The sequence below is a fragment of the Falco peregrinus genome, chromosome 3, assembly GCF_023634155.1.
Source record: "Falco peregrinus isolate bFalPer1 chromosome 3, bFalPer1.pri, whole genome shotgun sequence".
In the NCBI taxonomy this organism is placed as follows: domain Eukaryota; kingdom Metazoa; phylum Chordata; class Aves; order Falconiformes; family Falconidae; genus Falco; species Falco peregrinus.
In genome coordinates, this window is record NC_073723.1 from 19,034,793 (window position 1) to 19,270,951 (window position 236,159).

The 236,159-nt window shown below is 43.8% G+C and overlaps 8 protein-coding genes, 1 long non-coding RNA gene and 1 other non-coding gene across 29 annotated transcripts; 7 read left to right on the forward strand and 3 right to left on the reverse strand.

Annotated features, from left to right (window-relative positions):
* Nucleotides 1–23,408: 23,408 nt before the first annotated feature.
* On the forward strand, nt 23,409–48,119 carry FBXO32 (F-box protein 32). 2 transcript variants are annotated; one of them, XM_055799730.1, is made up of 9 exons: nt 23,409–23,662; nt 26,637–26,749; nt 28,463–28,512; nt 29,186–29,278; nt 36,177–36,270; nt 37,163–37,347; nt 40,778–40,960; nt 42,104–42,247; nt 42,948–48,119. In XM_055799730.1, the coding sequence occupies exons 1-9, from the start codon at nt 23,547–23,549 to the stop codon at nt 43,035–43,037; spliced, it is 1,068 nt and encodes a 355-aa protein (XP_055655705.1). In that variant the 5' UTR covers nt 23,409–23,546; the 3' UTR covers nt 43,038–48,119. The 2 variants fall into 2 exon arrangements, with proteins under 2 accessions (XP_055655705.1, XP_055655706.1); XM_055799731.1 differs by lacking the exon at nt 26,637–26,749 and having other exon boundaries at nt 23,503–23,662.
* Nucleotides 48,120–62,112: 13,993 nt separating this feature from the next.
* NTAQ1 (N-terminal glutamine amidase 1) lies at nt 62,113–75,923 on the reverse strand. Its single transcript, XM_055799435.1, has 6 exons — nt 75,684–75,923; nt 74,907–75,006; nt 74,367–74,417; nt 72,246–72,394; nt 71,794–71,918; nt 62,113–62,555 (listed from the first exon to the last, which is right to left on the reverse strand). Exons 1-6 carry the CDS (start codon nt 75,755–75,757, stop codon nt 62,422–62,424), a joined length of 633 nt encoding a protein of 210 aa, XP_055655410.1. The 5' UTR covers nt 75,758–75,923; the 3' UTR covers nt 62,113–62,421.
* On the forward strand, nt 62,566–64,606 carry LOC129784071 (uncharacterized). Its single transcript, XR_008746431.1, has 2 exons — nt 62,566–64,351; nt 64,423–64,606. It is a non-coding gene; the product is annotated as an uncharacterized LOC129784071 (long non-coding RNA).
* Nucleotides 75,924–75,947: 24 nt separating the features above from the next.
* ATAD2 (ATPase family AAA domain containing 2) lies at nt 75,948–111,139 on the forward strand. 3 transcript variants are annotated; one of them, XM_055799432.1, is made up of 28 exons: nt 75,948–76,501; nt 80,121–80,263; nt 80,776–80,825; nt 82,233–82,386; nt 83,660–83,753; nt 84,727–84,811; nt 87,783–87,893; nt 88,366–88,474; nt 89,456–89,578; nt 90,517–90,625; nt 90,848–90,963; nt 92,221–92,395; nt 93,068–93,156; nt 93,454–93,613; nt 95,226–95,316; nt 95,747–96,061; nt 97,251–97,377; nt 98,299–98,482; nt 100,017–100,202; nt 101,474–101,609; nt 101,757–101,953; nt 103,485–103,644; nt 103,995–104,117; nt 104,212–104,364; nt 105,494–105,892; nt 106,559–106,683; nt 107,696–107,824; nt 109,255–111,139. In XM_055799432.1, exons 1-28 carry the CDS (start codon nt 76,277–76,279, stop codon nt 109,294–109,296), a joined length of 4,110 nt encoding a protein of 1,369 aa, XP_055655407.1. In that variant the 5' UTR covers nt 75,948–76,276; the 3' UTR covers nt 109,297–111,139. The 3 variants fall into 3 exon arrangements, with proteins under 3 accessions (XP_055655407.1, XP_055655408.1, XP_055655409.1); XM_055799433.1 differs by having other exon boundaries at nt 105,494–105,778; XM_055799434.1 differs by lacking the exon at nt 80,776–80,825 and having other exon boundaries at nt 76,363–76,501.
* Nucleotides 111,140–112,362: 1,223 nt separating this feature from the next.
* ZHX1 (zinc fingers and homeoboxes 1) lies at nt 112,363–142,204 on the forward strand. Of its 9 annotated transcripts, none has more exons than XR_008746272.1 (4): nt 112,363–112,646; nt 113,557–113,667; nt 130,784–137,756; nt 140,655–142,204. XR_008746272.1 is itself a non-coding variant. In XM_055798570.1 (3 exons), exon 3 carries the CDS (start codon nt 131,001–131,003, stop codon nt 133,623–133,625), a length of 2,625 nt encoding a protein of 874 aa, XP_055654545.1. In that variant the 5' UTR covers nt 112,363–112,646; nt 113,557–113,667; nt 130,784–131,000; the 3' UTR covers nt 133,626–142,204. The 9 variants fall into 9 exon arrangements, 6 of the variants coding, with proteins under 6 accessions (XP_055654545.1, XP_055654547.1, XP_055654549.1 ...); XR_008746271.1 differs by having other exon boundaries at nt 130,784–134,157; nt 136,826–142,204; XR_008746273.1 differs by having other exon boundaries at nt 130,784–134,157.
* A 6,458-nt stretch (nt 142,205–148,662) lies between these two features.
* Nucleotides 148,663–156,991, forward strand: C3H8orf76 (chromosome 3 C8orf76 homolog). Its single transcript, XM_055798576.1, has 6 exons — nt 148,663–149,048; nt 149,146–149,241; nt 151,656–151,799; nt 152,591–153,105; nt 155,444–155,576; nt 156,702–156,991. The coding sequence occupies exons 1-6, from the start codon at nt 148,935–148,937 to the stop codon at nt 156,906–156,908; spliced, it is 1,209 nt and encodes a 402-aa protein (XP_055654551.1). The 5' UTR covers nt 148,663–148,934; the 3' UTR covers nt 156,909–156,991.
* Nucleotides 156,992–166,384: 9,393 nt separating this feature from the next.
* Nucleotides 166,385–177,504, reverse strand: FAM83A (family with sequence similarity 83 member A). 2 transcript variants are annotated; one of them, XM_005241353.3, is made up of 4 exons: nt 176,770–177,504; nt 173,620–173,787; nt 171,978–172,102; nt 166,385–166,980 (listed from the first exon to the last, which is right to left on the reverse strand). In XM_005241353.3, exons 1-4 carry the CDS (start codon nt 177,343–177,345, stop codon nt 166,434–166,436), a joined length of 1,416 nt encoding a protein of 471 aa, XP_005241410.3. In that variant the 5' UTR covers nt 177,346–177,504; the 3' UTR covers nt 166,385–166,433. The 2 variants fall into 2 exon arrangements, with proteins under 2 accessions (XP_005241410.3, XP_055655841.1); XM_055799866.1 differs by lacking the exon at nt 173,620–173,787.
* A 2,060-nt stretch (nt 177,505–179,564) lies between these two features.
* On the forward strand, nt 179,565–179,637 carry TRNAM-CAU (transfer RNA methionine (anticodon CAU)). The gene has a single exon. It is a non-coding gene; the product is annotated as a tRNA-Met (tRNA).
* Nucleotides 179,638–181,076: 1,439 nt separating this feature from the next.
* On the reverse strand, nt 181,077–204,957 carry TBC1D31 (TBC1 domain family member 31). 6 transcript variants are annotated; one of them, XM_055800189.1, is made up of 22 exons: nt 204,791–204,956; nt 202,855–203,001; nt 202,179–202,294; nt 200,114–200,292; nt 197,028–197,179; nt 196,461–196,620; nt 196,033–196,233; nt 194,683–194,856; nt 193,763–193,842; nt 193,514–193,660; nt 193,119–193,252; nt 191,981–192,114; nt 191,207–191,386; nt 189,964–190,148; nt 189,199–189,351; nt 187,915–188,050; nt 186,893–186,985; nt 185,016–185,156; nt 183,793–183,987; nt 183,184–183,343; nt 182,162–182,278; nt 181,077–181,451 (listed from the first exon to the last, which is right to left on the reverse strand). In XM_055800189.1, exons 1-22 carry the CDS (start codon nt 204,865–204,867, stop codon nt 181,309–181,311), a joined length of 3,204 nt encoding a protein of 1,067 aa, XP_055656164.1. In that variant the 5' UTR covers nt 204,868–204,956; the 3' UTR covers nt 181,077–181,308. The 6 variants fall into 6 exon arrangements, with proteins under 6 accessions (XP_055656164.1, XP_055656162.1, XP_055656163.1 ...); XM_055800187.1 differs by having other exon boundaries at nt 189,964–190,196; nt 204,791–204,955; XM_055800188.1 differs by having other exon boundaries at nt 183,196–183,343; nt 189,964–190,196; nt 204,791–204,953.
* Nucleotides 204,958–205,464: 507 nt separating this feature from the next.
* On the forward strand, nt 205,465–222,813 carry DERL1 (derlin 1). 3 transcript variants are annotated; one of them, XR_008746248.1, is made up of 9 exons: nt 205,465–205,806; nt 207,519–207,630; nt 210,591–210,655; nt 213,492–213,518; nt 214,993–215,088; nt 215,778–215,830; nt 216,978–217,088; nt 218,903–220,933; nt 221,628–222,813. XR_008746248.1 is itself a non-coding variant. In XM_005241351.4 (8 exons), the coding sequence occupies exons 1-8, from the start codon at nt 205,654–205,656 to the stop codon at nt 219,039–219,041; spliced, it is 756 nt and encodes a 251-aa protein (XP_005241408.1). In that variant the 5' UTR covers nt 205,465–205,653; the 3' UTR covers nt 219,042–221,594. The 3 variants fall into 3 exon arrangements, 1 of the variants encoding a protein (XP_005241408.1); XR_001227202.3 differs by having other exon boundaries at nt 221,662–222,813; XM_005241351.4 differs by lacking the exon at nt 221,628–222,813 and having other exon boundaries at nt 218,903–221,594.
* The last annotated feature ends 13,346 nt before the right edge of the window (nt 222,814–236,159 follow it).

Sequence of the window (236,159 nt, forward strand, 5' to 3'; positions counted from 1 at the left end):
TCAACATCTAGATTTTCCCCTTCCCTAGGAAAGGTAGCAGAAGGTTTGGGACAACTCTAGGAATGGGCACACAACTGGGAAAGTAGATCTCTTCTGCTCTTAAAAACAAATGATTTATAGCATGAGGAGAGAACACCAAGACAGGTCAGGGCACCCTGATTTCCAGGAACAAACTATAAAAGTCATTTAGATTGACTGAAAATACTTTGGCATTTCCTTTTCATATTTCCAAAGCAATTTCAAAGATAAGGTGAGAGGTAGGGCAGACCAACATTCCTAGGACTACCACCAGGGAAGAGAAATGCAGTTGGGGAAATGATTACATGGATCAGTAGGGTTTTGCCTTTGTCGCATTTGCTTGATTCTAAAATACGTTCTCCTCGGCTGATCTGTGGTTGGACTAATGCAAATATATGGATTTTCACATAAATACAACATACCACTTTGTGGCTGAAGGATGTTGGTGAGCTCAGCTTGACCAGGAGAAAAGCCCTGCCCAGGTTTCAGTAGAAATCTGCAGACACACTGCTAGCAGAGTCGTGGTACTGCCAGGCTCAGTGGGATATGGCACTTGCAAACAGCATGAGTCATTTGCCCTGGAGCTGTAGGAGCAGAGAACATCTGAAGATCTAGATCAGATTGGTGAATCAGCAGCATCTGACACAGTTTAAGAGGTTAAGCCTATTTATAGACAAATTAGGGTAATTTTCATAGCTGAAGGGATTGAATTTTTTTAATAAATTCATAATAAACTCTAGGGAGGACAATACTGAGATCTGGACTCAGTTAACTCCTTGGAGATGAGATGAAGTTTGTCCAAGACAGGGATGGAGTCAAAGGAGCCAGAAACTCAAGACTGCATTATCCTCACTGCTTTGCTTTTTATCCACTAGCAGGATTAAGTTACGCTTTCAGGACAGTACAAAGCATCCCTGTGGAGCCAGACCTTGATCTCCCTGCCTGGCGCATGGTTGGGACTCCCCTGGCATCTGTGTGAGCACATTTGATGGGGGAAACTGGGAGGGACAAATCAGAGATGCACCCACGGGGAAACAAGCCCCTTCTTTTACAGGGCACCTTCTGTTCATCGAGTCTTGCCTTACCTCATACTTCACTCTTCGTTATCACTAATGGTGGACAGGAGAGTTTGTTGGTGTGTATCAGCAGCAGTTATGTGGCATCATCAGTCAAGTGAGAAAGGGTGGGACTTGCTGAGTGATGGTGGGTAAAATGTTATTTCTTTTATGTCTCCATTGCCACATCATTAAAGCAAGAATGACACCAAACCTAGAAGGACATTGTGAATGAATCCACAAAAGCCTGAAAAGCACTGTCTTTTGTGAACTGCGGAAGGCTGCTGTTGTACAACCCCACTGCAGCTGCTTGCTGTTTAGGATGTAACCACACCTGTAGAAACAGTGCTTTTAAATTAATATAAGGATGATCTGAGATGAACTGGTAATCAGCTGGCTAAGTACAAAGGCTTATAAAGTAAATATGGGTCTGATTTTGACTGAGGCTACACACACACACACACACAAAAAAAAAAAAGGGAACCAAATGCTTCTTTAAAGACTACCTGTGTTAAGAAAAGCCTTTATAAATAATAGGGCTGAAGTTGGACCCCTCCTTCTTTCCTACAATGTGTTTTTGTACACTGCTTTCCACAGAAATTAAGGATGGATTGAATATGGAGTTATAGACCCACTGGGAGAACAGGCCTTATGAAAAGGACACAAATATCTGCTGGGTTTGCCAGTGGATTGTGCCCATGGACTAGTAATGCATGCACTTAAGCAAGGGCTTTTCTGCTTGGAGGCAATCTCCCAAATAAGCTTGAAGATATGAAAATCAGCCCTTTGAGGTCATCTGAAACTTTTTTCCAAATTCAGAGTGATGATGTATGGAGCACTCCATGGACTCATTTCATTCCCAAGTCTGCAATTTCAGATAATGACAAAACATGGCATTTCCATAACATGTGTTTCTATATACAAGGTCTATAGGACCAGGTCCTTGCTTGTTCTCTTGGAAAAAGCAAGTTTTTCAGTTCTTTCAATGTTTTTGCACCAGCCTTTCTGAGATGCCTTCTTATAACCTCCCCTCAGCATCTGTTTTATTTTAAAAGGATAAAAATGTATCAAAGTCTCACACATTCTTGCTACTTTCAAGAGTCTCCAATTACATTATTTATATGAATCCATTCCTTTCTGTTAGCTTTTTTTTTTTTTTTTTTTGTAGTTTAAGTTTCATATACCCAGTGGCAAGGACAGAGACCTGCGGGGTGTGTTGTTTTTAAAAACCATTTTATTTTGTCTGTACTGTGATGAAAACTGCCTGCAAATGTAGGATTGCAAGGATGTTTGGGCACCCGCCATCACTCTATTAACTTTAAGCTGATCCTAGGAACTGGCAGTACTTGACTATCTGGTTCCCAAGTAGCATTTGTGAACTGCAGGAGTCCTTCAACCTTGTCTTCCAAGCATGACTCCTTAGGTCCCTGCACTCACCACCTGCCTTGGTAAGCTCAACTCATCCCGAAATCCTGAAGCTAACTTGAAGAATCTCCGTTCTTTGGCTTCTGTGTGCCTGTGTTGGCATGAAAGGGGATGCAGCACGGAGATGCCCAAGCTGGCAACCCAGGACTCAACAGTATACGCTTCACCTGCACTTGTCCAAGTCAAATTTCCCTATTTATCCCCTGGATTTTGATCTGACAGCAGGATGAGTCAAATGCTTCAAAGCAGCCTCAGGGCATTGGTTAAGGCTCCCAGGACTAGCTTGGGGCTTCTTGGTGCTCCACCATTTCTCACACCTTCCAAAAAGCGGCTTTGCTCAGCGTGCTTCAAGCAAGGCAAGCAAACCAAATAACTGCTTTTGAAAATCCTGGCCTGGGTCTGATATGACAAGATCCTCTTGGTAACAGCACTGCCTGGAGTGAGCAAAGAGCTTTCCTTGTTTTCCGCAACCCGAATTCAAGCAAACTTCTGCTGACCTCTTCATTTTGGCCATTTGATTTCAATGGGAAATGGACTACGCAGGGACCTTTGACCCCAAGTCTTGTATATTTTCTCTAATATTCTTTTATCTTCAGTAAAAAACATTTACTAATATTTTAAGCTAATATTTCTCTTCAGAGGGTCACACACAGTTCAGCATGCATCTTGCATCCAAAGATTTCTCCAGGTCTCTGGTGTTAAGTTTTTCTAAACAGGTCAGGTATTTACTTGCTGTTGCTGAAGGGAACAAGCAGAGCCCTTCTAGCTGACATCTAAAATAATGAAAGGAAAACCATTTGTAAACCATACTTTCTGGAAATAAACTGACCCTTCTACATTTACAGGGTCAGGGGAGTACAAGTGACCCCACAAGTCCCCATGTGACTGCCCAAGTTTCTACATAGCAGGAGAGAACCAGCCGCACAGATGTAGTTACAGAAGTTGAAATGGGGATGCAGGGGGGACGAGGAAATGCTGCCAGATTTAGAGTAACAGGTGGTTCCTCCGCAGCACCCGCGAGGGACGAGCGGAGCCAGGCGCTGAGAGCAACCTCTGCCAAGGCGCCTGCACGGCATGGGGTGGAAAAGTGTCTGCAGGGATGGGGCACCATGGAAATAAACAGAGGAACTGGCACCCGCAGCATCAGCCCTTTCCTAGGATTGGTCCTGCAAGGAGCTTTGGAGAAACCCGACCCTGTGATAAGGCTCTACCTTAGGACTTTGGAAACACGGGGTTTAGGCACCTGCTGTCCCAGACTGTGTGTGACTATCAACAAACCACTTGGCCACAACATGCAGATCCCAACGAATGCTTAAATACCTTCATAGACGTGGGCGTTGGTGTCTCAGTTCTCCTGTTTCCTTTCCGTGCCAGGGAGAAAATAGTTCTTCCCTACCTCGCACGTTGGAGAAGACAAACGCATTCTGCCGTGCCAAATGCTATTTGAAATGAGGTTCTTATTTTAGGGTCCCACTCGACTCAGAAGAAATAACCCATTCCCGTGTTTCCAGCTCAGCACGGGCACCTCATGTGACCCTGCAGGTTTCTGCCTGGCAGAGGACAGGTCACACAGAGGCGGTGACAGAAATCCAAGCAGAGCCCTGCAATCCAGAGAAGATTATCAAGCCGTGGGCAGCTATGGGAGTGAACTCATAGCATGTCAAGAAGAAAATAATTAGCACAAGGGTTGAAACAGTCTCTGGGGAAGCTCCTAAAGGCTTCCCATGGACATTTCAGTGTCTCACGTGGACAGTCAGCTTGGTCCTCTACCATCCTGCCCCTCATGTGAGCACTGGCACATTGAGTGCATGTGAAAGACCATCCAACTTTAAGTCAGTTTGCCTCCAATTCATGCTCTTGAGCCTGTCCAAGGGAAGGAAGAGCTGGATTTTTACATACAAAGCTTACAGGATCACACTGCTGCTCTGTGGCTGGGGCTTTCAGAAGTTAAAGCCAGATGCAGCCAGACCCTTCCTAGTCCCACTGACCTTTTCCCATTGAGCACTAGCATGAGCCCTGCCTGTGTGAGCAGACAGCAAACAAGACCAGAGTGGCAGTTCCTTGGCAGGGACTTAGTTTACCTTTCAGTGCCACATTTAATAACATTGGATGGCACTTATTGGAATAGATTTTCCAGCAAGTGGCACGCCAAAGCCTTGATGAAATCAGGCCTTCTGTCTGATGTCAATCACCTACCCTTTGCCAGTTCAAAAGTGCTAGGCATGCTGGAAAAGCAGCGCCCAAGGAGCACTTCAGCCCAGAAGTCACAGCTAAACCCAGCCTAGCAATATGCTGGAGTAAAAAGAGGTCATGGGTGCATGGCCTTCAACCTCTTCTTCTACACTTTGTGTCAAACAACAGACTCACCAAACTACTGGATGTGCTTCCACGTGTCTTCCTATCTATTTTATGGTGAATCTTTCATGGGCACCGGAGCTGGAATATGCATAGGCATGGGTATCTACTGAGGTGCAACGAAGTGGAATTGCATCTGCCACCTTATTTGGCAGACATCCCATGGTCCTTACAATAGATAGACCCAAACAGCTGGTTACAAACATGTGAAGATTTTAGGGCGTGGGCAAAGCTAATTCTCAGCTCATGGCCGGAGCCTATTCTTGCTAAATATGGAAAAACAGACATTGTGTTCACCCTAGATTAGGTTATCGTTTCAGTTCTTGTTGTTCCCTGATGTCAGTAGAAAGTATGTTCTCTGGCATCTGCATTAGGCCCATTTGCACCAGTCCCCGATGGCTGCGGAGCTGCAAGCTCTGCTGTGGGTGGTGACTTTGCCTCCTGATCTTTTGTTTTCAAAATGCAGCTGCAGAGGAGATGAACATGGCATCATTACTGCTATGAAAGGTCTTTTCATCCTCTGTGGTTTCCGGGTTAGAGCTGCGCTGGCTGAGGATTCCTCCCCCAGGGTGGAGGAGTAATGGAAATGCAGCCTAAAACAGGATCAGGAGGAAGATGTGAAAATGAGTGCAAACGTACAGCGTATGAGTCAGTGCCACAAGGAATCTCTATCCTGTAAGTCAAGATTACACCTCCTCTTGGTGCAGCAGAGCTGTTCTCCCACACAAGGAGAAGGCATTGCGTGGCGTTCAGCATTTTAAAAAGGACTTATGTCCTGACTGAAAGTTTAATAGTGGGAAAATGTTTTCAGGTCAGTAGCATTGTAGCTTCGGGGGAGGGTAGGAAAAGCAAGTATGACATGCTGCATTCATTATCTGCTGTAAAATAATATGGACCGGGCACTGAGGCCAAATCCTCTGCATGTGCAAATCAACAAATCCTCACAGATGCTAAACTGATGCTGAACTGACTAACTCCAGCCGATGAACTGGCCCTTGTCAACAAAACCAGTTCTTGTACCGTGAGGGGTCTCTCATGGGGTATTATGGTTTTAAATCTTCACCAACAGCGTCACCTCAGACTGTTCAGGGGAATGAAACTGTAGCTTTAGCAGAAAGAGTAGGCAACATGGGCTGAGAGAGAAGTAGCCAAAGCAACAGCTCCACTGTCAAGTGTCTCCAGACTCCCAGGCCCTAAACCCTGGGGCTGCCAGTAGCTGGAGCTGAGACTTGAGCCCGTGGGTTCTCCAAGGCAGACATCGAGTCCATCACAGTGGGAAGAATTTGTCCCCCAAGGAAAGAGCAAGGACCCAACAAAGAAAGACCTCTTAGGTAAGCATGAACAGGGCAAGGCAGAGTCAATCCCAAAGAGAAGGGCCAAGTCTGAGCCCAGGCAGGATTAGGAGGTTGGCACTCCAGTCAAGGCAGCCACAAGGAAGACGAGAGAAGCTGCAGTCTGCTCTGAATGGAAGGTCCAAGGGACTGGCATGGTTGAAGTCTAGGAACAATATAAAAAGAGTTATTTTTATTGATGTTTATGTCTTCAGGACTGGACACTTATCTGAAGCAGAAGTGGGATGTGAAGAGGCAGGATGGAGCACAGCAACATGGGGTGGGACTGCTGGTGGGACTTCTGCATAGACCTGACTGTGGGGCAAGCACTGGCCCCGTTTCAGCCCCTCCTAGGGAAGCTTCCCAAGCCTTGCCTCTCCCAGGGAGCTAGCTTCAGTCAGGGAGCAGCGCTGACAGCCCAAGTAGAGCCTCATGGTCCACCCAGCTAGCCACCTGAGCACACATCACGCTTGACACCAGCTCACTGCTTCTCCAGATGGGTTCCACCAGGAGCTGAAGAGCAGCTGCATGCCACGCTGCCTGCTCATCCATCACATGGCAGACAGAGCAATGCACTGGCTGTGAAGCTGACAAAGTGCTAGGCCTGCCCGCAGGCTACCTTGCAGCCCAGGGAGGCACGTCACATTCTTCTGCCATGAGTGTGGCTCATCCAGCCACACCCAGCTGCCTGCCACATCCACACCAGGTGTTGCAGTGCCAACTCTCCTCAGCAGCTCTTCTGGGGGATGCCAGAGGAGCTTTTGCAGGAAAGAAGGTACTCACAGAGGTGGTGGACCACAGGTATCACCCCCTCACCAGAGTGGGCAGATGGCTTTGGGGACAACCATCTCTACGGAAGTGCAAGATGAGGATGAATCAAGTCTCACTGCATGCTCAAGCATCCTACCAGCCTGGGACATGTCCTGAGGAACCCAGGACGGGGAGGCCCAGGACTTGTCCCAGGAGGGCAGCCTGGACCATATGTGTGCCCTTGGCACCCACCTGCCAGCTGGTTCCTCAGAGGTGTCCATGCAGATGTGCACCTGTGCATGCAGAGGGGACATTGGTGTCAGCCCCTGGATAAGTAGCACATGGCCAAAGACAGGCCATAAGCCATAGTGGGTGCACATCTCCTGCTTTGGGGGTGGTCTGTGACATGGTACACTTTATTATTGGAGCCTCTGTGTAATTCCTCGCAGTAGCTGGTCTCTGCTGCATTCAGTTTATAAGTGCAATCCTTTTTTTCCTAAGTGCTGGATTGATGAATGCCACTGGCATCTGAGGTTCAGGATGTTCCCAAATAAAATTGTGTTTCCAAGGACACATACGCGTCTTCCTCTCTTCCGTGAATCTGCATGGCTGGAACCTGGTGAACTGCTGACGAAGCACAAGGAGGAGCAGGACACAGATCATTCTCTGGTATCCATCCTGGCTTGTATGAAAGCAGACCTTGTTTCAAATACAAAGTGCTAAGTAGAAGGTGCTATTTGTCACTCTTGGGAGCAGATTTTCACTGTAGAGGCCCCACTCTCATTTACTATAAATTGCTTCATAATGTGCAGGTGATTTATGGCATTCTTCAACTATAAATTATATTTACATCCACTCCGTGATCTCTTTACATTGTTAAAGTGGAATAATGTGACCGTGGGGTAAGTGACAGTGATAACTTGCCTACAAGGAGAAATTAATCAGAATAACTCTGTGCATGAAGAAGAGTCTTTTTCATCTTGGAAAAATATTCTGTCTGGTTTCATCATGTGAAAAAAACATTCACATCACAGATTCTCTCTGCAGGTGTCGTTCCTCTTGACCCAAACACTGTAGGTATGTGCTGTATCTTCCTCAGAAATCGGGTCAGGAATATGAATCTCTTCTGTAACTAGCATTATTTTTATTCACGATATTCATCCAAAGATCCCAAGCAGAGATAGAAAGCTTCCATCAGAAATTATCTAAATTGTGAATGAGAATAAATTTGTCCTGTTAGCTTATTTGGTTTGCTTTTCCAGCATCTGGAGAATATATCTCTTCCGATTATAAGCTATTTTTTCAAGGGTGATTTTACTTACAGTCAAAAATGAGCATTGTGAAACCAACTGTTAAATTTAGATCTTCAGGCTGTTTTCATCAGAACAAAAACACAGGGATTTGTAGCTATCAGCTTCCCTAAAACTGATTCATACAGAAAGACTAAATCCTGAGCTCAGTTACCTTAAGGTGGTTTCCAGCTATACCAGAGCCACAGGCATGAAATCAAGGTCGCTTTGGGCCTTGGGGTGAGGGATCTTTTGAGCGTTTCAGGCAATGACCAGCTCAGGAGAGGTAATTGGGAGAGAGCCATTTCAGCGGTTTCTCACTGCTAGCTTCCTGCTGAAACTTCTGAAAGGGGAAAACAACATTTCTGGTTTCTCATTTTTCTTTCTATTTTAGGATATTACTTTGGCTACAGTTGGAGCTTTCTAGCTCTGAGAGCCAAATTCTACCATTAGATCTTCAGGGCATTTTATCTGGGAGAGGAAGAGGAAAGTTGGCTGGAACACATAATGGAGGACCCGCAGGATTCTTCCACACTCCAAACACTGGTCTTGGTGGATCCATGCCGATTGTGTGCTTGGGATAATGTTGTATTTTGTTCAAGGGGGGGCAGTTCTACTGCTACCTGCACCACAGAAACACATGCCATGATTGCCTGTAGAGGGGCTAAATCCTCTCATGTACTCTCTGATGACTTTTGAGGCCAGATTGCTTAACATGTTAAATTACAGCCAATTATTTTATTATCATGGATAGAGTATTTTAGTCCAACATGCCAGGGAGATGAACATTGTACATAACACAATGCCTCTCAAGTTTGCAGCAGCGTTTTCTGAGAAGAGATATCCATCTGGTTCACTGGTAAAAGTGATGTCTTTTATCACTTCCCAGCAGAGGGAATCAACCAGTTACTGGATGAGCTCCTTCCTTCAGAGCCGTGCTTCAGTCTTGGAATCTAGTCCAAGAACTAAATTCTGGGCTGAAACTCTGGTATCTGCCAACTTGAGTCTTTATCCTCCTGTTAGTCCAGCAAACCAGACCAATGGCCTGACTGATACTATGATAGTTTAATTGCAGGAATTGCGTTGCACCACTTAAAGCTTTTATGTACAGGCTAGTTTTTATGTTGTTTTGAATATCCTTTACATCACGTTAGTTTGTCCCAGCCCTGACCCTGTACAACATCTCTGTGTTGCTTTTTCTAGGGGAAGAAACCAACAGCTTGCCACCAGACTGACTGCTGCTGCTAGCCTGTACAGGATAAAGTAAATTAAAAACATGTGTGTCATTGGTCATAAAATTAGGTTTACACGTGAAGAGGCATAACTTCAGTGCTGACTTTTTTCTATGCCTTTTAAATGTGATGGAACCTGTAGTTAATGCACTTTACGCTGCCAGGTGTATGGGCCATTTCACTAGTAAAAACCAAAACCCCGAGGAAGCACTGAAATCTGTCCTCCTGGAGAATGAAGGTGGCATGTTATGACAAAAGGATAGAAAAGCAGGGAAACCAAAATCCTGCTGCCTGGGGCACACCGAGGTAATGTCACCACAGCAGTGAACTCCTAACGTTTCTAAACCCAGAATTTCCCTGGAGAGCAGACACTTCATGAAAAATGTCATAAAGTTGAATTTAACCTTTTCCTGCTGAAAACATTGCAGTCAGGCATTCTGCCTGCTGATAGAGGATGCCCCTTTTCCTTTTTCCTTTCTTTTGTTAATGATAGAAATATTTAGGCAAGTTGTATGGACGGTCAGGACATGACCGGGCTGGGGAAAGAGACGAACTCAGAATTTGGGAGGCGATGTCCTCTTCTGCCCTTTGTGTTATCCATGCCTGGGGAACAGGGGGATATTTTGGGAATATTATTTTAAATAGCAGGGAGGGGCTATCGGGTTTCATTTCATCTGTTGGTTCTGGTCTGCGGTGCCGATCAAGCTGTAATCGTAAATTATAAAATGGAGTCCTATGGGGCAAGGAGCAAAAGAAGAGACAGTGCCCTCCTTCGTAGCTGGGCGTACGTGTGCCGATCTGCGTTTTCACCGCTAAGCCTATGTCACTGCAATTACTGCCTGCCTTGGACTTACTTATTTGAAGCCTATTATGTCAGCTTAGTCAGATCAGTGCAATAACACTCTGCTCTCCGTACTTCAGCCCCCAGCAGGAGAGAAAATGGTTTCCTCTTTCTGGAGGGAACTGTGTTTTTTCTGACAGTGTGCAACGGTGCACAAATTCATGCATAGCTGATGTGATCTAAATCCTCAAGTCTTTACCCAAGGGCCCCTCAGAAAGATCCATCCAGACTCCCTGCACCCCAGCGAAGGAGGATCAATGGGGAGCACAACTGACCCGCCCACACACTCCTCTCCTCTCTGGGACTAGCATCCCTCTGTCCTTTGCATTTTGTTCCTTTTTACAGCCTATACAAATCTTTCAGCCATTTTGTTTTCACACCAGCTTCTGCTGCTGAAACAGCTGATGATCGTATAGTTTGACCATGTGGGGAAGATGGCCCAGAGATGCACTGAGCATCTCTGTTTATATCCAGATAAGGCTGGGTATCGGGATGGGGAATGGCTTTGAAGGTCCATCAAGATAAAAGAGTTGGGTGGTAACCCCAGTTGACTTTTCTTGAGAAACACATTTGAATGTAATATTGCACAAATCCCAGCACTGGAGAAGGGTGAAAAAGGGATCAACTGTTCTCATGGTATCAGCCATTCTTGCAAGCTCTCTGCTACAGCAAAACCATACCAGAAGATAAGGTGGCTTCTGCCTCTGATGACACAAATGCTTTGGGGCTGATCTGGGGTCTGAAGATTTGAAGTTGAATTTACCTTCTCTTTCTTCTTTCCACTTGAACTCTCCATTCAAAAGACAGCGGGAAGGCTTGTTCCAAAAACATTGTGAAATTAGTTTTATGGGAAAAGTAATAAATTTACATGCTGGCTTGCAGGGCTGTATATTGTCTACACTGCTACAGTGATCTAATTTAGCTGGAGGAGTTAGACTCCAATATGATGACAAAGGCTGCTTCTGCACAGGCTAAACAATAACAGCTCTGTACCACGTAAGCTGCAGTGCCTGGGAACAGGAGGGAAACACTGGGTTCAGGCAGCTTAAGGTAGGTAGCTGTCTTCTGATGTATCTCTGCATTTCAAATAGCTCAGGGATCTAAAAATTCAGCTGTTAAATCAGCTGTCACCTGTTCAAGGTTTCCTAATTCTCCTACGCTATGTACGCTGCCTTAGACAATATGTATTTTCCACAGACACATGATGAGACCTCTGTTAGGCCCCATGTGTCATTACCCTCCCACATGACAGCTAACGTCCTTCCCGTAATAGATATAGATATATAGATATACACGGGAGATCCCCTTCCAAAAAAGCTTTCCAAGATTTTTTTCCATGAACCTCAACTGTATTATCTGGAATTAATTTTGCTGCAGTACTTGTTGGATATTCAACAAAAAGACGAATGCTATAAACTCTTACACAAGTTTCATGCTCAATGGAATAGCTGATTACTAAACTTGGAACTAGAAGCGTTTTCCTTCCTTGTGCTCCAGCTTAGAGTGGTCACACTTCAAAAGTCAGCATATTCTGCACAGTGCTCAGCACCCCCCAGTAAATAGGATGGTGCTTGCTGGGAAGCGTTTTTTCTTGGCTGCCAGCTCTGCCTCCAGACAATAGGGCTGGAGGAAGAGGACTACTGGTCCGCAGATGGACAATATCAGCAAATAGCCTCGTATGAACCACCACAGAGTTTCAAACTAGGGTATTCCTTAGGGACATGGATGGCAAATTTAAGAACAAAACCTGCTCCACTAATATCAGTGGGAAACTTGCCAACAGCAGCTGCCAAGGCCAAATTAGCTGTTCTGGCAGCAGCAGAGGAGACTCTTACACTCTCAGGTTGATAGAGCTACTGTGTCCCACCTAGCCTGGGCCAACCCCTGGTGAGCTAGAGTAGAAGAACATCCAAATTAAATGCAAATTTAGGAGGACTCACCTTTCAATGCAATATGGGTGGGAAATCACATTAGAGACTATAGCTCTGAGAAAAGCAGCTCCTGCTCCCAGGGACCTGCAACCTAAAGAACAGGCTGAGACAGACTCAACTGACAGACTCATTCTTGCAGTTAATTACTGAAATTTAATAATTTCCTGCCTGTGAGCTGAGCCACAGTAACTGTCCCCGACCGCACTTCTGACTCCAGTGAAATGCAAGGTAATCTGACCTCATTTAACAAGTGGGAAGGCAGATTGCATCACCTCGCAGCTGGTGCACACAAAGAGCACGGAGCCACGGCGTTCCTGCAGCTCTCCTTGTGCACGGGGACTTGTTAAACCCAGGCAACTGTGCGTGTCCACTGCCAAAAAACAGAAGAAAGGTCCTGTCCTGGGCCAGGTGATGCGTTTTGGATCAGAGGGACAAAATTTTCTCCTGAACTGGCCTATAATTGTAATGTGGCAGCTCACATATCTTACCATGAGCCAAGGAAGGATGACAGGTAACTTCTTCTTCCCTTTAGGATCGATTTGTGATGGCTGAGTAAAGCACCTAACTGCTTCTGCAGAGCTCAGAGGCTCTTAATGCGCACCAGCTCTTGCCAATAAAAAAAAACCAAAATTGATGTTCCAGCCACACAGATGGCCTACTTGGGCTTCTTTTGAGTTATGAGCCTGCTGAGCTTGCTGAGGTATTCAGAATCCTGCAGCCCCATATCCCAATTTGACTATGGAAGGGATTAATTATTTTTTCCATCAACCCCAAATACCTGAACCCCTGCCAACATATAAAGGGGCCTTTTTGTGACTTTGAGGGATTGTCACAGCTTGTACCTCAACCTTGGGAAAGGCACCCGTGATACTCTCCAAAAAATGCTTCTGCCCATCAACCAAGTGTTGAGACAAGCAACTCGGCACAAGGCTGTGTAATTGCACTATTAGCCCCAGTTAAGAGACAGGACTTGTCTTTTGAATGGGAAGACCCTCAAAGCAGCAAGTTGCTTGATTTCCTGCAGTTTTAATTATATTTTAAAATTTTAAAATCAAGCCGCTAAATAGATATTTGTAAAGATAGATCTGGTATTACTTAGATCTTCCTTCGATTTTACCAGGTGAAGACTGCCTCTTTCCCAGCTAAAACTTGCAAAAAGAGATAACTGTAGCAGAAGAAATATGGACTTAAACTCTGAATTCACTCCTCCTGTTGCAAGTACCAGTGTTGTGCCCTTTCCTTGCAGCTACCAGCCTCAGACTGATGAAAAACACCTTGGAGAGTGTCGCTCTTGGGCTGTCTCTGGGCTCCCATTGCCTGCAGAAAGACTGAAAGATCCTAAAGATGTAGTAGCCACCCATTATCGTTTCCACACTGTGTGTGCTGAAAATCCCCTCCTTGTAATAACACTGATGCTGCTGTGACTCCTTGGCACTTTCTCTGCAAATTCACTTGCTTCCTGGAAAAATCAGGCACGCTCAACTCCATGCCTGGCCAAGACAGTCCAGATGCTTTATTGCTTCATTCCCATGCTGCGTTTAGTTTGTTAATGCTTTCATGTGAAAACAGTGTGACACATGGGAACCCTAAGTCGATACTCTATTTATTTCTTCTGTAAAGTCACTTCTTGGTGTGAGAGTTAAAGGTTACAACCAATGAATGGCTGTTGACTCCAGGGGTTACTCTTCTAAAGCAAACCAACACTGATTTTTATTTCTGTTTATCTGAAGCTTGCAGAACACTACACACCATGTAAACATCACAAGGCAGCAAGGGGGAAGTTGAAAGCCCAGGCTGACCACTGTGATTATGCCTGCACACAGCACAGGGAAGCACACAAAAAAGCGGATTAAAAACTGTGGTTGCTGAGCCACAAAGTCTTTGCCTCCATTGGAGCAATACCAAGCCTGAGAGAGATGAAGCCAAAGCTCCTAAGACACGTCTTCATATTACCTACTGGAAGGGAAAAACTCAGATGTGCAGCGGTCCTCAGCAGGAGGTCTGATCAGAAAATGTTCCTCTTTCATGCAACTGTTCATAAAAAAAAGGAAAGGGTTATAAAAATGTCTTGCTTGTGTGTATTTAGATTGAGAGTGCTGGCATTAAGATTGCCTGTGGGCAGTGATAGGCAGGGCAGGGGAAAGGAGCCAACCTGATCTGATGTCTCCCCTACCTGCTCCTCTAGAAAAGGTCCTGAGCATAAGAGGTGGCACATTGAGCTCACCACTGCAGCTGTGCCCTCCTCAGCACTTATTAGGAGTGAAGGGAAGAATTTGTCACCTATTCCAGGACATCTGAATCCCTGCAGTCCTGGATCGCAAGATTATGGGTAGCTTCTCCACAACAGAAGGGCCTGGTACACCGGCATCTTTCCCTGAGATTGCCAGTGCCAAGTACACAACTTAGCCTTAAAAAGCATTATATTCTTTTTTTGATTGTCTTCTTAACCAGAGCACAGGGTATTTTGCATTTTTTCAACCACAGCAGCATGCTAGAAGTCACTTTGCAGCTTCTTTCTGCGACTGACAGGGCTGCAAATGTGCATTCTGGGTTTAAACATAAGCTGAGCTTCTCACCCCAAAACCATGCTCCAGATATCGGTGCTGTCAAAGGAAAGCTAGCTATCACAAGACTTACGATAAAAATCAGAAAGCTGGCAACTACCCTTCCAGCAAAGCATTCTTTGCGGCTAGGAGTAGCCAGCTGAATCTCAGCTATGTGAATTTAGAGACAGAAATTAGTACCTCCAGCTGCACGACAACAAGCCTTAACTATATTAACTCAAGAAAGTGGCTCCACCAGTGTCCCTGCTCACTGGCACCTGCACTGGCCTGATGCACAGCCCTATAGAGGGCAGTGGTACATGCACAGCATCCGTCAGATGCTTGAGAAACAGAAAACAAAGCTGAAAGCGGTGGTGCTTCTAAGTCATACATGTGAGGGATAAAGAATAGATGGTGTTGGGTAGAAAATGGCAAAAAGACCAGTAATTACAAAACTTCTCTCCTGGTCTGAGTTCAAGCACATGGGCCAAATGGCCCTGTTCAATTAAAGATGTATTTGGGAGAGATCCCACACAAAGCCACAGCACTATTCCTGGCCACACTCCGGGTGAGCTACGCCAGCAAGGAATTTGTGCTTCAGGAATGCAGCTGGACAGGCTGTGTTTAGGAAAACTTGTGTATCCTACCAACCAGGAGAAGGATCGGAACTCTCTAATAACCGTGCTCCTCCCTCCACGGGGAGTTTTACACAGCAAATGGCCCCGCTGCCCTTTGCAACAAGCTCCCACGGCTGCGCAGGGCAGCGGCCACCCACGAGACCCAGCCACCCCGGAGCAGCTTTGTACGGCCCGACCCATCAGGCAGGGATGCTGGCTGCATCCCACTGACACTGGCAGGGTGGTGTTGAGGTAAGCAAAATGTAGGGCAACCCAGGCTGGAGCTTGCCACAGACATGGAGGCAAGCATCCTCAGAAACCCCTGTGGGCTCTGTGTTGCGACCGAGCAGCTGAAGCTCTGGCTTTCGTGGGAAGCAGCTGCTGGTGCAAGAGAGGACTTTTCTCACATGTGGAAAAATTAGCTGTTCTGTACTACAGGTAGTTCTGGGCTAGAAACATGTAAAGGACAAAAGGGTCAGCTAAGGGGTACCTTTAAATCTAGCCAGGAAAAACTTCCCAGGCTGCTTCTGCTGCGGTGGTTTCTATAGCATGACCATGAAATCGCATTCGCTTAACAGCCAGTGAGAAAAAACAGCTCCTTTCAGAGCCTGTGAGAGAGGGTAGATGTGCTGTATGGCCCGACAGCAAAGGGTTACCTTCAGATTTTGTCCCCCATCATGTTGAAGGGGCCTGGAGCAGCAGCACACCCAGTGGGCAGGGCTGTAACCCCCTGGCACCTTCCCAGACCTCACCTGGGGCCACCTCTCACCTTCAGAAGCTGCCCTGCCTGGGGATGATGGCTCTTCATGCGATGGAAGCAGCTGCTTTCTGCAGGCTGCTGGAGGGACAGAAGGGTAGAAATTTCACACTCCATTCCCTCCATCTGCATTCCTACCTTTCCTTCCAGGGACATCCGTCCTCTGCAGCAGGCTCTACTCTTGGACTGTATCATCATTCCACCTCTGAAGGCTCCAAATCCTCTAGGAGACAGGAAAATTAGGATGCAAGGAGGCTGCAAAAGGAAGTACCCGGTGTTAGCCACCTCCCTGTAACAGGCATAGAGAGAACGAGAGCAGTGGGCAGAAAAAGGGAGAATTTAGGTCACCCAGTTGGGTCCCCCGAGACTGAGGGCAACCAGACAGTGATGCTCATTGCACAGGGGGCCACAAAACCCACAGAAAATGCTGCAGTGCCAGTAATAAACTTCAGACCCATTGTAAGAGCCACAGCCATGATGTGCCCCAAGGAGGACAGAAGAGCTGAAAGGCATGGCCACTATGTGATGTCCCCAGGGTAATTACAGGAGCTCACTGATTATTCTAGGAGGTCAGCCATGACCAAAGCCAGGCCAAGCCCACCTCACCTCTGACTTGATCTTCACAGGCATGATAGCCTCAGAGTTTAGTGCCTTTCGGTGCCTTTTGATTTCCCCAGCACCGGCAGTGCAGCACACGCACCACCATAGACCTCAGGGAGGTCCTGAAGTTGATCCAGCTCTTGGCTTGGTACGTTGCTGTCCCACAGAGAAACATGTGTCCTGCAGGACTGTCGCCATGGCCAGTTCAGGCGCTGCTGGCTGCTCGCCCACTGTAGCTCTGAACTCCTGCTCTTCTCCATTGTGGAACTGAATGCCAAGTACTAACAACTCCTGGCTGCAAAATCCTGGGCTTAACCCAACGGGCGGGAGGTGGGGACACCCTTTGACATGGAAAATATATATTTTCTATGAAATCAAATCCCCAAGCCTGCTGTCATCTACATCATGCACAATTTACTATACACAAGAAATAATTTCCAGATATACTTCCAATTTGACAAGACACGAGTCCCTCAGTCTGCTCCTCTTTTCAATCAGTTTGCTAACATGAATTTGCTTCCAGGCTCTTTCCTCCTTTAGATCTACCTATGGTGCAGGGAGGAGGGAGGGCAGGCTGGCCCATCGCGTGACGTACGTGGAAGCTGGCTTGCAGACAACACCCCGCTGTTTGTCTTTTGTGCACGGGGAACTGCCAGTACTATTGCGGCTTTCTCTTCCCTGTTATCCGTCCTAACCACATCACCCTGCATTTAGGGGTACATTTCTGTTAACCAAGGTAAAGCCAGAGTATCATTTTACTTTTCCTAAGTATTTTCTATTTTCACACTAAAACCACTTCCAGGTATTTGCCCAGGAAACTATGTTGCTCCTCTCCCTCCAGTTCTCAAGGAGCTGCTGCTCTGCGCTGCTCCCAGTTCAGTGTGGAGTAGGCTTCTGCCTGGGGAGATCAAGTAACTCACCCAAGGTCAAGCAGCAGCTGGTGAGACCAAATCTGCCCTCGGGGCCAGTCTCCTGGCTTGAGTCCCCACTAGTGGTTTACACAAACGACCCTCTGACCCCAGCGTCAGCAGCCAAGACCCCATCCAGAGGGTTAAAATCTTGGGCTCAGACTTTCAAAGGTGACAAAGAAAAAGTTTGGCGCCCCAATCCTGCCAGAAGCTGCTTCCTTCAGCCTTCCAGCATCCTTAACTGGGTGGTCTTGTACCATCAGACCTTGAGAGCAAGTTGTTAGAGGATACACCCTGCAACTCCCCAGCCACATCCAGGGCTGGAACTTGCTTCCAAAGGTGAGTCATGGCCCAGCACCTACCTGTGAGCTGCGTGACTTGCCACCAGAGGAGAGGCTGGCTCCCGCACCGCCTTGGATGCCAGCTGCCTCCTTGATGAGTACATAGGGCCTAATGGTCATGGGATGGGCAAGCAGGAACTGCCGTGATTTCATTGCAGCCATGACCTGATTCACCCTTCATCACATCATTTACTCTGTCTCTCTGTGGAGCAAGGGTCATGAGACTCATCTGCCTGGTATGAGGATTAATTCTCACCAGTTAATGCTTTGAAGATGAGAAGAACAGTGTACCTCACCAGGTGCCACTGTCACTGCTGTTAGACCTGTGTTTTGCCCACCTGCAGCCAGGATCTGGTAATGCACAGGCAGGAGTCCGTGGTGAGAGGCATTTATGTCATTGGCATTTGTGTGACATCCCTCTTCCAGGAGGATCCCAAAGAGATTTACTGTTGGGTACCTTGAAAGACCCATGTCCAACAGGTAGTCACTGGGAGGCTGCCAGGCAGGGGCAGGAGGGTCCCCTCCCATGCCTGGGGCCAAAGTGAGGCCTTATCCAGGGTAGACCTACTGAATTTTAAGAATCATAGAATCATTTAGTTTTGGTAAAAACCTTTAAGATCACTGAGTCCAACTGTTAGCCTAGCACTGCCAAGACCACCACTAAACCATGTCCCTAAGTGCCACATCTACACATCTTTTAAATACCTCCCAGGATGGTGACTCCACCACCTCCCTGCACAGCCTGTTCCAATGCTTGACCACCCTTCTGGTGAAGAACTTTTTCCTAATATCCAGCCTAAACCTCCCCTGGTGCAACTTGAGACCATTTCCTCTCATCCTATCACCTGAATTGCTCTTCTACAGGTTTCCTTCACATGCCAGATTTTTCTGTTTTCTCTTGAGAAAGGTAAGGCTCCACAGGATACCCGTGAGCATCCAGACAGGAGAATAGAGGGTCCCAGGGGAAAACCAGCTCCCCCAAAGCATCCCTGTAACGCACATGCCAGTGAGCCAAGCTTATTTCTGGCATTTGCTCTCGCTCGGTGAGTTGCTGCTTTCAGGGAACAGAGGTGTAGGAAAATAAAGCTTGGCCACACCATGACTCATTGTTCATGAAGTTAGATGCCCGTCATCATCACTACGTGGCTTTGCCAGATGGCAAACCCTCCTGCAGCGGCATGAACCACGGCATGCCAGCTCAGCTGCCGGCATGCCCAGCCAGGGATGGCAGGGGAACAGAGACTACCAGACCTGTCTCCCTGAGGAAATATCCATCAGCTGGATCATTTTCTGGGTAAGACAGACATGTTTACTTCTGAGGTTTGAGAGCACATGCTGGCACAGCCAAACACAGGCTCCTCATCTTTCCCCTTCAGGTGGTGGGAGCGTATCTGGGATGGCCCGAGTCTGTGGCATGGGCAGGATCCTGTAAGATGTGCCGAATGAGGGTTTGTTGCCCAGCGTTTGCTCTGAAAGAGGGGTCCTGGCTTTATTCCTGTGTGGGAAATGCATTCTTTAATGCAGACATTTATGATACAATGACCACAATGATAATTCTCCCAAGGTTTCCTTACCTGTGGGAACCCGAATGAGTCACAACTAATACACAAGAACCCGTTGTCTTTCTGTAAACCAATGCTGCTGGGTTTTGTTACACGCTGCCCAGTGCAGCACCCTTCACCCACAGCCTTGGTGCCCATTTTCACTGCTAGAGGTGATTTCCAGCATTAGCTTTCCTCTATGGTATCTATATGTGCTGACCATGAGTCTACACAAGGTTGAAGTCAAGACACTGCTGGAATACCGTCCTCACTACCCCCAGTGCAGAGCAGCTGCACCACTGCCCCAGGACTGTGCCCGCTTCCAACTGCACCCTGTGGCCACTTGGCAATGTTGTTCTGTAACCAGCTCATCCCAAAAATTCATTTTTTCCCTTAGAAACTGTGCTGTGGTGCATCCACCCTGGCTCCAACCAGCTGTGGGCAATGGCAGAGCCACCCTGCCTGGTTACTGCGTGCCCTGAGATGAACCTCACTCCTCAGCGTGAAGAGCATAGCCTTGGAGGGGTTCAAGGCTGGGGAGGTGAGGTTGTGTGCAGGAGCTCCAGGAGAAGGCATAAGAGGCTGCTTTGATGCCTGTGCAATGTGCATGCACATGTGCACACCAGGCCAGCTGCGTGCGATTGGTTTCTACAAAGCTGGTAATACTGGCCGTGATGGACATGGATGTGCTGCAGTGAGGCCCCTGCAAGAGCCACTGCGCTGGTGTAGGAAGAGGGATGTTTTCCTTTCGCAGCTAAACATGCTGCTTTTAATCCCTCTGCTGCCGATTCCCAGACCTGTAAACACGGAGCCACGATCAGTTACAGATGTACCAGCTCTGGACAAAACCTATGCCTCTGCAGGGGCAGGGCTCCTCTGCAAATCTGTGCACCTTCCCAGGCACGTGCATGGGTTTGCCCTTGCTTCGTTAACCCCTGCATGTCAATGGCCTGCGGAGGACTGAAGGCAGAGTTTAAATGCTTATGGTACCTGCTGAGTAAAGGCTTAAATAAGTAAAGGAGGCTGCTGACTTACAACACCCCGTGTGGAAGCGCACTTGTCGGAGAAGCCCTCAAACAAGCCGCCCCTCCACAACCCTCTCCGTGCAGACCATGGCTGCTGCACTTGGCCGGTGGGAGCAGAGCAGCTCAGCTGCAAGCAGATCTATTTTGGTCTCCAGGGAAAGGGTCCGTGTTCCAGAGCAGCAGCTCCCATTTCTGCTTGTGCCACCACTTCTAAAATGTCAGCGCCTGTGGCTGGTCCAGCCCGGCTAACCCTGGCTCCACACCTGCGGCTCTGCACAGCAAGCTTCGCTCTCCTTTTTTTGTTGTTTTTTTCAACCATAAAATTTTTTAGCTTGGGTTCAGGCTGTCCTACGGTGCCGATGGCAGCAGCTTTCCTGCTACACCGTGTTAAAATCTCCAAAGGTTTTAACAAGCCCCTTGCTCGGTGGAACCCACGGCTCTTGCCGGCTCATGGTCTGACACGGTGCGTTCAGTCAGCAGCTGACCACCTGCTGCAGACTGCTGGCGGCTCCCTGGCTGATCCGAAGGGTTTGACGGTGCTTTCAGGTTAACACCCCAGATCACGATGGCTTTTAAAAGAGATAGGACAAATCAAACCCTGTGTCTGCCTTCCCTAGCACTCATTTCTTTCCCCATCCCCTTCTGCAGACCAAACTCGACCTGCACTTCAGAGTTGCAGAGCAATCCTCATTAAAAGGATGAAGGTATTTTCAGTGACATGGATCTGCCTGGCTTAACCCACTCTGCAGGGCAGGACGTGGGATGACACGTGGCCACAGCCTTTTGAGGACACACCAAGCTCAAAGATGCTGTTAGGAGGTTGCCTCACCCCAGGCAGCTCCACTGTTGGTCTCCTGGTGTGGAGGGCAATGTCACCTGCAGCAATGCTGCTGGATGATGCTGGCTTGTTGAAGGCACAGGGCACTTAAACTGCAGAAGAAAGCTGCCCAAGATGATTTTGCAGCCCAAAGCACTCCTGCAGCTTAAACAATATCCCCTGACACCCAAAAAATAGCTGGTACTGCCTGCGAGGGAAGGTGGAACCGCTGCCCAGAAGGCGTGGCTCACATGGGCAGGAGGAGACCTCGGCCCTGGTGTTCTTGTATTTGGGGTTTAAGTTTTGCATGTGCTGCGGCTCACTGCCACTCTTAAGCCCCTTCTGTCCCCAGGGGCTGCAAGCACCTTTCAGACATGCCAGCTTTTAGCTGGGGGGGTTCACTTTTCCTCCCACTGAGCACTGTGTAACACCCGTCCAGGCGAGATGCAGCAGGAGATGGAGATGGGGTGGCCAGGGTGGCCAACATTTCTGGTGTGGAGCTTCCAGCATCAGCAGGCACCTGCCTGGCAGCGTTCCCACTGCTTCAGCCCCAGCAGCGCCACGTGCAGCCCTCCCTGTGCCTCGAGCATTTGTTTTGGTTAGAGTTCTTTGGGGTTTTGAGGGTGAACACACAACACCGCGGAGGCGGACGCAAGTGCCAGATGATGCCAACACCCCGCGGTGGCAGGCAGTGCAGCCAGGGAATGGCTGGCAACGTGACCCAGGTTAGGGCAGTTTATCCCGGCCCCGCAGCCAGCCGCTCGCCACCGCTCTTCTCTTCGGCCTTCAGCCCCCGGGCGAGGCCAATGGCCACCCCACCCTGACAGCCAGCCGCCCCTTCCCACTTCCCATGGGAGCGGAGCTGCTCCCAGCTGCCCAGCCATGCCCCGGACTTGGCAGTATGACAATCAGCGCCTCGAGACACACGCGCCGCAGCACAGGGCAAAGGCGTCCCCAGCCTGACACAGAATGTCCCGTATTCGCAAAGCGAGCCGCGGCTGGGCTCAGAGTGATCCTGGCTGGGATGGTACCGCGGGGCTTGGGCTGGAATGCAGAACCCCTGGCGCTGGAGCGCTCCGTGCAGAGCTGACCACTGCCAGTGCATGACTCAAAAACCGACCTGTATAGATCACACGTGCTTTCATATAGAATACTGGGGGGTATATATATATATATATTATATATTATATATATATATCTTTCAGTCTTACGTATTTATCTACAACAGAGAAAAACAGCATTATCTATATAAACATAATGCATATAAAACCACGTTTTATATATATATTAAAAATATATATTAGATCTATAAAAATTTTTAAACATGTTATACATACCTAAAACAGGTATAAAATACACATATATGGAGCACACATTTAGAAAACAATCTCTGTATAATATTTTCTATATGTAGTGTTTGCCATATATACTCCCATATAACATAAAACATTCTATATATACTCTATGTTTTCCCAAGGTTCTAGATTTGTATGTTTAGATTCTCTACGTTTCTATCAATAAGTTTGTGACAAATATATCTCTAAAACACATTTATAAGCATAAAAAAACTTGCCCACAAACACAGTGTAAATACTGATATTAGGGGCGATGCAGGGGACTGAAATGCGCACGAAGCGCTGCCCTGGCGGATTTACTTGTGCTGTATCTGGCGGTTTGCGAACCCGACGCACGCACCAGTGCCCTCACGCCCGGTGTGTACGTTCTCTCCGCCGTGCCGACCGGAGCGGGTAACGGGCCGCGTTAACTGCGGCTGGGCGGGACGAGCTCCAACGCCTCCCCCCCGCCAAGGCCCCCCCGCCCCGCTAACCGGGCACGGCTCCGGGCACGGCTCCCGCCGCCGCGGCTCCCCCCACGCTCGCCTCGCCTCGCCTCGCCCCGCCCCGCCCCGCCCCGCCCCGCCCCGCCTCGCCCCGCCCCGCCCCGCCCCGGGCCGCTCGCGGAGGGCGGGGGCGGTGCCGATAAACACCGCCACGTGCGGCGGGGCGGGGGCGGGGCCAGCCCCGCGCTTCCGGCAACACGCCGCCCCGCCGCCGCATAAATAGCGTGGAGCGGCGCGGCGCCTGCAGCTCCGCTGTCCCGGCACTCACTGTGCCGCTCTGCTCCGCTGCTGCCGCCTCTCCTGGGTCTGCTCCCGCTCCGTCCCGCCGCCATGCCGTTCCTGGGGCAGGACTGGCGCTCCCCTGGGCAGAGCTGGGTGAAGACGGCCGACGGCTGGACGCGCTTTCTCGACGAGAAGAGCGGCGGCTATGTCGGCGACATCAGCAGGTACCGGGCGGCGGTGGCGGCTCGGTCCCCTCCGCGCTCCCGTCCCTCTGCCCCGGCGGCGCCGCTAGGGGGCGTCGCGGTGCGGCCGGGGGGGTGCGCTCGGTAAGATGGACGGCGGCGCCTCGGCCCGGGCCCTGGCCGCAGGCGGAGGGGCTCCGCGGGCCCGTAGTGGCGGCGGCTTTCCCCTGGGCTTGCGGTAGCCCCGAGGGGGTCCGTCAGCCTCGCCGGGGTCCTGGAGGCGGCCGGGCCGGCCCCGCGGCCGTGGGATGGGGTGGCAAAGCCGCAGGAAAACATCAGAGCGGTCGCTGCCCCAGGGGGGCTGGGCGCTGCGCCCTCGGGGAGCGGCGCTGAGCGCTTCCCGCGCACCCTGGGGGTGCCCCCCCAAAAAAAATCCTGTCCTGGGCCTTCCCAGCTCTCGGGCTGGAGGAGAGTGATGCGTCTGAAGCCACAAACCTTCCCCAGACCATGAGTAATGCCCCTTACGTGCCGCTTGACTAATCTGGCTGCAAAACATCAAGCAAACCCCCGGGCTGGTGCGGCGCCGCGTTAGCAGTGCGGGCAGGGCGCCTTGGCCGCCGCCGGGCGGTGCTGGGCTCGGGCGCCTGGCTCCGGCCAAAACCCAACTTCTCTCGCAGAGCTGCCGCTCGTTGTCACCTGGGCACAGCCAGGTTTGGGTTCGCTGCACCCGGACTGAGAGGTGGGTCGGGAATATCTGTGGCAAAGGGGGAAGCGCTGTGGGACCGCTGCTGAGATGTTCCCGTGCAAGGCGGATTATGTGGCAGGTCTCTTTCCCTCTCGTGTGCAAGCTGTAAATAAAAATCAAGTTTAGAATCCAAAGCATCTGACTTGTAAATGGGTAGAAAAATAACTGGCTGGCAGTAGTGTGATTGTGTTGGGAATACTGAGTTTGGCACAGGTTTATGCATCCCTTTCCACTAAGTGAGGAGGTGACATGCTGGCCCTGGGCAGAGGTCCTGGCGGTGCCAGGTCCTGGTGTCCCAACTGTTCAGCTTGTCAAGATGCCTTGGAGCAGTGTGTGGAAACCTGGCAGTACATGAACAGGGAAATAATCTGCCTCCCATCGCTGGAATTTGTCCACTCCTGTTGTTACGGAGGCTTCAGATTACAGAGTCATCAATAGGAAGTCAACAGTCAAGGGTGTGCTGTTGACACCTAAGATTTGAAGCAGATCCATCTTGTGGGCTTGGGCTTGGGCCATGTTAACCTGGCCAACTGTTGATTTTGTGCAACCCTGGTAAAACACGAGCCTGAACATCTCCTAAACCCCTTCTTCCTTACTGCCATACCCTGTTCTTGGGTTTGGGTCCCCCTGCAGAAAGCGGCATGGGAAATGTGCAGCTAAGATGTTCTGCTCTCAGTTTTAGGTTCTTCTGAGCTATCTCTAGCTGGTAGAAGTGTCTGGTTCTCTGAATTGTTGTGGTGAATATTGTCCACCTGCATTGCTGCAGCTGTTCCCCTTCTGCAGTGGTACCTTCCAGACAGCTGTGATACCCAGCAAGAGGGGATGTGGAGTAAAAAAGGGGGAGCCTTTGGTGTTCTGAGGCTGGGGGAGGTTTCCCCCACCTTTGGGGCCACGTGCAAGTGCCAAACCAAAGCACCCATCTGGACCCGGCTGGAGGAAGTCTGGGTCCCTCAGGGGCTGAAACTGTGACTTTGTCACTTGACTTATGCGTAGCTGGTGGTGTGGCCATGCTGACAAATGGGAAGCAAGGAGCCTTGTCCTGCAGGTTTCATTCCTTTGCAGGAGCCTGTGCTGAATAGCTGTCAGATGTGAGTTGGTGTGGTGCTGTCATGGGGGTTTTTTGAGGCTGAACAGTGTAAACACAAGGCCTGTTGAGGATGCAGCCTGGCTGTGTAAGGGTCACTGTGGCTTTTTGCAGAGGAAGCTTGCCCAGTGCTGTGAGCAGCAGCATGTTTTGGCACCTGCCAGAGCTCCAGGGCTGGCCCAGGTGCAGCAAGGTGCCTTAGACCTTTCAGTTCAGACCTGCAGACAGCCATCTCCCATCCCTTGCAAGCTGCTGGAGCAGTAGGGGAGGCTGTTCCATTATCTGGGATGCAGTGCCTGCCTTCTCCCCAGCATCTGCAAGGCATTCCTGCAGGTCTGGGCACCGTGCCGTGTGCAGGGGGCCTCTGCTGAGAGCTGCTGGTGGGTGCTGCCTTCCCCTGCCATTCTCTGGAATCTGCTGCAGCACTGTGGCTGCCCCATGGGCTTCTCAGTTTCACATTGCTGCATGGATCTCATGATCTGCATGCAGTCTGTAGGATGTGGGGATGTTGATATATAGCTCTTTATAGATAGTCTTTCATTGCCCTTGAAGGAAATAAGGGGTTATGGCTCCCTTCACTAATGATATAGTTACAGCGGAGCCCCAGCAAAAGCAGATGGGCAGTCTTGGACAAGACATCCTAGCTGCTAATTTGTAGAGTCACTACTATGTGGGGTTTGGAAAACCACCAACCAAGTCTGAACTTCAGCTGAGCTTTTCCTGTAAGCTTCAAAGAATGTTTTGTAGGGACTCTTTTGTTAATAAATATTTTGAGTGTGCGTGTGTGTATATATATACGTCCTCAGAGATGTCTAAATATGTCCTTCCATAGAAGTCTGACTCAGAGGCATCTACCACCTACAGCAGGAGGATATGGTGTTACTTAAAGATAGAAACAGGTTAAAGGCAGGAAGAGAAAACTGCCCGGCAGTGTCCCGGTGCTAACTGTGCAGTCTGTATTACCTGCTTCCCTCTGTTATGAGTATTCTAGCTGGCACATAAATGAGGCACATTTAAAAATACCATTACTGGATACAAAAACTACATGTAGACATCTCGAGAGCAGCCAGCAAGGAGGCAGCTTTGGAGCTCACAATGAAAACCTGTGTATTTTCTCTCCTTGCAGGAAACATGGTGTTCAGCAGACTGTAGAAATAAACAGAATCCTTGCTTTGTGTCATTCACAGCTTTTGTAAAAAAGATGATCACAACAAAGAGAATCTCTTCAACAGCCTGAACTACGATGTTGCTGCCAAGAAGAGAAAAAAAGACCTGCTGAATAACAAAGCCAAGATTCAATGTAAGATGTCCATTTGGGCTTTCTTAAATATAAGCTGTTGCAGGAGAATGGAAAATGCTTCATATCCATAGTTTTTGTGCAGTGCATGAGGAGTCTTCCAGAGTGTCTTGAAGGGCTTTGCGCCCGTGTTTGACCTAAGTAGAGAACTTGGATACAGCTTAACATGAAGATTTATGCCCCTGTTAGTAATCCCTGTTCTGAGGAGTTGTGCTTGTTGTGTTCAAATTTGTCATTTGTGTTTGTCAAGAGGAGGGTAATTTTTTCCTATGGTACATTCAAATGAACCAGTTCCAGGGTTTTTTTCCCCCTGTAGACTTCCTTGTGCACAACAGGCTAAATTTATTCTTCCTTCCATATGCATGTTGAGCACTAATCTACATTACTGGAGGCTACAAGCCTGAATGTGAGCTTTGATCCTATCTCTGTGCGCAGAGTACATGAAAAATGAAGTAAGATTTCAGCTTGCTCAAAACAATGGAAGGTTTAAAATCTTTCTGTACACACAGTGAGCAGCTGGGGTCTTGGATGGTGCGCTATGGGAAGACTCGGGGGAGCCTGCAGGGACAGCAAGGTCTGCGTTGGTCTGATTGCAAGATAGGTACTGGAGTTAAATGTGAAGGCTACAAATGTAAACATACACAGAGGAAATGAGTTATAATTCCCACACTACTATTAGCTCATTGTGCATCCCCCAGGATTTCAGAAACTGATGCCAAAAGTTGGCCCCTCAGTGCATTCGGTTCTCTGAACAAACAAATGTTACCATGACAGTTTTTGGCTAGATTCTGTTGTGACCTACTACTTAAAAGGGCCTGATGCAGGGTCTGCATGCCTGTAACTGAGGCTGGGTTTGTCCTTGGGCTCACAATACCAGGCAGGAGTACATCACTGCATCCTTATGTGGAAAAAGATTCCAAGAGCACAGTATTTCCTTAAGGAAAGGAGTCTAGCAGGATGGGGAGAGTTTTTCTTACACTAGCTGTTGAATTACCAGTGTGTGGTGGAAGTAGTCAAAAGCCCATGTGAGAACAGAGTGGGAGAAGGATCGAGCAGCATAACTGCTTACAGTAAGGGCTCTTCTGCAAACCCAGTTAGCTCCCCTGTACCCACCACATGCTGCTATTTTGGGGAGTGGATGAGACAACTCCCACTTCTGACAGAAGGGAGGGGCAATTAGAAATAGGAAAATTTTGGTCCCAAATAGGTTTTTCTTTTTTAGCAAGTTAGCTGCAAGCACAAGCATGCTCCTCCGAGCCTGACCTCACTGCTAAAAGCTCTCTCCCACATGCCTGGTGTCTCATGACATTTTTGCTCAACTTCGAATTTGACATTCAATCCCAAGCCTGTAACCAAGGTAATGAATTGTTAATAAAATCAATAACAACAAAACCTGGCTGTCAGCCACACTTACCGTCTGGGATCAAAGACGAGGAGGTGCTATGGTATATCTGTGGCTGGCAGATTAAACATTTACAGTCTTGAGCTGTGTCATTGAAACAGAAGCTCTTTCTAAGGCTCAGGGCTGCAGTCTCAAATGAAGCAGTATGGAAACAAAGCAGCTCAGCAAGTTGCTAGTTTTGGTTTCAAGTGTGGTGGTGTAAACACAAAATATCTTCATGTGCACTAAAAGGGCACTGAGTGTTTATGAGCAGAACAGAGATGCAGCCCTCTGAGGTAGAAGATTAACTGAGCAAAATGTCTTTGTCCAAACAGATTTCCACCAGGAGAAGTGGATCTATGTTCACAAGGGAAGCACAAAAGAGGTAAGTGCCTCCATAGGTTCTTTGTTCCCTTTTCTACTGGTTTTTTTTCCAAGTGGTGGAAGATCTTGTGCTGATACAAATCAGCAGAAGCTCTTAAGAGATAAGTGGAAGATCTGGCTTGCGGTTGGAATTTCAGTAATGATTTTAAACCCCAAACAGGGAGCCAGGGCTTGCTGTACAAAACTCTGTACATGTGTTTAAAATATGACTTGTTTGCTTCCCTCTGTTAAAAAAAAAAAGCCATTTGCAGACCAAGCCATAATACTGTTCTTGGCTTTCACCCAGTACAGCCCTAACATGGGAAATCATTGGAATTCATCACAACAGCTCACTTGAGCTCATGGAGAGAAGCGGCTGTACAAAACTGCTCTGAACTTGTACTATATATTGAACCCCGGAAAGCATGGCTTGTTCTCACCCATAAACTCAAGGGTCATGAGCAGAGCTTGGGTCACTTTTGGGAAATTACCATAATCCACAGTGGGCCATGCCTACTCTTGACATCAGTTAAGTGTGGCTCTGTGTGAAACAGGCCTGCCGCCTCTGGTTATGAGCTGGTCCCATGGTTTGTACCCATTAGCTTGCTAAATTGAGTTGCCCTGGGTCATGTCTGCCAGTGCTGTCTGGACTCATGTCTGCTAAAATGTGACCCATACTGTTTTTTTCTTCTCAGCGCCATGGCTACTGCACGTTAGGAGAAGCCTTCAACAGACTTGACTTCTCCAGTGCTATCCTGGACTCCAGGCGATTCAATTATGTCGTGAGGGTGAGTGAAAGGCCAGGGTTTATTTTGCTGTGATGGTGGGGGAGGCTGTGAACTGAGCACCGGTTGGGTGATGGGTGGCACTGGCAAAAAGAGCTCTAAGTGTGCAAGTGGGAGTGTTGGGCTTTGCTGCATTAAGCGAGTGATGGAAGTTGAGTGGACAGATGCCCAAAACCTCCTCTTCAATCTGTTAAAATAGAGGGAGGGAGGTGGTAGTAAGATGGGCTGTCCTTAGCCTAGCATTCCTACTGCTTTTCTGGGTTTCGGAAGTGAATTGCACAATTGAAGACTTAGCTTCTGTTTCCCAGGTTCTCAGTTTAGTTCCTAAATGTGATTCCTGTAGCCCCCAAAGGAGCATGGGCTCTCTGTGGAAGCTGTAGAGCAGCGGGGATCTCTCTGGACAGGCGGCTCCAGCTCCACGAGGGCTGTGGAGCTTTGTCTCCCTTGAAGTGATTACAGGAGAAACTCTAGGAACCTTAGTGTTTTGGGAGTGAGAGGATGGGCTGAGCCTCTTGGAGGCACTGATCTAAATTTCTTTGCTAAGGATCATGGTTGCTCTTAATTCTGTGTGACTGGCAGCAGTTTCAGTGAGTGAAGCGTTTGGTTAGTCCTGACACCATTAGTTGGTAGGAAGGAGTAATTGGCCTGAGGTTCCTCATGCTCTGGCTTTGCATAAATGGATCAGGGCTGCTTTTTTGGCTCTGGGTGGTCAGGGTGGTAGTGGTTGGGGGAGTTGCCGTCCTGAGGACTGTGCATGCTTGTATGTTGATGTACATGTGATCTGCAAATTCATCTTGAATTTCAGAATGTTCATCAAAGTTTGGAATTCAATAAGCTTAAAAAGTCTTAACTTGAGGCTGTTTATAAACAGCTCCTTTTCACATCTCATCAGCAGCTGATCACTGGTGAGACACCAGCTGTTCAGGTTTTAGGTTCTGGAGCAAGCAGCATTGGTATTGCTTTCCTTTTGCAAAGCCAAATGTCATTAAAAGTGTCTAAGGAAGACGTTATCTGAGCGGGTTCACCTTGGTTGGTTCACCTGTTGTCTAGGTGACAAGGAGCCTGTGAAAACCTCTGTCACCCTGGGAGGGGTACAGGCTCTGGGGGTGGCTACTGATGTTCTCTGCAGGAAGGGTGCTGGCAATCACATGGGTGTTCTGCTGCAGGGGTGGTGGCAGGGAGTGGGGATGCTGGGGGAGGCAAAGCAGGATGCAAGTCCATGAAGACTCAGGTTGTCCTAGCTCTGCTGGTCCTGGGACGACTTGTTCTCCTGCTTGTGCAGAGAAGGTGATCACCAGTGCTGAGGTACTCTGTATTTTCTGATATTGGATACACACATAGCCCCATCAACTTCAGAGGGATGGTTGTGAAAGGAGCAGTTCAAGCCAAGGCTATAACCCTTTAGTCCAGTATAAAGGAGCAAAATAAAACTTGTATTTGGAGCTGCGGAGATCCCTTTGGCAGACTTTCTGTCTTGTAACATAAAAAATAAAGAACTCTAAGACCTCTGCTAAGCATCACAGGTCATGCTGTGCCACGTGATGGGCGTCTGCTGCTCAGCCTGGTGTGATGGGTGTCTTGCATGGGCCTGCAATGATTGAGCAGAAGTCCCATTAAATTTTTAGAGCAAACTGAAATTTCACTTAAGTCAGTGTGGTCTGGTAGGAAGGCTCAGGCTGACCTTCTTCACCCTTTTTTCCCCATGAGGACTTCATAAAAGCATCCCAAATCTGCTGTGTATCCAAAATAGCAGTGTTCTGTGTCTGCATGTGTCCTTATTTTACAAATTACTCAAAAGCTGAGCTAAGAGGTAGTTTTCCCCCCAGCAGCTTTAGGGATACAGCATACTGAGAAGTACGAAGCTTTCTAATTGAGGCTGACTTGTGGTTTGGCAGATCAAAGAAGATATTAAACCTGGTACCATGGATCAAATAAAAAACTTACTACTTGAAATGGAAGGCTTGAATTGGCCAAGTGTCCAGTGGGTAGTAGCTCATAAAAATGCCTTATGTGCCAGACTTACTTGTGAAAAGCTCTGGCTAGATGTGGACCTTGTTTATGGTCCTTTGCAAATTGCAGGCCTCCTAGAGCACACAGATGAGCAATCTGTCACATGGAAGATGCCTTGAATATTGGCAGGCAAAAGATTTTTCCCTTCCCTCCCTCTCCTTGTTCTCTCTAGTTCTACCCATTGTTTGGGGTATCTGATTAATGTCATGCTACTTGGTTCATCAAGCAAATGCTTTCCAAGGGAGGGAAATTTAGAGTTGAAGGCTGGGGGAGGATGAGGATGTCTGTAGGGGAAGAAAAACACCGGTAGGCTTGGGATTCTGCTGGCTACACCCAGATCTGCCCTATGGAGAAGTAAGCTGCATCACTGCTGATAGCAAAATGGGCTCTCAGGCTGAACATCAACTTGCCGTTCTCGGAGCGTTCCTTTCTGAACTCAAGTGCTATGGTATTTTAAGTGCTCATTTTTTTGTTGTACAGTAGCATCTGCTGCTTAAGATATGACCCAACTGAAGTTCTTGGAGTTTCTAATGGTGCACTGATAAAACAGGTACCCTCAAGTGAGGTGGAGGTGTGAGCTGCAAGAAGCTTGCCAGGTGTTTTTCATGGACAAATACCATCAGCGGTAGCCAGTGAGTTCCTGTAACTGAAGTGGAAGAAATTTTCCTTCAACATCAATCTTTGTCTTGACAGTCTGCTGATACAGCACTGGAAGTGCTGAGTGTATGTATCGGTGCTGTGACTTGGTCCTTGCTGATCTTTTAAACTATAGCCTCTGCCTGGATGTTACAAGGCAATGCTCCCTTTCTAGAGCTAGTAAGGAGGTGTGGGATTGACCCAGAGCACCCAAACTGTTCTTGGTCTTGAAGCAGCTGTGGTTTTTCTGGTCTCACAGATCTAATGAAAAGACTGGAAGTGTTCTGCAAGCGTAAGTACTATGACCAGAGAGAAATGTGCCTGCAGCCCAGAAGCTGTTGGTTATCCTCTGGGAACACTCTGTTCAGATGACAGTGAGGTTTTGCAGGATGCTTCCTTCAGAAAGATTTGTCATATGATGGTTGTGTAGTAATGTCTCAAGGGAAGGTGCAGTTTCTGATCATAAAAGCTTAGGTCAGGTTAAGCTGCATGGGCACAGCTCTTCTGGAATAATGTAATCTAGGCAGTGTGTAGCCTGCAAAGCAGTTATTTAAATTTGTATCTTACATTTTTATAGCACTTAGCTCCAGGAGTAGTGGATTTATGCTGTGCTGAAGATACCAGCTTGATGCTGTCTCCTGGAGATCTGTCAGCACCTGGGCTGTAAATCATTGTAACTTGCCTTGCCTCTTGCTCTGCCTCCCAGCTGAAAGCCAATGTGACATTCAGCCACAGAAAGTAAAGGGTGGTGAGAGCAAGGTGGGGCTGGAGGAGGAATTTTTCATTGCGATTTGTTTCTCCAGGCAGTCCAGATGTGAGGATCCACATCCCCAACCAGGCGAAGGAACTTATGGATCCCCACAGGGTGCAGTCCAGCTTCCCTATAGCTGGTTTGGGTTTTTTTAAATGGGGATTTAAACTTCAGTAGTTTGAGACTTGTGTTTGTAACCATTACGAAGAATTTCCCTTTTTGAGGTGAGGTTACACCCTCCTGCTCAGTGCAGCAGGCCTGCTGAGGATTTTTTTGGTGCTGTGCTGTGAGCTCCTTGCTGTGGGTTATTTGGGGTATGGATTGCCTGCACACCCTGGTGTTGAACCAAGTCAGTGGCAGAAGTGCCATCTGGCTGTAGCACAGTCATGGGTGCAGAGCAGTGTGTTTTTATGGCCCTGAAACAGGGGCTCATCCCCCTGCCACATGGCACTGTTTTGTTTGCTGTTTTTCCCTTGTGCTTATGGGAGGAGGATCTGCCCTGGCCCCAGAGCGAAGTGGCTTGTTGCACCAACTCCTGGTGGGGTTTGAGAAGGAGTTCAGCCACACTCGTGGGGAAGTGAGCTGGTTATTGCCCTGCTATGGAAGATGCTGCCGCCTGCAGCTTTGTAGAGGCTCTGGAATAGCCACTGCATCTCCTGTCTTTTCTTTGTGGCTCTAGCAGATCTCAGAGCAAGTGAAATAGAGGTGAGGTGGTAGGAAGGATTTTCTGGAGAAGCTACAAGATCACTCTTTTCAGCTTCTGAGGAGCTGAAAGAGCAAATTGGGATCTAATGCCTTGTTTTCCAGAGGTGTTACAGTCTTCCCAGCTCCAGTTAAAATCAGCTGGAATGCAATCACTTAGTGTTTTTGAAAAGCAGGCCTTTTAAAATTGCTCTTAACCTTTCCCTCTGCACTCTCTCCTACCATCTGTCCCTCTCAGTTGAGCGTGGGCTGGCCTTAATGCAACCAGATCATAGCACACGCTTACAGCTCTCCAGCCTTTTTACCCTACTCAGCATTAATCTGAATTCGTCAGTCTGCTTTTAGTCTGTATTATGCAAGTGGCAAGATTGATTTATTTTTTTTTTATAATGCTGTAGACCCCCGTTTGGCAGTCCATTAACTGAGGCTGTCCTCTGCTGGGTCTGTGCCAACACTGAGACCCTCAGAGCACTGGAGCATGTGGGGGGACAGATGAACTGCATTGTTTACTTGGGTTTTGTGTGTTACATGAGCACAGAAGACCAAAAAATGTCTTTTGATTTGGAGGGCTAGCCAGTTGCTTCAGTCGGTGGTCCCTGGGGAGCAGGGTAGTCCTAGAAGTATTCACAACATAGTTTTCATATGGAATTTCATCCTGTGTTTATTGCTGCAGGGTAAGGGAGGTGACACATGATATCTGAGCTGGTTCACTGAACATAAACTGAACCTTGATAAACACAGACAAGGCAAATTTGAATCTGTTCCTGTGGCTAAATTTTGTACCAATTTAGCATTCCTCAAGGAACTGAGATTTTTATCCTTGTTCCTCCTAAAGAATGACCCTGGCATTTAGCTCTTACAGTATTGCATTACATGATGGTTATCTCTGGGTGCATTTTGGCATTTTAAGTAATGGGCATAACATTGCTAACACCCAGCCTGGAGTAAACTGCATCTGTGCCAGTTCCACAATGGTGCAATCTGGAGACAGCAGTTGTTTATGCACAGAAGAGCTGATCTGGGTGCATGTGTGGCTAATGTACAGATGGAGTCTGGCAAATTGATCACTATAATCAAAGGTCTGAAGGCTAAACAGTTTAGTGTAAGCAGAGTATTACAGACTACTTTGGGACACCAATTTTTTTTCTTCTCCAGTATTTCAAAAAATAAAGAAAAGACATTTTATAAAACTTCTCAAACACCTTGCAAACTGTCTTGTTTTTAAGAGTGTCTAGTTATTGTGATCTCAGTTTAGCTGATGTAGGAAGAAGATCCACTGATGCCTGTGCACCAAATATTACCCGAGTGTCCTGCATCTCTTGTTTCCCCTGAATGAGCCAAGAAAACAGGCATCCTGCCCTTCACAGGAGTTAGTGCAGGTCTTTTTTCATCTTGTTTTCTTTCAGTCATGCGAGGTACAGGATATTAATAGAATGTAAACTCAAAGCCATCTGATGGTGGTGTTGGCCTGGAAATTAAACTGAAGAGGTCGGTCACTCTAGGCAACTTCACTGCTCCTAACTGGCAGTCACATGCCAGTGCCTCAGAGAAGCAGAGCAGGAGAATGACTGCAGTAATACTTCTCCATGCACTCCCTGCTTCGTGGCAAGCTGCCGGTGACTTTTTGGATACATTCCTGTCATTCTTGTAGCGGGGCAAACAGTTCAGCTCATAACTTATCACGTCTTGTCAAAAGCCATCTTAGTTACTTGACACAAGTAGTTGCACCTTCTCTGGACTCTCTGCAGTGCCAGCAATGGGATACTGTAGCTGCAGATGATAAAGGATTAATAGTCATGCGGTAATGTGTTGATTGATTTGTAGCATAAAAGGTTTTTCCTTCCCTTTCTAAATTAAAACAGAAGGCTATGTACATCCAAAACAAATGGACTGACACGTGGACAGTCTGTGCATTTATGTAATGCTGGGGGAAGGGAGGAAGGCTTGGAAGATCATGGGCCACATGTTCTGCAGAGCATGATCTATAGGAAACTTCCACAGCTGTTCTTGTGGTGGTAGAGAGATGGGGAGGAGAGGGCATCTTCCCGGTGGGAAATGCTTCCTTTAGCAACTGCAGCCTAAATGCAGTGTTCAGCTTGCACAGGAGTCAGGAGATCAGTGATGGGAGGCAAATCCTAACTGAAAGTAAAAGTGAAATTTCCATTGAGGGGGTAACAAGTAAACAGGACAAATGGGGAAGCGTGGTTTGGTGTTGCAGCTGTAAGAGCTGAACAGGGGAGAGGAAACCTTGGGGGAATAGGGGTTTGTTGGTGGAGAGGATTTGTTTTTAATATAGTGTTTAACCTTTCTGTTGCGGCGACAGCACTCTTGACAAAACCCATGCAACCCAGGAGTTTGACGTAAATTGTGGAGTCTGATTCTCATTAATGCTCCATCAATAATATCCCCATCCAAACAGGCATTTGCTCGTGTTCCCTTATGACACTGCTTGTTTATGCCCTGATGAAGGATGGTGACACTGGCTGTTCATTGTTCCCTTGGTGTGAATAAAGGCTGTCAGTCTGAGCACTCCTTGGGTTTCTTTGCATCTCTGAACCATGGAATCAATTTGTTTTTTCCCCCATGAAGATTATTAGAGTGCCTTTTTCCCCCACCCCTTTAGATGTGGGTTTAATTATTTGGCCTCTGCTCCCCAGCCCCGTGTTAGTTTGTTCTGTCTCCCTTTTATTTTAAGGCAGCAAACAAGTCTCTGGACTGTTTTGCTGTGTCATGTGACCAGGAGTCAAGATTAGAAAGGTATCTCTGTGCTCTAAGGCTTGCAACTTCTATTTTTATCTACAGCTGTTGGAGCTGATAGCAAAGTCTCAGCTGACGTCACTGAGTGGCATTGCCCAGAAAAACTACATGAACATTTTGGAAAAAGTGGTGCAGAAAGGTAAGAAATAAAAACAGTGAGTGGGAGGAGGATTAGTCTGATTTAATCTGGTGTACTGTGTGAACCACATCCTCGAGAACAGTCAGGCAATGCAAGATGGGTGAAAAGGGGCAGCACTGCTTATTTCTGTAGTGCAGTTCCACTTTCCTTTCCCTCGGTGAAGGACTGGGGGTGGGTGGAGGGTGAATGGGTGGGAAGAAACTTCTGTATTCTGATAAGTATCTGAGAGGCGATTCCTCCTTCCCCAGCTTTCCTCACTACCACTCCTTCAGCATCCTCCTGAGTCCTATTTCTGACTGCAGGAGAGATGGCTGCTCCTGCCCCCAGCCTGGCCCATCTGTAGTCTCTGCTGCTGCCTTGTTGTCAGTTTGCTGTATCAAGTGTTCCCACTGCTCCAGAGGGAAGGAAAGCTCCAGGGCTGCCTTTTCCTGCTGAGGGTGCTGAATTGTGGTTGAGATGTGGCACTTCCCTCTGATGCTTTAGCTCTGGCTGAAGCCTGGGAATTGAGAGCACCTTGTTAGTGTGTGTATACATAATGAGAAAGGAGATCCTGAGCTGTCTTCCCTGCATGTCATCTGGGGTGGATGGGGAAGAGTTGCACATAGATAACCTGTTGCACATACTGGAGGGGAGAGCTGGCTGGTTGCCAGTGACTGGAAATGGGAAGTGCTGCGGAAAGGGCAGATATCTCATCTGCTTATCCTGGGAGGATCTCTTTCCATCTGCTGACTAACCTGCTGTGCCTGGCTAATGTTTAAGTGCTTTCCTCTGAAAAGTGCAGGCTGGCTCTCTTGGCCTGTGGGGTTATAGCTTATAACTTGCCTGAGAAATATGTAGATTCTGAAAAGGATTTGTGTAGCTCCCATTTTTAATCTTTCCTGTTCTTCCAAAGTCCTTGAAGATCAGCAGAACATCAGGCTAATACGGGAATTGCTGCAGACCCTCTACACATCCCTCTGCACATTAGTTCAACGGGTCGGCAAATCTGTTCTGGTTGGAAACATCAACATGTGGGTGCACAGGATGGAGAGTATTCTCCACTGGCAACAGCAACTGAACAACATTCAGATCACCAGGGTAAGCACAAATCCTGAAAGCTAAAAATAACATGGCTTCTTCATGAAACCTTCTCATGTAGCAGCTCTCAAATGGGTGACAGCATCCCACTGTACTCGGTGCAAGCACAGAGCGTTGGGGGAGAACCTGGAGCTGCCAAAATAACTGGATGCATTACTAGCATGACTTCTGCTCCTTAATACAAACTCAGTGTACACAACCAAGGATCATGCTCACTGTTACTGGTCACAGGCTGTAGTTTGACTGCTTAATGGCCATGAAGTGCTGTGCAGACAGAGCTGGGCAGGGAATAATCTTCCACTCCTGAAAGTCTTCAGAGACTAGGCTTCAGTATGAAAAGTCAGCTCAGTCTTTCCAAACTGAGAAATTGCCTTCAAAACTTGTTTATCAGATAGTTGAGGGTTTTAGATTTGTTTAATCTGTAAATTAAATGCAAATTCCCAAATAGCTGCATAACTTCATGCCCGTTCCAGCCAGATGAGTCCCACTTTCACAACATCTGTTTTTTCAACAGCATCTGTGAGGATGAGAAAAAGATGTATTAGTTGATAAATTCCGAAGCTGGCTTTGCATGAGACATCAAGTGTGAACTTGCTCCGCTTCACAAAATCACAGAAGGGTTGAGGTTGGAAGGGACCCCTGGAGGTCATCTGGAACAACCCTCCTGCTCAAGCAGGGACATCCACGACCAGTTGCCCAGGACTGTCTAGACTTTTTTTTTCCCACCTCAAATGGATACTCCACAGAAATAGCTTTTGTCTGCTACTCATCTCTGTTGGTGTGCCCCTTATAGGACTTCTGTAGTGAACAGGACTCTGAAATTCCCACTTGGGCAGACCAAGGCATGGCCCAAGGGAATATAAAAAGCATCTTTTTCCCTGGTGGGTCAACCAGAGACATTTTCAAAGGGCCTGCTTTCATCATATTACATGGTTGTGTTCTCTAGGAACACCAGGAAAAAATTTCCAGTCCTTCAGTTGGAGTAATGCAGGCAACAGAACATAGGAGATCAACTCTGGGAGGTCCCAGGGATTTTGAAGAGCTGCAAAAGCATAAGTGCCTTATCTGATGGTGGTCTCTGCCCTCCTTCTGCTGTCCTTCCTGGTATCCAGCTCTTGAGATGAGCTGCAGCTCTCTTTGCCTTGCAGGGCAAACACTGGCCCAACTGTGGGGTGGCTCTTGGGACACAGCAGGTCTGGAAGCTGCCCTGTGCCTGGGCTGCCAGGATCAGCTCTACCTGGGCACCTGCTGTCCTGAGTGCACCACAGGTCAGGGGCCTATCTGCTACTCAACTCAGTAGTACGGTGGTTTTTCACCTCTGCTTCAGGGGCTCATAAAACACAGACAAGCACTTCAAAGAACTCCGCCTATCCAGGCAAAAGTGCATTGAAATACTTCTTGTGAATGGAACTGCCTTTTATGCATACTTACATGTAGGTGTTACAGACACTTTTTCTAAAACAAAATAATGTGAACTTGCAAACAAAAAATTCACATCACTGAAGATTACTTCAGCTCAAGCTAGAGCAAAACTGGCTGAGTTTAGAGGAAGGAAGAACAAGCTCAGCTGTGTATTACCAGTTGCTTACAGTGCACAGAGTGCTTCTGCTGTTTCTGGAGGGGAGGGATGTCTTGCAACAGCCAAGACTTAAACCTTTCTTTAAAAAAAAAAAAAAAACCTCGCAAAATATTGTATGTGCTAGAGCTGTTTAAAAAAAAAAACCACAACCTGTGTCCAGACAATGACAGCATACTGATCTGCTCTGATCTAATCTGTGTGCTTTCTCCAAAAAAAGTAATGTTTTAAAAGTCCTGGAAAGGACTACTGAGGGAAAAGTAGCTGATAAGTCTTTGGCCCAGATTCAGAAAACCTGTAAGGATTTGCTTGAGTCACACTGGTTTCTTCAGAAATAAGATATAGTCTTTTCTGTTGTGCCCTAGCAAAGCCTATATGTAGAGGGAGTGCAGGAGAATGCAAAAGACTGGCTGGCAAGGGAGATCAATGGGAGGTGATCCAAGGCTCCAGTGCATTCTTCCTACCCCAAAATACAACTTGGGCTGTCATGGGAAGAAATGTCCTCTGCAGATGACAGAGACAGTTCACTCCTGGAGGGGTTATTTCAGGCCTGTCTTGCTGGTAGAGATTGCCAAAAATGATGTCTTGGTTGAAAAGCTGTGGTCCTTGTAGGTACTGGGCAGTGCTATGTAGTTTGGGTAGCTGGGCACTGAAGGGAAGATGGGAGCTGTTTGTGTACAAACATACTTGTGCCTGTGGGGTTTCACATGCAAGGAGATGGCTGGAGGATGGGACCATATGACTAAAAGCAGCCTCATGCAGCGTTCCCCTGCTGATGGCAGTCCACATGCTTCTTGTTTGAAATGGTTAATAGCTCTGCCAATTGCAAGATGGGTGTTGTGACTCTGCAACTTAAAATAGCAGCATCTCTGTGTAGGGTAGATGATAAACTTGGCACATCTGTCTAACATTGTTTCTTCATTGGAGCCTAAGCCTAAAAGCTGCTGTTTGCCTTAATAAGGCTGGGGCTGGTTTTGGAGCAACTGGAGCCTGGGTTGTGGTCCTTGCTGATGCCTTGCTCCCATGTGTACCTTCCACTCAGTGCAGGACCCGCAGATCTATTGTAGTCAATTTGTCCTCGAGCTGTGCCGCCACGTGGACTTGCAAAACAGTCCTGGACCCTGTGTAGAGCAGGGCACAGATGGGTTGGGGGTGAGGATGGCTTTTGGCTCTTCAGGCTAGGATGTGCTTTGCTGTGGCTGAACAGCCTGGAAAAAAACCCCATGGCTGCAGCTGATGGGAAAGGGGCAGGTCCTTCAAGTGCTCATAGAAAAGAAGTTAGCCTTGCCAGCAGTGACCTGGGAAGCCATGCAGGGAAAAATCCTGCTGTGGGTACTCATCAGCCACTGCTGTGGTTACAGCAGGACCCTGTGACGGCATAAGCTAAAACACATGTCAGGAGAGTATGAGATTCCCAGCAATGTGTGTAACAGAAGGCTGGACTTGAGAAGTAATGCCAGTTTCCCTTGTGGTAGAGAGACCTAGATGGTTAACAGCTGATACCGTGGTGTAGCCATTGTCCTGATGTAGTGAAAGCTGCTGATGGTTTCTGGGAGCAAAGTCTTTTGAGTACGGATGTGGGATGGCCAAAAAAGGGGGGAGGAGGGGGCAGCTTGGACTGCTGCTCCGCTTCTAACTACTGTAACACAAATATGTCTGCTTCGTGGAGGGTATCTTGAACTGTTCTGGGGCAGAAGGTCAAATGTCTATGTAAAACGTCTCCTTATTCAGAAGAGGGAACTGCTGCTTATTTTCTATGTGAAGAGCAATGCTTAAAAAGCAGTAACTGTACTGCAGCTAGGTTTGCTTGGGTGTTCAGCTTCTTGTGAGCTCAATTTTGTCTGTCTCTTCTAGCCTGCCTTTAAAGGAACCACTTTCACAGACCTGCCGTTGTGTTTACAATTGAACATCATGCAGCGACTGAGTGATGGGAGAGACCTGGTTAGCCTCGGTCAGGTGGCTCCCGACCTGCAAGTGCTCAGTGAAGACCGGCTGCTGTGGAAGAAACTCTGCCAGTACCACTTCACGGACAGACAGGTACAAGCAAGGATGCAAACTGCTTGTCGTACTTCACTAGCAAGTGAACACACATGGGTAGGACGCTCTTACTTGACTATCCTTTGGATCTAAGGGCTGTGCCGCAAGCTGATAATACAGGCTGGCATGAGAATGGCTGTGAAGATTATTTATGTAGAGGGTTTTGCGTGCCACAGCAATGATTCCTGAAATGGAGCCTGAGGAATTAGTCATGCGGTAAACTTCAGCCCTAATCCAGGTGGTAACAACTGCAAGTCATGCAGTTGCTCCTCACCCCACGTGTGTGGAGAAAACGTGTGGGCAAGCTCCAGCAATCACCCTGATGTCCCAGGGACAGACACCCTCTCAGAGAATCTCTGTGGATGTGGTCCATGAGCGGTGACTTGTACTGTCTTGCCCTTTAGAGCAAGAAATCCCCTCTGAGCTGTTTTGTGAGTGACGGGACAGTATGTGGCAAACAACCCCGCTGCTACCCATATTGTACCTGTGTAAACATCTTTGGCCATTTGCAGGCTGATAATCTGGGGTCTTCTAAACTTAAAAACAAACAAGCAAAAATCCCTCTGTTTATGGTTGAATGTCTGGGGTGTTTATACCAGCTCGCTGCACTTCAGGGACCGTGTGCCAGATTTCCCTGCTGACTTGGCTTTATTTGCTCCCTCTGAATCTGCCTTTGGAAGTGACTCTGGGGAAGCTGTTTTTATTAACAAGTAAATTCAAATCCAGTCTCTGCAACTAATGAAACTCTAACAGAAAGATGGGTGTCTCCCAAGCAATGGTGACAAATCGCTGATGCTTAGAGTCAATGAAGAAAGAAAATACTTTAACTTCTGAAGCTGTTAGATGCAACTATACTCTGTCCTGCCAGCTGGAAACAGCAGCTAAAGTAGTATAAGCTCCCAATGTTGTAGGCTTCATAGGGGAATGCTTGTGAAATGGGGAGGGACCCTGATAATGGTACTGAGCGAGGCTGTTGCCATCAGAAAGCAGGTTATAGCTGGATATTCAGAGCAGAAGCTTTCTTGGTGTTATAGGGAACTGTTACGGGACTGGCAAGGATGACACGTGAGGGAGAGGAGTACATGAGCTGGAAAAAGCAAATCATTATTTCTTTTTGACCTACAATTACAATTATTTTTTAAGATTCGCAAGCGGCTAATCTTATCTGACAAGGGACAGCTGGATTGGAAAAAGATGTACTTCAAGCTCATAAGGTGTTACCCACGGAAGGAGCAGTATGGTGACACGCTGCAGCTGTGCAGGCACTGCCACATCCTCTCCTGGAAGGTATGCGGTGCTGGTGGGACAAACTTGATTGGGGCAGGAGCCACGGGGCACCCAGTGCTTCCTCTGATTGCAGCCAGTTTAGGGTGCTGCCGTTCCTTTGCTTCCGTAACATAGTATTTTCCTACCTCTTAATCCTCCCTCGACTATTAAGACCCTTTCTCCCCTGTGCTTCAGAAGTTTCACCTTTATGTTGAACAAGAGTAGTGGCCATCAAGGCCAGAGGGGAGGGGGAGATGGCCATACTGTAGGGCTGCCTGCAATGTGTCATCTTAGCACTGCCAGCAGGTCCTTCTAGCCATTACATGGAGGCAGAGGTCTTGGCAACAGGATTAGCTGGAATGAGAGCTGATGGCAGCAGGACAGCCTGGGACAAACTGCTGGCCGCTGTGGTGGTATCCAAGGCATGTCTCTGGAGTTAAACTCCTGTAGCTGATGGTAGGCTCCAGCCCCTCTTTCCTCAGAAGAGGTGAAATGACGGAACTGGATCTTTGCTGGTTTTATTTCCCATGACTTGCCAGTAGTCCCTGAAATATGAAGCCCAGTTCTGAGCTGTCTACTCTGGCAAGGGCAGAAATATTCTGGGCTCTGCTCTATCTGTTTGCAAGCAGGACGTCTGGCAGAGGGGGGAGTACTAAGTTGGCTGATGCTCTGGCACCCTTTCTGCAGTCTCTCTAAATGGACTTGTTTTCTCCTTTCCCAGGGTACTGATCACCCTTGCACAGCCAACAACCCGGAGACTTGCTCCACCTCTCTTTCACCACAAGACTTTATCAACTTGTTCAGGTTCTGAACTTGGGTCACCACCGCAGCTTACGTGATTCTTACAGGACACTTTATGCCACTGAGCTTGGACCCTCCATTTGTAAATATTGTAAATATTCATGCTTGTTCAAAGCTCCTGAGTCAAGAAACAAGAGGATCTCGGAGATGAAAGGTGAAATTGCTCACTGACACACAGCACTTAAGGAATACAGACTTCCATAGGACTGGTGTACAAATGCAGCATGTTGTACAGACTCCCTTTTTTATGATCAGAGTACAAGATACAGGGCAAAAATCTTCATTTTTTGTTTTTTAGAAGTTAAAAATGAATTTGCCCCACAACCATTTGAGAACTCTTTTGGTTTGTTTCCAATAGAGAGAAAGCAATATGAGGCTAGGACTGTTGAACTGTTCCTCCATCTGGTTTTATTTAGCATACATATTTATAAATATGAGGTTTTAAAAATATTTATGAAAAATATCCCTGTGACAAGTTGAATAATACTTTATGTTTTTAAAAAGGACACATTCTGAAATACTTAGTGTAGAACTCTAGCCTGCTTGCGAGAGAGAATCGCAACATACCACTTTCTACCTCTGATAGATTGAGTACCTTTCAAACATAAATCCAGTGTACAATGTGAACTTTTGTATTTTGTACAATGATTTAAAGGGAAATGTTTGTGATAGTAAGCATCTTTTCTTGTATTAATGCTTACCTCTTTATGTTAGTTTTCTTGCTCTTCTCAGTGCTTGAATGCCTAGATGATAGGCACCATATAAATACCTAAGACTTTACTCCATCCTCTTTTAATTTGTTGGTTTTATGAAAGACTAAGCAGAAGGGAAGAGAGAAGCCACAAGGTTGAAGATATCTAAAAGGGAGGAAGTTCTATTATAGAGAAACAAAGGACTGGATTTAATCTCAATGTAAATTCACATCAGCTCCACAAGGTTAATTGCACTGGTTGAAATCCCAAGTGAGGTTAGAATCCGGTTCTTCAAGCCCATGTTTTCCAACATATACACTGCTCTGTATTCCCACTGCTGTCAAGTGAATTTGGTCATCTCGGAGCTGGTAAAATATAGGGAGAACTGGGCTGTTAAATGCAGTGAAATGATGCGGTTTTTAGTCACTGGAACACTGGCAGCGTCATGTTTAATTTCAGACTACTGGAGATTAGGGTGTTGAGCAAGAAAGCGTGAAGAAATCGGTCAGCATTTTCCTAAGAACAGGAGGCAGGACTGGGGTAAGCAAGGGATTTCCAGCATGGCACTTGATATCTTTGGTTATTTCTCTGTGCCTGTGGCAAAGACCCAGCCTAGTCCCTTCTGCTTCCCGTGCTGAGCTGCTTTATGGGATCTTCTAATACTGGCATAGAGCTAAATTTTCAGTACTATGGAGTAAGTAGCCAGACTAACTTCACTGTGGCCATGATCTGGCTCACTGTCTCCTCGGTTGCATACAATGCTTCACTTTTCCCTACAGTGGAGCTAGAAGAATTCAGCTTGTATATAACAATTTGAAAGCCTGCAGTGGAAAGTTTTTTGCCGTTTGCCGGTAGATTTCCTGTATAGCACTTTCTCTGTTCATGTTGTAAGCAGGATACCTCGGAAGGGTAAATATTTACTGGGTTGTTTGTGACTATGTACAAAGAATTGTGAGGAAGAGGAGTACTCAGGACAATTCAGGAAGAACTACTTGAGTTAATTATTGTTAAATATTCTGTTCCTTTTTTTACATTTTTATAACTGACTTTGACTTTCAACACTTTTCTGCAGCTGTTTATATTTAAAAAAAAAAGACTATTTGCATTTTTGCAAACTAAATCACTTTGCATACTCTTGGAAGAGATACAAAAAGGGAAAAAAGCTGCCTCTAGATGTAGCAGTGGGGAAGGGGGGAGTAAAACCAGGAAAATGCTGACAAATGCCCTTCTCCTGCCTTCCAACTGCAAACCCAAGCTTTTGCTCTTCCAGAGGGCTCTCTGAGCCTGTGCCACCCTTAGCCGTGGCCCAGAGCTTGGCACTCTCCAGAGGAGAAAACACACGCAGGATAGGGGGCTTTATCTTGGTGTTGGTGCCCTATGCATCAGTTTGCTGGTGGAAAGCATACGCCTGTATTCATGTCAACTGAAAGTGACTTAAAAGCTTATTGCCTTGGAACAATGAACTTGTGCTTGTTTGGGGGGGATGTCTGCAAGTGGGGGAGGCCACTTTCTGTTTTCATTCCCTCACTGATGGCAGTGGGTAGATGACGCAGAAATCTGGCTTGGTGAATGAGGGCTTAAGGACAGAAACCTGCAAGTGAAGTGAGTAAAGCATTGTCACTGTATTTAAAGATTCTTGTAGCTCCTTTTTCTAGCAGTGAAGAGGACCTGTGCCCCTTGGTATCTTCTGTTTCCAGCTCTGACTTGGGGTTGGTTTGTTTCATAGTCTTGCCTCTGACACCTGTAGCAAGCCAACATGCTGTGATGAGGACGCAACAGTATTTTGGTATGAAATGCTGGGGGGGTTCTGCCTAGTCTGAGTCAGTGTTTAGCAGATGACACTTATCCACTGTGAGATTGTGACACTGGGCGACTTTTAAGCTCAGGTTTGAATCCAGCCTAGTGCATTCCCTGCACAGCAAGACAGAAAAATCTCAGCATTTAGCTGTGATTTGGGAATGTCTTAGCTCTAGCTCTGGCCTCAATCAGCCCTTCACTGGTCGTGAGCAGAGTTTATTCTGTGTCCTTTGCCCAGAGAGCATGGGTCATGCTGACAACATACTTAATGTGCGACTGAGGCTCCTATTTATGAAACTTATTTCAATTAGTGTTTTTTTTAAATTTCTTAGCACTGTGTAATCTTAAAGGGTCACAGTGCTGAAGATGATTTAATACATACACACACTTGCATGTTGCTCGTGTGAAGTCCTGGGATATTGCTGTCAGTGTCCAGAGCAGCAGAAAATTAAGCAACTACTGTACTGGAGAACAAAACAGACTACAGAGAAAGAAACAAAATAAGCCTCATTCAGTTACTGCCTCCTGCTACAGCAGCTGTCAAGTAAGACCTTGATCTCTTTGGGAGACTCATTGTTTCTCAAGTGGTTGGTACTGGGAGATATTGTGGTGAATTCAGTACCCTTGTATTTAAAATGAAATGCTGTTGCATCCAAATACCTTAGACTAGCCACTTGTAAATAAAGTGATCAGTACTGTAGCAGTGCAAAGGCATTTGCTTGGCTGAGGATGGCAGAGTAACAAAACTGATAGTGGCAACAGGGGCTTCTGGGCAGGATGGTTTAAGGCTGCTCTCATGCAAAAAGGACCTCTGTATTTTAAGAATTGTGGCAAAGCTGTTGTGAAGGGAAAACAGGCTTTTACTTGTATTTTGGAAGTAGAATGTTCTTTTCAAATGATATTTCACCTTCCAGTTAGTTGGTGCATTTCCATCAGACATGCATGAGTTCTTGTACTAGGAAAGGAGGGGTTTTTTCTCTCTTCCGGGCTTTCTCCTGCCAGCATATGCAGAGAAATCTCATTATCTTCAGATGATGTGTTATCCAGTGTAACAGTGTAGAACATGGTACTGTGAAGAGGAAAAACAGATCCATGCAGGGGAGGAGGCTTAGGAAGGGAGCGATCCCAGAGATCTCCATTTCAGGTTTCTAGAAGAGGCAGGTATTTGGAGTTTGTTCTAATGTGGTAGCCACTTCAAGAGGCACAATTTCAGCTGTACATACCTTAAACCATTTATACTAACTATGGTATGGTAAAGTTTGATCATAAAATGTGTACCTCCTCTTACATTGTTTGGGTTTCCTTTTTTAATTGTGGGAGTTTCTAGATCCTTTTATTTTGTAAAGTGATTAGGAAAACTTGTATTGCTCTGAAGACATTGCTTTGTATGTAAACATTTAATTGCACCCTGCCACTTTCTGTATATGGGAATATCTTTTTTATTATTTTTCTTTGCCCACGAGTTTTGAATTGTTTGTGTTCCCATTTCTGTTTGAATTCAGTTACTCTTGTGAAGCTGTCACCTTCTAGAACATAGGCAAGTACTGAACCAGCTTTTCTGGCCCAGAAAATTCCTTGTCCGTTAGCTAAAATGTGATTTACAGCAGGAACATTTCAAATTCTATTATGTATCTAAATAAATCAGATGTGCTGTTTCAGCTTATTTCCTGCTCGGTACAGCAAATCAGCATTGTCTGCTGTGGTTGTTCTTACAAACCTGTTGCACAGCTTCCCCATAGATCTGCACCTTGCCAAAAAGACATAGCTTTAAATTAAAATGCCACTCTTCCTAGCTGGCCTGTTTTCAGAAACATAGACCCTGTGCAGTTGGTGGCTGATTAGGTTGATAAAGACTCCCTGTTAAAAAGTTTGGGACTCTGGTGTTCTGCTTGTGCTGCTTTTCTCAGCTTATTTCTTAAAATGGTGCTTGTTAAAGGCTCTGAAGATGTGGCCAGCCATCCACACAGATGTCTCTGTGTGGCGCCCAGGCTGTGTGAGTGCCTTTACCAGTACCTGATTTCTACCCCATGTCTTCAGTGATTTTGTTAGTAGCAAAAAAAAGTTTGCAGGATCTGGCCCTAGGGAGAACAAATCCATCTTGTCCTTGACACATGCAGTCTCCAGTATATTAATACCTTTAACACCAGAGATATTCCCCCTCCTTTGACCAAGCATTGCGGCTTCTGTTCCTGGAGGACAACTGAGGGTGGAACTTCTATTTCTTTAGCCATCATGTGCTGCACAGAATGCTAGCAGGCCTGCCACCAAGAAAACATTTTAATTTGAAATAGCAAATACGCTCATCTTTAGGAACTAATCTACAGTAATTATAAATACCTACTTACATATGAAAGAGAGCGTGTGTTCTGTTTTGCTTTTCCTTAAAGTTGTAACTAGAGGTGATATGAAGTGAAAGGCATCCCTTATATAATAAGATTTCTGTTTAATATTATTGTGTGGTTAAAATCCTTCCATTATAAATTTGCACAATTTTTCTTCCCTTGCATGTTCAACTGATTTTTACAGCTGTTCTGTGCAAACAGTAATGTATTTTTGTAAACATTTTTGACACTGAATTGCAATAAATGTTCAAACAATGTGAACCACAGAGTTGGTTGTCTCATTGCTTCCAAGCTGGTGACTTTATCAGGCCTGAGCTTCTAGTGACTGTAAGAAAAGACTCTTCTGCAGGACATCCAGAACTAAGGTTTTGTGGCAGTGGAAGAATATCCCGGACAGAGTTACTGCGTCATCATACCTTGAAAGAAATTGAGGTCAACGGATCCCTTACTTCTAGCAAAAACAGCACTCGTGGAGCTCATGCTCATAAATCTGTACTATCTCAAAGCACAGGACTGTTGCCTGGAAGAGATCACCAGTGCTCACACAGGTCTGGTAGCTTCAACTCTGCCTTGTAGCTTATGAAAATGTTTTGGGTTTTTGGGGGGGGGGGGGGTTCTGGATGTGTTATCCAAGTGACTTTGTTTATCTTTTTTTCAGTTACAATTGCATCTTGGATAGTCAGGACTGCAATGGTCTGACCCAGGTTCCTGTTCAGAGGGAATGCAGGTAGGACCCCCCCTGAAGGGACTCCCAGTAAATTGGAGAAAAGCAGTTGAAAAGGCAAATGACATGCATCTTGGGTTGGAACAGGAGAAGTTATGGTAGAACAGGATCACTTGCCTTGTGAAAGCTATGCCAGCTATGAAAATAAGCCCAAAATGCAGATGCTTTGGTTTTAGTCTCATTTGCGCTGTCAAGTAAGGTGTGCTTGAGTGGTTTCATAAGTCTTTTTGTAGTTATGCTATGCCTCAGGTCTATAGTTAGAAGGTTGTATCCCCAGACACAAGTCTTCTCACATCAGGGCCAAAACACAGCACTGTACTAGCTACTAAGAAGAAAATTAACACTATCCCAGCCAAAACCAGGACAATGGGACAGTCTAGAAGATCACCAGAGCCTTTTAAACAAGGAGATGAGAAAGCTGCTGCTAAGACACATTTCTTACTCAAACTTCCTTGAAAATACTGAATTCTACTTATTTTAATAGACTAAATCCTTTAAGAGGAATACTTCATCTTTTTAGGAATATGTTGCGTGGGTTGGTGAGGTCTGTCTATACTTCTTCCCATTTTCATGTTATTGCTGCCAGTGCCTCCATCCTTTTAAGAGTGCTCAGGGATAGGTGGTGAGGCAGCCTTAAGCATGGATGAGGTCCTGCTTTGATCGATGAACAAGTCACCCTGTATAACGCCTTGAAGTGCCCTCACTGTCTGTCTTAGTCTGATGAAAAAGCAGAGTTTGGGCAAAAAGCATTTTGAAAACTTACACAACAAAAATACAAAGATTATGACTCAGCTTTGCCCCAACTTTCCTTCATCCTCAATTCCACTGCTCCGCTTTACAAGCGGTGTGGGGTGAACCCCAGTCAATCGCGTAGGGGGTTGCTTTATTTTTGACAAAACCTGAGCTGTTCCTGTCACCAAAACTGCAGAACTTAGAGCAAGCTGTTTTCTAAAAAGCTCTATAAATAACTTGTGTGGGTTCAAAGGCCCTCCCTAACCTGGAAAGACACCAGTTCACCCCTTGCCATTCTTGATGCGTAGTATACTGTGCTTTTTAGTAGAAAAGAAAAAAGATGTCTTTTTAATATGTTTTTGTTGGACTGTTTTGGTCCCAGCCAGAACAGGCCTTGAACACAGGAGGCAGCGCCCGCAGGTTGTGCAGCCAAGGTCGCAGGTCCAGCCCAGCTCCCTGGGGCTGCTGGAAGCAAGGGGCAGGACAGGGGAGATGCCCCCTCCCCACTTCACAGATAAACAAACAACCCACCCTGCAGGGTTTGTGTTTACAGACACAGAAGCCCAGTCAGTGCAGGAAATGAGACTTCCTCTTCTTCATAGCATGCCGTGAATTCTGACTTATTTTAACAGGGCCTTTGAGCATTGAGTTAAGCTTATTCTTACAGGCATGTGTTTTTATTCGTGAAGTATATAACAAATGATGTCTCTGTGGGTAATCTCTGACGAGAATGGTGTGTGTGACTAACTGTCAGCGATGGCCCAGAAGCTGCCTCACACCCTGCCTGCACCCAGCGCTGGGCCGGGCCGTGGTGGGCGGCAGTTTTGTTTCCTCCTCGCTTTCCCTCCACAGGCAAAATTCACACTTTTGTGAGGGGTTTGGCTCACATTACAGGCCACAACTCTCTTCCCCTCCTTCCTCCCGCAGCCCAGCCTGCAGGAAGAGCACCAGAGGCAGTTACGCGCTTGTGAGGCTACAACCAGGCTTAACCTAGGGCAAATGTCCAGCCCGACCATGATCCAGCTTAAGCTGATGAGGTCCTCTTGGGTCTGGTTGTGACTGAGCAAGCGTTTAAATGCTTTGGTAGGTTGGGACCCAACACACTGCGGCTTTGTCTTCCTGACACCAGGTGCCTCTTGGTACCACAGTGATCGCTGGTCTCCTTGGGGTTTGGGTCACCCTCCTCAGCAGGGCCCGGTGGACATTTTGTCCATGGGTCTCCCACCAGAACCTGGCCACAGTTTTCAACACGGCTTATCTCTTAAATTACTTTCTCCCAGTCTTTTTCTAGCTCCCCCACTGAAGTGGAATTTATTCTTTCTTTTTTGGATATAGCTGGAGGTGTAAATCCAGACAAATATAACTCCTGAGGGGGGATCAACCTGTCCGTGCCATGGCTCAGCAGCGCCTGTGGTGCTGCTGGTATATATAAAGCAGCCAGGCGCCTTTTTAAATCTCTGAAACTGAACTAATTTTATTTGGGTTTTTTTCTCACTTATAGACAATTAAGTGGTTCTCCTTTTACAGAGCTGGCTCCTGGTGGTAGGTAGAAACCTACAATCTTTCTTTTACCACACACTTTTATATTTAAAGCCCCTATTTTTAACCCAATGGTGGGATTCAGGGTTAATGCTCGTTAGATCTGTGTCTAGACAGTTGTGAAAAACAGGAAATGAATTACATTATAGTACGAAAGGAGAATTTAACCTTTTCTCTCCTCACTAACACATGTGACTGGGGAAAATATGTTACAGCAGAGTATTTTGGAAAGTTTAAGGAAGTAGAAAAATGAGAAGAAAAGCTGGGTTTCCACAAGGCCTCGTGGGAATTATTTCACAGAAAATAGAGAGCCAGACTCTGCCCTCAGCTACACCCAGGCAGTATTTTTTTTCCTCTGGTCCCTGCAGAAAAGTTGCAGTTTATTATTCCCTGCTTATGCCGAACATACAAAAGGGAAAAAAGGGGGGGGGGGGGGGGGGGAAGCCAAGTTAACCCATTTCTCACACATGCATGTGCATGTGCAGTAACTGCGAGAAAGAAGCTACCACATGCCACCTGTCCCCTGACACATGAGGCCAGGCAGAGCAGGTTTGTAACAGCACCTTATGCCCCTTCTCCTCAGGCCGCCAAAGGCCTCAAGGCCTTTTTTTAATATTTGCAAGTTATTTACTCTTGATTTGAATTAGAGGACTGCAAAAATGCGAAGTTCCCTCACTTGGCTGTTCAGGAAAGTAAGAGCCCAAAGGCTGGCTGATGGCTGAGCCTGGGCGGCAGCACAGCCACACCACTCCTGTCTGCTAACATAAGGGTAAGACTCAAGTTTTAAAAGACTCTTGCAATGAACCCAGAGTGTGAATTAAGCCTGAACTAGTGCAGACAACTGGTCTGCTCGGAAAGAGGTGAGGAAAGCAGAAGCCTGGGTGCTCTTTACCCACTTTCCCTCCCATCCCCTGCAGAATGGCTGCTGTTTGGATGCAAAACACACCATGATCAAAAGCAGTATTAGAGGGCATCTTCAATACTGCTTCTGAGCTCTTTCCTCAGACACCTAATGTGCCCCAAATGGTGCATTTTTCAAGCCTTTCTCAAGCCCCTAGTGCCCTAGCACAAGCAAAGCCACCGGAGGCCCCAGGAGGCTGCACAGGCACTAGGCAAGTGCCCTACTGCACTGCAGAACCACCTGTTCTCCCACCAATGGCTGTGTCTCCCTCTGCCCATGCCCACTTCTCCCCGAGGATGCTGCGGGCCCTGGTGCCCAATCCTGCTTGCATCCGCTGGGAGACAGCCCTTTACCCAGCTGGGCACTATCGCCAAAGACCCTGTTTTATCTTGTGCGCACAACTTGCCCTCCCTCATCTGCAACTCTCTGCTGGAGCCAAATGTTTTACACTCACTGCACATGCTGTCAGCTGGCAGCAGAAACATTAGTATCCCCGTGGCAGAGCAGCAAAGCCTTCCCAAGGATCCTCTGTGCTGCTCAGCCTGGGCTCCGCTCCTGCCCTCTGGGGACCCCCGCTGGCTTCAGTGGCTGCTGGGAGCATGCAGGAAAGGGATTAGGTCCTCCTCAGGACTGTTTATTTGCTTCACTTTATCATGGTTGCTTTTAATTTTGAAGGCGCATGAATACTAAGTGTACAAGTCATCGGAATAATACTGTAGCTAATTTTATGGCGTCTTTAGCGCCATCCAAAAAGAAAAAAAAAAAACAAAACAAAAACCCAACAACAAACCAACTCCCCCCACAGTGGAGCAATCTAAATAAAGTTTTTTAAGCAATACAATATTTGCCTGTATAGTTGTCAGTGTTTCCACTGCTAGTTTGTCATCCTAAAGGAACCAAGCTTTGGCACAGCTTACGATAGAAAATGTCATCTTTAAATGTCACCAAGGGGGGATGGGATGGAATGGGGGGGCGATGTCAGTTAAAATCATTAGAAGTGCAGTAAAGTGTTGGCCTAAGAGCCTCAGAAACGAAAGGGCCTTGATTTATCCAGATTTACTTGCCCACACTTGTGCCAGCAAGGGAGGGAGTGGAGCAGGAGCCCTCACAGCCCTTACCCCTGGCCAGGTAGCAGAAGCCAAGCTGTGGGTCCTCCTCAGGAAGAGCCAACTTCTAACGGGAGCAGTGAGGATCTAATTTAATGCCACTCGTCGCTAATGCTGAGGGGTGCTTAGCATGCATGGAAGCCAATACCCACTGCAAAACGTGCTGCTGTGAAAGAAGCTGCCTATATACGTGTGTGCAGCCATACAGACACACGGTTAATAAAAGCAGCCTTTCAGAAGGCTCGATTCCGTAAGGAAGGTCAATAATTTTCTTGTCAGCAGCAGTGTTGCTTGAAGGAGAGGTTTTAGGACGTGGCTTATCCTGTGGTGGAGAAGGAATGTTTCTGCATTAATCATGAACCCATTTTCTTTTTTTCATTAATATCTTCTGCCTGATGTAAGTATAGCCTGCTTGACAGTGTAACGCAGCCAGAAATGGTGTCTGATTTATGGAGGAGGTGGAAATCTGAATAGAAGAGGATACAGCTATTCCACGGGTCCTCAGTTTGGTCCCTCTCCATGAGCACGCATTACCCCTGAGGTCTCTTGGTGTTGGAAACTGATGGAGGAACCACAAAGCTCCTCTTGCCGGCCAAGGTGGGTTGCTATTACCCTCTCAAGTATTTTAGGAAGCCATTTTTACCTCCAGCCCATCCTCAGGTTACCAGATGAACTGCATCAGCTGGGACCTTGCATTGCACTTAATATTTAATTACCCTTTGCCCTCATTTTATGTTGGAAGTGAAACCCTAGCTAGCCTGTGTGCCACAGCACTTCAGTATTTTATTACAGAAAGCTCAAAACAAAGCTTCCACTTGTTAATCCAGCCATACTAATGGCGGTACCACTGGAGCTCCAAAGATCATTCTCCAAATGCTCTTAAAAGCATTAAGCAGCAGTGAGAAGTAGTTACATTATTTGGGAGCAGGCTCTACTGTACTATGCAGGCAGGGCAGAGGACCTTACTGTAAGATACAACTATGGTATCTCATATGAGACCAAGTGACAGTGAAAATGGTAATGCCTCTTTTGGACCCCACACATGTGCTTTTGTCATATGTCAGGCCTCAGATGTCCTCAACGCTGGACAAGCTCCACATGTGGGTTCTTGCCATGGACTCCACCTGCTAAGCCAGGGCATTTGCTCATTGAATGAGTACAAATAATCCCCATTTCTGAGGATTTCTGTAAACCCAGCAAGCATCCTGAGTGGGGTGGTAATGTCCTATCACCTCCACCACCTGCATTGCCCCTGCAGGGAGCCAGCAGCAGGGAAGACACCATGGTCCCCAGCAAGGGCGGACCTGCAGCCAGGGCTGGGCTGAGCCATTCCATGGCTGCAGATTTCCACAGTGGTTCAAAGCAGTGAGGCCACAGAGACCATGGGCAGAAAGGTTTCACTCGGGCTCTGCAGCCGTCAGGGAAGACAACTGCTTCGCTCCTGCTCATGCAGCCTTCGGCAGCAGCTCGGAAGAGGCTGGGGCTTTGCCTGCATGCATGGATCCGACCTCCAGGCACAGTATGAGCTTAAAGAGGCTGGCTGCTGGGGGCACCATGTGTGGGTCTCCTCTGATGGGAACAGAGCCCCTCACTTGGCCTTTCAGATCTCAAAAACATCCAAACTTTTTTTGTATTATTATTTAATAATTAAGTTAAAGGAGATAACAATCTTGCTGGTAAAATACCTCTGACAAATATGGCAGATAGGGCACTGCAAAGCCCCTCCAAGTCCCTTCTTCCCAACCTACTGCTGGGAATGAGGCAGGGAGAGCAGCGTGCCAGTGCCCCCCAGCCGGCAGAAAGGCTGGACCCCCACAGCCATTCCCAGCACTGGTTATTTTGCGCCTCAGGACAGAGCTGGTGGGGCTCTGTTTGCTTTGTAGCAACTCCATGGAACCATGCATTTTGAAAACAACTCCTGGGCAGATACATACCTTAGCATATTAAAAGGTATTTTTAGTACCTCTGGCAGAGCAGATTAAACTCTGCTTTCAGCTGTACTAGACAACTCTATGGACTTTTCTGGCAGCACTGCATATTCATACCGAGGTAGCAGCTGGTAGAAGCTACTTGACTAAATAGGTGCATTTATCTCACAAAGACAAAAACACAAGCACAGATAAACACTGGTGAGCTTCCTGACTTACAGTGGGATGTATTTTCTTCCTAGGAGAGTGACTTTGCCTGATAAAACCTTGAATTGCTGAAGAAACAGCATCACATAGCAAGGAAAAAATACTCTGAATGTCGCCTCCTCAATTTGTGATGACTTTGTTTTTGCACTGGTATAAATATAACTGTGACCGTTTCATACAGCAAAGTGCTCAGTGATGACTACAGTATAAATAGCTGAACTGATTACACTGGCTATAAACAAGGACTGGAAACCCTTGCTTCACCCCAGCAGTTAGAAATGGTGGAAGCAGAGGAGGCTTTACAGCTAAATGGTTAAAAGCCGCAACAGAACATTTTCTCGGGATGGCTCCAAGCGTGGAGCTGGTGCGCTGCCATTTCAGCAGCCAAGCAGCCAAGCTGAGATGGTGGGAAGCACGCCACCACAATTGCATACTAAAAAGAAAGGAAGGCTGAGATAACTACCATCTTCATACTGTGTAGGCCGTTTAAAAAAATAACATATAATGATTCCTGCCTTATTGCAGTGTTTGGGTTCCAGATATAGCCTTGCATGAGAAGGCCAGTATGACACTGAACCAGGCCAAATGAGCATTTCCTGCTTTTAAGTAATATTATGTCAGGAATCCAGCTCGTCGGAAACACCCTGCTCATCTCCCTCTGCACCAGCACCAGACACTCAAAACGAGCTTCAGGTGAGTAATGCCACTTCACGTGAACTTTTTGAGTGACTGTTCACAGCTCAGGTCCTTTGAATGCTTATTTTTATCACTATAAAATGAAGCTCGGTATGCCCCATGCCTAGGAAGTGGCTTAGCTCACTCAGAAACTCAAGGACTCGCCAGAGGCCTTAGATAACTAAGTAAGATTTGTTTTAGCTGCCCTCAGTATCCAAGGTATTTCCTACTGTAAGTATAAGGAAACATTGAGGATACTTAAGCAACCATATTTGTTTATCTTAGGTCAAATGGGAGAGATTTTCCAGAACCACTATTGCAGCTGTGCTTAACGTGTTGAAAGGCTGCATTTGTATAGAGTGCTTCGCTCTGACTCCATGATCACAAATGAAAACCTTCACTGAGAGCTGAGCTCCACGGTGAAGTGTGCACACAGCTGCAGAGCAAACCTGAGCAGATGTCTCCAGACACTCTTTCTCTGTGTATACTTCGTTAACCTTGGCCTCAGCTGGGCCAGCTCCTGCATAAGGAAGAAGACAGAAGGGAGAAGAAAATCACCAGCATTCTTTCTTTCAAATTTATGAGTAGGTAATTACCTGAAGAGAGACAGAAGTCCAGAAAGGTTTCACACCAAGAAGAGATGAGATTCTCCAAGCCTGTGAATCCAAAGTGTCATAGGAGGGCAAATCCACCAAACCTGGAGCCATCGAGCTGGGTGATGCGCGAAGTGGCACTCTGCAGGTCCTCCCCTCCAGCAGTGTGACTTGTGCCAGTCACAGGGGACTGCCACCACCAGGGTCATGGACTGTGTCTTGGTAATGGTTCTGCAAGGCACCTGATGGAAGGTAATAGTGACTACTGCAGGGACACGGTGGGATTTTCACACCTACTTCTTTTCCCCTGGTACAGCTTTCTCAGGTCATTCAGTTTACAACCTGTGTTTGCTGAAAAGACAGGGGGAAAAAACTACAAAAACCAAGAAAATCTGGGCCAAAGTCATTCTAAAAAAAAGAAAAGTGGACCCCAGAGACGGCCATTTTACAGTAGATGTTTGGAGAGCAACAGTGCTTCAGAGTATGCACGAGGCTCCAGCTGGACAATGAGGGGGTGAAGAGAGGAGGCCGTGCAGGTCAAAATGTCCCAGCTGGAGCTCTCATGCTGGAAACCGATTCATACAAATGCATCCCGGTGCCTCCCAGCCTCCTTAACAGCACAGATCAGATTGCAGCAGCCCTGGTACCTAAATTTAGCCTCTGAAGCCCATAAATTGATAGCAAAGCAATTAGTCTGATATTCTATACACACACCCATTTCAATAGAGATCGTGAAAGCTGAACACATCTCCAAAAATTGGTAGGTGGTTTGACCATGCTGGCATATAGCCCTTGATGTGTAGAAGGGACTTGCACTGACATGAGAGACTCAGGTAGTCAAGGGCAATACGTAACCCATTAGCCGCAACCTTGCAAGATACAGTTCACCTCTGCACTGCTGTCAGAATTATTTTTTAACTGTAACAGCTACTGGCAGGGCCGAGCATGCAGGAGCCAAGCGTCTCAACCCGCACATCCACGGAATGCTGACTGCTCTCTCTGCTGGCCAACTGAGAAATGGTATTTAGTCGACAGACCCGCTCACATACAAGTTTGCAAAAATGTGCTGACCATGCAAATGCATGCCAGAAAAAACAGCTTTTTTTTTCCCCCCCCAAAGTCCCAAACAAGCAAATAAAGGACATTAGTTATCAAACGAACTATATTCTTAACTAAAAAGCAGCATCAAGAAAAGAATACGGCGGAGATGTGGGTGTCCTATCTCATGTTGCAGCTTATTGCATCAATAGCCTGATGGAGGCAAGAGGAACTACCCTTGAAATAGGGTGTCCCCCCACTATGAGTATAAGACTATCAGGATGTTGCCCTAGGATATCTAGAAGTAAAAGTCTTGGAGAATTTCCAGTGACCAACAAGAAGCCAGGAGGCTGTGGGGTTGTGAGTAGCTGCCCTAAGAGCAGGGTGGGTTCTCCTCACTTTGTTCAATGTCTCACTCAAGGGTGACCTAGTCCAAAAAGCCACCACTTAGGGGCTCTCAGCACATAAATACTGCCATAACTGAACAACAGAAAGACCTCATGGTGGGAAAGGAGGCTGAAAGGGAATGGAAAGCTAAGCTGTACTAAGAAATTGTAGTGGAAGTGAATAAGCAGCACATCTTTGTGCTGGACACACTGGGACATCATCTGGACACAGGGAAGATTCACATTCTCAAGAGCTACAGATAGCATGGAGGTGAGCACACGCTGATCCTGCTGTGCCAGTGTACCCCAGCAAATCAGCCCTGCAGCAACGTCAAAGCTTGCATATTATTTCATATCTCATAGCAGCATGAACCCAGCTCCCCTGTGTCAGGGGGTGAGGCTCTCCCTAGAGCACAGTTTTGGTTGGGTGGGTGGCTGTACCAGCCACCGTGGAGCTGTACCTGAGGACCACCAAGTTGTGCTGTGCCGTATGGTGTACCCCCTACGTATGTATGCTCATGGTATAAAGTCACTTGAACCTTAGGTGCTTCAATACATCAGTGATCACAGAGCTGACAGTTCCCGATGCCTGGCTCCTCACCATCAGCTTTACAGTGGCAGTTCTTTGTACTTCTGACATACGCTGCTTCTGCAGGTATGTGGCAAAGTGGCTCCCAACAAACTTTGCTTTTCTGTCTGCAGCTTCCCGTGGTGCTCAGTGACTGAACCTGTCTGAGGTGACAGCTGAAAGGTTAAACACAGCAAGTTCCCCAAAACAGTCAGCACAAGGGTTAACTGGAGAGAGAAAAGAGCAAAGAGGAGAGGGAATTCACTTAGTCCTTCCCCAGGGCTACTCAGCATTAGGAAAAGGGCTGTTCCCTGCTAATTATGGTGAAGGAAGTAGCTCTTCTGGGCCCTCGATGTATTCCTTGGTGTATTCCTCAATTCTTTCTGGTACCACACCTTCTACAATGGTGATGAAATGCCACAAGGCTTGAAGGGCTACAGAGGCAGCACCACTGTATCAACATCCTCAGCACTGAACTAAACAATTATCTGGCTTTTACCTATCTCTCTGGAATGACAACTTTTAACAAGAGCTACAAAAAGATCGTTAATTATAGCAAAGCTATCATCACACACACCCAGCCTGCTATATGCAAAATTAGGCGTCTGTTCAGAATGATTAGAGAGAAAAAGGACTGTCTCTTCACACTGATTTTTTTAAAAACGTGTATATTCTGAATAATGGTTGTGACTGTTTTCCATCTTAACAGCCTCAACCCTGAAACTAGATTAAACCAGGCAAATTCTTGTGTCTGAGACTCACTAGAGGGAGCGTGTAAATGGATTTCAGGCACCGGAAACCAGCTGAGAGCAGCAGCTCAGTGTTTAAAGCAAATGACGTAACTCAAGTAGAGAGGGATGAGAACCGAATGTTCTGCAACAACTTAAAGGGTCTGTTGAGCAATGCGCAGGAACTGTGTGTATGAGATTCAATCACATACTTGAAAGATAAAAAGTGTTTAACACAACCTGTTAATTAAAAAATTGGATCTTTAAATTCTCAGGTATGCTGTTGTCTAACCTGGGCAGTGCGTGTGATGCCTGGGGCACTGGGTTAGCATCTAGATAGAGCTGAGCAGACAAATTTGTGCTGCTGTGCACATCCACAACCAGTCTTGCCATCACTCAAAAAGAGTAAGTAACATCTTCACTCATTCAAAGCATGCCTGCCACATCAGTGTCATGCAGAAGGAGCCGTCATTTCACCCAACCACCGAAAAATCAGACCTTTTACACACATGTACCTGGTTAAATCCAGAACTGCCCCCTCTCAGAAGAGCTCTGAGCACCAGTTCATCAGGAATCCAGAGTTTCGTATCTCAATCTCTCCTGGTGAATCTGGTTCACAGAGGCAGAAACTACAGACCAACTGTCCCACTCTGCAGATGAGCACCCCAACAACTGGCCTCCTACCCAAAGTCCATGCCAGCATCCAAGGAATTCCTGCGGTAGCAGCCTACCTGCATAGCCAACCAGCTGTACCGCACCTAGCAACAGAAAGCCTTAAGTTTCTACAGTCAGCCAGCCCTTACGTCACAGAAAAAAAAGAGATGTCTGGACGAAGTGAATCAATCCCACAGTTGTTCCATGGTCTGTCTCTGCTGTTCATGTGCTGAGTAAATTCTCTGGAACTGGTGGGAGATAGAGTAATAGGTATGTAATATGTATATAACAATACACCTGTATAGCAGTAATATACATATAAGTATCTTTGAAGTTTTTGTATTGTTCTGAACTTAACAAATTAAATGATCCCTTAATACTTAAAACCATTACTGTGCTTTTCCTCACGAACACTGAAGTCAGTCACAAATGTTTATTGGAGTCACAGTCCCAGTAGGTTTCCAAGGCCTGATGGGATAGAGCCCTGAGCAGCCTGATCTGACCTGATTTGAACAGGAGATTGGACTAGAGACTGCCTGAGCCTTCTGATTTGAAGAATCAAGTCACCAATATTCGAGTGAGCGGAGGTTATCTTTATTCCGGCAGTGCTGGGTGCATGGGGGATCGCTCCACCAAAGTCATGCACACCAAGGGAACCTTTCAGCCCTCTCTTTACACAAATCACTTGTGACTATTCATTAACTTTCTAGGAACTCATTAACATATCTCACACTTGGACAACTAGCACATTCCCATTCAAGGACCTAGTATATCTTCAAGTTAACAACATTAACATATTTTGTGCCTGGACAACTAGCACACTCCCATTCAAGGACCTAGTATACTAATCTTCAAGATAAAAACATTAACATATCTCGTGCCTGGACAACTAGCACACTCCCTATTTCACCCATTCAAGGGTTTAGTGCATCAACAATAAGGGTCTCCTCAGATAAACATGAGCACACCGTTCTTTAAATAAATCATATATGGCCCATTATTCATTCCTCTCTTTTCTAACAACCATTGTAAATTCTTTTACAACTATAAAAAATCACTATGCCCTATGATCATTCTTTGACAGCACCAAACAATTCACTTCTAACCTGAATTATTCTACCAGTCTGTGATTGTGTGATATACTAGTATGTAAAGTAGAACAGGCCCAAAACCAGAGAATTAAATACCCCATCTTAATCTATTTCTGTAATCCCATGTTTAGGGCACTCTTCTAAGATGTGGGAGACTGTGCTCCAAACACCCAGTCAACATAACAACTTTCCTGGGTTCCCTGCAAGGATGCAGCGTGGTACCACCTCTAAGGAAATTCAGCAGCAAGTTGATATGGAGAAATAGTGTGAAATGGGGACAATGGACATCGATTGTGATTGTATATGTCTGCTCAAGGAATGTGGGTATGGTGACTAGTCATGGGTGCGGTGTCTGGTCACATAGGCACACAGCCTTGAGGAGACGCCTACAGTTTTGAGGAGACGCCTGCCCTTCTTCCTCTAACAAAAGGGGCTATTTTAAAAAAGAATGAGAAAAGGATGAGAGATATTCTAATGCTATCTAGAGGGAGGGAGTGCTAAGTCTCCTTGCTGGAGAAGATCGGATGGTCACAGGATGGTCACAAGAACATGAATCACGTACAAACCTGCAAGACCATCACATTCCAGGCAAAGGACTGATAAGCTAATTAACATACGAAGCGGGGTTTAGGTAACGAATATGTATAGGCGTTAATTGAATATTCATTGTTTTATTGTATAAATGTGAGATGGTTGGTCACTTCGGGCATGCACGCTTGTGGAGGAGCGATCCCCCGTGCATCTGCGCGCAATAAACATACCTACTTTATAACTTTCGAGTTATAGAGTCTAATTCCACACGTCAAAGTGACTCGGTATGGGGGAGGCTTTCTCATTCCCTTCCCCCCAGCCATATGTCCCTACAGATTTCCTTATACCAGCAAGAGTGGCTGTCTGACCTCATGGCAAACCAGGTCAAGGAGTTAAGAAGTAGAAAAAAACCCGACCAATTTCACTTCTTCCTGTCAGTTTAGCTTCCTGCCCTGGCTTACCATGGGGCCAGGCAAATGCCAAGTGCATGCACATGGGGACAGGTGAGAATGCACAGCCAGCCTAAGAAGCAAACCCAACTGCAGCTTCCAGCAGCTGTCAGCACTAGAGCGGTTTAACTGAAACGGCAGGCATTTAATTCTCCCCTCCTACAGGACAAAAACCTAGATACTTACCAGGTTTTACATAGTGCTTGGGAGTTCAAGATCGTACTACTAAATCTGTTTCCTCCGTGGGTCTGACCTTTAGGCTTCTGCTAAACAAGGCCTAATTGATAAAGGTTAGTGACTACACTGAAAGGCACCATCTATTGCATCAGTGACAAAAATCATAACATAAAGAAAATATATTGTATCTCACTTCTAAACTGTGGGGACATGTAGCAATTTGAGCTATGTTGTCCAGTATTTTATGCATGTATTTTCATACAGTGTGTAAATGCTCTTTTCACTTTGGGCACAGTAGATGGAAAAGTAATATTCTTATGGTGGGATGTCTGCCTTCAAGCTGACGTTAACAAACAAGTTCATTCTTCTATTATCAAAATAAAAGTTTTTATTCAGTTCATGACATTTCTGATGGGGTATTCTATTTTCCCAAATACTTATTCCATGTACAGAAATGTAAACCATAAATAAAATGTAAAAGCAGCAAACCAAAACACATCCACTTAAAAGAGAAGCAGGGAGGACTTTTGTTCACTTCACTGTCCTTCCAAGGAATAGCTGTAATCAGTGTGTTTGCCAAATCGATGCACAAAGTCTGGAAGGGGGAACACTGAGCCCCATCCCACTTTGGGATTCATACTGATGAAATCATCCAAGTTCATCTTGGAGTCTGGAAAAGGACCAGAAAAGGGAAATACTTAAGTTCCTGATGCAGCTTTTGTAGCACAGGTACACATCTATCCAGAAAATGCCCCCCAAACCCTCTTTGATAGTTCAGTTCAAAACAGCAAAGAGCTCGTATCACACTTTGTGAGCAGCAGTCCAGCCAGATTCTGCTAATTGTATGGTGCTATGAAAACATCTATTTCCAGTCTCTGAAGTGTTGCTTTTGCTCCAATCCCTCTCTCTGCCCACGGCAATAATCACACTACCAGATCAGTAAGCATCCTTAGTTATCAGAAACTAGTAGGCAAAGGGAAGAACAAGATTTTTCCCTGTAACAGCAGCCTAGAAGGGTCCCGTAGTGTCAGAGAACCAGAGCGCAAATAACAACCAACACAGGGAACTGCAATGCAACAGGTGCTTGTAGATTTCCTGCATTCACACAAATCTGATTACTCAAAAGCAGGGGAGACAGTGTTCCCCCCATTAAGTTCTGAACCAAACTCAATTGAATCAGCTTTTGCACTGACTAGAGAGGAAGTGGATCAGAGCAGCAGGCAGAACTGGAAGTTGCTTAGTGTCTCAGAAGTCACTAGCCCCTTGGCAATCCCACAATTTATTACTCCCCAGACTACTGATACAGTGAAAAAAACCTAAAACTCTGTTGCAGACAGAAACTGCATAGATAACACAAACATTAACACCGGAGAAAGAAGGATGGGTGGGAGCTTAGCACTTCGAGAAGGGACAGTTAGTACTGATGTAGATGAGCTCAACAAGAATATAAATAAGGAGCAGTGCTAACTGATAAAAGAAAACAAACTAGGGTAAAATAATTGTGGTAGTAATAGATCAGCGACTTCCTACTCAAATGGCCCCCACCCCAAAGAAGGTGGATCCCAGGGATCATGCTGATATAGATTAAAACCAGCCCAGTGGGCATGTATTAGCTTGACACACTTAGAGTGGACAATAAGGAAGGACGAATCGTTAGCTAGCAGATGTTTTAAGATAACAGAAACTAAATAACAAAGACTGCTAATGTATGCAAAGATAAACAAGAACTTCAGGTAACTGCCCAAGAAGATGAAAAGTACATCTTGAAGAGGCGCCAGAGGGAGGAGATTCTGAATGTTTGGAAACCGTATGTATATGCATGAATTTGTATAATAAATATCGGACTGCTTGTTGAAACGGTGTGCAAGTTAGGAGGAGCGATCCCCCTTGCACCCGGTGCCGCAATAAACCTATCTGCTTTATAACTCTCCTCGAGTTGTAGAGTTCGATTCCGCATGTCACTACACCATTAGCTCTGTATTTGCTTTCCCCCCAGTCCTGAACTTTGTCCTTGCTATACACCTGCTCACTGCAAGGCCAGAATGTGCATACTGGAGGAGGAAGCGTCTGACACAACCCAGCCCATAGCCTAGAGGGATGCTCAGGTGAAGAAGGGCAGAACAAAGGGGTTTGATGTTGGGGTTTTTTGACTCCTGAACCACTGAATGAAGTGAATAGTGAATGCTGTACCACTTTTCTAAAGGATGACGCACCTATGTTTAGTTAAAGTCAGGAGATGTCCAAGGACCCTTATTGCAACATGACAGATGCACAGACTGCTAAGTCCTTGGGTTGGTTATCTTTAAAAGGGACATTTTGTCTTAGATTCCTGTTGTACATGCAATGTGGCGAAGATGGAGACTTTAAACATGATCACTAAGGAACAGAGTCTGCATAGAGACAACTCCTCAAGGACATTGTCCAGGCACAAGATATGTTAATGTTGTTAACTTGAAGATATACTAGGTCCTTGAATGGAATGTGTTAATTGTCCAGGCACAAGATATGTTAATGTTGTTAACTTGAAGATATACTAGGTCCTTGAATGGAATATGCTAATTGTCCAGGTGTGAGATATGTTAATGAGTTCCCAGAAAGTTAATGAATAGTCACAAGTGACTTGTATAAAGAGGGGGCTGAAAGGTTCCCTTGGTGTGCATGATTTTGGTGGAGCGATCCCCCATGCACCCAGTGCTGCGGAATAAAGATAACCTCCGCTCACTCGAATATTGGTAACTGATTCTTTAAATCAGAAGTCAGAATGCAAAAAGGTTACCTGCCATAGTTTCAAGAGAAAAGTAATATTTATTATCTGCTCTTTGCCAGGAGTTCGATCTGGATCTGTTCTGATCCCTGCAGGAGAAGTAGAAACCATTTGTCCAGTTTGTGGATCCCAGAGAGCTCAGTGGCTGGTGCTGGTGCAGAGTTTTGGGTTTAGGTACCTCATACATCCTTTTTCTGGAGCTGGGGAGGTATAAGCTTTGCTGACTTAGAGCCATGCTACTCAGAGGTTTCCAATTCCTCAGTCTATTCAGCTCTGACTACAAACATCTGTGGGCTTGTTTTATGTTCTTACTGATGATCTGCACAAATAATCTTTTAAAATGCCCATTAAAAGAAAACTGGAAGAGAATAAGCTTACAGAGCAGAGTGGGAGAGCCATTGGATTTACTGTTACAGCTTTCCCTCTGTATTTAAGAATTTGACATGAATGGTTCATGTGTACATTTAAGGATTAAGAACTAAACACAAGTAGGCTCTAATGAATGGCTTTTAAATCCATAGGATGTAATTTATTTCCTTGGGAAAAACCTTGTGTCATTAGGCTTACCATTATGGACAGCTAAGCAAGGAAGGGAAGACAATGTTCAGGAATCCCAGGCCCAGGAGCCCCAGCCATAATCTAGCTCCCAAAAGACCTCTGTTTGCACCACATCTACACTATGGCACAGCTCTCCAATTTGCCTGGTCTCAGTTCTCACCACTTCTGAGGCCTGGCCCCTAACACTGTTCTTGTTAACCTGTTTGGATGCTGCACATGGAAATCCTTCTGTCCAGCCAAGCATGGTCCTCCTGCTGAAGTGAGTCTGGCAGAACAGCGACAATTTGCACCTGACTCTGTGGGAATTTAAAATAACACAAGCCCAGCAATTTCCTGTTGTAGCTCAAGAACAATTAGTAGCGGATAACAGCTCTTGCTTGCTAGTAGGCTAGTAAGCTTGTTTTCCAACTCCCACCTTGCCTTCTCCCAGATGCTTTTGTTTTAAAATTAATGTGATTCTTCATACAGTTGAAGATTTCAAAGATCAATAATTCCCTGCTTTATGTGCACTGAGCATAGTAGAATAATAGTTCATAAAACTGCTCTGTGAATGGTAAAGAAGCCCAAATGGGGATTGTTGCAATAAAGTAACACACACAGCTGCTAGTCTCAGCAACTTGGAAATTGCTGTGACAACGCCTCTAAAAAGTGAAATATTCTCTTAAATTCAGAAGGATCGTGGCAGAGCATAACACAGTCCATCACAGAAGTTTAAGGAAAGGAAAAATTATTTGTAAATTGTTTTAACAAAGCAAACAAGAACATTCCTGTGAAGTGTGGATAGGGTCAGTAGATGGCACCGAAGCAGTATGTGAGCTATCCGTAGGAAAAAACCGTAGTGAGACCTCTCCCGTTTTATTCAGGTCATAACAGTCTTTCTGTGCCGCTCTTACTCAAGTGCTCTATCTGAATGCCAAGCATGTTATGTTAGATAGACCTTACAGTTTTAGGAAACGGCTCAGGAAAAATGCATGAGAACACCACAAAGTCCTCTTCCTGAAGCAGATCAAGAGTGACAAACAGCAGAGTTTACAAAAGGGACATCTGGATGCTCCAGTTGAGAAACCAAGAGGATTTCTCCACAAAAGCAAGGAGGAGTGTGATTTATAGAACATTTATACAAGGTCAAGAGCAACAGGCTTGTTTATTTATGTATTTATTTTAAGATTTACATTACACTTGCAGTTCTCCTCTGGTGCTGTTACTATTATGCTAGCTTGCATTTGTGCATGCTCAGAGCTAATCTTCCTCTTCGACCAAACCCACTTCATTACACACACTGTCAACAAGACCTAGCTGGTACATTCTGGAATGCTTGTGTAATTTTATATTTTTTAATCAAGTCTGGCACGCACTTTTGCCCCAAGCAGGGATGAAATAAAAGTGCACACACTATCAGATGGCATTGTTAGCCATGATACTTGTGGCTTCTGCCAGCAGTAGTTAGAAAGCAATGTTTCAGTCAAGCCTTGGCTGGGCTCATAGACCTTGGACTAATGGCATAAAAGCCAGCTGCTGAAGGGCTGCTAGAAGTGAGCCAGTCTCAAACAAAGCCTCCAGGATCAGTTCTGCTGCTGCCTAACCTTGGAGGCACCTAAAATACTCAGAAAGTTGGGTTCTTTACAGACTTGGGTAGGTGTCTGCAGCTCTCTTCAGATCGCCCTCCTTTGCCTGAGCAGGGAGAGAAGTTTTTCTGCAGTAGAGTCAGAAAGGCTGTCACTACGCTCAGCTGGAGAACGCTGTCCCCACAGCCGATGAATAACTGACTGGGCAAGTCATCCTGGTCCATCTCAGTGTAAAACAAAGCTCATCACCTTAAATTATCTTTCACAGAAAATGGTATAATTTCAGTAAGCCACTCACAAAATTTAAGTACTTCTGTCCTTAGCTGTACCTTTATTACCTCTATCCTGACTTGATTCTTTACTTCCACAAAAGCTCACGAAGTAAGGACCTGATTTGACAGACTGGAGCTTTATTGTCAAACGAGAGGAGCAGAAGGCCCCTATGAAGTGCATATGAGCTACTTATACCTGTAGCAGTGCTTTCGTCTCTGCTTTCACTAGGATACCACCACCACCTCAGAGAAGAGATGGAGAAAGAAACTGCAGACATCTGCCTGGCCTCTGTCTAGCAGCTTGCCTGTTACATAGATGCGTCATACATAGTGCCTCCAGAATTTCTCAGCTGTCCTCCTCATGCTCTTCAAAACAAACAAAAGTAAAACCCCATCATTACGACTACCAGGGATTTTAATAATAATAATAACAAGAACAAAAAGCCTTTAGAAATCAGTCCTGCCAGTGCGCTATCGAACACCTAGGGAGAACTGAAATTCAAACCAATGCTTTTCAGTGTTAGAGCTGATGCTAACAGTTGTATGTAAGCTGTAAGACCATCTGTTCCGAGTAATTTGGAAATGCACTGTGCAAGCTGTATTTTACACAGGCTTGTAGCTAAGGAGGGCTGATCTCATCAGGACTCAAACTAAGCAGAATCAGACCTCATTAATTTGTGGAGAGAAGACTTAAAAGAAAACCCCAGGTTGGGCTCACCAGCCCTAGGATGATGAGTCTGTGCACCAAATTCCATCTTCTTAATTTTTTATTATTTAAACAAAATACCACACTCACCCCTGTTTTCTTTCAACAGGGGGCCACTGGTAACCAGATGGGACCAGGGGAATCTGCTGCAGCTCAGGTATGCTTATTGCAGCAGAGCTGCTTTGAGGACAGGGCTGGGTGAGAAAGCACTGTGCACCCAGTTAAGTTAGCCAGCTTCTCCTGGCACGCATGGCAGCAGAGCAGAACAGAGGCCAGAGCAATGTCAGTGAGAAACACAGAGGCCTGGCTCTAGGAAATGGCTAGAGCAGAGCCAGCTGCAAAAGGCTGATGCTTAGCATGTGAGTTCTGATGAGATATTGAGAAGTTTGAGGCTTTTTTGTTTAGTTAGTTGGTTTGGGGTTGGTTGGGTTTTTTAAGAAATAATGCTTTTAAAAAAGAAAAGTAATCTAGTCCCAGCTTCAATTTCTTTAAGCATGGACCGGAATTTATGACTCAAGATAAAACTTTTTTTAAGAGGTTTAATTTGCAACTCCATGAGCAGCACAAATACAGTTTAAGAACTATTCCTTTTGAGTTAGCAGTAGGAAAAAAACCCCATGCTTAATTGGTTACTGATAGAGATTCCTCGATTTAATTCCAAAAGGAATTGCATGGTCATTAAACATTTCCCAGTATACTTCATAAAAAAGGCTCCCTGGACCCAGTACCCCATCTTAGCTTCACACATTATCCTACCGATCGTCCTGTTTAGCTTACATTTGACTTAGATACTACAGAATTTCGTTTTCCAAAGTGCTATATTCAGGCTTAGCAGCTGCTCTGCTCTGGAGGAGGCCTGGTCATTAAAGTTTACCAAAAGCTTTAAAACCTAGTGGGAAAAGGAGAACAGTGTATATAAATGTAATTGATATGCTTTAACAGATAGCAAGGTGCATCAACAGAATAGTGCTGGTGTGCTGATTATCTTTAAATAACAAGAGTTCCTGGGCTCGTTTCTTTTTAACAGTACAATGTTCAAACATTAAAAAAAAAATGACTGATACATTTTTTCAGTCTTCAAACATTTGTTTAACATCAAAGACTGCATATAGCAGACAGAAGCTATAGAAAAACCTTGTATACTTTTGTAATTATCTTCTCAAGAGCTTAGGAATTTGGCTACTCTAAACAATAGCAAAATAATAAATCAATAACAATACTAACAATACTAACAATTTGATCTAAATGTGCCTCACAAATAAATTGATACTAAAACAATATGTGGTCAATTCTGTCAGCCATTAAATTGCAGTCACGTCTAACATGAAATATGTAAACAATTTAATCTTATGCAAACACAAATTAACACACAGGGCACTCTATCTAAGTGAAATGGCAAGGAGAAAAAAGTTATCTGCAATGGAATTTGGCATGGACATGAACATTAATACTCCAGGCTCTTCTATGATAACAAAAGGGTTACCACCCAGTTTTCCATCAAGTTTAAAATAAGGTGCTTTTATGCCTGATAAAACTGTGCTGAGACATTACTTTACCAGTCTCTAAAAGAAGAGAATTATCAGTTCCACTTGTTGACAGCAATGCTTTCTAAACCTGTATGTTGGCCTGTAGGACATACGCTCATCTACAGAACTGCATCACTGAAGCACAGGACTTAGATTCAGCTAAAAGTGAAAGCATGTCCTTGTTCTACAACAGACTCCTCACCAAGTTACAGCATTGTGCACACTGAAGCACGCATCATTACAAGATAGCTCAAGTGAATACAGGGAACACAAAAAAATAAAGCTGAAGAAACTAGTACTGAATGAAAGACAACTTGAACTAGACACCCTCTAGATCTGACACAATTTATTTCTGTTATGATCCGGATCTTGAGCCACCTTGTGAATGACCTTCCACCTTCACTGGGTGCGGGGTAACCAGTTTATTTCAGCCAACTGACCAGGAGACCATAGTGTATCAACGCAGAGCTGGAATACTGTGCTCTCTTTGGAGCTCCTCAGTACAAACCCCCCCCCCCCAAAAACCAACAAACAAAACACTGACACACTGCAGTGAGCCCAGAAGAGGAACATCAAGTTGTTTGGAGCAGGAGAACATGATATTCAAGGAAAGGGTGAGAGAACTGGGCCTATTCAGTCTTAAACAGAGAAGATGACAGGAAGACATTACTGCTATCTACATCAACCTAATCAGAGAACACTAAAAAGATGGGGCCAGCACCTTCCTGGGGGAGCCTGGCAATGGGACAAGAAGCAAAAATAGCAAGTTGGAACATGGGAAATTCTGAATACCTACTAGGAAGTGTATTTTGTTTTTCTTTCTTACCATTACAGTGTTCAAATATTGGAACAGATTGCCAAGAAAGGTGGTGGAATCTCCATCCTTGGAGGTGTTCAAGACTAGACTGGACAGAGCCCTAAGGAACCCCTGTTCCGAGCAGGTGTTGGACTGGATGACCTATGGATGTTTCTTTCAGCACAGCAAAGTACAAAGCAAAGAAATAAAGCATAAGAGGAATGAAGATTTACGTACCTTTCACTATCTACCAACATCACAGACAATCTGGAGGCTGGTTGAGACTATGTGACTACTGCTCATCAGTGATGTAAAGTTCAGCCAAGCAAGACAGATAAGGGGAGAGTTACAGGGTTTGCAGCTGGACTTACTACATCTGGAGGTACACATACACATCTGCAACTGTTTTGAGTCATTCTCTAACCTACTATCCACAATAAATGTTTTCTACTCTTTTGGTTTTAGTAGAATTTCTCCACATTCCTCATGCTTTCATTAGCTCTCAACTACCACAACAACAAGGTTTCCTACAGGCAAAAAGTCCTTGGCACCTAGGAGACTTCAACTAACAGTGAACCGTGAACTACAGTACAGGCATTCTGCACTCACTACACTACCTTTGTACAAAACTTCACCGGAGATAAGGGCCAAGACATAGAATTTAAGGTGCTTCATAACCCAGATTGTCTAGAAAACACCTAAAGCTTCACAATGAAGACTACATCTGTGCTCCTGCCCACGTTCATAATTCATTTCTACACTAGTGTCAAACTCCAAGCTTCCTTAGAAGCCAAAGCAAGGAAGAGAATTAACTTCCCAGCAACTTAAAACCATAACAAACTTGGAGCTAAACATGTTTCTTTGACCGTGCCTTCTCTAACATAAACGCATAACACTACTGCATTATTAAAAAAGCAACAAAACCAAACATGCAGACCAATAACATGAAAACTCTCAAAGCAAAACTTCACCACGCTTTTTGCCATCTGGGAAGAAAATGAGAGAACAAACAAACAGCAAAATGCTAGCCAGTTTGCCAAACACAGGATTAGAATAAGCTGAAGTACTGTGTGGTAAGAATGGTTTAGGCAGCTCTATACAATAGAAGAGATGGTAAGTCTTTACTTCTCTCTCTGCTTGGCCCAGAGGCTATTATCTAGTTGATCACATAAAAGAGGCCTTAAGGCTTGGGGAAAAATTTGGTGACTTGCCAGTTTGCCTTAAAGCGTCTTCAGGTCCATTTGCCTGGTAGAGAGACCTCAAACATCTTGTGCAGGCAAACCCAGCATGTTGGACAGAGCCTAAAAACATCTTCCTGTCATGATCACCTGCTCTGGCAGGATGGGACCTGACAACTAAAATATGGTCTAATCGGTGTGCTAAAAATGCACTTTGTGACCCCTAAGCAAGTTATTTGGCCTCTTTCCTTCATTCCCTGCTGTAATAAGAGAACAGTATTACTTGCCTCTCATTCTGTGCTCAGTTATGAAGATCAGTAATTAATGTTTGATAACGGTAAATGCCAGGAGGCATGCTAGACTTTACATGTTCAGAAAAGGAAGTGCCAAACACTTCATAGCCCCATTTTTTCCCACATGAAATAATAAGCTAGCTGAATGTGCTTCTGGACACATGTTATGGAAGCATATTTATTTCTTGTGTGCATCATGGACTATGTCATTCAACACTGCAAGCAGGAAAAAGGAGCTCTGGCAGCTTACCTGCAGTTTCAATGCAAGGGTATGAAGGAGGAGGTTTCTGCCATTTCCCATTTGCATCTTTCATATGAGATCTGTCAGAAGCAAATGTCTTCAAGTACAAATCTGCTCGAATCATCCTGATTTTCCTAAGTAATAATGCAAAACTGTATCAAAAGATGCATGTATGCAATACTGCATTAGTCACTCAGAACAAGAGCCCATTCCTCCCATCAAAGAGCATTAATTTCACTAAATACATCAATCAGCAATATTGTGTCAAGCAGTTTTAAAAAGAAACCACAGTAGGAAAGAAAAGGGCTTTTGATGACTAAGGTAAAGAGCTTTAGAAAAATACACAGTGCATTTATTTTACTGGAGTACAGCAAAAAACCTGTCACTACACATCCACAAAAAGAACTTCAACTTTGATTTCATGAAATAACATTCACAGTCTTTATATTTCATGTCATCACCTGTGAAATTCGGGACGAAGGCTGTCATCCAACCTAAAGGCCTCCACACTGTACACATCAAAAGGACACGGAAACGGCAACACTGTGTCAAGATCATAAATGAAGTTCTGCTCCCCGCTGGAAACATGAAGTAGGATAACATGGTAGTCCTGGGAAGAAGAGGAATTGCTATTAGTTCAACAGCTGTTACTGAGAAATTGGCAAAGAGTGAAAAAAATGCTTCCTAACAGCAGAAGCTACAGATCCTTTCTTTAAATCCTGCTTTCTGCCCTTGAAGTATTAAACCTGTAACATTTCTGGCACCAGGTTCCTAACGCCTGTGTCACCTATCATGCCTTTCAAGAAACCTTGGTATTCTCCCTGTTCCTTTGCAGCCTCCTTTGATTTAAGCCCGGACAGCTAAACTAAAGCATATGCTAACACCTAAGAAAACAGTAAATCTCTATCTCACACAAAAGTTGAGTGGGATAAACGTTTTTGTCATAGACCCAGCTCTAAATAAAAGCTCACAACAATATATAATGGTAGCTTAACATTATTTAGCGATCTCTTCTAATAAGAGATGATGTAACTGTTGCAGTAACACAGTCTGTGAATTTCAGTGCCGAGCACTTGGCTGCCAGAAGCCCCCGAAAAAAACAGCATGCAACTGAAAGAGCAGCAAATGGTGTAGTAGCTCTTGAAGCTGGGAAAACATGCCTGTGGGTATAATATCACACTTTTTCATGGTAACTATGTCTTGACTCTTGGGTTATGAGGTGCATTTTTATTCCTTAACTGGTAAGGAATACAAGCGTGGTGGAGGTTTGGAGCCACTGCCATTCCTTATGTTAGGTGCCAGGTACACACACTGCTGTTTTCCAAAATTAATTTGAAGGTAGCTCTTAACAACTTACTAAAGCTTACATTAAAACCACTCACAAAAAAGAGTCTGAAGCACTGTCTTTTGACACTTCCAAAATTAAACAAAACTACAAAGGGACTGGAATGAAAAATATCTTGGGCAAGCTATTTTGCCAGACCAATATACATATACACCTGCATGCAACACTATTTAGAATAATCTGTTACAGAGTATAAGAAAAATTAATCACAAGCTTTACATACCCTAGGACCCACTGAAACTTCAGACACTTCAATCCATGAATTTTTATGAGAAATCCACATTCTGCAGTGACCTTTCCTGATTCTCCTATTCCTTTTTAGACCCTTCATAACACTTGGGTCTCTTTTTAAACTAAACCTTTTTTGTACTCTAAGCATACTGATATTTTGGGAGACAATGAATGATTCAGAAATCACAGAACTTCAGAAGTCTGCAGATTCTGCAGAATTTCAGAAACAAAATGCCACAAGAAATAGAGGGTTTTTTCCATGCCAGATAACTGAAAGAACTCTGTAATAACACGTATTTGAAAGGAATTCTATAGTGGCAATTACTGAATTATATTGATTGATCAAATGGTGCTCCAAAGCCACCATTTGTGAGTCAGTTTAATTGCTGATACCTGGATATATATCTTTCTTGTATTTTTTTATTTTCTGTCAGGCCTACATGGATATTTTCATCCATCTACTTCTTACAAATACAGACATCTACTTAAAATTCTACAAAGCTGGTAGCCTCAACAATACCCAAATAATAATTTTCACAAATCTGTTATGTACTCTTACTGATGTTAAGGTTTGTCAGGTGTAGATTTTACTGACTGTCTCACTGTTAATTTACTATGCATGGTAAAAAGGAGCACCAAATTTAGGCTCTTTATAAATCTGTGGTAAAAGAATAACAAATATTAATACAAAACTATAGAATGGTTGAGGTTGGAAGGGATCTCTGGAGGTCATCTGGTTCAACTAGGATCTAGGGACACCTAGAGCCAGCTGACTGGGACCATGTCCAGGTGGCTTCTGTGTATCTCCATGCATGGAGACTCCACAGACTCTGCTGGCAACCTGTCCCAGTGCTCTGACACCATCACAGTAAAACAATGTTTCTTTAAGTTCAGATGGAACTTAAGTAAAGATAGTAAAGATAGCTGACACTGCCCACGTCTATTCCTGCAGCTATCAACTATAGAAGCATGCACTTGAAATTACCAAGAGGACAGAATACCTTACCCAGACAACAGGCTCATCTCCATGTCCTGATTTCTGCTTCCAGAGTGGAATCTGAAAGGTTTAAGTGAATAAATCCCAAGTAAATAAAACCTTTCGGATTAATACAGATTAATTTTGGGATAATGGGTGAGTTTTTTGCTAACCTATCCATTTCATCAGTTTACATCTGTGCTGCAGCCAGAAAACATTCTTGTGTTTTGGTCTTTCAGGAACATGAAGTTAGAGATACTATTCTGGACCACATAATATAATTCTTCTCCTAAACTGACAGATTGCAGGGAAGAATTACCCCCCCAGCTCATAGGGGCATCACGCTTTTTCCCATTGGTCATGAATGCATCAAGTAACTACAAGATCTCACATGGTGTGGTCTGCATGCCTCTGAGCCAAAGCGAGCTTCAAGAGGGTTTTGGACCATGTCTCACTTACAGGTTGGGCTGTGGTCTAAAAGCCTGGGAACATGTGTTGCCTATGTTAGGCTGCGGTCTAAAGGCCCGAGTGTCTCCATAGCTGCATTCAGATCACATCTCATTGACTCACCATCCTCCTATCATTGGATATGAAAACAGCATAAAATTCTTCTAAAGGGTATTGATCCTGGCTCCTGATGTAGTCACAAAGTTTCCAAACATTTTCTTCACTGTAAAATACAACAATTTATTAATTTTTATCCCCAACTTCATTTCTAGCAAACAGAGGTGAGCTGAGGAGCAACACCTGCTGGGACGTCGACCCACATGAACTCTGTTCGAGGCCAGAGGCTCTGTGGGTCACAGGTGGTTTTAAGATAAGCCTCCCAGCCCAAGCACAGGCTGGCACAGCCCACCAGTATCGCTCACCACTCCTGCCGCCCTAACGCCTCACGGGGTGTGGGGTGTTGGGGGGGGGGGGGGGGTGTCATGGGTGGAGTGAGGGGCTGTGGGGTGTGTGTGTGAAGGGGGGGCGGTGTCGGGGGGGGGGGGAGGGGATGTGGGGGGAGCTAAGGGTATCTGGAGGGTGGGAGGTGAGTGTATGTCTTGGGGGGCTCTGTGGGGGTGTGGGGGCACGTCTAGGGTGTGTGTGGGAGGGGACACATGGGGGGTGCTGGGGGGCTGAGGGTGTGTGAAGGGTGGGGAGGTGAGTGTGTGTGTGTCTTGGGGGGGCTCTGTGGGGGTGTGAGGGGGATTGTGTGTCTGGGGGGGCTAGGGGTGTGTAGAGGGGGGGGAATAAGTGTGGGTGTGTCTCTTGGGGGGGGCTCTGTGGGGGGGTGTGGGGAGTGAGGTGGTTGTGTGGCTGGCGTGTGGGGGTACCCCCCTGTCCCGCCCCCGCGGCCCTTACCAATAGCAGCTGGTGTAGGTGCAGGCGGGGCGGGGCGGCACCGCCGCCTCATAGGCAGCTGCAGGCCTTGCCATGGCCGGCCCTGGGCGGCGGCGCAGGAACTGCCGGCTACGCCGTCCCTGAGGGAACGGGGCCACCGCCCCAGCTCGCCTCGGCGCTTCTCAGGCGCCGCCGGAGCAGCGGCCTGAAAGTGCGGCAAGCGCAGCCCCTCACGCCCGGAGGGGCCTCCTCAAGACGGGACACGGAAGGACGAGAAGCCGCACCGCTACCGCGCGGGAGAGCGGCCCCTTTAAGAGGCGGCCCCGGCCAGCCCCGCCCCCTGTCGGCGGGAAGACGGCGGGCGCAGCGCGCGCGGCCGAGCCAATCCCCCGCCGGTAAAACAACCCGCTCCACTTTTTCCGCGCCAAAAATATCGAAAGGACGCAGTGCAGACCGTGTCCTTCCGCCACGCCGGCCGGGACTAGCTGCGCCAGGGAGAGGAGCCTGCGGGGAGAGCGGGGCGGGCAGGGCAGCGGGGCGGTGAGGCGGAGGGATCCAGCGGCGGGAACGCGGTGCGCAGGTAGGTTCGGTAACCGTCTCGCCGTCCCTTCGCCATGGTGGTGCTGCGCAGCAGTGCCGCTCGCTCGCCCGGGCCGTCGGACAGCGGCAGCCGCCGCCGCCTTCGTGCCACCTTCTCCAGCCTTATGGAGTCCAGCTCCGAGTTCATCTCCTTGGAGTCCTCGTCGCTCGGCAGCCGCCGCATCTGGACGCGCTCCGGGGCCGCCTCGGCCGCCGCCAGGGCCGAGGGATCCAGGGGGCCCGGGACAACCGACAAGGCCGTGAGTACCGGGCGGAGGTGGGAGCCGCGGCTCCGCGGGGAGATGGGTCTCGATCCGGCGGGGCCGGCACTGGGGTGGGGGCGCGGGGAGGCGGCGCGGCGGGGGAGCGGCCGTGCCTGCGGGAGCCGTTGCGGGGGGGGGGGGGGCTGGGAGAGCGCAGTCCCCGCGCAAAAGCATCGGAGTTCGGTGTCATGTGAGGGGAGGAGAAGAGGAGTTGAGGAGGAGAGTATGTGGAGTGAACGCCTACAGCCGGGCTCGCAGTCGCACTCCGCAGCCGCTCTGGGCCCCCCCAGCCCCGGGCCGGGGTGCGCAGTCCCTGGGCGGAAACGTTCGGCAGCGCCGTGCGGCCGAGTGTGCTGTCTGCGTGGGCCCTTCGCCCTGTATTTCGATTGCCTTCGGTACCTTCCAAAGTTACCGCAAAAAGATCTTCGAGCCTGCTTTGTTGGGGTGACGCTTGGAGGGAGAGCGCTGGCTATTCTGATGGCAAAAGTGCATCAAAACCCGCGTTTGACACGAAATGGGTGTGTGCTGGGGGGGCATCCCGGCCGGGCTGAGGGGCCTCTGGAATACTCTGCGGTCAGATGGATATGGGTGCTGCTTCGGGTGCTTTAAAAACAAAGCTCTGTTTAGCAATCAGGACTAATTTGTGTTTTATGTAGGTTGCGGGGGTTACCTTAGTTTTAGGTTAAAGTGCTTTAACGAGTGAACACTTTAGTTAAGCTTTTTATAACTTTACTCTAGTAGAAAAGGGACAACTGCCACGATTATACAGGATGACTTACAGGACAGGTTGTGCTATCTGCATCTCAGATACTTTAATACTTTAATAACTGAACCAGTTTGCTTTGAGTACATTCTTTTTAATGCAGCCTTCAAACTAAATTCTTCTCTGCTCTTTCCAAGTCACGCTTTTCGCTGCAGGGTGTCCTGCATTTTCATACAGGCAGAGCAGATTCTGCTCAGAAGTGGGCTGCTCTTCAGGGGAGCCCTGCCTTGGGGTGATGCTTGTAGTGGACGCCTGTTTCCTTCCAGCAAAACTCTTTTTCAGGATTTTCAGTTGTGTGCATTAATGTATATTTTTTCATTAGTTTCAAGTCTGCTGAAGTAAGAAGGAATAAATTATTGGGGTGGTGCTTGTTTACAGGCTTTTTGGGTGGGGTTTTTTGTTTGTTTTTTTTGTTGTTGTTTTTAACATGTACTATGTATATCCCTCTGTAACTGTCCTTGGACACTCAGTCAAACCAGTGACCTGGCCTCCTGTTTACCTCATGCACAGATGCAGGAGGGTCACTGGCCCAGACGTATGGCTTCTCCAAGTAGCTGCCCCTAGCCTAGCACTTGGCTCTGACACCCCCACCCCCACCCATGTCTGTCCTGGACTTGTGGCCTTCCCAGTACCTGGTTCCTAAAACTTGAGTGACTTGCCAGTTATGCTGGCTTCATGTCTGTCAGTGATGGTGTGAGCCATGGGGAGCGTGGCCCTTTCTCCCACTGCTGGCACTTGGACCTCTGTGCCATGGCACCCAGCCAGAAATGCCATTAAATAAGAAGTGAGGACAGACTCTAGTAATCGGCATCCCATAATGACTCCTTCTTGGCAGAGGCCATTGCTGGGTCTGTTAGGTGACCCTCCAGGCCCCAGGGGTCCCTTACCCTGAGCCAGGCTTTGGGTCGATAGATGGCCTTGCAGGGAGTGGGGCTGGGCTGCTCCCCAGTGCTGTTACTGGGGTGCCTCTACCCAACAGTGCTTCCCTGATGCTTTTGTTTTATGCAGATTAGCCTTTAACCACATAAGATGACATTATAGGTAGTTCCCAGGCATGCCTGTAGATTTTACAGAATGGTATATAAGCCGTGGTCTTGCCAGCTGTAGGAATAATACAAGTACCTTTGCAGGTGAGAGAATATTGTTATTTCCTGGCCTAAGGTGTGTTTTTTTTCTAGTTGTCTCGGGGATAAATGCTGGAAGTATAGTCTTTTTGTGCACGCTCCTGTGTGTGAGCATGCACAAAAACCTGCCTTCTTCAAATAAAGGTAGGGCTGTGTCAAATTAAGTTCAAAGGCTTTCTGTTACAACTTCTTAAGCCTTTGAGAGGAAAAATGTTAAAGGTAACTGACAGAGGAGGCTGCTCCTCGTTAAGGGTCGTCTTACGTAGTTGTGGTTTAACCCCAGCCAGTAACTAAGTACCATGCAGCTGATTGCTCAATCCCCCATGCCCCTGAGGGATGGGAAAGAGAATCGGCAAGGAACGTAAAACTTGAGGGATGAGTGATTTAGTAATTGAAGTAAAATAAAAACAATAATATTATAACAATTATAATGAAAAGGAGGGAGAAGGGGAGAGGAATGAAATCCGAAGAGAAGGGAGAAAAGAAAACAAGTGATGCACAGTACAGCTGCTCACCACTTGATGACTAATGGCCAGCTAGTCCATAAGCAGCAACTGGCAGCCCTGGCCAAGGCCGCCCCCGCCTAGTTTCTATACTGAGCACAATGTCATATGGTATGGAATATCCCTTTGGCTAGTTCGGGTCTGCTGTCCTGGCTGTGTCCCTTCCCTATTTCCCGTGCCCCTACAGCCCTCTCCCTGGCAGGGCCCGAGAAAACTGAAAAGTCCTTGAGTTGGTATAAACATTACCTGGCAACAACTGAAAACATCAGTGTGTTATCAATGTTGTTCTCACACCAAATCCAAAACACAGCGCTGCACCAGCTACTAAGAAGAAAGTTAACTCTATCCTGGCTGAAACCAGGATACTCTGCAAGGGCTTTGCATGTGCATCATTACCCTCTTGTAGTGGCCACTGCAGAAGTGTCATCACACTTCTGTCATCGTCTCTATCAGCTACTAATGGAAGTAGCCATTGGAAGAAGCCTCTTTGTAAAGTTCCTGTGAACAAGTAGAATAATCTGGTCTGTTTTCTGCCCTTTTCAGTGTGATTTAGTTTGGCATACTCTTAACTAAACTTTGGGTTGTAAATGGAACAAACTCCCTCTCATGGTCATCACAGCTTTCCTTGCTTAGTAGAAGTGAGTAGTACTCATCTACCTTGCAGAAATGCCAATGTGAACGAGATGAACAGCTGTAAAAAAAAATTGTATTTTCCGTTCCCTTTGGTTTCCTGTAGATAAATGCCATCCTCCCGAATGAAGTCTTTGAATGTCCCTCTGAATGCAGTTACAAATGGAACCAAGATAGGAGAAAAACTCCCCTAACTAGATTTTAATCCCAGGATGAGCAAGGTCAAGCTTGATTGCTCCTCTGAACCAATTTTGAAATTAAAAAAAAAAGAGGGTTTTTTGGTGCTTTGTTTCCATGAAACACTTGAGTTTATATGAAAGACTTTGCTGCAGTAATTTTTTCAGAGGATATTAAGCTCAAGTTGTCCACAAGAAAAGTGTGGCAGAGGGGAGCTTTAGCTTTGAAAGCTGTTTTGTTTGTTTTTTTTTTTTTTTCTCGAGAGCTACTTCTTGGTGCAGAAGTAGTTCAAGGCTTACATGTCGTTAACTTACTGAGTCAGGAGAGTTACAGAATAAACTTGCCTAAATGAGGCAGAATTTCCTTAACTCAACATATATGGTTCAGATAAATACATTCTTATTTCTTGCTTTACCTAGGAATTTTCCTCTGGCAAAATTGAATGTTTCAATGGACACTGTTTAAGATCAATGAGAAAAAACATGCCGCCCTGTTCAGACTCCAGCTTTGACAAAAGCATGGAAATACTAAGTGAAAATGTCAATCGAAGTCACTTTACAAGGTATTGTATTTCTAGGTGTTCATTCTCAGTTCAATCTATAGAATGAAAAGGAAAATGGAAAGCATTCGCAATGAGTCATGTCATGATAAATCTACAGATAAAAATCTGCAGAGGGGTATGATTCTGTTAATGTTGGTGTCAGTATCTTCGAGTGAGAATCACTCTTGGTAAAAGTCTTCTGCTTGTATTAAAAACATGCATCTTTTCCCAGCTGCTTTGAGATCTCCTCAACTTCAGTTACTGAGATGATACTTGCCCTATTGAGACTTGAAGATAAGCAGGTTAGGAAATGTCTGTCCTTACAGAACTGTGTGCATATGGTACATGGCAGGCTTGGGATCTGAATCCTCCTTGTGGTCCACAGGCTTTTCTTTGCATGGTGTAGAGCACCAGATTATAAACTTGGCGAGGTTCCCCAGTCTTCAGGGGGAACTATAAAATGCAATAGAATACTTCTGTACAATAATTCTAATACAGTAATTATTTTCTCCTTTCCTCTGTCTTTAATGTAGGCAGTTGGCAAAGCCGAAATCAGACCAAAAAAAAGGCAACTATAAAGAAAGTAAGTAGTGGTAATTCCTTAGGATTCCTTTGTAGCCTGGTTTCTGAGAAGGATTGCATTTGGTCACTCTATTTAACCTGGCCCCAAAAACTTCTGAACTCATGAGCCAGAATCAGTTGAAGTTGCGAGAATAGGTATCTCAAAGATAGTGAACTTCCTCTGTGCTTGTGAAAAGAGGTAGATGAAAATAGGAGGATATGCTATTAAGGCCTTTCTGGCTTGGGGGAAATGCAGCATGAATTCCAGTCTGCTCTTACGCACTAGAGAATCTGTTCCTTAGCTCAGGTTTCTTCATGGTGTGGATTTTCTGGAGTCTGCAGGACACAAATTAATTGAAAGTGGCTCTTGCAAATAAGAGGCGATATTGCAGTGCTGTAATATATGGGAGTTAAAAAGCTAGTTAGGTTGTGAGATGTACAAACCCACTGATGTGGGTAAGGTGTCACTGAAGTTCAGCGATTTACCTTGGAAACGAATTGCTGTTCTGAGTACACACAGAGGCTCGGTGCCGTGAGGCTGCTTGCTGGCAGCTGGGAAAGTTGCTTAGCTCCCGTCAGCATCCTGCCAGCCACTGGCTGAATGTGGGAAGGGGCCTGAAATACACTTGGTGTGCAGTAATTGAGGTTGTACTTGTGCAATGTAAATTGTTATTTACTGAGTTCAAACTTAGTTTTATAGTTGATGATGCATATCATGTGCATCATACTCATATTTGATATGCAATATCAAAGCATAGCGGTGTTTATACTAACACGGTGATGTATCTGCTGCTTTCTCACTGACTTCTCTTTAATGATAAATTAAAGTTTAAATGATAGTGCAGGTAACGAACCCGTGGTAAAGGATGCTGTGTGGTAAATACCATGCAGTTCTTTTCTTAAAGCAAGCAAACTTTGGAGTTCTTTTGTATTTGGGAGTTTATCTTGAGTCATTTCTTCGAGAGCTTTTGTGTTATGATGCAGAAAAAGTGATGCATCCTTAAACAGTGTACTAAAAATTTGAATCCTAAGAAGAGACTTGCCACAGGAACAATTTTTAACAAAACCTATTAGGCACAATTTTACATGAATGGAGTAAGAACACCTTAGAGAGAGGTATTTGTTGTTTTTCAGTAAGAAGTAACGGGAATAAACTTGCCTCCTGCATGGAAAAAAAGTTGTGTGTGTGTTTTCATCAGACTGACTTTCCAGTCTATTAAAAAGTTGCTATACCAGTCATGCTTTTAAGTTGGTAGTTTAAACATAATTTTAGTTGAATGCTGTGGTCATGACAATAACTTCTAATTAGTCTTTAAAAAAAAAAATCAATCCACTGCAGATTTTTTTTACATTTTACTGTAACAATGGTGAAATAAAGGGAGTAATATATTTTCTGTCTCAAAATATTTTATATATTGATGCATTTTAGTCACTAGAACGCTGAAGACCAGAGCTGATGCAAAAGCTGCAGAACAAGTCCGTGAAGAAAATGGGGATTTGGAGGTCCGCCGAAGCTGCAGACTTCAACGAAGTTATTACAGCACTACAAATCAATCTGTCTTGTTTGACAAACTGATAACAAAGTAAGTAGGGTTTGTTTCATTAACTTGCAAAGCTATTAAAATGTGCCTTTTTAGCAAGCCTTGGTATTGCGGCATACTACTGGCTAGGGACCTTCGCCTTTGTGTGACATCATAAAGAGGTATGTTACGCCTGGCAACAAGAACCCAGTGCATTCCGTGGTTAGGCTAAGACTCCCCTTTGCTGTTGATCTCTTCCGCTTCCTCTGCCTGTGCCGGTATGTCCTGTGATTATTGTTAATTAATGGGTTTATCTAAGGTGTGGGCCTTTGTACTTCACAGCCAAGCTGTTTAACGTGAGTTTTTTGCGAACAGGTGCTTGTAGCTGTTGAAGACTTGCAGGGGTGAGAGTGTGTGGCAGGATGCATTGGGAAGGTGCTTCATAGGTAAAGAACTTGGGCACACACAGTGTCCCAGCTGGCCACTGGTGTGTCAGTTTGGGGATTGCCAGTTGCGGAGAGATCTTCATACTAGAGGAGCATCTTTTATGCATGGGCTGGCTGGGTTTGTGTGTTGTGTTGTGAACCAAAATGATGGCTTTGTGTCATGACTTCCAGTAGATGTAACTTGCCCTCCAATTCAATTTCCTTAGTATCAGAAGCACCTTCATTTTTAATTAACTTTTATTCCATGCTTACAGACATTTTTATAATGCTCGGTTGAGGTAAGATACTGAGGAAAGTTAGATACTGCCAAAGCAAAGTAGGCCTAGTGTTTCTGCCTGTCTATCCATGGCTTAATTCTCTTTGTAAAGCCCAGATTGACATCATTTTCTGAAAGGTTTGCGAAGTGTAACAGCAGTGAGATATGTTTTCCAATATATGTATATAGTCCTGGAAAATCAACATGAAAATTAAAGAGAAGAATAAGCAACCTGTTGTCTGAGGAAGGCTATGGCCTAAAAAAGTCTTAGTGGCATCATGCAGAGCAACTTAAGTGCTATTAAAACCTGCCATAACTTGTTACCTTACTGTGATCTTCAGAGTTCTTTTTTTCTTGCTAAAACATTATTTTTTTTACTGTGTTCAGCAAGATGGGAAAATAAACCTGAAAACAGTGTATGTTTGCAAATCCTCTAAGGCTTGTTCTTAAATCTCTCTATGAAAAAGTAAACATTTGACTTAATTTTTAAGTAGTGCTTAAAAACTTGACCAAGTGTCAATGACTCTTCCTTTGTGCATACTATATTAAAATGTCACTGATTGTACTGTTTTACATTGGGTTTTATGTACTGGCCTGTCTTTGCTCTTCTTACATGCCAACTCTTTTATGTTAGTACTGCAGAAGCAGTCTTGCAAAAAATGGATGACATGGAGAAGATGCGTAGACAGAGGATGATGGAAGGCCTTGGGGTGTTGCACGGTGCAGAGGTATGTACAAGTGTATTTTACTGTTTTTGTGTTAGTGGTTTGTTTCACATAGGGAAATTATTTAGTTATAATTTGAAGTGAGCTGAGATAACTTCTTCCAAAGACTAGCATAGTCTAAAGTAACGTTTGTTTTTATTCTCTAGTCGTAATTTAAAATCTTACTGTTAATGGTCATGCTGGAGATACGCTGCAAGGGTGGAGGAAGTACCTTCTTCAGAAGACATGAAATAGCAGTTCTATGCTGAACTACGTCTTCTACTAAGCTTTCTGAATTGCTTTATGATTTTTGGACACTGTTTACAAAACAGCTGTTTGAGGGCTTGGGTTTTCTCTTCAAATCTTACTAAAAATTGAATTAATTGATGTCTGCTTTATCTGTGTTTGTTCTTGTGCAGCCTTGCCTGTGAGCTTAAGTAGTCCTTTGTTCCTAGAGGAACTTTCTTCTTAGTTTTGCTCTATTAAATTAAGTTGTTCTGCTGTCTTTTTGAAGACAGACACTTCATTTTTTTAAACACCTTCATAGTCTGCTTTCATAGTTTTGGGGTTTTTTTTTGTCTTATAGGTGAATTTACACCCCCCCCCTTTTTTTTTTTTTTTAACAAAACCAGAATTGTCAGTAAGTACATGGTATATAATCTCTCAAATGCCCATTTGAATCCTTTTTTGTTTGCTGAGAATTGCTTTGTCCTGTGTACTGCCATGCTTTTGAACTATGAACCTGTGATTAATAAAGTCAGGTTTTTTGTCTGGGTAAGTATTTAACTATCACATGTACTGAACCCTATTTTAGAGCAGAAATTCTTGTTACTGTTCCTGCGTGCCAGAATGCTGTTGCTCTTCTCTCTTCCTGTCCCTTAATGTAATATTTTGTGTACATGGAGTGCCTTGATAATGTTACTGTGTAGGCACCAAATATGCCCATGTCAGGTTTTCTGCACATTTGTGACTGATCTTTGGGTTTTGTTTTAATTAGGAAAACCTCAGTATGTACTCACGAGGAAAGAAAGGAATCCAAAGATCCTGCAAAGAAATAGCTGAAAATCAAGTTGACATTGTAGGTTAGTTATAAGTTTTCTTTACTATGCTTTAGCCAAAAGCCTTACCTCAAATAGTTGAGACAAGCTGAATTAATGGGTATTTTTCATCTATTAAAAAAAATAAGCTGTATTCCTGTTGACGTTGCAAGCCATAGTCATGGACTCCAGAGCTGAGCTGTTGGTCCTGGTTTCAGCCAGCCAACATTAAAGCACGACAACTGTAGTGAGCTCAGAACAGCTATTCAAAGAAAAAAAAAAAGCAAAAGTCAGTTCTTTTTGAAAATGTTTACAAGATCAAAGGCAACAGATGGCTGTGGACAGGTGGGATTACAAAGAAATGGGATGGTATTACTCAGGATGAAAAGGGGTGGTCTCACTACAGCAGGAGCATGACAGCTTTCATGGTTTTGAGCAGCACAGCAAGAATTTTCAGGAAGTAGGGTAGACTGCCAGATGTGTATGGAAAGCTCCTTCTGAGTGTGAAGACCAGCAGGGGAAAAGATAGTGTTGTTCATTTTTGTGTTTAGCATGTAGTCAGTGGAAGCTGCTGTCCAGGCTGCTAATGAGGACCCGTCATCCTGGTACTCGGAGGGAAATAACATGAAGCACAAGGTTAAATTGTAAGAGGCCATATTAACTTTGTTTGAAGTGGGGGGGAAAATCTTTTAAGGTTTTAAGGAGAATGATAGTTGCGTGAGTCCAGTGATCCTTGTTAGGAGCTTTCTGGGTGGAACAGAATGGGGCAAGGCTGTACTTAAAGACAGAAGAGGATGTGGCAGTAGTTGAGCTGACCAGTGTTAGACTTTGTGATGGATGTCCTCTGCAGGCCCACAACAGAGCTCAGAGAGACAGTGGCAGGAGGAGGAGCCCAAATAATACTCTGCCAGGCCCCTACCAAGGCCATCAGCCCATCCAAGTCCTATCTGCACAAGTCCAGAGGAGCACAGGGGTGCGCAGTGGCAGACAGGGACCCAAATCAAGGACTCAAATCAAAGAGGAGCGACTGTCTTGCCTGGGCCCCTCCCAGGTTCGTCCCATCAGCCCCAGTGTCCCAGGTGTGAAAGCCATCCGGAGGAGTCATCAGGGACAGCTCTCAGATCATCTTTTGGACTAAGAGTTTACTGTCTAGGGGTGGGAGGTATTGTGAGATGCAGGGAAAATGCAGTTTGCACAGGGCTTAGTGTGGGGGTTTTAGGGCAGGCAGAAACCAAAGACAGGACGAGGGAGGTCTTCAGGTGATTTTGGGAGGAAGAAGAATGGGAAGAGAGAGGGGCAAGAAGATAAAAAGGACTGGTCACATGGAAATAGTTTGCTGGTCAATAGTCTTGATTGACCATGCCCTGTGCCCCATCACCTGTCTATCAGACCATGAAGAAGAGACAATTTATGCGGTACCCAATGAGGGCAGCAGATTTATGCAGTACCCAGTGAGGGCAGCATCTTGTACGTGTTACACAGACTGTGTAAGACTTGATCCCTGGCAGTGGAGACGTACAAAAAGGTTCAAGTTAGATGTCCAGGTGTTAATGAGCACTGGGCTGATCTTGTTCCTCATTGTGAACAGGCCAGAGTGCAGTCTGTTAGGCCTGTTATTAGTTTGACTCAGCCTGTGGCTACCAGGTGTGAACTGCGGTGGTCAGACCACCTTGTAGAGCAGTGAGAGACCACCTGGACGCACAGAAGTCCAGCAAGAGGCTGACCTAAAGAAACCAAGGTAGGGTAAGGCGTTAAGAAAAAGAAATGTGAGTAAGCATGCCAAGGGCATTTGACCGGTAAGGGAGAAGGACAGCTGAGTCATCATTTGGAGATGTAGTTAGAAGATCAACTCCTAAGGCTTTATAGGAGTATCTTTAATACAAGGCATGGGCAGTCTAGGGGGAGGACCTATATGTTTTGGATCAAGTGTGTGGATTTCAAGGTGTTGGGCAGGAGAGACTTGTAGAAAGTAATTATAAATAGTCTGTTGGGTGGGAAATAAGAGATGGGGCAGTTAGTTGGTGATCAAAGTGGAAACTCTGGTATTCTAAATTAGGAGGAAACTATAATACACTTTTATAATGAAAAGCATGCCAGGAAGGAGTGGGGAAACCGTGTCAGTGTTGGTGTAAAGAAGTTGAGTGGAGCAAGGGGAAGGACTAGAGGAGCAGAGAAGCAGAGAAATTCTTGCCTCTGACAAGAGTGTTGGAGTACCAAAGACTGGGGATGGTAGTGATGCCAAAATAATTTTTCAGTTTTCAGTGTGCTGTCTGTGTATCTTGTGTAACTTACCTTCAGAAAGCCACGTGACCTTTGGGGGGGAAGAAATAAAAAGGGTAGTGCTTTCCATGGAATAATGAAGAAAATTTTGGTGAGCTGGTAGGTGAACCAAGCATGCCCATTCCTCACCTGGTGTCCACTATTAATGTGAGAGGGTATTAAGAACTTGCTAGGTAATTTCACTCCGTTTTTTGTATGCTTCCATCTTACACAAAAAACTTGAAGTTACTTTACAGAAGCTAGTAACATAAACTGTATGCATTTGATGTTATTTTCTGATTGGGGAAGTTCAGACCTGTGACTTGCCCATTATTGCTCATGTAATCTGTGGCAGAGCTAGGACTTGGATTACCATGTGTAGTTTTACCCCTATAGAGTATTAAAAACATTTCCTTGAAACACTTTCTCAAAACAACAAGAAATGACTTTCTGAAATAGTGGTTTTCAGAGGAGCTATGTCTTAACTAAGCAAGATGACAGAATTGTTGGTTCTAGGACTGGTGAGAAGTCACCCAGCAATTTCAGTGAGGACAGAACAATGCCTACATGCATGCTTCTCTGTGTTTTATAATTTCTGGAATGTATCTTCCATGAATTGGTCTCGCTTGTTACGGGTTTTCTGATCTATTGTATCATTAACCTGAAGGTAATGGTAAAACCTATAGGCATGTGTAGTGCATTTTGAATTTCATATCATTTGCGACAGTACTTAAACAGTTATGTTTATGTACACTAGTGTCATCGGAAGAAAGTGAAGAGAAAGATGATGATGATGGTGAAGGCACTCGAAAGCGTTATGACTTTCGACAGAGGAAAACTGTTGAGCGCTATCAAGCTCCATTGCAAAGTAGGTTATATGCTCAGTTTCTCTTAAGAGCTAATTCTTGCATATAAGTGCAGGTGTTTTTTTTTTTTAAATGAAAATATACACACACACTCAACTTAAATTTCTTATCTGCGTTCTTCAAGTAAATTTTTTTGAATGTATGTATCCTGTGCACATTACATTTGCCATCTCTCTGCGTACTGGTGTTTTTCAGTAAAAAAATGACCTATGTATCCCTGAAAGAATAGCAATTAAACACACTTGATAATCACACTTTTGTGGTCTTTAGTTACTTTTTACAGGTGTGCATTTGTTTTCTTCTACTGTTCACTGATTTTTAAAAAAAAACAAAAGCATTCCCTCCTACTCAAATCACTTGAAACTTCCCCTGAACTTAGATGGGTGAAAGACATCACGTCTTTTTCCTCCTTCACTATCCTGCTTTCTCTTAAACTTGTTTGTAACATTATTCCAAATTCCTTACTTTCAACAGAGCCAAAACAACGTAAGGTAGAATTTTTGGGCCAGTCTTCACCTGTCAGACAGCGCTACTCATTTAGAAGTGCTCGGACACAAGGCTCTCGCTGCAAACAAGCTGACAGGTTGGTGTGTGGTTAGTGGTAGTTCTTACAGGGCTGTCAGTCACAATGCTGAATAATGCTTTCGAGGGTGTTTGGATTGGTGGCAATTATTAGTATGGTTATTGCTGTGATAGTCTGAGGGTATAAAAAAAAAAGGAAATGTTGGAGGGGCCATACTTCTTATTAGCCATTAGCTTTTTTACATGCAGTATTTGTGGTCACTTGTAAGGTGATTCTGAAGGTTGGGGCTGAGATTGTGTTGACTGAAATTCTTTTGCTCTGGAATTGAAGCCAGGATCTCCCTCTGAAAATCTTAGACTATTTAATCTTGAAGGATACAGATTATTTTCTTAAACTGGAGATAATTTAGAGTGAGAGCCTGTATGGAAGTTTCAATAGATTTCTTTTTTTTTTTCATTCACTCAAATACTGAGTCTTGTTTCTCTTTGAATTAGTTAATGTTTCTGTATGAAACTATTCTTAAATGAGAAAAATGCTAAATGAAATTATAAATTACAAATTGCAGTAGTAATGAGAAATGGGTTTTGGATCCTTTAAGCAGTTGTTAGAGCATGGAAAATACTGTCTCTTGCTAGGTATTAGCACATTGTTTAGCATCCTTGAAAGCAGATAGTTACGGAAGGAAGGGTTTTTGAAGCCAAATTAGTCAATAAGTTTAAAAGGTTTACATTTCACAGAATGGATGCATAATGCCGAGTGAAACTCTGTGTGTGGGTGTGAGAGGCAGAGACTGGGCAAAAGGAGTAATTTGTTTGAGATGTCTTTGTGAAAAAGTTAAACAGTTTACCTTCCTAAGAAAAATACATGATTTTCCTCATGACACCAACATTTAAATGTGCTTTGAAATCAGATTCACAAGGAGTACAATGACCTGAAAACTTTGTAGATCTCAAAGTAAATTCTGAGGTAGAATTCACTTAAATTGTGGTATTACTTGGTGTGTACTTTAATTTTGTCACTTGCTTGTTTAAACATTTGCAGACGGAGACACGCAGCCCACAACAGTGATTCTACATCCTCTTCCCCATCGTCTTCATCTGATGATGAAGAGCATTTTGAGAGACGTAGGAAGAAGCAGCACAGCTGTAACAGAGATTTAAGAAGGTTAATGAAATTGGACAATAGGGGAGGGAGGAGTCTACTTGAGAGGAGTTTGCTTCTACCTAACCATGATGCGTTATCTTGTACACTTTCTAAATTGTGACAATATTTAATCATATCTGCTGGTACTGACAACTGTAACTGGACTCCCTAAACCTGGATTTTTAGAGTTGATTTTTAGTAAGTAATTTGATTTCTAGGCAGGAATGGAGGGAGGCACTTCGATGTCATGTTTGAATATAAAATTCTGCTGCTCCTATGCTTTACAGTAGTTTTTTCATAAAGAAAACCACTGTAACAGAAAATGGTATAAACAGGGGAAATGATGGAGGTTTTGCTACTTAACAAATTTCTAGAAAAAATGATTTTAATAACAGACTCAGTTTTCAGCCCAATGTCTTTCAGATGTGTGTGTCTTCTGGCACACACGTCCCAAAGTCCTCAGGAAGGAGCAGCAGTGGTGGGCAGCTCCTTAATTCTTAATTCTTACTTATTAATTAATAACATTAATCGACGCTGAAATAAGTATCCCCTTGGGCTGTAACTTATTGAATGTAGAAGCAAAAAAATCTTTGAAAGATGTCAGTGTGGTTTGAGGGGTTCTTCCATCACACAAATCAAGGTCAGTTCATGGTCTCCAGATATGGAATAACTTGTTCTAAGTGTGCATTCATGTATATGCTGTGTTCATTGGCATGGATATTCTGAAGTGCTGGGAGTAGTTAATTAACTCAGTGTAACGTCTGGAGCAACCATCTTCCTTTCTTTACCCACGGATATCACATATACAGCAACTTGAACAAATATTGAACTATTCAGGAAGTTTATGCTCATTTATAAGGTCTTGTGCATTCATTTGCCATCATTATAAAAGCAAAAAAGTCTTCTAGCTGTGTCTGAAGTTAGAAAGCATTTTTCTCTTTCTCCTTTATTCAAATCAGGTGTCTTCCACTAAACTTTCGGACAGATGACTTGAAGGGAATTCACAAGGATCGAATGAAGATCGGAGCAAGTCTGGCTGATGTTGATCCAATGCAAATAGATTGTTCGGTAAGTATTTTTAGTACATTGTGTCAGTGAGATGTTTCCAGTGTTTATGAAAGCTTTCAATAACGTGCCATCTACAACTGCCTTGGTTTACAGTTTTCTCTTAAGCAGTTTGAAAATTGCCCAGAACATTTCCTTCATGCTGACACAGAATTTCTGATGGAATCTTATCAAGGTTGCAGCTTTTTAACATACAAAAATGTGTTCTGTTGTATTTATCTTTAGGTTCGATTTGATGGTGTGGGTGGTCTTGCTGACCACATTGCAGCTTTGAAAGAGATGGTTGTTTTTCCATTGCTTTATCCAGAAGTCTTTGAGAGATTGAAAATTCAGCCTCCCAGGTAACAGACATTGTTAAAATTCTAATTCATGTGTTTTCAGGAGAATATTCAACTACGGTATCAATCTGTTTGCATGCTTCAGAATTTTCAGCAGTGTTGATGGGGGGTTTTAGCAGTAGTAAAAAGTAATTTAAAACTGATAGAATCCAGCATACATGTAGGTTCAAAGATGTACTGTGTGGTGAGAATATACTTTAGAAGTGAAGTGTCTGCCCTTTAAAAGGTGGGGTTGGGGTTCTATGTACAGCTCAACTTGATCAGTTTATAAGCAGGAAGGAATTATGTACTGGAAGTCAACTGTCATTTGTTTCTTGGAAATCCAGTTGTCTCTGCCACTGATTTTTTTTTTTTTTTTCCTCCTCTCATCTTTTTGCCCCGGGTGCTTAAGTACCGATTTTACAATTGATAGGACTTGAAACTGGAACCTTGTAGTGGTTGTTGTGCTTGGGCTAAAATAAAAATCTGTCCACTTCTCACACTACTAAATTAGTTCTGTGTTATGAAACAAAATTAATAGAGATTTAAGTGTTAGCTTTATATATTCTGGTCAGCAGACTCAATCATGGTATATTGAAAGATCAAATTCTTTGCTTTCAGTAAATTTAAAAGTATTACAAAGAATGAAAAGAATATCTTTCCATGTTTTGCTTCTTTATTCATGGAAATACTTTTTGAAACAGCAGTGCATTGGCTTTTGTTAGGTGATGGCTATATTTATCTGGAAATGCAGGATACCCTCCCAGCTTTAGGCTTCCTCCTTGTTTATCATTGGCAATGGGAGACAAAAATCCAGTAACTTAAAGCTTTTTAAGGGAGAATTAAGTGCTTTAATATCAACTCTTGCTTTTTTTTTTTTTTTTTTTAAACAAGAATGAATATGGAGAATGTCAGTGAAAAATGAACTGGTGATTCATATGTTAACCCAGTCTCAGATTCTGTACTGAAGTTTGTTCTTGATGGGCTCTGCTGTCCTGTAATCACCCCTGTTAGTTTGTTAGCAGTTTTGCAAGTGTCCTTCTGGGACACTACATTGTTTTGTACATCTGCGTTGTCCATTTCATTTGCTTCCTTGTTGAATTGTGTAGGAAACACAAAACTTCCATCTCTTTTGACTTTTCTCACACTTGAGCTGTTAACCGCTATCTTATACTGTGTTTTGTTTAGGAAAGAAGAGTTGTGTGTTTAGGGGTAGGGGTTGTAATAGATGCTTTTCCATGACAGTTTTTTTTTCTCATGTGACTCTCTTTGTAATTGCAGAGGCTGTCTATTCCATGGTCCACCAGGGACTGGAAAGACACTGGTTGCTCGTGCACTGGCTAATGAATGTAGCCAAGGAGACAGGAGAATAGCCTTTTTCATGAGAAAAGGTGCCGACTGCCTGAGTAAATGGGTGGGGGAATCTGAACGACAGCTCCGTTTATTATTTGATCAGGTGAGGTTGAAATGTGCCATGTGTTCTATCTGAGTTGTAACTGATTTTCTGTGGTTAATATTTTTAAGGGGAACTCTTTGTGTGTGTGTTGTCAGTTTCTTCCCTTGAAATGGGATTGTCAGTGTTTCCATTTTCAGCGGGTTGTTTAGGGGCTTGAAATCTTGAGAAGTATTGGGAAAGATTAGTAAAACAAATGGTAAAACCTTGGAAAGTAACCTCACGCACCCCTCAAAAAAACCCCCAAACCGAACAGCCACAAAAACTGTTTCAAGAGGCAGGAGCTAGTGGCTTTAGATCAGAGGGAGAGAGATGCAGGCTGAAAGCATGGTCCTTTAAATTTGTAACAGAAGCTTGCCTTCAGAACCTGTAATTGAATGAAGGCCCAGGTTTGTTCTTGGTGGTTGCCAAATAGCTGTAAAAATTACTAGTTTGATTTGTTCCCTGTCACTGAGTCTCAGTGGGTTGGCACAGGCTGCTGTGCCACTTACTCCATTAGGTTGGTTAGTTAGAGATGCCTGGTGCTAGTCTGAAAAGTCTAGTTCCAGTGACTTTCCAACCATCGTGTTATTCGTGCATTTTCTTCTTAAAATAGTGCAGCTTCTGTTGATTTCCTTTAGTTCCTGATTTCTTCAGTAGTTTACTTCTGTTGATATTCCTGTTTTTTCATGCTAGGCCTACCAGATGCGACCTTCAATTATTTTCTTTGATGAGATAGATGGACTTGCTCCTGTGCGATCCAGCAAACAGGACCAAATTCACAGGTAGTACATTTTTTTTTTTTATATCTACAGAGAAGCTGCTTGATCTTTGTGAAAAGAACATAAACTTGGGAGATTTTTAAACAGTAATTGAAAACAATTCACTAAGCTTGATAACAGCACAAGATCTGTGTGTGATAAAAACCTTATCTGTGTTTTTATGTCTTAAAAACGAGTGTTTCATTAACCAGCATCTCCTTAATAAAAGCATATTTTTTTTGAGGGGTCATTGGAGAAGGTCATGTGGAATGTAACAAAATTTACTAAACCAGTGAATGAAGTTTACTTTTTTTCTGTTAGCTCGATTGTATCGACACTTCTAGCACTTATGGATGGCTTAGACAGCAGAGGAGAGATTGTGGTAATCGGAGCCACCAACAGACTGGATTCTATAGATCCTGCGTTACGAAGACCTGGACGCTTTGATCGAGAGTTCCTCTTCAGTTTGCCAAATAAAGAGGTCAGAACTTAAACTCAACCTTAATGCTAAAATGGCAAAGTCCATCTTTACAACCAAATGACGTAGCAATCCAGTAGCACGGAGCAGTTCAAGTTGAAATCGGTATTCTACAACTTGGGTAAAAGAGGGGTATCTGGAGAGAGTGTGTTGCACTGTGAAGGGCAGATTTGGTAACTGAATATATGCAATTCAGATGATTTTAACAAGTAATTCTCTAATTAGTTCTGGTTTCACTGTAACCAGCCAAGAAAATGGGGTGCTGCGAGTCCCTGAAATGTTTAAGAAAGAAGGAGTGTGTGAGTTAGCTATAAATTACTGCTGTTGCATCTTGAAAATGAAAGAAATGGTGCGCACACAATCTTTTTGCTAACAAAAACTGTTATCAAGGCTGGTGCTGGAGCAAATTAATATTTTTCATTCCCAAAGCAGTTTGTGTTTGCTTCCTTATTTAATCCACTTAGGCGCTTTCACCCTGAAGTGCCCATGCTCTCAGTTCTTGGTTTATGAGTGGATAGTGAAAGTGACTGTGTTGGATCGTTCCCTGGCTGTGTATCCTGGGGGATACCTCTAAATATTTTGGGATGTGACATTCTCACTGGTACTTATTAGCAGGGACTTGGACAAAGATGTGAAGTACGCTGCACAGGTGCAGGGCTTGGGAAGCGTCTAGTTCAATGGCAGTAGCTAAGCAGTGAAAAAATAGGTATATGACAACCTGTAACAACCAGAAAATATTGTGGGAGGGGGTGGCGGGGAAGTGTGCAAAACTGGAACCCTGTTTTGTTTTGTTTTTTCTCATATAGACTATGACTGATATTTCTTTTTTTTTATGAGCACTTTTTGGAAAAAGGAGAAAATGATTATTGGATTGAAGGCTAGTTAAACTGTGCTAAACAGTGTATTTGAGACAGATGTTTGTTTCCAGTTTTTATCTGCTTTCAGCAACAGGGAAGGAGGTGCCATGAAACAGATCCGATATATGATTTCCTGCTGTGGAGGAATTCTAGAAGTCTGCCATGATTAATCAGGAGATAGTTAAATGAAAGTCTTGCTAAGTCAGAGATGAGGATAGGCAATGTTTGACATTTTCTGGATCAGTGACAGTAGTTTGAGTTGTAATTCTTGTTCTTTGTAGTAATTGTAGCAATTAGAAACTCTGTGCTAGGACTGTTTTCTTTGAATGAACTGGCAGAAGAGCAAAGTTGATGAACTAATGAGACTGTCATCATGAAATTTTGCTAAATTTGAGAGGGTTTTCTTTGAGAAATCTCTGTTTACAGATAAGTTGGTTTCAGTGGTCTTTTTGATTACATTTTTTTCCTGAGGATCATTAAGTCTCATCCTTGTGGAAACTTTGTGGAAGCTGGAAATGCCTTTTCTTTTACTGCAGGCCCCCAGAAAGAGTTTAAGGTAGCATGTTGAGAATTATCAAATTTCCTGTTTGAAAAAGCAGAGAGCATATTAACTGAACTTCCAAATACTCAAAAGTTTAGCAGATAAGAAAAACATTTTTACTTTTGTGAGTGTTTGGAGGGGGGGGGGATTGTGTTTTGATGTTTAGTTTTGAAGAGAACATTTAAGACAGACTAAAATGCAACCATTTTGTTTTCAGGCTAGAGAAGAGATTTTCAAGATTCACACACGAGACTGGATCCCGAAGCCACTGGACACGTTTCTGGCAGAGCTAGCTGAAAATTGTGTTGGTGAGTTTGAAAACTAGGTGAGTTACTGCACGTGACTTGAGTCCTAAGGAATCGGAGCTTGTACCAGGCAGTACCCAAGCTCTTGTGCCGTGCTGCGGGGCAAGGCAGTGAGGCAGCTGCACACCTCAGGAGCAAAGAAAGTGAAATTCTTCTCTTAATTTTCTTTTGTGTTTCTCAGAACACTGAATGGGTTTGGGGCATCTTCCTTGGGAGCAGTTTTGATGAGGAGGTTGCTTCCTAAGTGCAGGATGTCAGGCCGCAAGCTATGTAACAGAACTACTCTGCAGTGCAGTAACTCTTCAGATTCTCTCTTAAACTTAATTTTTTGGCTGTGTACAAAGTCTTTCAGCGTTGCACTTTAGATACCTTGGCCTTGACTTCTGTGTTGCCTAAGACTGACATAACATTTGATTGTTGTTTTGTATTTTAGGATACTGTGGTGCTGATATTAAATCCTTATGTACTGAAGCTGCCCTGTGTGCTTTGCGCCGCCGCTATCCTCAGATCTACAAAAGTAGCGAGAAACTGCAGTTGGATGTCGCTTCTATTAAAGTGACAGCAAAGGATTTTGTCATGGCTATGCAGAAGACTGTTCCAGCTTCACAGAGGGCTGTGACTTCACCAGGGCAAGCACTGTCACCTATTTTAAAACCGCTGCTTGAAAACACACTAGCAATGATTCTAAAAGCCTTGCAGGGTGTGTTTCCTCATGCTGAGCTTGCACTAAAGAAGGACCAACAGCAAGGTATAACAAGATTGACTTCTTTAAAATTCTTCCAAAGTTAAACTTGTGATTTGTGCAATCAACATACACAAAATTTTTATAAGACACGCGTGCCCAGCGCTGGATGATAGCTGTGCATGACTCGCAGTACACAGTAGAGAACTATGCATTCTTTTCTAGAGCACCCTGATTCTGACAGTGGCTAACATTGTATTTATCATTTGTAAAGAAGGTTAAACGTATGAGGCACCTCTTTCAAAATAAATATTTAAATGGGGGGAGATAGATATTTTTGCATGAGTGCTTCTAATTCTTGTCTGAAGACTGTCAGGACCACATTATCAGTTGTTTAAGCTAAATCCTGGTTTGGCTATCATGATTGTTAACTATAGTCTCTTAATTGAAATGTTTGTGGATCACACCGTACACTTGCCCATGAGATCAGAATGTTTTCATAGTGTATACTTTGGGACTTGGCTGCATCAGCCTTACAAGGTTTAGTCTGTCATTTGGTGAGAGCAAAGGAATTGGTAAACTCGCTCCATTCCTGATTAATGGAGATCCATGAATAGTTATGATGCTAATCCCTGGAGAATATCCTACCAGTATTACGCCCAGTAGAGCTGGTAAATTGTTTGCATTGGTAAAACAGAGGCAGAAACCCACCAATAACCTAAAAGCAGAGAGGCTAGGGGATGGGTAACTTCATCCCCTCTCTGTTGTCCACCTGCCATTATCTCCTTCAGTGATCTTCAAGGAGCCTTATCTAGAATATGCATTGGTTTGTATATTCTCTTGACTTACTGGTCCTAGACAAATGGAACTCTGTGGCTGTCACCTTCACTTGATTTCCCCACATCCAGTGGGGGAACCTGCTCCAGAAAGAAGTGGCCTTGTTGGGTTTTTCAGGTGTCTAGGAACTACAGCTGTTGTTCCTAATCATCTTAATTCTAAGGAAAAAACCTCCCAAGTTTTCACCAACTGAGAGATAATACCTTTTGCAAATCATGGGACGCAGGACAGCTCTGTAGAGATCGGTAAAATTTCCTTAGATCTGTGGCACAATGAACTCTTCAGAAAACAGTGTTCAGTGTGTTCTCTCCAATGAAAATACAGGATAAGTGGTTTCCAGCACTGATTTAGAAGCTGTATTAATGTGAGTGAGGTACGGTCTATTCCGGAAAGGTAACAAACCTGTCTTGTCTTTCAGACAGTTTAAACTGTGTTTTAAGAAATTACACGATTGACAGTGATGAGGAATCGCCATCAGTCTTCGAAGATAAGCGAACTGATAAAATGCCTGATAGACAAGAGCAAAGATTTCTCAATTTTAGCAGGTAAATGTTTATCCCCTTTACGATTACATTTTTAAGAGGCCTGGGTCTGTTAACAGTTGGTGTGAGGGGTGGTAGGTGAAGGAGTAAAGAGTGGGGGTGTGGTAATCAGTATTTGCAAGAAGACATGAAAATCTGCTAACCTGCGGGGTTTGGTTAGGTCTCTAGGATCTACTGACTTCAGCAACTAGAGGTACAACCAACCATATTGTTGTAGAAAAAACAAATGCTCTTTACAAATGTATTTCATGCTAGCAAAGCGAGATTACTAGGAAATCAACACACAATTCAAAGATGAAAGAGTGACTGAATAAAATAAACGTGAATCTTGTATGTATTTAGTGTATTGCTGTAATTCAACCAATTCAATGGTGTACTTCTTCAGATACAGCCAATGTGTTTCCCCGTTAATTTTTTTCTAGTAATGCTGTTCTGCTGCTTCCTTCCCACCATCTCCAGTAGCTTTGGCCAAATTTCAGCTAAACTTTACAGATGTAGAGATCTCACAGTTACTTAAACTCAAGACCTACACAAAATTGGTGTGCATGGGTAGTGAAGAGATGCAGACTGGTGTGTGCTGACAGAGGGTTGTTGTTCTTCCCCATATCGGGTCACTGACCAGTTGGGGGGAGTGTATTTAGCAGGGCAGTCTCCCTGTGGGATTTAAGAGCTGTTACTTAACCCAGCCAAATGAATAGCAGACCTGCTGGGGATTGGCAAGATTTCTTAAGGGAGGTATGGTACAAGTTTGTAAGAAAACGGGCTTTGATAGTTTTCCTGGTTACAAACCAGCTTATTATTTGCTGAAATACAGGGAATATTTACTGCCCCAAAATAAACAAAGCATATAGAAAAAAATCTTCCAACATCTGTGTGCCTGTCCATCTCTTCATTTTCAAACTTGTTTTCTTCTTTCTGTTCTAGAAACGCTTACCACCAGCCAACATCTTGCAGGCCACGGTTCTTATTAGTCGGAAAGCCAGGGAGCGGGCAAGCTTCTCATTTGGCACCTGCAGTAATACATGCCCTGGAAAAGTTTCCGGTTTATACACTAGACCTATCAGTTTTGTTTGTTGGCATCACATCACCAGAAGAAACATGTGCCCAGGTATCTCTTCTCTTTAATCTCACAGGATTTATGAACTGTATATAAACTAGTGGAGGAAGCGGAATTCACTGTTCATAGAGGTGGCCTAGCTTGAATGTGCAGTTCCGTTTAGTTCTATCTGAAAATCCACTTCAAGATTAAATGATACCGAATAAGGATGTCCTCCATGGCCACAGTTTCAATTCCACATTAAACAGGGAGGATGTTGCTAGCAGGTCAGGAAGATGGGAGGTGCTACTTGCTAGTAAACCCCTCTTTATGGCAAGAAACTCCTGCCAGTCTTGGTAGGATCCAGGAAGCTGTTTTCATTGCTTCTTGAGAATTTGTGCTTCCAGTAGATGGCATCAGCCTGACTGTGTATCGTGCACTTTTTGTAGCCTTCTTTTTTATTCTATTTGTAAGGCAATCAAGGTTTTGGGGAAAAGAAGTGTTTCTTTTTTGACATATACGCATACAGCTTATAGTGCTGCTGTATATGCAGTAAAAGTATTAAAATTCATGGAACACATTTGTACACTGGTGTGTTTTTCTTAACTGGGAAAATTAGATATAAGCAGATTTGGTGCTTTTTTCCTTTTAGGCAGGAAATCCATTTTGTTGTTTGATATCACTGTATTAACATATTTTGAGCTTGTAGCAGCATTTGAGAACTGTATACAAGTAAGGGCAGACGCATGACATGACTGGATACTCATTTGTCACCTAAGAGGAGCAGTTCCTTTTTTCTTATGTGATGGTTGCATCTGCAGTCGTGTAACTACCATGTCTAGTCACTGCCCAGATATATCACTTACACTTCCCATCTTGTGAAAAGAACTCCTTGAATCTTTGTAATCTGAAAGGGTGCATGGAGAAATTTGTCCTGTGAAAGGACTGTTGCCACCTCCCTCATGTGGTAGGTGCATGTTTGTCTCCTGCGACTGAGGGTACCATCTGTAGGCAATGACTTGTGGTCTTCCAAAGCATGTAATCTGGTCTGATGGATCCTTTGGTAATAAGAGGCTGTGAGTGACTTAGCTGTTCAGGCCGATAAAGACTGGTCACCTCTTCTAAAATGTACTTGAAATTATGAATTGTAACCAGATTTCTTTTACAATGTCAGCCCTCTTTTCACATAGGTCTTTTCACATGTCCAGGCTGACTTGACTGTGTACCCCCCACTCTCAGTTGAAAATGATGTAATTACAGTTGTGTAGTAGTTTACCCAGACTAGTAAGACATCTTGCTGGAAGGGTTCATCTTGGGTTTTCAGGCACACTGGCTGAGTTGTGGGGCTTTTCAGGAGTTACCTTGCACTTGAGTGGTTTGGAAATCAGGCATAGATTCAGGTCTATTTTTGTCTGCATAGCAATGTCTCTATTTGAGTCAAAGTGAAAATTTTACCTTATTGTTCAGGAGTTTTTCTTTTGTTGGTTTGTTTTTATATTTTGGCTTCATGTACTCATATTTCATAAGATAGTTTGACTGATACGTCATTATTTATTAGCCTGTTCTACACTGTTTAGTTTTCTTATCCAAGCTTTCATTTTACCAGTTGATGCGAGAAGCTCAAAGAACAGCACCAAGTATAATTTATATCCCAAGTATTCATTTGTGGTGGGAGGCTGTTGGAGCTACTTTGAAAGCTACTTTTACAACGCTACTGCAGAACATTCCAGCATTTGCTCCAGTTTTGCTGCTTGCAACATCTGATGTGTTTTACGTAGATCTCCCAGAAGAGGTACTTCTATCAATACTTTTTTTATTCAGTTTCTTGTTAATTTACAAAGCCTTTAAGCATTGGAGTACTGTGCGCTCTTAAGCAAATTCATACTATTACTCAGGCACCCTAACCAGGTGCAACCCTAACCTTACAATTTGCTCAGACAAAACAATGCTAAAAGCATTTGTCTCAAGCGTTTTCTGAGTAAAGAGATGGACTTTGACCCAGCTCTTCCTCCCTTCTCACATGCTCATGCTTCTTAGACAGATGTAGAAATTTACTTCACGCAATAATTCACACAGTGACTTCAAGATGGTTAGGTATGTACTTAGTAAAAATATATGATGCTTAAAATGTAAATGGGAAAAAAAGACTTTTACTGAAAAGTGAAAGATACTTCTACTGAAAAAGGACGGTGGTCACACTGTTAGTGACGGAACGTAATTTCAAAATTGTTAATAAACATTTCCGTTTCTTCCTATCAGTGAAAGCTTTACAAATTAGAAAGCTAAGTTCCAACTTCTTTTTAAGTAACTTGGAAATGAGTTTTTCATTGTATTCCTTAACAAAATTCAATGAGAGAACATGCTTAGCTTTCTAGACATCTGAAGGGTTTACACTGAAGGAAGGTGTTCAACATGTGATGCTGCTGCTCTGATTATTTTGTCTCAGTACTTGGGAGGAGAGGAGGGGAGCTTACCTAGACATGTTAATCATTAAATGCTTAGAAAGGGCTTAACTTTCTACAGAGGTTTTTATACTGTTAATAAATTCCTTCTAAAATAAGTACTGAAATGCCTTCCATTCATTTTGGTGGTAGAGATTGAAAAAACAGAATAAAACTTGGAAGTATGCAACTTCAGACACCACACATAAATTAATTAAAAATAAAACCCACAAACCTACCACCTTACCGAAAGGCCTGCACTTGTCTGCTGAACCCTGCTTGTTCCCTCTATGGCTGCCATAAAGATTCAAACTAACGGAGAGCAAGGCAGGTAAATGCAAAAGAAGTGGTCTTGGAAGTGTTGAATGTCACCACTTTTATCAGTGTATCATTTGGTCCCTTCAATGAGCTTTAACCTTGGAGGTGTTCCTTAAAGAAGGTATTTTAATTTGCTGTGCTCAACTATGAAAATCTAGCCTTTTAAGGCCAAGAAGATAAATTTTCATGGTTTGTCTTACCCAAATGATTATTGAGTTTACTTTAAAAGGTGCTCAGCTTTTTGGAATAGAGTATGAATTTGTGTGGCCTTATAGCTGAAGTATCTTTTCTCCTTGTGCTTTAGGTAAAAGAATTGTTTGTTAAAGAATTTGAACAAGTTTTCAACATCTGCTTGCCTGATCAGGACGAAAGAAGGAAGTTTTTTGAGGACCTTATTATGAATCAAGCTGCTAAACCTCCTGCATCGAAAAACAAAGCAGGTGAGGCTATTCTACTCTACATATAAAACTGTGCTGATAGGTAATAGCTATACAGTATTTACTTTGGTGGTAATTTTCTATCCATAATTTTTCATATGCTTGTATTTGAATACCATCAATTGATTCAAAGTTTCTGATTAAATTAAGCTTGGCAGCCATTGGAAGTACTGCCTGTAGCACCGCCACCTAAGCCTCGACAGCTGACTGAGGAAGAAATAAGACAGCTGGGGGAGCGGGAGGAAGATACGTTGCGTGAACTTAGGATTTTCTTAAGGGATGTGACTCATAGACTTGTGGTTGACAGACGTTTCGGAGCATTTAAAAAGCCTGTGGACCCGGAGGAGGTAAGTTAATGTTGATCTGTAACACCATTTTATCTGTGTGCATTCATAATTTTGCTCTGTGTGTATTTCTCAGTGTTTGTGTGCTTTTTGTAGGAAGCTTTATCTTTGTTTTTAGGACTAAAACTCTTCTGATTTTTCAAGAAGCAGGAAGTTAATTTTGCTTTTACTTTTGGCGATTCCTTGAGGCTCTCGAATGTCTGCTACTTAAGTATTCACTGAAAGCCCTGGGCTCCTTCTAAAATGTCTTTAAAACTTGAGAGTATTCCATTTGGAAGGAACCTACAACGGTCATCTAGTTCAGCTGCCAGTTAGACCAAATACCAACACTGCTTTTGAAAAAGCCTTGATATGTAGGCATGTTACAGCACTGAAAAAGCACAGAGATCTTTCTTTTTAAACAGTACTTCTAGGAGTGTTTTAATAAAGCCTAAAGCTCTTTGATTGACTGACAATGATTTCTGTGAGAACAGGGGTAGAAGCAGCAGTTTTCAAAATAAATATTACGATTTCTGTTCTCTTTCATCTGGTGCCTCCTCAGTATAAGATTAGCCATAAGGGCTGTGTGGTTTCTTCTTCGTCCTGTATGCTTCTGATGTCTCTCTTTCTTATTTAATTTACTGAGTAAGTCTAAGCCAGGGGCGTATAATTCAAAGTCAGCTGTAGTTTTAATACAGCTTTGCATTTCAGCAAAGTCCTGTTCCCCTGAGCGCCCACTGTCTTGTCTTTCCCTTTACTTGCAGTTTCTGAGATGTGAATAATCTAAACAAGCATAGATGTCCTCATCTAAACTAGCCATCAGGCTCCTTTCATGGTCTGAGTAAAGAAATCTGCATCTCTGGGTCCAGTTATCTCATTCAGCCTGGAGGACAGAAGGCTCCAGGGAGACCTCCTAGCAGCCTTCCAATACCTAAAGAGGGCCTACAAGAAAGCTGGGAGGGACTTTGTAGAAAAGCATGTAGTAATAGAGCAAGGGGTAATGGCTTTAAACTGAAAGAGGGTAGATTTAGATGGGCTATTAGAAATTCTTCACTGTGAGGGTGGTGAGGCACTGGCACAGGTTGACTGGAGAAGCTGTGGATGCCTCATCCCTGGAAGTGTTCAAGGCCAGGCTGGATGGGGCTTTGAGAACCGGCTATAGTAGGAGGTGTCCCTGCCCATGGCAGGTGGTTGGAAATAGATGATCTTTAAGGTCCCTTCCAGCCCAAACCATTCTATGATTCTAAAGCAGATGTCTAGGACAGATATTTCAAAGGTGCAGGTCCTACGGCATTTTTCTTTCTGCCAGCAATAAAGAGAATCTTGAGTGGCTACTGAGAAAGTTTGCTTTGCTGTGGTTTTCTGAAGCAAATGTGAAATGAATCCCACTCTGGGTGTCTGTTCCCTTCAGTCAATTAACTGGTTAATTTCCACCTCTTTGGCTGTGTCATAAATATTTGGGGTTTTTCAAGAAGTCCTTTATCTGACCTTATTAAAATAATTAATTGTGGTTGATACTGTGTTAAATCTCTGAGCATCTCTCTTTTGTTTTTAGGTGCCTGATTATGACACAGTTATTAAGCACCCCATGGACCTTTCAGCAGTTCTCTCTAAGATCGACTTACAGCAGTACCTAACTGCAGGAGATTTTCTAAAAGACATTGATCTAATCTGTAGCAATGCTTTAGAGTACAACCCAGATAAGGATCCAGGAGGTGAGGATGTGTTTTTATCCCTAATCTGGAAAAACTTAAAACATATGAATTGATAAATGTCTTCTGTGGACAGTAGACTTGGAATGAGATAATTTTAAATATCCACAGAGAACATTTCTTGCCACGTCGTTAGTATGGTAGCATTAAACTGCTTGGGCATGAAATTGTGATAGAAGTGTTGACCAGTAACTCATGCTTTTGCTTTAATAATGAATTTTTCTGTTGTTACACTGAAAATACTTGCTGAGATAACCTTTCAGAACCTACCTGTGAAAAGAGGAAAATCTTCCTAAGTCATCCAAGTAAAGGATGTAATTGGCTGGTACTCAGTTGTGACTGTAAAATTTCAGATCGTCTCATTAGACACAGAGCTTGTACTTTGAGAGATACTGCATATGCCATAGTGAGGGAAGAAATGGATGAAGATTTTGAGCAACGCTGTGAAGAAATTAAAGAGTCTCGTAAGGAAAGAGGTATGTTTTTTGACACTGAGGATTTGAAGACTTGTCTCAGTATTTGTAGCCAATATTGCAAGATGATTCTTTGCTATCTGTTCTTTCTTGCAAGGTTGCAGCTCTTCAAAGAATGCTCCACCTTTCTATCATGTCATGCCAAAGCAGAACTCTCTTCCCGAGTGTAAGAAAACAGACCCAAAGTGTACTGAAAAAATGAAGATTCCAGCAGCACCTGTATATTCCAGCACACCATGCCGTAATGATGGCAAGTTGCATTTTATTCAGACTTTCTTGGAGAAGGTGCTAGCATCACTGATACCTTCTCTGTTCTTGTGACATAGCAAGCTTCTGTGGTGCCTGGTTCTTCATGCCAGAGCCATTACATTTTGTAATTTGCTTCGAAATGTGTGAAAAATGCAGAGGTCATTCGTTCAATATAGTTCTGAAGTTCAAGTACCGTGGCTGGTTTACATTGTAAGACACTGTCCTTGCTAGCCCAACTGACATTTAATAGTTCCTAAATTGCTACCTCTTGAAGTCAAAAATCTTGTATGTGGCATTTTCTGAATAGTCAGCTAGGTTTTAGTTACATGAAGCAGTATTTTTCCCTTCTCTGCCGCCAAATGCTAGACTCTGTGCCACCCTTATTGTGGTTTCCAGTTGAAGAGGGAGAGGGGAAAAAAACAGGGGAGCAATAGTAATTGATATATAAATGAAAGATCATTATTTCCTCACTTTTGCCGTGTAAAGGATGTGAAAGAACAAAGGGACTTGGGTCTGTCTTGGTGAAAACACATGATGTGGTGTGATGTTTCCTGATCTCACTGGCATGACTTAGAATCTTGGTGTTGACTTCACCCCCTATGCTTTGTGCAGCCCTCTGTGAACACAAAGAATAGCGGGTTTTTCTGGAAGGCAGAAATGCAAAGTTTATTTCAAGCAAGGTTAACTGAATCGGAAAGCATGAGAGAGGTGTAAATCTTTATGGACAGCTTTTTCTCCAGCAAACATTCTCTTAAAATAGTCTCATTAGCTTTTGAAGTTTACAGCCTTAGGACAGATTTGAAGAAGGGCTCATCTCAAAATGCTTTTCTGTTGTCCATCTATATTACTTCAGCTAATAAGACAGTAAGCAACTAAGTAAGAATTTTTTGCTCATAAAATCTTGAAGCCAAGGGTTTTGCAAATGACATTCTGTATCTGGCTTTTCAAAATTTAATAGCAAATTGACCTCATTGACTTGCAGCTCTTCCTCTAGACATATGTAGGGAGGCAGACAATGGTGCTTGAGCTCCTCTGATAATTTTCCTCCTTAACCATTTTAATTAAGGTGAAGATGCTTGGATTCTGTTTTGGTAATATTTTGGATTACTTTTTCTGATACTTCTTTGCAGCTATGTCAAAAAGAAAACGCAGAAAGCACAAATGGTCTTCAGGTATTATAGCAAAGAGGAAGATTTTACAGTTCAATAAAGAGAATAAAGTTCCGGAAGACCAAGATGAAGTAGAGAGCGATGAAGAGTCTCCAGAAAAAGACATTTCTAACATGGAGTGCACTGAAGTTGAGTCCAGACAGGATTATATCAAAGACAATGAACACAAACTTCAAGAACGACAGAAATATGGGAATGAAAATGAATTTGGGCCAGAAAGAGAAAGAGACAGAGTTCTCCTTGTGGGTAAATCTGCTTCTGAAAAGAGAGGCATGCTTTCTGAATGTTCAGATCTAAGAAAGGAGAGTCACGTGCCGGCTTGCCAAATCGCAGAAAGTTCGGAAGACAGAGGTTCAGATAGTAAGTGAAAAGTCAAACGGGTCATTTGACTTCTTTGTCTTCCTGAGGAGGATTACACTGTTTATTAGGTTTTAGCCTTCTTGCATTCTGTTCTGTTCTTTCTGCTGTCTCTCTCTAAAATCAGCACACAGTGTTTCTTGCATAATGATGCTGCCCCTCTAGTTACACTAGCCAAACTCATGTTTTTCTGCACCTGCTGTTTTTTTTATTCTGAAGTTTGTTTTATAAATGGTACCTAATTCATTGACTTTCTTTTATTGTATGAGTATCTTCCTAGTAATAAGCAATGTAACTTAAAGCTGTACTTGAAGTCAGTGTGGACCCAGTGTCACGCATGGAGTAGAAGACTTATATCCTAATGTTGGCATGGAAGATATGTTTCTGAACCTAAGTAACTTTGGAGTTAATGGCAATGGGACTATATTTGTCCCCTGGGTTTACCCTGCTGATTCTCTAAGTGCTTTTTTTGGTGCCTGAGTTTCTAATTTTTACAGAGCAATGACTCTCCCCAGAAAGAAAGTAAAAGTGAGCATTTCTCATTGAAAAAATGGTAACAGTTCTGTCTGTTCTTGCAAAGACAGACTGTATTCCAGGTAAAGGATACTTTGCTGATACTGTATTCTAGATAAACAGGTATCCTGACTTAAGAAATTTATGTCGCTCCAGATACGTATGCATACAGCAGGGGTCATGCAAGACATTCTCAGGTGGAGCAGCAACAGGTGACGGATGTGGAGAATGCAACGGAAACTCTCACACAGCCAGTGATTGTGGTTTACTGTGAGCTCAAAGTAAGTCTGATTTCAGTTTTGTTAATACTGAAGTAGGGCGTTTTCTTGCTACATGTACATTTGTAAATCAAGTTGGTTGTTAACCAGTGCCGATTAAAATGATGGGAAGGATATGTAGCTTGTAAAATAATTTTAGCCTGTCATGGACTATGACTGTATTTCCACACCTGGTGTAAAGGCACTTTGACGGGCAGTTTCATTTCGTATGGCTGCTCTCTTAAGCTACATTTTCACAGCCTCACACACCACACACACACTGAACAGGCCCAGCTGTGGAAGAAGGTGCTGCCACCAGCTTGCCACTGTTGCTTTCCCAGAGATTATCAAATTCACATCTTTGGTAACAGCAAGGAGTGTGTGAAAGATTGGCAATTTGCTGCAGGCAGAGTCACTCTGCTAGTTTATCCATGCTCCCGTTTAATGGTAGGAGCTAACTGATCTAGCTTTGCTTCCCAGTCTGCTTCTGACACTTGAGCAGTGTGTTCTGCCAGCAGAGCTGTAGACATGGTACACGTTCAGCTTAGGTGAGCACCTAAGGATGCTTCCATTTCCAGCTGGTGCAGCTGTATCCAGGAGACCTGTAGCCTGGCTTCCAAAGAGCCATTCATTGTACAGTGCCCTGCATTGCAGCAACAGTTTCTCTAATGAAATGCAACAGTGGCTTTGCTGTGGCAGCTACGCTACAACAAATTGGATTGTGTCATTCCCTGCCATTCTGGAAGCAGCTGATTTGCAATTGTGATCATTGATGGGATAGCTTTGATTAGTAATATTGCCTCAAATTTAAGCCTTCCTTTCCTCTGAAGTATGAAAAATTAATTCATTTTCTCCAGTTAAATCTTGTGAGATCTTTCATCTGTTTTCTGGCGTCACTCCTATTTTAGTTAACAATATAACAAAGTAGGGTGTTAGTTGTATTGCTTTTGCTTAGCTTCTGAAAACATAAAAAGCCTATTCAGAAGATTTTGTGCTATTCTAAACTTGTAGTTTCCATATTTATTTTTTTTTCCAGAAATTGTTGCATCTTGTCACAGTGGTAACTAAGAATTTCAGCATATTTCACCTGGAAAAACTATACGCTGTTCTTAGTCAGTGCATTTACCAACATCGGGAAGATTATGACAAAACCGCATTAGTGAAGGTAAATTTTTTTTTTGTCTTATGGCACTTTGTGACACTGTTAGGCATGGGTGTGTTATGCATCTGTATGTGTGTGCTCTGGACACGATGCTTATTTAATGTTATTCTTCCCTGCTTAGTTGTCTGCCTGTGTTAAGTCATTTCAGTCTGGAAGACATTTATCCATATTGCAAAACCATTGTTGTATTTGGCTAATTGTTGGCAGTTTCAGGAGGAAAAGGCTTGAAGACAATGGGTCCACCCACACAGCCCTCTCAAAGCCCTTAACCTCAGTCTGTCAGTAGTCCTTCTCCAGAACCTTTTCAGGGGTGGGGGGCTATGAAAGGAGGGTGCTTTTCTCAGTCTGTTGCTTCCTCTTTCTCCCCTCACAGGCAGTTAGACCTAGTCATTTCATTCTTGGTACGAAATGTAACAAGAGTTTGAGACTTCTCTAGCCCTCACCATAATCTCTCTGTAACTAGTGTGGCTCAAGCTTCTTTAATTTGACATGCGGGGAGATTTCTGCCTATGATGGTGTAATGCTAATGAATCCAATTCTCTGACCTCTTTCTCAAAGAGAGGGTTTCTGAGTTGTCAGAACTCAGCAAAAATCTTCCACAGGCACCCATGGTCCCAGTCAGGCATTCCCAGTATAGAGTTGATTTAGCTCAGTTGGATAGTCAGTCTTCAGATTCAAGATCTTTGAATACATTTCTCTTTGAGATGCTTGTGCCTGAGAATAGGTAAAATCCTTTATGCCTCTCAGTCTGCCTTTAAAAAAAAAAAAAAAAAATCCTCTTCTCTTCAGCCCTGGTCATCTCGAGCTCTTCTATGTCCGAACAAGAGTTAGAACAGATGCTCTGTTCTGGTTGTGCAGCGATGGGTGAGGATTTGGATTGAGGGAGGTCATTGCTGAAAAATGCGCCCTTCTCTCATCTAGAATAATGATGTGGGTTTTAGCATGAGAAGGGTTTTGTTGATGTTATCTCAGGGCCTGTGAGCTTTTGTGACATAACTTTTAATGCTTAAAGTAGGAGAGACTTGATTTCTTTTTCTTTAACTTCAGCAAAAAAACCTATTCAGAGTGACTGTGCAAGTCGGTCAGGAGCAAGCCCTACTGTATGAAGAAATAAACTTTTTAACAAGTAATTATTCAGAGTGCAGAAAATTACATTTCCAGCTTTCAGTTGTAGCTTTTCAGGAACTTTGTAATTGTTGAAACTGCCGTTGATAGCAATCCATACAGTCTTTCCAGCTTCCTCTCTCTTCTGGATGCATAGGGATGCATTTAGAAGCTCGTGGGTATAGAAAGACATTGTGATGGTGGTAGCAGCTGTATTTGCTGAACATGTTGAACAATTGTATGTGTGTATGTACTGTATTTTATGAAGAAACAAATGGGGTTCTTGAGCTTTTATTCATGCTGACTGCTAGTTTGTCTTTTCTTCTTAGGAAATGAAGAAAGAAATTGCAGCCTTCAGTTGCATTCACTGATCCTTGATTGCAGCATACTTCTCTGTTTTTTGTTGTTTGATGAAGATTAATTCTACATATATATATTTATATGAAGTACAGAATTAAACTCTATAACTCAGAAGTTATAAAGTAGGTGTGTTTATTGCGCGCATATGCATGGGGAATTGCTGCACCACAGGCGTGCATACCCGAAGTGACGAACTATCTCATAGTCATACAATAAAACAAATGAATATTCATTTAATGCATATACATATTCATTTCCCAACCCCACCCACTCTTGCTTCGTATGCTAATTAGCTTATCAGTCCTTTGCGCTTGCTCAAATTCTTCCAAAAACTGTGGGCAGGGGACTTCGAGACGTGGACAGTGGTCTTTGGGAGGAATGCCGTAGGCCCTTCCTCATGGTGTACTTTTTACCCTTTGCCTGGAATGTGATGGTCTTCCAAATTTGCAGTGTTCTTATAGGTCTGAGCTAATTTATGTCCTTGTCGACCATCTGTTTCTTATTCTTGTTTCTTTTAGTCGCTCCCTCTAGATAACTTTGGGATGTTTCTTATCCTTTTATAAATAGGCCCCTTGTTAGAGAATGAGAAACAGACTCCTTTTTCCATTAGTTATTTCATTAATGATTTCCTTCAAACTATATGGTTACATGACCTAATGACTATACCTACATTCTTTGAGTAAATATATATTTACACTTAAATTATTGTCCCTATTCCATACAATTTCTTCATATCATATACATCTATTAAATATATCTTTAAAATTTATTAAGGAAACTCAAAGTCCTTTAGTTGCTTTTGATATTTGTGTCCCCTCCATATATATCTATTTATGTGACATACTGCTGTGATTGCCTTTGGAACACTGCAGATCTGAACATCTCCCAGGTAATTTCAGTACCTCTCTTTAAAAAATGATCAAAAACTTGATAAACTTTTATCATTGTTTTCCACCTTGTGGGAATACAGTCCTCTGAAGTAGTCTGTGGTGTGTATAGCCCACTGCATATTATTACATAAAGGTTTAAATTAAATCTCATGTCAGTACATGAAAAGTAAATCCTTCTAGAAACCTCTTAATGCAGTTCAGAGGTAATTATTTTTTTAATTACCTGATAGCACTTCAAGTGGCTTTCCTAGAATTAACAACCTAAAGAAATTATGCGGAAGAAAAGTGCTGTAAGACTTTTTGCTAGCTGCTTTTTTGACAGGCCAAAAATATGCCATAACTTGAAACAAAGCAAGATTTACTGCTGTAACTTTCTGAGGTAAACTTTAGTCTTGCTTGCAATAATGACAATCGTCTTGATGCTGGAGAACAGCATTTTAACATAAATTGTTAGTTGCAGATCAGGTGGCTTGTAGTTGAATTAACTAGAAAACTATTTACAATTTATCTGGAGAGAATGGTACCTGCCTATGACATAAAAATGAATGTGGTGTTTGGGGTAAGTATATTTCAGTAAAAAGCAAAGCAGTACCCCATTTTGAAGATTTATGCCTCTCCAAACCAGCAGAGAAAATTTCTCTTGGTGATTTTGACAGTTATTTTTAAGAAAATTTCAGAATAAGATGAGTAAAGTTTAATTGGATGAGAATAAAATCTTATATCTGTGGTGATAGAGTATGTGGCACGATTATACATTGCTGCTGTGTTACGTCATCTCAAGGACACAGTGTCTGGTGATGCTGAATGCCCGCGATCCCTCTGCCTGTGTTTGGTTTCTTAGGAATGTTCTAGTCTTCCTTTTTGGTTTCTTTCTAGTCTGTTTGTCCAAACCTTTGTGCGCAGTGCAGAATTTTTTCTCTGTATTGTTTGGATGGGTATTAATAAAAAAAATTAATCACCTTTTTGGGGGCTTTTGCATGCTCTGTTTTAATCACAGAATAATTTTGATAGTTAACAACCTTGCCCTTGAAAGTCTTAAGACTTTAAAATAACTGTCTGGCAGCAGGCTTGCCCCACTCGCGCGGCATCTTGGTTATACAGCGAAGGCTGGTACAGGAGAAAGAAAAACTATCTTGAAAATTTACATTTTAATCCAATGCATTACACTGGAAATGTGATGAAGGAATTGACCTCATTTTCCTTAACTGGATCTCCACAGTGGCTGCTGTTGACGATGTCCAGTGGGATGTGGGGCGGTTTGCTGATCACATTCCCCAAGGGAGCTAAAGAACTGACCAGGAACAAGAGTGTGGGCTGAGGAACCAGAAACATTCCTGGGACCAGAACTTCAAAGCTTTGATCAAACCTCTTCATGCCACATGTCTCCACAAGCTGCTGTAGCTGTACAGCTAGGGTTTTGTAGGTACTGTCGGTCTTGATGTTCCGTGACTGATGGGTAGCGGTGAGCTTGGTGGTTCCCCTGAGCCACCTTACTTTTTCTTTCTTGGGAACAACCGTACTCCCTGTGACTGAAGCGAAGTGGCCAACGGCTATGAGAGAAGTGTGTAGAAACGCAATGTTTTTGACGAGCCATGGGCAGTGGGAGTTTAAACTCAGTATTGACTAAAATCTATAGGTAGGTATGTAGTAAAAGGTCTCTACCTCTTTCTCCCAAGTTCTGTAACTAAAGCCCAAAAACTGGGGGTGGGGGTGTGTGGTTCCCTCCCCTCCGAGCCGTTACTTCTGTGCTCACTCGCCCCCGGCTCGGGGCTCTGGAGCTTGCGGCAACGTCCTCACTCGGCGGCCGCTGCGGGCGCCTGAGGGGAAGTCGGGGCCGGCGACAGAGGACGCGCCCTCCCGGGGCTGGCGCCGCCGCCGTCCCCGACCCCTGCCGGGGTGTGTGGCGGGAGGCTCCGGCGCGGAGCTGAAGTTTGTCGGCGGAGGAGGAGCGGGCTGCGAAGGCGCCGCTGCCACCCGGGAGCGCCCGGCCTGCCGCCCCTGCCTGCCGCAGCCGCCGCGCCTCGGGCTGCTCGCCTCAGGAGAGCGCCGGCGGCAGGCTGCGGCTCCGGGGCAGCCCCCCGCGGGCGGCCACTGCCTCGGCGGGGCCGGGCCGTCCTCCGGCTGGTGTCCGCCGCCTGACGGGCGGGGCGGCGGCGGAACGGCTCCGCCCCCGCTCCCTGCCAGGGAGGCTGAGGCACCGGCCGCCGCTGCCCGGCCTCCCCGCGCACCCGCCCCGGGGCAGCGAGGCGCCGGGAGGATGCGAGTGGGCGCTGCGGGCGGCGGCGACGCGAGGGCCCGGGCGGCCGGCGGCGTTGGGAGTTCCCGGCTCACCCGCCGCCCCCCCGCCCCAAAAGAAGTGCAGTAGTTTGTGAAACGCAAGATGGCGGCGCGGCCGTGAGCGCAGGCGGGCAGGCAGGCAGGCGGGCGGCGCGGGCGCGGGCTGAGGGGGCGAGGCGGAGCAGCGCCGTCAGGTAGGGGCTCGCGTCTCCCGCCGCCTCTGGCGCGGGCGGAGAGGGGGCTCTCGGCGCCGGGAGGTGGGAGGGCGGCCCCCCCGGGGAGGCGTGCCCCCCGCACGCCCCCGCTTCCCCCCGGGGAGCGGGCCAGGTGCTCCCCCGGCGCGGCCGGAGCAGCGCCGCCGCCCCGCGCCTCCCCAGGGCAAGGGCGGCTCCTGGCCGGCGGAGGCGGGCGCCCTGCTGCCGCCCGCGGGGTGGGCGCCGTGGGCCGGCCGCGCCCCGCCCGCCTCCCTATTGTCTGGCGGCGGCGGGCGGGCGAGTGGCCGGCGCTGTCCCCGCGGCCGGGGGCCATCGCCTGCCGGGGGCGGTGGGCTCCGCGCAGGCTGGGGGAGCCGCGGCGGGGGTAGAGCCGGGGCGTAACTTCGAAGGGGACCGTTGCGTGCCCGCCCGGCCCGGCCGGTAGGAGGGTTGAGCCCCTCCGAGCCCCGAGGACTGTCTGCGCTCCCGGTCCTTCCTTCCTCCGCCTTGTGCCAGCTGCGAAGCCGGGCGCCTGTGCGTGGCTGTACTCGCCACAGGGCGGAGGAGGCTCCGTCTGACTCGTCAGCCGGCAAAGGAGAGTCGAGAAGTTCAGTCCCGGGGCGCCGGCAGGAGCTGGCGAGTCCCCGCCCGCTGTCACCGGGCTGCGCACGCCCGGGCTGGCGGCGGCACCGACCGGCGGACGGACGGGCGGACTGACCGGCGGCAGCCGACGAGCCATGAAGTTCCTCTGGCTCCGGAGTCGTCTCGCATCCCGCGGCGCTGCGGCGCGGGGGCGAGCGCGGAGGAGCAGTGCAGTGTATGTGCGCGGTCGGGGAACATGCCTGAATCATGTCCTGCTCTGGGGGTGTCTGGGTTTTGGGGTGCGTTCTGACCCTCGGCTCTCTCCTAGATCAGGGCGTGCAGCACTGGAGATCGACACCGACTTTCATAAACCCTGTAATGGAGGCAGTCCTGGATCTCCAAAAGAGCTCAGAGTATCTGCAGTAGTGAATGTTATCTGGTAGGTTCCTTGTGCGTTGTTTCTGAGCTGCTTGGACTTCCTGGTGGGTTAGTTAGCAGGAGGATGGAGAAGTTTACTTGGCACAGGGCATCGTTCATGTAAAATAGCGAAGGCTGGGATGTCTCTTGGTCTGCAGGCTGGAATAGGTGCCGTACAGAGAGCGTCTTGGGCACGCCGAAGTGCGTATAAGCATTGTATAAATGAAAAGTGGATTTTGTTATGGAAGCTATTATCTCAAAACAAATACTGCATTAAATGTAGGAACGAGAGAGGAATTGTGAAAGCTGGGCTGTTGGTTTTGCCCAGCAGCATGGTTTTTGTTTGTTCTTGCTTAGAAGGATTTCTTGCAGAAAGAAAAAGCTTGTGAGTACTTGGGAGAAAACGTTTCAAAACAACCTGCGTGATGCAAACTGAATTACATTCTCTTTGAGCAAGCAGGCATCGTTTGGAAAACCCTTTTGTTACTGTATTCAAACATTGCCAGCAAGGCAGTCTGTTTCGCTTGTGTTGTTAACTGAATTCCCCTGAGCCGATGAGAAGTAGATGCTTTTTTTCAGAACTGAATTGCTTTTAACTTGAGACTAGTGGTTCTCGTATCTTTGCTAGACTGAAGAGCCCTGTAGTATTGCATTTGGGTAATGTGTGTGTATGCTGTGATTGTCCCCAAACTTGTCTTTGTGAAACATAGCAGGTTGAGGTAGAGCTTTTCCTTTTGAGGCGTATTTCTGTATTCCCTTAATGTTTCTTACGACTCTCTTCTGGATTATTCCCTCTCTTGCAACACCCTGGATGACCTGTGTGCGCTGTAGCTGGATCCAGTGTCCTGGTGTGTCTAGCCTTAATTGCTGTTATTTGTCACTGTTGTTCATTGTTCTTGGAACAGGCAATATTTATCACTGCGTACCAATACATCATTGGAGATTGTTAGAGCTATGTATTGAACACTTCTGCCTTTGGTAGGTTTCTCAGTACTGAAGAAATAGTGGACTTTGCACTATGGTTAGGATTCCTTTTGTCCCTACTGTACCGAAAGGACTGTTTCTTGTGTCTTCTGAATTGCTGAGCAGTCTATAAAAGTATTTCACTTAAGCTTATTGCTATCCTTGATCTCCCCCCCCCCCCCCCCCCCTTGTGCCTCCATGTAGTCTGAGGGAAAGGATTAAATTTTGGTTAACTTTTTCATCTGGCTATGGTTGGTAACCCTTTTGTTTGAGTGTGACTTCAGAGGAGTCTTATTTAAAAAGTAGCCCTGTATCTTTGAAGTCACATTCAATTATACGTGGTCTGAGGATTTCTTCCATCTTTATGAAACCGGAATGTTTAAAGCACCAAGTACATATAAACTGAGTTTTCTTCTGTTTGCACATAATAAATATAACCAAGTCACAATCACTTGTAGCCAAGCTGTGGCTAATCTTTATTCTGGTGATCAGTTTCTCTTTACCTTTCAGTCTGAGATCTAGTCAAGAATTCCATGGTGTCAGATTCAGTATTTTTATGTTTTCTAATTTTTAGAAATGCTGGGCCTGTTGCAAAATTTACAGAATTATTTTTTCAGTGTCTGTTGATGAAAATAAAGTTAATGTGTGGTAATAGGGTTGGTCGTGGCATGAGGGAAGGTTCTGAACATTTTTAGCTGAGTACATGTTCTCTTCTGTGTATGAATGGTCGATATTCCCTCTCCTTGTGCTTTAGATGTGGGGTCATTGATCCGTACATGTCCAGGATGGTTCACCTCTGAATTGTCAGTGACTTGTTTACAAGTGATGCAATTTTCAGTATAGTACCGTTTCCCCTTTTTTGTTTGTTTACTTGCTATTTCCTAAATAGGCAGCAATATTGATCTTGGTGTTCTACTCATGTGCCTCCCCACTACGTGTCAGTAGCATCACCTTTGTTGAATATATACCTATAAGATTACAGTTTTCATTTGTTATTCTTTCAGTTTCTCATATTGTCAAATTGGGCATTAAAGCAGCTTCGTTCTTCAGGCTATGAAAGGGGTGTGATTACTTATGTTTTCAGCATTATTACTAGTATTATTACTAATTCCAATGTATTGCCTTCTTCCAGTTCATCTTCTCTTCTTTTTTTTCTTTTTTTCTCTTTTTTTATTTTTTTTTTTTTTGTGGCTAGTTAAGGACTTTCCCAAATATTCAGATCACTTTGCTGCATAAACAGTTGTTTCTTTCTTCTGTGGAGGTGGAAGCCACCAAAAAAGATACGTTTCCTTACCCTGTAGCAGCCAGATGGCATTTAATCTGTGCCTTGTGTCACTTTAACTGATGGTTCATTTCCAGTTCTGTTAATCTTTCCCTCAAGGAACTGGAAGGAACTTCAGAAGGTCCACTCAAGTCTTTTTAATATCCTTCGGAGTTCAGTGAACTCAAATGTATTTCATAGAACAGTGGTGTCTCTACTGCCAGTGGATCCTGTCTAACCAACTTAAGAATTCAGCTCAAATTGAGCAAAAGTCTGGTGTTGTCACTTGTGGAAAGATGTGTACCGCATATTTATCCTTAAGAGCTTTGAGATCATAGCAAATGTTAAAGTTAAATAGAATTCAGTGAAAAATAATACATTCTTAAAGGGGAAAGAACTGGAGAGTACATTTATTAGACCATTAAAATTATAAAAAGAGCAGTATCATGTTGAAGCACAGAAGCTAGGAAGATTGCTGATGACTGAAAGAGGAACGATGTGGCTTGATGGGAGAACCTTTAGGAAAAATGGTAAAAAACTCTATGCTACTTTTTGCATTCCTTAAATGATGTCAAAGATTACAAAGAACTTAATGTTGCAGACATCCTTTAGCAATGTGACCTCTGCTTGTGCCTAAGAGGTCTAAAGAATCTCAATATATTCTACTTCCAAAGAGCAGGCTTCAAATGGTGTTTGGAGCTGTTTAAGAAAGTGAGTTTGGTATTTGAGGTTCACTCAGTGCAACTTGGCTATCCCCAGTGGATTTTGCAATCTGCTGCTCACCTTCCTCAACTGTTGGTTTCACTAGGAGTTGAAAGAATGTAACATGCTGCCAGGGGACCCACAATTTGAAGTCGCTGCTCAAGCAAGCCTTGAAGGCTGGCAGTTTTGCTTAAACAGTGGGCAGACAGAACTGTGTAATGAGGCATGCATAACACCAGCCCTCGCTGTTTGGCAAAGCCAGCATCGTTCTGTTGACTGCTTTGAGCGCCAAATTCACCCCACCAGACAGAAGGACAGAAATGAGCTTTTGAACTTCCTAATGGTTGTGGTAAAAGTTCCACATGTTCAGCACTCTGAATCTTCAAGCATCTTACGACCCACATATATTGAATGGGAAATGGCTGTTAGCTTACAATGAATACTGTGAATTAGGCAATCATTTTATATAGATTTTAAGGCTTGAATCCTTATTTATAGGTTACGAGTGTGATTATTTTAACATTGTCTTGCCTTAAAGAAGTGCTAAGAACTTCATAAATGGAAATACATGTTTGTATAGTCTGGGGCAATATTGGTAGAGGTCTCAGGCCTTGGCTTTCCTAAAAATTAAGGTATATTAGCCTAAACAAAACATCGTACTAACATGATTGCCATTCCATTGTAACACAGGGATGAAGACACGCTTCGTATGTCAAAATGCTGTTTATTTTTAAACTCTCCTACTGGCTCTGTGCATGGGTGTAAGGCTGTGGTTTGTTAATTAGGTCAAAATGAGATCTAGGAATGTCATATGTCCTAAAAAGAGTAAAGGGGACACAATGGGGGAAGGAGGCAGTAAAGAACAATCATTACTGTCTGGGGTGTAGAAGACGGGTGGTTAAACCTTAGTTACAGCTGTGTGCTTCTTCAAAAAGTCCAGATTCGTAGTTAATCTTTAGAATACTTTTGAAGTATACAAATACTGCCTTTTTATACGTAGGTCAGCTGCCTTCAGCAACACCAGTTGGAGCTGAGGGCGCACTGCAAATCAGAGCTGTATCAGCAGCTGTATCAGCAGTAGTTGGGCACTTGGCAGCAGTTGCCAAGTGAGCTAGGTGGAGCAAGCATGAGGACTCAGGGGTTTCTGTTTCTCAGTAGGATTCTCAGCAAGAGGAAACATACTTGTAGCTTTGGTGGAATTTTTGGAGCATTCAGCACTGCACAATGTCCAGCCTTGTTTGCAATGTTGAGTACTTATGGCTGGCTCTCTGTGCTCAAAACTTCTCAGTAGGGAACTGGTCTGACAAAAGGTTCACGGTACCTGGAATGTCACGTGAGTTCTAGTTTTTTGTGCATGGATTGGTCTGAGGAATTGGTGCCCGTATGAGATCCCTGCTGGCATTGTAGGTTTCTGTTTAAATGTGATACAAACGACACAACGTTACTCCTTGTATCTTTTAAATGCTTTTCAAAGGTGACTTCTTAATACGTTTTACTTAGATTTGCTGGAGGAGTTTGTGGGTGAATAGAGAACAAATTATTTTATTAAAAGAAATACTTTAAGATACAAGGAGACTTTGGGGTTTTTTTTCCGAGATTATTAAAACTTTGGGTGTTCTATCTTACAATCCACAAACATTCATTTTAAACATGATTCTTCAGAAGTAGCTTTTATTTCTTTAATACTCTAGTTCCTGGGTTCCTCCAGGGGAAAAATAAGGCCTTATTAATATCAGCTGTTTGTTTCTTTTGGGAAAAGGAGGGAAGAGGTGAGAAAAAGAGTAATATTGAGCTAAGTTTCTTCTTTCCACACATAGTAAAGAAATTGTTGCATATGCACATCCTTAGAAATATACATTAATTGTTGTATATGATGTTCAGAGAGGGAGAAGTTTTACGTTACTGAATACACTGAAATTTTACTTCACCACCCTTTGTTCTGAAAGCTTTCCAATACATTGATATTTGCGTGGGTAATGAGAGTGTGAACACCATACCCTGTGGTCACACATGCTTACTGACAAAGAGCAAGCAATACTTTTAGTGCAGTTTAGGCCAGATGCATATGGGCATGATCTAATTCTAAAGGTGCAATTTGCAATGTATGTTCCTTTATATGAGTGAATGTCCTATTTATGGATGTAATCCTCATGAAGTTACTGTCTGTGAATTGATGAACAGGAGCCCTCTTCCTTACCAGGCAAGGTTTTAAGTCTGGATGCTGCAGAGAGCTGACCCGAGAGAGGGAGAGGCTAGCTGAGGGTGAGAGCTTGCTGGCGGGTTGGGACTGAAGATGGCTTTGCACCAGAGCAGCTTCTTCTGCACAACTTTGTGTGGAAAGAATCAGTCATTTCCATCCAAAGCAATGAAATAAAAAGCTCAGTCAGCCATTTCATCTTGAGATACCCCGCCCTCCAAAACAAGTACTAAAAAGAAAATGTAGCTTTTGGCCCATGTGTATCCAAGTAATTTCCACTGATTAAGTTGATGCTTGTAATTGGGATCTAGGCAGGCCATGTTTTATGAAATGTAAGTATCTTTTTTTAATTTCAGTAGAGGAAGTTACAAGATTTATATAGTCCCTTTCATATTTTATATAACCCAATAACTGCTTGGGAAGGAAAGTCTGTTTAGTTTACCTTTGTCCTAGATTCAGTTTTAATATCTAATGCTTAAATGAAGGGGAGTTGATCTTTATTCTTAATGATTCATGCTGCCTCAAAGCACAGTGGTTTCTAGTTGTGTGCTGCCTTTCCCGCTGGGGGATGCAAACAAAAGAACAATAATTTCAGACTCCTCCTTCAGTTTCCAAGAGAACCTTAGCTGCTCAGGGATAGCTTTGAATTTTAAAAGCATTTTTCTTCCAAATTATGTATTGATTGCACACAAAATAGCAGTGCTGTAATATGCAATTTGAAACAAATGCATGATGGTGCTCGTTTGCTTTTAATGCTGCTTTTTCCAGCAGAAAAACAAAAAGTGGATTCTGTTCCCATAAACCACTCTTGCAAAATCTTTACAAACATTTATTAGTCTAGACACAAAATATTCTCACCCGGCCTCAGCTTGACGATGGCAAAAAAAAAAAAAGGCAAGCTAATATTTTACTTGGCTGTCAAAAAAGGGAAAAGGGGAAAAAAAAAATAAAAGCTTGCCTCGGGCTAGTGAACCAGTAACATTTTGCTGGGGCTGCCTACAACAACAGATGCGTCTTATTCCCATGGGGTTTCCAGGCCTGCCTATTCTGTTATGCTAAACTTGGACACTCATAAACATTCTCCTTGAGTACCGCACCCCAGTCATATCCTGGGCTCTTCTAATTTGGTTGATTTAATAATGACACTAGATGTGTTTGTCCTGCCCCTCCTTACCAATCTTTGTATTCCCCCGATCTCCCTCCAGATATCATTTAACTAATGTATTAATTAAAAAATAATCCTAATATATGGGAACTGGAATAATTGATAGAAATCAAAATGGTTTTAAATAGGTGATTTAATCACAGTTTATATCTGCATGTAGGGAATCTTGCTCTAAATGATTTCTTCTAATCTGGATTTGCATTTGTTATTTTGATGACTTTCATAAATGGCGAGTGATTCTCATTGTTTGATATTGTGGTAGTTTGCACAGTTTTGTTCTGTAAAGGGATAAATTATATTGGTGAGTGTTTATTTTATACAGTCCTTTATCTTAAAATACACTCGTCAGAGTTAATTTTTACTTTTTGTCATTTTCTTAGGAAATGGTGAATTACGAATATCTTGTTTTTCAGATAATGATTAGTTCCTGTTATTCCCATTTTATATCAAACTGCATTTGGTTGGAAATTAAAATTTGATTAAAAATTCCCCTAAATGGCAAAAGATGTCTGTATTAGTAATGAAACTACTGTAAATACGTACAATATCTTAATAATACATTTATCCAAGCATGACTGCTTTTTTTTTAAAACCTATGGATTTATGAGACAAAATATGATACTTTTTTATACTTACTAGGTTCAGTTTATTGTTTTGGTGATGACATATCCATGTCTGTTAAGATTTTTAGCCCTGGCAGACCTCATGCTCAAACCTGAATTGGAGGTATTACACAGAAAACAACCTGTCCTGCTTTTTCAGCTTTGAGGCAGGACACTTCTGTCATTCAGAATATAATTTGGATCTTCACTCAGTGCAGCTGTCTACAAAGTGGATGTCTGTCTATAAGGTTAGTCATTGACTGCCACTAATTACATCTTTTCACTAAGAATTTCCAACTTAGTTAACTAAGATCACTTGTTTCTAAAAAGAAAAATAATTATACAAACTAAAACTGTCTGGTTTAATATTCTTTTTTTTTTTCTTCAGTGCTTTAATTCCATTAATAAAAACTTGTCTGTTTACAGAACAGTACTTCAGGCAGTCATCGGTACTCTTAATGAGCATGACTGGTTTAATGTTGGTGAATTAGGTAGGTGTTACTCATATAAGAGGATGTTCAGTGTGATCCTGGAACATTAATGTAAATTAACAAAGTGTTTCTGACTAAAACTTTGCTTTTCCTACTCTCAATAATGGGCAGTTTAAACATAATATTGATTCTTGTCTTCCTTCCCCGCCCCCCAGCTCTGCTGCTGTCCTGTTTTATGCTGTGTAATTTTCTGGGGGGGCTTCTTTGTTGCTTCTTAAATGTGCTTTTTATCAACAGGTACAGTATTTTTAAATAAAATTCTACTGCTTATTCTCACTTAAATCAGAAAGAGTATGATTTTGACCCTAGGATATTTATGCAGCTTCAAACTACCTATATATTTTAAAACAGAACTAATCTGATTTTTTGAAGGTGTTTAATGCAAAAAAGAAGAAAGCAGCCCCACAGATTCTTTTTAATGAATTTAATTTTAAGCACAGCCCCCCCTATTCATTTTAAGCAGAGTGTTTCAGTTAACTACATGCTTTCCACTTAAATCCTGTTGTGCTGACTTTCCACCATTATGCTAGTATGCCAGAGACAAAAAGTGAAACTGGGTAGTCTGTTTTCAGTAATCCTCTCTCTTACTTCGCTGCCAGGCCTGAACATCAGAGGGCTGTGTTTCTCCTGCAAGAGTTGCTCACATGACAGGCAGCTCCTGCAGAACAGGGCAGAAGGTGCAGCCTCCAGCTGTCCTTGGCTGGTGGCTCCCGAACTGGGGGTTGTCCTCTCGAGCAGGGCAGTTAGGAGAGGGGTCACATGGCTGGTCGAAAGTCAGTCATGGAGGTGATGTTCACAGTCAAAAGTTTGGGGTGTCAGCCTGGATAACAGTGGAGCTCCTGGGAACAAGTCGGAAAGATGATGATTCTTGCTGGGTTACTTTGCTGCTGCATCGAAGGCCTTCATTTAGGTGAGCTGGGAGCAGTGTGGGACAGCATCGGGCTTCTGCTGGGCTTCTAGTCCGGTAGTGCTTGTGGCGCAGAACATGTTAAATACGGTCACTGCAAGCCCTCTGCTCCCTGGTGCCATTGGCTCGGATACTTGTTCTGGTCTGCTGACTCTTTCAGACCCTTCATTACTCTACGGTAACTTGAGTACACAGTCATCTCTCTGACTTCAGTGGGTGACCGGACTTCGAGATTCAGCTTTTTATTCCACATGTTATACTTGGAAGGCTCTGTGGTCCCCTATGTTATACCTTTTTTGTCTCTGGGCTGATTGGCAGTAAACAATGTTTATCCATTCTGCGAATGCATGATGGCAGGGGGGTAGAGGGGGGATCAGTCTTTGTCACACACAGAATAAGACATTATCTCCCACAGAAATCAGCGGGAGTGTCTAAGGAGTACAGTACAGTACTCAGCAGGGGGGTGGAGTCAGGTCGCTGTTGCAAATAAAAATGCTTCGCTTTTTGCAAAGGTTAGCTTGGTACACAGTGGTGTTTTACTAGATAGTTGAGACCTGCAGAGAGTGTTTATGCACACAGCTTGGACTACCCTCCTTCCTTTTAGTTATAAGCTGAAAAATCCCCAAATCCTGGGGAGAAAAATCAAGAGTTGAAGGGACTTTTGGAGATCAGCTAGTCCAGCCTCTTGCTCAAAGCAAAAAGTGGATAGATAGTGCAGATAGATAACTGTGCAGATAGATAAGCTTGTTCAGGGTCTTACCAAGTTTTGAAAACTTCCAAGAATGGAAATTCCTTAAAAGTCCCTAGCAGATTCCACAACCTCTCCGGACAGCTGGTTACAATTCCTTGCCAGTGCAGAGATGCTGTTACTCTACTGTCACCATGCCCCTAAAGTGGTGATCATCTGTAGCAGACCAAGAACATGCTGGTGTGCAGTGAGTGGCAGGTAAACCTGAGTTGGCTTGACAGTCTTGCCCTTGTCCTGACAGTAATTAGTGTTGCAGTGGGAATACTTGTACTTAATAGCAGTGACTGAGTACCCTGGATATGGAGAGGGAAACTGAAGTGTTGTATTTGTGTTGTGAAAGTGCTGCTGCATGACAAGCATTGGTTGGATCAGGTCAAAGGATAAATAACGTCCTGAAGAACTTCTGTAAGATCAGCTGTGCTTGCAGGCATAGACGCAGGGTTTTTTCTGCATCTTTCCAGTATGGATGAGTCTGTCAGTAGGGACTAGATGAGTTCTTGCTTTTGTCTGTCCTTAACTTAGGTGATTCAGCTTAAATTGTAAAGCTGTTACGTGACACTGGAAGCATTCTGGAGCCACGTTAAAGAAACCCTTTTAAAAAACCAGCTCTGAAGTCCCATTCTTTACTTACTAAGTGGAGAAACAAATCATTATCAGAAAACAAAGGACTTCTGATGCACTCTGTGCACCTTGACCTTCTCACAAAGTAGTATCAGACCTGAAAGGCTGGAGGAGGCTTTAAGGAGGGCATGGTGAGGGAAACAGGTGGGTCTGGGGCATGCATAAGAAGTTGTGAGGAAGCACATGAGAGTAGAAGCCCTAAGTGGTGGCCTAAGTGGTAGAGGAGCCTCTAAAGAGTAGTTGCAGCCTTGATAATATGCCTTAAAACCTTCACCATGACATGCGATAACCCAGGCTCATGCAGTAGAACTGTAATTTTTTTTGCTTTTCAAGTGACCCTCCCAAGTCCTTGCTTTATCCTCATTTTTAAACACTGGCCCACACAAGTACTGGATTTATACATTTATTTCAAGTATTTTGGGATCCTTTACAAGTTACTTAAATTACCATCTGTATCCTGGTGTATGCATATACATGCAGATCATGTAGCAGTGTATATTAGTGTCACCTGGCAAGTCCATCGTAAGTCCTTGTTTTCAGTTTCTAATGATAGTTGAAATGAGAATTTCTCACACATCATTTCTATCTGAAGGCTGCTTTTGTTCTCTCTTTGGGTTTTGGGGGAACATTCAGCTGGTTCAAGAGCAAAATTAACAGTGAGGAGGGAAGCAGGGAAAGCAAGAGAAGCAATCTCAGTGTAAAAGCTGTATTATCTTTTTTTTTTCTGAACAGTTCTGTGCCTCAGGGATTTGACGTAGGAACTTGAAATTTGCCAGGGATCTAGCCCTGAGGTCTGAGAAATGCGTTCTGCTTGTAAAAATAAATAAAATAAAAAATTGGCAGAATTATGAGTCATAACGTATCACTACGTTTTTTGTATCCAAGGTAGAATTTGTAGGATTTTTTGTTACCTGCTCTTGATCATGCTTTTGCCTGTCATGCACACTTGGAGGCTGCTTTAAACCACCTGTATTAAATGGATTCTCCTCCTCCATCTGTCTAGGCTATTGTATTGGCATGCATCTGTGTAGTCGTTAAAGCATGCTGCTGCTTCTCCTGCTCCTGCAAATGCCGCTGACCTAGCAGGAGGTATAAAAGCACTGGGAGTTGGTAAGCCCTGAGACCTATCCCCCTTGTTTAAGGGTAGAATGCTCCCAATACTCTTAATTGCTGTTGAAAAGATACCATTTTGCTACGGTGACAGGCAAATACTAATGAAAGCAGATAGCTGCCGATTTGAAGTCTGGTTTCCAGTGTGACAAGGGTGCGTACAGTTAGTTGTAATCAGTGGAGGAGGGGGAGAGAAGGAGACAATCTGTGCTCAGCTGTGTCACCTTTAAAAGCGCGGGGGTTCCTGTATAGCAGGAGGGATGATTAGAGAATGAGTCGGGCTATCTAGCAGACCATCTGTAGGACTGCTGCTTTGGTCTCTGAAGAAGCTGAAAGGTGTCTAGGGACATGAACTCCAGGAAGTGAAAGGAAGGTCTTGTACTTCCAGCACTAGTCGGGGCCTGGGAAAACTAAGGTCTTCAGAAATTTTTCATCTGGGGGAAAAAAAATACGCAGATTCAAGTTGAAAGGAACATGTTGTGAAATCATATCTGTGCCAGATTCCTCCATTTTAAAGAAGGAAATCCCAGGAGAATAAAACCTTTTGGTTTTATGTTTTAAGGAGAATTTTTTTTGATAAACAATTTAAAAATTAATAATCTTTTACTGTTCTATTTTTTTAAAAGCCAGTATGAAGCATTTTGGGGGTTGAATTAAATGGTTGTTCAACCCCAACTACTTTTAAAAATCTTTCTGTGTCAGTAACTTGTTTCTTCCTCCTTTTCTTTTTCTATGTAATAGCACAGCAAGCAAAAGAAAATTGAGCTGTAACTATGCAAAAAAAGTATCCCTAACTCTGCTGCCATTTTATTTGGTACGATAAGCATTTACATAAGCCTCATACTCACCCTCAAGAATAATCATGCAGAGGTGTTAAGGTAGAGTGCTCACAAGTAAAATTGAACACTTTAGGCTTCCAAAAAAAAAAGAAAAAGAACTGCCTGTGTGAGGTTTTGCTGCCGAGGTGACTGGATGACATGGAAAATACATGCTTATGTGACTGAGGAGCAGGGACGTGCACCATATATGTGAAAGCCGCTGCTTTATCAGTGCACCTGTGATTGTTAAGTACTTGTCACACTGGATCAGTAGCTTTTACATGATCAGACATAAAAACTGGTTATGGCTTTGTGTGTCAAAAGCAGTGGCATAAATTACTGTTCTCACTGGGGAGGTCCCGGGGGATATTTTGTAATAAAGGTAATCTAGGTCATTTAGTGGTCACTTCAGAGGTGGCCCTGAAATTCTGAAGTCTGCTTTGATGAAACCTGCTTGTTACCCACTAAAACCAGCGGGGATAGGAGGTAACTGAGAAGGGCTGGCCGCGTGTTCTGTGGCAGACTCCTTCCAGCCTCTGCTGGGCTTTGTTGTCAGCTTCCCAGCGCTCCAGCCCGGCTCTGCCTGTTGCATACCCTGAAGCTGGCTGTGGGCAGGCAGGACAGTAGCTTTTGGTACGTGCCTCCTTCATTACAGACTGTAATGTGGCAAGGACCCCAAGCATGCCCTTATCTTTGTAGCACATGTGAAGTCCTGCTGAAATCAGTTTGACAGGTTTTGCTTCCATGTTGAATTAGAACCTGACCTCATTTTAAAATGGGAATCAAATGTGAATATTGCAGGGTTTAGATAGAGGTTTGGCTTTATTTTGGATTCACAAGCAGTAATGCCCTTCAAACTTTGCAGATAATGAACAACTGAAGAAAATGGCGCTGTGAAACAAAGTTCTTCACCCTTCTAGCTGACAGGCAGCAAAGATCAGAGCAGATTAGCCTATACTGAGCTCTGTAGAGAACAGTTTTTGACATGGATACGTCTACTCTGAATAAGTGGTGAGAGTTAGAAGGAAGCTAAACAAAGGATCAGCAGCTGCATCTTGTCAAGGATTAATTAGACTCTATAAGGAGAAGACAAAACAATGCTTCCTGTGTTGAGAGAGGTCATAGGCAATTCATAATCTAGGTGATTTTAAAAGTTAGAATCAGTTTCTATTGCTTCATCTCTCCTGAGACACCCTGAGACATCCTGAGTTTGTGCATGTACTTAAAATCACATTACATGGGTTTGGATTTTTTGGTGGCACGCTTCACTTGTACACTGGATGGAAGTGTACAAACAGTAAGCAGGGAGAAATGCCTTTGCATAAAGCATATAACCTGAACATGTAGTGAACACTTTCTGTAAACGCATCTGTTTTCTTGCTGCATGAGGTACTCCTGTTTGGGGGAAGGAAGGAAAAGGTGGGTAAAAAAATTACTCCTAGAAACAGGTTCTTTTACGTGTGGCTTCTGCTGTCAGCCTTTTGTCTTTTCCTTCTCAAACTATAACCAGAAGGGCAGAAGTTTCTGGCTGCATTTAGAAAATATTTATATAAGTCTTTATCCAAATCTGCTATAGAGACAACTTCAAATGTTGTATTCCACTCCGGAATAAATCTGTCATATTATAATTATTAATGACTTGAGATTATTAGCTGTTTATGATCTGTTTCTGAAGAGCAGTGTCCTGAGCAATTAATTGCTCAAAGGTAAAGTATAAGACCCTGGATCTTCAAAAAAGTATGCCTGTACTTAATTTTTCCAGGAACATAAAAAAGTCTGTTTCATGGGCTGGTTTTGCTAGGAATATCAAATGTGTGAGAATCTGAGGTAAAATTACAGAAGAGGATTGCAGTGATGAATGTCTTGAGAGAGTACCTGCTCTAGGAGAACCTGCTTTAGCAGTGGGCTGGACTAGATGATCTCCAGAGGTCCCTTCCAACCCCAACCATCCTGTCATTCTGTGATTAAGAGTGCAACTAATTGAAGATTTTCCTCCAGATTCTTTAATGGAAAAATGATGCTTTTGACATAAAGCAAACACCTGTAATATTTAATTATAAACCAAATGGTAGAATATAATGTCAATATTAACACTGAGGGATAATACAGTCCAGATAAAAATTTAAAAAAAATTAAAAATAATCTTACACAATATTAAGTCATGTCTTTGACCATAAAGTATGTAAGGGACAAGCCAAAGCAATCTCTGAACCATCAGTGATGACCTTCAGGAGTTCATGGAGGATGGGGGGAGGTCTCAGCGGACTTGAGACAGGCAAACATACTACCTAGTCTTAAGTGAGGGAGAGGCATGAGCAGAGGAGGAGAACACATAGGGGATCGCAGATCGGTTAATGGGATCTTCGTTCACAGGATGATACAGAGTTTACTAAAGAACAGTCTGTAAGAACCTAGAGGATTGTAACAAGATTGTTAAAAAGGTGGATTTGTCAAAACCAGACTATGTCAAGCCAATCTGATTTTCTTTTTTGCTGGTGTTACTGGCCTGCTGGGATGGGACGTTGCAAACCTTACTGAAGTCAAGATGCATGGTGAGGTCCCACGTGGCATTACTGTAAACAGTATAGGAGAGTGTTTTAGAGGAACCAAAGTACAAGAATGATGCATAATTGGTTTGATAAATTGAGTGTGAGTTTTCATAATAGCCTCGTAAACTGAGAGAACATGTCAAGCAGGGCGCTACAGATGCAATAATCCCGTTAGCACCAGGGAGAAGGGAATGGAGGTTTCTGTAAAGTCTGTAGAGAAAAGAAGGCTGGGAAGATTGCAAGCAACATGCTTTATTGAGATTTTATTGAATACTGTTGTAGTTCTTCATGGCCCTAAATTGAACAGGGTTTTGAAATTACAGCATCCTTTAAAAAAAAAGAAATAATCATATGCAGCGTAGTCGGAAGAGCGTAGATGCATCTTTCTTTTTCTGGGACCTGCTTTCATCAAAGAAACATGTTGCTCCATTGGTAATCAGTGGAGGAGTAGGATAATCTGCCTGTGTACCCTAAGGGAGACTGAACCTCTGCAAACAGGTGTGGTACAGAGATTAGTTAAAGGGCTGCAGGTGTTGCAGTTGCAAGTTGATGTGGCTTGCAAGCACCATAAATGCGATTGGATAAATGAGGGGACTGGAGAAAAACACTTAACTGATTTGTTAGACGGGTTTCACATTTTATTCCTTACCTCCAGCATGCTTCAGTAGTGCATGTCAGGTCAAATGTTGCTTTCACTTGCACTCTGTGCCATCCCACAACTGGACCTTCAGCAAGACCTTAAACTCCCTCAGGCTGCCCTGCGTATAGATCCTATGTGCAGCACTAGGAATGAGGCACTGAAGAGTATCACAGCCACTTCTCAAACTGCAATTTCAGTCAGCAGAACTGGCTGTTAAGTAGCTTTTGAAAAGGGGCATTTCTAGCATTTCTGAAATTTTACTCAGGATTGCAGAAAGATTAGGTAATACCACCCAGCTCTTCCCCAAGAGCATTGCTCAACGCTGAGTCTTGGCAGTTGTCTGTCTTTTGTCAAGAGCCCTCCAGCCCCACAGAGAAGCAGCACAGTTAATAACGCTCTACCTCTTGTCCCTCAGGACACAGAGACAAATGGATCCATTTAGCTTTGCTTCATCGTTCTTTCGCTGCAAAGACAATGGCCTGCAATACATGCTTTGTATATACATTAAAATAAGTATCTTCTACGCTTCTGTGCAGTTTTACAGACTGCCAGCATTAACTTGTGGAAGAAGGGTATTTTTCAAGTCCAGTACTATTAAGTATTTGTCATCCTGGAATGATGATTACCCAAGAGTTATGGAGCATTGTCAGTGTCCTTAATGCCATGTAACCATATCCTTGGCATAAAAAGCCTATCATGTCAGGCTGCGCACTTTGGATGTAGGAACAGAAGTACTGCAGACGGTGACTGTTAAAAACATTTTAAATTAATTTTTAATTTTTTTATTAATTTTTATTTTATTATTTTATTTATTAATTAATTTATTAATTTTTTAAATTAAATTAAAAAAACATTTGAGTAGGATTTTTATGGAAAGTGAGGTGAGGCACACAGTTTCAGAAACAGAGCTTATGGAGTAGCAGCTATGGATGAACACTTCAGTCTTCTACCTAAAGAAAAAATATGAAGCTAAGAATTACTCCTATCCACAGCTTCTGCCCTCCCATAACAAAAAAAAGAATCATCTTATCGTACAATGAAAAATAGCATTTATTTTTCCGTTCCCATTTCTTGTAACTGCCTTTGTTCCTTTTACACTGTTCTTTTTCCTTTAAGACTTTGTCATGAACAAAGCTGTCCTTCTGTTTTTAACCTGTTACATGCTGTTCCCGTTCTAACCTTTTGAAACAGATACTGAGTATTCCCTTTGAACTTGAGTATGCCCCCACTTTGGGAAGCAGATGATGTTCCACTGTCTAAAAATTCGTTTACCTATGGGATTTCTGGTAAGAGAAATTAGTGTCTGGTTTTATTTCAGGAAGAAAAATATTACAGAGTTTATAACGTTATGCAGAAGTTTGTGTATCATTTCCAACAGACTAGTTGTGGTCCCTGTGGGACAAAATTCACTCCAGTCTATGCTATTTAAGATTATATTTATTCTCTGAATTTCTGTAGGCCTCACTTTATTTGGTGGTACTTTAGTTTTTCTTAGAAATGGACAAGGAGTTCTAAGCAGAGAATACATAATTTTGTTTGGCTTCTGCTTGCTATATCAGTCTTTAATGTGTTTTCTTTCTGGTACAGATCACACAATCAGTCATGCCCCTGTTAATGCATAGAAGCATGAAAACAGATTTTAGTTAATTGCCATGTGCTAGCAATCAGCTTTTATTGGTTTGGGATTGGTCTTCAAGTGGAGAATGACATTTGGGGAGTTAGGAAGAAAGGATAGTCATCTTTTGTCTGTCAAAGTGCCTTAAAAAGGCATTGTTTTGCCTGTTTTCAGACTTGGGAGAAAGGCCTTGCCCGTAATCATGCTTGTGCGTATAATGCAGTAGAAAAACACTCTAAACCTGCCTTTTCTGAGACCCTTCACAACCTCTGACATGACAGGCAAGACAGTGTCAGTAGTGGAGATGTCATACTGGAGTTGACTTTGTGGTAGGAAGGATGTGAGCTCACAGGGCAGTTGAGAGAAGCTGTGGTAGCTTACACGAAGCAGTCCAAAGGCAAGACTGCAAAAATTATGTAGGACAACTGACCTCAGCATTGTGTCAAGAAAAAGGCTTCTGAAGAAAGGGAAACAGCCAGAATGTTGCCTGTTTTACACCGTTCTGTGTTTTATGCCTTCTACTGCATTGAGGTGAACTAAAAACAAATTTCAGGTTGTAATAAGTGGATTGGATTTTGCCTTTCTTAACTTAGCTTTGAGTATCTCATCTTGGAACGGGTCTGCTGGTTTCAGGGGACGAACGGTGGCAGACAACCCATAAGAACTGACTCACCTTAAGCCATAATATGTAGCAGAATGGAAGTTACTCTTGAAATTGAACTAATTCAGCTCTCTCTTCTTTGCTACAGGTGGTGGATGTGGACTTTAAAACAGTGTATCTCAACATCTCATCCTCAACTATCTATTTTTAATCTGATTGCACTACAAAAGAAAAGCTGCTAATGGGATAAATGTTGAGACTTTACAAGAACTGACTTGAAGTACTGAAAGCCATTATTATTAATCAAGAAGGGCTTGAAGCTAAGTCTGTATCTGACCAGTCAGTATCATTTTCACGTAACAGGCATGGCAAGTAAACGAAAATCAACAACACCGTGCATGGTCTTAGCTAACGAGCAGGATCCAGATCTAGAAATGGTATCAGACTTGGAAGAAGGACCACCTGCAGTCGCGCCAGCAGATAACCCTGCAGCAGAGAGCGTAACAAGTGATGAGGATGTTCATGAATATGTGGATTCAGACAATCAAAAAAATACAAATAAAGTAGAAGGCGGTTATGAATGTAAATACTGTACTTTTCAAACTCCAGATCTCAATATGTTTACTTTTCATGTGGATTCAGAACATCCCAACGTAGTGTTAAATTCATCCTATGTTTGTGTAGAATGCAATTTCCTTACCAAAAGATACGATGCTCTCTCAGAACATAATTTGAAGTACCACCCTGGAGAGGAGAATTTTAAATTGACCATGGTGAAACGTAACAATCAGACAATCTTCGAACAAACAGTAAATGATCTCACGTTTGATGGGAGTTTTGTTAGAGAAGAGAACGCTGAACAGGCTGACTCTTCTGAGGTCCCCTCATCAGGGATCTCAATTAGCAAAACTCCTATTATGAAAATGATGAAAAACAAAACTGAGACTAAACGTATTGCAGTTTTCCACAATGTAGTTGATGACATGTCTGGTGAAGAAAAGGGAACTGAAAACGAGCCAAACTCTGAAGAAGCAGTAGAAAACCCACCACCAGCAGTTTCTGAGTCAAAAGCGAGCCATTCCGTGGTTTGCAGTGCAGCAGATGTGGCTAGTGCGGTAGTGACTGCAGCACCTGTGCTTCAGCCCGGGGTGGCACAGGTTATAACAGCTGTTACAGCTCCACAGAACTCAAACCTGCTTCCAAAAGTCCTAATACCTGTAAATAGCATTCCAGCCTATAATACTGCTTTGGATAACAATCCTCTTTTGCTTAACACCTACAACAAATTCCCATATCCAACCATGTCAGAAATCACTGTTCTTTCCACTCAAGCTAAGTACACAGAGGAACAGATTAAAATATGGTTTTCTGCTCAGCGTCTGAAACACGGTGTGAGCTGGACGCCGGAGGAAGTGGAGGAAGCGAGGAGGAAACAATTTAATGGCACAGTGCATACTGTGCCACAGACAATTACAGTTATTCCAGCGCACATTTCCGCCGCTAGCAATGGTTTACCTTCAATTTTACAGACATGCCAAATAGTTGGTCAGCCAGGACTTGTTCTCACTCAAGTTGCAGGTGCAAATACGTTACCAGTAACAGCCCCAATAGCTTTGACTGTAGCAGGAGTCCCAAACCAAACACAGTTACAGAAGAGTCAGATTCACACTGCTCAGCCCATTGCAGAAACCAAACAAGTAGCTGCAGTTCCAGCCCCTCAGCCTATCAAAAATGAATCTGCGCTGATCAATCCTGACTCCTTCGGCATCCGGGCAAAAAAAACGAAGGAACAGCTGGCAGAGTTGAAAGTCAGCTACCTTAAAAATCAGTTTCCTCAAGATTCAGAAATTGTTAGGCTTATGAAAATAACGGGCCTGACTAAAGGAGAGATCAAAAAGTGGTTCAGCGACACACGCTACAATCAGAGAAACTCAAAGAATAATCATGGGATTCATCTCAACAGCGATTCATGTGCCACTATTGTTATTGATTCAAGTGATGAAATGAATGAATCCCCAACGGGAGTCACTCCACAGAGCAAGTCATCGTGGAGCACTTTTCCTGATTTCACCCCACAGAAATTCAAAGAGAAGACTGCTGAACAGCTGCAAGTCCTTCAAGCAAGTTTTCTTAATAACCCTGTCCTTACTGATGAGGAGATGAATAGGTTGAGAGCCCAAACAAAACTGACCAGGAGAGAGATTGATGCCTGGTTTACAGAAAGAAGGAAATCAAATGTCTTGAAGGAAGAGGGAGCTGACTTGAATGAGGGCAATGCTGGCAGCTCAAAAGAAGAGGCTGGAGAAACATCTGTGGGAGATGGAGCAGCAGGAGCAAAATCAGGGTGTTCCACTTCAAGCAAAATAGGCAAAAAATCACCAGAGCAGTTGCACATGCTCAAAAGTTCCTTTGTCCGTACTCAGTGGCCATCTCCACAAGAATACAACAAGCTGGCAGAAGAAACTGGGCTCCCAAGGTCTGAGATTGTGAGCTGGTTTGGAGATACTCGCTATGCCTGGAAAAATGGTGGATTGAAGTGGTATTATTATTACCAGAGCGCCAATGCAAACAGTCTGAACGGCCAAGGCTTTACAAGGAAGAGAGGGAGAGGAAGACCAAAAGGGAGAGGGAGAGGGAGGCCTCGAGGGAGGCCTCGGGGGAGCAAGAGGTTAAATTGCTGGGATAGAGGTGTCTCTGTCATAAAATTCAAAACTGGAACAGCAATCCTGAAGGACTACTATATGAAGCACAAATTCCTTAATGAGCAAGACCTTGATGAACTGGTAGCCAAATCTCACATGGGATATGAGCAGGTCAGAGAGTGGTTTGCAGAAAGGCAAAGAAGATTAGAACTTGGAATAGAGCTGTTTGATGAGAACGAGGAGGAAGATGAAATGCTGGAAGATCAAGAAGATGAGGAAGAAACGGATGATAGTGATACTTGGGAACCCCCCCGACATGTTAAGCGTAAACTTTCAAAATCAGATTGATGTGCAATTTGGGATTTGGGGGCCAAAAACCTATGAATTAGGTTTGATGTTATGGTGAAGAGCCACATGGTTTTTCATGGCCTTCAGTTCAGCAAGCACCTGCTTAGCATCTTTCTTCCACATAAAAGAACATAGGCAAGATGCTACCTGTGCAGGCAACAATTGTTTGCTTCCTTACTACAAGAGGTGGACATCCTTAGGCCTAGCCTAGGCCATGGGGTTATAAATCAGATCCAGTTCAGATCCTCCTCTTCCACATTACTGATGGGAAGGTTCATGTTCATCATTCACGTGACTGCTTCTCAATATTTAATTGCCTTATGTTGTTTAATTCCAAAAAAACACAGACACATTTTTTCGTTGATGTAGGAGAACATTGCCTGCTCGTGAAGGAGGAAAATACAAAAACCTAAGATGTCTTTTTCGCAAACATCACTTCACCTGAAAGGTTTCAAGGCCTGGGTTTATTTTTTAAGAAAAGAGTTCAAAAGAGAAGGGGAAAAGTGTGACAAAGGAATCAATGAACCTAGGGGTGAGGATTGTTTGGTTTAAGAAAATGAGGTGATATTGGCACCTTTTGCATATCTTCAGAGTGTTTTGGGTTTACAGAACTTGTGCTGAAATGTTCCTTGTTGATAAGTACGAGCTAACTGAATGAGTCTAATGCTAGAAGATGCTTTTCATTATGTTTAATCAGTGTATCCTACATCAATTTAATTTAAATGCCTGACAGACTTGATGCAGTATATAGTAACATTTGTTTTTAGCTTGTGCGTTCTTTCCTTTGTTGGAAATGGTAAGAAGAGTATGTTTATTTCTAGCTAAAAAGAGTAATTTCTTGAAATCTTACACTGAATTTTAAGGTAAACGTGAGGCGGAAACTTTTTTCAGAGTTGCTTGGGGGTTTGTAAAAATACAGAGATGCAGAGATGAAAAGCGTCTTCAGGTGCTACTAAGAAAGGTTTTCAAGTAAGTTGTGGCAATGACATGACGTTTAATTCTTAAAATGAAGTTATATGGCTTTTAGATGCTTAGGAATGATAAACACCTAGTGTGTAATTGTTCTTCAGCGATAGCCCAGTTGAATGATTTGCATGCAAGTTTAACCTAAATTCATCTCAATGGGTTGAGCTCACCACTGTGCTGATTGTTCTTAGGGCTGCTGGGTGAACATGCTTATTTTTAGAGGTAGATTGATCTACTTGAACTGAACTCCAGAAGTAATTTATTTTGATGTGAAACATCCGCATTTTGAGTAAGTGTCTTTAAAACAGGAGGGAAAAAAAGAAAAGCCATTTAGTCTTAACGTTGAAGTCATAGTAGAGTTTGAATTAGCAACTTAAAAGCAATGGACCAAATTCACAGAAGTTAGTTTAGGCAAATGCTTGGCATCCTAGAGAACTGGTACTCTCAGGAAGAGTACTTTGCTACTGTTCTTGCTACTGTCAGTCTGCATTTTTTAGAGCTAAGTTACTTTATATTTAGATGTCAAAAGATGATGATGAATTGGTGCTGCTGTCACCAGTATTGTCTGTTTTTACATTGGTACTAACGGAAAGGATACTAGCAATCTCCTTTTGCACATCTGTCAACATCTTCTCGGTAAGCTGCTGCATCTGATGACCAAGGAGAGACAGATTAGAGGAAATGTGTCCTAATGTTTCCGCATCTCTAAGGACCTATCTAGAATTACGCTTTCTTCTTCACTCTGATAACTGTCAAAAGACTAAGAAAGTCCTTTTAGTCATGATCTTCGGAAGCAGAGGAGTCCATTTTAGATCTGGTATTCATACCTGATTGTGGGTGAAACCCAGGCCAAAGCAAGAAAGGGAATAATGTCTGACAAAAAAAAATAACCTCCTGGACTCACCTTCCTCTTTGGACGCTTGTAGCTGCCCTTCTGCTCGCAGACTGAACAGGAGCCTGAGTTGCAGGAGGATGTTCTGTATGAAAGCCATTTACCAGAGTGAGTTCTTCTGACTATGAGATTGCTGGAAAGAAAAAGGCAATGGCTTTTGGTATGTGACACAAATTTGATTATGAAACTATTCCCTGGCTTCCAAGACTCAAATTGGTGAGGTTCAAAGCAGCCAGTGATGCTAGAGGGGGCTAGACAGCTCAGTTTAACTTCAGGGTAGGAGAGAAGCAAAAATGTGTTGTCAGCATATTTCATTGGAGTGCTTATGACTCTGGATATGAGATGGTGTAAGAGAGATCAGGATCTGACCTTTTCAGCATTGACTGCTGCATGTGCATTGGCGGGTATTCTTGTTTGGCTGGTAATGGTATGGATGAGGCAGTTGTAAATGTCAGCAGATACAAGAAAGACTCGTGTTAGCATCAAGCTCCACTGGAAATACAGGGTCAAAATTCAGTGCTTGCTGAGTGGGAAGGGACAAAGCTGGTAGGGAAAGAGATGCTATTTTTAAGTTTCCAAAAATATTAAAGCAAATCCTTAAAATCCTTGGGAATATGCCTCTAGCAAGCAAAATCGGGAGTTGCCTTAATCCTTAAAGTTGACCCAGAATTAATTGTCTTTAAAAAAACAAAAAACCCAAGCAATCTGTCCAAATAAGCATCTCAATTTTTTCTCAGCAGAGACTGCACTTAGGTTAGCATTAAATCCAACCTTCGTTAAAAGATGGGAAAAATAAAGATCAAAGTTAATTATGTGATTAAAATGGGAAATTTTCCATTTTGGCAGTGTTTTGTTAAATAACTCCCAGCTACAATGGTAGGCCTTAGCACATCTGGTCTGAAAAACAGAGGAAGAGGAAATACATTTTTTATCAGACTAAATATAGTTGGATTGCATGTCTTCTCTTCAGTGAAATGGTCAGAGACGGTGGCTGGTGTATACTGGGCCAGATTTTCAGTTGTCATAAATATTACAGTTCCATGTATTCCACTGGTTATAATAGTATTTACAGCCCACTGAGGAACATTGTATTTTTGCAGAATATAAAATTTAAATTAAACCATGTGCTGTGGGTCGACTAATGAGAGATGCAGAGTACCCACATTTCCTTTGGGCTACATGCACATTTTAAATCTTTCAGTTGTGCCAAGGATGAGAAAAATCTGGGTGGGTTCAGCCTGAAGACAGCAGTTGTATGCATTTGTTATTGCTCATAATCTGTCTGTTATTTCTGTTTGAACAAACAGAGTCCATTAATTACCAGTTTATTTCATGTTTACAGCATGTGTATGTTTGCACTGCATACTGGGAGAGAGGGATACTCCTTCCAGAGGCCTCCCGCATCGAGACTTGACAGTAGAAGCATTGGAAGGAGCTGTCAGCATGCTGGTCTATTTTATCTGTGAATTGTGGTTGTGGCTGGTGGGAACTCAAAGCTGCTGGTAACAGTGGTTAAGCCCAGATTCATCTCAGCCAACCTTAGGCTGCTGTGCTCCTTGCCGTGGTGCCCAAGGACACTATAGAGTGACCTGAGAGAAACAGAAATCACCTGGTGGTGGAGAGGATATGGTGCCTTCTGGTTCTACCAGTCACATACACGAATTAAGCACATCAGCCAGGGTCTTAATTTATGATGAATGCGAGCATCACTGTGCTTATGAACAGTGCACCCCTGCAGCCTGGCTCCCTCTTGTAGCTTACGCACACCTGCATGGTGTTTTGGAAGCTACTTGAACTGAGCTATGTTGGCAGTGGGGAGGGAAGGATCAAGAAAGTACGTCTACCCTGGGGTGAGTGTTCCTGTGGGATTTTGTTATTTCCCTGCGCAGGAAAGAACTGTGTATAGATGAGCCTGTGATATGTTTTCTTGTGGAGCTTCACCTCTTGGGTTTGAACTAGTTGTGAGCCAGGCTTCAGTGACTGTCACTGACAGAGATGAAGAAACTCTTTGATCTTGCTCAGATCTTACCTCTGGGTGGCTGGTGTCTCAGTCTTCATTGGGAGCGCTGTTTCAGAATTCAGCTGTGAGCATCAGTTCCTTCAGAGCTAAGGTAGAGCTTTCCCCTTCATCTCCCATTTCTGCCAGGAGTACCTGGTCTGATGATGCTAGTTACTGCTGTCCCTGGAATTCAGCTGAAGAGAGAATAATGATAATCCTGTGCCAGAATGGAGAGGGAGAAGGGCTAAAAGAAAGCAAGCATCGTCACAACCGGGTGAGGCATCCACCATCACTGTACTGTGCTGCTTCATGGCGTGTTTTTCTCTTGCTTCTGGGTACAGTGAAGGAGCAAGTTCCATCTTAAACAGTGCTGTCTTCCCAGTATCAGCCTCTCAATGACCTAAGGTTAGCGTTTGTTGTGAAAAGAAAGTCAGACTTATTCCTCCCTGGAGGATGAATTGAACTAACAGAGTGCTGGCTTGTAAGAAGTGGAAAGAAGGGAAAATGCAGAAGCTTGAAGGTTCTGACTTTTGCTTCCCCTGCAGAACTCACTCACCTAGAAATTGATAAGCAAACAAAGTTTTGCTGTTCTGACAGAACGAGTAAAGTGTTGCAATCACTCATTTGCAGTCACTCATTTTTAGCACATAGAAATCTCTGCTCTGGTTTGAAAGCAAAGGAGAGGAAAGATACCTAGTACCTCATGATTAGAATTTAGTGGATTATCTCTTAATACAGTATAGCAAATGAGGCCATTCGCTTTTTAAACTTGCCCAGTACTATTTTAAAAGCTGCTTTTTCATTATATTTTGTGCAGTATGGTGTCTGGCTGTAACTTTGATTATTGGGAAGGAAAATCACACAATGTCCACACATGACACGAAATAATTTTTCTAATGCGTGATTTACTGACTTTGGGCAAAAGCCTGTTTTTTTCCTGCTCGCCAAGAAACTCTTGAGGCAGGCAAATGCACTTCTTTCTCCTCTACAGTGTAGAGAAAGCATTTCTGGAGCCCATACAAAGTGATTCATGGCCTTACGCAGTCCCCGTAGGCCAGAAAGCCCAAAGATGCAAACACCCTCTTCCTCCTCCATTTTCCTCTGAAATGAGAGCACAGCAGTAACTCTGACAACTAGTCTCTGGCTGCTGAGTAACCAAGCTGTAATTTAAGGTGGGGAGCATTTTCCCTTTTGCACTTAATGGAGTACTGTGTATTCAGGCTGGATGTCAGTATTTGCTTCTGTAAATATGATGGTATCAATTTGCATCCTCCACCTGAGTCCTGTATCTGTCTATATTCATATCTCCCAAGGAGAGAAGATAAACTTTAAGCTTCTGTAATATTAAATATCCCTGCCCTAACCTGAATGCACAAAAGTAGAGTGCAATGAAATATAGCTACTCTCTTTGATTTAATTTATTTTTTCTTGGAAATTAATTTTGCCTACATTCAGTAGTAATGAGAAGATGGTTTCAATGATTGGAGAGCAGTAAAACTGTTGAGAGTTGTTCATAATGCCTAGGGTGATCATGCAAATTAGAGATGGGAAGGGCTAGTAGAGGGCTCGGTTCCCTACGCTGAACAGTGCTGGGTTACACCTGTATTCTCCCTCAAGCTTGTGATATTTTAGGATAAGTGGATTTACCACGTAGTGTGACATAAACTTCCGGGGTCAAGTTACTTGAGGTTTGGTGATGTATTAAAAATCTGTAGGAAAAGATTTTAAAATGAAGGTTGTAGCAGAAGGTGAAAAATCCCCTCAATAGCTATTTATACATGTTCAATAGCTCAAATTTCTGTATAGTTTTCATGCTTTTAAAAAGGGAGATTTTGAAGCACAGGTGGCTTTACAGCCAATATTTTCAAGTTTAATGCTTGGAGCTCTTGGGGTTTTTTCTCCTTCTGCATTGAAGAGCATCTGCATCTTTTCGGTGGATAGTCATTGTAAAAATGACTTATACAACACTGTAAAATCTAGAGTGGTAACTGAGGATCCCGTAGCACTTTTCATGAATTAAGGTGGGATTTGTCTGATTGCATGTTGATGTCTGCATTTGAGCCAGACACCATAGCTACTCAGTATACCTAACTAAGCCAGGCCTGCTCATGCCACATGCCTGGAGCTGGTCAGACTGCACCCTAAGCTCCACTGACTGTTCAACACGGCGTGCAGGCAGAGGCTGACACTACAGATATCTGCAATTTGGTGAAATGGATCTTCACCTGGGAGCGTGCTGGCTGGATTGCAGCACCGATCTTTGTGTTGTGGTTAGCAATGGTACTTCCCTCTGCTTCCAGCTTGACGCTTGTGGGGAAGTGTGAGGCCTTTTGTTCTGTTTTTTGCTTTTTTTCTTTTTCTTTTATTCTAGAGCAGGTAGCATTGCAGTGGTGGATAAGAGTAACTGATCCTTCGTTATAATACTGTGGCATAAAAGTGATTCGGGGTTTCTCAAGTAGTTTAGAGATAGGGTTACTATATGAACATTGGATGTGCATAACTTGGAATGTGTTAAGACACATAATATTTGTGTCCCAGTTTATGAAAATATTTCCTTACGCTTATTCAGTACTAGATACCTGTCATGAAACTTTCTCTAAAGAATCTGCTAGAATGACAGAAGATTCACATCTTTATCTGTGATATGAAACGATCAACCACAAGAGCTCCATTATGATTTCAAAATGTTCCCCCCGCCTCCAGTTCCAGCTTACAAAAGTGTTTCCAATTTTGCATAGTTGGCTATCTGCATGTATGCTTACAGTCTGTACAGAAATGCACTAAAGTGAGTTGCCCTACCTGGGAAGGCTTTATATTGTATAAACATGTGGCACTAGGTACTGCTCTTCATGTGCACAGGAGAGTTAACAGGTGTCGATCTCGTTTACAGAAATGATGGCGCTTTGCAATTTTCTAGAATATATTGCAATATATTTAAATGTCCTGTTTGACATGTGAAATGAAATTAAGTTAATGCATTGTTATGTATTTGAAGTATGAGGAAGATGATTCACTAACGACCAGCAAGGTTTTTAGGAGGTGTCCAGTATGTAGCCGTCTGTGTGATCTGTCTGGTGTATGTGACGTTAAAGGAAGCAACAATACTGTCACTGTTTAGAATGAAGAATTTCTTTTGAATGATGCAATAGCTTACAGTGTCTTTCCTTTGTAGCTGCCCAATGTGGTGAAGGGGAAGCAATTCTTGAAAAAGTTCAAGATTACTGGTTAACTGTGAATGGGCCTAATCTTTCCTGAAACCAAGAAAATTTTTGGACACACACAGGACTTGAATACTGAAAAGGATTGGAACTTAGTGTTGTGCCAAAGTTAAACTACTGCAGTTGGCAGAAGTTCTGCACTGTAAATAGAAGACTGATTAAAAGACAGCTTGTAAAAAAATTTTAAAAAAATCAAATTTTAATACAGTACATTTTTATTATGATACATGATGGAAACATTCTGTTTTAGACTTTTTTTGAAGAGGCTTCAGTGACCACTAGATTTTTGTCCTCTTATATTTTGTTTGGCCTAATACTATATGTTCTGGTAAGATGGGCTTTATTGCCTGTGTTCTTTGATATGTGATTAAGCTTATAGCTTTGAGTGACCAAACATTTTACAGAGTAAAAGTTCTTAGAAACAGTATAACGTAACTGATATTTCTGTGTCTATTTATCAGGCTCTGCACAAACTTGGGAAGTTGTGCTGGATTTGTACAACTCATATATGGGAACGCAGCATACTTCTGGATATTACAAACCTAAGCCTTTGTGGCAGTATGGATCTTGTCTTCGGATTTATTTTTGTTATTTTTTTGAGGCAAAGAGACAAATAGATGCTGCTGTAAAATATTTGTAATATTGCCATTATTGCTTTCTGTAGCAATTACTGCTTTTGCTTCAACAGATAAAGAAAATAAATCAGAGATAAAAAAGTCCTAAAAGACGCTGGTAGAAGAAAGGATCATGTGGGAACTTCTGAAAATAAACTTTGTACCAAAAATTTGAAAACAGAAATAATGGAATAAATGTCTCCTTACTGAGTGCGTGTGGTTTTAAGAGGTGGTGTGGAAACCAGGAACCATGTCTGTATGAAAATGTCACAGAGCAGATCTTCTCAAATGTCTTTTTTTCCTGTTACACAAAACTGAATTTCACAAATTCCTCAGATGCATTGAATTTGGAGAACTGGCTTGGCTGAACAGCCAGCATGAGGTCAGCTGCATGTGCGAGTCAGTACAGCTGCTTGTTGCTGAACTGTTCTGCCGTGTCAGCAGGCCAGGGATGTCCACGTGATTCTTCTCGTTAAGGCAGATGCTCTTTATTATCACATTTAAAATATTTGGGGTGGGAAGAGTAGGGGCGAGTAGGAACCACCTCCCCACTGAATGTCAGTTGGACATCATGCTTTGTGGCTGCTTTTAACCTGTGCCTTTTCCTCAGAGAAGGGTCTGAGATGAACACTTTCTGTCGAGCTCTGCATTTCTCTGGCGAGCCTGACTTACCGGAGGCAGTGCCACCGTCTTGCATCTTGCATCGGCATGACTCATCACACCTGTCTACTTCAACTGTTGCGCTGCAGCCGGAGGGGCTTGAAACTCAGCCTTCCCTGCATCACCCGGTGTCGTGCCTGCAGACCGGTCCCCACCTATGAAAAAGATGTTTAAGGCAATGGAATTGTTCCTGCGCTGTAGCTTATGTCAGTCCTGGAAAAAAAGGGGGGGGGAAATAAAGAATTCTTATTCCAGAATCCATCAGCTCATGAGGGAGTTATGAAAAGCCCTGGATTATGCAGGCAGTCACCTTTTTTTAAACAGTTACCTTTTTTGTTTACAGCGTTACCAGTGTTTCCAAAATGTTGTAATTCAGTCCATATTTTCACAAGAGACCAGCTGGCCTTGTGGGTTGTTTCCCCTCTCCCAGCCTCTTCTCAGCCCCTTCCATCTTCCATTTGTTTTCATAACAATACTGTCAACTACTATTTTTAAGAATTTAAAATACCAAGTCACTTTGTGCATTGCCTTATTTTTATGCCAGAAGGTCCCCTCTACAACGATGCTAAATTGTTCCCTGTGGGCTCAGTGTCACTTTGAAATACTGGTGGTGGTGGCCTTCAGTCTGTCAGGTGGTGGTTTCTAACATTTTTGGTTGTTAAAAGACTTGTTGCACTTAAAATACTGTAAAATGAAACCTTTGAATATATTCATATGCTTCTACTGCTATAATTTTGAACTATTAGCATTGTGACTAATTCCTCTCCCATGTGTGTTTCTTCACAGGCTCAGTGCTGAGCTGATGTTCATTACCTTAAAATATTTATTTGGTGGTAGAAGAAAGAAAAGATGGAAAAGGGAATGAAAGCATGTGTCGCACCTAGTTGATTTGTGTCTTTGGGTGAAAATAAAGGTCAGTGTTGGCAGTAATTCTCCTCTTAGTGATTTTCAGTTTTCCTAAATGAAAGCCAAATAGGAAAAAACATGATTGCAGTGCAGCCTGCCTAAAGAACTAATATGGAAGGGGCCCCACAAAATAATCTCTAATAGTGATGCATTGTGAACCAAAGGAGGTGGTACAAATACTACTGCAGTTGCAACTGCTCTCAGTCCTGCAGTTCCTTTCCAGCAGCTGGCCAGAGCCTCCAGGTGAAGTCCAGCTGCAAGGATTTATGTGCAAGCCGTTCACCTGGTACCCAACAAAGCGCAGAAACAGGTGCCCGTGGAAGTCTGTGGTGGAAGTGCCTCATCATTTTTCTTACTGGCACCACCAAGTTAAAAACTGTATTGTTGATATGTGTTTTATGGCATTCTTTGCTCTAGATTAATTTCATTTGCAGTTATTTGGGGAAGGGAGCAATTGTGGGCAAAGTCCATTCTTGATTTCTGTGTTTTGTTTGCATTTGTTCATTGAGCAGTGCTTTCCCTGTGCTTCACCTCACACTTTCTGTGGGCACTGATACTTGTACAAGGCAAATATAAAGCCGTAGAAGCTAAATTTACTAGCAGTTTCTACTTTCCAGCAATGCAAAACCTGCATGGGAAACAAGGTAGTGGAGAATCAACAAACAGTTTGGTTGTTTCCCTTGTGGAGGCAGCCTCCCCTGACAGCCTCCGTATGGAAAGGAGAGAAGGACTGGAAAAGCACGAGTTGTGAGGGTCACTCAAGGGCAGTCTCAAAGCCCTGGGTGTATTTCTTCAACGTAGCATATTTTTCTCTAATCTTTAGATTTGTTTCTCTTTGTTCCTGCAAGACAGCAATATTATAGGAAGTCAGCTTTATTTAATGGATGTTATTACAGTAGAGGTCTACAGCAGCCAAGGCTGCTTAAATGGTGTCCTAGAGGAGTTGCCACCAGTCCTGCCCAGTCCTGAAAAATGCAGTAGTAAAGTTTTAACCTAGAGAGGTAACGAATATGCTATGATCTCCATAGCCTGGTTTCATCACAAGTAGCAATTAAGCAACAAGCGTAACTGTGGCCAGGGGAAGTTAATGAGTTTTCAGAAAAACTGATAAAATAGAAAAAAGGGCATAGAAGCAGGTTTAGAAACTTCACCGTGCCCAGCAGTGAGTCTTTTGGGTTTTTTTCCAGTTAGAGCAGTAGATCGGAGATACCACCATTTGCCATGACTTCGGCATCCAGCTTGTATCCACAGACCCCATCAGGGTACCACCTCTGTGCTTGTGCTACACAGCAGAGTGAAGCAGTTCAGACACTCGACTCGTATCAGTCCTGGAAATGCGTGGGCTTGCCTGGGAAGAGCCCTGCTTTGGGATTCTCCCCGGCACCCGATCACCACCACCTTTCTGTCTTTGCAGAAAGCTTTTTTCCTCTTTTCAACAGCATTTTGGTCAAACCCAAGGGTATGCTCATTCTGTTCATCATTTATCTTGCTAGACAGAAAATAGTTGCAAAACCCATTAATAGCTGGACACATCTCTGTGTAGTGCACCCTTTTGGCAATAACAACTTTATTGGATTTTGTGAGGCCTGAGGAGGAAGGATTATCGTCTAGTTAATATGGCTTGCCAGGGGTTTGAAAGGTTGCACTGTCTTAAGATAGAGCAGGCAAATAAACCATTTTGTGGGGGATGTGTCTTCTCCTGTCTGTCCTAAGGACCCCTAAAAAGCTTTTGGTTTCTGTTAACAACAAACAATTCTTACTTTTTGATTTCCATGATGCAAGACCCTTCATCTCCCAACTTTTGTTGTGTTTTACTAGAACTGTGAGGTGGTTTGATAATTTAGAAAGAAACTAGATTCGACTGTTTTGCTCTTCTGGAGAGATGAGGAAGCAAAAGGAGGTTCCCTGCCTGCTGGACTCAGTGGCTGGTTGGAGCAGTGCTGCTGCTCTGGTTGTCTCCTCCTCCCCAGTCATCTCTTCCTGCCTGGTTTCTTGCCTGATGCCCTTCTGCTCATCTGCTGGGCTCTGCACTCTCACGTGAGTACTGCCCTGGTGACAATGTACTCTTTTTCTGCAGTGCATGAGGGTGTGGGAGCACTTTTCCCCTTTAGAGGTAGGGAGTCATTTTAGTTCCCTCATTTGCCTTTGCTCAGTCCTGTCTTTGCCTTCCTCAAGGACAGATCTGGATTTAGCAAGTGTAGCTTCCTCTTGGTCACATTTGGCTGACCTGCTTTCTCAGCTCGCTTGAGATGGATGGAGGTTCATCCTGATTCTACCAGCACTTCTTCAAAACGGTACTGAGTTTGGGACAAGTATTCTTTTTCTGAAATTTGGGTCAGTAGCTTCTGGGAGCTTTGGCTCAGAGGGATCAGTCTTTTTCTGCCCTCAGTGTGACCACTTACTGTTCAAGGAGGATTGCTCTTGAGCTCCGCAGTTGCATCTCGGACCATCACAGTAAGATACGCTAGAGCTCATCTGAGTTCATCGGAGCTTTAACTGCGGTTTTGTTTGCAGTTTGTAGTAGTGATAACTACTGTATGCCCCTAGCCATGAAATGTTATTTGTGTTAAGCCTCCTGCATTAGTCACGGACAATATCCCCTTATGTGTGACACCATGCAAAGAGGATGAAATATGGTCTCCGCTGTAGAGAACCTGCAATCTAAATAAAAGGCAAGAGAGAAGGAGACAGTGAGACAATGCCAGCAAATAAAGAGCTGCTCCTCTTTTCATGAACATGTTTAGGGAAGAGCCTATGTTATGACTGTCAAAAAAGAAAACTAATCTTCCCTCAAGGTACAAGTATTTCACAATGTCTGGAAGAATCCACTTAACGATTCAGGAGCCACCTTTGAGGAATGCTGCCTGTGGGCCTTACTGCCCTCTTCGCTGCAGGCAGCTCTCTTGCTTTGAGGAGGGAACTAGTCTCTTTTGCTTTCTTCCAAGGGCAGCTCCTTTCCAGCATATTTTAATAAAGCTATAAACCGTGTGAGAGCTGCTTTATTCCTTAGCCGATGTGTGTGGGTAGTGCCTACCAAGATAGGGCCCTAATTGCTGGCCAAGGTTTCTTGTTTCCACTATGCGTGCTTGATGGTTTCTGAAACCTCTGTGGTGCGGATTCGCCTGGCGCAAGAGTGGCCAGGTTGTGGCAAGGACTTACAGAGACTAATACAATGCAAATAATAACATCAGTAATTAAAGAAACACTGGGAGAGAATTTGGAATTAATTTTGCCTCAGAGTAGACTGGGAAGCAGGGAGAAGAAGGGCTGTTTGGATTGAGACAGGCTCTGCCTGCCGCACTGTATTTTCTTTTCCTGGCCAGAAGGCTCAGGCAGTAGGGCAGCATGACAGATTCCTGCTTATTACTTGAATTGTCTTCACTGCCTAGGCTTTCTCTGGGCTCACCCTGACTGCAAGATGAAGCACGCTAGCCTGGCCCACGTTCATCGAGGTTGAAGCTGGGTCACAGCACCTCACTGCCAGCGTAACGAGGCATGCTCTTCTGAACAGCTACAATAGTTTTGCTGATGCGCAGGAACTTGCTTGGTGACCACAACTTACTGGAGGCCATTTGTTTTATTGGGCCAATGTTCATGAGCTGAGCCAGTGGTTTAGGCTGGCGGTAGAGTAAGACCTTGGCTGGCTTTAGGAAGAGATTCATCTACGGCTTCTTTTTATCCCTGAAGCAGACTACACAGTGCAGCTGCAGCAGCGCAGGCTCTCACAGGGCTTGTGTGTCTCTGAGCCCCCTCAAAGCTGCATCTTCCAGAGACGACGTTTTCACCTGCGTGAAGCCAAGGCTAACAGCGCTGCAGCAAGTCATGCCATGCAAACTCAGGCAAACGGCTTCATTTAAGTACAGTGGGAATTTGTGTTCTGGCAGCTGCACTGATGACTCGGGTCTTAGGGGAGAAATTGAGCAAATCTCCTGTGCTGACAAGGCGCAGGAATTTCCTAAAGTTGCATTTTTTAATTTCTGTAACTAATACACTAGGAGCCCTTTACATGTCTGAGGCAAGGCGAGGGAAGGGGAGAGCCAGGCAGGGGAGGAGGGAAGAAGAGGGGCAATGTTATGCCCATGACATGACTGAAACCATGCAGCCCGCTGCTAGGCCCCCTGTGTGGTGCTCAGGAATCACTGCTCTCCTGTCACTGACTTCGTAGACAAAGCCATTCGCTGCATTGCAACACGGTGGCTTTGCAGACCATGTTGGTATCCTCAGAGGCAACAATGGCTGAAACCCCCAGCCCTGGAGGACTCCGCAATCCAAGCTGGCAGCCAACTGGCTGCTCCTGGATTTGCCCCTGGGAGTGCCTTGCTCTTTGTCTTTTACGCTGAGCTGGGGCCACATTTCACTTTGATTACTCATGTTTCTTTTTTGGTTTTTCTTTTTGATTTGTTCTTAATCATTGTGCTGCATTTTCGTGCTTTGCTCATTAGACTGGTGTGTTGCAATGTGACCAGCAGTCCTGGAGGAGTGGGAAAGGAATGTGTGTCCAGTGCATGAGAAGTGCAGACGTAACTACTTAGACGCTCTTGTAAATCTCTGCAGGCTGACTCCTGTGTGCTCTGCCTGTCCTGTAGCAGCTCATCACACTGGTCTGCAGGCAGGAGGAAGCCAGATGGTTTGGTGTGCACATACAAGCAACTATGTGTTTGGACACTTCTAACAAGAAAACAGGCATGTCGAGCAAACTCCTGATTCTCTCCATACTTTCTAGCTAAGCAGTTTCCTGTGTACAGGAGGGCTCGTTTGCCAATGTCAAGATAAAAGCAAAAGAGACCTCAATCTCCTTTGATTTTTCTGATCAAATCTACCTGCTAAAGTTGAGTTTCTACCCAGAGATTTATGCCAGTTGATGCTACATCCAGTCATAGCTGTGCTGGTATGGAAGGATATTTTGAGCGTGTATCCCCTTAGAACAAAAAAACCCCAAACCCAGAACGCGTATTTTACATGTCTACTAGAATGAAACCTTTAAAATTATCCAGGTGAGCAGCGCTTTGGCTTCAAAAGCTGTTCTGGTATAAACGTGCAGGTTAAGGAAGTACAGGATGACTTTTTCAGCTCATCACCTCCAAGGCTGCACGGTGATTAGTTGGGGCAAAATGGACCTTCCTGGATGGACAGACTGGTAAGGCAGAGAGGGGAAGCAGCACTGCAGTAGTTAAAACACAGCACACTGTGTGTACGGTGATATCATGAGGCAGGGCAGAGAGCTGGGGTAGCTGCAACATCACCTAGGTGTTGTTAATGAGCAGTGGTGTTCCTGAGAATATTTACATCTTGAAGAAGCCCTAGGTTTGGTCTTCACTTTGTTGTGTCCCCATTTCCCATAGTGCAGTGTAGGGGGCTTTGGGAAACCCCATCTGGGAAAGCCTGAGATTTCATGAGTTTCCCCTTCTGCTTTGGGTCAGAACTGAGATTAAATGGAAAAGTTACCCAAACACATTCCCACCCACCCCCACAGAGGCACTGGGCCAGGATACTAACAGAACAACTCCACAATGATGCAATTAATTTATCAAAGCACGGGACACTTAGGTTCAACTATTCATTACAAGATCTTACAAAACTTCCATTCCCAGGGCCAGGGCCGAGGAGGTGCGAGCCGTCTAGGACCCACCTCCCCAGGCCAGCGGGCAAACGGCAGCAAGGCGCAGCCGCCGGCTCCCCTGAGGCGGGTCCCGCGGCGCTGGCAAGGCCGGCGGCACCCGGCCCGCCACCGCTTCCAGTCAGCGCCCCGGCCTAGGTTTGGCGGAGGGACCACCCGGCCCTCTGCCCCTAGCCCTTGCAGCGGCCACGAGACACCGCCACACCGCCGCCGCGCCTCAGGCGCCCAGCGGGCAGCCGCGGAGGGAGCCGGGCCGGGCCTACAGCTCCCGGCGGGCCGCGCGCCGCGCCCCACCTAAGATGGCCGCCGCCCGCCGCCTCCGCTCTAGCCCGCGCCGCCGCTGACGGTGCTCCCCGGCGGCTCGCCGCCGCCCTCGGTGGGCTATCGGAGGAGCGGCCCGGCAGGGGGCGCGCTGCCGCCGCGGGCGGAGCGGCGGGATGGAGCCGCTGGGGGGCTGGCAGTTCGAGGACTCCCTCTTCGCCCCTAGCCGGGAGCGGGACCCGGGCGGCGGGGCCGCGCTGCCGAGCGGCGCCAAGCGCTGCGAGCCTTGCGTGAGGAGCGGGGGGCGGCGGGGGCGGCCGGAGCGGCCGGAGGGGTGAGGCGGGGGCCGGCCTCAGCCCCCCTGACGCGTTTGTGCTGTGCCCGCAGTGGTTTTGCGGCGAGGCGGACGGCGGGGAAGGCGACGGCGGGCTGACGGCCAGCAAGTTCCGGGCGGACTGGGCCTACCGGCGGCGGGAGTTTGAGGTATTTCCACGGCCTGGCGCCTGGGCCCTGGGCCGCGGCCGGTGTGGGGCTGTAAAGCAGGGGGATCCTGTAGTCCCCGGTGGGCCGAGTGAATGTGCACGTGTATTCCCATAAAAGCCGAGCCACAGCCTGGGGGGGACTGGAGTGTGCGGGGTGGTGATGTCCAGCGCGATGGCCCCTCGTTTGTGCTGAAAGCCTGACAGCCCCACGGGCAGCCGCGGTGACCCGGTGAAGAGCCGGCCTTGCTGGCAGAGCTGCGGTCAGGCCACCGTGAGTAACCTGTGTTCTGGCAAGCTCCCCCAGCCACATGTCGTCTTTCCAGGAATCCATGTGAAGTCAGGGTAAACTGGCCAGAAATACCGCTCTGCGCCCGGCGCAGATCCAGATCAGGCTTGCACGTCCAAGCAGTTCAGTAGTGAGCAGAGCTGGTATTTGTGGCCATGGAAGTCACAGTCAGCCAGGGTTAAGCATGTCGATTTCTCTTCTCCTGGAGATAATACCCTGTCCCACAAAGGCTGTCAAATCCTGGCACCCACCTGGCTGCCGCTCACCTTTCTCCGAGCTGTCAGGTGAAAGCTGTCTGCAGTTGTCAGTCTCCTGATGGTTGGCTTACGAGCCTCGTCGTTAATTGCCCCACCTCTGCAGCTTCCCCTCACTCTTTTATGACTGGTTGTGCCTTTGGGGTGTGTTTATGTTCCTCATTTCTGTCCCTGCCTGCTGTAGTCCTAGACCCAGCCCTCACTGCCTACTTCCTGAGCCATATTCCTGATCATGGATGCTCTCCTGCCTCTGTAGTCCTAGTTGCAGAATCCAGTCTTTTGTTACCTTGTTTCCTCATTGAAATGAGCAGCTTCAGCCCTTGTTTCAATTGTAATAGCTTCTTACTCTGGGCTGTTTGCATTACAGGCTCCCTGATTTCAGAGCCCTCAGGCTGACTTTTGACTCCACACCTTTCGCCTTGCCCATTGGATTTATGGATCTTGTACCTCAGTTAGCTTTGAAATCTCCTTTTTAATGTTATTCCACAGCTGCTGCTGCCTCGTCTATATCCGACAGATGCTTTCCAGTCTCAGCTGAGACGCCCTGAAGGGATTCATAAGTGTGTGCTAAAAAGAAAGATGCCTCAGGCTGTGGTCAGACATGGCTGCTGACCCTCAGGAAGAACAGACACTGTGACAGAACCAGAACTAGTCTGCACATAAAATTACAGATTTGAGAGCACCGCCCTTAGAAAGAGGGCTGGAAATAAGTAAAAGGGGGAAGTAATCTCTTAATTTGTTGTGAATACTTTTTTATGTCAGCCTAGGCCACTTGATAGGAAATGCCAAGGACAGCAGAGATCTAAGCTGTGCTCATTTTTAGGATATAGGTGACTGTAGAATCTGCTTGGGATTCATAATGCCTGATCCTTGCCAGGTTATATACCTTTGTCACGTAACAAGGCAAACAGGGGTGTCCTGCAGACCTCTGATCTGTTTTCACCAGTGGCTGCTGCACTCACTGGGCAGAGGGGAGCTCCCCCTTTCACTTGAGAAGGGATGCAAACTTAACAACAGGGAAGAAAAAGATTTCAGCCATTTTACTAGGAAGTATTTAGGGTCTGTCACCTGGAAGCTCTTTCTGTTAGAACCGTTCAAGTTTGCAAGGAATAATTAAATATCAATTTTGAAAGATGGGAGAATGAGCATTGCTCTTCAGTCTTCCGGTCTGCGCACTTACACAAAGGGGGAGGAACCAAGACCGCAGTCTTAGCTTCACTGAATACTTAATTTAATGTATTTAAATGTTAATTGGAGTCCTGGTGAGTGCCCTGAGTGAGCTACAGAAGTGTTGCTTGTTCTCGTCCTTTTCCTTCGCCCAATTAATATTGAATTATTTAATGCAAATTAGAACCACCCTGCAGGAGCTACGGCAATTCACCTTCCTTATGGTATTCTATGACTTGCTGGTTATTCATGTGAGGTGAGGTATTTGCAGGTTCAAGCCTTCCCATAGAGAATGTCATGGATTTGAAACAAGGTTCCTCAAATTTAGGTTGAGTGCTCTGATTATCGAGTTGATGGCTGCGGGAAAGATACCTTGTGTCCCATATTACTCAGGCTGGTAGATGATCCCTTCTGGGTCAAGCCTGGTGGGGGTGAGGTGGACAGATGTGTAGTGAATCCTGTGCCAGGGCTTAAACACAAGTTAGGACTCGGGTTGCTCATCACCATCTAGGTTTGGCTGTGTAGTACCAGGGCACTTGTCTGTTGCTGGCATAGGTGGTAGCTGAGTCTGGGGAAATGAAAATGTGGACTTTAGCTCCTGAATTCCCTTTGTGACTGTAGTCATAAACAAAACATGCTGTCAACCTTGCTTTTAAACGAAAATATCTCACTGTTTTGTTTGGCTTTTCTTTTTGTCGACACTACTAGAAAGCCCTGTGTGAATACTCAAACTGCTTGCTACTCTTACCTGCCAGTAACATTGCAATGAGACGAGATGTCCAGGAGGGCCAGGCTCGGTGTTTATCTCGCTTAGGAAGGCACAAGGAAGCTCTGGATATTGCAGAAAAAATGGTAAATAATGCAATCTTTCTTTTAAGTTTTGAACATTAAAATATTGTCAGTAGTTCTTTTATATGGACTGTTTTCTGGAAAAATAATCTTCCTGTGTATAATCTTTTAGGATGTTCAGTGCTCAGAGTATTTGGTAAACAGAGGGTAACTGTCACTGCAGATATAATCACTCTTTAGAAATCAGAACACCCTGTACCACAATGAGCTCCCTGTGCAGGGAGGCTGGTAGTCCTGGAAGGGACTAAATATCATGCTCTGCTAGGCAGAATTAATGTAATGTAATAGGAATGATAAGAAAGGGGATAAATGAGTGCTTAAATCTTTCCACTATAAAAGTGATGGTTCAAAACTCCCTATTTATAGCCATATACTTGCTGCCAAACTGCCACCAAGCAGTATCTAACCGCTAATTGAGTTTTTCCCATAAAGGAAAAAATCTAGAGGCTCTGAAGTTTGCTAGAATTTGGCTGCTGCTGTTCATTTTATATAAAAGGTGCTCATACTGCAAAGAAGTATGCAGCTGTATAGAACTCTGAAGGCAAATAAGCAAATGACAGTATTCAGGGCCTTCTTGCCTTTCAGACTGGAACAAGGCAGCTAGAGGGAATGCTGTCAGCTTGATCATGTATGATCTGAATCATGTTGTATCTTTTAAAATTAAGAGCACATTTTGTACAATTTAATTACCGTTACTGGTATTTGTGTGTCATTATTCAGGGAGACATTTTTTTAGACTCTAAAGTATGATTCTGTTCTACTCTGGTTTTTAATCTGTTACCTTTTGTTTCTAGAGAAATGGTGCTACTAACACAGATCACTTAATGACGGTTCTCAGCCTGCAGTTCGCAATTTACCAGGGTCTGGAAAACGTAGAAAAAAAGATCACGTGTCTGCAGCAGCTGATCTGCTTACATCCTTTCAACCCTTGGTACTGGAAGTTACTTGCTGAAGCTTATATGGGCCTTTTACAAAGTTTTTCTCCATTAGTCATTCCAGAAACAAATCTAAATCAGTCTGAAGAGGTTAGTGTCAGTGATAGTAGTTTCAAAACACCAACTGCAAGAGAGATTAATTTGCAGCTTCACAGTTCAGACAGCCAGAAAGAAGGCCCTCGGTCCAGCCTTGCTACAGAAACAAAGGGGCAGAATGCAGTGACTTGTAGCAGCAGCCAAGCTGTGAAAGAACTCTGCGCTTCAGAAGAATCAGAAAAGACAGACGAAGGGAAACACGCAGTTTCTGAGTCCTGGGAGCAGAACATGTCAAAAAAAGTTGGGATAAAGGCATGTGCCTCATTTATTAGAGCAAGGTAACTAAACATATTCTCAGAATAACGTTAACTTCTCTAAATTGAGAACAATTTAAAGCGTGTTTTTCTCAGCCTTCATATTTTCAGTTTACATTTTCAATTTAAATGTTTGTTTCAACATTGGCCATGCTAACTTAGAAGCACCCTGCTATTGCTTCAGATCTAAAAAGCAAAATCCATTAGCATGGTAGCTGTGAACAACCTAAATCTGAGTGGAAAGAGTAAACCAGTGTCATGCACTGTTGAGAAGTAAAGCGTTTTTTAATGACCTTATTATATAAATCTTTTCCAGTAATTATATACAAAAGGACTTGTTCTTCAACAAATGCTTCTGTTGGAGCATGGTTTTTTTCCTGGTTCGGTATTAAAGGTACCGCAGCAGAAGTGCCCCAGGGGGAAAAGTAGCCAGTCTTCCTTTTGCGTCTGCCACCTGTCTTATTTGCTTGAAGCCTCATGCTTCAGCAAAAATGTATTTTATAATACCCCCGTCTGCATAATGGATGAGGTTGAAAAATTAACTCTGTGACAGACAACTGATTGACAGGGCTGCATTAAAATGCTCTTTCCTTTTCTTCCCTCTCTTCCTAAATGTCTTGTGCACAACAAAAATCCCCAAAACATAATCTTTCAAAGACATAATTAGGAACTGGGTTTGTTGAAATAGTCTTGGATTTTTTTTCCCCCTATCTTGCCTCTCAGTAATGTATGAGTCACTGAACGTATTTAAAGCCATTTAATGAACTTCCACAAATGTTTACAGAGAACACTTTGTAACTGTCCTGTTAGGGCAAGATTTAAGAAATATAAAAAAGATATAGTAGCTTTTAACCGTACTCAGACTAAGAGATGGTGACTTTAATTACTACTTGGGAGAAGTTAATAGGTAATACTGATATTGAATATTCAAAGCTACATTCATATTAAAATAATCTGTGTTGCTTGTTCTGGTGTATATGGTTCAGCATTAAGACAATTATAAAGTGTGGGATTTCGTCGCTTGGCTCCACAGCTTCACAAAGTCTTACTGTGGTTTATATTTGCAGATACACTTGTCCAGGGTAAGCTTCTCCTGTGCCCAGGGCTTATGTATTAAATAGGTTATCTAATGTTTTCAGGTTTTGGATTTTAAGTGAGGTGTGGGTGTTGCATGAACATACGTGCAGGGTAAATTGCACCTGGAAAAGTATTTTAGTATTGGGATTTGTAGGAAATAACATTCTGTGTTAAAGCATCATGAATAATTGACTCTTGTAGTTTTGCCAACAAAAAAGAAAATTGGACAAATGATTTTGTTTAATTTTCATTGAGATTTCTTTCTTTCTTACGTTACGTTGATGAACGTTTTGAAACAAAAATGTTTTACAAATTAAAAATGTTTTCCATTTTTATTTTGAATTTCCCAGTCAAAACTTCACTGAATTTATAAATGGTTTGTTCTCCTAGATTTGCAGATGTTGTTTATAATGTTCAAACAAAAACTTCCATCTTAAGTGTTCTCTTCATAAAACCACACACCTTTATTATAACACCTGCTTCATGTAACTTTAGTAAATGTGTTAAAAAAATTGTCATTCTTTATGCATAAAGCTTGAATTAAACATAGTTTCAGTAACGATACTGCTAAATCTCTTGGTTGAATATACTTAGATATTTTCTCTGCTGACGTGTTTTACAATCCTTGTGTGAGGAAGACTCTGGAAACTACCATCGCTTGAGCCGTTGCTGATAGAGTCCCTCTGTGACGTGAAGCCATGTTGTGAGCATGACACCTAACCTTCACAGGATCATGGTGGTGACCTCTGGGGCACTGCCTTGAACATAAAACTGTGATGAAAGATTTTTAGAAACTATTCCAGGGTTGGCCTGCGTGGGGAGGATTTTTTTGTTTGATATTTGTCTAACACCCACCCACCCCACCACCCCCCACCCCCCCCCCCAGATTTCTGGCTTTTTAGGTTACAAAGATAATCACTGCCATAGGTAAAAATGTGCTGCTGTCTGGTTAGGCCTTAAGGATGTGGGACACCTGATGTACTGCAGTTAATGCTAGTAGATCCGCACTTCTTTGAATTGTGTGACAAATACATGGGGAGAAGAACATTTGCACAGAGCAACCAGAGATACTTGGCATGTTGCCTTTCAAAAGTACCTCTCAGTACTTCTGTCATAACATGGATATACCATACCCATAGTAGATTGATACGGATGTATTAATTTTTTTGCAGTCGGCAAAACTCAGGAAGAACTGGTTTGAAGTATTACATTTTGGTTGATTTTAGGTTTGCTGACTTACTCTTTTGCCAGCTGTGCCTTGTTTTAACTGCCTCTTTAATTTCAGGCTTTTACTTCAGCTTACCCAGTTGCAACAGTCGTCCTTCGTGCTAGAGAATAACAGAAAAGGTCAAAAAGAAATTGATGACAAAGTGGCACAACTTGGTTTCCGTGAAAATTCCTTGCTGTTGATGACCAAGGTAAGGGGTTGTTTCATAGTGTGCAAGTTCTCAGCTATACAAAGACTGGTTGAGGTACCTGAGCCAGTTCAGGCACAACGTCCTGTAAGCATGACACTCCTCTGAGCTAATGAACTGTGCCAGGAAGCACAGTAAATTAGTTGGGGCGGGTTGCCGCGGTAGCATGTTATCTGGAGCTGACAGTGATGCATATGTAGTGCTGGCTTGTGTCATGCAGGTGTATCTGTTCTGCTGAGATTCTCCTTTTGGGAATGTTCAGGGTTCCAAGTTTCTCACTGGACTTGTGTTTGCAGATGCATCATCGGTGTTTATTTCCTGGGATGCAGATTTTTATCTCGGGAATTTTAGATGCCTCAAAGTGAATCACAAGTATGAAATAGAAGTGGATATTACTTTGATGGCCACAGCAGTATTAATCGCTTCCAGAAAAAGTATTAAACATTTTTCAGAAAAAAGCCAGAGACATCCTTTTACATTATTTCTTTGTTCTGTTTGGTGTACTGGGTTCTAGTTTTAAAGAAATACAAAGGAGGTGAGTAACGCTGCATGGCTTTCTTTATAGAGATGAAGCATTTTTAATGCTATTTATAGAGTTTCGGACTTGCATCTTAAGGAACAAAAGGAAGCCAGTGAGATTTTAGCTTTGCTGTCCGTAAGTTGGTGAAAGCCAAGCCTCTGCCGGGTTGGCAGGCAGTCTTGTGGAGCTTCATCCATAAGAGGGCAGTAGGATGCAGACTATCTCAGGTTTTGAAAAAGTTGAGAGAGGAAACTTCTGTCTTTGCTTCAGTTGGTCTCACACCCCCTCAGGAGTAGATCGGTGTTGGTGCTGTTGCAAGGTGAGCACTGAATGCAAAGTTGGCGTTGAAATTTCCGCTGCTACTCCAAGAATAAAAATCCCTCTGTACAAGCGCAGCCAGAAGCTGGGCAGGGTTGTGTGGCTGTGAAGCTTGGGCTCTTTGTTCTCAGTGTTTATTGCAGACTGCAACAGGCAGACAGCTTGATCATGACTTGGAAACTTCTCCTGGATGGCATGTGGTTCATGTGTCAAGGGCTTTTCTTGTTAAAATCCGTTATTAATGTCACATTTGCTGTTTTCTCCCATCTTCTTTCTTACTCTGTTTGCAGGTTATGGGGCAGGATATTATACCAGAAAAACTGAAGGAGGAATTTCAAGGTGAGGTAAAGTGCATAGGCCCTTCAGCACTGTCATCATTGGTAACTGCATCAGCCACAGAATTTGAAAACAAATGGTTCAGTAATCTCCAAGATCATTTATGTCACTTCAACAGACAATTCTGTTCAGATATATATCTCCCACCATCAGTAACTTAAAGGTTTTGTTGTATTTATTCTCGTATCTCCAAATGATTGTGGAATGGTGTATGCAATAAACTTCATATTACATTTTTAAAGAATTCTTGTTGTATATCTTTTAAGAATATATATAAATCTCTGTATTTAAACTCCTAACCTGTCATCATTTTCTTTGTTTGCTGATTCGTATTTAAAATAACAAGGAATCCACTATAAAACTGAGCTTTCAGTTCAGCTTTCAGAAGTAGCTTTCTGTCATAAACCTCATCATGTTGTGCTTGAAGTGCCCGTGATTTTTTGAGGCCTGCGATGCTGGTGGGGTGGAAGGCTTCCTTTACAATGTCCAGTTTGAAAGTTTCTTGGTATCAAATTCTGTATTGTTGCAGTTAGAGCCATGGAATTAGCCATTTTCTTAACTCATTTTTTTAGCATTTCTTGACTAATTGACATTGTAGTGATTTCCTGTTCAGAGGAGTAGCAAGAAATCTTAAATATATTTATGCTGAGAAATTGTGAGTAAGAATAGTTCCACGTTTAAGGAAAAAATCTTAAGTAAATATTTAACTTCGAACTGTAAGGAGGTTTTCTTTCTTCAAAGCTGTGTTTTTTGCAGGCATAGAACTAGCTGTAGTCTTCAGTGTGCTTAGACGAGGGAGGAGAAAAACTGTCAAAGTTGTTTATATGTACTGAAGAGAGTTCAGTCAGATCGTATCCTTTGTAAAACCTTGCAAGGAAGAAGATCTTTGCTTTTGTGAGAACTGGCAGCGTTGTTTCTGCATGATACAGCTCCTTATGTTATGCTTTCAGTTGATAATGATATCACTTTGCTTTACTTTCTGCAGCATCGATGCTACATGCTTTGGGCTTCTACAGAAAAAGGCAGACATTATCCTGTAGTTTCTTTTGCTTGAAATAATTTACATTTGAGGCAAACAAGGTGTGCTCTTCTCCCATCTTCTTTTAAACTGTGTGACTTAAATTCTTTGTGGCTTTTTGTAATAGTGGTTTTTAATGGATATAGTTTAAAACCAGGAATCTCTTAGTCATAATTTTCTGTGCCTTCATGTTTTCCTGTGTTTTCTTTCTGAAGTACTAAAGTGTACTGAAACTTTAACTCATAATTGAATGGTAATTCAAGACATGTGAGCACTTTGTATCTGCTACTTTTAGTTGAATTTTAAAGCTTTAAGACAGTGGTTAGGGAACCTGTCGCTAACGCTTGGTATGATACAGCCCTCTGCTAAGCTGCCTGTGAAACCTCTCCGGAAAAATAGAATATCACCTTCAGCCATGTCAGATTATCTTTGATAGTTTGGTGACTTAATGCAATTAAACCACATCCTGGTCAGCTTGTTATGAAAGGTGATGACTTGACAAGTATACTTGGGTAAGCATTAATGCACTCATAATGTATTACAGAATATTTGGTTTAGTCATGCATGTGCTTTGCTAGGTGGAAATTTGTGTGTGTGTATAGAGCACTATATTTGGATGGTAGTGAAGCCCTCCTGATGGGCTGGGGATGCTTTTAAGACTAACTGGTGTCATAAGTTTTAAGTAGAGACTGTCCATAATGTGCTGTTAATTAATTACAAAGTTTGCATCAAGAGTAGAATGTTTTACAGTAGAGACACAGAAAATGTGGAAAGCTTAATGCCAGACATGTCAGCAAAAAAATGGAACAGGGACTTCTCCCGGTTTCTTCTTAAACTTTAGATCACTAGTAGCCACATAAAAAGGCTATAATTTGTTTTGCCACAGCCCTTGAGTAGGTTCAGTAGCTAGGACATCAGAGTACAGCTTTTGTGGATCCAGGTCTGTACAGATACTGAATGGGAACTTGTCAGCTGATTTGGCTCCACAGTTCAGAAGGTGGAAATAGCATTGGATCTGTTGTAGCAACAAATCAAATACTTGCCAAACGTTGTCATTTAGTGACTGAGATGTCCAAAATACACAGCAGCTAGCCAAGGTGATTTGGAAACTTTTTGGTGTGTGTGCAGATTGTTTGAATTGAGGTTGTGTGTTAGGCTGGGAACAGAACAGTTAACTCCCCACTGGCTCCGGGAGTGGAAGGCAAGTGGCAGTTCTTAAGAACAGGCAGTATTTTCACAAACATAACAATAAAGTAAAAATGTTGGTCTTGACTACTGCAGAGAAAACAACGTGAATGTTGTTTTGAATGTGTTGCAGTTAGTGTTCGAAATAACCAGTGTTTATTGCACTGGGGCTATTCTTTTGTCCCACTTGTGCCCAGCTATCTTGCATCTCAGCTACTTCAATTCCTCCTTTTTTGGCCTGCCCCTCACTTTTCTGGCATGCTGCTTCTAGCTCCAGTTTTCTGTTTCTGATCATATCTCACAAGGGGCTTTGTTTTTCGATCTTGCATTTGAGCCTCATCGTTGCTACTACATTCTACATAATTCTACATCTGCCTATAATAGGTTTCTTTATGTTTTGGCTCTTCTGATATTATTGCTATTAGTGCAGGCACCAGTACTCTAAGTTAAACAAAAGTTTAATATTAAAACTGCAAGTGAGAATCCGTTAACAGTTACAGAAGGTTTGATTTTGTTATTTTGACGTTTTCTTGTGTTACAGACACTTTGGGAAGGACCCTCTGATCCTGGTTCTGATGGTTCTGAAAATGACTGCTGTGTACACACAGTAAATGCAGTCTAATTGTGTGTCTTGCTACTGAGCGTTTGAATGCCACTGGCTTTGAGGTGAGGGAACATTTTGGTGCTGTAACTAGTGACGTTAACACAGTTTTCTCCATAACAGAATCATAGAATGGTTTGGGTTGGAAGGGACCTTCAGAGATCATCTGGTCCAACCCCCCTACCATGGGCAGGGATGTCTTGCACTAGGTCACGTTGCTCAAGGCCCCCGTCCAGCCTGGACTTGAACACTGCCAGGGGTGGAGCATCCACAGCTTTGCTGGGCAACCTGTTCCAGTGTCACACCACCCTAATCATAAAGAATTTCTTCTTTATATCCAGTCTAAATCTACCCTTTTTCAGTTTAAAACCATTACTTCTCCTGTCACTAGTGGGTTGATCTTGGCTGGCTGGCTGGCTGCCAAGTGCCCACCCAAGCGCTCTATCACTCCCCCTCCTCAGCATGACAGGGAAGGAGAAAATAAGATGAAAAAAAATAAAGGACTTACGGGTTGAGATAAAGGCAGTTTAACAAAGAAAAAGGCTGCACATGGAAGGAAAGGAAAACAGACAAAATACTTATTCTTTATTTTCCATCAGCAGGCAGTGTCATTGTAAAAATGAGTACGTGAATAGTCTTAAGATTGCTTATAAGGAATCGGGAGCTGTAACGTGGGGTCCTGCTCATGCTCCCAGCTGAGAGCCATCTTTATTGCTGGCAGTAACAAAGGGGTTTAGCTAATGCCTACATCTGCCTTCTTTCCAGTACCTGCACACAAACTACAAGAAAATAAAAATGCAATCAAATCCGTTGTGGTAACGATTTGGTAACCTGGGTGGGTGTCTGTGAGTTCCTGACCTGTTGAGCATGGTGATGATATACAACGTAGACGGTACTGGTGAGTTCACCTGACTGTCCTTGTGGGATCCCTGTTCCCTGGGAAGGTACTAAAACTGGGGCAGCATCAGTCATGGGGGGCTCAATAGGTAAGGTAAAATGGGGCTTACTGCTGGGGAAATTCTGGGAAACCAGAGAAATTGGTGGTACTTCAGGACTCAGTAAATCTTGAACTGTAATTTTCTGTTAGGATGAGTGGCCAGCTAGAGCTTGGGAGGGGACACCCCCCGAGCACTGGCCACAGGGAGGTTCATTTGGTATGACTAAGCTGACTTCCTGCCCTGTGTGTGATTTGGTATAAGGCAGAATTGCCTCATATGGTAAATCCCCACTCGCTACTCCCCATCACCACCACCTTCACAGGACAAGTTGGAAGTTGTTTCGAGAATCTGTTGTTCTGTCGCCTCCCCGGGGATGGAGGTGCAGCTGGCGGGCCTAGGGAGGGTCATGGAAGGGGGCCACGCGAGGAGTATGACATGCAATGGTCCGGTAAAGATGAATGCCTGGTGCTCTTTACTTTCTAGCAGGAACAACAGGGGCAGACCAGGGTGCTCTCTTTTTCACCAAAAAAGAAAGTGTCCTGTGGAAGAACTAGCAACTGGTCACAGCAGATGAGGAGAAGGCTGGGGTACTCGGGTTTCTTTGCCTCGCTCTTCACTGGCAACTTCTCTTCCCACACCGCCCGAGTGGATGGATCTCTAGGCAGGGACTGGGGGACAAATCCCCTCCCACTATAAGATCAGGTTCGTGACCACCTGAGGAAACTGAGCATACATATGTCAGGGGGACCTGAGGAGGTGAATACCATAGCTCCGAGGCAACTGGCTGATGCAGTTGTCAGGCCATGCTCCATCACATTTGAAAAGTCATGGCAGTCAGGTGACATGCCTGGTGACTGGAGGCAGCCTGTGAAAGAAGCAATCAGTGAAATGCTCCCAAGGAGCATAAACAGCAAGCACAGGGCACGTCCTGGAGCATGTGCTCCTCTGGGTGCTTTGTGTGAGAGCAGCAGTTGCACTCGCACACGTGCGTGCAAGCTGTGCTCCGTTAGCAGTCATGCAGCGGGGTGGCACGCTGCACACTCAGAAGTGCATTAATGGGCATCACTCGCAGGACACCAGCAGAAGCATCTCTAAGACAAAAGACCTGCAGGGCCAGTTCGGGCTGAGGAAGGGACGGGGGGATGCTCCGGGAAGTCCTGGCGAAGCCCAGCCTGTTCAGTCAGCTGACTTCCAGGGTGGGAATGCAGGGGCAGCAGTGGCCTCGAAGTGCCCCACAGACAGCCTTTGCTGGCGTGCAGTGGTGCCTGTGTGGACGGTCCCTTGGGCAATGTCACTCGCTGTTTTGCTTCTTCCCGCTCTCTGCTGCCCATGGCAAGGACATGCGCGGCAAGTGGCCCTGACAGGAGGGTCCCCATTGCTGCCAGCAGCAGTGGTGCTCTGACATGGCAAAGTTGCCCTCCAGAAGGCCCCGGGGCCTTTGCAGGGCTCTGCAGGCGCCCGTGCAGGACCCTAATGGCCCTCCAGAGTGCCCTGGGGCCTCCTCCGGGCTTTGCTCGGGCCCCTGGCCGCCCTGAGCGGAAGGAGGAGCACTGGTGAGAGCTGGCCAAGCAGCAGGCCCACCCTTGGTCTTCCCGCTTGGCGCTACAGGAGACCCCCCAGCAAAAGCCGCAGCACAGGGCAGCAGACGGCATGGCGAGCTGTGGCAGGTGCTCTGCTCCAGGTGCTGGAGCCTGCGGGGCAAGGCGTGGTGCTCCCCGGCAGGGCCTGCGGGCGGCTGCTGGAGCAGAGCGCCCACCTGCTGCATGCCCTGCAACACCTGGAGGGGCGGCGCAGTGCCCTGGGGGTGCAGAGCTGCCTCCTGAGGAAGAGCAGCACTGTGGAAGTGTGCAAGGAGGCAGCGAGGCTCCAGCAGAAAAATGCTCAGCTAGATGCCCTCACCACGCAGCTGAAAGAAAGGTGCAGGCATCTGCAGGAGAGCATCAGGCACCTCATGTGTACTCCAGTGCCTCTGCTCACCAAAAGCTCTGCTAAGGAAGCCTGCATGAAGTCATCTCCTGAGCAGAGGGCTGGAGAAAGGAGAGCACGCCAGAGCATTGCCCGTGCAGGACCACCAGAACCGAGCCTCGCAGGAGGTGCCTGAGGAGCTCCAGCCCCAAGTGGCTGGAGATGATGAGGGTCCATATGATGTGAGCAGCCTCAGGCAAAGGTGCCAGCAGTAGAGGTGCAGCTTCTGGAGGTGAGGGAGGAAAACACCAGGCTGGCCCAAGAAAATTCTCACCTCCGTGGGCAGATGCGCTGGGCAGAAAAGGTCCAAGCTAAAAATGTTGACTTGAAGGGGTGACTGACAGAAACTGCCAAGGAGCTGAATTCTGCCATCAGCCACCTCTGAATCCTACTGGAAGCTGCAGAGCACAAAGTGGAAGCCGTGAGAGACACGGCAGAAAGTGCTGAAGTAAGTCCCGAGGGACCACGGACAAGCCAGGCAACTGTTTCAAGGCCAGGTGAGTGAGCCCGAGAATGGGTTTCGGAGCCCCGCAGCGTCAGCTTGGGTAGAGGGCAGTCCTGGCTCCTACCCTGTGTCAGAGGAGGACCCCACAAATGAGGCAGAAGAACCGGTAGCAGGCAAACGGTCTGTCAGCCGGCAGGCTCTGGGGACAGCGGCTGGGAAAGCTTCGGCTGTTCATAGCTCGATACAGTTGTGGTCCTTCTGGTGGTCCCAGGGAGCAGGCTGAGCTAGAGCTTCCCCGAACTGCTGGGTCATCTGCTGGTGTCTTTGGGCAGGTGGATGGAGATGGCTGGGCTGTGGGAGAGCTGGTGGCCAGCACAAGAGGACTCCTCCCCTCCACTTTTGCCAAAGACGATTCAGATGACGACCTGCAAGACAACAGCTGGAACGATGCTCACTACTACAACTTTAATCTCTTGATGATTTTGGAGGAAGATGAAGGGGATCTAGACTAAAAAGCATAAAGGGACGTAGCCTGTACAAACCTCCAGAATGTCTACAGAAGTGAATTTGTTCTTCAGAGTGACTCCTCCTAGGCTTTTAGGTTGTTGTGGAATGGGGGAATCTCTGGAGGGCAGCAGGGGCCTCCCGTGGGCCCCAGCAAAGCCCAGAGGAGGCCCCAGGGCACTCTGGAGGGCAGTTAGTGACCTTTGCATTGTGTGTTCCCTGAGCTGGACACCTTTACTCCAGGTAGGGTCTCAGAAGATTGGTGTAGAGGGGTAGAATGGTCTCCCTTGACCTGCTGGCCATGCTTCTTTTGATGAAGCCCTGGTTATATAGTTGACTTTCTGGGCTGCAAGTGCGTGTTGCCTGGTCATGTCTAATATCTCATCCACCAGTACTCCCAAGTTCTTCTCCAGAGGTCTGTTCCCAGTCCCTTAATCACCCAGTCTGTACTGATACTGCGGGTTGACCTAGTCCAGGTGCAGGACCTTGCACTTGGCATTTTTGAACTTCATGAGGTTTACCTGGGCCTCCAGTCTGTCGAGGTTCCTCTTGACATCATCCCTTCGCTCAGGTGAATCAACTACACCACTCAGCTTGGTGTCATTGGCCTGCTTGCTGAGGGTGCATTGTATGGTAGCAATGTTTATCCAAGCCCTTCCCTTGCAGCGGATGGACGAGGTATGTCAGCATCCTACTGTGACTTTTCTGACAGGTGGTTTCTGCAGCTGCCTGTAACCACATGTTCCCTCATCACTGAGTGTTCAAGCTTTTTGGGGCCTGTTAGGATTTTTGGCATAACTCGTTGCTGAAATTATAAACTAGGTTTGTTTTCCATCAGAACTGAAATTCCATTCATGTGATGGTCAGGTTCAGCTGCTGTCTGGACTAGCACAAGCTGCATCCCTGATTTGGGGCTAAAATTTGCTCTCCTTAACTCCCAGTGCTCCCTGTTGGTTATTAGCTTGTCCCTTACCTACTTCTCATTAGCTGTCTTCTCTAAAACTTCTGTATGCAAACTACCTTGCTCCACAGAGATGAGAAGAGCTCCTTCATAGATTTCATGGGTCACGGCCTGAGAAAATGAAGACTTCAGAGGTAGTGGTCTACAAACTTCTCCCCATATCCCACTCTGTACGACCCCCAGCTGGGGCACAGCTGGATTGGTGAATTGAATCAAATTTAGAAGAAAAGTCTTAATTAGGCTGGGGGGACATGTATGTTTAATTCTGTTCCTGTTGATTTCAGAAGAAACAAAATGTGTTTCCTCTTCACCTGGGCTCTGACTGCACAGAATTTATTTAGCTTTTAGAAGAGAAGGGAGGAAGGTACACAAGTCAAGAGAATATGAAGAAACAAAATGATTCTCAAAGGGATTTTAATGAAAGTCTTCTCTTTTATTTGAATGGTTGCCATATTTAGATAATTAAGTAGATTTGTCATAGGAATGAAAATCAACTTTCCCTTCTTCCCAAGGAATCTGGAAAATGTTGCTATGTACAGAATTTAAATTATATGCAATCATCTATTATTATTCTGGACTCCAAAATTTGATATCACAGGTAAAAGCATCTGCACTGAAGCTAGAGCAAGGTGTGTCCATCCTGTACCTTTCATCCAGTGTACTTTCAAAATGATTGCTTTTCCAAGGATGAGAACCTTTCCTCACCTGAGATCTTGTTGCTGCATACAATTTTCCTCATCCACAGCCTAAATAATGAAATTGTATTCCTTTCTGAGCAGGTGAGAAGTCAGGGAAAATGGGCCAGGTGTGCAAATGTGTTTAGGTTTCTATTTTCTGTTGGAGTCAGATGAAAGATAATATAAAGCAGGGTAAAAAAAAATCTGCTAATAAATCAATAGATGTTAGGCATCTATTAGTAACTTGGGGATTTGGATGGAAATCCTTTGTTTCATGGATTTTCTTACTATTTTTTGCCTTTCACTTACAGAAGCTTCCTTTGTTTTCAGGGATTATTTGGCAGAATATTTTTCTGGTTTGGCTCAAACCACTGAATCTCTGTAACTTCCTCTGTAACTGTTCAATGCACACTACAGACACCCAGTTTCTCTTTAAAAATTAGAAACTTTGAAGAACTCTGAAATAAAGCATCATTAGCTCTCACTTAGCATTCAATCAAATGAACACTGAGAGGATTATTACAATCCACGTGCTATTAAATGAATAGGAACACAGTCCTGGTGTGTTACTAGTAGGACTTTGCTGCTTTACTCAGCTTCGTTCTCCAGTATGAATATACACAGATGCTCTGCAATAAGGAAAATTGCTCTGAGCTGGTGGGATTGGAGGTTTGTAACAAAGTGTGCTGGAACACTTCCTTGTTGCTAAGGCATGGAAGTGAGCGTATGGTGTCTGCAAGTTGTCCTCTGTAACCTGAGTTGTTGGTCTCGGTCCGTGTCATGGTTAGGAGGACCCTTCCTAAAAACCCTGTGAATAGACATCCTTGCTGCACGCCTCAAGCAGACAGCTCTGAGACGGTGCGGTGGTAGGAACCGTGCTTCCCCATCAGCTTAAAGGAGTCCTGCTAAATCAAGATTAAGGTGCGATGATAGCATGAAGGTAGACTGCTGCAGCCAGCATTGCCTTGGTTTGGCACGTAAATAGCAGCCTTCAGTCTCCTTATGCAAGTGCATAAAATGCATGGTAATAAACTGTGACTTACCCCACTTTCAGGTGCCTGGCCGTATGAAAAAGGTTAACCACTTAAATCTACAACCATACAAATATGCTACCAAGGGCAGGTGGTAAGCAGCAGCAGTGTTGCACTGCGAGCAGTGAGCAGCATTGTTTAGATGCATTCTTCCTTGGATCGTGATGCACCCAAGGTTTACATGTTAGCAGGCTTGGCTTTTTAATTAGGGAAACAAAGCATCCAGAAGCAGCAAAACAAAACAAGAGGCTTGAAATCATCCTCATTTTGTATTATACAGAACTTCTATATTCATCAGTACACAAGCGATTGCTAAACAGGTCCTCACTAGGTATACTTGCAATTCAAAACAAGGTGGTTATTATGCAAACAGGTTAGCTTTGTGAAGGCATCTCCAGGGTGAGCTTAACCCTGTCCTGTTTGGTTCCTCTTGTCTAAGCCTTATAGGCCTGTAAATGTTCATGTTGTTATACAGAACCATGGAATTATCAGCCACGTAGGGTGGCTGATAGTAGTTAGCCTGGATGGCCTTCTGTGGTGGGGGGTGTGTGAATGAGACATAGCTGTGGAAGGAATTAACTCTATGGAGAGGTGACTGGGGGCTGAAATTGCTGCTGAATATGAGAGTTCTTGGAGTTTGCTTGGTCTGGTGGGTGCTGCCAGCTGAGAGGCTGCTGAAGGGATCAGAAAGCGTGTTAGCGCTTCCCTCACTGCTGTAGGAGAGGCTGCGCTGGGGGACCCAGCTCTTGCGGAACAGGAAGGGCATGGTGCGTGGTGGAGACTTCGGTCCCCTCACTGGCTTGGACAGTGCGTAAAGGTGTCGGAACTCTTCATCAAACAGCTCCACAACTTGACCCGTGAACTTGGAGAGGAGGTTGCGGTGAACCTGGCCACATAGCCATGTGAAGCTGGAAGGAAAGACAAGGCAAGAGTTAGCTTTAATGTCAGCCATTAGGAACTGGAGATGCCCGCAGGGGTAGTGCGAAATGCAAATGCGTTCTACTGCTGAAGCTTCTTGTCTAAACACAGGATGAAGATGGTGTCGCAGTTGAATTTCAGGTCAGTTCACATCAGTGCTCTTTGACTTGGATCAAGCTTTGTTATTGCAGCTGCCTCTAAAACCTTCAAGAAACCTTGTAAAGTTATACAACCCCCTCAAGGGAGTGGTGATCCGGATCCATTGCAGGACTAAATGTCAGATACAATACCCAAGCTTTGGATGTCAGTTCCGTGGAAAGGAGTTTAGACCCCTCTTTTGGGTACCTCTCTTCCATGCACAGTGCTTAAATTTGGGTTTACCATGTCTTGTCTGCGCACACATAAATCGTACCTTGCTTGCAAGAATGCTGTACCAGTTGGTAACTCTCACCCACTCAAAACTGGCGTTAGAAAGACTAGTGAAAAATAACTATCCCTTGTTTTCATTTTGTCATACTTTTTCTGCATTGGTCAAGAGAAACACATAAAACCCCAACCTCCCTGCCACACCCCACTCCCACAAAACAAACCGCCACACCTGACAAATACTTATTTTCTTCACTACAGAGGAAATGAAATTATAAATATTTCCTACAGCCTTTCCAAAAATAAAAATAGCACTTTTCTATAAAGTAAGAGAGAAACACCACGATTGTTTACATTCTGGTAGTCCAGAGACACACCTCAGGATACTCCATAGCTTTTAAACTATTGTTGGTTTATGTGCTTCCCTAATCCACTTGGCAAACATAAATTTGTGCTCTTTTACAAAACTACGAGCCAGCTTGATTGTGGTGTGCAGGCTGCCTTGTCTGAGCAGCAGCAGCAGCAGCAATAAAATGAGCATAGTAGAGAGAATGAAATGTAATTACTCCCTGAGCTGACCGCCGGGGCTCGAGCTGTGCAGCAGAGGATACAGAGCAGTGCTGGTTTTGAATTCTGTGTTGGCAAAACTCTGCCCTGGTTATTCCTGCATGACTTTATTAGCTACGCTGGATTTGCACAAGGATTGCTGAGAGCCAGATTTGGCTGTAGGTGTATGCACTTTAAATCTTGCTCTTGTCATGTTTTGACAAAACTCCTGTGAAACTCAGTGGGACTGACAGCCTGAGCTGATGCTAAGGGAGTGAAGACAGATCATTTACACCTGCCCATTCAGAGCATTCTTAAAGAGGGTTGGGTTTGGGGCATGCAGTGGTTTTATACTGTTGCTTCAAGGAGCCAGGGAAGGAGTGAAGAAATCATTAGTTCAATGCCACTGGGCAATCCCACAATATATGCTGTACGTTTACATGAAAATATACAGTAAATTACTAGAATACAGGTACTTCTCATCCACTTTGTTCAAATCATTCTAAATATGGATGAAACCTTGGGAGCTGAAGTAAACAGCACAGCAAGCTAACTCCGTGCTGCGTGGGTAACATCTGCTGTGCTAGCTCAACATTGCCTTTATTCACTAAGAAGCACTCTAAACCTTTGCATGTCCTTTGGCTAACTGTGAAGGAGATAATAAAGCAGGAACAAATACAAAACCACGCACAATTCGTCTGGGATGTCTACACTGAAGGTTACAACTCATGAAAGGGCTGAGGTATGGAGTGGCAGGTTTAGACTTTATATGTTAGAGATATATCTAGTTTATGTAAGAACATTTAGAGAGAAATAAAAATCAATTATACTTATAAATGGCTTTTAAAAACCCGACAGAATCAGAGGAAAACACTGTTGCACTCCACTGTGATAATATGCTCCCACGTGTAACTTCCTGGTGTACCTGACGGACAGATACTAATTTGTGGCTCATTGATCTTATCTGTAACCCTTGTAAGCAAAGAAAGTTGGATCCAATTAATAGCCCAAAGATAATAACTCCATGGACTGATGGCAAATGGGTCAGCTGTAAAATAACAGAGTGAGACCTGTGTGATCTTAGACGCACATTTGTGGGCTTCACGTAGTGAGTCACAGCAATTTACATTCTGTACGCTTGGTGGAAGAACAAAGCAGAACTTGACATAAAGACTTAACAGGTTTTCATTGGCTTCATTCTAAGAGGAAATTAATTGTTTCAGTTTTAGGCTCTGTTTTGCTTCTTAGTTTACAATTCTGAGTGCTCTTTTGGGAAAGGCTCAGAGAAGTCTGTTACTGTCACTACCTTCGCAGAAGGATCATTTTTCTGCCAGGCCATTTGGAGTGAAGCACATCAGGAAGAAGAGAAAGCACAACGAAGTCCTGCCTCGCTTGGGGCCAAAGCTGTATCACAAATTCAGTCATTAATAGGTAACTTCTCAGCTGTCTTGCCAGGGCTTTGTCACAAAACCTATGTCCCGTTCTGGTTCCTCTCATTTATGATTATCTGAATCAAAACCCGCCCCTCCTGCACTGGATTTGTGTTTTTCTGAGTGTGCCCTCAGCGTGACTGCAGCAGCAGTTCGTTAGGGATGTCTCATCCCCTGTGTTAACATGCAGCATTACACACATTTCACCTGAAATGGAAGGACTGGGTTTGTCAGCTGAGCTCAGGTTTGAATTAACCTACGCCTTAGCATTGCCTGCTGGTGGGATAACCTCTGCATGAGAAACTTGCCCCACCTGAACCGATGCTCCCGACAAAGCACCCCAGTGCTAGATGTTAGATGCTGGCTCTGTAGAGGCTGGTGGCTTTCAGAGTGGCAGCTGGGGTGGTACTCAGCTGTCCCTGAGGATCAAGTTCTGTGCTTTCTGCTGTTTTCATTTTGCCTTCTTTAGGAGCACCGAGTTCATGCACTATCTAACTTCAATTCAATTTTTTAAAAAAGGAATAACACAGTTGTCATGGAATGGGGTAGAGTAACACACATACAGCAGAAAGAAATGCTGCATCCTAACCCCACACCATAGATGCTGGCAGTAAAAATTGAGAGGAAAACTGTAACTTAAAACACATGGGTGGAACAGCCTTCAGAAGCTTTTCAGCTCTGGTCTGCCCTGTGCAGCAGGACCATGCTTATCCACACTGACCCAAGCAATGGCTTTTCAATGTGGTTTTAAAAACCACTCCAGAGCAGGAGATGCCACAGACTTGGTGGTGGTTCCTCTGCCTCTAACTAGTTGCCAGCTTCAGTCCTCTTCATTGTCCATTAGGCAAATATATTTTGTCCCCAAACTCTTTGGGTAGAAACAGGGAGCCAGGGTCCCTTTTACAGCCGTATGTCCCAAAGGGCTATTTTATTTCCTCAGCCTGTTCCCTCTACCGCTATTATGAAGTCACGCAGAGCACAGCAGTTTGGTGAAACTTGCTGTTGTATTAGTTTTAAGATCTATTCCAATTTGATTTCCAACAAATGCGTTGCAGAAGCGTTTGAGTCTGTTTTACTCAACATCATTCTTGTTTATACCTGCAAAGGTTGGTGGATAAGGTTTAGGGATAACAGAAAACGTTCGGATTAATAAAGTGAAAGCTAGCAAGCCTACAGAAATGCCTTGTACCGATAGCTAACTGTAAACCATGTGAATCTGCAAACTGGGGCTGAGCATGCTTAAGTCAAATAATGTACGGATTTGTTCCTCACCACCCTCTCTGCTTGCTTGCTGGATAGGGGATTATGCACTCAAGGCTCTTGAGGTTAGAAGATATTGCAACAGCAGTAGAGAATGACTCTGTGCAGTTTTTCTTTTTTTTTTTCTTTTTTTTTTTTTTTAGAATTGAGAAGAGAAGCCAAAAGGAAGCTTTATGGCCAAAGAAAGTAGATCTTGTTCTGTCCCTCTTCTCCCATACATTCTTCACTTCTACTCTCTCTATAAATCTGCTGTTGCATTTCTACACATCTTTGGTAAGGGATTAAAAGAAACCTGAAAGAGCACGAAAACCACAGAGTTGCCAATAAAAAACCCAAACACTGAGCGTTCACACATTTTTGTCTGATGGTTCATTTGGAAACTGAAGGGAAACTGGATGCTTGCCTCTGTGGACAGCTGAGCTCCTGCAGCCTACACCAACCCCAGGTATTCACCTTTACCTTTGTTACTACAGTTATGTAGTCTTCCCGGTGGCAGTTTTGTCGGACTAGAGGCATTTAAGCTTCCAAATCATAAACTGGGATTAAGAAAAACAATCTTATCCTTTTAATTAAATAATCACCTCTTGTCTTTTTGTATCTGCATTTCTAGGATACACTCGGTCATTTGTGCAGCTTATCTACATAGCCATGAGGCTTAGGAACTTCATTTATTTGATGCAAGCTCAGAGTCTACTGAAATTCCCTGACTGGAGGATCTTGGATCTCAATTAAAAATGCAGTTGTTGAGATGCTGCATCCTCTACATGAAATAATTATAGCAGCATAAAAGCAAAGAGTTACAGACTCAGGTCATGTAAAAAAAAAAAAGAAAAGAAAAAAAAAGAAAAAAAGAAAAAAGGGAAGGTACAACAGATGCGTAGATATATACTGCCTACCTGTTAATGAAACACAAGAGAAAAACAGTTAAGTCTCTTAAGTATTCCTGGTTTACCTTGAATCACTGAACTTGTCATATAGAGAACAAATCCTCGGATAAGCTGAGTGACATATGCTACATTAAGGGATCCCGAGGGAGATGGAAATGTGTCATGTCTCATGATCACAGCATCTGAGGACCCAAACAACGAGGAAAGCATAATCTAAAGCGGTACACATTTCTAGTTCTGCTCCAGGGCTGCACCAGCAAAGGTATTTACATTAGTTTCTGAACATTTAAATTAAATACCACGTTCCATAAGGAACTAACATAAACTTCAAAGCAAGTTAAATGGATTATTGAAAAATGGTGCATATTTGAAAACATGAGGGGGTTTTGTTCAAAAAAGCTCCTCACCTGTACAAAATTTCCATGGCACTTTTTTGGTGAAGTAATACTAAAAATCATAAAAGACCACCTAGACACGAGCTGCGATGGCTTATCTCACCTGTAAGATCCAGAGAGCACGTATCGCCAGTCAGAGATAAGAAATTTCTCTTGTATTTGTCCTGAAAATTTCCTGCCTGATTTGGCGCAGTAAACCTCTCCAGTAACACTGCGGACTGAAATATTCTGTAAAGAAAAAAAAAAAAAAAAAGAACTGAGCAAATTACATTTTTAAAAAATTAAAAATATGAAGGAAAAAGGGCTCTTCCCCCCCACCCTGCCTTTAGCTCTTCACTTTCCCAATGCCTGTTATGATTTCTTCACAGACTCTCCGATGATATATTGAAGGTTTAGGGCTAGAGGAAACGGCCAAGTTCTCTCACCTGTCACAGGGTTACTTGTTTCAGTGGGGATATAAACCCACATGGACATCCACGCAGATGTAGCTGTGCTGTGTAATGATAACTGGTGCTTCCCTGCCCAAAATGAGATGTGTCCATAGCTGAGGGCAGTCTGCTGCCTCTGCCACCACCCCAGCAACAATCGCTCTAGCTGTGAGCTCTCTTGTTGTACATTGGCGATGGCACCGCACAGATACAGCAGGGCAAAACCTCTGCTCCTCCACCCCGTCTGGGCCTGCAAGGACATACGTGCTCTTCTGGTGCAGCACAGACTAATGCCGTCCTGCAGGATCAGGCACAAGTACACGTGTGTGTGAAGAAGCAGGACAGTTTGGCCCGTGCAATGCTCTGCGCTGTCCTTGTACCTGAGCAAGTGCATTTAAGGCAGGCCAGGCACCCAGACCTACCTCACCCTGCTGTCTGTATGCACACTTTGCACGATCAAGGCCTTAGTTAATGAGCAGCACCAAGGATTTGGCTCAGGCGTTGCTGAAGCCTGTGTATCGTAGTAGCAATGAACAGCATAGGCTTGTTCTTCCTAAGGAGTGGGGGTTTACAGACGTGCAAACACTGTTATGAGCATACTTCATTAATTTTGGTTTCTTCATACATTCGGGGTGGAATTTCACTGTTGATATACAGGTCTCTGGTGCATCTAAGATGCCCTCAGGTCTCCTGCCTGTCCTCCAGCTGCTGTTCCAGAAGTCTGTTGCCTCTGCGGTACCAGCCATCCCCACGAAGATAACACAGGTGCCCTACAGCATCTCAAGTGAAAACTGAAATGGTCCCTAGGATGTTAGTTTTAAGGTCAGTTCCCTCTGGCAGAGATGAAGGCAGGCTAAGCTAACAGCCAGCTGAACCTGAGGCATTATCTTTTCAATAGAGCTTTAGCACGTTTTATCAGAAACAACCTAGTGCGACCAGGGTATTGCCATGCAAAAAAGTTTTGTGTGCCTGCTACCTGTGGCTGCCAGACCACAGCTGCTGCAGATTTACTAAATGGAAGCAGTTGTAATGTTTATGCTAAATTTACTAGGGGACTTAAGCTCTGTTTTAAGACTTCAGGGCCCAGATTAGTTTCATCGAAGGACCTCATGGAAATGCCTTACCTTCCTATGACATCCATGGGAAAATGTAGGCATCTTCAGAGAGAAATGAGGTGTGCTAACACTACCTCTGGAAATCTCTTGCTCCCTTTCAATTACAAGGTGGACTGACCCTAGCACAATCATGCTTCCAGCTCAGGGTGCCTCAAGTTAGGCAGATGAACCTGAGACTAAGAGCTTCACAGAGCCACAGTACCTTGAAGAGATCCTCAGCAATTTGCAACTTGTCACACATCTCCGAGAAGAGATTTATATTGCCATGATCGAGCAACAGGTAGACAAACACCATGCGTTTGTTAGCTGCCTCCAGGAGGTCACAAAGAATCTCAGTGTCCGTGAACACATCCATCACGATAGCTAGCACCTAGGGAAAAAAAGCAGAGGCACTAACAGAGCCAATTTACATAACTTAAGGTCACTTGTGAGGCCATTGAAATGTGGTTTATTTGTTTTAAAAAAAATATTCCAACAAAAACAAATCATCAGAGATATATGTGGATATTTGTTCTGGTTTTCTCCTAAGTGCCTGAATTGGTAAATTGATGAGACATGTCGCTTCATTGTTTTATTGCTCATATAAAGCCACCATAACACGCAACATAAGCACTTCAGTTAAGCTCTTTCAATCGTAAAACACAAGATGACCCACGAATTTGTAGGTGAGATTTCAGCACTAGGAAATATACTGAAACGCTAATCAGAGAATAATAAGGATGTTGCTAGAATAAGAGACCGTAGCCCTTGCCAAATGGCTGATTAGCTTTTGTAAGTCACATGCATTTAGCAAGCCTCACTGGATGATGTTACAACTGTTACAACTTAACCTGGAACAGTTCTGGCTTTAAACCCTCACTCTGGTGGTGGTGGTGCGACAGACTGCAGCAGCTCCGTCTGGGTTTTTTGTTTAGGGTTTTTTTTTTAATACTGATTTATAAACTGTTTCAATTTAACCATACACCCATGCTTCCCAATTTACAACTGGCAGGACACTGCGTGGAAGTCTCGGGACTGGGCATAAAAGCCCCAACAGCTACTTAAATGCACAGCCTCCAGCCAGTGTGGATCAAGGGAATTGTAAATGTGATATAAATCCACCTCCATACTCTACCCCCTACGCTCAGCGCTGGGCACAGCCTCATGAAGGTGCTGGTCTTCACTGACGTCGGTTATTGTCCATGGAAAGGGTCATCTCCCCAGGGCAATTCAGCCCATCTAATACCTGACTTATCTTCAGAAGGTGCCTATGTCTCCATTGACTGGAAAGGGAACTCTTGATTATTGCACTCACAGGATATCATCTTCAAACAAAACAAACTTTACGGTATCTCTGCAGATCTGTTTTACTACTTGCTTCCAACTTGCACTGAACGTTACTCCACAGCCTATGCCCACACCTGCCAGCCAGATTATTCCCTTCACCACCACAAGGAAATCCTACAAGACCAAGCACATCTTGTGTGGCCAGCATCCTGTTCAGGCAAGCCAAATTATTCGCAGAGCAGCAAGGATCCCACACCTTCCTCTAGCACCATGCTCCAGAAAGGGCCTCGCCAGTGCCAGGTAAGTGGCGCAATTACGTCCAGTGTCTCACATCCTCACTCACTGTTAACTCACCTTGTTGTAACCAAGTTGTAACCAACTGATGCACAATACAGCATCCAGCCTCACAGCAGATCCAGGACACTCTCTCTAGTACTGCTTTTTCACCAGCTGTTACCAATCCGTATTTCTGCACCTGACTTCCCTCTGCTACTTGCAGTACTTCTCACTGCTTTTGCCCAAATTTCATTTTATGATTTACGCTTATTCCGCAAGTGTATTAAGATTATAGTACCACTTGCCAATCCTTTGCAGTTCGATATCATCCACAAACACAGACTTTATTCTGTTGTATAAGTTGTTAATGGATATACCAAATACTAGGCTATCCAGGCCGGACCCTTATCAGATACTAATTAATAAATGCTGCCATTGAAAAACTATACTCCAAAAGCAGTTGCCAAATTTATACTGTGAGAAAGTGTTGCTCCAGCAGCCTCTTGTAATGTAAATTAGATGGTTAAGAAAGTCATGTGAACCACGGATTTATATTATGTTTCCCACTCTTTCCCCTACAAGTTTTCTTCTCTTGGGACAGAAAATTGGCCTGGGTTGATACTTTGCTAGATGATCATTTGATTATTCCAGAGACATTTCTTCTGTTACTGTATCTTTCTGATGCTGCCAACTGAAAACGACTGATTTCTAATTCCCCTGATGTGCTGAGCACTTGCAGCCTTTGACAGGGCAAATGCCAACGACTGATTTCTAATTCCCCTGATGTGCTGAGCACTTGCAGCCTTTGACAGGGCAAATGCCAACAGGGATTCTTTTCTCCCCAGCCATTACACTCAGCGTTACCAGACCCAGCACTTGCCCTTGCAGGAGAACAATAAAGCGAAAGCCTGTGACTCCAGTGGGCTCCACAGCCTGTGCCAGACAGCAGGAGTGACAGCCTGGTTTTGTTCCTGACCGTTCCTCTCGTGAAACTGCTAGTGACATCTCAGGTTTATACCAGGGGACAACTCCCATATAATGGTAAACACAGCCCTGAAATGTCAAATACTTTGTTTCCAGGCAAACAGTAGAGCTGCCAGAACACTCATGACAGAGGCTTTTTGTCCCTCTCCAGCTGCTCAGCTCCTGGGTTCCCAGTGTGTGGGCAGCCTGACTCGGGGCTGGCACCTCTCTGTGGCCCCTTGTCACCTGTCTGTTGTCAGGAGCATCATCCCCACCTTTCCCATGCGCCAGGTCACACTGCAGAGTCTCCATATGGAGCCCATGTGGCATTTTTAGTGACACTGACAATGTATTTGGGATGAAAGATCTTTCTTCTGAATAATTTCCTTCCTCTGGAGATGGCTCCTGGCACACCAGACACATGTGCCCTTCTCCAGGCTTCCCTTCACCCACATCTCCCATGAATCTCCTAGAACAATTGCTAATGGCTCAGAGCTTGCTTTAGCTAAATTCTCATTACTGGTGCAATGGTCTGAATGGAGCAAACCGTCCCGCTGATGATGCATAAGAAAGGACAGAGCACAGCTGCCCTTTCTAACAGCACATTTGCTCTGGTGGGTTAATAGTAGTTTAAAAGAAGAGAGAATGCTTTTATTTTTAAGTCACCAACAGCAAGAGGTGGTACAAAAAACCGAAAAGCACTGCCTGTGTTCAGCAATGGGCTCTTTACAGCACTTTCTAAAGCAAAGCTACGCTGCAACTGGCTCGGATCAAACGCGTTTACCTGATCTTCTTAAGAGCAGTGAGACAAGCGAGTGCAGAGGGAACAGCAATTCTCTCCCCGTACCTGAGTGGTCTTGTTGATGTACCGGCGTATGATGTCTCTGATGTTGCTGTTTTTCTCTGTTTGGAAATACACAGTGGCGGTGGATTTTTCCTTTAAATAGGGTTTCTCCGCTGTAATCCATGTATGCAGCAGAGCTGGCTCGCTGTTGTCAGAAATGGTGGGGAAGTACGTCCCTGAAGGGAGTGACCCGGCATCGTTCTGCTTTGGCGCAGCTGCCCCATCAGCGGCCAGCGTCTCCTGCGCATAATAGGACTCCTTGGCGTTATCCTTGATGTACTGAGCTTCCACTGAGGATAGGAAATCCACCTCGCCCTCTTTGCTTAAAGTTTCGAGGTAAGAGTCTGTCCCACCATCCAGGAAGGCGTCAGTGGCCAACCTTATGCTTTCGTTGTGGCTGAAATCCACTTTTGTCAACTTTGAGGACTGGTTCTTGATATCCTCCAGCCTCTTCCTTATCTTGCCCATGTGTCTGGAGTGGCTCATGGCTCTTTGTCGCAGCAGTCGATCTGCCGGGCAGGCACCATGCGTATGCGCTGTACAGGCAGCGCAATCGTCCGTCTTGTTTGGAGTCTGCATTCTGGCATGAAATCGCCTTGGCTGAATGAATTAACTATGAATAAAAATAAAGAGATCTTATTACCTCAGGCAAATTCACACTCCCTGATTTCGTTGGCACAATTGTCTTCAAAAAAACCCAAAGCTTGCTTCTCAGGTGGTGGTGTACTTTGTCAACAATCTGTTTCCAGATGGGACACAAGTGCAAAGCTGATTAGATTGCTTATCTGAGAGGCACCCACCTCACCCCCAGGGCATACGAAGGATTTGAGTCCAATTACCAGGGCTGTCCGATTTGGTTGTATTTCCCTTCCTGTCGCATCATGTGAAATGCGAGTGAGAAAAGCGCTCAAGCAAAAGCAGGTAGGCTCCCAAGCATCGTTGCACAATCTTCAAAATACCTTGAGGCTTCTCTGTCTTCCCTTAGTATTCCTTAGGGAGCAAAAACAACTCTGACGTTGAACTGGGACAGAGACATCAGCCATGTCCATAGCTTCAGAACAGCAGAAAGGGTCACGGACTCTTGTCTGCACCTACATGCTACCAGGCAGGCTTAAAAATAGACTTGAACTTCGTCACTGTGCCCCATTCCTAGTATGTTGCTATTACCACAGACGATTCACTCATTTATTTCTTTAAACCTTTGTGACTACGCCATCCTATTAAAAGAAAAATACCCCTTCCCAAACACCCTGAATATTATGTGGACGGAGGGTTGTGAGCTGGCCTCAAAGCATCAGAAATACAAACACTCATCACTTGATTGTGCACATTTAAGGCTGTTTGGTTGGGGTTTTTTTTCTTTTTTTTTTTTTTTTTTTTCCCAGGCTGTAGCTTCTGGAGTCACGTTGTCCCCGTGGCGGCCGAGCTGCTGTGTCATTAGCAGGACGGAGGCACAGGTTTGCAGCGGGGGTGACAGGCACAGTGCCTCTGGGGAGCCAGGCCAACTGGTATGACGGCACGGGGGTGAGGAGAGGCAGGGTGGGAAGGCACCGTGCCTGAGGTACGCCGTAAATACCTGCGTGCATGCTTTTACGAGGAGGCACGTGTGACACAGTTTTCTCATGCGGGTTGGCTTTGCCCTCGCCCTCTGTAGCTCTGTGTCCATGCACTGGCGTGCCACGGCTCCGGGGGGGAGCGCAGGAGCGAGGGGACATGCCAGTCTGGGCTCTGTCACAGGGGCACCTCTGAGCGGGGAAAGGGTCCTGCCGCTGGGAGGGATGCGCCTGGGAGCACAGACACCTTCAGGTCCACTCGGAGTGACACAGGCCCAGCTTTTCCAGGGTAGCTTCCCAGATTCTGGCTCTGGGTCTGTGTCAGATGCCTTATGGGGGGGGGGGGGGGGGGAAGTAATTATACGTGAGGATGACACGAACACATACATATATATATTTGAGAAGAGAAAAGGGTACGAAATGGTTCAGATCATAATCATGGAGCCATGGGGGGCAGGAGCCACCCACCCGGGGGCCAAGGACGGGCGGTGGCAGGGCCCGTTCCCCAGCTCCTGGTGTGATTTTACAAACTATCCCGTCCCTCCCCCCCCCCCGCCAACATCCGCCCACAGCTGTCAGACGCGGCCAAAAGTCACTAATTATCTACTGACCTGTTCCGCGCAATTATGCCGAAAATGATGCCACCTAATTAACCTGACATGCAAGATCGCGCCCTGTCAACGCTGAGTGGGGCCTCCCCGTGCCCAGCAGGGCTGTCACCCCCTGCCCTGGCCAGGGCCAGCACTGTCACCCTGGGTCCCACACCGTCACCCCAATGTCCCACATGGTCATATCAGGGCCCCACGCAGGCCACCCAGGGTTGTCACCACAGGGCCTCACACTGTCACCCCAGGGAACTGCCTCTGTCACCACGGGGTCCCACATGGTCGCTGCCATGTCCCACAGGGCCACCACGGGAGCCGCATGGTCACCCTGGAGCTCCGCTGCCGCCCCACGCATCCTCCACAGGGTCCTGCTCAGCCACTGCGCAGCCCCACACGTGCACTCTGAAGCCCCACGCGGTCACGGCGGGGCCCCCCCCGGCACGGAGCCTGCCGCAGCAGCCGGAGGAAGGGCCGTGCCGTGCCGTGCCGTGCCGTGCCGTGCCGTGCCGTGCCGTGCCGTGCCGTCCTTGGCTCCGTCCGGGACGGCCGCAGGACCCCCAGCACCATGGCGAGGAAAGGGCCGCTGCGGTGGGACCGATGGTCAGCGTCGAAAGGCAGCACAGGGCACCTTGTCGCAGCCGCCTCGTTAGCGCAGTAGGTAGCGCGTCAGTCTCATAATCTGAAGGTCGTGAGTTCGAGCCTCACACGGGGCAAAGGCGGAAAACATCTTTTTTGGCGGGGCGGGGCGAGCTTCCCCTCCCCGGCCACGCTCACGGCGCTTTTAGCTGCGACCCAACCGCTCCCTAGTCCCTCGACTGTCATTGCTGTCGTGATTCATGAAGTTGTCGTGATTTATGAAGCCGTCGTTCCGAGGGAAGGGCACGTGTCTGGTGGCTGTGGGCTCACACAAACCGTTTCCGCGATGTACAGAGTTCAAAAACGCGCTTTGGCAGAGGATGTTCTGCACCCAGCTGTTTGCCCACCCACGTCACCGTGTGGGGACAGGGAAATGGGTCCCACTCCTGGGGGGCTGTGGGGTACACCCCGAGAGGTCCGCAGCCCTGGCAGCCGGCTGGGGGAAGATGCTGCCCCGGGGCGCGGGAGGGCAGCGGGTCCCGCCGGCTGCCCCGCTCCGGTTGATGCGTGTCTGACAGCTGTAACGTTTTTATGAACCGTAAGTCTTTTATGAACTGGAAGTGCATATACATACGGCCCAAGGTGCCAGCCAACAACTTTGTGGGTTTATTCCTTCCCTTTAAATACAGAAACAACATGTAAACTCCTCTGAGACAGGCAGCAGAAAAAGGCAATTTTCTCTCACTCCTCCTGCCTCCCAGAGATATCTTTGCCTGTTGTGTATCTCCCCCTTCGAAAAGGAATGCCGCCTCTTCCCCGCGCTCCGCTGAGGGCTGCGATGACCTTTCTATGCATCCTGGGCTTTGCTTACGTGGCTGCTCCCAGTTCCAGATGCAGAGGACGCTAACGTGAGGATAACTGAGCACCTCTGCGCACTGAGGCCCTGTAATTTAATGAGAAACAGGGAGGCTGCTCTCGGCCCCAGGTGACAAAGCTGCTGTCGAGAAGCGCTGTCTGGCTCTGCCCCCTGCACGATGGGGCACCATGAGCAGCCCCACTCCGATACAGCCGCCCCCATGAGCATCAACGAAACCCCACGGGAAGCAGAGCGACTTCAGTTCCAGACCCTCATATTTTGACACAGCTGAGCCTACTCCTGTACCAGCCCTGTGCGTAGCAGTTACGAATGATTCGCTTTATTTTACTGTGTCTCATTCTTTTTTTACTGTAACACCACATAATGTTCTACTCTTGGGTTGAAAACATTAGCCAGTGAAAATCAAGCCTAGCAGCATGAAAAACAGTGTGTTTATTCAGATTCTCTCTCCCCTTCTTACGAGATAAACATGCTACTGTCTCCAACATGGAGGCTCCACAGCCTCTCTGGGCTTTGTTCTTGGTGTCTGGCTCTCAATGGAAGGGATTTTTCCCTCTAATTGAGAAGCTCCCTGCTGCAACTTGTAGAATCCACTTACATACCACTGACAAAACCAACATTTCAACGGTGGTTTGTTTCTTCAAGTCACGGCATCCACCAGAACAAATAAAAGTACAAAACCACTGCAAGTCGAATAACTTGATAGTAAAAAGTGAGTTTATTTAAAAGTAAAAATAGCATTATTGTCAGTAAGAAAATAATGAGAAGGTTACAAATAACACACATTTTTCTAGCTAGCATTTGATTTTATATAAAAATATTCCAAAGGCTTTTACAATAAACAATCTATGATCAGTCCTTAATCACACTATACATATTTAGCATTTCACTGATAATTTGAAAGTACAGCTGAGGTCCAGAGCAAACCATCTCAAGGTATCCACTTTGTAGCTGGGAAACGAGTTGGAGGATGTCTACTTCGGGACTGTGAGATAAGCTTTTGTCTGAGCCGTCTGACTTCCGCCATCAGTTCCCGCTCTTGGCACGCCAGTCCTCGTCTTCTGTCTAAGGACACTTAAGTGCCAGAAACTTGGACTTAATATTGCAGCTAATGGTTTTCCATAAACACTACGAATGCTTATTGGAAAACAGTTACCTGTGGCATAGAAATGCTGTGCTTTACCAGTACTGCTGTATGCAAGAGAGCCCTAAGACCTGTAAAAACAAGTTCTTTGAAAGCTGTGCCTGTGTTTTGTTACAAAAAGGTCAGATGCTGATGGGTCACTACGGCAGGTCCATAGATACGTGTTTCCCATCGCGTGCAGAGTTTTGCACGTAAGATGCATATTACTTTAAATTGTGCTTCCACTGGCCATAGTAGCTAGTACGGCCCAGAGGAAATGATTACAGACTAATTCCCGACTATAACTCTCAGTAAGATTTTGATGAAAGACAGTTCTACATCTTCTCAACATCCCCAAATCATACTTAACTAAAAAGAGAGAAAAAGCATGGGTAAAATGATCGGGTCAGAATGGGATTCAACTAGGCTGAGGTTTAACAGGACCGCTCTCACAATGTGACACACTTCAGGAACTTCCTACTTGTGCTGCCCCTGGTAGCAAAGACTTTTTTTCAGGTGTGAAATAGAATCCAACAATAAACTGATTTACTATCCACTGAACACCTACATAACTAATAATGACTCAATTGCACAATAAGGCTCCAGTAATGCTTCTGAAATGAAATGTGAAAGAAAGGAGGGTCCTATCTTAGAAACTTACTGTGCGATGATGACTCTGATGCAGAAAAATCATTCAGACAGATGTTTCCAGTCCTTGGCACCTGCTGGAGTTCCACCCCTCTCTCTGTACGTCTGGCCTTTAAATCACAGTGTCTCTCTGTGGGAAATGGAGGGAAGGATTTTTTGTAAATTAAAAGTGTTTAAATTTCTACGGAATTTTTCTAGTTTGAGGTGAAACAGGTTTTCTCCAAGAAGCAAAACTGGAACAATCACTCGCTCCATCTAATGGCAAGTATAATTTGCTCAGAATTAGAAGTCAATGTTTCTACTCTATGGGTCAAAGCTATGCTTCACTGCATTCATTTTAAGAAATCACAGTTCCACATGTGCTGTTTCTTCCTATGTAATTAATCTTCTGACAAATGGGCCACTAAGATCATGTGGAATATGGCTACTTCTACTTGCAGTTTTAGGAGGAGACACCCATTTGAATAATATGCAGTTGAAAATTACTCCATACTAAAACCATTAGGTAAATAGGGAAAAGTCTGAAAACAGTTTGCCCAAAGCAATACCGATCATCTAATCTTAATACTGATCACTAGTCTTGAGTGAGCCTTGCAGAGATGGGGGAATAGGAGAAATACCCACAAAACCACAAATGCAGTATTTGAGAAGGATGTACAGGCCTACTCTGGAAGTGCATACATGGTTTTTTCCTGTGAAAAAACTTGGCAAAGTCACTTGTTGGTACAATACTGCACCTCATCACAGGACATTATTTGACAGAGGACTTCTAAGAGATGTGGTTTTACGATTGGCTTAAGCCGAGCTATACCTGTGCTCCTATCAAAAATGCCATTTATATTGCTGCATCTGACAGATATCAAAGTGAGATTCCTTTCCAAGTCTGGCCTGATACATTGGCTTCACGAAAGAATACTGCCAAAAAGTACTTATATAAAGGAGTTAAGCTTAAGTTTATCCCCAATATTGGACACTTAGTTTACATTCATTAACCGAATGCTTCATGCTAACATCCACACCAAAGAACTGCACTACCTATATGCTCACCAAAATAGTCATCTTCCCTTTGCAGCTTTTCAGCCAATTCTGCGTCATTCATTCTGTCTTCTAAAAACTGCTTCCTGTGTTCATTTGCAGCAGCAGCAGCTTTCTGCTCTTCCTCCAGTTGAGCTTTTTTCTGTATAACTTCTTCCCACTATGCAACAGATATCAAATGTGTCTTTAACATATATGTTGCAAGGAAAAAGCAACAAGTAAAATCATCTGGATTATTACAGATTATGCTTCACTCTTAAATCAAAATATATGCTAAGATGAGTGAATGTTACTTTTTTTTGAAAAATTTCTCATTTAAACACACGGAGAAAGGGAAAAGTCTTAGGTCAGAGAAAAAAATTGAGAGGAAGTTACAGAATTAGGAATATGCTTCCCTAAGCCTAAAATATCCTCACCAATTTGCTCTAGTGCTTCCACAAACTTCCAGTCCTAACAAATTTTTTTTTTGTTATTTTTAATTTTGTTTAAAGGAGATTCCTAACAAAATATTTCTTCAATATCTTTCAGTTTTATGTTATGGACATGTTACGGGCAAAACCCAGTTACGTTTGTACCAGCCCCACTTAGAAAAAGAAATACTAAAAATACCTTTTGTTCTTCTGCTTCCCTCATGGCCTTCAGCAGTTCAGCTTCTTTCACCCTGTTGTCGTGCAGGAGCTTGGCTATCTCTTCATAACGCTTCTCACGGTCCTGATCCTCACGCCTTAGTTTATGCAATGCTTGCAACCTCCAGTCGGTGTCAATGCGTTTCTGCTCTGCTTTGGCTGCATTTTCTTCAGCCACCTAATAAAACATCTTTCTTACTAGCAATTCATTTAGTCTATTCTAAGTACACAGGCTTACATACAGGTAAGGTAAACTGTTCTCCACTATCACCGTTGGATGTCCCTGCTGGGAGACTGTACCTGCAGTGCCACTCCTCCACTCATTACAGCGGGCTGTCTCACCTATCAAGGCTGCCTTCTGCTTCTTCACCCTTCTTTGTCTTTCCCTTACTGAGGGTCATTTTTTTGTTTTGTTTTGTGATTTGTTTTTTTCCTTTTTTTATATCTTTTGGAACGAGGCCTCAACTCTCTCCATGACTTTGGGGATTTTGCTTTCCTAGTATGGATTTAATACCGTTTACAGGTGCAATTAACATAAGAATGATACCTGCATGCCAAAACTTCCACCCACATCCATCTGCTTCCAAAAATCAAAGGCTGTTTACAAAAATTGAGACCCATATGTCTATTTCTAGACAAAATATAAATGCAGATGCCAAGCATATGGGCAGTGGGTTAGCTGCAACTATTTTTCCAACTGTGCAGTTACACGTTCTGAGCTTGAAAATCTGAACAATTCCTAATGTCAAGCTACACACATTCATTACTGTGATCTAGAAGACATCTTCTACAGCTGAATTTCCTGCCAAGTACTACCAACTGAAAGTTCTTTTGAGGCATACTTCTGTTTTATTATGGTTACAAATAAAACATGTTCCTTAACAGGAGGATGATTTATTTTGAAAAGCACTTTTGAGTCTTACATGCTTTCTGAGTTCTAAGAAGTAAAGAAAAGTTAATATTCATGGCAGGCCCAGAGAAGTTCAGCATTACATAGCTGTTTGGACACTTCAGTCAGATTTTTAAAAACCTCAAAACTTTAAAAATACCATCATAATCTATTAATACAGGTATCTAGAAATTAGATTTATTCAGAAAATATTGTCATATTAACCTGAACTAGCTAATTGCAATTAAAATACTATTAACAAGTACTAGTTTGAATACTAACTCCCCAAAATACATGCTATGATCCAATCAGCTTACTATCTGAGCTTTCTGTTTTTCTTCTTTATCTATTTCCATCAACCTCTGAAGAAGATGATCTTCCAGATCCACCTTTCTTCGATGGGCATCCACCTCTTCTTTCATTTCCTTTGTAACTGCCTCTTGATCTTTGATTAGATGCTGCCAAACACACAAAGATAATTTACTGTTGCTAAGCTACTAACCCACATTTGTAATTCTGTCTCTATCATTTATTAAAATTTCATTAGACTAGTATTTGAATATATCCACACATCTCATCCCACTACATACTGCAACTGCCCAGGAAACTGATAGTCCCTGCTGTTTTATCCATTTGGAAATAGTGTCATCAGAATAATCACAGTGGTCTCACAGGCTGATCCTGATGTAATTCCACTCCCTGAATTACAGTGGAGCATAAAAGAGAATTCCAACTTAAATGAATTCGATTCATCATGAAAATATTCCGTACTTTCATGGCACATTTTAGCCAAAACCTCAAAATGTTTTACAAATATAAATCCTGTTTCACGGTACAGGAACTTATAACAAACGCATCTGCAGCTTGAATGCAGAGATGATTTGCCAAAGTAGCACGAATCAGCAGTAGATCTAGGAATAGAATTTTACCTCTCACCACATTTTCTTCATATTCATCAGGGCACATCTACACAGTTTTTTGGAGAAGGCATAACCCCTTCCCAGGCCTGTGGGAATCTATTGAGCTGTGCCAGCAGGGTACTAAAGCAAAGTTAACACATATGGCCTTCTTAGCTTGAATATAGCCCCTCACTGACGGCAGCGAAACAGTCAGTTCAGGGCACGGCAGGGAAAGCCTGCTTATACAGACTTTTGTGGGTAGACACATATCCCCAGTTAGTTAAATAATTGCTACCTTTCTATAGCCTAAAGAGGATGATCACTGTAGAATTAGCTCCCTTAAACAGCTGACTTTACATGTACTGGAACACAAATGAACTTAGCCTGGTTTGTGTTATGTAGCTACAATACAGCTGGCTGTGTATTTAATAAATAGATGCTAAAAGAAATTTAGCCCAGTTATGCTCAGCATAACTGAGCATAATATATAAATTATATAAAGTCTATGGCCAAAAGTTTTAAAAAGCCAAATATAAGCAAACACATGCTTCAAAATAGGGGTTAACTATCTGGATGTCCACTTCTGCTTGCACGCCATTGGATCTGCACATATGCAAGATCGGCACATGTAGCTGTGATTTCTAAACACTTACGGAAGTTACTAAACCCTTCCATTAGTAGCCTTGCTTTTCAGTCACTCATAATAATTAACTCATATTTAACTTTAAACAGTATTATTAATTAAACCTCTTTATTAGTGATCTTTCTGAATTATAAGTCAGTCATTTGAGAAAGGAACTGCACACTCCCCACAAACCACCCACTCCCTTTTGCTTAATGATGTTGTTGGTAATTAAGACATTTTTTCATCAAATACATCAATTTGCTATACCGTACTCTCAAGAAAACGTAGATATATCTGGATATCACAGATGAGAAGGTAAGAGTTTCTAGGATGAGGAACATATTGTTACAGACTTCTTTTTTACACATTTCTTGCTTCTCTCAACCAGCTGAGCACACAGCTAAACCCTGCAGCAACTAAATGATACCTCTGCACAGAAGAATAAAATGGGGAGAACATGGGTATTTTCTCCCAGGAAAACATCTAACAGTGCATTCTACTAATACTTTAATCAACAGAGGCTTTATTCTAACAAAAAAAACCATCAGAGAGGAAAAGGAAAAAAAAAAAAGGCCCCCTTTTTCCTAACAGTCTGCTTGAATGACCAATGCAAGAACTGCAAAGGAAGAACCATTAAATATAAACATCTGTATAGCTCCCTAATAATTACCTGTTCAAAAAGCTGTCTTTGTGATTCAAGTTCCATCCATCGTACTTCTATATCTTGAATAGTAGCAGCTGTTTCCTGGTCCCTCATGGATGCCTTGAGAAGAAAAGAAACACATGAAAACACAGTAAAGGAGAAATTCTTCTTCCTTTAAAAAACAGTATCAAGAATGTCCAAAATCCCAAGCCACACCCTACTTCTAAGTTCTTGTTAACTTTCTGTCACACCATGAATAATGGAAAATACTACACATCAAAAGCACAGGCCAAGGTGAAGAAGAGGCACAAGAATAGTTTTGCATCCAGCCAAGCATGTTAGGGAAATGTCAGGCTTGCTCTAGCGCTAATAACCTGCTACATGTAGCTCTGAATCCAACAAGGAGTCTCTGAAGTCAGAACGCTGCGGAGGACAGTACACAGATAGGGAAGGGGTCACTTTGCACCCGGCAGAACCTGTGCTGAGCTGGAGCTTCAAACCTTACAGCGCCCTGACTGCGGAAACAAACAGGCAGCTGCGCTGCACTCTGCAAAGTGTAGTACTGAGACACAAGGAGTAGCCCTACAAGGACTCAATTCATGCCCACAAGGTTCAAAAGTTTCCATTCTCATCTTCTGTACGCCACGGTGCCTGAGCTAGTAGCACGGGAACAGAGCCAGGCCTGGCCAGAGGCCGCTGTGGAGCCTCTCTATCAATGGCAGAGTTGATTTGCAATCTGGACATGCAGCCCACAGACAGCTCAGAATTCACTAGTCCTTTAAGGAGCTCATTACATTTTTCAACACTGCCAATATACAGATATATCTGGCTTTTCTCAGGAATTTTGCCGGTTAAAGCATGCCAGTGGAACATAGTAAGTGCCAAATAAAACTGTTAAATTATGCATTTATCACTTAAAGCAGTCAATCCCATACAACCTCTAGGCTCACAAAACACAGTAATCAACTGAAATTTTAGTCATGCATTTTCCCCTTGTCTATTTTCACTAATAAACCTTCAAGAAAAGAATATCTTGAGCAATACTCAGCCTTTCTCGCAATTTCGTCATCAAGACGTTGCAGTTCCATTTGATGCTGATCTTGCTGGTATTTCAGAAAACGCCTTCTCGAAGCATCTAGAAACTGCAGTTCCTTTACTTTCAGCTCTTTTTTCACAGCAGCCAGTCTTCAAAGCCAAAATAAATAGAAACAAGGGAACTTGTATATATGAAAGCTCAGTACCAAACAGCACAAGCTTGCACTGCAGTTATCCGTTAGTGACTATGAGCTAACGTCTAATTTGTCTTGTAAGTCGTCCAGTTTTCATTTACGAGACAAAATTAAATTCACAGCCACAGAGACATCCTCTAACAGCAATGTCCCCAATTAAGCTTTGAAGTCCTGTGTCCTGTTTCTATTCTATTTTAACAAGCACTAGTTTACTATTGCAATGATCCAGAACTGGAAACTATGCCTTAGAATAACTGCCAGTGTCCTGGTACATCTTTCTGCACAAAATTAGTCCTAAATTTATTTGCAAAATATCAAACTATTTCAAGGAACAAAACCACAAACTCAAGAATTAGTTTGCAAAGAAAGGCTCGCTGCCCTCTTTTTAAAAACCAACCAACCAAAAAACCTTACTCTCCAGGTTGCAGAGGTTTAAGAGAAGCGCTTGCAGATGTGGTGCTTAGGGACATGGTTCAGTGGTGGACTTGGCAGCATTAGGTTAATGGTTGGACAAGATAATCTTAAGAATCTCTTCCAGCCTAAACGATGATTCTACAGTTACTTGTAGTTGATCGAAAAAAACTATTGGAGATGTTGAAATTCTCTTAAACCTTCACAACTGCAAAATGTACAAACTGACATTTCAGCTTCAGTATCAACACAACCATTTGCTCAGCAACCAATATATAAAGCAGTCTTTTCCCTAAATCCTCTAGAAAGAAAAGAATGTGTGCAGTCACTGATACTATAAGTGACTCGTGTATTTGCAGTGTGAGTCTGCTCACGGTGTAGGTCTGAAGTCTCAGTGTGCAAACACATGGCAATCGACTGCTTAAAAGCATTCACAACTTGAAGAGACCAACCAAAAGGCTGGGGGCTGAGACAAAAAATATGAAGTGACTTGGCCTCTAATCTGCTGTATTCCCTCAGGCAAGGCAGTAACACAACCCAGATCACTTCGTTCCCACACCAAAATTGGACCCAGCAGACCACACTGTTTTCCCACGCTACAATTTCTACAAATTAGTGGTTATTTTGCCTTTACTCATGGTTAAAAATGTAATAGCAGGATACAGTAGCCAGGCCTAATGCTTCTTATAATACCTTTGCCTCTGTTCTGCCAGCTTCTCTTCTTCTTCCAGTAGCATTTTTCGCCTCTGTTCTTCAGCTTCTCGAAGTAATGCCTGCTTTTGATACCAGGCTTCATCTTCTGCTTTCTGTTCCTGTGTTTTAGCTTCTAATTCATGCGCTAATTGTCTGAATGGAAGGAGATCACATGTTAATAATTCAAGCCAAGCATCAAGAAATTACTTGATTACTTAGAAATTTATGTCTGTACTAGCAAAGAACTGCTGAAATAAGATGTCATGAAAGAGTCTGGCATTCCCTTGATACTGATAAAGTATGTGAGGAAGAGTTACAGTACTGACCGTTACAGACAACAGGGCATTTCAGATGAGCGCAGACATTTTCTTCCTCACATTCTTAACAAAAACTAGTTTCTAAAGGTGCCTGGGCATCATGGTACCCACTGATTTTAATAGCAAGCTAAGAACTCTTGGCCCTTCGGGAAGTTAGACACTACAAAGTCAACAGAGGTTTAGGCTCTCACTTACAGGCTTCCAAGTTCTGCCCAATATTTTCTTGTATTAACAAACATTTTTTGTTTAAGATAAGACGGCCTTAAAATATGTAACTTAAAAATGTGTCAAACCAAACAACTCTTAACCTTTGGCAGCTATTTAAAGTCATCTTCCTGAATTTTCTTACTTGTCCCTCTTCTCAAGCATACACATTACAACAGAAAAAGGCAATCGCACCGCCCTGTCCCTCCCAGTCTGATATCGTCTTCAACTTTCCCATTAATACCTCTCTCGTAAGTATTCAATTTCATCCTGTCGGATCCTCTCCCGTTCCTGAGTTTGATAATCCACAATGAACTTGGGATATTTATTAAATACAGGGTACTGTCCTTTTGTAAGTGGTATGAAGTCATCAAGCATACGCTGTGGATGGATATCTAATGGCGTAGCCTCCATAAGATGATAAGCTTCCTTAATCACAGCATTAATGTCCAGATTGTTACGATGATGAAAGAAATACTGTAAGAGACATGCTCCCATTTACATTCTACAAAAGATTAAGCATTTTATTTTTATCTAACTGTTTGGGAATAATTAGGTAAATTAGCAAGATCTAGATTCCAAAAATTGATTTTAAAAGGGATTATTAAGTTATCCCTACCAATTCGTAAAATATCACCTCCTCAAATGACTTGACCCAAACCTCTTCAAGCTGTACAAATATGCTCTGGCTCTTTTCCTTCTCTTCAAACGACAGTTGCGTAAGGGAACTGGAAAGCTAGGTGTGAATTTAGAGTGTACAACTGCCTGCACAGGGCAGCACTGGTAGGAGGTTCCTACCAGTGGATAAATCTCCCTTGAATTTTGGTGTTCAAACATGAAGCCTGGAAGTTCCTCTTCTTGCAGGACTATTCCTTCCTGTCAAAGATCTTATTCGCCAAGAGTATCTCTAAATTGGTTATTATTAAATGTAGCAATAATGTCTGTTTGATGCCTGTCAAACTAACTGCTTACAAGCACATTTTCAAGATAGAGCCCTTTGTTTGCCTACAGAGACGTTTTCGTATGAAAAAGCCTCCTTCTCCCATGTTAAGGCTAAACATAAGGAAACATTTTCATTTAGCTTCAGAGAACATCAAATACTACCGCCTAATTTTGAAAATCTGAAAGCAAAACGATGAAACAAGATGACAGAATGACTGTGCCTTGTCTCCACAAGTAGAAGTCCAAAAAAGAGGCAGAATTATTTTGTGGTTGATGAACTACTCACATGTACAAAATGGCTTTTAGTGGCATTAGAAAGCTTATGAAAGCTTTTAAAGATCTCGTTGCATGAAACTACCGGAAATTGCTCAATGTTTTACTCATTTATTGTATATTTGCCAGGTACTTGATGACATTGTTCAGAAACATGTAATAATATGTTAACATGGAAATGAAACATCTCCTAAGCTCTGTAACAACAGATACAATGTTTTATATGTCTCTGTAGGTGCACTTGCATATGACTGAAATACGAAGATGCTTACCTCAAAATCTGCCATTTGGTTACAGTGAAGCAAGGGACCTCTGGAACATACAATATAGGCAACAACAACCATTAAAAAGTATGAAGGATGGTTGGAGAAGATATTGTCAAAGACTTTCAGCCATTCTTCTCTTGTTAGAACCTCAGAAAACAGTGTTTCTAGAAGAGGCCAAGCATAAACCTACATTATTTGGGAAAATTGACAAAATAATCCAGTAGTGCAATTTTAGTATTCCTTTTAAAGAAGTAATAAGAAATTATCTTGCCTTATACCAATAATCAATTACTTATGAAAGAAACAGGAACTAAACCAGAATATTTGAAGATAAGTTTCATCACACACTATAAACATTCAAAATTAATATGGGGTAACTACAAATAAATTTATTATTTCCCTGGATATCTAAATCTTCTGTTTAGATTTGTGAAACTGAAATAAACCCTAATGATAAATAAGGATTACAAAATTAATTCATCATGCTTATGTCCACTTGAAAAAAAACACCCAAACATTTATAATTCAATTAGCAGATTTTTAAGCAATGTGGACTTGAAAGCAAAAGACTTCCAAGAACTACAGTTGCACGTATATGAGATTTATGAACATGGAAAAAGAAAAGTGGCAGGAAAGCAATGACACATTCCTTACACTCCCACAGCACTCATTGTTATTTAAAGAAAACTCCTTCAAAAAAGAACTATGTAAAAATGAAAGACTAGTGCACTATCATTCACTGCAGTATATCATATACACAAAAGCTGGCTGGAATATTACCTGTGAAGTCACATTATGTTTTATTAAATGCTGAAGCAGTTGTTTGTCATGATGTGCCAGAACGTTTTCCATCATACTAAGGACATTAACTGGAGGATTGGGGAAATACTCAAACCAGTGCTGACAAAAATTAACTGAAAGAGAATAAAAAGCCAAACACAATCCACTGTAATCCAGAGTAATAAAACTCTTGACAGCCTTAGGGTCTGGTTATAAAGACTATGATTTTAAGAGGCAGTTTTAGGCAGCAAAACCTATTTAAGATACTCCCATCTCTCCTCTTCCCTAGCATTTATTCCTAAACCATTCCCACAGTACACTGCTCCTCCAGCTGCACTGGCATGGCTGTTAGTGTCAGTACGCTGTGAAAAAGACTGGGGAACTAACCTGGCTCAAAAATAAAATGAAAAAAAGTCTGTGTGCTGGGGAACTAAATGGCTGGAGGCAGATGGGAATACTTAAACCTGTATTTCTATCCCATGAAACTACAGCCTGGGTCAAGTATTTTTTAACATACTAAGAATAATTTCTGTAAACTTGGATACTTATTCACTAACAGCATGTGTTTGCAAAGTGGGTATGTATGCTTGGCAGCACATATCTTCTGTAGGCTTAGCAGCAGCTGCAACAACTAATTTAAGTGTAAAGCACTTTAATTTAGAATGTTGCTCCAGAAGACAGCCATAGCCAGCTTTCAGCCAAATGTCTAATTTTGAGTTACCACATGCTTAGGACAACTAAACACAGTAAAACCTTAAAAGAGATCATTCCTTTTTGACTGGGAGTGGGTGAGGGGGTGGGGTGAGGTGGGTAGGTGTGACTACTTTTCCCACGTCTCAGAGGTTTTAGTTATAATTATGCTACAGACATTTGGTTTTGCTGATTAGACTTCACGAATACTGTTAATCTGCTATCTTTTTGCTAGAAAAACTGCAAAAGCAAGTCTAATATCTTGTTTTATTTACAAGCAGGTTTTTGTTTTAAGCATGCAGTTGCTCCATATTTCTGGCAGCATCTTTGGAAGAGAAGCTGGTGACCTCTTAGGAAATACCTCATTCATTTCATCAGGAAAAGCTCTTTTGCATGGGAAAGCTTAAACATGTTGCAGCATATTTGAGTTTTTAAAATCCTTGCTTACCTACTACTGTAGCAACAACTTCAAAGCAGATCAGCTGGTTGTTCTGGAATAATTTTACGAATGGGAATGCTAGCAAAGGGATATAAGGTGTCTCAGCAAAGATAGCAGACCAATGAGCTAGAGCTGATAAGGTTCTGTGAGCAAACAAAGGTGCAGAAAACGTCGATTCAAAACCAAACAGAAATATAATGTGCATCTTAGAACAACACAGAAGATCGCAAACGTCACAATAGATGTGGAATTACATGAGTTATAAAAACAAAACTGCATGACAGCAGTATTATTTCATTTTAGAATTTTTCTTACAGCTGACTCCGGCTATTGAATACATTCCAGATCACTATATGAAAATAAAAACCTATAGTATTTAAATAAAATATAAAAATATATTTTACCTCTGCAAAACTCTCAGCAGTTTCCTACTTTTGATGGGATACTCATTCTGAATATTCACAAATGCACTGTGGGTGCCCTTATCTATTAGGCTACTGAATGCTAAGTGGTTTTCAGGAAGTTGTAATAAGGAACGCCAAACAAACATCCTGCAATTAAAATGCAGACTTAGTCAAGCAACTTCTCTTTCACAGGCCAGCAAACAGAAGCAATTTTATTTTGTGCAAGCATGAACACGCACACAAAAATACCTGTACTTTGCTGGATATTCTCCAAATCCTTTCAGTAAGGACTGCAGACGTTTCTTGTTTAATCTGCCTGGCAATTCATTCTACAAAATAGGGGATCAACAATAAATGCAAGGATTTCTCTTTCATAATCTCTTTCTTTGCACTGTAATCGATTATAATAGCTAAATATTGAAGTTCCTAACGTAATATTAAAAAAAATAAAATAACATGTACTGCTATCTGTTATATAATCCCAGGTATTTCAACAAGAAAAAAGATAATTCTATGATCATCTTCTACTGAACTCAAAGAAGAGCCACCATTGATTCCAGTTAGAAGCTGACCGGAACCTAACTGACTAAACTATATGTTATTAAATGATGGATATAGCCAAACCACACAGAATATTGACATAGTAGATCAGATGAATGTTAACAGGAGGATATATATATAGATATGTATCTGTATATATATGAGAATATAAATACCAGAATATAAATATGTATGAGATGCAAGACAAAGACAGTGAGAGAAGATGGCACAGTGTTGACAGAAGGGAAATAAATGTAACAGTAATGAATTTCTGAATAATTAACAAATAATGAAATGGCTTCTAGGCAGACATTTTAGAAGTGCCAGTTTGTCAGCAGGGAAGCAGATCATATCTAAAAAATATCCAAATGTGTCACAAGTTGTTTGAACAACTTCAGAGGTACCCCAAGCTGACTGGAGGCAGCTCTGGCTGTGTCATGCAATACACGAGTATGGGGGAAACAGAGAGAGGAAATGGTACTAAAACTCCCTTAATCCCCTTCTCTGCTCAAACGTCCAAGTAAATAAGTGCCAGAACTTACTCTTTAAAGTAAGTGGCTAAATATTTTTTTGCAATGAAATTTAAATGCTGCAGACTGGAGAACAAAATATTTGCAACTTTTTCCCACCTCTTTATTTTGCAGTGATGTGTTCACTTGCAGTTTTAGCAGTCTGGTCTGAATTTTGCTTCTTTTGGATTTCCAAGGCCACTCTGACATTCCTGAAGCCACTCTTGTCAATTTATTTGGCTCTGATGTGCACTTGGACCAATCTTCTACTACTTTGAACACAGGTGGTGGAGGCTAATATTAAGCGAAAATACCTCAGTTAAAATCTTGTAAGACAGATTAAATAACACTATAATTTGATGTTTAGTCTATTTTATATACCATATTTTTGACCTTGATGGCCATAGCAAGAAGAAGAAAGACATTTATACTGTAAATATATATGGACTGTATACTCCTGAATAAGTACACCAGTGAATAAAACTGCTGTAATAAAATAGCAAAACTGTGAGAAGGTTTTTGTAGCTTCCAAACCAACTCAAACATCATGTTATTTCCTTGCTTAGAAAACACTAAAATATAATTGAGGTAGTATAAACGTGTATCACGTACCATTCAGGTTATTTACTTTAGTGTGTTTCTCAATGTCACTAAAATAGTTGCATTTCTATAGGACCAGTTAAAAAGAATACAACAGACCTTTACAAACTTTATAATTAGTCTTCAGTGTCAGGGAGGTATTAATTCAGTGTTGGAGATTGGGAAAGCATGTAACAAAGTGGCTATCCCAGTTCATGTCAAACCAGCAGCAAAAGTGCAAATGGAATGCATGTGTGACATCTTTACACATCCTTCCTCAGCTCCAACTCCGTCATTATCCGAAGCTGGTTACTGTTTACTTCAAAGACATGGTGATTAAAGATATATGGAATTCTGGATTTAGAAACCTGACTCCCATTAATAAATTACTTTATTAAGTAAGAACTGGTATTTAGAATGTTTGTTATTTAGGAAGGATTAGGAGCATGATTGTGCCATAATGATGCATGCTGGTATCCAGTAACACAGTAAGAAGAACAAAATCACAGTAACAAAAACACCATTCATGCTGGCAGTTTAAGAGTGCATCAGTTGCCAAACATTTCCTATAGGAAACAGAACAAGCCACACAATTAATGCTGTTTCCATCTGCCCTAAAATATCATTTTAAAGAGAAATTAGTCCATACAAATTGCTATAGAAAGAAATACCATCTCGCCCGCCTCCCAACACCAGAAACACAGGGATATATATACTTTAAAAACATCGCATTACCTGACAGGCTGGAGTAACTATGAAGGGAACTCTACAAACCACTTTTTCTTTATTTGTAGTGTGAAATATGGTACTCCAACATACATCTACCTAACTTTTGTATCAGTGGTCATTTGCAGACAAGTATCAACTTTAACAGGATTTACTGCACTCTACCTTATTTTCTTCTGGAGTCAAAGACTGGACACTGTACAAATTAAGGCTACCATCTTCCATTACTGATGCAATATACCGTCCATTTGGGCTAATCGCTGCTGTACTAATTCCCTCTTCGTGGCTCCCAATGTCAAAAAGAAGTTTGCATGTTTCTATATTGATAAATCTCATAATATTATCTTGACTTAACACTCCAAGGACCTATAAGTTAAAAGAATTCATAAATTAATACTGTCAATGCAAAACAAAGAGGAATACCTAATTCAGCAATAACATTCCATTAAGCTAAAGGAGCAATTGAGCAAACATTTAGCACAGTAACTTTCCTTTTGTATGGTATGGGCCCATATCCCCCAAAGGCCCTCAAAGTGTATGTGTTGAATTAACTAACCAAATACTCCAGTTTTAAGCTTTGTAAAAAAACTGACCTGATTGGAGCCCCCATCAAAACTGTCAGGGAGGAATTCCAGATGACGGACAGCTCGTACTTTTGCAGGCATCTGGATTATTCTTATCAACTGCTTTGATTCTAAACACCATAAGTGAAGATGATTTGATTTTCCACCAGCTACAAAAATCCGGCCATCTCTGGATCACAGATGAGGTAAAGTTTCCATCAGAATACTGCAATTTTTAGAGAGATTGTACATTTCCTTCTATGCCCTCAAATCACTTTTGAAACTGCCACAATCATGTCATACTCTCCTGAAAGAACAAAAGAGCTCCTAAATAATAAAAGCTGCTTTTGTAAAGGGTAGTTTAAATTTTATTTTAGTGGTCATTAAAAATCAACTTACTTTATTTCAACTGCTATGGGACTGTAATAAAAACTGCTATTGATTCTTGCTCAAAGTATCAGTCACAGCAGAGTTCAAACGCTTAGCATAGTATAAAGCTCAATATGTCCATAAAACATTACAAATAATGAAAGAAAACCTGTTTTAAAACTACAGGTTTTGCAGTCTGCCTTTAGAATGTTTAAAATAGCAATTTACCTGGTAACGGCAAAGACCTTATAAAGTAACACAGAACCTTCTACAGGAGTTGGCAACTGGTATTTACAGTGAAAAGTATCAAATTCCCATGCAAAAACAGAATTGTCTTTGAAACAGCTGAGGATGGTGTTACTCAATGGAAGAAAAAAAACCTGGAAGAATATGGAAAAGAAAAAAAATGGAATATGCTGTCAAGGAAGTACCCTTTAAACTGGACCAAAGTGCATTACAAAATAAAATACAGCAAGAAACCATGACAGTATGGCTATGACTACAACTGTGTAACGCAGCTGCAGTGCAAGGCTTAGATCTCCCAGGCAGTGGGCCCCCTTCCCCTGTTACAGCCTAGGCAGGCCTGCTCTCCTTTGCACTGGTTCAGAACTTGTTGTACCCTTTGCTAAGCCAGTTTAACTCACAAAAGCAGCACAAACCTTTATCTGTGTTTTTATGACTGTTGAACTGCCTTGTGGAGGTTTCTGCTGAGTGCCAGAGAGGACGTAATAGAAATGGTGGGAACGTGAACCCAGAAGCAGTAGCGGATGGGAGACAATAGCCAGAATTGCTCACTGAGCAACTGCTTGTTGCATCTTCTGCAAACTAGTGTCAGCATTCAAACGGTACCAAGAGCCTGCAAATGCACTCTGTGAAGCATTCATTTTTTAAACCCCTTATTTTATGTACAACTATTAAACGTAAAAAGTACTGTAAAAAGCGTAGCAATGTATTCTCCAATGATAAAATGCAGATTTTACTGTGAGGATGAATGAAGATAAAACCAAAAATCTTGTAAATATATTTTTTCAATTATTCTCAACATGTCTACTGTTTATGTGTAATCTGTTTCAGTAAGAAAAAAATTTGGATTATTTGTATTTTTGGATGTCATCAGATACACTCTTGCTTAATGATAAATTATTGGCAGCTTCAGCAAATTCCCTGTACCTATAACTTTTTAAGGTTAAATTGAAAATATCTTCTGGTATCTGAACATGTATGGGATTTCTTGAAGTACTCACTGGCTGAGACTAACAGTTAGTGCTACAAAGTTCCAAGTTTTGGTCTGAACGGTCTCTTGAGGCCTTGAAAATCTGTGAATCTGGATACGTGGGACAGGATTAACCTTGCTGAATGTTAGTGACTGAAAGTTGGATGTTCAGGCCAAATTAGTCACTTGACAGTGAGCAAAAGTTACCTATGAGGAAAGAGTAAGCTCACCTACCAGAGTCATTTATCTCCAGACTGAGCTGCCTGTCCTCCTTCAGGGACACTGAGAAAGTCTACCTAGACAATGAATGCCTATCACGCAGATGGATGAAGTCTAAATTTTGATAAACTGCAAACAGTTCCTCTTTTTCTGCTTTGCCCTACAAAAATACCACAAGATAGTCACAAGCAGCTGTCGAAGAAGAAGTGATGCTTTGGAAATGGTCATTATATGTCTTCTCTCAGCAATTCTTTCTCACCCGCTATTGTTACAGTGTGCAGCTCAGTCTCCGTCTTTTCAAATTAGCTTTGCCCCATACCAGCGTAACAGAAGGTGTATGTTGGAGTGCAACTGGGCTTAAGTAAAGAGGCATCAAAAAGTACACCGCAAAGATTGGTGGGACACTACTACAATGGCTCAGACAGCAAGCAAGAATGCAACTTTGGACAGTGTCTAATAATAAATCTGATCTTTAATAAAGCACTTACCTGTATGTCTTAAATTGTGGCATGGGAGCAGAATATCATTATCTCTATTCTAAAGACAGGAAACTGAAATCCAGGTAACTTGGATTATTTGCGTAATGTCCTATCAGAAATGGTAGAGCCAAACCAAAAGTGCAGGCTCTTGATTCCCGAACAGTGATTTATTCATTCAACCATAGCCACTATTGTTTGAATTTAAAGGTTGTTTCCATACTGTAACATCCTGATCTTGCCAAATTCCAAGAGCCATTTATCAATAAGAAGCCCCTACACACAGCCTACACAAACAAAGACACTGAGCAGTAGAAAAATCTTGTCCGCTAAAGAAATGCAGCCATCTTTGGAGGGAAGACATAATTATTATTTTAGCAACATGCACTACACAACAGTTTTAATAAAACAAACAAATGAACAAAAATTTATGCATGATTTTCCACAGTAATTGCTAGGTAACTATTCCAAGCTGACAAAATTTCTGCCTGACCTAGAACACAGTGAAAACACTCAAATGAATAGCCTTGTTCTCTGCAAAATCAGCATGGCTTTTTAGTGACCAGCCAGAAGAGAACTTTGGTTTGAAGTGGTGTTTGTAAAACTACTCATTGCAGGGCAGCCAGCATGTGTGTCAGCAATACTCAGGCACCGCATCAGTACTTTCTGCAGTACTTATGCCAAAGTTTGACATCTGGTGGCGCAGGCAGACCTGTCTAAAGCAGTGTAACAGTAAGGAAGACCTATTTAAAGCACTCCCTGACATAAACGTGCCATCCCTCTCATCCCCTGTGTTGTTCCAGATACTTATGTCTGTGCAGCAAATCGAAGCAAAAGAAACCACTAGGCTGAAAAGCAGCAACTTCTTTTTGCTGAGTTACTTTTCAGCTTTGTTTGTTCCCACATTCAGTGCTTAGCGCATGCATAGAAAAAAGAGCAGCTTTGGAATAAGCAGCTGAATGGGGTAGGTGGTGGTGACTGAAGTCAACATTATGGCACTACAATTGTGTTTTTAACAATGCCCTTAAATCCCAGTATCGTTCAGGTTGGAATCAATCTCCAGAGGTCCTTTGAGCCCATCCCCAGGTCAAAGCAGGGTCAATCTAGAAGATGGTTCCAACTTCTAGGTTAAACTGAGTTAGTAAAGGTCATACCCAACCAAGTTTTGAGTATTTCTAAAGATGGAGGTTCCTTAGAAGTTCCCAGCAGATCTCTGCACCTATTGAGTTATGATTCCAGTGGTTGGGGTGACATGACAGGATGACAGTTAAGGAGATATGCCCAAAGAACATGGAAAAGATTCAGTTGTATTTTAAAAAATATTTTCAAGTACTGTGATTTTAGCACACAGTGTTACTCCTAATGAGGTATGCTTGTTCACCCTTTAGCAATTATCCTTTACTTACCTTCTGTATAGCCACAGACTGACGAACATTCAGCTTTCTTCTTCTTTGAAAGGTGTCCAAGTCCCATAGTTGTGCTGTATCAGTGGATGTAGTGATGGCATACCTGCCCGAGCCATGGACAGAGATGGAAGACACTGAAGAATCATGTCCCCTCATCCAACTAACTAGCTCCTTGGTTTCTTCAGTTGATAAAAAAAATAAAATGAAATGGATATGAAGGTCATTCAAAGTGAAACAACTATGACTGTACACTTTATTGCCAACACTATGCTGTAAGAGACTTTTAAGCACACCTAGTACATGATCATTTACCATCACAGCCCAACAAACAAGAAACAAAGGTATCAGTCTTCATATAGCTATTATTCCTTAGAGAAACATAACCATCTCCTCATCTCTAAGTAACAGTTTCCATAAGTTATTCTCATTTCTACACAGAAAGCCAACTTGCACAGACTTGTTCAATTTAGCCTGAGGATCAATCTTAAAAAGACGTGAACACTGCGATCAGGTAAATTCAGCATGCCTGGTAGGCAGATTATCTGATGTGAACACCCACAGCAATCTCTAGAAGTTAAGACTGAATGTTCTATTTAGAATTCTCCACTTGTTTTTACTTGTGGACAATATGTATGAATGATCACACAGCTATTTACAGGTGCAAGGAAGAAAGGCTTAATGACAACGGGCTATGACTATAGAAAGGCACAGTCAGAAAGCAACACATCATTAATTCCTTTAGAGTCCAAAACATTTTTATGCTGTGTACTGCATACTAAGGAAATGGTTCCTCTGACTACACTGTCTCCCACTTGTGACTGCATGACCACTAATCTTCCCCCAGCAACCAAACTGTACTTGTGGCAATTACACTATTTACACTGGGTAGCCTGCCTGACAGCCCATGGGGGTGGCTCCACCTGACCTACTGCTGTCATGTCAAAGACGGGAAATGTCTATAAAGCAGCTCATAATGCCTAACAGTCAAACTTTCTGCTGTGCTTACAAACAATTGAGTGCTTACAGCTATTGTCACCTGGGAGGAAGACATGGGATTACAGAGTACGGCTTCTAGGGAAGGGGGTGGTGCCCATCAACTAAGTATTATCTAACACATCCCTAAGGATAGTTCACCTAATACTGACTTATGTGAGTAAGAATTATATTTTAAAACATTCTTTGGTATGACTTGGTATCTGGAAACAGCACCATATATGCATGCAGAACTCTGTGCAATAATTAGGATGATTTCTCTAAGTGCATCCAAAATCTTAAATTTGGTCTTCCTGTGGTTGAAAGGAGGAGAAAAAGCACAGAGGATTTCAGACCTTAACTTTGACTCTTCCTCTATTTGGGAAACAATGTGTTACACTAAAATCTTCACTGACAATGCCAGACTCAAACCCTCCAATTGCAGAGGAGTGATTCCTATGGCTTTTAAAAAAGATTAAAGTCCAGATGATATGAGACACTATACCTGGACTTTTTGATAGGTTAAAATTATTTATGAAGAATGAATTGTCAATGCGTTTCACCATTTAACCTCTAATAAAGACAGACACACACAGCTGACCTGTGAAGTTAATTTTAAATATCACTTTTGAACAAGGATACAGATCTACTTGCATACTCAAAAGTATTGACAGTTTTTTTAGTATACATTGTCACTTTGTTAATATATTTTACTGTTAATATAGTTAATAAACAGTTCAGCTGCAAACTAACACACTATCAACTGATTCTAGTTTGATTTTACATAGAGCAGCTCATTCTAAGCAAACATACACAGAATTGATTTAAAAAAGTAACATACATAATTGTGATCCTGTGCTAAACTTCAATTAAACGGATACCTGTGTGACTCAGTAGGAATTTTGACAAAGCAAAGGGTTCATTTACCCACAGGCCTATTAACCCACATGGGCCCAAACTTTTCTGAAGAGAGGGCACGAAATACATAGTATGAATGCCATGAAAAAAACTTACAAAAAATTTTGAGATCAAAATTAAAGTTATATAGGTTTTTGTAACGACCCACATAGCAAGTCTTCACATTTCTCCTTACCTGTATCAAAGCACTTAATGGAATAATCTGCCAAAGCCACCAGGAATTCTGTCTTTCTGCGAAGATTAAATGCCAAAGCAGTGCAAGGCTGCATTGTTCGCTGAACAAGGTTAAACCTATTTCAAAACACACATTCTCATTGTGTTAGGAAACTTTGGTTAGTGACGTCAAGTGAAGTAATAACTTATTTAGTCTGAATATATATCACTGAGAGAAAAAAAATCAATTAACTCAAAAGAACGGAGGAAATAAATCACATCTAATTACAATAAATCTAAAAATCAATGCAAATATTTTAAAACTCAGTAGTGTAAAACTGAAAAGACTGATTAATGTACTTCTGCAAATGGAAATACTAGCTCTAGTTTACTGTAATTCATGGCTTGTATTATTAATTGATTGGTGCTATCCAAAGAATAACTCCTTGTGGTAGTATTTCAGTTCTAAAAAATTGCTTTGTTCAGTTTAGAGTTACAAAATTCTGATTTTTTTCAAGCAGCTGAACTAATAAAACAGTATTTAGGGAGCCTACATGAGACACTGGCTTGTAGTTTCAGCTCTGAGCAGACTACTATCTATTTACACATTCATGTGGCATGCTGTCCAGGCAAGCTCCCTACCCCTAGATGTTACTAATGTCAGGACAATTAACATGTCTTGATAGAAATATCCTTACCTGTTTCCACTCAAGTCAAAAACATATATATTCCCTTGGTAGTCTCCAACAAGTAGAGAATCTCCAGAACTGTCAAAAGCCACATTCAGAAAACGTATTGTCTTTGAATGGTATCCTTTGACACTATGAATTATGTTTACTATAACTCTGTGAAGAAAGCAAGCAAAACAACCATGCTTAGAATTGTTTTATTATCACATATTTCTCCAAGATCTAGGATTAAAATATTCCTAGCTTATGGTTTTACAATACTAATCATTCATAGTGTTCTAAGAAAAATCTTCTTCCATGAAACCCCCATATTTCTAATATAAAAACCAAACTAAATAAAGGAAGTCATTCACTATGTTGGAAGGTAGTTAGGAGACATGTAAAGCAGATGGGGAAAATCCACCATTCACGATCCTTTCATGTGGCTCCTGGTTACCTGATTTTCATTTCTATTATTAATGATTAACACTAACTTGCGTACTGATGTATCATCTGCTAATGTATATGAAAGCCCAGTTCAGCACTCAGCACGGAACCTGGCTCTTCGTTATCACTGCAAAGGAACAAACTGGAAAACTGAGAAGCGATGAATTACTGTAAGAAATCACTTGGATTAGCTGTAGGGGGAAATTAGTTTTAATACCACTTCTTTCCAGAGTCTTCAAAAGCATGAAGAAAGCCATTTTTATCATTATTCATCTGAGATATTATGGAACAAAAGTTGCTGTGTGTCCACATCCTATCCTTGTACCATGCTGTCGGCATAAAACAGAGCCAGATGCAGAAACAAAGGCCATGTGCAGACTAAACTGTAAGAAGAAGGTTTTTCCAGGAAGCAGGAGGTTAAGATTTGGGAGATCTGCTACTTCTATATTTTTTGGCTAACAGTCAGCAAACCAATTATTTTCTATCATTACTTGTATGCAAACTCAGAGTAAAACTAAATATCTAAAACTGTACAGGATACTGGCAGGCTGATTGAAGAATGCAGGGCACTTGCAAAATACTGTGACCATGGCAATTTAAGACACTGATAGCTATCTGAGACACCAGTTTCTAAGAGAGCAGAATAAGCAACCCAGCAGCTGCATGCAACTGTTGGTGCATGTTACAAAGTGTGAGTATAAGAAGAGGGGCCACGCAGCTGTGGGCCAGACTAGAGACAAAATTGCACCTCATTTTGTTAAGCCCATTCTTTTCTGCAATAGAAGGGAAAGGCCATAAAAATGAAATTAGAAAGATGTTAAGCTAGTTTAAACTACAATTAAAATGTAGCGATGTTAAGCACCTTTAATGTCATTAAAAAACCCACAAGTGAAGTATGACTTCTGCTTCTAAAAACACCCTGAAATGAGTACATAACAGAGTAGTTACAGCATCTCCCGGGACTTCCTCAACACCACTCCCTGCCTTTCAAAAATTCCTTTGCCACTAAACTAACCCAGGAGAATAAAGTTGTTGGAGCTGCATTCGGACTCTTCAGGTCAAACACCATACAGGTACCCCAAAACCAGCATTCACCCTGCTGCTCTTCAGCTTGGGCCAGATGTCTTTGTAGTACTTCGCCCCTCAACTGAACTGTCGGAATTCACCCACGGCGTTTTGTTCAGTACAGTTACAACCCAAAAAACTAAACTGGGACGGCTGCCCAGCCCTTGCTCAGCCAGGCTTCGAGCACCTCTGAGCACGGAGGTTTCACAGCCTCCTGGGGGACCAACTCCACCTTCAAAGGGAACGTTTTTCGCCGTTACCTAAGCGGGCATCCCCGAGCCTGCAGAACCTCCGGTGGGCTCCGGCTGGCCCTGGCTCCTCCACCCCCTCACTGCCCGCTCCCTCGGCCTCCACTCCGCGGCGCAGCGTCAGGGACGGCCACGGCTGCCGCCGGCTCGGCACCGAGCTGAGGCCCCGCCACCACCGCCGCCCCCCGCCCCTGGGCGGTCATTACCCCCGCCGCGCCGCCGGACAGGGCTTGCGGTGCCAGATGGGCCCCTGCTGCCGGCCGCCCAGGTCAGACCGCTCCATCCCGGGCCCGGCGCCACCGCTTCCCGCGCTCGCCGCCTCCCCTCAGGGCCCTCCAACGGCTGCCGCGCAGGGGGGCACCGCACGCATGGTACAGCCCGCTCCCGCTTTACCAATGGAGGGCAGTAAGGAGGAGGCGGACGCGCTTCCCCCCTCCGCCCCCCGTCGGCCTGCCGGGAGTGGAACCGGCCCGCCCTGCCCCGGGGCCTGCCGGGAGTTGTCGTTTCCCTCACCGGCGTCAGGCGGGGGGCCACGGAGCGGAGCGCTATCAGCGTCGGATAATAAAGTGTAGGCCACGTCTTATAAAAAAAAAAATAAATTTTTTAATATAGTGTTTCTTCCTATCAGGCAAACATGTTTATAACATGGCGCAATGGGACATTAATACTTTTTTCCAGGCTTTCGCATGTGCAGGGCCTGCTGCCGGTTAGCTCTTGTTACCAGCGCCCTCGCGTTACTAAATACAGCTCCGGAGAAAGGGGCCGGCCGCCGGCCCAGCCCGCGGGGACGGCGGCACCGTCACCCGGCAACGGCGGGTTGCTCCGCCTTCCACGAAGAGGCGGAACTTCCGGCGCTGCCGTTGCCATGGCAGCCGAGGGGCGGGGCCGGAAGTGGCGGCGGCCCGGCCGAATTCGGCGGCGCCACGTCTGGCTTGGGTTTCCTCTCCCTGCCCGGGGCGGCGGCGCTGGGAACAGCGGGCGGAGCGCGGCTGGACCCTCGCCTCGCTTCTTCCTTAGCGGCCGCTTCGTAGCGAGGCCTCGGGCGGCGGCCGGGTGCGGCAGCGGCGACATGTCGGACCTGGGGGACTGGTTCCGGAGCATCCCGTTGATCACCCGCTACTGGTTCGCCGGCTCCATTGCGGTGCCGCTCATCGGCAAGCTGGGCCTTGTCAGCCCCGTCTACCTCTTCCTATGGCCCGACGCCTTCATCAACCGCTTCCAAGTATGGACCGCACTACCCGTCCCGGCGTGCCTTGCGGCGTCCGCGCCATAAGAGAGCCTGGTCCGGGCCGCGCTGGGCATTCTGGGAGTTGTAGTGCGCGACTTGGCGGGGCTGGGGGCTGCGGAGGTGCGGTCTGGGGTCTGGACCCCTCTTCGGCCTCCACGGTCGCGCTGGGAGGGAATCGCGCACCGAGGGAGCCCTTGGGAGTGACCCACATCGCCTGCAGCGGGAAGCCGGGCCTGCCTTCCTGCTTAACCTATATAAGGCCTGCGAGCTGGGCCCCGGGTTTAGTGCTCTGCCTCTGCAGGCCCCGGGCTCCCCACCAAGGTGACACAGGCTGCGGTGCCTGGCCCTGCCAGGGCCCCTGGGTGAGACAAGGAGGGCAGTGGCCCTTGACAGGCCCCGTAGTTTGTCTTGCATCTCATTTTGGTGTGTTTTTTCCCTACGTGTTTTGGGAGAGTTGTTTTGGCTGGCACTGGTGGTTGTGCCAAGGCACTACAATCGTAAAACCTATGCCTGTGACTTCGGGTGACTTGCCTGGCCTCTGTTGTGTGATTGTGTGGGTGTGACTGGGAACAGGGGCTACAGGCAGGTGTGCAACTGTCCTAAACTGCAGGTAGCTCTGGAGATATTAAGGCAGAGCTAAAGAAGTGCATCTTTTGCACCTTTTTGCTTGGAATTTGAAAAAGTTTCTGGCTGGGATTGCCAGCTTCTATGCCTAGTTATGGTTGACATAAAGTAACAACTGAAGTCCTGAGGTTTCAGATAACAGTGTTTCTGGATGTGTTAGCAATATCAGAAGTGCTCACAAACTGGATATAGTAATTATCCTTGCATTGAGAGGTTACAGGTTCAGTGTTCTGGTATGCAGGAGTGTAGGGGGAGAGCACCCACTGGCTGGATGAACTGAAAATGAAGGAAGATAAAGGATTCCAACTTTTAAATTTCTATTTTACTTGCTCATTATAGCTTCAGTGGAGAAGACTGAATGCAAAAAAAGATAAAAAGATAGCTCTATCTGTAGTTTGTTTCATGTATCGTCCCCAAAATTTAGTAGCTTAAAGGGCTGTTTTTTCCTCTAGTTCTGTTACTCCTTGTGGAACTGTGCCTTTCAGGATCCCAATACTCCTGCTTGGAAGTGTTGCTGCTTAAAGAACTCGTTCATAAATGGCCAGACATTTTCTGTCCCTGCTGCATGTTGCCGTGCAGTTGGCTGTACCTAATATTGATAGATAGTTGGGAGACTCTCTAAAGCAGGTGCAGGATGCTCAGAGCAGTGTGTGCTGTCTGGAATGGTTATGCTAAAGGCCATTGTGTGAATTCCTTGGCCTCTGTTCAACAGGTAAGAATGGGTTCTGTATGGATGCTTTTAGAACAGGGTAGCATCCTTGCACGCATATCCCTGTTGCACTGCAATAAAGACTCAATACTGTGAAGATGAGACAGAAGTGATCTGGGAAGTTTTGTGTGATTTTTGTTGTAATCATAATAGCTTTGCTTATCAGACTTCGAAAAAAAAAAAAATCACCACCCCAACAAACAACACCTAACTGTAAAAGCTGCTGAAGCAGCAGCTGTTGATACTTGGGCTATTTTTAATCTTCTCCTTGATCTTCCAAATAATTGATAACAAATGAAAAGAAAAGCGCTATGCATATGAGTTCATTCTACAGTATATAAATAGATCTATCTTTCTTTTTTGATCTGGACAGATCTGGCGGCCGATAACTGCAACTTTCTTCTTCCCAGTGGGACCTGGAACAGGATTTCTGTACTTGGTGAATTTGTATTTCTTGTATCAATATTCGTCACGATTAGAAACAGGTATGTTATCCATTAAATTATATGCATGTGGTGAACTCTGCCCAGAGTTGATATAGACTAAGTGTTGTTAGATAGAGCTTCTATTGCGAATGTCTGTGGTGATGGGATTGCGGCTGATTTGATCAGAGTCATGTGAAAGGCGCTCTGAAAGCTGTTTTTCTGTGACCGGCTCCTTTCTTTGATAGGGAGCCTGTTCGTTTAGGATCTGAACTTGATACTTGTTTCAGTAGGAGGGCCTGGTGCTTTTAGTTGTTGGATTTCAGGAAGTGAGGGAGAGAGAGACTAAAAGATGACATTACCTCTGTTTTCTTGTGTTTGATGTCCTTTAACACAGAAGCTTGATAAAGCATATGTAACAATGGGTATAACCATCTTGAGAAAAACAATGTCAGTTTTTCCTTTTTCTTGAAAGGGATGCTTACCTGTGTTATTCTATCTACGTTGAATTGAGGGATACGTTGTACAAATGAAGTGTATCCTCTGTCAAACATAAGTGTGAAAAAGGAACTAGTTGGATTTTCAGTTAAAGGAGAGAATTAAGAGTGGAAGAAGGGAGAACAGATAATGGATCCTTTTTCTCAAAAAAGGAATTCTTGTTATGAGGTAGCTTCAAAATTGTTTTCATTTTGCGTTGCACAGTTCATTAAAGCTAGGCAAAAATTGTTTCAGTTGAAGTGAATAATTAACGTATTTGCGAAGCCAAGCTCCTGAAAGCCTTTATGAACAAGAATTTCAGTGTAGTTCTAATGAAGTCTTAGAACTGATGGTGTAAGTGGAAATGCATTGCAAGGTGGTGTTTGGCAAGTCCCACGATAAAGAAGAGGTCTCTGGTAAACCGGTCATCCAGAGTCTTGTGGAATCCCATTAAAGTCATAAGAAGAGTAGCAGGGAAAGGCAGGAGTGGTGCCAGATTGTATTTGTTTGTTTTCTTAGTAAAAGTAAGTAGCAGTTTAATAGCTAGAAATGGTTTCTCCTCTCTGAGCATTTCTGCAGTACGTTATGAACACATGAGAGTACACACACTTAGAAAACGCTCTTGTTTTCTGTGCTGTGGCAGAAGTCTCATGGAAGTCAGTCATTTTCTACAGTAAATTTACATTGCTGCTGTACAACGCATCTGGATTTTGAAACTGGGAAGTCAGCTGTGTTGTTTGAATCAGTGCATTTCTTTTATATTACAGTCATTTTTCTGGGTATAAATGAAGTTCTTGGTTAGGTCAGTCCTCCTTTCTACGAAAAAGGGTTGAATCCTTTTGAAAGTGGGAAGTGTGTAAGTTGCTGATAATATGTTCACAGGTGGAAATCTGCATAGGTCTATGCCTCCTTTTGTCTGTGTAACTGAGGAACTGAAACTTCTGTTTTCAGGGTTGTAGTGGTTTTTAGGCATACACTGGTGTTGCATGCTAGCTTCAAATCTAGCTGTCGGAAATATTCATACAGTTTTGTACTGTGCTTGTGCTTTCCTAACAAGCTGACCTCTAGCTTCCTGAGGAAAAGGAGATTAATGCATTTTTGTTGTGTTTCTGTTGGAGAAGAACATAACAAATACCAACAGAGAAAGCAGAATATTCAGAGTTCACTCCCCAGCAGTATGAATGATGAGATAATGAGTCTGCAGCTCTTCCCTGAGGACCGGATTATACCCTGGGCTCTACTGAAGGACCCAGTGGAGACTCTTCCTTTCTGTGCTGAGCTTTTTAGAAGTCTGCAGCTCAGTTTTCTTAGATATTCATTGGAAAGTCAATTTAAATAGTTTGTCTAATATTCTTGTTGGTAATCTCCTAGATAATAAGAAATCAAAGACTTTAAGGAGATAATACTTACTTGTTTTCTCCCTATTCTGGAGGAATTTCTGTGCTGGAGTTTCTACAGGATTAATCAGCTTCCTCTTTTTATTTGTTTGTATTTGTTGTATGGCAACAATAAGGAGAAAACTTCAGTTTATCTAGATCTCCAACTTTAAAACTTTCCAAAAGATTTTTTCCTAAGTTTATTTTTTAGGCATCTAGAGATAATTTCATTTAGTATGACCTGCAGGGAATATTGCTCTGTGTTTTTGTTTCCACTATTCTGAAGAAAATTGACATGTCATGTACATGTCATCCCATGTACATGTGTATATCCCATGTAGTGATAGGACAAGAGGTAATAGTTTTAAGATGCAAGAGGACAGATTTAGATTAGATGTTAGGAAGAAATTCTTTACTGTGAGGGTGATGAGACATTGGAAGAGAAGTTGTAGATGCCCCAGCCCTGGAAGTGTTCAAGGCCAGGCTGGATGGGGCTTTGGGCAACCTGGTCTAGTGGAAGGTGTCCCTGCCCATGGCAGGGGGGTTGGAATGGGATGATCTTTAAGGTCCCTTCCAGCCCAAACCGTTCTATGATTTTGTGTTTGAAATGGGGAATTAGGCAAGCCATTAAGCTTAGAAGAAGGAACAGAATGCACTGCACATGTGTATCCTCCTTGTCATGTGTGGTAATGTTTCTGGAATGTAAAAACTGTTGCATCTCTTGAATCTGACTAGACGATGCAAAGAGGATGCAGTTTGCCTAAGTAAGGACTGGTTTTCTCATGACTGTCATTAAACTTGATGTCTCTGTTGTTGTCATGCATGTGTATTTATTTCTTTATTGTGTGTTTCTGACTGGCAGCTTCTTATGAAGGATGGGGTCCAACTCCAATTTGAGGTCTTATGAAGTTAAAGCCACTTATCTCCAGAGTTAAACTGTGTACTTTTTCAAGTAGAGGCACTGTGGACTTTAATGCAGTAGGCTGAATGTCTTATTTTTCAGTCTGTAGGTTGTTCTATTATAAGGCTTTTTAAAATTAAAAAGAATAAACCACAGACTGCACGTAAGACAACTGTTATTAGCTGAGCTTTTCTTAGACTCCCAAAAGTAAAGTCTTAATTTCTTACCAAGATTTTGGTACGTTTCCTAATAATTCTTTTTATTTACAGGAGCTTTTGATGGAAGGCCAGCAGATTACATGTTCATGCTCCTGTTTAACTGGATCTGCATTGTTGTATCCTTCTGTTCATCAAACTTTTAGAATGTTTTGGTTCTCCTGTTTCTGCTTGAAATATGTTCAAAGACCAGGTTTTAGCAGCTGACAGTTTTAAAATTTAGCAAGTGTTCACAGGTGAGTTTTTAATCTTCCTGGAAAGGTAGCAAGTGTCTTGTAGGAAGAATACTAATAAATGTGCCAATACAAGTATGTAATCTGGGGACTAGAGTTCTGCTTACACAAAGCTCAGCTAGTGCGTGAACTTCCATGGTGCTCGCTGTATTGCTTCACTTAGCCACTTTTGTGGATTGCTGCATGGGCTAAGAGTGAATTTAGTGTGTTTAAGCTGCAAATGTGCAAATAAGTCTGATCTGTGCCATTCCCTAAGTTGGAAATTCAGGGACCTCACAGAGAGATCCTTTACCTGCTAGGCACAGATTATCTGAGTCTGTGAAATCAGTGTTGCAATATCTGCACTGAGCCAGCTTCCTGAAGAAGCTGGGCTTGTTGCTTTGGGAATGTTGGGAAACAGTTTTTCCATGAGCTGTGCTGTTCTACCTGAATTTTCTTTTAGGTCTCAGGTACAAAACTGGGAGGAGTTGTTGATAAACCAGATGGTTGTGCTACCCTTCAGAGGGATCTGTAGTGGCTGGAGAAATGTGCTGGTCAGGAATCTCATGAGCTCAGCAAAGGGAAGTGCAGAGTCCTGCCCCCAGGGAGGAACAGCCTCAGGCAGTGGTCCAGACTGGGGACTGACAGTCTGCAAAGCATCTTGGCAGAAAAGGCTCTGGGAGTCCTGCTGGACACCAAGTTGGCCATGAGCCAGCAGCATGCCTTTCTGGCAAAGGTGGCCACCAGCCTCCTGGGTTGCATTAGGCAGAGCATTCCCAGCAGCTTGAGGGAGGTGATTACCCCTCTCTGCTGAGCCCTTGTGAGACGTATGGGGGGCTGCATCCATCTCCAGGTTCCCAAATACAAGACAAACATGGACATACTGGAGTGAGTTCAGTGAAAGGTCGTGATGATTAAAGGGTTGGAGCATCTGTCACATGAGGTGAAGCTGAGAGGGCTGGGATTGTGCAGACTGGGGAACAGGAGGTTCAGTGGTGTCTTATCATAGAATTATAGAGTAGTTTGGGTTGGAAGGGACTTTTAAAGGTCATCTAGTCCAGCCCCTCCCTGCAATAAACAGGAACATCTTCGACTAGATCAGGTTGCTCAGAGCCCCGTCCAACCCAGCCTTGAATATTTCCAGGGACGGGGCATTTGCCACCTCTCTGGGCAACCTGTTTCAGTGCTTCACCACCCTCAGCATAAAAAACTTCTAATATCTAGTCTAAATCTATCATCTTTTAGTTTAAAATCACTACCTCTTGTCTGATTGCTACAGGCCCTTGTGAAAACAGTCTGTCCCCATCTTTCTTATAAGCCCCCTTTAAGTATTGAAGGGCTGTAATAAGGTCGCTTTGGAGCCTTGTCTTCTCCAGGCTGAATAACCCCAACTCTCTCAGCCTTTTCTCACAGGAGAGGTGTTCCAGTTCCATCCCTCTAATCATTTTCGTGGCCCTCATCTGTACTCACTCCAATAGGTCCATCTTTTTCCTCTGCTGAGGACTCCAGAGCTGGACATAATACCCATGTGGATAAATACCTGATGAGAGAGGGAGTAAAGCAAATAGAGCTAGGCTTCTCTCAGTAGCGCTCAGTGGTGGGACAAGAGGCAACAGGAACAAAATGAAGCACAGAAGATTCCACTTAACAGTAAAAAGAGTCTTTCTTACATTTAGGGCAGTCAAACACCAGCATGGGTTGCCAAGAGAGGTTGTGGAGCCTCCATTCTTGGATGTGCTCCCCTTCTGTCTGTGCTGTGGCTACCTCCTTGTAGCAATTTGTGTGGCACAGCATGTGGAAAAAAGGGAGTGGTGACATCAGTGTGAATCAGATACAGCTGGGAGAGAGTGTGTAGAAATGCTGTTGCCTTTATCAATAGATGAACTATCTAGTCACATTCCACCGTATGGAGGGAATTGCTATTCCTGCTAGTCCTGTTGAGCCACGGCAACGACTAGGCAAACAATTGTGCGTTTAGTTATGTTGTTAAGAAAACCATCAGCTTCATTGTGGTTGCAGGCTGTTGGCTGTGAGCTATTAGATGAATCTGATTGTGACTTGACTTTCAAACTGGTCATTTAAAAGCTTCCAGTTGCTTGTTCCCCATATGACGTAAGGAGCAACCTGAATGCATGATCTGGGAAAACACTTGATACCATTTCATACACATTCATGAACGGTTAAAAGCATTCTGATCATAGCAAAATTATTCAGCAATTGTTTCTACTCAGCAGTCACTACAGCAAGTAGATCCTTTGCGTTCCAAAAGTAGTATGAAAAGCCTGCATTGATGCACTTCAAGAAATTATTTTCTAAAACACGGTGGCAATATGTTGTTATTTTTTTAATGATCTGATATATCTTCAGTTAGAAAACCAGCAGTTTAGTCTTTAAAAAACTAATGAAAGAATCCAGCTGTTAAACTTGTAACATGCTTTTATGCAAGAACTGATCGAGTTTCTAGACAGTTTCACCATGGAGGGAAGGTCAGTGCATGCGTCAGCTCTTGGGGTAATGACTTGAGGTGGTAGCTTGAGAGGCTACTGAAAAGCAATTATTGAAACTAAGTGTGTACATCTTTAGATCATTGCAGGGTTTTCATTTTTTCCAGTGGTCAGCTTAATATTACACAGGAACGCTGTTTTAATTTTAAACATTAAAGGCCTTTACGTGTGTGTTCAGCTCTTTTTGTTGTTCTAGTTTATCAGGTTTTACTGCATTTTCCTTAATGGTGCAATGACAGATAACTGGCTTGGCAATGGACATGCAGGTAACTGCTGAAGTTTTTAAATACTGTTATGGAACATTCTGACTACTTAATGACTTTGTAGAGAGCATTATTGACAGTTTGCAGAACATAGTTAAACTAGGCTGGTTTAGTTTATATCAAAATGAACTGTTGTGTGTATATTGTTAGTTTTTTAGTTTGGGTTAGCCTCAGCTGACATCACAAGCCTGTATCTTCTGACTCTCACTTCTAACCTAGTTAGGGAGTCAGGGAGTGAAAATTGGCTCTTTGCGCAGTCAGGAAGTGTTCAGCCTTTTACTAAAATGGACACAAGATGTCACCTATATACTGTTTCTTCTAATAAATTAAGAATGCAGATTCACATTATTTTACCTAAAAACTATTCTTGGGTTCATTAGTCTTCTAAAATGTAGTGTGCCTTTTACTGATCTTTTTGTGAAAAATGCAGCTGTAGGTTCAGATCAGAACTGTGCAGTGCAAAATCCTCACAAGAGTGATTAAAATAGTGGTCTAAATAACCATTTTCAGTGAACTAGTTCTTATCTCCCCAGATATTAAGGAGGGAGATGGGGGAGTGCTTCTTGGACACAACAGAGTGTCATGGTTTTAATAAAGACCCTAAGGTGCTTGTGTGAAGAGTCAGACTGCTGGTATACCGTAGGGCTTGGGGAAGACTGGACTGGTGCCGGTGTGCCAGCTTTAATGTGGAATCTGTTGAGTAGCGGCACCCCTGCAGAAATGATTTTTAACCTCTCTTCCAAACAAATGAGCTGGTTTGCAGCATTAAACCAGTTCATGGAAAAGTTGCTGGCACAGTCTGTCAAAATCAGCATGTAGCTAAAATAGTGCTTTATATTTGTTTCACTAGGAATGGTCCAGTCAGCTAGTACACGGTCACAGTAAGGAGGTATTTGAAACAGTCTCATCTCCTGGTACGGAGCATGGGTTACCTCCGAGCTCTGCTGAGGTGCCTTTGCCAAGGCTGGCGGCAGTACTCTGAAATAGTGATTTACTGGTGCACTTTCCTTCTGTGGTGCTCTGAGGGGAGCATAGCTAGCATTTGGATGGAGTAACACTTCATCTGCTCTATTAGCTTAGCCCCAGATGAGTGTGTTTGGGTTAGTGCCCAGGGTTGTGAATGGAAATGATTGTGGCACAAGCATGTCACTGACATTGCTGTAGGTGGTGCTGCTAAGGAGCTGGGAGCAGAGGGGTTAACGATGGCTGCTTTTTCAGTTGGTGCAAGTTGGAGCCCTTTGCTTCAGCATGGTCTTGCAAAAGAGAATGGCCAATGCTTAGCTTTCTCAATAGTTTTTGAACAGATCCATGTCACGTGATGGCAAAGATTCTGCGGCAATCTTTAAAGGTTTTTCTGATTTATTATGCTTACGAGCCATTTTTGAAGCTTATAGGTTGTGCTGTCTGTTTGTTTCTTAGACTTCTGTGAAAGCAATGGTAACTTTCTGCCTTTTTTTTTTTTTTTTCAACATTGCAGTTGCTGATGATTCCACTCATCATGTCAGTACTTTATGTGTGGGCCCAGCTGAACAGAGACATGATCGTATCATTTTGGTTTGGAACAAGATTTAAGGTATGTCAGACTGGATATTGGAAAGGTTTGTGCCCCGAAGATGCACATGAAGGGGGTGAGGAGCAAAATATAAATACTTCGTGTTATTAAAGATGGCCTATACTTTCACACAGCTATATACTCCTTGAGATGCAATGAAGACAGATTTGTTCATGGTCTTCCATATGGTGTCACTCAGTGTGGCTTTACTGAAAACATGTACTGACAACTGAAATTCATTGGTCTGAAGAGAGAAAAAAATTCCTGATAAACATTAACTTGGATAAAAGCTGAATGTAGTGACACCATAGTGACAAAATGTTGATATTTAAATTCTTTCCTGTGCAACCTCTTCTGTTTCTGCCCGATCATGTAGTGAAAACTCTTTTGATCATTGTTTCCAGACCTTTTCAAAATCAGAAATGTTACGACTTTGTTTCAGATGTAACCATGCTGTGGAACATAGAGTGCCAAAGACACATTTACTTAAAATGTTTAAATGAGTGTGATTTTTCTAAAAATGTTAGTGGTTGCTTGGTTTGGAGTATCCTGCCTCGTTAGGTAGAATCTGCTTAAGTTAATATATCAGGATTTGAGTAATGCCTAAAACACTGAGATGATAATCGTGCTTACTGCAGTGGGAAGTTGAGCAGCTTTATGTCCTTAACTTGTACTTAAAATTTCTCTGTCTCCACTGTATTCTTTTTCAGGCCTGTTACCTTCCATGGGTTATTCTGGGATTCAACTACATCATTGGTGGATCGTACGTATTTACTTACATGGCCAATTTGAAGTTACAGAAGTTTTTATGGCTTTTGAACTGACTGCTGCATTTAGAAGCAGTATTAAAATAAAAAGCTTAAAGCTGTATAATCTGACTGATAATGCTTAGTATGACATGGTCACCACTTAAGATAAAAGCAAAAAGGAGATGTGCATGTGAGAACTAGAGAATGTAGGTGAGGGGAAACCAAATAAGAATTTGGTTTATCTTCTAGTAAATCTATGCATTAGGCCTTTTCCGTACTACAGGAAGGGTCCTGTAGTGACCAGCCATCCTTCTTGGTTTTAGAAACAAATTTAACTTGACTCTGGTAGTGCTGTTACTTCTGTTCCTCACAGTCTTGCCAAATGCAATGTTTTTTTCAGCTTATGAAACAAGGGAAAATGGAATAACAAGCCCACACAGTGCCATATTAGTGCTTGCTGAATTTGTTGGTCTGTCTTGGGTTTCTGTGATGAAACGGTGATGCAGAAACCCTTCTGTGCATGGTCTTTCTCATTGGTGCTCTGCATTTGTCTGGGGCCTCTTGGTGCCGCTGTAACACAGTTGGTGACAGCAACAAGTTATGTGGTTGATTTATAAAAGGAGGAGATAGTATAGCAAAACCAAATTCCCTTTTCTGGCTGTGCCACCTACTGACTCATCCGTCACTTGAGAAACTGCTTGCTGTTAGATACCTGCTGTTTCTATGCATGACAGAAGATACTCAAGGGCCTCCATTCAGTGTTTTTGCAAAATTGGGAACAAAACAGTTCAGTACAGCAGGAGACAGGTTGTCCAGTGAAAACAGCAGTAACTTCTCAAGCTCTGCAGACTATTATTTTACACGCTAATAGCTGTACGGTCTAATTCTCTGATGTAAACAAGTATTTAATTGCATTTTCAGTACAGACTGTAGAGAAGGCTTGGCAGGGAGGGAGGGTGGAACAGCCTGTTGATGTGCTGGCACTGAAGGTTGGCCCTTATAAAGAAGTGGCTGCAAAGTGCTGAGGGAAGGGAAATTTTCTGTGGCTCACAGCCCTGGAAATACCCGGGGCAGGTGAACAGTAGTAGCTGGCAGAAGATGGTCAGTTTATTTTCAGAGAAGACAGCATGTGAAACAATTCTTTTTCTTCTTGCCTTGCAGAGTCATCAATGAGCTGATAGGAAATCTGGTTGGACACCTGTATTTCTTTTTAATGTTTAAATATCCAATGGATTTGGGAGGAAGGAATTTTCTCTCCACACCTCAGTTCCTGTAAGCTGGCTTTATTCTTTAACTCACTGTTTGTTTGGTCCAATTTTCTGTATTGTTCATTAGGCATATATTTACCAGATTGTAAGGTGTAAAATACTTTGCTAAATCAGTCTGCTTCAGACTATTGTATTGACTGTGCTGCTGAGTCATCAGATGTTGAGTTTCTTGTAACTGACCCATGTGAGCGTTCTGTTACTCCTATGGATGGCTTATGTCCTTTACCCACTCGTAAGAGTGAGAGTAAAAGTTGTAGTTCTGCTAGTAAGTTGGGCTGTAAGAAAGAAAACCCCCTAACAATTATCAGATAGCACCAAAAAACCTGTTTTCTCCTGTAAATGATCTTTTATCTGTATTTCCATGTATCATTACAGTGGCTACCAGTTCAGCAACCTGTAACAATAATAGGAGTTAGTTTAGACTTGTTCACAACTATAATGCGCATTCTGCTTTGCAGTCTGTACCAGTCACCTTGACTTGAGACTGCAGGTCTTGGTTTCTGAAGAGCTTTTTCTTGTGATTTGTTAATTGTTTTGGCATTGAAATGCTATGATCAGAAGCCAAAGTTTGTAGCTTCAGTTGCCCTTGTCCTCATCCTTTTGTGTTGTAAATATTCCTTCTCTACCAAACTTTAGTTAGCAACTCAGTTAACCCTTTTTATAGCATAAACTGTTAATTAGAAGATGCAAAGTTAATTTACAGTTCTACTTTATGTACAAGTTTTAATGAGTAGGCAAGTTTTATTTTCTACCTCTGTATTTAAAAGCCCTTCTGGTAAACCTAGTTTTCCATAAAGGTTAGGAGACAAAATATTTTTTTCCATGTTTCTCAAGGTAATAACAGCTCTGAAACGTCCATCAGTCTTGTTGGTTATGTGTAATTCTCTTGAGTCCTCATAGGTGTATTTAACTTTTCTCTGTGTTTGAGAAGCAGGAACAGAAGTACTGCGAATATCCCTACAAAGGGATAAATTCTGCCTTGCACTGTAACATTATATCAAAAAAAAGACACTGTGATGATTTACTGGTACCTTTAATATAATAATGAAGAATTTGTACCGTACAGGATTGTTTTTCTTGTAGAAAGGAATTGGGGTTTTATATCTGGGGCCTCAGATTTTAGTGGTTAGATTTAGCAAGGGATCTGCAGGAGCTCTGTGTAACTGTTGTAGAGCTGGAATGACTCTGCACTGATGGGATCCCTTGCAAAATGCAGAAGCTGTATTTTAGATCACTCTATTTAGATGATAGCCCAAGTTGGATGATAAAGTCTTACAGCTCTCATTTGCTTTGGCCAGGTCACTTGAGCTTTGATTTCAGACAAGCTAGTTGCTTGAGCCTGTTTCCCTTAGCCTCATTTGTCCTCAGTCCCTCAGGAATGTTTACTTGGAGAGCAGTGAGATGGTTAGATGCTGTCGTAACAGGACCTATGCAACTATTGAAGAGAGAGATGCTTGGAAGTTATTTGGATTTTTGTTATTATTTCCCCTTAAAAAAAAGAGAGAGAATTTAGAGGAACTAAGTTTATATCACAGCGTTTATTCTCAACAGTGAGACCTCCTTATGGGTTTTTTTTCCCCTATGTTTGGATTATTGTATCTAACCATATCCCAGAGATGGAAGTTCCTCAGAATTCCCATTTCAAAATGCACTGAGGGCTTAGATTTGGAAAGAATTCTGTGAAGTGCTGCCGTGAAAAGCCAGTTTTATTGCAAAGTCTAGCAGCTAAAAGGAAGTGCATGGAATAGTAGTCTGGGCATTTACGCCCAAGGTACAGCTGTTTCTCACTTTCTCTCCTCCTCTTCTGGCTTGCCCTAGGTACCGCTGGCTGCCAAATAGGAGAGGAGGAGTGTCGGGGTTTGGTGTCCCACCTGCTAGCATGAGAAGAGCTGCAGAAGACCCACAGGGTGGTGGAAGACACAACTGGGGCCAAGGTTTCCGGCTAGGTGACCAGTGAAGAACTCCTGCCTTTGGAAAATGGCAACTCTCTGGTTTTAATAGGACGTAGAACCGACCCTTCCTGGTGCAGAGCATGTTTAAGAACCAGGCTCTCTGCAGTACTGTTGGATTTAACTGATCAGAAAGAATGTTTCTGGTTCAAGAGAAAATTAAAAAGTCCAGAAGGCAAAAATGTAGATCTTGCTCCAGGTTAGCCAGTAGTGTCCAATTTGATTCTGCCATTAAAAAAAGCCTTCTTTATACAGTATTGTCTGTCTGTTGCAGTGGGCATCCATTATGCAGTCTTGTTCCATGAATGTGATGGAGCAAGGTAATGGTGTTCTGTCTCACCTGGTACGTTAAAAGCTTTGTTGACCGTGGTAAGTTAAGAATCCAATGTGAGGCAGATGGATCAAACTAACCCCAAAGTTTAGGAAGCTGACTTTTTCCACAGCTGTGCTTAAGTCCCTGCGCCTTTGGAAACATTATTTAAGTGATGTCTCTACTGCATTCATAAAGCAAAGTGCAAATATTTCATTTCCATTATTAAGCTATGTTTTAAGGGGAGTTTTTTCTTACAGTGCAGCATTTTCCTGCCTGCTACAGCACAGGCTGGGCAAGACCAGGGATAAGAGGGCTTTCATTTGAAATGGCAATAACAGATATTCACAGAATTTAAATCTCTGAGCTCTTCATCGCATGTTACAAGGCTTGCTGTTTAAACTGAAGTTGTCTAGCTTGTGTGGTTGGTTTTTTTTTTTTCCCTGAGATCTGTGAATTCTTGGCTTCAAGGTTTCTATTTTGATTGCAAAATTGGGTAGCACAAATAACATTTAAACTAGAAAATGTAACATATCATTGTGGTTAATGTAAAGGGTATTAACTGCAGCATTATGTTTGTTAACTGCATCTTCAAATTTCTCTTCAAAGCTTTAAGACCTCAAAGAATTAAAGCTGGAAATAAAGTTTTCCAGGGTCAAGATACAATAGAACAGATTGCTTTACTATGGGACTCTTTCACTGTCAAATAAGAAATTATGTACACTGTTTATTAGTATTTACGTTTTTTGGTAGAAATTTTTGACATGGAAAAGGGAATGATTCTGTAGAGTAGTTTTCCTTGTACTGGGTTCTCGTGGGCAGAGCACAGGACTAAGACCAAGGAAGCTGTAATGCTAGCTTATTACTGACCGCATGGACTTGAGCAAACTTCTTTCTTACTTCAGTTTTCCCAGCTGTAAGGAGGACTCATTTGTCTCATAGCATTCTTAAAAGGTAGCTGTCCCCGACTCCCCTAGGTAGGTGCTTCTAGTGAGCAAGGTAAGGCTTAGGTTCACGTAAATGACAACCATTAAATTAGGAATGCAGTTACTCTAAGCTTAACCAAGACTTCAAAGTTGGAATATAGTTGCTCACTTTTTGTTTTCTAGTTGGAGGAGGAAAAGCATCGTCACTAGGATGAGATTCAAGTCTCTGACCGAATTTCCCATCAGCATTTTTTCTTTTTACTAGGTAGGTGGGGCACAGAAAGTTGTTCTACCCCAACTTGGGTATCTCAGGTATCTGTAAGTGGAGTGAATCTGGGCCAAAACATTTTTATTGCTACTTTGTTTCTTCACTAAACCTGGGTTCTGAAGGTTTAAAAACTTGTAAATACTATGTGATGTGAAACTGAGTGGGAAATAAACAGTCAGACTGGAAGTTTTCATCTGGCTTGCTTGAAAAAAATACATGCTACCTTTCTTCACTGCAGGTTAATTTTGTTGATTCAGCTTGTGGAAAACCGTAGAAAACTGGTAATGATCATATTGCGTGCTTACATTTTACAGGAACTTGGAGTTCAGAAATCACCTGCCATTTTTGTTTGTTCAGTGATGAAGTTTAAAGATGCTCTTGTCTTTTTATAAAATGGTAGGTAGAAGAGAGGAGTTCAGTGTTGTAAAGAGTAGTCCGTAGACTGACAGCTGTTAATTGATTTTATTTGGGAAGTTTGGGAAGCACCATTTTTATAGGAGTCATGGTGCAACTGGTCTTTTTAATCGTAGTAATATCACTGTCTCCAAAGCATTTGTCTTAATTTTGAATCAGAACCTAACTGTTAAGTGAAGTTGCAATAGTTTGTGACTCAGCCAAAACCCTGGCACACTCAAATTGCAGCACATCTTTGTACAGAAGGCCAGAAGAAAGGCTTCGGTGGGAGGAAGTATGGCAAAAGTCATTGTCCTGGCCCAGTGCACTGTGCTGGGTCTTGCTTTCTAGTACATCCTCATTCTCTAAGAGAAAAAGTTTTGCAAGGAAAATAGACTTCTATTAAGTCTTGGTTAGCTTTTGAGCTGCTTCAGGTCAATTTAATTTGGTTTATGGAAAATTCACTTCAGAATTCTGTATTATGAGCTTGGTTGGTTTGGTTTTCACTTGTCACTTGACCTGAAGCACTGTTTCTCCTCCAGCGTACGCTGACAATGGCAGTCTCTTGTTAAATGAGTACCTCCTTTCTTATTTTGTACAGATAATTTCCCTTTTTGTAATCAATTTTTGTTGACAAAATTTTAAATTAAAGTTTTAATCTCTGTTACTGTCTCTGTTTCACTAAATCATATTTCAGCTTAAGACAAACCTTGTGATCTGTCCATCTCCAGGGAATGTCTGACAGCTGTACTGTGACACCACCTTCTGCTGTTGATAAAAGTACTCAAGAAAATGACCTGCTTTTGGGTAGGAGCCTTGTCTTCTCTGATCAACTGCAAAATTGTAAAGGCGTTTTCTTTATCGCCATGAGTCTTGACAGTCTGTGTCCTTCCTGGCCGATTACAAAAAAAAGCTGTAAAATGCTATACTTGATTATACTCTGTTGTCCTTTGGGAGGAAGTACGCTCCTACTCACCCTCAAACTGTGTGAAATTGATAGAGATTAGTTACTTTTCCAGGGATAAGCTTGGTATTCTGCAATACTCGCTGTCCAGGCAGATCTGCACTGCTGCCAGAGTTCCTTTTGAGGCTCTTATCTCAGCTGATTTGGAGACTTGTTGAGCATCCTCTGAATGACTCTTCTGGTCCTCATTGTTCGTGTGACTGCATTTCTCCTGTTTGTTACCATAGAGGCACCAAAGAAGATCATGGACTTGGTACATAAGGCACTCTGTGAATTTGTTGTGCTTCTTGAGCTGGAAAGTCTTGGTCCATACTATACACCAGACAACAGCATGGCAAGTGTGCGCGTTTTGATTTTGCTCCAGCTGCATTAGGAGTCAGCAGAAGAGCCAAGAATACGAAATCAAATGCTTCTAAAATGCTTCATCTTTCATTCCTATCACTTTGTCTGGATGACAGCTCCTCTCTCAACACAACTCGGTAATGTGGCGTTGCTGGAAACTGGACCTGTTGCTTCATTCTGTCATCTGATTGTCACATTAGGAAAACTGAGAGGCTTTAATTTTCAGAGTAGCATATTGTTTGCAATACAACCTAAGATTCTTTCTGTGTTTATATACCACTGTGTACCTTATCAAGGAGGAAAACTGCTTTGCCTTGATGGTTAAGGTAGCGAGCTGAAGAGATAGACACTAATTTACAGTCTGAAGCTTCTGATATAACAAGTCACCTAATGGCTTTTTAATCCTGTTATGCATCCATGAAATGAAGACGATTCATATTCTCCCTTGTTCCATGCTAGGCTTAGGATGATGGATCAATTTGTACTTGCTGTAGTATGGCACAGCACTAATTTTGGTGAAGATGTTCTTAGCAGTGTCATCCCTTGCAGTAGTAAATGGCTTTTCTTGTTTTGTGCATCCCTAGGTTCTTATTTTGCCATGGATGATAGTAATAGTGTGACTTAATATGCAGAATTGAGTCTATTGTCATGATTTTATTAAGTTAAATATGCGATATGTGCATGTCAAGCAGAATTATCTCTAAAAGGTGATGATGTGCTCTTTTCTAGAATTGGAAAGATGAATATGCTTCAGCTGCTTGTATTTTTCAAGCGTGCTTTTTTGGTGATGAAAGGAGTTCTGTTTGCAGCAGTGGCTCACCCTTTTATCATCTGGAACATGATCTAGAAGGAGTGATTACAACACTTGTGAGCAAAAGTTGCATAAAAAGAGCTGTAACTGTGGGATGCTGGCGAGGCCTCTGCAGAATCTCATTGGTGTTGGAGGGGGGGGGGGAAGTGATAATGAAACCTTAATTCTGGTGCCTGAAGGTGGTTTGGTTTATTATTTTATTTCCCACCAAAGGACAAAGCCCTTGCAAAATGCCATTAGAGCTCAAATCGGCTCTTAAGGCTGAGTTTCTCTGAACTACTTACCAGTCTCTCGTGATGAAGGTCATGGCAGCTGGAGGCAGTGTTTAAAATCAAAACCATTGCAAGAAGTCTTCTTGCTTCTGAATGTTTACATTTATTTCTCAAAAGGGATGTGTGTATTTAGTCCCTGGACTGGCCATGGATTAAAGGACAGTGGGTGGATCCCTGTGTTAGTGGTTTCATTCATTGTAACTGGAGGTGTGAGGATGCTGCCTGCACCAGCCCTTGGGCTTGCCAAGCTGCTTGGTAAATCTTTTCATACTACAGAGTTCAGGTCACCTCGTGGTAGGTAGTTAAATGTGGACGGTTTCTTTGCAGTAATGTTTCCCTTTGCTTTCAAGTTAGTGTATTGATTAGCTGTAGTTAACCCAAGCAGACTCCTCAGCCTGTTTTAAAATTGAAACACCCTCACCTACTCCACCTGGAAAGGCTTTTTGTAGCACTTGTCTTTGTTAAGACTTACTTGACTGCTACCACGCAGTCTGTAAAAACTAGCAGGCATCTAGGTGCAAAGTTCATTGACAGTCACAAGAGGGGAGAAGGCTCCGGGGTCTTCCTATTGCCCATCCCTCCCTGGGCTGGAGGGGCTCCCGCCCTGCGTTACAGTCTGATTAGTGCCCCTCCTGCAGAGTGCTGTTCCTATACATAGCACTGATCTGAGACCCCTTCCTATCGGAACTGTTTAGGTTCCCTGATGCTTGGGCAGTGGTGTGTGTTTATAATCTCAAGCTGTGGGGAGCAAATACTGCGATGGAGAAATGAAACTGAGGTTATGTTGTTGCTTCTCTTTTTTTTTCTCTTTTTTTTTTTTTTTATGAGAATACAGGTTATGTATGGTGTCGGTGGATGTATGAGGTAGAGAAGCCTAAGGTGCTGGGTTTTGGAATAAAAATATTTTAAATCTGTCAGGAAGGGATCTAAAGATACTGAGAATTTGGGGTTTATTTGGACTTGAGAATGGGAAGAAAAAAAATATTGAGGATTGTATGCATTGTCTGATCAAAGAATGTTTTTCAAAGTGCTTCCCCTGTCCCAATATGGGCTCAGACAGTGGCAGTCTCTGTTCAGGCTGCAAAGAAAAGCAACGCCTGTCTCTGCCCTCACCTACTGAGTCCTTAGTGGGTGGAGGGGCAAGATGGGACACTGTTCAGTATTTGTATCTGCAACTGGGCTCAGCAGATAAGCCTTTTGCTAGGAGGAAGCCTTGAGCACGTGCCTGTAACGCTGCTTTACCTGCCTTTTTAAGCAGTTGTTAGCCGACTTGAACTGTCTGTGCTTATTGATGTTACAAATTCAAGCAACTGCAAAAAAGGAAATGGCGATGTGTGTGCTTTGGGCATTGACCTTGTTTGGTTTAGGGGCTTCAGCTAAGGGGTTAACTGTAACTGATGTTAATGTTTCAGTATTTTCACTTAAGAGCTTTTACATACAGATAAATTTTCCTAAAAGCTGATTCAAAGCCCATATGCTAGAGGGTTTGGGTTTTTTAACGTATAAATGAGTAGGAAAGTTAGTCTTGCCCTGTTCTCTGTTCTGTCTCGCCCTTCTTCCCCAAGGTATGTAATTTAAGATAAAAACAAAATTAATGTTGAAGTACAGCAAAGATTCTGGGGCAGCGTGAAGAAGCTTGAACACCCCAAAGCTTTATGCAACTGGTGGCATAAAGAGCTTTTATTGTTCTTTTGGCCCTTGTGTTGTGTGAATTCAGAAAATGGATCAAGTCTTGCAGGAATTGATACTCTAAGAAGATCCTGCTCAGGATCTGTGAGCAGGAGAGCAAAAATTTTGCTAGAGTTCAGACATCTGCTGAAATTGGAAGTGCTTTGGATCTTGCAGTACGGCAATATTTACTACTTTTTTTTTTTTTTTTTAACTCTACAGCTCTGTCTTAGCAAAATTCAAACTTAAGCGCAGTCTTCACTTGTTCACAGGGATGGATGTACTCTTCTCTAGCAGTGTCAATGTCTGGTTTGGCTTTAGTAGTCCAAGGGGCTCACAGCCAGGGGCAGAGGCTCCCCAGGGAGACCAGCACACCTAAACAAAAACCCCACCACCACCACCACCAAAAACCCCCAACCAACCAAACCAAACTAAATCTGTGGGAATTGAGTTAAGAGGAAGGAGAGGAGTGTCAGGCGTGACCTGATGGTCAGCTTACTTTACTTTCCTTAGTTGGCTGTGTTGAGCTGGCGGGGTTGCACAACCCAGGAGGGAGTAGGACAGATAAGGATGAAGATGTGGCCAAATCATTCTGAGGGGGCCCTGCTTTGGCACCTCTTGGGTGCAGGCTTTCCAGGGAGTTTCAGGGAAGCCTCTTGGGATGTAAACTGCTGTTTCTGAAGGCGGTGGAGGGGAAGAGAGCTCCTGATCTGAAAATAAAGGGGCAAACCCTTGGTGTGTGCGGAGGGAAGGTTCCTAGCTGGGGAGTGGACTTGCAGGTGCTTGCAGCATGTGCAGGTTTCACTGGAAGAGTATCGGAAAGAAATGGTGTATGTGTAGGGGGAGTTTCTGCAACATGAGAGTATTTCATTTGGATGATACTGATGAGGATGAAATGCTTGAGGTTTTTATTGCTAAAATGACTTTTCAGTTAGATTAGAAGATAGGATGGGTTTTCTGTTTACTTTTAGAGCACAAATCAACCCTTAAAAGCTGAAATCAGAGCCTACTGTTTTGATTGGGACAAAACACTTCTGCAGCCTTTGTTTCTAGAAGTGTTGCAGTGGTGGCTTTTCACTGCAATCAATAAAAAAAATTTGTATTTGTGACCCTTGCCTGAGAAAGGACTTGCATGTTGGAAAAATGCCTAACTTGGATCATTGTCAACAGGTTTCTGTCTCCTTTGCTCTGTGAGTGAGTGCCCATAGAGGTTTTAAGAACCTAGAGCTTCCGGGGTGAGAGTTTCTGCATTCCTAGTGAAAGCTTCTTAACGTGTCTGCTGCTCTCACTGGGGTAGTTACAATCTGATCTTTAGTTTTCCTGTATATTTTAGTTAGAGCAGTATTACTTCATTTAAATCTCCTTTCCTTCTTTTTGATCTGAAACTGCAGTTGAACAGTTAAGGCCAAATGTTTCACAATAGCACAGGAGGAAGAAGGAGGGGTATTCTCAGCTGTACTGCATCATGCCTGCACACCCTGCCTCTGTTCTGCAGACTTACAGGAATCATCAGATACACCTAAATACACATAAATCCTGATCAATTTGGAAAGCCTGAGCAGGCTGTTAACAGGGACTCTTCATCCATTGCCGTGACAGCCATTGCATATAAAGAAGAGCTCCAGACCATTTTCTGAAAGTGAGTCTTTATACTTAAAATCATGCTCCCAGTAGCAATACTGGTTTTACAGCAATTTATAATCTTTTCTTGCCTCCCTTGTTGGCTGTCATGCAGGCAGTAAATTACCAATCTCTTTTTTTTTTTTTTTTTTTTTTTCCCCCTCCTCCCCTTAGGTGACAACCAGTTTAATAACTCTTCTCTACTGGTTCAGCTACTTGTTCTCTCAGATGGTCTGATGAATGTAACTCGTTAAACTGAGAGTAATTGTCCTCAAATGCCATATGTGCTTTTAAAGCCTGCTGCTGGTATTTCAGAAGAGCTTTTGTGCTTTCAGTCTTACCCATTTTTTTTCTAGCTGTGTTATCAGAGTGTCTAATCAATCCTCCAAACCTTCTCCTTGTTTCTGTTCCTCAAAGCCACCCCATGAAGTTGTGCGTGGGCTGTTTTGGGAGCAGAGGGGAGTGTGATGGGCCATGGCAAAAGCATGTCATAGCAGACCTACCACTCTTCCCAAGCAGAGGGAAGCTATCATTATTAGCCAGGCGGTCATCTCTGCTTGTTTCCTGCCTAGACTGTCTGGCACTAGGAAGTCTCATCAGGCTGCGGAGTCCTTGGACGGACCATTGCCTTCACAAGAGATGGATTTTTTGGGTTCACAGAGCCGCCTGTTAAGAGACAGCTTTTCTCATTTCTAACAATGCCTTTTCCCCCTCTCTTGCACCCATCACTGTCCTTTTCAGATAATGAATTCTTCTGCATGATGGTTTTTTTTTTTTTAAGAAAAGAAGAAAAAGTAAGAGCAATTGATACGAGTTGATGCCATTTAGCCTTCCTGGGCAAGGTGATAGTAGCCTTGAAGGAGAAAAATCCTCTATCAGAGGTGTACATGGTGCGGTGATACTGCACTTGAAGGTCTAGTAAATCTCTAAGAACTGTATCAGTCTAATTTCTTGAAAGCAGACAGATAACAATAGGCCCTACAGCTGTATTATCTGGATGAGTAGCTCAGTGGATAAGGGGGATGTTTTAGCTGGATGCAATCCCTGTGCTGAAGGATCTCAGATAATTCTGTATCTGCTATTAGAGCACAGCTCACTGGGACCAAATAATTGCTGTATAATTTAATGCCAACACAAACAACATAAGCTAACGTGTCCACTCCCCCATATAAATGTTTTGTCCTCTAAATCTGCTCCTGCCAGTTCCTCAAAGTCATCCTACAGCTTTCTGTGTCCCCTCGTGCATCTTAAATGAGATCAGTGACTTCCTAGGCTGGCGGTAGCGGAGCGGCTCGCTCCACAGAGCTGCTCTCTGAAGCCGAAAGCAATGCCATCCTAAGGAAATCCTGCTGAGTAAGGAGAGTTTCTGTTAATGTGTAACCGAGTCGTGATAAGACCAGCTAATAAAGATAAGGTTCTCAACAAGCGGCACAGGACAATGAGCAGGGAAATGGAGTATGGAAAACTCTGTGATTAATTGTGACCCCTGGCTGCATTGTTGAAAGAAAAAAAACCGCTCCAAGAGAGGATGCGTGTGCGTGTTACTGAAGGGGAGGAAAAGCAGGAGGAATCCAGGGAAAAGAGTAGCAAGCGGGAAAGCAACTGCACCTCTGACCATGGAGGCAGCACCCTGGCCTCGGGGAAGGCGCTCCAAGAATAGTTTTGTCTTGATGCCTCCATAGCTTGAAAGGCTAGAGGGAATTCAGTCCCCCTCGTACAGGTTGATTTGTTTTTTAATGCGTAGAGATGGGCTTGTTCCTGCTCACTCTCTGTGGGGGCTCCAGCAGAAGGTGAGGGGCCAGGCAGCAGAGAAGCTGGGGAGGAGCACCTGGCCCTGGAAAAGCCTGGCAGCAGGGCTGTGGGTCTGCCTCCAGCCAGCACGAGGGGCAGGACAGCATGTGGCACCTCCTTTACATCTGGTGATCTTTAATACAGCGCTGTTGGCACTGCCAGGATCACTCATACTGTATGCATATGTCACTGCATCACTGCTATTTTTTTGACCCAAGGTGAAAATGAATCAGTGGGCCAAATCATTTGCTATCTGGCCTATAAAGCTTTGGTCTTTCCCCTTTTCAGAGGAATATCTTAAAATTGCAAGCTGTGTTGAAGTAAGTGCTTGAAGGTAAGCTCGCTTACTCTTAGATGTTCCTTGCTGGGCAGGGAGCAATTGTAAACTGCATGTTGCCCAAATGAGGGCAATTCTGTGGACTTGCATTTATTTCAGAGAATGCCACTGTGTGTCAGGCTTCAGCTTTGCTACATGTTTGCCAGGAAACAGCCACTGACTGGTACTGCAAACCCAGTAAAGAGCTGGTGAATGCAGGTGGGAAGGCAGAAGGCTGGAATAAAGTATGTTGGTGCCCTGGATCTGCAAGCCCTCTTTCTGAATAGCAGCTGCAACAGATAGGTTGTGGGCAAAATTTTTTCCCCCCACTCCTGTACATCATCTGTCTGTATCTCTTACAACCTGAATGGTGACAGTTTTAAGAACTGGTAGTCTGGGTCTTATTTGAAGCATCGATGTAGTGTTGAACAACCGTAAGTGTCAATTAAGAAATGATCTGCACATGGTAATTCAGGAAGAACATAATTTCAAATAAGTGCTGATCGATCTTGTCTGTGAGCTTGTTTCTTGGCTTGCTTAGGTGCTGGTGGCTGTGACTCAGGAGCAGCAAATTAACGTCAGTTATGCAAGGCATGGGAAGTAGGGCAGTTCTAGCTTGCATCAAGAAATGGATGGCAAAAGCCTGATAAGCTCCGAGTAGCTCTTATATTTAGTCTGCTTGTTACATTTTAAAAAAAATATTGATGCTGTGAAGATGAATTAAGAACTTCAGTGTGCAGGATGTTGAGGAGACATTGGTTTTGGCTCTACCATCAGAGAACTGGGATGAGGCTTGTGGGGTATTGCTGGAATAGTGTGTTAACAGCAGGCCAGCAGGAGCTGTTCATGTAAAAACTGGCCTGTGCCTGTGTCCTTTGGTTTTTTTGCAACGGTTTAGGTAAATCATCAGCTTTTGCCAAAAATTCATGATTAGGAGGAGAGGTAGGAGTTACAACTGTCAGGCTGAGGCTGCAGATAGCCACAAACGGTGATCCTGGGAGAGGTGGGAATTGCTCTTTTTCAGAAGGGATGTCAACACCATGGTGAAAATGTAAACATCATGTGATTTTGCTTGTTGAAGGTCAGTGCGGCAGCATCTGCAGCTATCCTGAATTGGTAGGTGGTGCTTTTACGGAATGAAACCATTTTTCTGCTGCCAAGGGCCACCTGGAAGTTATTTGTGAGCCCAGGAGGAAAGCTTCAGCAACCTGTATTACTTCAGTTTCCAAGTCACTTGTATAAAAAAAATACCTCCTTCTAAATGAATAAAGGGGGGTAAGAGACTCAAGGAAACAATTCAACCCCCTGAAAGGCCAAATGCATCATCAATAAGCCTGTTCTGCAGCATGACTTGCTGCCCAGCTGAGGACAAAACGCTGAAGACATCCTTCAGTGCCACCACCCCACCACCTGCTTGCTCGGAGAGAGGTGTACTTCATCTCTGTTTAGATGCTGAAATGCCCTTGAAAGCAAAATCCCCTGAGAGGAGGTGGTTTGGAGATAAATTTCTATTTGGCAAAACTCTGCCTCTGCTGCGGGGCTGTAATGTGCTGTGGTGACGGTCACCAGCACTCTGGGATGGTGCCGACTGCCATTACACCATGGTGCTTTGTGGTCAACGCCGATGCTTGGTCTGGTGTCCTCTCGGGTGGCACAAAATTGGTGTCTGTGAGGCTGAAAAGGTGGTGGTGCTGCCCAGGTCAAGCATAGGCCAAGTATGAAGAAAACAAAAGCAGCCTCCTGTGATTTAGACAGGCAGAACTCCTGCACCAGAGGACAAAATTGCACTCTTTGGATAAGTGCTTATCATTCTTGGAGCTGGCACAGCAGAGCAGAGCAGCCCATGCTTCAAAAAGCAAAGTAATTAATTCTCCTTGCTCCCAGCCGCAGCAGTCTCCGTTGTGCAATGCTGCACTGCAACCGGGTATGGAGAAACTTTCTTTCCAATCAAAAGAAGTATTCATTTTTTTCGCTCTGACACAGCAGGGTTGGTCTTCCTTTTAATATTACTGAAGACAATGTCTGCCTTGCCTTTCCATGACCTACAGCGTGTGGCTTCATGTTAAAATTTCCATCCCCCCACATTCAAATGCTGACATTAAAAAGAAAAAAAAAAAAAAAGATTAAAATTCCTTTTGTTTAAATCCCTAATAAGGGAGCCTTCGAGCATGCTGCCCTTCAGATGGAGGGGATAGGTCTTGGCTCGTGCTCCTGGCTCTGGGCTCTTCACCTGGGCTGTGTCAGCATCGTGGAGAGCGGGTTGAACCCGCAGACCTCCCACCCCAACCCAGATGCTCTTTTCCCACTGCCTGGTTGTGGTTGAAGCCTGGTGGTAGCTGCATCTGGGCTGGAGAACAGGTTTGGAGCTGTGCTTTGCCATCTGGGGTACTTCTGCCTGCCCGCTGTATAATGGGGCTGATGATACCAAAACTTCTGGCATCCTATTTGTCACAGCTGTTCCAGATGTGTCTCCTTGCTCTTAGTATGTGCACTGCCTAGCTCTATCTCCAAATGTGTCACAAGTAAAAACTAGTAACTACATCAATTGATCAAATTTAGTGCCGATTTAAATTCCTGGTTGCAGGCAGCCTCCCTGGCTTGTCAGGGCCAGCCTCCCTGCTCAGCATCCTCCCCTCAGCTGGAGGCAGTTTTGGGAGAGAGCATGGGGTGGACATGGCTCTTTGGATAAGGCAGCAGCCATCCCATGGGGCTCAAGAATTGAAGCTATGGCCAACCCAAGTAAATGTTCCCAAGCACCTTGGGGAGAACCTGGAGCAGAGTTGTAGACAATGGACCATCGGTGCTGCCAAATTAAGCCTGAATTTGTGTGAAACCCTGGTTACGCTGAATAGATGCTGGGGAGGATCCATGTATGAAGAGGTTTAACGGGTGGTAAGACATGATGTTGCTGTTTAATCTGTGTTTTGGGAGCACAGCGAGGCAGGAGGCAAAGTCAGGTATTTCCACCTCGCTGAAGAGCTGCATCATCATTCACCAGCATTAACTGATGTCCCCTGTGCCGAGAGGAGGGGGACTGCAGGGGTTATGGGAGGACAAAAAAGCAAAATATGTCAAATTTGACCATTTAGGTACAGGTGTATGTTAAATGCTGCTGCGTGGCAAAATGCCTTCTAGCATCAGTGACTTGGTGTGAGCAGTTCAGGGAGGCCGAAGAGGCTGCATGGCTCCATTCCTCTCAAGCTGAGGAGATAGTGATGCTCTTAATGCCAAGAGGGATTTAATCACACGTACATGTTAATGTGTTATAAAGCACCCTGGGGCACGCTGTGAGCTCCTGCTTTAAAGGGAAATTTGCCCTCCATGGGAATAAAAGAGCAGCTGCAGCAATGGCTGGAAATGCCAGCCGGGCTGGGGGGGGCACCTGGTGCCTCATGTGGGGATCCCTGTGCTTACTTTGGCCAGGGCAGAGTTAATTTTCTCCATGGTGGCTGGTATGGGGCTGTGTTTTGGATTTGTGCTGGAAACAGTGTTCCTAATTCAGGGATGTTTTGTTTATCGCTGAGCAGCGCTTACACGGCCCCGAGGGCTTTTCTGCTTCTCACCCCACCCCACCAGCGAGCAGCTGGGGGGGCACAAGGAGTGGGGAGGGGACACAGCCGTGACAACTAGCCCCAACTGACCACAGGGACGTTCCATACCATAGGATGGCATGCTCAGCACATCAAGCTGGGGGAAGAAGAAGGAAGGGGGGGACATTCAGACTGATGGTGTTCATCTTCCTGAGTAACCATTACGCATGACGGAGCCCTGCTGTCCTGGGGATGGCTGACACCTGCCTGCCCATGGGATGTGGTGAGTGAATTCCTTGTTTTGCTTTGCTTGTGCACACGGCTTCTGCTTTAACTGTTAAACTGTCTTTATCCCGACCCATGAGTTTTCTCCTTTTTACCCTTCCTATTCTCTTCTGCCCTGCCCGCTGCGGGGGGAGCGAGCCAGCAGCTGCGTGGGGCTCTAGTTGCCGGCTGGGGTTAAACTGTGACCAAAAGGAGGGTCGCTGGAAATAGGAGACAGAAGGAGAGACTTGAAAGGTGGAGGGAATGAAGGCAGGAAGGTGAAAGCTTTGCCCAGAGAGCTGCACTGGGGAAGAGAGGGGTGTCCTGGTGGGATCGTACAGGATGCGGGTCCCCAAGGAGCCCCACTTTGCAAGTGGCTCTGGCAAAGGACAAAGCTTTGGGTGAAAGAGTAAGAAATGCCAGTGGAATGGCAATGATTTGATACAAATATAAAATGAATCTTCCTTGCTGAGAAGTCAAGATAAGGCCAAGCTGAACTCCAGCTCTTACCTTTAGCATGTTTATTCTGCAGTCTGACCAACTACACACATCTCCCAGTTTCTCTGTCCATAGACTCAGGTTAATGGTAATGGTATTATTACTTCTTTAACTAACTCATAATGCCTAGATGTGTTGCAAAAACAATGATTTTTTTTTTTTTTTTTTAGATTAAGATTGCTGCATGCTAGATTTTACTGGATATATTGCACTGGGATGATCCAGACTTTTAAGAAAGATCAAAACAGAGCAAGGAGAGGGTAAGTTTGCGTACTGAAGCTGCTTCTTAAATGTCTCATTTACTGTACCTGAGTCAATTTGCTGGCCGTGTGGTTTTCACAGTACACTTAATAACAATTGTAATATAATTAGAACTACCATTTTGGAGAAACAGTGGAAAAACCCTGCTTTTGCTTACTGCACTCAAGATGTGTGCTGTGTGATTAGGTCTGACAATTCCCCGGTCACTCAGCTCTTACCTCTGTCCTCGCTTGAGTTTGCAGTAATCTGATTGGGATATGGTTCAGCTGTGTAACACCCAAGAAACTCTGCCTTGGTTTTTTTTATGCTGCTTTTGCATTCCTTCGCTGTACATCTCACATTCTCTTGCTCCCAATACATCCACTTTTCCTGCTTTACTGTGTTTTCAGAATTATGCCTAAGAGCCACAGGCCCCATTCATAACTGCTTTCCAGTAGTTACTGATCCAGTGAGTACAGAAGTCTTCCCTTTCAATCGTCTCAGTGGTCTCAGGTCTCTGTTCTTCCTCAGCAGATGATTAAAAAAAAAAGTTCATTTCCACCACTGGTGTGGGCTTTCCTTACTATCAGGGTGCCAAACGGACTGCCTACAGTGTTGCTTTATGTGCCTTTGAAATGAATTCTTTTTCCCATTCTGTAAGCTAGTAAGATTTCAGGGTGCATCTTTTTGCTTGCTACCTAACAATATCTGAGGGCTACAAGAAGATGACACTGAAAGTTTCAGTGGTTAAATTTCTGCTAATGGTGAATATAACGCACAAGTATTACTTATCCTGGTTTCCGTTTTACCTATGTTATTTCTCCAGCTTTTTAAGTTATCACCACATAATTATCATTATGCTCATAATCACTCAGATTTCTTGCATAACTCAGCTTGGCCCCCCTTCAGCCTGTGTTGGGTCACCCTTTCTTCTGAGAGGGAATCCTGCAACTGCAAAGGATTTGTGAAGAACAAATCATTTAGCCTGTAGGGAGGTCCTATACGCTGAAGTTTCTGCCCCAGAATTTCCCAAGGCCAGGCTGGATGGGGCTTTGAGCAACCTGATCCTAGTGAAAGATGTCCCAGCCCATGGCAGTGGCGTTGGATGAGATGATCTTTGGAGGTTACTTCCCACCCAAACCATTCTGTGCTGCTGTTATTCTCTGCTGTCTGAGTGGTCTCTCACTGTGATCACACTTAATAATTAAAGTTTCTGTCTGACCTGTCCTAAATTGTACCTGTGTTATTACGCGCTTGGGAGTCCCCAGATCTGACAGCAATAACGAGTTAACAGCAGCTCATTTACTGAGCAGCACCTTTCCCTGCGCCTTATGGACCAGGCAGGATAAGTAAAGTGTATATGTAACAAAAACCCATCCTCTGGTCAGCATAGAAGCAGAACAATTTAAGGAAGCAGAGTCAACTTGTTCCTGACTTCCGAGAGATGGAGTTTTCTACAAGCCACATTTTAAAAAACAAGTGTGAAGTTTGGGGGTTTTGTGTGTTTAGATCTCTTCTGATTAGAACACTTTCAAGAGACTTAGGTTAAAACACATTGTGAAGGATGTCAATCAAAACCTGAGCATCAGGGGCTGCGGGAGCCAGGGGTCCCAGCCAGCTCCGCACTGTGGGGCTTTGCCAGGTGCAGGGCTCCGTGATGCAAATGCCAGGCTCCTGCACCGGGCAGGCAAGGCTGTGTGGGAGGAAACTTGGTGTCAGCAGCCTATTTTCATCCGTGTGCAATGAAACCCCATGGCCAAAGCTGTCCCGAATGGCTGCCGTGCACAAACAATGTCCCGATTGTGCCTTGCTGCTTGGACTCTACTAGAAACGCAGTCCCTGCATCCGTATTAATTAAAACCAAAGCCTGCTTGCCATGCCCAGTTTGTGAACCCGTTCCTGCAGCCACGCTGAAGCAGTCTTTGTGGGGACCTGGGTTGCTTTAAGCTGGGGGGGAAAAAAAAAAAAAAAAAAAAAAAAAAGAGAGGCCACTGGATCGTCTTTCCCCAGTGGAACCTGGCATCAGAAGGTTTGGTATCACACCACAACCTGCCTGCACAAACCTCCTCTGTGTCACCAGCCTGCCAATGCCACCAAATGCTGCGCCAGCCTTTTGCAAGCCTATTTGTTTGCTGTGGGAGAGCTTCAGCTTTATTATCTGTGTGATGACAGACTCCAGGGCCGCTGCTATTGTTTTATTTGAATTGCAGAGATCCTAAGAAGCTCCATCCTGGGCCCTAATCCCACCATGTCTGGAGCTACACAAATCTGAAAAACCCAGGTGGGTCTTGTTCTTCCTAAACCTCCTGCTGAGCTCCCTGGGAGCGCTGCTAGTAAAGCAAAGTAGGTCAGCGCTCCAGACACACAAGACGTACACACACATCAGACAGGAGAGATGCAAACTGGAATATTAAGCCGCCAAGTGGCTGTTAAAAACTGCACAAGGGCAATTAAAATATTAGCATCCTTTCATGTAAGCAAAGCAGACAGAAGCAGCAATTAGTTTCAGTTACAACTTTGAAGTCCTGGAGGATCATCCTCAAAGGCATTTTCTTTTTGGCAGCCACCTGATGCTTGCGACAACCTGCATGGGGGGTATGGGCATGACTGCATGGGCATCAGTGCCACGTGTGATGGGACACATGCATCCTGTCATGCTGCCTTTGCCCATGGAGGAGCAGAGGTTGCTTCCCCACCTCTTGCTACTGGCCCGGGACATGCAAACGCAGCAAGTACAAATGCTGCCCCATCCAGTCACTCCTCTTCAGCAATAAACTAGATGACTTTACTGCAAGGAAAGTCGCAAAGTGCTTGCTGCCGCCCACTGCAAACCTCGCTCGACACTTAAACGTTGTGCTGATGATTAATAAAAATAACCGTACGGGTGAGTCATGGGGACCGTTTCTTTCATTC

Bases quoted from the DNA above. Each gene is read 5' to 3' on its own strand.
- FBXO32 (XM_055799730.1), top strand. From the start codon at position 23,547: ATGCCGTTCCTGGGGCAGGACTGGCGCTCCCCTGGGCAGAGCTGGGTG. The intron at 29,279-36,176 runs GTGAGTGAAAGG...TTTTATCTACAG, and splicing joins GATTCAATTATGTCGTGAGG to CTGTTGGAGCTGATAGCAAA. The intron at 42,248-42,947 runs GTATGCGGTGCT...CTCCTTTCCCAG, and splicing joins GCCACATCCTCTCCTGGAAG to GGTACTGATCACCCTTGCAC.
- NTAQ1 (XM_055799435.1), bottom strand. From the start codon at position 75,757: ATGGCAAGGCCTGCAGCTGCCTATGAGGCGGCGGTGCCGCCCCGCCCC. The intron at 72,395-74,366 runs GTAAGGTATTCT...TCTTCTTCCCAG, and splicing joins GAGATGAGCCTGTTGTCTGG to GACTACCATGTTATCCTACT. The intron at 62,556-71,793 runs GTAAGCTGCCAG...GTCCTTTTCCAG, and splicing joins CCCTTGCATTGAAACTGCAG to ACTCCAAGATGAACTTGGAT.
- ATAD2 (XM_055799432.1), top strand. From the start codon at position 76,277: ATGGTGGTGCTGCGCAGCAGTGCCGCTCGCTCGCCCGGGCCGTCGGAC. The intron at 87,894-88,365 runs GTAGGTTATATG...TACTTTCAACAG, and splicing joins CTATCAAGCTCCATTGCAAA to AGCCAAAACAACGTAAGGTA. The intron at 104,118-104,211 runs GTATGTTTTTTG...CTTTCTTGCAAG, and splicing joins AGAGTCTCGTAAGGAAAGAG to GTTGCAGCTCTTCAAAGAAT.
- ZHX1 (XM_055798570.1), top strand. From the start codon at position 131,001: ATGGCAAGTAAACGAAAATCAACAACACCGTGCATGGTCTTAGCTAAC.
- C3H8orf76 (XM_055798576.1), top strand. From the start codon at position 148,935: ATGGAGCCGCTGGGGGGCTGGCAGTTCGAGGACTCCCTCTTCGCCCCT. The intron at 149,242-151,655 runs GTATTTCCACGG...CGACACTACTAG, and splicing joins ACCGGCGGCGGGAGTTTGAG to AAAGCCCTGTGTGAATACTC. The intron at 153,106-155,443 runs GTAACTAAACAT...CTTTAATTTCAG, and splicing joins GCCTCATTTATTAGAGCAAG to GCTTTTACTTCAGCTTACCC.
- FAM83A (XM_005241353.3), bottom strand. From the start codon at position 177,345: ATGCAGACTCCAAACAAGACGGACGATTGCGCTGCCTGTACAGCGCAT. The intron at 172,103-173,619 runs GTACTGTGGCTC...TTTTCTTTACAG, and splicing joins TTGCTGAGGATCTCTTCAAG to AATATTTCAGTCCGCAGTGT. The intron at 166,981-171,977 runs GTGAGATAAGCC...CTTTCCTTCCAG, and splicing joins GTGCTCTCTGGATCTTACAG to CTTCACATGGCTATGTGGCC.
- TBC1D31 (XM_055800187.1), bottom strand. From the start codon at position 204,867: ATGGAGCGGTCTGACCTGGGCGGCCGGCAGCAGGGGCCCATCTGGCAC. The intron at 196,234-196,460 runs GTCAGTTTTTTT...TTTAACTTATAG, and splicing joins TTGATGGGGGCTCCAATCAG to GTCCTTGGAGTGTTAAGTCA. The intron at 183,988-185,015 runs GTAAGCTGATTG...ATGTTTTATTAG, and splicing joins AAAAACAGAAAGCTCAGATA to GTGGCTGAAGAAAATGCAGC.
- DERL1 (XM_005241351.4), top strand. From the start codon at position 205,654: ATGTCGGACCTGGGGGACTGGTTCCGGAGCATCCCGTTGATCACCCGC. The intron at 205,807-207,518 runs GTATGGACCGCA...TGATCTGGACAG, and splicing joins CCTTCATCAACCGCTTCCAA to ATCTGGCGGCCGATAACTGC. The intron at 210,656-213,491 runs GTATCCTTCTGT...GTGCAATGACAG, and splicing joins TTAACTGGATCTGCATTGTT to ATAACTGGCTTGGCAATGGA.